The sequence below is a fragment of the Calliphora vicina genome, chromosome 2 (genome assembly GCF_958450345.1).
Source record: "Calliphora vicina chromosome 2, idCalVici1.1, whole genome shotgun sequence".
Taxonomy (NCBI): Eukaryota; Metazoa; Arthropoda; class Insecta; order Diptera; family Calliphoridae; genus Calliphora; species Calliphora vicina.
In genome coordinates this window covers 69,957,360-70,245,717 of record NC_088781.1, presented here as the reverse complement: position 1 = coordinate 70,245,717, position 288,358 = coordinate 69,957,360, and the positions used below count along the sequence as shown (strand labels likewise).

At 29.6% G+C, this 288,358-nt stretch overlaps 6 protein-coding genes across 6 annotated transcripts; 4 read left to right on the top strand and 2 right to left on the bottom strand.

Annotated features, from left to right (window-relative positions):
* Nucleotides 1-8,164: 8,164 nt before the first annotated feature.
* Nucleotides 8,165-50,998, top strand: Fign (Fidgetin). The gene is made up of 7 exons (XM_065499794.1): nucleotides 8,165-8,812; nucleotides 8,869-9,035; nucleotides 9,479-9,627; nucleotides 9,838-10,127; nucleotides 10,191-10,268; nucleotides 48,474-48,815; nucleotides 49,774-50,998. Exons 1-7 carry the CDS (start codon nucleotides 8,180-8,182, stop codon nucleotides 49,891-49,893), a joined length of 1,779 nt encoding a protein of 592 aa, XP_065355866.1. The 5' UTR covers nucleotides 8,165-8,179; the 3' UTR covers nucleotides 49,894-50,998.
* Nucleotides 50,999-73,618: 22,620 nt separating this feature from the next.
* LOC135952232 (receptor-type tyrosine-protein kinase FLT3) lies at nucleotides 73,619-170,296 on the bottom strand. The gene is made up of 17 exons (XM_065502081.1): nucleotides 169,926-170,296; nucleotides 111,662-111,791; nucleotides 103,988-104,012; nucleotides 103,783-103,863; nucleotides 103,484-103,566; nucleotides 97,804-97,948; nucleotides 97,506-97,665; nucleotides 96,986-97,218; nucleotides 96,837-96,913; nucleotides 89,664-89,806; nucleotides 76,834-76,870; nucleotides 76,607-76,763; nucleotides 76,386-76,540; nucleotides 76,107-76,311; nucleotides 74,578-74,719; nucleotides 74,217-74,322; nucleotides 73,619-74,121 (listed from the first exon to the last, which is right to left on the bottom strand). The coding sequence occupies exons 2-17, from the start codon at nucleotides 111,737-111,739 to the stop codon at nucleotides 73,765-73,767; spliced, it is 2,184 nt and encodes a 727-aa protein (XP_065358153.1). The 5' UTR covers nucleotides 111,740-111,791; nucleotides 169,926-170,296; the 3' UTR covers nucleotides 73,619-73,764.
* Nucleotides 120,731-126,173, bottom strand: LOC135950953 (facilitated trehalose transporter Tret1-like). The gene is made up of 6 exons (XM_065500489.1): nucleotides 125,868-126,173; nucleotides 125,555-125,787; nucleotides 124,379-124,509; nucleotides 123,950-124,293; nucleotides 123,430-123,851; nucleotides 120,731-120,995 (listed from the first exon to the last, which is right to left on the bottom strand). Exons 1-6 carry the CDS (start codon nucleotides 125,938-125,940, stop codon nucleotides 120,792-120,794), a joined length of 1,407 nt encoding a protein of 468 aa, XP_065356561.1. The 5' UTR covers nucleotides 125,941-126,173; the 3' UTR covers nucleotides 120,731-120,791.
* Nucleotides 170,297-185,939: 15,643 nt separating the features above from the next.
* On the top strand, nucleotides 185,940-187,966 carry nis (no individualized sperm). Its single transcript, XM_065501314.1, has 2 exons — nucleotides 185,940-186,190; nucleotides 186,258-187,966. Exons 1-2 carry the CDS (start codon nucleotides 186,001-186,003, stop codon nucleotides 187,907-187,909), a joined length of 1,842 nt encoding a protein of 613 aa, XP_065357386.1. The 5' UTR covers nucleotides 185,940-186,000; the 3' UTR covers nucleotides 187,910-187,966.
* Nucleotides 187,967-202,661: 14,695 nt separating this feature from the next.
* On the top strand, nucleotides 202,662-267,523 carry Myo31DF (Unconventional myosin ID). Its single transcript, XM_065499423.1, has 10 exons — nucleotides 202,662-202,679; nucleotides 203,774-204,191; nucleotides 243,082-243,384; nucleotides 249,465-249,684; nucleotides 261,467-261,692; nucleotides 261,770-262,153; nucleotides 262,220-262,299; nucleotides 262,399-263,793; nucleotides 264,656-264,813; nucleotides 264,904-267,523. The coding sequence occupies exons 2-10, from the start codon at nucleotides 204,100-204,102 to the stop codon at nucleotides 265,070-265,072; spliced, it is 3,027 nt and encodes a 1,008-aa protein (XP_065355495.1). The 5' UTR covers nucleotides 202,662-202,679; nucleotides 203,774-204,099; the 3' UTR covers nucleotides 265,073-267,523.
* A 16,707-nt stretch (nucleotides 267,524-284,230) lies between these two features.
* On the top strand, nucleotides 284,231-285,588 carry LOC135952204 (uncharacterized). The gene has a single exon (XM_065502046.1). It carries the CDS (start codon nucleotides 284,456-284,458, stop codon nucleotides 285,251-285,253), a length of 798 nt encoding a protein of 265 aa, XP_065358118.1. The 5' UTR covers nucleotides 284,231-284,455; the 3' UTR covers nucleotides 285,254-285,588.
* Nucleotides 285,589-288,358: the final 2,770 nt, after the last annotated feature.

Here is a 288,358-nt window from a genome sequence, read left to right as displayed (position 1 = left end):
CCTAAGCAACCAGTGAAATGCGCATAGGAACTAGCTTATCCACAACAATAAATGTCAGTGAATTTATCAATAATTGGGAAATTTAGCACAATTCGCGTATAACCCTTGAAAAATTTTTATGTTTTTTATTTTAAATTAAATATTAGTATTTATACAAAATAAATATAATCCAAATATAATTAAATAATTTATAAGCACTTATAAATATGAGAATATATAAATAAAAGTAAATACATAACTACATATTTAATTAATATTATTTATGTAAATAAATTGGAGTTTTTACATTTAAAAAAAATTGCAATAAATTTTAATTTAAATCATTTAAATTTAAAAACTCATTTTTAATAGTAAAATTTTTATAAATTTTTTACCAGTTTTTATTTCTTGTTGTCAACAATTTGTTTTCGAATGTATTTCAGCTTGATGTAAAATCCGTAGCTTCTATATATTTTAAATGGAAGTTGTCCAAATTCAATTTGGACACTTAATTAAAAATTTAAATTTTTTTTAAACAAGCAAATTGAAATATAACAAAACAAAAATTTAATATATTTATAATTATTATTGTACGTAGCAACCCTTATAAATTAGTTTTAAGTGGAATAGAATCTATTACAAAACACATTATATTTGGAAAATAAGTTGCTACTAATGAAAATAATAGCAAAATATCTTCGGTTTTAGCAAAAACCGAAGTTTCTTTAATTGAAATTGTACCTAAACTTTTACTTACCTTAGAACTATCATACCTTGAAGTACTCATTATACTTACCTAAATTGAATTTATACTCCTTATACTTACCTAAAGTGAAATTATATTCATTACATCTACTTACCTACATTGAATTTATAATAAAATTGGTTGAAAAGAAAATCATTATTTTATTCTTGGCGATTAAAACCAGAGGCCAGAATTCAAACTCTATCCCACTAAATATAAATAGAAGAAGAAATTAATCTCTTTTCTTTCTTTTATTTTCCCTATAATTGTAATTACTCAATTTATGAGTAATTATAATTGATATCTCCTTCATAGATTATCCCCGCATCCCTCTGCGCTATAAAATCTACGAGGAGCAAATTGTGGAAATACTAAAGCAGAAAATAGTAAAGCTTACCAGTTCTTCGGAATGAAAAATATAACATATTTCTTTTTCCATAATACTGTAAAATTGATCTTCCATTCTTAGTATTTTGGAGCATGATCAATACAGAACAAATTGCCTGTTTTGTCACAGGCATCTTTTCTCCAGCTTTCTAAGTTTGATTCAAATAGAGCTTGGTCTCCCACTGCAAGATCTTGAAAAAGTGTTCGTATATGGTCAGGTTTTAAAACTTTAGATGCTATTCGATGTTCTGGAAGATATACAAACATTATTTTGTGAAATTTAGTTGATAAAATGTAATTAAAAAAACTTACCAGTAAAATGATTATGAAGATGTTCCAAGTCCCATTCGATTAACAAGTCAAGTAGAGTGCTGTCAACAGCTGTTTTCATATTATCTTAGATGTGATATGTATTAGTACACACTTTTATGAAATGCATGCAATTTTACAAAAGTTTAGCACATAAAACCACTGATACTCACCATTTTTGGAAATCTAATATTACTATTACATGAAATTATATAGTTATATTACAATTTCGATGAATTTATATTTTAATATTAATCTTTTTTGCACACGCACAATATAAAACACTTTCACTCAAGAAGATCAATCATCAACTAATCATAAACTAAAATAAAAGAAACAAAACCTACATCGTTTTGTTTATTCATTAAAAAAAAATAGAAGCAAAACAAAAAATGTTAACCGTTATTATTCTTCTTTGATGAGAAAAAAACCCAGACGTTCATATTTCTATGTTTCTGTTGTTACCAACGTATATTTTCAAAATTCAAAAAATACGACAAATTACTTGATTTTAAAACATTGATTATTAAATAATATATGAGAAAATTCAATAATTTGTTTATCAACTGCTTTTTATTGTGTGATATTTTAAATTTTGCAGTACTGATAAAAGATTTATTAATTTAACGAGCTTTGTTATTGAATTTTATCGTTTATATTAACAACATGTGTTTATTGAAAAAAAAGTCTGTATTTTTTTCTCTGTGTAGTGATTTTAGCAAAATGTTCCTAAATAGTTTATATTAGAGTAACTTCGGGTAATGTGGACTACCGTTTTGTTTTTTCTAAATTTCGGTCACAATATATATGGATATTAAAAAAGTTGTGAAGCAATAAATTAGCTAATGTAATCTCTAATTGTTTTTGCTGTTGAAAATTTTTTCTTTCAAAGGATAAAAAATTTATGAGAAAATATTGTAAGGAACCCAAAAACCAGCATTAAAAAAAAATTGGAGGGTAGATTAAAAAATTTAATTTTAATATATTATTATTAATACAAACTAAAAAGTCGCGTTCTTGGCTTAGATAGATGACATACAAAGTACATAGTTATTGTCGGGTAATGTGGACCATTAGTATATATTCAAGTAATTTAAGTGGTCCACATTACACGAACTTGGGCTACAGTGGTAAACAATTATTTTTACCTAATAATCTAAGGGCCATTATTACAACTTGCCGTTATACTTAAAGGTAACTTTAAGCAATAGAAAAAGGTACCTTAAAGGTAACTTTAACTATAACGGCAAGTTGTAATAATGGCCCTAAATGTGCTTAAATTCTTACAAAATACATATATGCAAAACTACGTGTCCACTTCAACTATATAAAACAACCAAACATTAAATTTTACCAACTAACTGTAACAAATTCTGTTTCTTAAGCTAGGTACTCTGTTCAAAATTTCGTGCGAAATGCTGTCAAACTACATATAAAATATTTGGAATGAAATATATGCGAAATAATTTCACAAAAGCAGTACTCTCTTTTTATTGTGGAAAACATGTGAAATACATCTGGCAACCTTATTTTTCCACACGAAATAACATATGCAGCACTTCTTTCGCACGAAATTAAAACTAACAGCTAGCAATTATTTTCGCAATTATGAACAGAGTACTTGGGCCGAAAAAAATGTTGAGCACGAGCATTAATTTCAATACAAGAATAAAAAGCCAACATATCAATTACTCATGAAAGCACATGTGCAATTTTCGTTTAAAACAAATTGTAAAATGTACGACAAATCAGTGTTAACATACCTTCAATAGTTTTTGAAAAAAGACACTGGTCCACATTAGACGCATAGTAAACAATACCCGAAGTTACTCTACTATTTTTTCAATCCTTCGAAAAAAACAAAAAAGGTTTTGATTTTGCAAAAAAAAGTCAAATTTTTTTCCGAAAGATTGAAGAAATATCTATGTATGTATCTAAACTACTTAGGACATATTTTGGTAAGAACAATAGGTAATAAGTTGTATGAATGAGAAAATATGTTATTTTTGATTCGCTAAAATATTTGTTGTCTGCACAAAATGTATAAAATATATATACATAGGCCTCCATTTATGCGGTTTGTTGGGCCCAAAAAAATTGCGTGTAAATCAAATTCGCGTAAAACGAGGTTCTAATTTAGAACGAAATGCTTTTGTGGGACCAATAATTTTTAATTTCGCGTAAAAATGTAGTTACGTCCGTTTGCCTTTAAGGTGACGATATATACTTTTTAAGTAAACTTATTTTATTTTTGTACTTTTAAGAACTTAAAACAAAAGTAAAGTAAAAAAATTATTTCTAATCGAAAATTAAGGTTCAATTAGACGTACCATAGCCATAACCATATAAAACAGCTGTTCGAACCGATTATTTGATTATTGGTGACATGCCATAACACCATAGCCATAACCTTAGATATCAACTGAATTTTGGTTTTCTGCCATAACCATAAACAGCTGATTGATAAATTAACGTATTTTTTTCATTTGACTTTTATTTGTCATAGTTTCTGAATTGTTTGGTATAATTCAAAATAAACAAATGGAAACATCAAAAACAGCTGTTTATGGTTATGGCACGACTAATTGAACCTTAAACTGATTGTATTATATTGTTACGAAATTGTACTTGAATTCAAATATAACAATTTTAAGGGCTGATTTAAAAGTAGCATAATGCTTTCAAATAACAGTGCTGTAATAGCAAACTGTAACATATCTGTGGACATTATTAAATAAAAGCTTTCAGTTGATTTGATCGTAAGTTGGCAACGCTGTATTCGAATATTCAGTTAAAGAACATTGTAGAAAGTACACCACAGATGGCGTATGTATTAGTAAGATCTAGAATATTTGAATTTTGACATTTTTGATAACTATCTAGAGTGCAGATGGCAGTGTTATAAATAGTAGCAGAGGTTGCAGTCGTGAGTCAGTTTTATCAGAGACGCTATTCAAATAAACATAAACTGAGTGCCTTAAAGTGTGCTGTGTTTTTCAATTGAATTCGTGTACATTATAAAGTGTGTCTTTATTTCTGCGAATTTATAAACGTGTATAAAAAAAAACACTGAGTGACTATTTAATTCTGTTGTTTGTACATTTTAAATAAATAAATAAAGAGTTGTTACAAGTTTTAAACTACTAAACGGGTTTTATTTGCAATCAAAAGTATCCGGTTTATTTAAAGGAAATAAACCAGCGTTTTAAAAAGGTTAAAACGTAACAATATGAAAATTGTATGTGATTTATAACGGAAAAGTCAATAATTATGTTAAAAGTTATTTATGTTTAATAAAATAAAATGTATTTTAGGTTTTATGCTATTAGACATATTTTACTTTATTAATTTTCAATGGTGCATATTCAAAAATCATAACTAAAGTCGGAACTAGTAAAACAGAAACTAAAAAATAGTTCATAGATAGTTGTAGATCTTATTCATAATTCATAACTAGCTTAGTTACTGCTTTGAGATATAGAGAAAACAAAATATCGATAATATTTTGATCGATATATACTGTAATTAATTAAAAGGCTTATAAAGCTATTAAGAGACTATTTTTGTTCTCTAAAAGTACATAAAAAATTTATAATTATAGTTTGTATGTAAATCAATTAAAATAAGGGTATGTAGAATGAAACTTTTCAATAGAATGTTGTTGACAAAAAAAAACACATTATTATTTTTTTCTTTTGTATAGATGTATTAAAATGAAAACAATCAGCTGTTTTTTTGAATGTATTAGTTAGTTGGCATTTAGTTACAACTTAACCAAGGTATATTAATTATAAGGTAGTGTTATCAGACCAGCTGATCGATTTTTGCTACTATGTTAATTTTTCGCCGTAGTGCATTATAAATGCCAAACTTTGTTTACATTTTGTAAATGTCAAACTTTGTTTTGCTGTTAAATTCGTTTGTGTTTTAAAACCAATAATAATACTACACGAAATTAGATTTATTTTTAAAAACATCAAATTAAATTACTAACAGATTAAAATTTATAAACATTTTTTGTTTAAAAAAATTTCTCTTTGATTTATTTGTGAGCTGTTTTTGACATTTTTCCCTGCCAGCCAATTCGCCTTCAAATGCAGGCACAATTAAGTAAGTAATTAAATCATTTATTGAGTCTTTTCTTTTTCATTCTTACAGAGTGAGATACAAAATCGACATTTTAACAATATAAAATCTTAAAACTATATTTGTTTCGTTCTAATACACTTTAAAAGATAATGCAACTTGCTGAAGAATATATATGTTAATAACATTGAACTGTTAAATTGATTTGCAAACAATGCTTGCTCCCGGCATTTACAGTAACCAACAGAAAAGACTGTTAAACAAAATAAAAATTAAAACTAAATAACACTTAAAATTAAATAAAACAAAACTGTAAAGGCTCCATTAGTCTTTGCGTTCTGTAACGTTTCTGTTCTGTGCCGTTCTGAATGCTGTTTTATTGCAGTTAGTTTTTCCGTAAGATCGTATCAGCTGTTTTTAAAATAATAACCAAAAAACCATCTTGGTGATTTTGTTACTATTTTTAGTGTTTTTTTGTATTTAGACCTTCAACATATTATTGTGAACATTTTTATAAATACATACATATATTTTTTGTTAATTATTTAATTTAAACTAATTTTTTTACATAAATAGTACATACATTAAAAGAAATTTATATTTATGTTATTAAATTTCAATGTTTTTTTGAAAATATTATATTTTTTATTCTTTTGTTAATAATAAATATTTCCCTTTCAAAAATGTTGGTACCACTGGTTTCATATTGTTGGCATTTTTGTGTATATATGTATCAGCTGTTTTAGCTGTCACTTAACGTTGCGGACAAAATTCTGTTTTCAACAGATTCATCCGCAACAGAACGGCAACGTTACAGAAAAACTAACGACATACACAACTTTCCCTATACTAAAAACAAAACAGCTGATTCGGAACGGAACGGAACGTACAAACTAACTAGGCCTTAATGCAGGCACAATGTCAAACTACATATAAAAAAAATATAACCAATTCGCTCGGTATTCTGAATTCGCCGATGACACTACCTTATAATTAATATACCTTGAACCAAGGTGCATTTAATAAGGTGCCATCGGCAGCACAGCTGATTATAGAAATAGCACGCACAAATGTCAAACTACATATATAAAAAATATTCGCCCGTACGTCCGTATGTCAAAATCTATATATAAAAAATAAGTGAATTCGCCTGTATTTATTTCAATTCGCCACTGCTGTCACCTTGTTAAATACGCCTTGCCTTGAACTTAACCATGATTAAGTGCTAACCATGATTAAGTGCTGAAAGTAACCAATTGTGAATAACTTAAATAGGTACTTAACCCTTTCAGACATTTTGTCCAATATATTCGACATTTGGAATTTTCCTTTTAAAGTCATGTAGCGTTGACGCAATTGGATAGATTTTTACAGTTAATAGCGTTATCAAAAGAGTGGTTACTATATTGAATATATGTATATGTGATTTAAACATCTAATTTTTCATTGGTTTTTGTTAAATTAAGTTATTTTCATAAATACGTCAGCGTTCTATAAGAATGTGTTAGACATAGTAATATTCGGTGCTTTTTTAAAATGATAATTACATCATGTTAAGCTATAAAAAAAGCATGTAAGTATTAATTGAGTATTAGTTTAGATATTTGTGTATTAATTGCAATTAATTACATTAATTTTTTAAATTTTATTTATGAGATACATGTCATTTAAGAAAATTCGCCCAATATATTTGACTTCATCTGGCAGGCATGTGTGATGATTTACCTATAATTTGACTTCATATTCTTAATTAGCAGCCTCAAATTAGCTTACACTGAAATTTTCAGTTTTTTTATCACAACTAATTCTATATAATGTCTGAAAGGGTTAAAAAAGTCAACATTTGGTGATCGTTTATGAATATGCTCCAATATTTTTGCTATATTTTAGTTCACGATTTTGATTTTTTATTATTATTTTATATATAAATAGGCCACACGTTTTTTTGTGGTACACTTTTAAGTATGTTATTGTCCACCAATATTGATGAAACATATATGGTTTAAAAGGTTATTTTCTCTAGATTTGCAGAACATAATTTTTTTTTTTTAAATTCTTTCCATAAAAGTTGTAGAAGGCGTTTAAAAGTGGTCGAATTTCGGCCACCGGGCGATCCTAGTTAGCATTATTATTGCAATTTTTGACTGCACACCACATTTTAATTTTTAATTAATTTTTTTTATTTATTTTTCACTATTTGTTTTGAAATTTCATATAAAAAGTAAGTATTTTACATTCAAAACATAAGAAAAGGGTCACTGTTGACGTCACGAAAAAAAAGTAAAAGAGTACACTAAAATAACGAAATTGTCGATGGTGCAATCTTGTTTATTTCATTCATGGCCCATTATTATAGTCAGAAATAAAGTATATTTTAGGAGAAATAAAGTCGTCTTTACTTAAGAGTGGACTTTAGGACTACTCTTAAGGTCTACGACTCTTTAAAAATCGAAAAGAGTCAAAAAGTCGACTTTTTGTTTCTACTATAAAACCCTAAACCCTAGGTTAAAATGTCTGAGAAAATTAAAAGTTGGCAACACATATGTTACTATGTATATATTTTGTAAATATATCAGCTGATAATGTTTACGATACATTGTTTGAAAAAATGTATCTTTTTTAAATTTTGTTTAACATATCCCAAAAAAACTCGTAATACTGTACACGAAATAAATGGAAAAATCAAATGACGAAAACCACTCTGCTAGTACTCAAAATATTGAGTCAACTTTCGTCGAGCTCGAAGGAATTCTCAACTCCTCTAAAAATAGTGAAAAAGACAAATGTGCAGCTTGGCGCCAGCAATCCATTATAGTTAAGTCCCTTAATGGAACTTTCGCAAATGATTTTATGGGTCGCCATTGGGTACATCATAGTTCCCTTACTAATAACAGTGATGAATTTCATAAATATTTGCGTGATGCTTTATCTGATGATGAACGTTACAGGGATATTGTATTTCCAAATTTGGATGACATGAATTTTCCAAGCGAACCCGCTGCAGGCAATGAGATTTTTAATGAAATATTTATTGAAAACAATCAACCCTTTAATACTGACATTAACATGTCATTAGATGAGGAAATCAACAATCGAATTGAACAATCATCTTGTATTCCCACGACAGCCGGTTTTAAGCACCGGAATGACCCGAGTTCATTCGGCCAACGGCTGTCAACTCAGCAATCACTGCTGCTACAACAACAATCATCTTGCAAAAATGTTCTACAGGGCCAAACTACACCAAAAACGCAGCTTTCATCATTTTGTTCGGCGCGTCAGCTTTTGGCCGTACAAACATTAAAGGTAAAGCGTTTATCATTTGATCTGTTACTCTGTTAATATGGATCTTTGCGTTACAGAAACATGGACAAAATGATGGCACGATAAAACAGCAACGAAGCTTAAATAATCCGCATAAGCCAGATGTTGGTTTTAATTTTTCAGCCACTAAAAAATCTTTAGGTTCTCTTGGTCGTGTGATCAATTCTACACGTAAAAGTTTCGTTTCACCGATACGCAGTGAATCGTAAGTAAAGTTATTATTTTATTTCATGGCCAAAAACAATATTTGAATAATGTGTTTCTAAAGATCGTTTAACAATTTTTTTTTTTGCAATTAGAATTTGAAATTAAATAAATTTTTCTAAAAATTCTCCATGATTGCAAAACAATTATAGTGATTTAAAATTAAAATCATGCATAATATTCGGGGTTGTCATAGAATCCAATCATTGACGAAATCGGTTTTGAAAACGACAAAAAAGGGTATACCTATTTGACATATGAAATCCAATGTAATTTTTTGTTTAATCGATAAAGAATTTAATTCCAGATCGAATATAAAAACGATAACTTTTGATTTCACGAGACCAATGTACTTTTTCTCTCTTTTTCAAAATCGATTCCGACAATGATTGGCTTCTATGACAACCCCGTTTATGTCTTAATGTCTCGATTTTTTGTATGTAGCACAACAAAAACAGATGAAGTTTTAAAGAATGAAGAAAACATTGACACTGAGTTAGCGTTACTATTATCACATCCAGCACTAAAAAATGTGGATTTAAAAATGGTGGAACTAATAAATAATGAAATAATTCATAAATTTAAACCAGTAGGTTAGTAATTATAGATATATTATTAAAAGGTCTGTTCAGTAACATAAAACTATTACGGATTATTATAAATTGTTAAAGTTTTTTGGAATATGTCTTGAACGCCTAACAATTTTGTTCTAATAATTTCAAAGTAATTCGTTTTAGATGTTTGTTACACATACTTACTATACATACTTACTATACATACTTATATATTTAAGTTTATTTCAGATTGGAATGAGATAGCTGGATTAGAATATGCGAAATCGATAATAAAGGAAGCTGTTGTGTATCCTTTACTACGGCCAGACATATTTACCGGTTTACGTAGACCACCTAGAGGGATTTTGCTATTTGGACCACCAGGTACTGGCAAAACGTTAATTGGAAAATGTATAGCATCCCAATCTAGTTCTACTTTCTTCAGTATCAGTTCGGCATCACTGACTTCCAAATGGATGGGAGAAGGTGAAAAAATGGTTAGAGCTTTGTTTGCTGTAGCCGTAGCAAGACAGCCATCGGTATGTGGATTACAACTACATACAAATGTAAATGGTTATATTTATTTGTTAATCTATTCTTAGGTAATATTTATAGATGAAATTGATTCTTTACTTTCTCAAAGATCAGAAAATGAAAATGAAGGAACACGACGTCTAAAGGTAATACATTATTTTATTTAATATCAAAGAATAATAACAAGATTTGAAGTGAAGCGCTGTCAAAAAAAACCTAAGTCGGTTGTCAAAAAAAACCTAATTCTATGAATGTATTGGTAACATTTTCTTTATATGTATTGGTCACAAATTATACAGATATGAATCAGCTGGTTTCGATAGAAAAATAACAAAACAAAATGTCAAAATAGTTGTGTTTTGAAAAGAGTTACAAATTTATTTCACACTAGTTGCCTATTGAAAATTGTATTTTTTCTCTCGCTCTGCAAATCACAACCATTGAAAACTTTTTTGACAACTGTCATTTGTTTTATATCTGTAATCAAAGTATAACAAGTAGTCCGACTCTTTGACAACAGTACCTAATTCTATACATGTGTTAGTAAAAAAGTACCTAACTCTAAACATGTGTGAGTAACAAAATTACACATGTGTTGGTAACTTTTAAATTTTCTACAGGCAACAGAGTTTTATAAAAAATAGGTATGTTCATTTACTTTCCCAGTAAATACTTGCAACGAGAGAATAAAATCAAATTTACAAAATCACTCTCTTAAAATCTCAAAAATAGTAAAAAGCATAGTAGAAAAATAGAAGGTAGTTTCATTCTCTCTTTATTTTTTAAAATTCTACGTCTGGCATGCTTAAGGATTTTGACGTTTTCGTTAAAATAGTAATACCATATTAATTAAAAATTTTCCCATATATTCTTTGAAGTTTGTGAAAAAATTAATACATAATTTTCATTAATTTGAAAAATATTAAAAAAAATATAAAAAATATTTACTATCAAATTGGGATCAAAGGTAAGATTTTCATTTTCAAATATTTCAAAGCTAATTTGTGAACATTATTTTAAGATTTAACAAACATGAGTTGCATTTTCCCCAACTGCGAAAATACCAAATATTTTTGCAAAAATTCAAATGTAAATTTTTTTAAAGTCCATACATTACCTAACAAACGACAACAGTGGCTGGATGTATGTAAAACATGCGAAGAAGATTTGCCAAAAGAGCCAATGGTGTGCTCCGACCATTTCCTTAAAAGCAATATTTCAGTTAATACATTAACTTCCAACACAACATACTTAATACATTTTTATTTAAATACTAAATTATAAATTACACATTTTTTTGTAAAAAATTTCTCTAAAATAAAAATCATTTTTAGGAATGTGGCAACGCATTTTAAAATGCTCACAAAATAAGGAAACTTCAAAAAACCTTATTTGAAAAAAAAAATTTTGATTGAAACTACCTTTATATTTTTATCATGGTAAAAAGTAAATGAACGCTTTTCCAGTAACAATTGTTTTATACACACAATTTTCATATTTTATTCCTTTTAAAATGTATAAATACTCACATTTTCTTCAATTTTATTGAAAATTCTTTTTTCATATTTTTTCACCACAAAAATAAAATTGAAAATAAATAAACAATAACACCAAACATGAAATATAAGCTTCTAACTATTACGAGTTCAAAATAGAACTTGTAATAGTTTGCAACGAGAGAACACTCTCCAAAATTTATACGCTCTTGAATTTTTCTCTACTTGCAAGTTTTTTGAGTTAATGAACGCTTTTCCAGTAACAATTGGTACTAACTAGTAACAACTTTTAGTTATTGAACATAGCTACTGTTCTAAATTTGAGTTTGTATGAATTTTCAATACCACAAATTGTAACTCTGTCCTATAGTTTAAATTCTACAATAACAAAAAATTACATGTCAGAATTTCCAAAAATATTTTTTTTCTTGATTTGTGCAAAATAGATACTTTTTAACAATGAAAGTGTGCTAAAAGTGTTTAAAAAAAATATAAAATTATATGTGTTAAAGTAATAATTTGTAAAAAAGACGTTATTTTATCAAAAATTAAAAGTTAAAATTTCAAGACATTTTATTTGTTTACATTTCCCTGAGCCATGGTTTTTATACCGGGAATTCCCGGGAATTTTGCCAATTTTTCACTTCTCGATTCCCGGGATTACAAAGAAAACAAGTTAGAACTCCATTTTTTTTAAAGTGAAAAGTTTTGTTTACAGTTTTTATTTTATATCTCGGAAATAATAGGTCGCTTAATATTTTTATTTAGTTGGGGTTTAACGAATTGAGATTTAAAAAGACATATGGAAAACATTCCACAAAACTCTAGTAGAATAAAGGCCCCCACTTTTGATGGTGGCACACGCTTTGGTATTTCCAAGTATAAAATTGATTTTGGCTTTGAAAGGAAACACAGCAATAGTTCTTGGTAACAATGACAGCTTTATAATGAGTGTGTTTTCTGCAAAAAAAATCATTCTGTATTATAAAAATTCATTTTGTGACCTTTGAATCCAATAATTTGTGAATTTTCATCATTAAGCTTTCCGTCATTATATTTTTTAAAAATTATTTGTATAAACTTTTATATTTTGTAAATAACAAGGCATCAAATGAAGACTTTATGTATATTTAAATATAACATATAACAAAGGATCGAAATAATTAATTCTTAACTAGGATCGCCTGGTGGTCAAAATTCGACCACTAATAACGAAATTATACAGTTACTTTTTTCAATGTACGATACAATATTGTTCACGTTTGTGTACAAATACACGTGTATTTAGATGTGCATAAACATAGATGTGTTGTTGTTTTTCAAGCAAATTTATAACGCTTTTTAATAGTTTTATGAAAGAATTTTTAAAAAAAATTTATATTGTGCACATCTAGATAAAATAACTTTTTAAACCATATATGTTTCATCAATATTGGTGGACAATAACATACTTTTTTGAGTGTATGTGTACCACAAAAAAACGTGTGGCCTATTTATATATAAGATTCCATTTTCGTGATCAAAATAAATTTTATCTCTTAACGATTCAGTTAAATGTATTGAATTGATTCTTTTTTACTAAAATAAAATTTGTTTCAATTCATTTTGTAAATGATTAAAAGCTAAATAAAACTTAATGAGAAAACACATTTTAACTCAATTTGTAGTTGATTTGAATCAACAAAAATTTAATCATTCAAAGTTTGAATAAATTCTGTTACACACAAAAAATTCTATAGGTTATATTGCCTAAAAATATAGTATAAATTTAACTAAGAGCAAGGGTAGAATGGCATTTATAAAGTTATTTAGTAAATATGCCTAAAATTTTTGTTGATTTCCTTGTTCGAAAAATCAACAAAAGTTTTTGTTAAACTTTCTTATAAACTTTTCAGAATTACAAATGATAGCAAAGCTAATTTATACTTTTATTTTTGGTAAATTATCTATGTAATAAAATATCTGTTTAGTTAAATTAACTATTTTTTCTATGCTATTACTACTAATGACAATGAAATTGATTTTTTATTTAATTTATCTTTATTTATTGATAAAATGAAAACTTAATGGAGTTAAAACATTACAAATAAAATTGATTTTGGAAACAATTAATATCTAACCTTATGAATGTAAATGTTACTATGTGGAATGGCTGTCCATCTCTATCTTTTGATCTGTTCCAGTACTAGTCAGATTTAAAGGTTTTGTTTTATTAATAATAAACTAAAGAACCAATTGTTATAGTATCACTATTTTTGATTCAAACCTGCAATCTGAGATAGAGATGGACATTCCACATACTAACATTCAAATTATTATTATTCTCAGGTCTATTATTACAACTTGCCTTTATAGTTAAAGTTAACTTTAAGGGTACCTTTTTCTATTGCTTAAAGTTACCTTTAACTATAAAGGCAAGTTGTAATAATGGGCCTTAACAACACCAAATAATTAACTAAACACCATTAACAGAACAGTTAAATAAAATATTGAAACATTTCAATACAGGTACTTCTGGGAGATAATATGCCATGTAGGTAGATTTGTCGGGAGTTGAGCTTGTTGTGGGCTGCTTGATTTTTTGAGTTTTGAAAATAATCTATTTCATTGTCCGAAGACGATGTCTGTGGTGGTATTGTGGAATTTTGATTACTTTTGGGGACTTGTTTCACCAAAAGTTTCGTAGGATCTCGCGTTTGTAAATTTATTTGAGTTTTTGAACGCCTTTGCTGTAATTGTTGTTGGGCCACTGCTGAAGTTGAAGGTCTATCAACAACGTGTTATTCACGTTTTTTACTTCATTCTATACATGTCGCGTGTCTCCACGCGTTTGATTATATTGCTAAAAATATAATTTATTTAAATTTTCATATTTTTAAAGTTAATTTAATATATACAGTGCCGAACTTAAGTATTGGCACAGGATGCTCATTGTACTTTAAGGTCTATTTAGAGGCAGTATTGTAGAGATTTTTAATAAAAAAATATATTTACCAGATAGACTGTTGAATTTCCTATAAAATATTACCTACTTCATTTCAACAATTTAATACCACTATTTATTAATAACAAAACAACATAAAAAATACTTCATTTCAATGAACAAAATTATTGGCACACTTCATTAAAAGCTAAAAAAAACATTTGATTTAGGAAGCAACATTGCAAAATTTAGTATATAGTTGCAAGTGATTTTTGCTTTATAACTGCCTCGAGTAGCTTAGGCATGAATCCACCAACTTGTTTGTGATATCTGACCCAATACTTTGCCATTCTTCAACTAATTCCTTTTTCACTCGCTTATCTAGCTCTTCCCCCAGATGCTCTATTGGGTTGAGATCCGGAGATTGTGGAGGGTGTGGTAGGGCATGCGAAATATTGTATGAAAGCCACATACGTACAGTATAGGCCGAATTTTTGGGGTCATTGTCATTTTGAAAAGTGAAAGAAAATGGTAAAATTAACTTTTCTGCACTTTTTCTGAGGTGTATCCATATATTTCACTTTGTCCATTATTTCGTCAATGAACACCAGCTCTCCAACCCCTGCAGCGGACATACAACCCCACACAATTACCTCTCCAGCACCATGTTTTACTGTTGAAGCAATATTTTGTTTTTCCAGCTCTTTATTGGGTTTTCTCCATACCGTTTGACGGCCATCAGTGCGAAAATTATTAATTTTGCTTTCATCAGAGAGTAGCACTAGGTGCTAAAAATCATGTGGCTTACGTAAATTCCTAAACGGCATATTCTAAACGCTTCTTTTGGCTCACAGATGAAATAAATGGTTTACGTCTAGCAATACGACAACTATAGTTTGTCTTCTGGAGCATTCTTCTGGCTATTGCTGCGTGAACTTCTTTCCCAAACTCTTCTTTAATCTCTGCAGCAACCTCTGTTAAAGATATTTTTGGACATAACATGACCTTTTTGATTATATGGCTGCATTTACGCTCACTTTCAATTGTTGATGCTCCCTTAAAACGTTGCGCGATAATCCGAATTGTAAAACGGCTCCTTTCCATAATCTCTACAATCTCAGCATACGATTTTCCTTGATTGTGCAAGTGAAAAATGATTTTGCGCTCAGATTCTGTTGTTTCCATTTTTTTGTTAGCTATTTTCAGCAAAATTAATAATTATTGTGCAAATTTTTTACAAATTGACATTAACAGTTTTAGAAACGAAAACTGTTAAATAAAAGAAGATAAAATGGCATTTTCTATGAACAAAAAGTGGATAGATTGATAAAATTTGAAGAATCTGGTTAAGTGTGCCAATAGTTTTGTTCGACGGAATTGGGGAATTTTTCGTCTTTTTATTATTAGTAAATAATATTGCAAAATTGTTGAAATAATAGGAAATTCATCAATCTATCTGATAAATATATTTTTTTATTAAAAATGTCAACAATATGGCCTTTAAATCGATATTAAAGTACAATGAGCATCCTGTGCCAATACTTAAGTTTGGCACTGTACTTACCCTTTTGCACCAAAAATATTTTCAATTGACAAATAAACAAAAATAAATTCGAAGATGTTAGTCCCGGTCCACACTGTGAAACATTTGCTGCAAAACATTTGAGTTTGTGGATGAAAGGGGAAAGAGGAATGAAAAAGGGAACTTTGTTTCATGTACATGAAGTTTTTGTTGAGTATGTCATCCACATTTATTCGTTCGTATTCGTACTGTACAGAAATGTCAAAAACTGAAAAGCAAAAACTTCACTGTGTGGACACGAATGCAGTTTCAAAAGAGAATTTAAAAATGTTTTGCAGCAAATGTTTCACAGTGTGGACAGGGACTTACTAATTCCAATAGTTATATTAACATAGTTTTTAGGTAAAGTGTATTGTTTGAATTACCTATTAGCATAGATAATAAAACTTAGTTTTTCATTTTCATCTAAAAAGAAATTAACTATGCAAGCTTAGTTAATATAGCCTCGATTATTTTTTTGTGTATATTAATTAACTTCAAATTGAAGCTTTTAAAGGAAGCTAAAGAATTAGATATTCGGAATGGATTTATGAAATGAATTAAGTTCAAATTGAATTAATTAATACGAAGCTTTATATATAATGATTATAACACTAAGTTTTTATATGAAATTTTGCTATAATATTCATAATTCGCAGTATTATTATATATTTTGGGAATAGCCGGGTACCCGGGAATGTAGAGAAACAAATGAGAGAGTAATTTGAAAAAATTAAGAGTTGGACTACTTGTTATACTTTGTCTGTAATAATCTGTGGTATTGGTGTTCAAACCACTTTCACCACACTCCTCAAATGCACATAGTTGTAAAAAAGCGACTTAAAAATTATAACAAAATTTTATTACAATTAAATTTAAAAATTGAAACAACTCTCAAGTTATTTAATGAATATTTGACCTGGAAAGATTTTATAAATAGATTTTTCTGCTTTTTATTTCATAATTTCTGCAAAAAATTTAATTTATTCGAATTATTATTAATTTTCAATACCAAATTTGACAAAAGTTTTTTTTTTCAGTTTTAATTTCAACCTCCAAAAATTAAAAGTCAAAAAAATTAAAAAAAAAAATATTTTTCGTTTGTGCAAAATATACAGTGGTTCAAAGCCAAACTCATACACCTAACTTTTTATTTTTTAATATTAAAACGCAGCTTATTTAAAAATGGTACATGAAAACAATGTATGGAGGGTTTATTGGGTAAATTGTCCTCTTTCGGATGGGTATTTAAACAAAGGAATTATGTTAGAAGGTAAGAAATTATGGTCGGTTTAATAAAATATCTTATTAAAAAACATAAAAGTCAAACTCGTACAGCGAACCTTATTTAAAAAAATAATATCTTTAATTTGTGCCTTTGGATGTAAAGTAAGCCAAAATTAAAAACCATCAAATATTTTCATTATATTATAAAGTTTTATCCAAAAATATCCAAATGGAAGACATAACGGACAAACAACCGAAGAAACCCGAAAGCTTGCTGTAAAGCTTCCGGGGGATGGAAAATCTCTTCTTGAAATTCCCAAAATTCTGGGAAGGAGTGATTCTACTATCCAATACATTCTAAAACGATACAGGACTTCAAGACAAATAAAACCAAAAATGCACACAATAAAATATTCAGTGAAGCTGAAGAGCGAAATATTGTCAGAGCGTGTAAAAAGGATCTCTTTGCATGCTCTTCTAAACTTTCGTCCATTGCGGGAAAGAAAGCTTGCGTCCAAACCATCCGGAATATACTTTATAGAGCGAATTTGAATGGCAGAATGGCTAGAAAATGCTTTTGCTTAGCAAGAAAAATAAAAAGGACTGCTTAAACTTCAAAGGAGCTACCTCGATAATAAATTGAGACAACACCAAATTTCCTCTAAATAGGAGTTGAGAAGAGTTCTTACTGAGGAATGGGAAAATATTGATCCCACCGTTTGCAGCAAACTAGTGAAAAGTATGCCTAAGAGACCATAGATGCTTATTCAAGCAAAAGGATACCATACAAAGTAATGATTTTTATGGTATTGTTACCTTTTTAGCATACCATGTTAAATGTATGAGTTTGGCTTTTTGCGTATTTTTTTGTTAATTCTTATTTAGTGTTATTTAAATTGTTTTACTTTTATTTTACATATGAATTGAATAAAGAATTACATAAGCTACAACCCTCCCAAACACACTTTTTATTTAACTTTAAGAGGTAAACTGAAATTAAGAGATATATAACAAATTTCCTAGTGTAAGAGTTTGGCTTTGAGCCACTGTACATGTTTCGGTTTAAATTCGTTGAAAAAAATAAAAGAATATTTATTGTGTGTCTGTGAAAGAGTGTGTTAGAATTGCAATTTTCAAGAAAAAGTTTTGAAGTTAATTCACTCTCTCAAATGTGTTGAATTCACATCCCTAAAATAAATGACTGATGGAAACTAACACACTAGCAATTTATTTACCAACACATGCATAACACGGCACAAGTTGGAAAGAAAGGGAACTACTGATGTATAAACCCATCAGCACCAGGGTTGTCAGATTTTTTTTACCACCATCGCCAAAAGCTAAACGTAAAATCGCCAAAAGTCGCCAAAATAATTTTTTTGAAATTCTACATACATATTTTATGAATTATAAAGTCAATTTATTTCGGTTTAAATCTAGTGCATTAGTTATTTATATTAAATTGATATCAAAAGTTTTTTTTATCTGGAGGCTGAAATCAATTGCAACACAATTTATTAACATTCATACCTATAACTTATTATTCTTATCAATGAATCTAAAAGTTCTTATTGAATTTTATTACGTAAGCGTTGCTGGTTGGTAACAATTCCAGCTGCATCGCAATAATTGTAAACTTGTGGCCAAAAATCTAACAAATTTGTTGAAATTTCACCTTTAAAGATCTAAGTTTAATTGATATATGCTAATTTTGACCATTACAATTCATATTCCCCTGCAGATACTTTTGGATTTAAATAAAGTTAATGAATTTTGAACTACCGAAAATTTCCACATTTTAATATTGAAAATTCATTATATACTTTAAAAAGAGTTACATTTTTTGGTAACTGTTTAAGCATTTCTTTTAAAAGTTTTTTAAGTACAAAAAACAATTTTCTTTTAAAATTTCTACATCATATTCCTCCATTTTTATATTTTGTAATTCCGTTCCAAATTCTGTGCCAAAATCGATAGATTCCAATGGCAGAAAAGAACCCGGCGAACCAATAGCCAATTTTAATGAGCATATTAAGTTATCAATATTTCCATTATTATTTAAAAATGAAGGCTTAAATATTTTAGAAGAAAAAAATAATATTGTTCAAACTATTTGATCGTGTATGCTACCTGCATCCATATGATCAGATAATACGTGATTAATTTTAATTATTAATTATTGGGTTAATAAATATCAAAGAAATTATTTCAAGAAAAAAAAATAATTTGTTAAAAATCGCCAACTAGTCTGTAAATCGCCAAAAAAATCGCCATGTCGCCAATTGGAAATTTTGGTCGCCAAAGGCAATGAAAAATCGCCACGTTTGGCGAGAAATCTCCACATCTGACAGCCCTGATCAGCACTACCCATCAGATGATGCATCAAATGTCTGTCACTGTTCTTGTAGGGATACTACCTGTATGTGAGAGAAGTTGTTGTAGACAAATTGAGATGCTTCCCTTCTTGTTATTCTTTGTTGAATATGCTTAAATATGAAATATCAACAGATGTACAGTGGTCGACATAAGTCTACGTACGACCACAATTTTTGCCACTTTATTAGATAAAAAAATAATGCAGTTTTGTTTGAAATCTATTTTTATTGCTATGTACCAAAAAAATGTTGCAATGTAAACTTGCAAAATTATTCAAAGAACTCGCAACAAGATCAGAAGTTATTGTTCATCCACGAACAATTCAAAGTATCTTAAATAATAATGGTAATTAAAGCACTTCGTTTGGAATTCTGGAAGCAAGTTTTGTTCACTGATGAGTTGAAGGATAACATATTTAGAAGTGATGGGAGAGATAAAGTATGGCGCAAAAAAAATACAGCAATGGATCCGATAAACTTACTCGCTACAGTTAAGCATGGTGTTGACAGTGTGATGGTTTGGGGTACTGTCAGTGCTTCTGGAGTGGGAAAGTTGGTGTTTATTGAGGATAATATGGATCGTTATCAGTACAAATCCATTTTGGAACAAAATTTGAGAGCATCCATAGATATTTTAATTTTAACTCTTGGATAAAGTTGGATTTTTCAGCAAGATAACGATCCGAAACATTGGTCTCAAATTGTCAAAGATTGGCAACTCTACCATGCCCCATGACAATTGTACACACCACCTCAAAGCCCGGACTTAAATGTTATTGAGCACGTGTGGAAAATTCTACAACGGAAGATCCGAAAACATCTTATTACTTGTGCACCAATGTTAAAGGAGAACCTTCGAGAAGAATGTCAAAATATAACGTCCGCAGAACTGAAAAATTTAGTTGCTTCGATGCCCAGACGCTTGTAGATGCCCGTGGTGGCCCAACAAAATTTAGAAATTAATGAAAATTTGTATTCGCTGAAAAATGTTTATTTAGTGTACAGATCGTATGTAGACTTTTGTCAACATATTTTTTTAATTTTTTGTGAATAAAAGTTAAATTAAAAATGCATTTGAAATAAAACTGCATCATTCATTTTACTTATTATGGTTTAGAAGTCCGCGAGTTACGAAAATAATTGTCGGTCACTGTATGTATTATGGTTTAAATAATTAGAAATAATAATTTACAAAAGAAAATATAAGTTTTTTTAATTTATAAGTTAAAACAAGAATGAAAATATCATAGAATAATATATCCATAGAAGCGTTACTGAGAGGGAAAAAAACCGAAGTCTGTTGTCAAAAACCTAAGTCGTGAGCATGTATTAGTACATAGTTTTGAGGTTGCATTGGTGCCTTTTTAATTTTCACCAGACACACAGAGCTCTATAAAAATTTTTAAATTTTAATTTATTTCAATTTTGTTCTATTTTCAATGACAAAAATTTAAACTCTGTTCTATAAATTAAATTCTACCACAATAAAATTATGTGTCAAAAATTAATAAAAAATATTTTTTTTTTCATTTGAGCAAAATTAATGTGTTTTGGAAATTAAAGTGTCCTGCAAAGTATTCAAAAAAATTGCCAAATATTGTATAGAAGTGTAATAAAGTGGTTCGGTCTGTATTTAGTCGGAAAATCAAAGTTAAAATTTCAAGTATTTTGATGTGTTATTATTGTTACTCTCAGTTGCGCATCTAGTTGTACCCAAGGTCTATTAATAAGGTATGTGCAACTCTACAACAATTCAAAAACAAAAAGAAAAACAGGCATTTTGTTTGTGTAAAACCAAAGACTATAAATATATAAAGATGTTGCACTGCCATACATTGTACTGCCAGTGCCAAATTTGTCGATGGCAGTACGGCTACTGCCACTTATTGTACTCAGAGAACTTATTATACTCTGAGAACGTATTATTCTCATCTCTCAGCAATTCATTCTTATATGCGTGCATACGTGTGTGCATGTATGTAATTTTTAAGCATTATTTTAAAACAAATTTTGCTGCAAATTATATTTACATTTGGTTACTATGGTAAAAATATAGAAAAAATACATACAGATTTTGATTTACCGTTATTTTAACTCATCACTTTTTGTGTTTACATTTGAAACTGTTCAAAAAGTACTTTATTTCAGTATTCTAGTAAAAGTGAGTTACAAGTAGGTAGTGGTTGATATAAAATAAAAAAGTGAATTTAAAAATTGTAGTGCATCGCTCTAATAAAACGTTTAATAAATATAATAAATAATTAAAATCATAATGAACGAAGAAGGACAAAGAAATGTTGAATTTAATAGCGAAAACAAAAAAAAAAGATCGTCTTTATCAGGCACCAAGTGTTGTTTACCGCATTGTGGTAAATCCAAAAGAAGTGTTCCAAACTTAAAAATCTTTCGTTTCCCATATCTTGACGCGATATTGGTTAAAGCATGGTTAGAAAATTGCAATTTTGACGAATGTTTGCTAGACAGATCACGGACATTATACATATGTGAAAGACATTTTTCGCCAGACTGTATTGGAAAGAAATATTTGAAGCGAGGTGCCGTGCCAACCGTGAACTTAACCGACAAAAACGAGGAAACAAGTAAAGAAAAAGGAAACAGTTTCGAAAGTGAGGATGTTGACTTATATTTATATAAATCTTCGCCACGTAAACGTAAGAGATCAGAATCACCATCATTATGCAAAAATTGCCAAAAAAGTTGTAAAAATGAAGAATTTTATCGAAAAAAATATTTTAATATGTTTAAAAAACTTAAAGCTGTGACGCAAAAAAATAATAATTTAATGAAAAAAAACGAAAGTTTAAAAAGAAGTGTCAAAACATTAGAAAAATGAACACAAAATCTATTGAAGCCGAAGTTGACAAATTAAACATCAATTCAAACGAAAAAACTTTATGTAAAATGCTTATGAAACAAAATAGGGGAACAACTGCTCGTTGGGATGATCATGAGATAAGTTTTGCACAAAGTATTTATTATAGATCTACTTCCACTTACTTATTTTTACGAAATATATTAAAATTAAACTTTCCAAGCCCTTCGTCTCTAAGTAGATGGAGCCTTATAAAGAATTTGCAGCCAGGCAATAATTTATGCATATATAATGCACTCAAAGCGACAGTTCAAAAACTGCAGCCTTTTGAGAGAGAATGCATTTTAATTTTTGATGAAGTATCCATCAGAAGAAATTTGACATACAATAATTGTGCAGATGTTATAGATGGAGTTGTAGATCTTGGATATGAGCGAGTGAATGAAATGGATTCCCAAGTTTGCGTTTTTATGATAAGAGGACTTGTAAAAAATTGGAAGTTTGTTTTAAATTATGTTGTTACTGCTACTTCGATAAAAGCTGATATACTAAAAAAACTTGTGCTGTTAAATTTGGATATTTTAAAGGAAATGGGATTAAATGTGCGTGGATTAACGTGTGACCAAGGTCCTAACAACAGAAAATGTTACAAGATGTTGGGCGGATCTACTGATAAACCTTATTTTCTTTATAAAAATTATAAAATTTACTTGATGTACGATACTCCCCATATTTTTAAGTCCATCAGAAATGCTTTGATCAAGGGCGATTTTAAAACACCACATGGAGTAGCGCGGTTCGATGTTGTTAGAGAAATTTTCGAGCTAGAGCATGGAAAAGCAACAAAAATGACAAAATTAACCACAGTGCATATAAATCCAAATAGTTTTCAAAAGATGAGTGTTGGCATAGCTGTCCAAACTCTTAGCAATTCAGTTGCAGCTGCAATCCAATCTGTTAATGAAAATCGACAGTTTACACGAACTTCATCAGCAGTAGCCACTTCAACATGTGCATTTATAAAAAAGCTTGACAGTTACTTTGACTGTTTAAACAGCAGGCACTTCAACGACTCCAACCCCCTGAAACGCGGCTTAAAGTTCAATAGTACAACTTGAAGAAAATTCAAATTTAATCTGCATTTTAACGAGCCATTTTAACCAAGATCCTATAGAAAACTTGTTTTCATATATACGTGCCAAAGGTGGACACTGCAAAAATCCATCGGTTCATGAATTTAATATGGCAGTAGCTAAGTTATTATCTTTAAAAATGACTCAGTTTAGCACCTCATCAAATTGTGCAAACGACGATGCAATGTTTTTACCTATAGAGATTCAAACAATTTTAGAAGATACTGAAAGGACTGGAAGTATATCAGAAAGTATCCATAGCCCTGAAATAGATGTCGCAGATATATACGATGAAAATAAAGAATATTTTAATGAAGACGCCGATTGTTTTACCTCCAACAATGTGCCAATAGAACTAACATCAAGTCGATATTTTGTTGGTTACATAGCTCAACGAATATCTTGCGTTAAATGTCGTGTGGATATAATTAAACCAGCGCAAATTTTGTCATATCCGTCAGAAATGTTTGTTCATGCAAAAAATTATACAAAAGATTCCGACTTTGGAAGTTTGTGCGCTCCATCTGACTTATTTTTTGAAGTTTGTAAAATTCAAATAAAAGTCTTCGAAAAAATATTTTTAAAAAATAAAGCTATAAAAAACATAAAAACATTTGTTGTTGAGCAATGCGTAAGTTGCACCAAAAATACAATTTATTCCTTTTGGTTTGATGAGAATAACGAATGTTATAAACACAGAATGGAGATGCTTAATTTACTAGTTCTTATTTTACTTCGGAAGCATTCCACATGGGAAACATACAAATACAAATTATCCAGTATAGAAAAAGTTAAAATTTTGAAACATTAAACTGATAAATAAATTTAATAATTACTATACAAAAAAAATCATGTTATTACAACTTCATTCTATACAAAAATAGAGACATAAGTTCATAATTGAACTGTCTATAAAATTGCATATGGTAAGTACATATATACATAATTGAATAGTCTAAAACATAACATTATAATTCGGTGCGAATAGATAAAGTTTTATTTCTACAACAATAAAACACGTATTCTTACCCTACAATTACACAATCGGTAACATTTGCTTTTCCGCAGGTTATTTGCTCATAAATTGTATAGAAACAAAACTTCTTTTAGTTTTTGATATTTTTAACCTGAATGTGTTTTCACAAAATAAAAACAAAAACAATGTACACATATGCTTATAGGAATGTACCAAAGTATACCAAGTAGTCCAACTCTCTATTTTATAAATTTACTCTCTCACATATACGGGTACTGTGTAAATTCAACACCCTTGTGAGAGAATTATACACATCAAAAGTCTCGAAATTTTAACTATAAATTGTCCAATAAATATAGTTTGATACGCGTAAATTCACTAACACACATTATTTTATAATTTTTTTCAACACATTTAGTACTTTTTCTTTTCCGAAGCACGTCCATTTCGCACAAACTAAAAAATATTTTTTTATTAATTTTGACGTTTTATTTTGTTTGTGGTAGGTTTTAAAATATAGAACAGAGTTTCAATTTTTGGTATTGAAAATAGAACAAAATTTAAATAAATTAAAATTTAAACATTTTTTTAGAACTCTGTGTGTCTGGTGAAAATTCAAAAGGCACCAACACATATACATTTTTGTTACTAACACATATTTAGACTTAGGTACTTTTTCACTAACACATGTATAGAGTTAGGTACTGCTGTCAAAGAGTTGGACTACTTGTTATACTTTGGAATGTACCATGTACATTAGAGTGACAGCCGATTTTTTTTTTAGATTTCAAAGAGTGCCGGGTTGAATATTGTGACACTAGGCCTAAATGTTAAGTGCTGAAAATTTGAGCTAAATCGGGCAACGATTTCTGGACGCGCATCGAGGTCAAAGTTCAGATATATCCAAAATTATACTATTTATATGGAATAAATAGGTGAAACTCGTTAAATTTCTGCATTGTTTACTAGAAATGTATAGATAGATTTATTTATATTAATGAATATTACATTAAAAAAATTTGTTTGGAAGTTAACCCTGCATCTCCTTTGGGTCAAAATGACCCAAAAACTGTATTATCGCCAAAATTCGGGAAAAATGCAAATTTTTCAGATATTTTAAAATTTTTGCTACTAAATAAATACTTTTGCAATTGAATGCAAAAGAATCGAAATGTGTACGTAATTATCGTTGTAATGAGATATAAATGACAAAATTTGGTTAAAAAATGTTAAAGTTATTACAAATTCGCCAGACCATTAACGTGTTTCAGGCCACTTGAACAAAAATTTAGGAAAAAAAATTAACATATTTCGAGAAAAATTAAAATAAAAGCTAATTTTTATTTAAAATATATCCGTATTTACTTGTGTATGAGTTTTTGTCTTCGTAGGATACCGTTAACCTATTCGCAGGTATGGCCAAAAAAAATTATTTTTTTAACGGCTATTTCAAATCTCCATTTTCAAATTTTTAAAAATTTTGTTAAACAAATTTCAGAATTTTTTGATCATTACATTGGAATTTATTGAGATCAAAATAGGGAATAAAAATATGAAAAAATTATGTCAATACCTCTTACAGTTTTTCCGTACCTGCGATTTAAATTTTGCGATTTTCAAGAAAAACAAATTTTTTGTCCATATTTAGGCGAATGAGCCCAATTTCCTTAATGTTATAAATTTTAAGTAAAACCTATTTATAATATTATAGGTCTTGGAATTTAAAATATGGTCTGAAAGTTTTACTAAAATCGGAAAACGATAACCTTAAATCGTAAAGGTCAAAGGTCAAATTTTTCAATATTTGGAATTTCTAAAGAAAAGATAGCGAAATGTTATATATTTTTGGGCCGATTTTAATGAAACTTGAGGAAAGTATAACATAAAGTACAGAATTAAAAATAACAGGACAAAAATGCAAATTAACTCTTAGCAGCACTTGGGGTCCAAATTACCCTCAACTTTTAAAATCACGAAAAACACAGCCATTTTGACCCCAAGTGCTCTTAAAGGATTAAATCCATGTTTGCACTGTTGTTGTTAATGTTAGACCCCAGTGTATATTTTTCTCAAGTTTTATTAAAATCGGCCCAAAAATATATAACATTTCGCTATCTTTTCTTTAGAAATTCCAAATATTGAAAAATTTGACCTTTGACCTTCACGATTTAAGGTTATCGTTTTCCGATTTTAGTAAAACTTTCAGACCATATTTAAAATTACAAGGACTATAATATTATGAATAGGTTTTACTTAAAATTTATAACATTAAGGAAATTGGGCTCATTCGCCTAAATATGGACAAAAAATTTGTTTTTCTTGAAAATCGCAAAATTTAAATCGCAGGTACGGAAAAACTGTAAGAGGTATTGACATAATTTTTTCATATTTTTATTCCCTATTTTGATCTCAATAAATCCCAATGTAATGATCAAAAAATTCTGAAATTTGTTTAACAAAATTTTTAAAAATTTGAAAATGGAGATTTGAAATAGCCGTTAAAAAAATATTTTTTTTTGGCCATACCTGCGAATAGGTTAACGGTATCCTACGAAGACAAAAACTCATACACAAGTAAATACGGATATATTTTAAATAAAAATTAGCTTTTATTTTAATTTTTCTCGAAATATGTTAATTTTTTTTCCTAAATTTTTGTTCAAGTGGCCTGAAACACGTTAATGGTCTGGCGAATTTGTAATAACTTTAACATTTTTTAACCAAATTTTGTCATTTATATCTCATTACAACGATAATTACGTACACATTTCGATTCTTTTGCATTTAATTGCAAAAGTATTTATTTAGTAGCAAAATTTTTAAAATATCTGAAAAATTTGCCCAGTTTTTGGGTCATTTTGACCCAAAGGAGATGCAGGGTTAACTTCCAAAAAAAAATTTTTAATGTGATATTCATTAATATAAATAAATCTATACATTTCTAGAAAACAATGCAGAAATTTAACGAGTTTCACCTATTTATTCCATATAAATAGTAAAAATTTGCATAAATCTGAACTTTGACCTCGAAGCGCGTCCAGAAATCGTTGACCGATTTGGCTCAAATTTTCAGTACTTAACTTTTAGGCCTAGTGTCACAATATTCCACCGGCACTCTTCAAAATTTTAACAAAAAATTTTTTCCATACAACTGATTGTCACTCTAATGTACATGTGTATGTGCTTTTTGTTCTTTGTAATTCTCTCAGTAAACATGAGAGTGAGCACGATGATTTAGCTTCCCTGTTACCTAGCCCCCTCATCCTTAAGAAGCACAAAATTTTGTAAATTTTAAATACACTGTGTGCAACATCTTTATATATGGGGCATTTCACGTCAAGTGAACCAACTTTTGAAATCGATGTCTTCCGATCGCGATGAAATTTGCACCAATGTTAGTAATTCGGACACCATTTTTCAACAAGATCGGTCAAGAACTCTCTGAGTTATAGGAGGTCAAAATTTGACATTTTGGCCAAACAGGTGTTTTTTTTTATCCATATAACTTATTACCTATTGTTCTTAGCAAAATGTGTCCCAAATAGTTTAGATAGCTATTTATGCAATCTTTCGAAAAAAAAAATTAAAAAAATTTAATAAAATATTTTTGATTTTTTTTTTTTAAATCAAAAATATTTTTGACTTTTTTTTTCAAAATGGGCCCTTTTTATTTTTTTTTATTTTTTTTAAGAAAGCTTAGGTCTTTTCCTAAGCGACCTATATGGTCGCTTAGTGGGATGCGAGTGGGATATCTATCAAAAAAAATATTTTGTAACTCAAGATTTAAAATTTTTGAATTTTTTTGCAAAATCAAAAACTTTGTTGGCTTTTTTTAAAAAAATGGACCCATTTTTTATTTTTTTTGCTCAGAAGAAAGCTTATGTGTTTTCCTTTAACACCCTTTTTGTCGCTTAGTGGGATGCGAGTGGGATATCTATAAAAAAATGTTTTGTAACTCAAGACATACAATTTTTTACTTTTTTTTTGAAAAATCAAAAATCTTTTTGGCTTTTTTTTTCCAAAATGGTCTCTTTTTTTATTAATTTTTTTTCTCAAAAGAAAGCTTAGGTCTTTTCCTTTAAAACCTTTTTGGTCGATTAGTGGGATGCGAGTGGGATATCTATCAAAATAAATGTTTTGTAACTCAAGACAAATGTTTTTAAATTGATTTTTTTCATATTTGTGTTAAGTGTTTCTAAAACCTTAAAAATAAAAACCACAACAACTGACCGATAATAGCCACTGGAGGGGTGCAATATGAGGCCGACCGCTATTAATTTTCCACTCCCAAAATTTGTCTGAGTTTTGTATCTTGCGGCTTTTTTAGTCAATTATAGAGGTAGTTTTCAGCGCACGTGATTTTCATTGTTAAAATATCAGGTGCCCCAGAAACAAATTTTTGGAATCAAGTGGAAATATTTTATGGCCCTTCTCCGAAGTACCAGTTTATTTATTATTTTATGACATTTGACTTTAAGAAGTGGGTGGAGAGGTAGAAGTTGACAGGTAGGTTATTTATATGGTGGTTTATTTTTATTATTATTTGTAACATTTGGTTAAACTAGGTACTTTAGTATGTAAGCCCTTCTTGACCCTAATAAAAGATTTTAGACTCATTCATTAAAACGTACTACCTATATGATCTTAAAAAACTATTTATTGTCATTCTGAAGACATACGGAAATCAGTTTTTTAGAAACAGCGTTAAAGTTAAGACGTGTGTTATTTACATAAATACTTACAAAATTCAAAATGTCTACGACTTCTAAAAAGGCTAAGGTTGAAAATAAAATTTATTCGTCTTTTTGTTTTAATCCCTTTAACAAAATGAAGCACAGATCATCAGATATGTGAAATATTTCCGACGGCTTATTAAAAAAATTCCCTACGCTGTCAAAACGATTGAAAATTTGTGGATCATGCAGGAAAGAGCTCGGAAAGTGGAACGAATTACCGAATTTGAATAGTAATGAGCCTTGCGTTGAAGTTATTCCAGATGAAGACAAAAGTAATTCCGAGAATGAAGACAGAACTGTTGATGATGATGGTTATTCTAACTTTTCAAATTCAACGAATGAGTGTCGAAACCAATACCATAAGGATGCAGTAGAAGTTCTTGAACAAATAAAAGAGAAATACAAAACGTCACAGAGTGAAGCTGAAAGAATTCAACTTCTCACGCTTGCTCCAAGAACATGGAGTTCTGCAAAAACAATGACTGAGTTTGGAACGTCTCAACGAAAAGCAAGAATTGCTAAACAATTGGTTGCTGAGCATGGGATTCTCACACTCCCAAACAAAAAGAAGGGAAAAACTTTGGAGTGCGATACTAAATCTCTAATAACTCAGTTTTATCAGCGAGATGATATGAGTCGCCTGATGCCAGGTATGAAAGACTGGATGTCTGTACGAATCGATGGCAAGAAAGTTCAAATGCAGAAGAGAATGGTTCTCTGTAACCTGAATGAATTATTCGCAACATTTCAATCTGAATACGAGGATGTCAAAATTGGATTCACAAAATTTACACAACTGAGGCCAAAACAATGCGTTTTGGCAGGAAGCAGCGGAACTCACACAGTATGTGTTTGTATTTATCATGAAAAATTCGGGAAAAATGCAAATTTTTCAGATATTTTAAAATTTTTGCTACTAAATAAATACTTTTGCAATTGAATGCAAAAGAATCGAAATGTGTACGTAATTATCGTTGTAATGAGATATAAATGACAAAATTTGGTTAAAAAATGTTAAAGTTATTACAAATTCGCCAGACCATTAACGTGTTTCAGGCCACTTGAACAAAAATTTAGGAAAAAAAATTAACATATTTCGAGAAAAATTAAAATAAAAGCTAATTTTTATTTAAAATATATCCGTATTTACTTGTGTATGAGTTTTTGTCTTCGTAGGATACCGTTAACCTATTCGCAGGTATGGCCAAAAAAAATTATTTTTTTAACGGCTATTTCAAATCTCCATTTTCAAATTTTTAAAAATTTTGTTAAACAAATTTCAGAATTTTTTGATCATTACATTGGAATTTATTGAGATCAAAATAGGGAATAAAAATATGAAAAAATTATGTCAATACCTCTTACAGTTTTTCCGTACCTGCGATTTAAATTTTGCGATTTTCAAGAAAAACAAATTTTTTGTCCATATTTAGGCGAATGAGCCCAATTTCCTTAATGTTATAAATTTTAAGTAAAACCTATTTATAATATTATAGGTCTTGGAATTTAAAATATGGTCTGAAAGTTTTACTAAAATCGGAAAACGATAACCTTAAATCGTAAAGGTCAAAGGTCAAATTTTTCAATATTTGGAATTTCTAAAGAAAAGATAGCGAAATGTTATATATTTTTGGGCCGATTTTAATGAAACTTGAGGAAAGTATAACATAAAGTACAGAATTAAAAATAACAGGACAAAAATGCAAATTAACTCTTAGCAGCACTTGGGGTCCAAATTACCCTCAACTTTTAAAATCACGAAAAACACAGCCATTTTGACCCCAAGTGCTCTTAAAGGATTAAATCCATGTTTGCACTGTTGTTGTTAATGTTAGACCCCAGTGTATATTTTTCTCAAGTTTTATTAAAATCGGCCCAAAAATATATAACATTTCGCTATCTTTTCTTTAGAAATTCCAAATATTGAAAAATTTGACCTTTGACCTTCACGATTTAAGGTTATCGTTTTCCGATTTTAGTAAAACTTTCAGACCATATTTAAAATTACAAGGACTATAATATTATGAATAGGTTTTACTTAAAATTTATAACATTAAGGAAATTGGGCTCATTCGCCTAAATATGGACAAAAAATTTGTTTTTCTTGAAAATCGCAAAATTTAAATCGCAGGTACGGAAAAACTGTAAGAGGTATTGACATAATTTTTTCATATTTTTATTCCCTATTTTGATCTCAATAAATCCCAATGTAATGATCAAAAAATTCTGAAATTTGTTTAACAAAATTTTTAAAAATTTGAAAATGGAGATTTGAAATAGCCGTTAAAAAAATATTTTTTTTTGGCCATACCTGCGAATAGGTTAACGGTATCCTACGAAGACAAAAACTCATACACAAGTAAATACGGATATATTTTAAATAAAAATTAGCTTTTATTTTAATTTTTCTCGAAATATGTTAATTTTTTTTCCTAAATTTTTGTTCAAGTGGCCTGAAACACGTTAATGGTCTGGCGAATTTGTAATAACTTTAACATTTTTTAACCAAATTTTGTCATTTATATCTCATTACAACGATAATTACGTACACATTTCGATTCTTTTGCATTTAATTGCAAAAGTATTTATTTAGTAGCAAAATTTTTAAAATATCTGAAAAATTTGCCCAGTTTTTGGGTCATTTTGACCCAAAGGAGATGCAGGGTTAACTTCCAAAAAAAAATTTTTAATGTGATATTCATTAATATAAATAAATCTATACATTTCTAGAAAACAATGCAGAAATTTAACGAGTTTCACCTATTTATTCCATATAAATAGTAAAAATTTGCATAAATCTGAACTTTGACCTCGAAGCGCGTCCAGAAATCGTTGACCGATTTGGCTCAAATTTTCAGTACTTAACTTTTAGGCCTAGTGTCACAATATTCCACCGGCACTCTTCAAAATTTTAACAAAAAATTTTTTCCATACAACTGATTGTCACTCTAATGTACATGTGTATGTGCTTTTTGTTCTTTGTAATTCTCTCAGTAAACATGAGAGTGAGCACGATGATTTAGCTTCCCTGTTACCTAGCCCCCTCATCCTTAAGAAGCACAAAATTTTGTAAATTTTAAATACACTGTGTGCAACATCTTTATATATGGGGCATTTCACGTCAAGTGAACCAACTTTTGAAATCGATGTCTTCCGATCGCGATGAAATTTGCACCAATGTTAGTAATTCGGACACCATTTTTCAACAAGATCGGTCAAGAACTCTCTGAGTTATAGGAGGTCAAAATTTGACATTTTGGCCAAACAGGTGTTTTTTTTTATCCATATAACTTATTACCTATTGTTCTTAGCAAAATGTGTCCCAAATAGTTTAGATAGCTATTTATGCAATCTTTCGAAAAAAAAAATTAAAAAAATTTAATAAAATATTTTTGATTTTTTTTTTTTAAATCAAAAATATTTTTGACTTTTTTTTTCAAAATGGGCCCTTTTTATTTTTTTTTATTTTTTTTAAGAAAGCTTAGGTCTTTTCCTAAGCGACCTATATGGTCGCTTAGTGGGATGCGAGTGGGATATCTATCAAAAAAAATATTTTGTAACTCAAGATTTAAAATTTTTGAATTTTTTTGCAAAATCAAAAACTTTGTTGGCTTTTTTTAAAAAAATGGACCCATTTTTTATTTTTTTTGCTCAGAAGAAAGCTTATGTGTTTTCCTTTAACACCCTTTTTGTCGCTTAGTGGGATGCGAGTGGGATATCTATAAAAAAATGTTTTGTAACTCAAGACATACAATTTTTTACTTTTTTTTTGAAAAATCAAAAATCTTTTTGGCTTTTTTTTTCCAAAATGGTCTCTTTTTTTATTAATTTTTTTTCTCAAAAGAAAGCTTAGGTCTTTTCCTTTAAAACCTTTTTGGTCGATTAGTGGGATGCGAGTGGGATATCTATCAAAATAAATGTTTTGTAACTCAAGACAAATGTTTTTAAATTGATTTTTTTCATATTTGTGTTAAGTGTTTCTAAAACCTTAAAAATAAAAACCACAACAACTGACCGATAATAGCCACTGGAGGGGTGCAATATGAGGCCGACCGCTATTAATTTTCCACTCCCAAAATTTGTCTGAGTTTTGTATCTTGCGGCTTTTTTAGTCAATTATAGAGGTAGTTTTCAGCGCACGTGATTTTCATTGTTAAAATATCAGGTGCCCCAGAAACAAATTTTTGGAATCAAGTGGAAATATTTTATGGCCCTTCTCCGAAGTACCAGTTTATTTATTATTTTATGACATTTGACTTTAAGAAGTGGGTGGAGAGGTAGAAGTTGACAGGTAGGTTATTTATATGGTGGTTTATTTTTATTATTATTTGTAACATTTGGTTAAACTAGGTACTTTAGTATGTAAGCCCTTCTTGACCCTAATAAAAGATTTTAGACTCATTCATTAAAACGTACTACCTATATGATCTTAAAAAACTATTTATTGTCATTCTGAAGACATACGGAAATCAGTTTTTTAGAAACAGCGTTAAAGTTAAGACGTGTGTTATTTACATAAATACTTACAAAATTCAAAATGTCTACGACTTCTAAAAAGGCTAAGGTTGAAAATAAAATTTATTCGTCTTTTTGTTTTAATCCCTTTAACAAAATGAAGCACAGATCATCAGATATGTGAAATATTTCCGACGGCTTATTAAAAAAATTCCCTACGCTGTCAAAACGATTGAAAATTTGTGGATCATGCAGGAAAGAGCTCGGAAAGTGGAACGAATTACCGAATTTGAATAGTAATGAGCCTTGCGTTGAAGTTATTCCAGATGAAGACAAAAGTAATTCCGAGAATGAAGACAGAACTGTTGATGATGATGGTTATTCTAACTTTTCAAATTCAACGAATGAGTGTCGAAACCAATACCATAAGGATGCAGTAGAAGTTCTTGAACAAATAAAAGAGAAATACAAAACGTCACAGAGTGAAGCTGAAAGAATTCAACTTCTCACGCTTGCTCCAAGAACATGGAGTTCTGCAAAAACAATGACTGAGTTTGGAACGTCTCAACGAAAAGCAAGAATTGCTAAACAATTGGTTGCTGAGCATGGGATTCTCACACTCCCAAACAAAAAGAAGGGAAAAACTTTGGAGTGCGATACTAAATCTCTAATAACTCAGTTTTATCAGCGAGATGATATGAGTCGCCTGATGCCAGGTATGAAAGACTGGATGTCTGTACGAATCGATGGCAAGAAAGTTCAAATGCAGAAGAGAATGGTTCTCTGTAACCTGAATGAATTATTCGCAACATTTCAATCTGAATACGAGGATGTCAAAATTGGATTCACAAAATTTACACAACTGAGGCCAAAACAATGCGTTTTGGCAGGAAGCAGCGGAACTCACACAGTATGTGTTTGTATTTATCATGAAAGTGTTAAATTGATGTTGAAGGAAATCAACTTAAATTACTTAAAAGATGATTCATCTGAAGATTTACACCATTACCGCGATTGCCTTAAATTGACTATGTGCCCTAATGCTACAACTTCTTGCCACTTAGGTGAATGTGCGAATTGCCCGGAAACCACATCCATCAAAGAAAATTTAATCAACTCTTTTGATCGAGAATGTATTGAGGAGTTAAAATTTGAATCTTGGCTTCAGACTGAAAGATGCACACTGAAAACCATAATTTTAAATGTGGATGATTTTGTGGAAGAACTGTGTAGAGGATTGCTAAATTTGAGAACCCATGACTTTTTAGTCAAAGAGCAGTGGTCATTCTTCAAGGACTTGAAAACACATTTGAAGTCTGGTGAATTCATTATTTCATTTGATTTCGCAGAGAACTATAAATATGTTCTTCAGGATTCCATACAAGCATTCCACTTCAATAACGACCAAGCAACTATATTCACAGTAGTTATTTACTACATGAAAGAAGAAAACCTGGAACACAAAAGTATGGCAATCATATCCGACGATTTAAAACATGACACCGTTGCAGTTTATGAGTACCAGAAGATAATACTAAATTATCTAAAATCAAAATTTACAGTAGAGAAGGTATACTACGTTTCGGACGGAGCTCGTCAACATTTTAAAAACAAAAGTAGCTTCGCAAATCTTACAGCATCTACTCAATGCGATTTCTTTCCAAAGCCAAAAAAGAAGCCAGCAGCGAAATCAGTAGCTGAATCTAATAACGCCAAGAAAGGATTGACAAAAAAAAGCAGCTAATAAAGGTGACAAATAAGGAGGATAAAAGTATGGATATTTGAAAATTTAAAAACTTCATAAATTAAGTGTAAAAATAGTTATTATATAAATTGATCTATTGTGATTAAGATTAAATTTTACTAAATTATTCATCTTTTTATTATTATTATTATTATATATTAAATTAATTATTATTACAAATAAATAACAAAATTAAATTATTCAACATTTCCATAGAAAAAAAGTGATTTTTATTCCTGAGGTTAACATATTATGGGTATTACAGTATCGAGGCTATGAAATTTCAGTTGGGTATGTTACATACCATCGGAAAGGCTAATGTGTCTAGTTTCTCTGCGTAAGTTTAATTTTTAAGGTTTACACACAAATATGAAAAAAATTAAAATAGTGCAAATTTAAAAACCTTTGTCTTGAGTTACAAAACATTTATTTTGATAGATATCCCACTAAGCGACCAAAAAGGTTTTAAAGGAAAGGACCTAAGCATTCTTTTGAGAAAAAAAAAATTAATAAAAAAGAGTCCATTTTGGAAAAAAAAAGTCAAAAAGGTTTTTGATTTTTCAAAAAAAAGTAAAAAATTGTATGTCTTGAGTTACAAAACATTTTTTTTTATAGATATCCCACTCGCATCCCACTAAGCGACAAAAAGGGTGTTAAAGGAAAACACATAAGCTTTCTTCTGAGCAAAAAAAAATTAAAAAATGGGTCCATTTTTTTAAAAAAAAGTCAACAAAGTTTTTGATTTTGCAAAAAAATTCAAAAATTTTAAATCTTGAGTTACAAAATATTTTTTTGATAGATATCCCACTCGCATCCCACTAAGCGACCATATAGGTCGCTTAGGAAAAGACCTAAGCTTTCTTAAAAAAAATAAAAAAAAAAAATAAAAAGGGCCCATTTTGAAAAAAAAGTCAAAAATATTTTTGATTTAAAAAAAAATAATCAAAAATATTTTATTAAATTTTTTTAATTTTTTTTTCGAAAGATTGCATAAATAGCTATCTAAACTATTTGGGACACATTTTGCTAAGAACAATAGGTAATAAGTTATATGGATAAAAAAACACCTGTTTGGCCAAAATGTCAAATTTTGACCTCCTATAACTCAGAGAGTTCTTGACCGATCTTGTTGAAAATGGTGTCCGAATTACTATCCAATAGAACTAACATTGGTGCAAATTTCATCGCGATCGGAAGACATCGATTTCAAAAGTTGGTTCACTTGACGTGAAATGTCCCATATTTATAGTCTTTGGTAAAACTATACTGAACTTGTCAAAAACATTACCAAAACAAATATAATTTTATTTTCAACAACATACATTTAATTTTTTAGATATATGAAATTCAAGAACTATTGAAGAGCAGTAACGCATTTTTTTATTAATTTTTTTATGTTTTTAATTTATTTTTTCCGTTTTCAATTTGTTCACGACATTTTTTATTATTTTTTTATGTTTTTAATTTATTTTTTCAGTTTTCAATTTTGTCACGAAACGTTATAAAAGTAAACAAATTTGAAAAAAATACAATGGCGCTCTAAAAATGCAAACAAATTTTGACAAACACAGTATGTAAACACAAAGGGACAAAAAATTATCAGCTGTTTAGTTGCACAGTCCTTATTAATAGACCTTGGTTGTATCCTATGCTGTTAACCTATAAGTTTGTCATTCCATTTGTAATTTCTACAATATTAATTTGCTGCCCTAAGCCTACACAGAAAAAATTAAATAGTAAAAAACTGAACAAACGTTTAGTTTTTCTGAATATTTCTTAGGTTTTTTGTACCCATTATGGCTGTAGTAGAAAACCGAATAAAACGTTCAGCTTTACGTTGAACGTGCATTCAGCTTTTTACTGTACAGAGTTCAGCTTGTGCAAAAGTAAACGGGCGTTCAGTTTTTAACTATATTCGTTTAATTTTCGCAATACTGAACGAGAATTTAGTTTTATATCAGATGCGTCCAATTTCTTCATTACTGAACGTAAGCTTATTATTTTACCAGCTGCGTTCAGAGAATTAAATAAAAGATGTTTTTTAATATTAATAAAATTTATTCTATATATTTTACAAGCATTATTCATAAATATATGTTTACATAAACAACTATTTCTATAAACTCACCGAAACCTGCTCTTCTTGAGGAAATTCCTGCATATGTCATCGACCATTACCTTAAAATTAGATGGTGTTTGTAGAATGCGTTTTCCAGGATTATATTTGTACTAAATTCAAAAACATAAACTTAAAAATAAATAATGAACAAAATTAATTATCATAAACTCACCTTTTTCAAATACAGACTGTCTTGTTCCACTTCTTAAAAGGCTTCCCACAAAGATCCGCTCGGGGTCCAATTTGTTTAATAGATGTAGATGTCTATACTCGATTCCCGCTTCTATAATAAACAATAAATTAGTTATTAAAAGGTTATTCGGGAATACAAAATTAGTATTTTAGTAAAATTGTTTTTATGCTAAATTCCCAATTTTTAGTTTGATACATTCACTGAAAATTTATTGTTGGGGGATAAGCTAGTTCATATGCGCATTTCACTGGTTGCTTAGGCCAGATCATCAGGAAACCTTTTCCCAAAAGGCTTTAGAAAAACTAAAGATATTATAGAAATAAAACTATAGAGTGTTTGAGAATTACAAACACTCAAGCTTTATTTGTAAAAATATCAAAGCTTAAACAAAACACCAACAATAAACCGTGATTTATCTTTTCTTACATTTCCTTACTACAATTGGTAGGTTTCTTGCCGACACAAACTGTAGTGTGTAAGTGAGTAAAGAAAAAACAAAAAAATAAAAACAACTTGCTTTATTGTTTTCGCAAGAAAATCAAAATAAAGCGAGTTGCCAGTTTAGTCTTAATGCACAAGCAACTTGTAAATTTATCGTTAAAAGGTTATATAAGGTTAAATTCGTTAGTTAATATGTCCAATAATTATTAAAAATTCACATAAATACATAGGTATACATATGTACATTAGAGTGACAGCCGATTTTTTTTTTAGATTTCAAATATTGTGACACTAGGCCTAAAAGTTAAGTGCTGAAAATTTGGGCCAAATCGGACAACGATTTCTGGACGCGCATCGAGGTCAAAGTTCAGATATATGCTAAATTTTACTATTTATATGGAATAAATAGGTAAATCTCGTTAACTTTCTGCATTGTTTTCTAAAAATATGTAGATTTATTTATATTAATTAATATTACATTAAAATTTTTTTTTTGGAAATTGACGCTGTATCTCCTTTGGGTCAAAATGACCCAAAAACTGTATTATCGCCAAAATTCGGGAAAAATGCACATTTTTCAGTTTTTTTTTAAAAATTTTGCTACTAAAAAAATACTTTTGCAATTGAATGCAAAATAATCGAAATGTGTACGTAATTATCGTTGTAATGAGATATAAATGACAAAATTTGGTTAAAAATGGTAAAGTTATTACAAATTCGCCAGACCATTAACTGTCTCAAGTCACTTGAACAAGCAATTTAAAAAATTAAAATATTTCGAGAAAAATTAAAATAAAATCTAATTTTTATTTAAAATATATCCGTATTTACTTGTGTATGAGTTTTTGTCTTCGTAGGATACCATTAACCTATTTGCAGGTAAAACCAAAAAAAATATTTTTTTAACGGCTGTTTCGAATCTCCATTTTCAAATTTTTAAAAATTTCAGAATTTTTCGATCATCACATTGGGCCAAATCGGACAACGATTTCTGGACGCGCATCGAGGTCAAAGTTCAGATATATGCTAAATTTTACTATTTATATGGAATAAATAGGTAAATCTCGTTAACTTTCTGCATTGTTTTCTAAAAATATGTAGATTTATTTATATTAATTAATATTACATTAAAATTTTTTTTTTGGAAATTGACGCTGTATCTCCTTTGGGTCAAAATGACCCAAAAACTGTATTATCGCCAAAATTCGGGAAAAATGCACATTTTTCAGTTTTTTTTTAAAAATTTTGCTACTAAAAAAATACTTTTGCAATTGAATGCAAAATAATCGAAATGTGTACGTAATTATCGTTGTAATGAGATATAAATGACAAAATTTGGTTAAAAATGGTAAAGTTATTACAAATTCGCCAGACCATTAACTGTCTCAAGTCACTTGAACAAGCAATTTAAAAAATTAAAATATTTCGAGAAAAATTAAAATAAAATCTAATTTTTATTTAAAATATATCCGTATTTACTTGTGTATGAGTTTTTGTCTTCGTAGGATACCATTAACCTATTTGCAGGTAAAACCAAAAAAAATATTTTTTTAACGGCTGTTTCGAATCTCCATTTTCAAATTTTTAAAAATTTCAGAATTTTTCGATCATCACATTGGGATTTATTCAGATCATAATAGGGAATAAAAATATGAAAAAATTATGTCAATACCTGTTACAGTTTTTCTGTACCTGCGATTTAAATTTTGCGATTTTCAAGAAAAACTATTTTTTGTCCATATTTTGGCGAATGAGGCAAATTTTTTTACTGTTATACATTTTAAATAAAATCTATTCATAATATTATAGCCCTGGTAATTTAAAATTTTTTTTTTTAACTTTTTTTATTTATTTATTGAATCTGCCTATGTCATTAGGCCCAACAATAAGTGATTAAATCTTATAACTAAAATTAAAACTAATTGCTCTCTAAAGAGAGCATTGCTTGATGCATGGACCTCATCTTAGCGGGGTGGTAGATCTCCTCTACAAAGCCTTGATCTGGTTTGGCTCTGTGCGAGAAGCCGAGCAAGCGGATTTGGGTGGGATTGCAGTTTCAGTATATATTTATCGCGGACTTTCCTAAACTCATCCTTCACTAGTGGCACTTCCAAGTCCCTGTGGATGTTTTCATTTCATATGTACCATGGTGCACCCGTCATGGTCCTAAGAATTTTCGACTGGGCCCTTTGTATAAGCTCAATACTGGAATTACTGGCCGTTCCCCACAATTGGATTCCATATGTCCAAATTGGTTTTAAAATGATTTTATACAGGGTGACTTTATAGTCCAGGCTTAACTTTGATTGGTCACTTATTAACCAGTGAAGGCTAGATGCTTTTAACTTCATGTGAAGTCTCTTGGTTTCCATATGACGGCGCCAAGTAAGTCTTCTATCTAACTGAATACCAAGGTATGTAACATAATCGGACTGAGGTATATTAACATTGTTATGTATGACAGGAGGACAGCATCCCCTCCTCAGTGTGAACGTAACATGTTTGCTTTTTAACTCATTTACACGTATTCTCCATTTGTTTAACCATGTTTCCACACATCTTAAGTAGCCATCTAGTATACTAGATGCTCGTAGGCAAATCAGAGGTGTAAATCAAATAGAGGGTAGGTCCAAGAACACTTCCTTGTGGTACTCCTGCTTCAATCCTATATTCCCTTGTCACGTAATCATTGTACTTAACTGTAAATATACGGTCCGATAGATAAGATTCCAATAGTTTATGAGTAGATGGTGGCAGCAAACATTTTATTTTATATACCAGGCCTTTGTGCCATACTTTGTCGAAGGCTTGAGCGACATCCAAATAATGCTAGACCCCAATGTATAGTTTTCTCAAGTTTCATTAAAATCGGCCCAAAATATATAACATTTCGCTATCTTTTCATTAGAAATTCCAAATATTGAATAATTTGACCTTTGACCTTCACAATTTAAAGGTTAACGTTCTCCGATTTTAGTAAAACTTTCAGACCATATTTAAAATTACCAGGACTATAATATTATGAATAGGTTTTACTTAAAAATAATAACAGTAAGGAAATTGGGCTCATTCGCCAAAATATGGACAAAAAATTAGTTTTTCTTGAAAATCGCAAAATTTAAATCGCAGGTACGGAAAAACTGTAACACACCGTCTACAACAGGCATGAAATGCTAAACATTAACACTAACATGATGTTAGTGTTAGGTATAGAGACATCATGTTAGCGTTTTTCTCATGTTTTAACATGGTTGTTAAACCATATGTTTTAACAACTCTATTATAACATGAAATGACGTTTAAGCTTGACAGCAGCCATTTTGTTGCTTTTTTTTCATTTACAATTTTCATTCGACAAACAAACAAATAAATGCTGTAAAATAATGTGGAAAATTGTGTAAAAATTGATTGGCTTTGTAATTCTATAAAACAAAAAATAAATAAAAATGGATGCTAACGCTGAAGAAACTTTTAAAATCATTGGATTATACGAACAGTTCCCATGTTTTATAGAATTTGCTTCGCTGACAATAAAAAAATAATGAAATATCTTAATATTGACATGAGTACGATACTCCACCATTAACATATTAATAATTTAACATGAAGTCTTAACATCATGTTTTAACACCATTTCATGCCTGTTGTAGACGGGGTGTAAGAGGTATTGATATAAATTTTTCATCCTTTTGTTCCCTATTATGATCTCAATAAATCCCAATTGAAGATCGAAAAATTCTGAAATTTGTTTAACAAAATTTTTAAAAATTTAAAAATGGAGATTCGAAATAGCCGTTAAAAAAAATAATTTTTTTTTGGCCATACCTGCGAATAGGTTAACGGTATCCTACGAAGACAAAAACTCATACACAAGTAAATACGGATATATTTTAAATAAAAATTAGCTTTTATTTGAATTTTTCTCGAAATATGTTATTTTTTTTCCTAAATTTCTTGTTCAAGTGGCCTGAGACTAGAGTTGGGTTTATTAGCTCAGTGAAGTGACCGCTCTTTTCAGCTCAGCTCACTGAAATGAACTAGGTCGCTCTTTTAGCTCATTAGCTCAGAATGTTGTGTAATGACCATTTCATTTTGAGAATTGCTTGTAGTGAATTAAATCAATTATTTCTGTTGTTAGTTGTAAAAACACACAGTCTTTTGACAATTAGAGATTTATGCGTGAAATAATTGATTAAAATTTAAAAAATTCAAATTGTATTTTATTTAAACTAATATTTTTGCGGAAAAAAGAGTTAATTTTTTATTATTTCTAATTTCCAATGGTAAGCAAATGTTTAGACAATATTTGTTAAGCAGAACATTCACTAACTATAAGGTATTCTTTTACCACAAAATAATAAAATTAACAAAAAACTCAAGATATTAACTGGAATTTGAAAAAGGAAAAATATTTTGATGATCTGATAATTCGGATTCAAAATAAAAATGTGACAATAACTAAACCAAAATTAATATTATTGCCATTTTTTGGGGGTTTTCCCATTTACATAATGTTAGTTATCAATTGGCAAAATATATATTTTTTACCTGACTTTTACAACTTATATATATATGAGCAACAAAATGTCTACTAAAAATACGAAAGAAAAATAGTTTTGTGATACAATTTGTATATTTTCAACACTAACTTAATTATTTTATGATATAACAATATATAAATAGAATTTCTGAATTTAAGGAATAACATTTTATTGTTTTACGAAATAAAAAATAACGTAAAACTGTCATTCCAAAAAAACAGCGAAAAAGCCACCATACGTCGCTCATGGCAGCTGACAAATGTTCTGTTGATGTAGAAGTATAGTAAAAAAGTGCATAAGATACCTATATGTTTTCTAAAAAAAGTGATTGAAATAATATTGCTAATTTAATTAAGAATGTCAGTACTTTGTATTTTTTTAATTATGTGTTTTAGTAGATATAATCCCACTAATGTATTTTTGAAATAGTATTTTTTTTACTAACTACATACTTTCAATTACAATTATTATTTTAACAATTATGTATTTCCTTTTTTCATTATTATTTTATGAAATTTACTTAAAAACTGTAGCAATACTCTTTCTTTATTTCATTCTACATCACCATACCATAAATAAATTCACACTCATTCAATAGCACACATATAAAAATTCCTTCATGAAAACAAAAACAATTTGAATAACTCTAATAATTCTTGAAACAAAAATATATACGCGGCAGCATACGATCATATACATACATAACAAACCTACATTCGAATGATCGTTTTATTTTTGTAGGACACAATACTCACTCACGTTTCAATGTCAGTGAGCTAAAAAAGAATGTTACAGAATTGCCAAGTAAAGTGAAACATTGAAGATGACAAATGAATGTGCTTGTGCAGCTCAGTGATGTTAACTTTTTAATTTCGATTACCGTACAGCCCTAAAAAAATTTCCGTTTTTTAGGTAAAATTACCGTATCCAAAGTTTAGTACAAAAATAATAATATTTTCTTATTGAAACAGGTTTATTTTTATAATTCAATATATCGAGGGCCTATATTCAAAACTCTCTATCTTAAAAAACAACTTTTCAGGAAAGCCAAAAAACTGTTTTTTGTCGCGTATTACTTGAGTTATTAAAATTCGGTATGCTAGAGGGTTTTTCTTCTCAAAATATTCAATGTGTATATAAAAATGAAAAGATAGAGGATTTTGCATTTTAATAGAATTAAATTATTTTGATTTCATTTATGCCATGTCAGTTTTTAACGTGATTTATTTAAGAAAAACTTTAAAAGTAGACACTTTTTAAGCAAACTCCACTAAGCATTTATTTTTATGCCATGGAAATTATATTTTCTAAAAACAAAATGGCAAAATATTTTCATGGTAATTCATTTTTTTAAATGATTGAAAAATGTAAAATTCATGTTCAGCATTCAAAAATTAGTAGGAAAACATGAATTGCAAGAAGAAATTATTCCAAAAAAATATTTGAAAATTATTTGAAAAGATAGAGGCTTTTGCATTCGGAAAAAAATAATTGTATAACATAGAGAAATAACAAAAATGCAAATAAAAAAAAAGTAATTTTCGTGAATATCAAAGATAGTGGGTTTTGAATATAGGACCATGTTTGTAAAACAGCAGAATGCCATTTTTATCAACATCATGTATTTGCTTTATAATATAAATTCCGTATTTATTTATTTAAATTCATCCATTTCAACAGCTTCTGGGAAATGCAAAACTAAAGGAATTATAGAAATATTGGTATCGAACAATTGGGGATTTATTACGATCAGTTTTTAATACTAATTTGTATGTTGAAATATCCATACTTGAAAGACTTGCGATTACTTTACCGCATATACATATTTTGTCTAGTGGTAGTTGGTTATCATCATCCTCAAAGTTTTATGATTATTTTAATGAGAAATATGTACATTATATGTAGACACATTATGGAAATATAACGTTTAGGATATAATTTTTAAAAATTTAAACTTTTTAAAATTACCGTACAAATGTAGAAATTACCTGCCTACCGTACGGAGGTCTAAATTACCGTACAATACGGTAATTACCGTACGGTTAACATCACTGGTGCAGCTCTTTCATGAGTACTTAAAGAAACATGAGCATAAAACGAAACCGCTCAGTTGAAAACGCTCAGTGCTGAGCTGAAAACGCTCAGTATGATGAATGATTCACTTCGCTCAGTTGAGTGAATAGCTCAATTGAACTAGGTCATTCATGAGCTACACAACTCTACCTGAGACTCGTTAATGGTCTGGCGAATTTGTAATAACTTTACCATTTTTTAACCAAATTTTGTCATTTATATCTCATTACGTACACATTTCGATTCTTTTGCATTCAATTGCAAAAGTATTTGTTTAGTAGCAAAATTAGTAGGAGATACAGGGTCAATTTCCAAAAAAATTTTTTTAATGTAATATTCATTAATATAAATAAATGTATATATTTCTAGAAAACAATGCAGAAAGTTAACCAGATTTACCTATTTATTCCATATAAATAGAAAAATTTTGCATATATCTGAACTTTGACCTCGATGCGCGTCCAGAAATCGTTGTCCGATTTGGCCCAAATTTTCAGCACTTAACTTTTAGGCCTAGTGTCACAATATTCCACTCTTCAAAATTTTAACAAAAATTTTTTCCATACAACTGATTGTCACTCTAATGTACATATAATAAAAATTAAGTTGCTCTAACAAAGCTTAATATTAATGTATGCACCCAGCGAAAAAATGAACACATCCGTGTACGATAGTGTATCAACCCCGTATGTGTACAAATTGTACACACGGTGTCAATTTGTCAACGAAAAAATGACACCATTCCGTTGCTGAATTGACACCATCCGTTTTCGATTTGACACCGTTCGTGTACGATTTTATAACAGACCGTTGACAATTTTCACATTTCGTGTACGATTTGACACCGTTGTCAATTTGACACCATACGTTGTCGATTTGATACCGTTCGTGTACGATTTAGTAATTAAAATAAATAATAATTTTTTTATTTTTTACATTTATTTTTAAATACAATAGAATAAATACTTAAATATAAAATATTCCATGTTTAAATATGGCAAAACATTGGTGTCAATTGTCGGAGTGAAATTTCAAATAGCATCCGTAATGGTAGCACTGCTTCCCTTATGTCCTCTTTCTAAAAAATAAAATAAATACTTGTTATATTCTACATCGCTGTTAATTATATATGTACACCAACCGTTGTCGATTTTGCAACATCGATTTTCCCTCAGTGTGGATGTCAGTATATAAAATATGAACCACTCACTTCAAAAATCAACACACAAATGAGATTTGGTCAAAGTTAATATTTGTTGTTTTTCTATAAGAATCCCGTTATTTCTGTAGCCGTTTTAAAAAAAATTTGCCAAAAATATTTTCAATATTTCAAAATATTCAGATTTATTGAACGATGCGTTTAGTTTTACGGTTGCTATGAAGAACTTTACTGAATTTTGCATTCAGTTATGTTCAGCGATGAATTATTTAATTGATTTTAAAAATCTGAACAAAACGTTCAGGTCGCTAGTAGGAAAGTTTGGTTTTTAATATGCTGCGTTTAGAAAAACATTTGCTTGGTCTATTACGAGCTGAACGTCTCGTAGTAAACACCAAATAAGCGTTCAGATCTTGGATATTTGAATGCGACTTTAATGGGGAGTAGTAAATGCGCCTAGTAGCATTCAGTTTGACTATTTCTAAACGATGCGTTCAGATAATTTAGTTTTTTGTGTGTAAGACTGTTTTCTATTTTATTTATTTTTTCGCAAATACGGAATTTGGAGTTAATGTTCACCGCGGTGAATATTAATTGATTTTGGATATATATTTAGTAGAATTGATTCTGAGAGAATTGATTTCCATACAACTGATTGTCACTCTAATGTACATATAATAAAAATTAAGTTGCTCTAACAAAGCTTAATATTAATGTATGCACCCAGCGAAAAAATGAACACATCCGTGTACGATAGTGTATCAACCCCGTATGTGTACAAATTGTACACACGGTGTCAATTTGTCAACGAAAAAATGACACCATTCCGTTGCTGAATTGACACCATCCGTTTTCGATTTGACACCGTTCGTGTACGATTTTATAACAGACCGTTGACAATTTTCACATTTCGTGTACGATTTGACACCAGACCGTTGTCAATTTGACACCATACGTTGTCGATTTGATACCGTTCGTGTACGATTTAGTAATTAAAATAAATAATAATTTTTTTATTTTTTACATTTATTTTTAAATACAATAAGAATAAATACTTAAATATAAAATATTCCATGTTTAAATATGGCAAAACATTGGTGTCAATTGTCGGAGTGAAATTTCAAATAGCATCCGTAATGGTAGCACTGCTTCCCTTATGTCCTCTTTCTAAAAAATAAAATAAATACTTGTTATATTCTACATCGCTGTTAATTATATACACCAACCGTTGTCGATTTTGCAACGTCGATTTTCCCTCAGTGTGGATGTCAGTATATAAAATATGAACCACTCACTTCAAAAATCAACACACAAATGAGATTTGGTCAAAGTTAATATTTGTTGTTTTTCTATTAGAATCCCGTTATTTCTGTAGCCGTTTTAAAAAAAATTTGCCAAAAATATTTTCAATATTTCAAAATATTCAGATTTATTGAACGATGCGTTTAGTTTTACGGTTGCTATGAAGAACTTTACTGAATTTTGCATTCAGTTATGTTCAGCGATGAATTATTTAATTGATTTTAAAAATCTGAACAAAACGTTCAGGTCGCTAGTAGGAAAGTTTGGTTTTTAATATGCTGCGTTTAGAAAAACATTTGCTTGGTCTATTACGAGCTGAACGTCTCGTAGTAAACACCAAATAAGCGTTCAGATCTTGGATATTTGAATGCGACTTTAATGGGGAGTAGTAAATGCGCCTAGTAGCATTCAGTTTGACTATTTCTAAACGATGCGTTCAGATAATTTAGTTTTTTGTGGGTAAGACTGTTTTCTATTTTATTTATTTTTTCGCAAATAAGGAATTTGGAGTTAATGTTCACCGCGGTGAATATTAATTGATTTTGGATATATATTTAGTAGAATTGCTTCTGAGAGTATGGTTTATATTCATATTGAGATGTTGTTAGTAAACATTTTTGCTAAAAAAAATACAATTTTTATAAAACATCTCCAATAAAAAACTATTATATTTTATTTTAACAAACTAAGCAACTTATAGATATTTAAAAAGCTCACAGAAAACCTCTCACCACAACAATTTTCTGTTTAATAATCTAAAATTAAGATTATTAAATTGTATTTTTGAAATGTTTTGAATTAGACCGAATAATTAGTCTTATTGTTTAAGACGTTTAAGGCGCTTTACGCAATCGACTGCTTTCTACTAGATTAAAGATAAAATGCAACCTGTTTCATTAAAACGCCAACGCCTTATACAATAAGACTGAATGTTTTGGTCGGACTCATCCAATTTTATAAATTTACCTCAAATTTTTGAATATTTAACATTGTCAAGTTGTAATACTAAAGATTCACCATAAAGTAATGTCCATACTACAATAATGTTAAATTGTTCATTCTAGACAGAATTTCTTGTGCGTCTTGATGGTGCTGCTACTTCTGATGATGATCGTGTTTTAATTGTAGGCGCAACAAATAGACCTCAAGAATTAGATGAAGCTGTAAGACGACGCTTCGTTAAACGTCTTTATGTACCACTGCCAGAAATAGATGCTCGCGCAGAAATTCTTACAAATCTTTTAAAAACAGTTGAGAACAATTTAAGTTCAAATGATGTGAAAGAAATATCACAACTTGCTGAAGGCTATTCGGGTGCTGATATGGACAGTTTGTGTCGTGAAGCATCGATGGAACCACTACGGTCATTACCAGCTGAGACCATAATTACGTTCCGTAAAGAAAATGTAAGTCTTTCATATTCATCATATCCGTTATTTCATATAGATTTTTCGAATATACATACAGTGGTGGCCAGGAATTTAAGACAAAAATTGTTTGCTAAATTCCACGTGATTGTCAATTAATTCAAGTATTTGTCTTAAATTGGTGGCCACCACTGTATGTATGTATATCGAAAAACAAACGAAGTAACCTGGTCACAAACGAACTCTAATCTACATATCGCTCATTTGCTGCAACAACGTCATAATTAAAAAAAAGTCGATTCGAGAAAAACGAATTTGAATGTTTTATGACATTTTACTATTTCTTAAATACATTTTCAAGAAATCATGCGGTTTCTGAAATAAAATCTGATTTAAATAGTAAATACTAATGTCTTTCTAATCCGTATTTTACTTGTCAAATATACGAGAAAACATAAATTTTCATTTTGACGTTTACAACAAAAAACCACTCTCATACAAAAAATAATTTACTTTTAGCAAAACTGATAAAACTATGTGAAAGATTAAAGAACGGCGCATATTTTGTATTACTCAGTTCAAAACACCCGGATTTTGAGTTATGACGTTGTTGCAGCAAATGAGCGATATGTACATTAGAGTTCGTTTCTGAAGGTTGTTGCGTAAATAAAAATAATTGCGTCTTTTGTGGTGGTTCATCGCACTTTTTGGAACTATTTTTAAGGATTCAAAAAACATCAATTGTATTAATTTTTGATGCAGAATCGACTGGTGAAATCATATTGGCAATATATTCAACCGTTTTTGTTCTACAGAAAAAATTTTCACAAAATGGGCGTCTTTAGGTGCGTTGAACCACCTTAAAAAAATTAAAATTTTCCAAAAAAAAGGAAGCCATTATTTTTATTAACGCAAAAACCTTCAGAAAAATTATGATACCGACAAATAAAATTTTTGAAATTTACTCTAATGTACTGCATACATGTGTTTATTTTAGTTGCGCCCAGTAATCAAAGACGATTTTCACACTGCTCTCAAAAACATTCGGCCTAGTGTTTCTCAAAGTGATCTTAAACAGTATGTCGAATGGAATAAAACGTATGGTTCAAGTTGCTAACTAATAACACTAGTTTATAAGGTTTTTGCTCATGAATTGAAACATATCGGACTTCTAAAAGGTCTTCTAAAAAATATTAAAAAAATCCTGGACGTCAAACTTTTGAGATATGATAACTTTTGAACATATAAAAATGTACATTAAATTAGGACAAAAAAATTAAAAGTGAAGTGTTTTTTCATTTGTCTCCCTCACGACACTGCAAAAGTAGTCTCCTAGCATATTCATATCCCAAAAACCTTGATAATTCCTCTCGAAAAACTTCAAATCTTGATGGAAACGCTCTCCATTTTCGTCACTCATGTGTCCGAGGTTTTCCGTGAAAAAATCCACATGAAAATATAAAAAGTGAATTTTGAGGGATATATTTACACCCATCAGTTCAAAATTATGTAATAAATTCGCAACAATATCTATTTAATTTTGACTTTTCTTATTCCCCAAAAATTCTTGAATAACAAGTTTAAAAGAATTCCATGCTGCATTTTCAACATCGTTTAATAGACACTCAAATTTGGTATCAACCAAAATTTTTCTTATTAGAGGACCCACAAATATCCCTTCTTTTAGTTTAGCCTCAGATAGACTCGGGAACACGCTGAATAAATATTGAAATGCTGGTTTTGTCTTATCTAAAGCTTTTACGAAATTTTTTAATGTAAATAAGCATTTTGCAGTGTTTGTGTTATAGGAAAACCTCGATTTGACTGAATAACTTTTCCGCAAATAAAAAAATGGTCTGGGTTTATTTTACACTTTCTAGAAGACATTTTAAAATAGTTTTACTTTAGAGTTTTGTATTTAATAGCGATTTATTAACGTTTATCTACAGGAAAGATGTACTTTTAAACAGTATTTATTTTTTTCCCGTTAATTTTTTTTGGAATTTGTCAGAAGAATACAACTCTGAAAGTATCTAGTAGGTGAGAAACAAAAATGGGTCAATTAACTAGCGTCCCTGGCTTTTCTCAAAAATATAAGTTTAATTCCATGAGCAAACAAAAATGTTTGATTTGTAAACTAGTGTAATTATTTACTCATATCATGTATGTTTATAATATTGAATAAATGTATGAAAATTATAATTTATTTTTCATTCTCCAAATATCATTCTCCAAATCATTCTCCGCTATTGATTTCAAGAGAACGAGTGCGGGTTTTTTAATCTTAAAATGGCAAATACTCTGAATTTTTATGAGATAAAGCCGACAACAAATCGGTTGTCAATAAAATAAAAACCTCGATACAGTCATTTTGACTTACCTGCACAACCAACTTGTGTCCGATATTTTATATAGGTAAGTCAAGAAAACCAACTATGTACATATGTAGGTCTAAAAATAACGACAAATTTGCTATTTTATTTTCAAAATCATTTGAAATCATTTTTTATTCAAAATCGTATTTTTTCTTATTTTGTTTTAATTTAATTTTGTATTAGGCAGCTAACGTATGGTGAAAGAAATACGAACAAATATAAAATTAACGAAAACAGTTGAAAAAAAAATTTATTAAAATTCAAATTGTAATTAATATTTAAGCTTACATACTAAAGTATATTTACAAAAAAAAATTAGCTCCTTCGCGATTTGCTTTTCTTATTTTTTTGGGAAGATTACTCATTGAAGCCTGAATTCCTTCTGTATTTATACTTTTCAGCTCCTTTTTTATTTTCAGAATTAGGGAATCAACATTTTTGGCTCTGTATCCTCTTTCATAAACTTTTCGTTTCAAATTAGCCCAAAAAGTTTCAATAGGTAGCAATTGTGGAACATTTGGAGGGTTCATTTCCTTTGGGACAAATTCTATTTTTTTATTTTTCAAGTTTCCTATTGTGGATTTCGCATAGTGAGAGGACGCCAAATCTGGCCAAAAAATAATTTTTTGTTTTCGATGATATTTTTCGATACAATTTTTAAGTGCTGGCACACATTTTTCATTGTAAACTTGGGCATTCACAGCTAATCCACCTTTAAAAAAAAAACTGGTTCACTGATACCACTTTCACTTATGGCTAACCATAACAAAACTTTTCCTGGGAACTTTGTCTTACGAATAAATTTAACTTTTTCGGTGGCGGCGTGACTAGAAGATTCAAAATAATGTTTTGGTTGCCATTCATTTCCTTCAATGGTAAAATATGTCTCGTCGTCCATTACACATTTGTAATCTGATGAGCAAGAAAAGTAATTTCTGGAAAGCTCCCGTAGTCTATGTTTAATTACCTTTTGTTGAGCTTCGGTGGTAAATGGTGCTGTTCTTTTCTTCTTTTTCTGTACTTCCATGGATTCTAAATATTTCTTAATTGTGTTTTTGTCACAATTATATTTCCTACCCAATTGACGATATGATTTTGCACTGGCACCTAATACTTCATTTTTTAATTTAGAGCATAGTTTGGAGTCTTGTAAACTGCATTTTCGACCAGATCCACTTTTTCTTTCAATTGGCATATTGTTCTCATATAGGTTTACTGTCTTGTAGATAAAGGTTTTTTGGAATCCCATGTCCTTAAAGTGCCAAAAAATTTCATTTTTGGTTTTATTTGGGTTTTCTTCACAAAATTTAACAATTAATTTTCGACGGTTCAGTTCGTTTAGTGTCATTTTCGAAACAAATATTAAATTGATCCGAACAATTTTATGTTTGATAAATAAAAAGACAGTAATCTTGAATTTACCGTATGTAATTTTTTGTTAATGTCATGTGTCATTTTTAAATAGAGTGTTTTACTTGTTCGTATTTTATTCACCATACGTTAAATGAATTTTTTCAAGAAATCCAGTTATAGATTCCAAAAGTATTATGCACTTATCTTAAATGTGCCGTTATGAACAATGCACTTAAATTGGAAAATTCTCTTAAGTGAAAGGCAGGTAAGTCAAAACTAATGTACAACCACATTCGAAGAAGATACCTAATTCCTATAGTTATATTAATATGGATTTTAGGTAAAATATATTTTATTAGCTTGAACCGGTGAGCTTCGAGCTTTTATAAAAAATACGTGAATATAACTAATACCGGAATTTCTTGAGTAGTTAAAAGGAGGCAGTGTTGTTATCACTTCAAGTTTCTCCAAAAACGGAGAAGTGAAAAAGGGGCAATATAATTTAGTTCTTTGAGTTTTCCTAAAATTTTCTCATACTTAATACAATGAGAAGTGAAAAGGAGGTAGTGTTTTTAGTTCTTCAAGTTTCTCCAAAAAATGTCTCTTATTCAGAAATGTGAGAAGTGAAAAGGAGGCAATATATTAAAAACCTAAAATTTCCAAGTTTTACCAGGAATTTTAGATTTTTCTTTATAAATCATCTCCTGAAAATTTCGAATAGAATAAATAAAAATTAAGCCAGCGCTGGACGAAATGTTATTTATTCGTGGTTGCTTTGATTAAATTGGCATTCTTCCTTCTATTCTTTGGATTAGGTTTGCTGTGTCCCTCCTTCTTAATCGAGTGTGGCCACGGTGAATTTCAAGTTTTTTAAAATATTTTTCTACATTTATCGTGATCTCAGTTTTTACAAAGGGCACGTTTAGTTCTTTGTGTATATTCGCGTTTTTGATATACCAAGGGGCAATTGTGATCATTCTTAAAAACTTGTTTTGGCGTCTTTGGGTCCTTTCAACATTTGAGGCTGAGGCCGTGCCCCATAGCTGTATGCAATAACACCATATCGGGTTTATGATAATGTTATAAAGTAGAAGTTTACAATCTAAACTAAGCGTAGAGTTTCAGCCAATGAGCCAATTAATTTGAATTGATTTCAATTTCATTTGAGTCGATTTTTCATATAAGGCGACGATCGAGATGTATTCCGAGGTATTTTACTTTCGATTGTTGAATGTATTTAAGAAAATCTAAAAAATATAAAATATTTTATAGATTTAATTTTTAAAGGAATATATTGAAGTGAATGTAATGCCACAACCATTTGGCCTCATAGCCTATCCTTTCCAAATTACAACCTTACCCACTGTCAATCCTGGACTTGGTGTCCCCTGTTAACTCACTAAAAAGGCTCTGTCGACCTATCCAAGGCAATATAACCGTTTTTGTCGGCCTAGGGTCATGCTGGCAGCCACAGCACCAGAATCCGATGCATTAGCCCAATCAGCTGGCCATCTTAAAATTTATGAATACCGAAACCTCTACAAATAACGAAAACCAAGCGCATTTACCGATGACTACTTTTTGAATGAAAACAAGGACACGATTTGGAACGTCAGACCGCTACTGGAAGCGTCGAGATGGCCAAATCCCCAAAAAATTTATGATCCGAATGAGCTGAAATTTAAAATATAAATAGTCCTTGAGAAGATCTACAAAAAATACGCTTACATGTGTAGGTTATGTCCTTCAGTTGAAGAGATATTTAGGTTTATTTATTTTTTTTTTTTAATTTTGCTCGATTTTTTTTTTTGTTTTTTAGATATGGCGGCCCTACGGAGGGTCGAATTTTTTTTTCAAAATATCAGCTATATTGACAATTTTAAAAAAAATTTTTAGGTTTCAGTAAAAAATTCTAAAAAGGCAAAGCACCGATCCTCGAAAAAGTTCCGTATTTGTATAACCCTATATGTTGTTTAAATACTTAGAAAGTTGTTTTACTATCACACGGTAAATAGCGTCACAGTAGGCACTTTTCTAAAAAAAACTCAGTTTTTGGAACACATTTTCCCCGTTTTAGGAATTTCGGTATTTGAAAATAAAAAATGTCAAAAATTATAATTTCTGACATTCTGACATTTTTCTGAAACTCATTTGACGTCCAGAAGTTCCTTTCGAATAAATGGATATGTAATATATGACACCAAAGATCCCAGAGGTAGAGCATGCGGAGGCTCGGCAATTTTAATAAAAGCTCGAATAAAACACTACTTAATGTGTGATTTTTGCGAAGATTATCTTCAAGCTACTACAATCTGTCTTGAAGATTTTCATCGAAACTTAGTGATTTCATCGATATACTCACCCCCAAGATTCTCAATTACAGAAAGTCAATATAATAGATTTTTTAAATCACTAGGCCCCCGTTTCCTGGCTGCTGGCGATTATAATGCTAAGCACACATTCTGGGGTTCACGACTGATTACCCCTAAAGGTCGTGTTTTGTTCGACTCAATTTCTAAAATGGGTTTGCATGTGCTTTCGAGCGGCCAACCTACTTACTGGCCTACTGACCCACGAAAAATACCGGATGTTATTGATTTTAGCGTGATGAAAAATATCCCTAGAGAAATGATTCAAATTGAATCCTCGCTGGAACTATCTTCAGATCACTCACCCACTATTATTACTTTATTGAGCCCCCTAGAAATTGTATCCCCGACTGGTAATTTAGCGATGGCAGGCACAAGAATAAATTGGCTCAAATATAAAAAATACCTCAGTACACATTGCTCGGAAAACATACCGCTAAGAACACCAGAAAACATCGATCATTCTCTTATCAATTTCGATAAAAATCTCAGAATGGCTGCTCAACATGCTACCCAAACACCACGAAAATTCAGATATAATAGAATTAATTCTGCAGATGTCGAACGGCTCTTAAATGAAAAAAGAAGATTTCGAAGAGAGTGGCAATTGCACAGATCCCCCCAACTAAAATCGAAGCTTAAAGATTGTATAAAAATACTTAAAAAGCTCTTGGAATTTCGAAAAATGGAATCATTGAATAAATATTTAGAAAGCCTGGACGCAACCCCGCAATCGGATTACTCATTATGGCGAGCAACAAAAAATCTTAAAAGACCCGTTATATGTAAGTCCCCCTTGCGAAATTCAAGTGGTGGTTGGGCAAGAAATGATACTGAAAAAGGGAATCTGTTAATCATTTAAAAAAAGTATTTACACCGAACACATCAAACGAAGCAATTGAGTTGCCACCTGTTGCACCCTATTTTGGAGCAGCCGTACCCCTACGTTTTGAGATTCGAGAGATCGAAAATGCTATTGCTGATTTAAATCCCAAGAAAGCGCCTGGTATGGATAAGATCAGCAACAAGATGCTTATGGAGCTACCCCGGATAGCAATAAAAATAATTCTTTTTATTTTTAATGCTATATTACGACTTGAATATTATCCTCCAGAATGGAAGGTTTCACTGGTTACCATGATACCCAAGCCGGGAAAAGATCACACAAAAGTAGAATCATACAGACCCATCAGCCTATTGTCTAATATATCAAAGCTATTTGAGAAGATACTTATGAACAAGTTGTACCCGATGTTAACTGAAAACAATTGTATTCCGAATCATCAATTTGGATTTAGAAGAAAACACAGTACTATCGAACAAACCCATAGACTTGTAAATATGGTGAGAAAAGCGTTTGAAGAAAAGAAATACTGTTCTGCACTCTTCATCGACATCTCTCAAGCGTTTGATAAGGTATGGCATGCTGGATTAATATACAAATTGAGTCAAAATTTACCGGCAAACACACATAAGCTGTTGGAAAGCTATTTAACTGGTCGAACATTTAAGGTTAAAGAGGGAAACTTTTTAAGTACTGCTCAACCCATTGAAGCTGGAGTCCCCCAAGGCAGTATCCTGGACCTTTTTTATATTTGATGTATTCGTCTGATATGCCAACTAACAATCGCACTCATACATCAACATTTGCTGATGATACTGCTATTCTAAGCATTCATGAAAACCCTCAAGAAGCGTCTCGTTACTTACAAAACCACATATTTGAATTAGAAAAATGGTTAAAACAATGGAAAATTAAAGTCAACGAGCAAAAATGTACACACATTACATTTACATTGCGTAGAGAATCATGCCCCCCTATTCATATCAATAACCAAACAATAATTCAACAATCGGAAGTGAAATACCTCGGAATACATCTCGATCGTCGCCTTACATGGAAAAGTCATATAGATGCAAAGTTGACTCAAATGAAATTGAAATCAATTCAAATTAATTGGCTTATTGGCAGAAACTCCACGCTTAGTTTAGATTGTAAACTTCTACTTTACAACATGATCATAAAACCGATATGGTGTTATGGCATACAGTTATGGGGCACGGCCTCAGCGTCAAATGTAGAAAAGATCCAAAGACGCCAAAACAAGTTTCTAAGAATGATCACAGTTGCCCCCTGGTATATCAAAAACGCGAATATACACAAAGATCTAAACGTGCCCATTGTAAAAACTGAAATCTCGAAAAACGTACAAAAATATTTAAAAAAACTTGAAGTTCACCCAAACCCGCTGGCCCGCAACATATTAGATAACCGTGGCCACACTCGATTAAGAAGGAGGGACACAGCAGACCTAATCTAGAAGGAAGAATGCCAATTTAACCAAAACAACCATGAACACAAAATTTTTTCGTCCGGCACTGGCTGGACTAATTAAATAATAATATTAGATATAAGATTTGAACCACTTATTGTTAGTTCATTAAATAATGAAGATACAATAAATAAATGATGAAAAAAAAAAAAAAAAAAAAAATTATAATGACATTAAAATATGAATCTACAAGTCCTGAGGTTTTTACCAATTTCAAATACTTATATAAAAAGCATATATCTACTACTCAGAAGCTCCACAAACCTTGCCGCCTTTGAAAAATTTTAAAGTTTTTTCATATATTGCATGCAAAATGTGTATACTTACATATTAAATGTAACTAATGAATTCAAACGTATACTGACCTTAAAGAAAAGTTGGTATAATGCATTTTTCGCAGTAAAAACAAATAATATTTATTTTCGTGTAGGTTAATCTTCATTTAGATTTATATTATTTGAACATTTTTATCCTTATACTAGCTGACCCGGTGCGCTTCGCCACCCCAATTAGAAGAAAGAAATAGTAAATAGTCAAGTCTCACTTTGTGAATCTAATTGAAAATGTCTAATTTCATATTTCTGGGTCCATTATTATAGAAAATGCAAAATGTGTTCCTAATTTTAAATTTTTAGGTTTATTATTATAAAATATTCAAAAAGTACCATTGCAATAAGGAAATAGTACCATTGATTATCACTTTTAAATTCGCATTCACTAAACCATAACCCGTCAAGTTTGTATTTTAGATTTGTATATCATATCCTATATTATCAACTAATTTTGTTTCTATAATACTTAAGATTTAATAAATTATCACAAAACCGAAACCGATCGGTTTTTAATTTTTTAAAACCGAAACCGCGGTTTTGAAATTCTTCGATTTTTTAGAAACTCTAGGTCCATTATTATAGGAAATTCAAAAAAGTACCATTAGAATATATAAAAAGTACCAAAAATCCCCCACTTGTGGTTTCCCACTCACTCGGGTTCATATAAGCTTAATTTCATGGCTTTAGGTTCATTGGTGAAGAAATTACAAAAAGTACCATTCCAATAAAGAAATAGTACCAAAATGTCTATCTCTAGAATTCTAACTGACTTAGGACCGAGTATGCTTAATTTCCTGTTTTTAAGTCCATTGCTATAGAAAATTAAAAAAAAGTACCATTAGAATAAACAAAAGGTACCATGAGGTATCCGCTTGAATTTTCAATCACTTGGAACCATATACGCTTAATTTCATATTTCTAGGTCCATTATATTATAGAAAATTCAAAAAGTACCATTAGAACATAGAAAAAGTACCAAAAAGCACCCACTTGTAGTTGCCCACCCACTCGGGTCCGTATAACCGTTATTTAGGCCCTAATTTTGTAAATCACGTCACCAAAGTGATGTTTATGTGCAAAGCAAAAACAACATTTCACACATTTTAAAAATTTGTTTTTGTTTTGTGTACACAATTTTCAAATTATGAAAGGCAAATCAACGCTTGAATTTTCGTGCGTTTGTTTGGTTCACAATTTGTACATAAAACAAAAACAAATTTTTGAAATGTGTGCTTTGCACATAAATATCACTTTGGTGACGTGATTTACAAAATTAGGGCCTTAATGTTTCTAGGTTCATTGGTGAAGAAATTACAAAAAGTACCATTTGAATAAAGAATAAGTACCAAAAAGCCTCCCCCTAGACTTCTCACTCACTTAGGACCATATATGTTTAATTTCGTGTTTCTAAGTCCATTGTTATAGAAAATTCAAAAAAGTACCATTATAATATAGAAAAAGTACTAAAAAGTATACACTTGTGGTTTTCCAGTCACTCGGGTTCATATAAGCTTTATTTCATGATTCTAGGTTCATTGGTGAAGAAATTACAAAAAGTACCATTCGAATAAAGAAAAAGTACCAAAAAGTCGCCCCCTAGAATTCTAACTCACTTAGGACCATGTATGCTCAATTTCATGTTTTAAAGTCCATTGCTATAGAAAATTAAAAAAAGTATCATTAGAATAAACAAAAAGTACCATGAAGTATCCGCTTGAATTTTCAATCACTTATGACCATATACGCTTAATTTCATATTTCTAGGTCCATTATATTATAGAAAATTCAAAAAGTACTATTAGAATAAACAAAAAGTACCAAAAAGTTTCCCCCTAGAATTATCACTCACTTAGGACCATATATGCTTAATTTCATGTCTCTAAGTCCATTGTTAAAGAAAATTCAAAAAAGTACCAAGAATATAGAAAAAGTACCAAAAAGCCCACACTTGTGGTTTCCCACTCACTCGGTTCCATATAAGCTTTATTTCATGTTTCTAGGTTCATTGGTGAAGAAATTACAAAAAGTACCAATCGAATAAAGAAAAAGTACCAAAAAGTCTCCCCCTAGAATTATCACTTACTTAGGACCATATATGCTTAATTTCATGTTTCTAAGTCCATAGTTATAGAAAATTCAAAAAGTACCATTAGAATAAAGAAAAAGTACCAAAAAGTCTCCCCCTAGAATTCTCACTCACTTATGACCATATATGCTTAATTTCACGTTCCTAAGTCCATAGTTATAGAAAATTCAAAAAAGTACCATTAGAATATAGAAAAAGTACCAAAAAACCCACACTAGTGGTTTCCCACTCACTCGGTTTATATATAAGCTTTATTTCATGTTTCTAGGTTCATTGGTGAAGAAATTACAAAAAGTACCATTCCAATAAAGAAAAAGTACCAAAAAGTCTCCCCCTAGAATTCTCACTCACTTAGGACCATATATGTTTAATTTTATGTTTCTAAGTCCATTATTATAGAAATTTCAAAAAAGTACCATTAGAAGAACAAAAAAGTACCTATAGTACAGTTCACACATTTTGGTACCTAAATATTATCCCCTATTCCTAACACTAACTTCACTCAAATACATATCAGCTAACTTTAATGTCGATAACTGAAATAATTTAAAATGTTAAAAAGTACCATTAGGAGAAAAGTACCAATTTCCCTTTTCTTACTTGAACACCCCTCAAGTTTGAAATTTAAAAATATCCATTTTGCCAAAATTGTTTATGCTACAGGCATGTATCAAAATATTAAAATCTGTGTTAATGTGCCCAAGAATAAATATGTTTTAAAAAAAGTACCAAACTGTTTACCCGGATTTGGCCCAATATACACCTTGGCACTCGAGTTCCAAATAACACCCTGTTAGTTAATTTTTGTATGAATCCAGGAACCAACGTTAAAAAAATTATCAAAATTGGCTTAATAATTTCAAATATAATGTATTTTCCCGATTTTATCCCCTTTTTGGTACCTTTTTTATCCCCATTGAGGTAATACAATTTCATTCAAATAAATTTCTGTAACGTGGTGGGAGCTCATAATAAAATATTCGTATGTCTATTTATAGAAAAACATATCAAATTATAGAAAAACATATTTTATGAAAAAGTACCAAAAATAAACACAATTTTTATCCCTTAAAGGTTCGAATTTCCAAAAAGTACCAAACTTATATTTTTTATTTTTTGTTAATTAAAGAATACGATTTAAAATTTGTTTCTATGTTTATTAGTTTAAAAGATACATAGGGTGCAAAAAAAGTACCAAAATACAGTTTTTACCCGTTTTCTCCCCTAAAAGTTTCGAATTTCGAAAAAGTACGAAACACCTGTCAGCTTATTTTTTAAATGGAGTAACATGCTATTTTAAGTTTTTTTGTATCTTTATTAGTTTTGAAGATATAAGGTTACCGAATTTACCCGTTTTTACCCTTTTTTACCCCCTAAACGTTCGAATTTCCAAAAATCCCTTCTTATCGGATCGTTTTGGGGAGGGAGGAACCCACAGTTAAAATTTCGTGATTCTAGCTTCAGCCGTTTGGGCTGTGCGATGATGAATCAGTCAGTCAGTCAGTCAGTAACGTTACTCTTTTATATATATAGATTGTAGGCCATAATATGGGTCCTATCATAAATTAGCAGTAATTGGGCCGGTTTGAATTCTATGTAATGGTTTGTATACGATATTAACTAGAGACACAATTTTTTTATTTTTAAATATGTTTTTTTTATTTTATTTCAACAATATATTCATTTACATCGAATAGATCTAGTACTTCTTTGAGCTCTTCGTTTTCATATGATAAATTTCTGCCCCTGCTTCATTTCTTTCTAATTGAAGATAGTACAGGATCAGAAGACAACATAAGATAATTTATGAGATCTTCGTTTTGCGACTGCCTGGAACACTTTCTTGTATTAAAAAGCAGTATGTGTTTAAAATCGGAATTACTCGCTTCCTGTGCCTCTTCAGTTAGTTCACCTAGTGGGAGAATATTCGATTCTATAATCTCACGACCATGTCGAAGAACTTTGTGCACAGTAGGAGTAAGTTCTCTCCATTCATACAAGGAACGTAAAAGGTTAAAGGTTTCTTTGGCATAGGATTCAAATTTATCACCATTTATATTATTTTTACTGTTTATTGCCGACAGTATAACATGACATCTTCGAAGAAGTTCCTCATTAATTCCAGTTATTGTCGATGTTATTTCGTAATTTTGGAAAAACCTTCTTGCCGTATTCCCATCATTTGTACTGCCGTATCCAATAAGTGGTTTGTCTATATTTAAGCCAGTTATCTCTTTAAACTCTTCTTGAATTCTCCATGTTTCGTTTGCTCTCATTTCCATGAGTTCTTTGTTATTTCTAACCATCTTCGTTTGGTTTCCAGGTATGCTTCTGTATTTTAGATCATATGCAATGTGAAGCATGTGTTCTAAAAAGCGTATCCGTGCATGTAGGGGAGATATTCCGAATTGAAGTACATCTTTGTTAATTGATGTCGTACTTGGGGTATCGTCAGAAATTTTAGAAAATTCAGATTTTTTCATTCCGCATAAAAAGCATTTCCACGCGGAATCTGATTCCGTTATTGCATTACATACTTTTCCATCAATCATCGTTTGTTGAAGCTCGATCTGTATGTTAATATAGTAACCATGGATTTCAATACATAGGGGATGCAAATTTTCTATTGAGCGATTAATGCTATCAACCCAGTCTATTGTAACTGACTTATTTTCTTTGAGATATTGAAATCTGATTGGTCTACAGAAAGCTTTAGATCCAGGGGTTTTGTTTCTGCATACATAGTTGATACTATTGGCTGATGTCGAGGCAACAATTGAATCATTCCTTAGGCGCAGTGGAACCAGTGATGCCATAAAGACACTTTTGCAGCCAGAAGTAGTATGTGTTCCAGATACTTGTTTGTATTCCGGCAATGTTGATAAGCCATCACATCCCCATTTGCATATTAGTGTTAAATTGGATTTATTAAGTTCCTTCGCTTGGTTTCTCGAAAATGTTGCAAGAAGTCTTATAGCTGGATTGCAGGCAATTCAACTATTGCTCCATCATTAGTTACTTCAATTGGCGATGGTATAATAGTCTTCTTCGTATCCCATAATGCATTATATCCTGGTAGAATCGAACATCCCTTATCAGATAATGCCTTCCTTAGTTTAATGTATTTATTTTTACTGAGTCCTAGTTCCAGCATAAGGGCAATAGCTTCATCTTCAGAAAATTCTGACTCTGGAGAAGGTGTTGGAATACTTTTAACTATTCGCTTTAGACGTTTCGGTGATGCATCAGGAAGAATGTCTGCTATTTGTGTTGCTTCTGCAGGTTGTTTATTTCTTTTCAGCACTTCTTTAAAAGAATCCTTGACTTCAGCATCCGAATGGGTAGATAATATATCTGATAGCCTCATTTTTTTAGATTTGTCTCCCAGGTCTTCGTATGATTTACAGGGGGCTCCTGCATTAGTTGTTTTTATTTCAATAAAACATTCTAACCAAGTAGCAAATTTGGATTGAAATCTTCGTATATTGTAGTTAACAGACTTCATCTTCAACTCAAATAGCTTGATGAAATTATTTACTTTATCTACTTCGGTATTAATAATTTTCGATTGGTTTTCAATTTCAACATATTGAATTATCGTTTGTATTTTTTCGGAGTCTCCCACAAAACGCAGCAAAGTACTTTATGTTGCAATGTTAAGCCATGACGGTTAAAAAATAATGATGAATATTTTAAAAAATATTAATTTATATATTAAAAAATATTCACATAGGTAGAATAAATAATAATATTTTCTTCTATATTTATAATTCATTCATATGTTAAATCTACAGGTAAAACAGAAAATCCATTTAACTAAATAGGGAATTGTAGGGGCATAATGTGTAGCCTATCTAAGACCTAAAAGTGCCCACTGTGACACCTCACACCTGTAGTTTATGTAATAAATGCAACCTTTATTCTACCTAATAAACTAATTTATTAGGTAAAAATAGGTTCCATTACTACTCACTGTAAATTTTAGAAATTATGATAGGTACATTTAAAAAAAAATAAAAATCGTGTTCAATAAATTTTATAACTCTGAAAAACAATTTACATAGAATACACACTGGCCCAAATAATATATTATGGTCTACAATATAAGGATAAACATTTTCAAATAATATATATCTAAATGAAGATTAACCTACACGAAAATAAATATTATTTGTTTTTACTGCGTTTGAATTCATTAGTTACATTTAATATGTAAGTATACACATTTTGCATGCAATATATGAAAAAACGTTAAAATTTTTCAAAGGCGGCAAGGTTTGTGGAGCTTCTGAGTAGTAGATATATGCTTTTTATATAAGTATTTGAAATTGGTAAAAACCTCAGGACTTGTAGATTCATATTTTAATAAAATTAAAGAATTTAATTAATTTTTTGAACGTCATTTACCTTAAAAACTAAAAAAAACTGAGTTTTTTTAGGAAAGTGCCTACTGTGACGCTATTTAACGTGTGATAGTAAAACAACTTTCTAAGTATTTAAACAATATATAGGGTTATACAAATACGGAACTTTTTCGAGGATCGGTGCTTTGCCTTTTTAGAATTTTTTACTGAAACCTAAATATTTTTTTTAAAATTGTCCAAGTTTGGATAGGTCTGGGGGATACTGTGTCCGCTTAAGTGAGCCCAATTTTACTTTACATGCTTTTGCATTAGGTTTTCTTTCTGGAACATATAAAAATTGTATATAGTCCCAAAGAAAATTTGTTTCTACAAACGAAAAAATATAGGGACTTTTTTAGGAAAAATCGTAAAAAATTAGGCCCATTTTACATGTTCCAACTTTGGATGCGTGTAACTTTTTACACGGACGAGAATTTTATTGCCAATATAGCTGATATTTTGAAAAAAAAATTCGACCCTCCGTAGGGCCGCCATATCTAAAAAACAAAATAAAATCGAGCAAAATTAAAAAAAAGAAAATAAATAAACCTAAATATCTCTTCAACTGAAGGAGATAACCTACACATGTAAGCGTATTTTTTGTAGATCTTCTCAAGGACTATTTATATTTTAAATTTCAGCTCATTCGGATCATAAATGAATTTTTGGGGATTTTTTTAAAAATTTTGAGACCCGAGGTGACCAACTTTGAGGGGGCACAAACTGGCCCGTATTACCCCTAGGAAGCTGAACAAATGTAATTCAACTCAAAAACACCTCAGCTCTTCCAAAAAAAAAGTTTCTAAACCACTGTGCTATGTTAGACAAAGATGTTCAACGATGTTCAAAATCATGTATAAGACGAACTCCATGCTTTTCTTGCAACAAAACATTAGTTTGCAATATTTTTATCATTCGATTTATTAAATATTTTGCAACACTTACGTGCGTTGCAAATATATATACATACATATATTTTAACATCATGACCTTCATCTATTTCAATGTAATAATTATAAATGTCATCCTCAATATCACTTTCGACGACCGTTTCAAAATCACATTCAACTCCACTTTAATTTAAGTTAATATTTTGATTATTAATTGCGATTCTTCTAATATTTCGCCAGCTAAATAACAAATATTTTATTCCGTACCCTTTATTTTCATTGGTTCAAGTCCTAAGTTAAAAATTTTGAAAGATTTGTTTTTAGAATTATAACTTCTTGCAGTAATATGTATATATGTATTTATAGAAGGAGCTATCGGAACACTCATCTACAGTGATCAAAAGTCCCTTTGTCTTTAGTTATTTGTCGAATATCAGAAACAATACAATTTTTGTGAGTCATTATTACTTATTTAAATTTGAAATTATGAACAATTTTAACCAATTTAATAAATTTAAATATATATGAACATTTATTCGTTTTATTCGATTATTCGAATTATTTGTTATTCGAAAATGGCCATTTTTAAATTGTTCGAATAATTATTCGTAAGAAATAATTCGATTAATCGAACGATCATTAGTCGAATGAATACCCTAGTAGATACCTATATAAATTAAACATTAATGACGGATAAAGTCCAAATACGGGAAGACATTTGTATGGGGCCTAATAATGGACCGACAATTTAAATAGGCTTCGTCCTATGGCTGAAAAAATTATATGTACCATATTAAGGTGGGTCTTAGACTAATATTCTTGGACATTACAAACATCTGCACAAACGCTTCTCGACTTCATCTGAAAATATGTTAAATTCAATTTTGTCAACTACATGTTTGAAAATGACATCAAATTTTTCTTTTTTTGAATTTTCGTTAAGCCAAATTTCAAACAATAACCTAAAAAATATAGTATTATTCGAAAACGGCTAAAAATGGCTATTGAATGTAAATGAAAATTGGTTTATAACATTTCAATATATTCATTTCTGGTTGCATTTAATCTGCCGAACTTTGCCGAAATTTTAAAAGCTTCCACGAAGTTACATTTTGAAAACAATAGCAGCACTTTTAAGGTTATGTTAAAACAGTGGCTTTATTTCAAACAAGTTAAACAATTTTATCACATTTTTAACAAAATTGTTTTCACATACCGTTTTTCATCTGTTAGTGATCGGATGTGTAGATCGTACTCATTTTGGATTGCAAAAACCATCGGATAATGAACATATGTTCTTTAATAGAAAAGGATACCATAGCCTCAACTCAATGATAGTAAGTAGAGTTTATAAATGTAATTATTTAAGAATGTTTAATATAGTTTATACATTAAGGTGGGTCAATTCTAAGAAATTTACCAAAAGAAAGTATGGGTCTAAAATTAAAACCTAGCTACCGCCGAGAGACATAAAGATTTAAGATTTGGTTTTAAAAATTTCTTTACTGTATATTTTGAAGACTCTCAGCGGGAGCTAGGTTTTGATTTTAGACCCATAGTTTCTTGGGGAAATTTTCTTAGTATTTTTTTGTAAATTACGTTTTTGCTATACCCTATTATACATATTTTAATTTTTCAGATACTTATGTGATCACGAGTATATAATTTTATCAATTAATTCTAAATATGGAGGGCATCACACGACTCCTTTGTTTGGAAGCAGTCCGATGATCACATTTTAATGATATACATTCCTTAAAGCTAGATGGAAAATCCTAAGCAATGACAAAAGAAGTCGTTATACCCCGCAAAAGATAGCTAAATTTGGAAATGTTTGTGCTGCATTGCACAACTTATGCATTCATTTTAAAGTCCCATCATATACACAAAATATTTCTCACTCTTACATCTCAACTATAAACCCTATCATGGGAAGTGAGACGCAACTTACACGAATAGGACAAAAAATAAGAGACGAAATAAAATTATCACTGAGAAGATCAAATTTTAAAGAAATAAATTTTAAAATGTTCAGTAATTTTTATTACATTAAAAAAATTATAAATTAAATAAATTTATTTAAATAAATTGACTATTTATTGAAAATAATCAATAACTAAAAATAACATTTCAATTAATTTGTGTGTAATAAAATAATTGAATTATTTACATATAAAATAAAAAATCACATTTTAATTCATTTGTACTTTTGTGGTAATATAGATTATCATTAAAATTTTGTAGGAAAAGATAGATTATGGTCTTTTGTTTAAGCATCTCTAGTTCGAGTGTTTTTATTTTAAGATCTACTTGCTTAATTGCCATATTGGTTCTGAGCTCTTCCTCTTTAATATTTAGAGATCTTTCTTTAATTATGAGCAAACGATCTAATTTTAGATTTTCTTCGTGTTTATATTCCTCCATCTTTTTAGTGTGTGAGGTTAGAAGTGTTAATACACGATCAGTCTTGGAGAGTAGCTCACGTTGGTAGTCTTCCGTATTTTTCCACATGTGACGACACAATAGATAGTTTTGCGCCTTTTTCTTTTTTTTTTTTGATATGACCTTGGCTTTTCCTTCTCCACATATTCATTTATAACATCATCGTCATCTTCATCCTCTAAAATTGAATGAATACTTTGGTTGCCTTTGATGAACCATAAGAATTTATAGTTGAAAATCCTTCTACATCAAATTCTACACCAGTGGCTTGGATAATTTGTTCTTCCGCAGAACTCAAAGTCATCTCTTGGTAAGGCCCACCTCTAGTTTTTTGTCTGGATGTCTTATTAAAGGAAATTGTTTTTTTGGCAGGGTGGTTTTAAAAAATCGATGTCGGATTTTTTTTGGTGGCACACCCCTAAAATGTTTAATTTTTTTAGATTTGAGCACGATTGAAAGATGTTAACACGTGCCACTGGGGCCTCAAAGTTTTGAAAATCTCGATTTTTTTGTCAGTTTGGCGACTTTTATAATATTTTATATGCAATAAAAAAATACGTAAGTAGTACTGAATTCGAGATAATGAAGCCAATGTCCTAGGTACCCCTTAGAGCGAAGATGGAACCTATTGTGGAAAAACCCATTTTCCTTTCTATATTATACATTTTTGGAATGAAAACAATTATGTATTTTAAAAATCAAGTATAATAGATGTCTTTTTCATTTTATTCTTATTTAAATTTATTCAAGGTACTGACATAATGTGGTTTTGGAGCTATCTGGATACAGCTGACGGCATTTGTCAGTAATTGGTTGTAATCTGTGATCAGCTTGACTCCTGTCGTTCACAACTTTCAAGTTGTTTACCATCCTTTGCCCCTCCTGGAAGTTGATGTTCTGCGGCCAAGTTGCCGGATCTTTTTCCAGAAATTCGGTGTTAATGTTTAATCTCTTGAACAACAGATGAGTCTCACTTGTAATTAGGGCTGGGAGACCTTTTTCTAAGAATTTCGGCAGTTGTATTTTTTAGTTTGGGTCGCATATTTCTGGAGCACTTCTCATTTTCTTCTGCTTGATTTGTTAAGATTTTTGTCGCCATTTGGCTCTTTACGGTGTTTTTCACTGTCGGGTCAAACAATGCCAGGGCAACAAGTTCAGGACTAAGATACCACAGGTGATTTATCATTTTGTTAATTCCTTTTTCTGATATTTTTTTGTCAATGCTTTCGTATTTCAATAGATTTTCAATGAGGTCTAGGTCTTGTTTTGGTGCTAAACACCAAAATGAAAACACAAAGTGCTTCTAGGGCCTCTTGTTCTTGGGAAGTCAGCTTAAACTGGTCACGGAAGAGTTGTATTTTCAGACAGTAAATAGCTTTTGCCATCCACCGGGCATGGTGTACTGGACCTGGAGACCTGAAGCGCTCATCTTTTCCGTCAAGATGGCCAAGATATATCATTGTCAACTGTAACAGCTCTTTGTAGTCATCTCTTGGCTGGCATTCCATTAGTATTCTTTGCAGTTCTTCTTTGATATTCTCTACTTCTTCTTTGGGCAGTAGTTTCAAAACATTCTCGCCTACATCAAACTTGGATTTATCAATCGCCGACCATTCTTTTTGAAACCTCTTGAATATGTCTGGTTGAGGCCCTGATGTGCTTCCAAACTTGCAGTCAAAAACCCCTCTCAACAAGACTTCTAAAACGTGGTGTCGGCACGCTAGGTACAGGAGCTCTCGACCTAACATCTGCTCTAGGATATTGCACGCTCCATTGAGTCTCCCAGTATTTGATGCTGTTGTATCGAAGCACATAGCCACGACCGAGCTGGCGAGCCCATTCCTCTAGACATTCGTACACTGCTAGGGCTTGTTCCTCCCCTGAGCTACTGTCAGTTTCAGGAACGCCCAGAAGTTGTTCTTTAGTCCCATGTGATACCAGAACAGCAACCCGTTCTTTCTGCTCTGTTTTGAGGATACCTGGTAGTAGTTTTCCATCCCAGTGCACGCAAACAGCCTCGTTTTGGGGTATCTTAAGTCTGCCTTGAATTTGTTCCGTGTATTTTTCACGGTTTATTCTCCGCTGTTCACGGATAACGCTTCTGGAGATCTTATATTCTTTGGGATCGTCTACGAGAGCTTCTACTGTAGCCAAAATGATACGAGTAACGTTCCTATCGGACACCTTACAGCGGTCCAGCAACAATGACAATTTCATGGTTAGGACCTCTTTGAAGCCACGCAAGATTCTCTTGTGTACAGATGGTCCTACAGATTCGACGTTCATCTCGAGCTCTTCATAAACTAGTTTGGTTTTACCTGCTTGGTGTCGCCAGTGATACAGTATGAGGAAAAAATAGATACACGTTTTTAGGGATATTGGCTCTATTTTTTCGGTTTCAGTACTAGTTGCGTATTTAATGTACAAAATATAAAATATTATAAACAGTATGGCCTTTAATTTGATGTATGACACGGGCAAATAGTTTTAGCCGTTCCAGAGATATGGATCGCCGAAGTCGCCAAACTGCCAAAAAATCGAGATTTTCAAAACTTTGAGGCCCCAGTGGCACGGGTTAACATCTTCCAATTGTGCTCAAACTTTGGCAATCCTAAAATAAGACAGAAAGAAACATTTTAGGGGGGTGCCCCCAAAAAAATTCTGACTTTTTTTCTACCATATGAGATAAAACCACCCTAATGTACATACTAATCTTTCAATTTATTTTACCTTTCTCCACGATTTTGCATCCTTTATTGGTGGTCCATTGGAATTTAGCTTAAGAGAAAATTCCTCCCATAATCTTTTGGTTGTGGCTTTTCCTTGGCTGCAATTTGGCAATCTATTTTTGGCCAAATTGGAATGCTCAATCATGTACTGGGCCATAATATCTTTTTGCTTTCCATTTATTTTATTAATATTGGTCCTACAAAACGATTTTAGTTTTATTTTATTGTTTTAAACTTTAAATATATATAAAAACTTAAATTTTTGCCGCTTTTTTTGCACATATAATTAAAAAATATTGTTTTCGATTGTTGCAGAGCTAACGAGTCAAATGTCATTAGCAGCTACTCGATTACACACTCGCTATCGTATGCTATAATCTCAAATTTCGATTGCACTTGTTCGATAACGAATGCAGTAATCTCAAAAACAAAATTTACGAACAATTTTACTTGATCACGTATGCTATAATTCGGCCCCTGGACGATGTTGAGTCCTTCAGTAACTTGGGTAGCTTAATATGAAAGACTGGTGGCTCTAAGGAGGACATTGAAAACCGCGTCACCAAAGCCAGACAATCCTTTGGTATGCTGAAATCCTTCTGGAATGTCAGTTTGTGGACCCAAACTAATAAACTGCCACATTCTACGTAGACCAGCAACATCACCAGAAACGCCATCGACTGGAATCCTCAGAGTAACCCTAGAATTGGAAGACCAGCACACACATGGGGGCGACAAATTGACATCGAAACTGCTGTAATGAACAAAGGGGAGAAATAAAACTACTTGCCCAATATAAATCACGTTGGTACGTGTCTGTTGAGGCCCTATGCTCCTTATAGGAACGATGGGAACGTATATATACATACATATATTATAAATATTCTGATAAATAAATAAAAAATTTAAGACAACATTCAACCAGTTTCTTTAATCTAGTACGAAACCATCGATGCTGTAAAACGCCAACGCCTTACACAATAAGGCTGACTATTTTTATGGACCGACTGATGTTTTAGCGTTCTCAGAATATCAAAATTGTTAATAACTTCAAAATTATAGGGGGTAAGGTTTTATGGTAAGTCCATGTTTACATTTTACAGTAAACGAATTTTATCGTAATCGACACACAGTAGGAAATAAATCTGTAACTTCTAAATGGTTAAATTGGTTTGAATGAAATTTCACATGCGCAAAGAAGAAGTGTGGTCGAGTTTATGTTTTGAACGTGGACCGCAGTTTTTTGATAGCAGCGTATCCAAATATTTCTCGATTTTTCCTTTGTTGGACTAACAACGCACGTATGTGTCAAATAGAAAAATAATTTTAAAATGGATATTTTTCTCCAATTTGTTGGCAAAAAAAAATTTCTAAGAGGATGTATAAGGAATTTATACTTTCTGAAAGCTAAGATTTGATAAAATATTTTAAATGACCCTTATCCCTATCGTGGTTGGCGTATGTGTTTTACGACTACGACAGTTTCGTACTAGATTAAAGATAAAATGTAACCTGCTTCTTTAATCTAGTACGAAGCTGTCGTAGGCGTAAAACACATACGCCAACCACGATAAGGGTGAATGACAAATAATCACAGTTAAGAAGAAGTGCGTTTACATCGTATATGAGGAGCCGCAGAACAAATGGTACTTTTTCGCATTTTTCCAAAAATTGGTTTTTTGGTATTTTTATAATATTTGGATTGAAATCTTCTAGAAATAAAATTTTTTACTAAGTAAATGGGTTCTAAAAAAATTTGTGCTTAACAAAACGTACAACACTAGTATAAAACAAAAAAAATAATTATTTAATTGCAATGTGTAATTTGTTTATACATATATTAGGTCAGGATTAAAAACATTCATTTAAAATATTAGCGTTTAAAAAAAACGCATAGAAAACATACTTTTTAATTTTGTTTTTAACGAAACGTAATTTTTTTTCTTTATTTTTTAACAAAAGGTTCTATTTACGATATTAAAATGGTTTTATAAAAAATTACTTTTTGTCCGCATTTTCTAACTTTAGAGCCTATTCGTTTGAATATAGCATATGTATTATGTATAGTTCGTAGTTGGTACAATATTTTATTTATTATTTTTATTCAATACAAATACTTTAACTTAGATATTTAGCAAAAATGCGATATGAGTAATAGTAATAATTATAAATAAAATACTATAAATTTTGTAATACGCACTTAGGAATTGATTTATCTTAATTATTCAGATTTGCGTTTACCACTCAAACATACAGGTATTAATTTTCATATTACCTACATATGTATTTACCAGAGCTGTAAATGAATCACTCATTTTTGAATTAATTCACGAATCATTCACACAAAAAAATGAATTGAATGAAATTTGAGTTAATTCAAATGAATTTGGTAAAAATGAATTGCAATTCGTTTCTAATTCAAATGAATTGAATTGATTTTGAATTAATTCAAATGAATTTGGTAAAAATGAATTGCAATTCGTTTCCAATTCAAATGAATTGAATTGATGTTGAATTAATTCAATTCATTTACAATTCATTTGAATTGAATTGATTTTGAATTAATTCAAATGAACTAGAAAAAAAATTAGCAATTCATTTCCAACTCCGACGCGAAATTCGCAGCATATTTAGCAGGTTGTTCAAAGTCATCAAGTATGCAGTATAATTAATCGACGGTTAAAAAATCTTTCTTTAAATATAATGCGCCGTTACCATCGTCAGCTGGCGTTGAAAGATTATTTTCGTACGCCTCTATTCTAAACATCCCTAAACGTGGATCTCTTTCAGATGATAATTTTGAAAAGCTATTATTGTTTAAGGTGAATGATGCATTCTAATTAAATATAATTAGCCTTATTTATGAAACTCAATTGTGTTAGTTCAAAACATTGTTCATACATTGTTATTTTTCCTGATTTTTGATTATTTTTGGAAGATAGTTTTGTTTTTTTGAAATAAATATAATATAAATATTAGCAAAAAGTTTGTCGTTGGGTGGTCGTGGGTCACAAAATTTGAAAAATTATTAATTGCTTCTTGAATATTAAATATCTTTTGTCGTTCAGCGTATTTAAAAATAAAAATCAGTTCTTCTTGAAGAAATAAACCACAAACACCATGTTTTCATTGTTCATGCGCGTATACAGGACAAGGCTTTTAATTTTTTGTACTGGATATTTTCATTTTGGTAGGAGAAATCTTTCATTCCCCCTAGAGATCTGCTCTCGAATCTTATTGACTGCAACTCATTTTTGAGTCATTCATTTGAATTGCTAATTCTTTTTTCTAATTCATTTGAATTAATTCAAAATCAATTCAATTCAAATGAATTGTAAATGAATTGCAACTCATTTTTACAAATTCATTTGAATTAGAAATGAATTGAAATTCATTTCTGCCTAATTCGTTTGAATTGATTCAAATTTCATTCAATTCATTTTTTCAATTCAATGAATTAATTCAAAATTTAGCTAATTCATAATGAATTAAAATCAAAAAAGAATGATTCATTTACAGCTCTGGTATTTACATTCATTCATTATTATATTTATACATACATATGTATGTATGTACGTAAAAATAAGTAACACTTTATAAAAGTGAAATGTTTGTACGATCAGTTTTTATGATTTCAATTATTCTAACTAAGTAACTAAAAAACTAAGACAATCAACTAGTCATTGTCTCTAATGGGTGGAAATACGTAGTCGTCACTTAAGGTGCTAATATCAATGTAAACACTGCTTGCACTCAGCATTTTGTAAATCTCTTCAAACGATGGCCTTTCGTCACATAATTCATTCCAACATTTCAACATCAGTACGTAGATTTGTTCAGTGCAAATATCGGGCTTTTCCAAACGTCCTCCCATTTTCAGAAACTTTACCAGCTCATGGTTACTTAATGTAGGATATGGAGACGCTCCTAATGTGCCGATTTCCCACAAAACCACACCATAGGCCCATACATCACTTTTATTCGTATAAATATTGTCAAGTATTGCTTCGATCGAAAGCCATCTCAGCGGCAGCTTCAAATTAATAAATAAATAAATAAATAAAAGAACATATGTATGTTAGTAAAAAGTAAAATAGGCTACATGTATTCAGACATCTGCCTGCCTACCTTTCTTGGTTTGGTATTAACGTATACGTCATGACGGGATAACCCAAAATCTGAAATTTTCAATGTCTTTCTATCATCGATCAGTACATTCCGAGCAGCCAAATCGCTAAAATGGGAAATTAAAGAAATTATACGAAATCGGACATTTGAATTTCTTTCATATAGTTCTTTCATTCTTTTAAGTTAAAAAATAAAAATAAATAAAAAAAAAGATCAAAAATACAGCTTCGACTAAAATTACATTCATTGTATTTCTATTATTCTTTAAATATCGCTAATTTAACATCTAAAAGATTTTATTGTGACGGTCTTGTCATTTGGGTGTACATATTTAGTTAATTAATTATTTTAAATATCATACCGATGAGTAATTTTTTGTTCCTCCAAAAATTGCATGCCATTTGCTATTTGTAGAGCGAAATCGTAAAGTTCTTTATTGTCCAGCCGATATTCGAAAAGCATCGCATCTAGATCGTTCTCGTCGTTGATTACAGTATATGTGGCTGAAATATATGTATGTATAAGTACATTCAGAATATACAATATGTTAAAATTACATGAAATTTTAATGATTCTTCTGTACTTAGTTTAGGGAAAACATAAAGACAAGTCCTTAACAAATTCAATGCATGTTGCTTTTATACCCTTCAACATGAGTGGTAAGGGTATATGTATGTATATAATTTTGTCGTTCTGTTTATAATTTCTAAAATATGTATTAATTTGTAATCCTTTAAAGTGTAGTTGAGATGCAACATGAACTTTGATAAAAAAAAATAATAATTAATTAAAAAACGTTCTTGAATCTGTATCTCTCCACGATGAATCAATAAACCTGAACCATTTCTGCCGTTTTTGATTTTTCATGAGTTTTTAAAACAAAAAAAAATTTGCTATTTTCACGTAAAAAATATATTTTTTGCTTCAATTTGTTATTATAACTCCGAAAATACTGAGCCGATTAAAACACAATATATAAACTTTTTCAAGTTTATTTCAGTAATATCGGACTAACCATTTTTGAGTTATCATAAATTATGTGGAGAAACATCTACAAAAATTCTCCACAGAATTTAACATTTGGACCATATTTGTACTACTGGAACCACAATACATCAAAATTGTGTAGTGGTTTAAAAAACCTCAAAAATTTTTTCGATTTTGTTGCCCTGTGTTATTACTCCACGTGTATAGATGTTGAGTTTTGTATGGTCACCACAAGTGTTATTATACATTAAAAGACATGCGGTTTGTGCAAACGACGCACAGTGGTATGAGAATAAAAAAAGAGGGAAATAAATCTGTAACTTCTAAACCCTTCAGCCGATTTGAATGAAATTTGACATGCGGAAGTGCAGTCGAGTTTAAGCTTTGAATTTGGACCTCATGACCCCACCAGGAGCGGGACCAGGGGTTCCCAAAGTAGGACACCTCGGATATGTTCAATTTTTAAAATGATCCCGAGGTGTCCTACTTTGGGAACCCCTGGTCCCGCTCCTGGTGGTGTCATGATGTCCAAATTCAAAGCTTAAACTCGACTACACTTCCTTTTTATTCTCATACAACTGTGCGACGTAGAACAGGAACCGTTATACGAAGCCTTACATCACACACATGCCAGAGTGAGACGCAAAATTGCCGAAGGCAAAAAAAAACTGATTGCATTTACAAAAATAATTACAATGACGCGCGAGATATAATCAACCCAGACCAACTTTGCGACAGAAACTGTGAATGAATTGCGGAGTCAACTCCCATTGGAGAAATGTAAAAAAACAAAATGCGAAAAAACCTTTGCAATTTTCTCTCTGCGAACTTAAAACGCAGATATCTCTACAGTAAAATAGTGTCCTGAAATGTGATCTTCTAAATGGAATTTTTTTAACATACTTTCAGCAAATGATGGTATAGGAGCACGTGTCGTAGACTCATTATCACTATCGATAGATTGTGTAGATGACATTTTCAGTTCCAAATATTTCAACTTCATTTCATTTTGTCCAGTCGGCTTCTCAGAAGATCGACAATTCTTATAATTGGCATTTTTGTGTAAAAATTTTGTACTTTCTTCACGTACTTTGCGTAGGTATGACAACTGTGTGAATGAATAAAAATAATATATGAAGCGAATAGTGGTCATAGTTCTAGCAAATCCATTAATGTCCTTACCAAATCTCCACGACCTACATATTCCATTACCACAAAATATGGCCTAGTCATTGTACAACATCCTAAGAACCGAACTATATTGCTGTGAGTACCCACATTTTGTAGCATTTCTATTTCTTTCAAAAACTCGTCTTCCTCTTCCCGAGTTGACATATCTGAAAAGTTCAATCATAATTGAAATGAAGGTATTATGTGACAAATAAATTTAAATATTTTTATACTTTTAAGTTGTTTAACAGCGACCAACTCGGATCTCCGCACATGCTTCAAATTTATCGCTGTAGCTCTATAAACACGACCAAATGCACCTTCGCCTATTTCGGCTTCAATGTGTATATCGTCGGCAGATATTTCAAAATTCCTTTGTACATCCTGAAACTATTATAGTACACATTAAGATAATGATTTCCTCATTAACAATTTAAATATAAAAAGCATCTGAATTTACCTCAATATATGGGACGTAGTTAACGTTGCTTTCCATTCTAAAATAAAATAGAAAGAAATATTTATGTATAAAGATTAATAACTAGCAGTAGTATTGAAAATCTATTGTACTTATTTGCCCAATGCACAATTGATGTCGTAGTGTTGTTGAGTTGTATGTCATAGTTTTCAAACAATTTTTTCGAAACAAAACATTAATAATAAAAACTACGACATACAACGATACAACGATACAACGCTACGACACCAATTGAGAATTGGGCAATTATATTTTCGGAATAAAAAATGTATTTGTTATGTCAGGCGCGTCAATCCAGATCAACCATTTGGCTCCTCCCCAAATGGTTGACGCTTGTTTAAATAAATAAAAATTACTTTAACTTTTTTCCTTTTTTATACTAAAACTGTTATGAATTAAAATCAAATCGGCAAAACACTAGTCAAACCGATTACTTACGGATGAATGGGAAAATATTTACCCACCTTGTGTCATAAACTGATGGAACCTTAAATCTTTTGTATTCGATTATACATACAGAACAAGCAAGTGATCACAATGATCGCTAATCTCTAGTCACCACCGCACAGTGGTTTAGAAACGTTTTTTTTTTTTTGAAAATAATTTGGTATCTTGGGAACTGTTGGAGATATTGTTACAAAATTTCACATGGCTGGAGCGATTTGATTTACATTTGTTAAGCTATCTAGCGCAAATGGGGGTGCGTGGCCGCTCAAAATTGGTCACCACTAGGGTTTTTAATTTCCCGACCTTTTTTGATTCCCGGGAATCGGTAAAATTTTTCTCTACATTCCCGGGTACCCGGCTATTCCCGAAATATATAATAATACTGTAAACTATGGATATTATAGCAAAATTTCATATACAAACTTAGTGTTTAATCATTATTTATAGAACTTCGTAGTAATTAATTCAATTTGAGCTTAATTCACTAAAATCTTAATCCGTAATTAAAAAATGTCAGCCTTTCATTTCATAAATCCATTCCCAATATCTAATTCTTTAGCTTCCTTCAAAGGCTTTATTTAAATTGAATTAATTAAGTTAATTAATAACAGAATTTATTCAAACTTTGAATGATTAAATTTTTGTTGATTAAAATCTACTACAAATTGAGTTAAAATGTTTTTTCTTCATTCAGTTTTATTTAACTTTTAATCATTTTCAAAATGAATTAAAAAAATTTCATAATCCTTTTAGTAAAAGGAATGAATTCAATACATTTAACTGAATAGTTAAGAGATAAAATTTATGTTGATATCGAAAATTTCCAATTTATTGGATTCAAAGGTGAATTCTTATAATACAACATCTTCAAAACACACTCATTATAAAGCTGACATTGTTACCAAGGACTATTGCTGTGTTTCCTTTCAAGGCCAAAATCAATTCTATACTTCAAATTACCAAATGGTGTGCCGCCATCAAAAGTAGGGGACTTTGTTCTACTAGAGGTTTGTGGTATAATTCACACTGGTCCATCTTGACATTGAAGATTATTCACCTTTATTTCTAGATCGTGCAGCTTTCCATATGCTTTTTTAAATGTTCATTCGAAAAACCCCAAATAAATAATAATAATAATAAGTGGTCTATTGTTGCCGAGATATAAACGAAAAATTGTAAAAAATAAACTTTTTTTTTTTAAAAAAAATAGAGTTCTAACATGTTTTCTTTGTAGTTTCGTCATTTTTTAATACCCGGGAATCCCGACTAAAAATCCCGGGAATCGGGTAGTGAAAAATTGGCAAAATTCCCGGGAAATTTGTCCCGGGAATTCCCGGGATAAAAACCCTAGTCACCACGGATCTCAAATTGTTTAAAAAATCCCTTCGCCATGAGTGGCAAGGGTATGTATATATAAGTTTATCATTCCGTTTGTAATTTCTACATTTTTCATTTGCGACCCCACAAAGTACATATATATATTCTGGATCGGTATAGATAGCGAAGTCGATATATCCATCTGTATGTTGGAATCAACTTTCCGAAGCCCCCAACTAACTTACATACATGATTCATTCATCAATATATCGGAAATTCTTCTGGCTCGGTTGCTAAAAATCGACAAAATCGGCCCATAAATGGCTGAGATATTAGGAAAAAACCGGGAAAACCTCGATTTTTGGCCAATTGTTTATCTATATCTGGATAACTAAGTCATTAATATAGACAATATGGATATCTAATCATAGATATTTCAAAGTTCATTGCAACGATGTATATAAGGCTATAGTAAGTTGGACCTACAATGGGTCAAAATCGGGAAAAAATATTTTTTAACCCGAATTTTTTTTTCACCAAAAACATTTTTTTTGTCATAAATTCTTTTTTGAAAATTTTGTTTTTAAAAATTAAAAAACAATTTGGAAAAAAAAATTATTAAAAAAAATTAACTTTGTTTAAATAAAAATATTTATAAACAAATATTTTTAAGTATAATTTGGTGAAGGGTATATAAGATTCAACACAGCCGAATATAGCTCTCTTACTTGTTATACCCTTCACCTTCGTAAGAAGGGTATATAGGTTTGTTATTCCGTCTGTAATTTCCACAATATTATTTATAAAGTATATATATTCAGGATCCTTATATATAGCGGAGTCGATTAAGCCATGCATGTCGGTTGCTATTTAAAATCGAGAAAATCGGTCTACAAATGGCAACCTATACCTACAACCTATTTTTGACCAATATCTGGATTACTAATTCATTAATATGTATAGACAATATGGATCTAATGATAGATATTTCAAAGACCTTTGCAACGACGTATATAAGACCATACTAAGATGGACCTACAATGCACAGTGGGGGATCTGAAAAAAAAAGTGGAAATAAATCTGTAACTTCTAAACGAATAGCCCGATTTTAATAAAATTTCCTATGGCTATAGAGGAGGTGTCGTTAAGTTTAAGTTTTGAATTTGGGCTTAAACAACCAAGGGGGGGCCGAGCCACAATGGGGCACCTCGGGTATATCAAAAATTAAAAATGATGCCAAATTTTTGTTTGCGATCCGATTTGAAAGATTTTTATATATATGGAATGTACTAGACGAGATCTTTGCTTTATCCATATATTATCTCTTATAGTTTACGAGTTATTCGCATTTGAAAAGTAAAATTTTATTTTTTTTGCCTACCTTGGTCTGCCATTTTGCTAATAACGGATCCAATTCTTTCCCGATTTTCTTGAAGTATCTTTTTTTTGAATTAACAACAATTTAATAATCTTTAATTAATAATCTTAAGAAAGAATTGTTAAAAAATATCTACTGAGTCAAAAGTTATGTGCATTCAAACTTAAAAAAAATAAAAAAGTCGTTTTTTCGCCATTTTTTTTTCGAAAAAAGTACCTACATTAATTTTAAATTATACAGAAAATGAGAAAAAAATAAATAATGTGTTTATATTTTTCTGAAATTTGACTAGCGGAAAAGAAAAGATATACATATTATATATCAGCGTGTAGGAAATTATGTCCTCTTTTCAAAAATGTACAAAATTTTTAAGAATTAAAAAAATTATTGAAGACTTTTTTCAAAAATGTTGTTAATTCAAAAAAAGATACTTCAAGATAATCGGGAAAGAATTGGATCCGTTATTAGCAAAATGGCAGACCAAGGTAGGCAAAAAAAAAATAAAATTTTACTTTTCAAATGCGAATAACTCGTAAACTATAAGAGATAATATATGGCTAAAGCAATGTTTTTTGTAGATCTCGTCTAGTACATTCCATATATATATAAAAATCTTTCAAATCGGAACGCAAACAAAAATTTGGCATCATTTTTAATTTTTGATATACACGAGGTGCCCCACTTTGGGGTATTGTGGCTCGGCCACCCTTGGTTGTTTAAGCCCAAATTCAAAACTTAAACTTATCGACACCTCCTCTATAGCCATGGGAAATTTTATTAAAATCGGGCTATTCGTTTAGAAGTTACAGATTTATTTCCACTTTTTTTTCAGATCCCCCACTGTGCAATGTACGGTGTTAAATTCCGGCCAAAAATGTTTTTTTTGTTTTTTTTAATTTTTATAAAATTTTGATGGTAAATTTTTCTTCAGAATATACAGTATCATAATTATTTTGGCTATAACTATATGGTTATTTATAGAGCTGTAAAGTCAAAGGTTTTTTCTTGTCATTTTAATATTAGAAAAATGTGATTTTTTTACTTTTGAATTGAAGTAGCCTGTGAATTTTTCATTAAAGTTTTTTTTGCAAATTAGCACACAGAAAGAATTAAATTTCTGATTCAATCAAGAAATTTGCTCAATCAGACAAAAATTTTTGCAAAAATTTAATTGAAAAAAAAAATCAATATTTTTTCAATTAATAAAGTATCATATTTAATAAAAAAGTTGTTTGAATTTACAACCAGCGTTGCCGTTTTGGGTTTTTCCTACCAAATTTGGTAGGATTTTTTTCGTTTGGTAGGAAGGTAGTTTAAATTGATTTTTGGTAGGTTGGATCAAAAAGTACACAGAGAAAACAGATTCGTGATAGCAACCGAATTTGTTTCCAATCGAATGATTCGGTTGCACACATAGCATTTTTCAGCTCTAACAACAAAAAGTCAGTTGATAAAGAAGAATTTCAGTTGAGGCAACCATACTTTAGTTACCCCTTCCAAAATATGGTAGCCACAACGGTAAAATTCGGTCACTAAGATAGTATCATTCGATTGGCAACAAATCTGTTTTCTCTGTGTATTTATTTACAAGATAGATTTATCGCATTATTAGAGATCACTAAGGCAGATGCAGTTTCAATTTTCCAACTTATAACAGATTTCTTTTCGGCACATAACTTGGGTTTTTAATTTCCCTATCTTTTTTGATTCCCGGGAATCGGGAAATTTTTTTCTACATTCCCGGGTACCCGAAATATATAATGATACTGTAAATTAGGAATATTATAGCCAAATTTCATATAAAAACTTAGCGTTATAATTATTAAATTGAAAAATGTCAGCCTTTTATTCCATAAATCCATTCCTAATATTTAATTTTTTAGATTCATTCCAAAGCCTTTGTTTAAACTGAATTAAATTTAAAGTTAATTAATAACAGAATTTATTCAAACTTTGATTGATTAAATTTTTGTTAAATCAAATCATTTACAATATTAATTGAAAAAAATTTTCTTAAGCCTTTTTGTACTAGATTTGAATTGAAGAAAAATTTAATGAATTAATAAATTTGAGAAGCTATTTTGTTATGGATTTGAAGAAGAAATTTAAAGAAATTAGAATGATTCAATAAGAAATAAATTCTATAAATAATGAATTCACTTTTTAAATTTTAATAGTAAGCGATCTATTATTGCCGAGATATAAGCAAAAAACTGTAAAAAAAACTTTTCACTGTTTGTTGGCGAAAAAATGGAGTTCTTAGTTGTTTTCAATGTATTTTCGTCAGTTTTTAATTCCCGGGATTCCCGACTAAAAATCCCGGTAGTGAAAAAATCACATACACATAACGTTCCTTTAAAAAACTTGATCGGATTGGTAACAGACGGTGCTAACGTTATGACTGGTGACGTTACTTACTAATGAAACTGACTTGTTTTACATTAAGTGCACATGTCACTCACTCCAACTCTGCTCCAGTTATGCATATATTGAGCCAAATATTGAGCTTCTTTGTGGTAATATATATACTTTTTTCTCTCATAGTCCCAAAAGAATTAACGATCTTAAAGAATTTCAGGAATACTGTTCTGTAAAATCTCATAAAATATTAGGTGTTTGCCAAACAAGATGGTTATAGAACAATGGGATAGTTTAAAATTGTATTTTATATCACGTTTTTATGACGTAAATGGTATAAGAGCAGCAGAACTGGCAGAAAGTATGTCTAATAAAATCAAAACTCATTTTTTATTCTTGACATATGTATATGATTTTAAAAAAATGGTAGGTTTAAAACGATTTTGGTAGTTTTTTGACAAAAATTTGGTAGGAATAAGATTTGTTCAGTGGCAACGCTGTTTACAACACAATTTCAAACAAAAATTTGTTTAAAACAGTAAAATTTTTGTCTGGTCCAAAAAATAATTTTTAAGCTAAATTGGTATAGAACCAATAAAATTTTTTTTAAAAAATAATATCAGAAAAAAAGAAAATAAAAATAGGAATATAGAGAAAAAAAAATAAAAATAAGAAAATTAAGAAAGAAAAAGCTAAGCATAGAATACAATAATAAATAAACATCTAAAACAGTATTTAATGTTTTTAGATGTTTATCATACATCATACAATTTTTGTAAAGTCTTTGACAAAAACAAAATTACTTATTTAAAAAATATTTTTAACCAAGTGAGAATTATATCAACTCATGTTAAAAACACACATGCAAACGAAATTACCAAATGTGAGTAAGATGCACATGATAACAACAAACACACCTATTTACTTGCTTGTGTTGTTGTCTTATCCCAAGTGTTGTATTAAAATAAAAATCAAACAAAAACATTAATAGAATCTATAAAAATATTTATAGAAAATAAAATTAGTTTCAGACAGGCGATTGTTAGAAAATATTTTAGCAATATTTCTTTCTGTGCACATGCTTTTATAAAACAGTTAGCAGTTAACCATTCTACGTAGTTATTAAGGAGTTTTTGCGTGTTCTTTTTATATAAAAGTGAAGTGATTAGGAACTAGTTTTAAATCTATAGAAACTAAATTTAAAAAAAAGTTTGAAAGGCCAGAACAAATTAAAGAGGTTAAGTGTAAATTACATCTAATACTGTAAAGTATCAAGAGTAAGTACTATGAATTCCAGCTGCAATTATCTGCCATTCTAATAACCAGAACGTTTTCAGTGCCTACACACTTTTTTGTATTTTTTTGGTCAATTTCAAAAATGATGTAAGTTTGAGAGTTATTTATGTCTATGCTGATTTGGCCAAACCATGTATTTGTTGTCAAATTTTTTCAATGGATCATTTATGTTATTTTTAATTATAAACCTAATTGAAGCCATTTACAAAAATGACATACTTTTTTTGATACTTTTATAACGTCAATGTTTATTTGGCCAGCTCCTATATGCAATTTATAATATTTTTTGCGATGGATCAAGTGTGATTTTCCAAATTTAAAATTTTACATGAATAACCTAACTTTTTCGATAATTTCAAAACGTCCATGTTTGTTTGGCCAAACCCTGTATATGTATTCCGAAATTTGTACTACCATTGTTTTCAATCACTTATGCTATTCTTCACTTTTGGACTAAATTTCATGCATTTACATGAATAACCAAATTTTTTCGATGCTTTTAAAACGTCCATGATTGTTTGGACAAACCCTGTATATGTAATCCGAAATTTGAATGACGGATTTTTTTTCGATCACATATTTTATTCTTTATTTTTGGAATAAATTTCAGCCGCTTACATGAAATTTTTTGATACTTTTAGAACGTCCATGCTTTTTTGACCAAACCCTGTACTTGAACATCGAAATATTTATCGATCGGTTGGTTATGTTATTCTTAATACAAATTTCAAACATTTTTATGAAGAAATAAAGAAGTTATGGATTTTTGGCCGGAATTGACCACAGTGCAAGGCTCCAAATCGGGAAAAATATTTTTTAACCCGAATTTATTTTTTCAACAAAAGTTTTTTTTTCGTTAAATATTAAAAAAAATTAAAAAACAAAAAAAAAAATTAAAAAAAACAATTCAAACTATTTTTTTTCAAAAAAATTAAAAAATACAACTTTGGAAAAATTAATAAATTTTGTTTACCTAAAAATATTTAAAATTTTTATTTTGAAGTATAATTTGGTGAAGGGTATACAAGATTCGGCACAGGTAGAGATGCTAATCGGGGCTGATTTTTAAAAATCCCGGGGTTCGGGATTTGGTAAAGAATCCCGAAATCCCGACCCGGGATTTCCCGAAAATCCCGAAAATTATAAGAAAGAAACGTACATAATTATGTCTTTACAATTGAAAGTAAATTTTTTATTTAGCATTTAATTTTTATTAGATACTAAGAAGCATATAATAATTGCATGGGTACATTATATAAGAATAAATAACAATAAAGTATGTACATTAGGCCGGGTCGATTTGTATGGACGATCAAAACGTAAAAAATCGCATAGCAGAAAAGCAATCTACGCAAAATTCTAAGAAATTATCCCCAAGAAACCATAGGTCTAAAATCAAATCCTATCTTGCGCATTTCGTCTTTTATCCAATAAAAAAAACTATTTAATAAAAAAATATATACTGAAATATCATTGGATAAAAGACGAAATGCGCAAGATAGGATTTGATTTTAGACCTATGGTTTCTTCTTAGAATTTTACGTATAATGCGTTTCTGTTATACGATTTTTCGTGAAAAAAATCGACATACTGGTGAAAAACCGTACTTTAGTATAAAAAAGTGTTTATTTTAAATAGCTTCTTAAGAATACTATTGCATCTATGGTTTCATCTGCCATTCTGGAACGAATTTTGTTTTCGACATATGCTGTTGCCGAAAAACATCTTTCACATTGGCAAACCCGTTTGCAAATACTTATAACAAATCTGCAAGTATTTTCCTCTTGTTCCTTCAGAAATAAAATGATCTATTTCTTTTGCAAGTTGAATATCAACATTATAATTTGGTTTCGTTATTGTTATTTGGGTTTTTTACATTTATTAATAATATCTTTTAGTCTTTTAGCAATCGAAATATTTTCAGTTTGTTCGAGATCCTCATCTGCGATAAAATCAATTTCATTTGAAGAGGATTTAAATTGAGTTTTGTTAGATAACTTACAAAAAAAGTTGAATAATGGATTTTCTAAAGCCCCACTCAAGGAAAACCAAAAATACCGTTTTCCTTTATTACTTAACTATGTATATTGTAGCAGGATATTCGAGGCATGTTTGCGATATTCGGGCATGTAGAATGTCAAAATGAATGAAAAAGTCACACAAAAATTACAATTAACCTATTTATTTATGAAAAACGGGATTTGGAAAATCCCGTAAACCCCGGGACGTAAAATTAAAAAATCCCGGGATTCCCCGGGGTTTTCGGGAATTTGTGGAGATACATGTATAAATTAAACATTTATGACCGATAAAGTCCAATTTCGAGAGAACATTTGTATGGGGGCTAGGTGAAATAATGGACCGATTTCAGCCAGTTTCAATAGGCTTGGCCGAAAAAATAATATGTACCAAATTTCATCGAAATATCTTCAAAATTTCGACCTGTACTCTGCGCACAAGGTTTACATAGACAGCCAGCCAGCCGACAGAAAGTGATTCTAAGTCGATCGGTATACTTTAAGGTGGGTGTTAGACTAATATTTTTGGGCGTTACAAACATCTGCACAAACGCATTATACCCTCCCCACTATGGTGGTGTAGGGTATAAAAACACTTTTCTAAACTACTGTGCACCGCTTATAGTCAGTCACATTAGCGATATATTATTCGGTATTCACTGTTAAGTGCGAATGGTCTAGCATCATTGCAAATGCAAATCCAATAACAAAATACACACAAAAGCATTTACAATTTTGCATTTGCAATGATGCAATACCATTCGCACTTAATACTGAACTCCGCTAGTATATTTTAGGAGCATTAAATGCACCTTTGAATCAATAAATTTCATATAAAAATTTTACTTTATAAGCCATTTTTGATATAAGCACATTTCGTATACAATTATGCCATTTTGTCGCGGTTATTAAACATAAATTTTATGTTTAATATGCAAAAAATTCAAGAAAATTTAGTTATCGATATTTAACTTAATTTTATTAAAAATTCCGTGAAATCTATGTCAAACTATTTAAAAATCAAATTGTTGTTTTGTAGTAGTGTACCGGTAGAAAATCTGCAAATTATCTTTATGCCATGTTTCCACGGCAGTCTGAATTACTTAATTCGCGTTTTGAATTACGATTGCGAATCAACCTGTTTACACGACAACATTCGTAATTCAGTTTGACATTTATTTATTTATTTCTTCTTCTTGTTTTTTTCTTCTGTTTACATGTTTTGTTTTTTTGTTTATTTTGTTTGTTTGGTGCGAATTTTAAATTTGTAATTTGGCAATGGATAAAAAAGGTAAGTAAAAACATAAAATTGTAGCATTATTAATTAAACAAATATAATTTAATTATTATTTTCATTATTAGAAAAAAGAAAAAGTGCAAGCAAGTGGGACCAGGGCAGCGAGCGGGCTTTATTAGAGGTGTGGGCTGAAAGAATGTCAGAGCTGCTACTTCTACAAATGAATTTAACTTTAATCAGACTTTTTATTTCTTTTTATTTATTTATTTATTTAATACAAAAATCTTTTTCTTTATTTTGTTTTGTTTTGACATTTTTGTTTGGACAGCTGATTTTGATACATAAATAATCAATAAAAATTAGAGATGACAGTCATTCGTTCGTATTTCATAAGGTAATTCAAACTGAATTACGTACGAACAATCATGTAATGGCGAATCATGTAATTCAGTTCGTAATTGGGGGTTGAATGACGAATGAGAGCGTGAATGACGAATAATGCCGTCGTGTGAACATGGTATTAGTGAATATGAGAGAGTACACTATATGAGCTTTTAACAAATAATAAAAATATTTTGTGTTTTTTGCAAACAAAATACAAGGAAATTAGTAAAAGGCTAAATTTTTTAGTAAAACAACAAAAAAAAAAAATTTGTTAAATGATTTTAAAGATAATTTATTTAAACCAAAACAATTAAGTATTAAATACATACAATATAGATGTGTCGAGATGTAGAATTTTGAACCAGATTCTAATTATTTCGCATATGGACAAATCCTGCGTGACGAACGTTTCATTCGTACACGTTTTCATATTTGAATATGAAAATTTTTTGTTTTTTCAAATAAGATACTTCCAACGTATACTATACGCTATAGTGAGATTTAAGTGCAATTCCAAATGGCATAAGACATTTCCTTCTAATTGCCATTTCTTGCGAAATAATTGATCGCAAAATTTTGTGAAAGAGAATTTGCCGTTTTCATAAAAAGCCGAGAACATTTTGTGACGCACGTTACGTGACGCTTGTTACAAATTATCCAGATGCTAGAAAATTATCTCGTTTTCCGTGAGAAGTTGCGAAAAATTCCATTAAAAGTTAAATTACTCAAAATTAATTTGTATTTAAATTGAATGGTCAAAAATATAGTAGTCAATCGAACCATCTTGTTAACATTTAAGTAATGATAAAAACACATTAAAAAATTTAAATTTTTTTGTGTAATATTAAGATATCTGAGCTAGTGTTGGATTTGGTAATCATTTTTGTACTCGTATGAATGACCATCGAAATACATTTTGTATATACATATGTATGTATATAAAATATAATATACATATCTAGTCTAATATTACAATTAAGAATTCCAAGTTTGATTCATTTAAAATTTTTTTTGTTGGTAGACTGTTTCTGGGACTTGTCCATATATGAAAGTGTTGCTTATAGTCACATTAGGTACATAGTCCACAATTTGTGTGCAACTATGAGCGAAATATACTGTACATATCGCACTCTTTCAACAATACTGTATTAACTCAAAATTTTTAAAAATTCACTTTTTGCAAGAAATCAACTAACAACATCAATATCTATCTACTGTAAAAATTTCAACGTATTCCGATTACTCTTTTATCTCGAAAACCACATTTGAGACCATTTTCGTGATAATTAGTTGCTACCTTGTATCAACAAAAAGGTATTATTTTGAGTTAATACAAAAATTTAATTAGAAATACATCGTATATTTTCATAAAAAAATGTATTATTTTGAATTGAATGTATTATTTTGAATTGTGCCTTTATTCAAGTTAAAAATAATAAAATTGTTTTATTTAAATTTGGTTGTATTTTGAGTTGATACTGTTTTGTTGATAAAATAATTCAGAAAAATGGTATTAACTCAAAAAATAGATTTATTTCGCAATAATTGCAAAAATTTTAAAGAAAAACTATGTAAATATATTTTCAAATGGAATTTGCTTAATATGATGTATTCGGATTTTCAAATTCTCTTAAAATGTAATCACAAACAGTTTTTGGCCTCTACTGAACATTTTAAAATTTTGAGTTAAAACAGTATTGTTGAACGAGTGCGATATATATAATATATCATTTCTATTTAATTGTTTTGTTGATTTTTTTTTTATATATTTTCAACATAAATGCAGTTTTTATTTAAATTTATGAATTATTTTATGTTACTCGTATAAATGTAGTATGTTCAAAATCAATCATTCTTAAATAAATTGAAGTAAAGTATTAGATTTAGAAAATCTAACAATTTGCGGAATGTAATGAAAATAAAGAAAAAGTAATTTAAATTTGAAAGTTTGTTTGTTTTTGGTTTCCTGAAAACTTTTATTTTACACAATAAAGGAATGCTCAAGGCGTATTAACAAGGTGAGTGCGTCCCGGCAACAAATACAACAATGCAAAAACAACAGGCAATTTGTTTTTGTTAAAATGTACGGTAAATGTCAAAATCAGGGCGAATTAAAATATTACTATGTTATTTACAATAACAAATGTAAACATAAACAAAGTTTGACATATAGTGTACATAAAACCACAGCGAATTAAGAAACAGCTGATTTTATGCACTCACCTTGTTAATACGCCTTGGGAATGCTTAAGAAAAAAAAAACACTGGTAGTAAATTACGGAATTCGATAACGATCGTAATGTCTATTTAAATTATATTGGAATTTCAAATCATATCGAATCTCGTAATTTGTCCCCCGATTTATGTATGTACTTACGGAATTGCAGTTGTTAATAATTCAGAATTACTTTGTAGACCAATGGCATGCTTTGACTTTTTGCATTTTGTCCAAAAATAATAGCTAAGAACCGATATTATGGCTGTCAAAAAGGACGCAGATACAACAATTAACGCTAACCTCTAGATGAAACCAAATAAAGTGCAAATATAAATAAATAAAATATAGAATTAAAAAGATTTTAAATGTTTGGGTTTAATTTTCGAAGTCGAAACCATAAATGAAGGCATAGAGTCGAAACATTGCTTCTGTTGTTAAAAAAAGGTTAGAAGTTACATGTTTATTGCAATCGTACCGCTGTGCACTGGCGTAGTGTCATTCTTCTTTGTGAGTTTCTTCTCCATGTCTTCTTCTATAGCTCGTATTAGAAATTTATTTTAAAAAGACTATCCGTATATGCACAGTATTGTTCAAAACCTAAGCAACTTTTGTTACCCCCTCATATTAAACTTTGATTTGTTTTAGAATGTCTCCCAAAATAATTTGAGTTTAGTGATAACATTTCGTGAGCATTTTTTTAGTTTTTTGAAAATATTTGTATTTTCTCCCAAAGCAACACATATCGCTCATTTGCTGCAACAACGTCATTATTCAAAAAAAGTCGTTTCAAGAAAAACGACTTTGAATGTTTTATGACATTTTACTATTTCTTAAATAAATTTTCAACAAATCATGCGATTTCTGAAATAAAACCCAAATTTTCACTTGTCAAATATACGAGAAAACATGAATTTTCATTTTGATGTTTACAACAAAAAAACACTCTCATACAAAAAATAATCGACTTTTTTTGAAACTGATAAAACTATATGAAAGACTAAAGTACGGCGCATATTTTGTATTACTCAGTTCAAAACACACGGATTTTGTGATATGACGTTGTTGCAGCAAATGAGCGATATATATTAGAGTTCATATATATGTACATTAGAGTGACAGCCGATTTTTTTTTTAGATTTCAAAGAGTGCCGGGTGGAATATTGTGACACTAGGCCTAAATGTTAAGTGCTGAAAATTTGAGCCAAATCGGGCAACGATTTCTGGACGCGCATCGAGGTCAAAGTTCAGATATATGCAAAATTTTACTGTTAATATGGAATAAATAGGTGAAACTCGTTAGCTTTCTGCATTGTTTTCTAGAAATATGTAGATTTATTTATATTGATGAATATTACATTAAAAAAAAATTTGGAAATTAACCCTGTATCTCCTTTGGTTCAAAATGACCCAAAAACTGTATTATAGCCAAAATTAGAGAAAAATGCAAATTTTTCAGTTTTTGAAAAAATTTTGCTACTAAATAAATACTTTTGCTACTAAATAAATACTTTTGCAATTGAATGCAAAAGAATCGAAATATGTACGTAATTATCGTTGTAATGAGATATAAATGACAAAATTTGATTAAAAAATTTTAAAGTTATTACAAATTCGCCAGACCATTAACGTGTTTCAGGGCACTTGAACAAAAAATTTAGGAAAAATAATTAACATATTTCGAGAAAAATTAAAAAAAAAGCTAATTATTATTTAAAATATATCCGTATTTACTTGTGTATCAGTTTTTGTCTTCGTAGGATACCGTTAACCTATTCGCATGTATGGCCAAAAAAAAAATTTTTTTTAACGGCTGTTTCAAAACTCCATTTTCAAATTTATAAAAATTTTGTTAAACAAATTTCAGATTTTTTCGATCATTACATTGGGGTTTATTGAGATCAAAATAGGGAATTAAAATATGAAAAAATTATGTCAATACCTCTTACAGTTTTTCCGTACCTGCGATTTAAATTTTGCGTTTTTTCAAGAAAAAATAATTTTTTGTCCATAATTAGGGGAATGAGCCCAAGTTCCTTACTGTTATAAATTTTAAGTAAAACTTATTCATAGTATTATAATCCTGGTAATTTTAAATATGGTCTGAAAGTTTTACTAAAATCGGAAAACGTTAACCTTTAAATCGTGAAGGTCAAAGGTCAAATTTTTCAATATTTGGAATTTCTAATGAAAAGATAGCGAAATGTTATATATTTTTGGGCCGATTTTAATGCAACTTAAGGAAAATATAACATAAAGTCCAGAATTTAAAATAACAGCACAAAAATGGAAATTAACCCTTAGCAGCACTTGGGGTCCAAATTATCCTCAACTTTTAAAATCACGAAAAACACAACTATTTTGACCCCAAGTCCTCTTAAAGGTTAAAATTAATTTTTGCACTGTGGTTGTAAATGCTAGACCCCAATATATATTTTCCTCAAGCTTCATGAAAATCGGCCCAAAAAAATATAACATTTCGCTATCTTTTCATTAGAAATTCCAAATATTGAAAAATTTGACCTTTGACCTTCACGATTCAAAGGTTATCGTTTTCCGATTTTAGTAAAACTTTCAGCACATATTTAAAATAACAAGGACTATAATATTATGAATAGGTTTTACTTAAAATTTATAACAGTAAGGAAATTGGGCTCATTCCCCTAATTATGGACAAAAAATTAGTTTTTCTTGAAAAACGCAAAATTTAAATCGCAGGTACGGAAAAACTGTAAGAGGTATTGACATAATTTTTTCATATTTTTATTCCCTATTTTGATCTCAATAAACCCCAATGTAATGATCGAAAAAATCTGAAATTTGTTTAACAAAATTTTTATAAATTTGAAAATGGAGTTTTGAAACAGCCGTTAAAAAAAATTATTTTTTTTGGCCATACGGTATCCTAGGTTAACGAATAGGTTAACGGTATCCTACGAAGACAAAAACTCATATACAAGTAAATATGGACATATTTTAAGTAAAATATCAAAATTTGTTTTCTAAATTTTTTGTTCAAGTGGCCTGAAACACGTTAATGGTCTGGCGAATTTGTAATAACTTTAAAATTTTTTAATCAAATTTTGTCATTTATATCTCATTACAACGATAATTACGTACATATTTCGATTCTTTTGCATTCAATTGCAAAAGTATTTATTTAGTAGCAAAATTTTTTCAAAAACTGAAAAATTTGCATTTTTCTCTATTTTTGGCTATAATACAGTTTTTGGGTCATTTTGAACCAAAGGAGATACAGGGTTAATTTCCAAAATTTTTTTTTAATGTAAATTTCATTAATATAAATAAATCTACATATTTCTAGAAAACAATGCAGAAAGCTAACGAGTTTCACCTATTTATTCCATATTAACAGTAAAATTTTGCATATATCTGAACTTTGACCTCGATGCGCGTCCAGAAATCGTTGCCCGATTTGGCTCAAATTTTCAGCACTTAACATTTAGGCCTAGTGTCACAATATTCCACCCGGCACTCTTCAAAATTTTAACAAACATTTTTTTCCATACAACTGATTGTCACTCTAATGTACATATATATTAAAGATCGTTTGTGACCAGGTCACTTCATTTGATTTGCGGGTATCATAATTTTTCTGAATGTTTTGGCGTGAATAAAAATAATGGCGTCCTTTTTTTTTGGAAAATTTTCACTAATTGCGTTGAACCACCACGCACCTAAAGACGCGGATTTTGAGCACATTTTTCTGTAGAGCAAAAACGGTTGAATATATTACAACTCTGATTTCACCAGTCGATTCTGCATCAAAAATTAATACAATTGATGTTTTTTGAATCCTTAAAAAACTTTTACCAAACCCGCAACAGGGGGCGCAAATCTCATAACCACCACAAGGAGTGAAAATTTTTTAAAAAAAGGACGTCATTTTGAAATCAATGTCATCCGATTGGGATGAGTCCTATTGGATAGTAATTTAGACACAATTTTTCTACAAGATCGGTCAAGAACTCTGTGAGTTAGAGGGGGTCAAAATTTTACATTTTGGCCAAGCAGGGGATTTTTCTCATCCATGTAACTTATTACTTATGGTTCTCAGCAAAATGTGTCCCAAATAGTTTAGATAGCTATTTTTTCAATCTTTCGAGTTTTTTTTTCAAAATAGTCCCTTTTTGATCAAAAGAAAGCTTAGATATTTTCCTTGAATACCTATTTGGTCACTTAGATGCAAGATTGGATATCTATCAAAATAAATGTTATGTAACTCAAAACATACAATTTTTTAAATTTTTAGCAATCAAAAACTTTGATTTTTTTTTTTAAATGGACCCTTTTTTTATTTTTTAACTCAAGACATAAAATTTTTGACTTATTTTTAGTAAAATCTAACTTTTTCCCAAAATGGACCCTTTTATTAAATTTCTTTTTTTCTCAAAAGAAAGCTTAGTTGTTTTCGTTGAAGACGTTTTTGGTGGGAAAGTTAGATTTTGCAAAAAAAAACAAGTAAGAAAGTATGGTCGGTTAAGGCCGATCTTATAATACCCTACACTAAGTAAATGAGCAAAAATATTTTTTCTTTTAAAATATTAACCTTTATGTCAACAGCAGAATTGCTTTACGCACGTCAACAGCAACATACCTGGGTATGTTCATACGTTTTGTATGGTGAATGGCATGCCGTTAGCATAAAAATACTCGTTTGTTGGAATATCTGTAATATTTTTTTTCTTAGAAATAGACAAAAGGTTCAAAAATTTTATTATAACCAGTTTTACCCTTACATTTAGTTATTGTTTTTGAAAAAAGTGGTTGTGTAGGTATGTCAAAAAATGCTTTTTATTGAGTTTTTGCAAAGATACAAGTTTTTTAAATTAAAATTAATTTTTTATTTATTAATAGTTTTAAATGAAATTTTACAGTAAATAAGAAAATAAAAACAAATTTTGAAATTTATAATCAGGAATCCCGTAATTCCCAAAAAAGTTTTGAAAAATCCCAAAAAAGGGATTTTTAGATTTTATGCTATAATATCCAGACCAGGAGCGGGGTTATCGGAACCCTTTACAAAATAACTAAGAACATATTTGGCCATCTAAAATAGGTTACTTTATTTTGATATCGACTACGAAATTTGAGAATTTTCGCCCTAAAGTTGAATTTTACATGAAAAATAAGCGTTATTTGAATGGACTTGATCCCCTCCCTATCAACAATTTTTAAATTTATTTTCATTTAAAATATTTACTGTAAAGTTAGCTTTTCAAAAAGTATAAATTCCTAATATATATTCTTTGAAATTTTTTAGATAACTTAAAAACAAAAGGGTACTTTTTTCCCAAAAACTAGCGAAAAATCGCGTTTTTAAATTTTTTTTAAATTTAAAAACATATAACTTTGGAGGCAGTCACGAGTTTTTAATAACTCTTTTTTTGTTTGATATATACATTTGTTTTTAGTCCAATAAAAGAAAAATGGAGAAAATCGGGATATATTTGGTCCCGCTGTTATCAAAAATGTGGAGTAGGGTGGGTAAAAGCGTTGAAAAAATACTATACTTTTCAATTTTATCATTATACAGGTAAGCCTCCATTTACGCGGTACTTTATTTACGCGAATTCGATATAACGCTAACTGAAATTAGCAACCATTTTTTCAAATGCGCGACTTTTTTACAATATTTTCATATAACGCGGCAACAAACAAAAAGAAACGAAAAAACACAAGCGAATAACATATATCTTTTTTGAAAACTTCGTAATTTTTATGAATTTTTTGTTATGTTTTGATCTCTTTTATGTATTAGATAAGAAATAATTTTTTTAGTTGAGTTTTTTTACGCTATTTTTAGGTCCCAATTTCTTTTTTGTTATGTGACTGACGTATTGTTTTACGCGAAATAAAAAATTATTGGCCCCACAAAAGCATTTCGTTCTAAATTAGAACCTTGTTTTACGCGAATTTGATTTACACGCTATTTTTTGGTCCCAACAAAAATGGAGGCCTACCTGTATGTATTTGCATGCGTTTTACTATGGATACCCAGGTATGTATGCTGTTGACGTAAGGCTGCAACTTTGTAAATGGGCCTTATCTTCCTAACGGGCGATCCTATCCTAACCAAACTTGGAACAATTGTGGAAAACAGTTTTGGCTAGGATATAAAGAAATTTCAAGATCGGAATATCAAATTCAGAGATACAGCATTTTGAAAATACATACCCAGGTATATTGCCGTTGACATAAATGTTAATAATTTATATTCGTGATTTTTGAAGTGGGTCTTATATGGGAGCTATGACCAATTATGGACCGATCACCATGAAATTAGGTCGTGTGATTTATGTCTATATGAAAGTTATTTATGTTGAATTTTGTGTGTGTACCAAAATTTTTAAGAGATTTATGCACATTAAAGTGATTTTCGGAAGTGGGCCTATATGGGAGCTATGAGTAATTATGGACCGATCGTAACAAAATTTGATGACATGAATTTCGTATATATAAAACATATTTGGAGCGAAATCTGTGTAGATACATATACATATAAATTAAACATTTATGACCGATAAAGTCCAATTTCGGGAGGACATTTGTATGGGGGCTAGGTGAAATAATGGACTGATTTCAGCCAGTTTTAATAGGATTTGTTCTTCGTCCGAAAAAATTATATGTACCAAATTTGATAGAAATATCTTTAAAATTGCGACCTGACTTTGCGCACAAGGTTTACATGGACAGCCAGCCAACTAGCCAGCCAGACGGACATCGTTCTAAGTCGATCGGTATACTTTAAGGTGGGTGCTGACTAATATTTTTGGGCGTTACAAACATCTGCACAAACGCAGATGGTGGTGGTGTAGGGTATAAAAAGTAAAAAATGTTATGTCTTGAGTTACAAAATATTTACTCATATAGATATCCCACTCGCATCCCACTAAGCGATCAAAAACATCTTCAAGGAAACCCCTAAGCTTTCTTTTGATAAAAAAAGTGACCATTTTGAAAAAAAAAAATCAAAAAAGTTTTAAATTTTGTTTGTTTTTCGAAAGTTTGAAGAAATAGCTATCTAAACTATTTGGGACACATTTTGCTAAGAACAATAGGTAATACGTTACACGAAGGAAAAAAAAACACCTGTTTGGGCAAAATGTGAAATTTTGTCCCACTCTAACTCAGAGAGTTCTTGACCGAGTTCTTACTATCCAATAGGTCTAACCTTGGTGCAACTTTCAAAGACATCGATTTTAAAAGTTGGTTCACTTGAGATGAAATCCCCATATGTGTAAAACTTTGATTATTATTCCCGGAAAAGTTGCTTAGGTTCCGAGCAATACTGTACGTATACGTTTTACTTACCACATTGTTATCAACGAGATTTTTATTATCTACATCCGTATCATCGTCTGCCAGTGAAATTGATTCCTTTGAAGGCACTTTAATCGGAAAATATTAAAAACAAATAAAAATATAAATGCATGGCGTGGGTAGAGAGAAGATTATTTTACCTTTCAATTTTATAACATTAGACGGCCCCAGACACTGCAACTCATCGATAACATTCGAATGTATATTTAAAACAGTTTCAGGTGTTAAATCTCGGCTAATTTCAATTTTAAATATACCCTGTTGTATTCGATTGGGCGATGATGTAGACGAATTTAATAATGGATAAATTTTCTCCAAAATTGGTAGATTTTTACCACCCCATGATAATGATGGATTAGTTTGTTCATTAACGCTTTAAGTACAGACATGAAATCAAAGATATAATTCATAATCGAAAAATGACACCATGCAAATATGTACTGTACAAATATTACTGAGCTTTTATACAAATAGATTTTGAAACATTGCTAAATTTGAAATAAAATTATTACAACTATGTATTTGTTTTTCAACGATTTTCAAGGGATATTTCTAGTTGATAAATAAATTCACATTTAGTTTAAAACATTTACATTTTTGCTTGCTGATTAGTAGAATAAATATGTATGTATTTATGTATGTAAAGGTTTATGTACTTACATGATTGATAGCTTTTTGAGTTGAATATTTTTAAATATTTCATAGTCGCTTTTGATGGACCATTTTAAATGGATGGTGTGATTGTTGAATATTGATCCCACCATCTCTACTTTTGGCAGTGTACTTTGGTGTTGGCACGAGCACACATCTGACACACAATCTAATTTTTTTAAGAGAAACAAAATAAATGTATCAATTTAGAACTCGTACATTGTACCTGCTGTCAATTGTAATTATATCTTAAAATAATGAAAAATGCAAATACATTTGCAAATTTCTTTATTATTTGTACACATACATGGAATTGTTATTAGTTTTCGTTTAGATACAGCTGCGTTAGAGTTTTCCACCACCAATGTATAATTGCATCCAAACATGTATCTACACTCCACGATATCCAAATAACTAATTGGATTGTCTGGTATTAAAACGAAACCGTTAGGCTAGAAAACAAGAGCATGTTTACAAATTTCATTGAATTTATCAATAATTAAATTAGGAATAATTTAGAACATTAAAACTAAATCTTATTAAAAAATTAATTTTGATGATAAATTTGCATCAAAACTAAACAGGCTACTTGCTGGCTGCTTTTATGAAATAAAAGTTTTTTATTTTTGTGTTTTTCTTTACCCACTTACAAAACCAATTGCAGTCGGGAGTTGAAATCAATTTTCTGAAAACCCCAGATATCTTCGGGATCCAAATATTCAATTATTCTGTCAAAACCAATTGTAAAAATGAAAAAACCACTGGAAAAAAAATAAATTTTGTTTACCTAAAAATATTTAAAATTTGTATTTTGAAGTAAAATTTGGTGAAGGGTATATATGATTCGGCACAGCCAAATATAACGATGTGTGCTTATATTTTAACTTACTGTTATACTGTGTGTTAAAATAATTTGTCTATTAAAACTGTAAGGTTAAAACATAACTATACATGGTTATAATGGGGGTAAGTATATATAAAAGGACCTAAAAATTAATAAAATATGCATTTATATTTTTGTGTATATACATAAAATATTTAACTGAGGATCGCTTAATGCCCAAAAATTCCACAACACAGATCCCAGCAATTAGTCAGATTTCGCAGATTTGACTCTTTAAATTATACTATCTTTAACTGTTTAAGTTAACATTTAAAATTATAATTGTTCTTTTAAAAAAATGGATGTATTGAACCTAATATCTTAGGATTAAAACAGGTCTAACGTCATTGTCTTTAGAGCCTCCTTCAACCAATCATGATTTTCATCTCGTAATAAATGTCTGTGAAGAGTGGGTAATAAACTCTCCTATAGAATTTTTGATACTTATTTAAAAACTCTAAATTTTTTTTTAAACAAAATGAGTTTCTCAATGTTGATACCATTTAGTCATCAATATTTGTATGATTATTAACTAATACGCAGTTTTTATGCTGTTTCTGTAACAAATTCGCAAGAAAATTTTTTATTGGCGTCTAAATTTATTATTTTTATTAAAAATTGGCATAATATACATATAAATAATCATTTTGAAGTAAAATATAACAAAATATGCATTATCAATAAAATATGCAAAAATATGACCTAACAAATCGATGCCATTTTACAGCAAAATGTGTGATTCGGATAGATAATTTTAGTCTACATTGTATTTGGACGTTCGAGAATAAACATGCATTTGAGTACTTAATACAGTACTACAACAGATCACCAAAAAGCTTTTCCTTCCTCGGAACACTCGAATATACATCATGATTATCATTATATATATAATTCTTCTGTACGTGTGTTAGTAACTGAACTCCTCCTTAACGGCTGGACTGATTTCGATGAAATTTTGAGTGTGTATTTGAGTGGGTCCCTGGATGGTTTAGGTTCACAATTGTAATGGGCGTGGTACCTACCATACAAAGTAAACATTTATTAATTGCTACCGAGCGAAGCCGGGACGACCAGCTAGTTTTATTCTATATTTGTATAATTATATATAGTATTGTTATGTATTTGCAATAGCGATTTGAATTTAACGGTCTGTAACGACTGCCTGCAACAATCATCAAGTTTATTTATAAAAAATTGTAAAATGACGATTTTTCGCTAGTTTTTGGGGAAGAAGTACTTTTATTTATACTTTTTGAAAAGATAACTTTACATTAAATAGTTTAAATGAAAACAAATTTGAAAATTGTTGATAACGACTTTAGGGCAAAAATTCTCAAATCGCATATTCAAATATTGTAACCCATTTTTTTGGTTTCCCAACATTCATTCTTAATTTTTTTGGTTTCCCAACACTTTTTGGGAATTGCGGTATTTCTGATTACAAATTTCAAAATTTGCTTGGAATTTTTCAATACTTTTTTGAGAATTGCGGGATTCCTGATAACAAATTTCAAAATTTGGTTTTATTTTTTAATAGAAAAATCTATCCTATAACTGTAAAATTTCATAAAAAAATAATCATAAATTAAAATTTAATTTGAAATTGAAAAATTATTATCTTTGCATTTAATACAAATACAAATTCTATACCACTGTGCGATGTTTCTTTAAGCGATGTTTGTGTCTTGCTTCATCCATAATAGTTCAAACTTTAAAACTATCATCGAAATCGTAGATGTTAAATTCTACTTCCGCACTGTGGTTCCAAATCAAAATCTAGGTAGACAAAATTATTTGGCGCTCTTTTTATATAGAATTGGTGTCTCCGATTCCAAAAAAAATGTTTAAAAGATCAATATAAACTATTTTTCAAGTTACAGTAGGGTCTAGATTTATAAGAATCATTAATAAAAAAATTAAAAAAATACGTTTTCATGTGTTTCTGAAACTAAATTTTTAAAAAGATCTGTATTTACTATATTTCAAGTTACAGTATGGTATAGATATATAAAAATCAATAATAAAAAAAATTACGTATTTATGTGGATTTTGTGTTTCTGAATCAAACCCAAAAAAAATAAAAATATCTGTATTAATTATTTTTCAATTTACTCTAGATATATGTATATAAATTTATACAATATTTCACTTTTTCTGGAATAACCTATTTCACTTCTCTAAACACTGAAAAGGTCAATACGCTTTAAACAGTTTTCCATTTTACACTTCACTTTCAAAAGTTTTTTTCTGACCACTATTTTAAGAAAGAATTCTGACCACTATATACAAATTTTTCATGATACTAATATGTACATTAGGGTGGCCCTTAATAAACGAAAGTTGGATGTTGGCCATTCTCAACCCTCAGTTTGGTGAACATTAGTAAAAAAATCATTCTGAAAAAATTTTAGGTAAATCGGTTGGGGTTAAGACGTGCCGCAAGCCCTCTTAAGTTTTGAGATGCATCTACAAGGGGAAAAAATGCATTTTTTCAGTTTTTGTGACAATTTTGCCATTAAAAAATTACTTTTGCAATTTAATTTAAAAGAATAGAAATGTGTACGCAATTGTCGTTCTAATGAGACATAAAAAACCGAAATTGGTCAAAAAATTTTAAAGTTATTAAAAATTCGCCAGGCCATTAAGGTGTCTCAGGCAACTAGAACCAGAAATGTAGGAACAAAATTAACATATTTTGATAAATATTAAAATAAAAGCTCATTTTTACTTAAAATATGTCCATATTTACTTGTATATGAGTTTTTGTCTTCGTAGGATACCGTTAACATATTCGCAAATATGACCAAAAAAATAAAAAATTTTTAACGGCAGTTTCAAAACTCCATTTTAAAATTTTTAAAAATTTTGTTAAACAAATTTCAGTATTTTTTGATCATCTTATTGGGATTTATTGAGAATATAATAGGGAATAAAAATGTGAAAAAATTATGAAATCATCTCTTATAGTTTTTCCGTACCTGCGATTTAAATTTTGAAATTTTCGAGAAAAACCAATTATATGGCCATTTTTTGGCGAATGTGCTCTATTTCCTTACTGTTATGAATTTTAAGTAAAACCTATTCAGAATATTATAGCCCAAATAATTCTAAATAGACTCTGAAAGTTTTATTAAAATTGGAAAACGTTAAACTTTAAATCGTGAAGGTCAAAGGTCAAATCTTTCAATATTTGGAATTTCTAATTTAAAGATAGTGGAATGTTATTTATTTTTGGGCCGATTTTGATGAAACTTAAGAGAATTATAACATGAAGTCTAGTATTTGCAATAACAGAACAAAAATGGAAATTATCCCATAATGGCACTTGTGGTTAAAATAACCTCACTATTGTAATTGACAAGGTTTTTTATGATTTTAAAAGTTTGGGGTCATTTTAACCCCAAGTGCAATTTAAGGGTTAATTTCCATTTTTGTTCTATTATTATAAATACTAGACTTCATGTTATACTTTTCTTATGTTTCATCAAAATCGGCCAAAAAATATACCATATTTCGCTATCTTTCCATTAGAAATTCCAGATATTGAAAAATTTTACCTTTGACCTTCACGATTTAAGGTTTAACGTTTTCCGATTTTAGGAAAACTTTCAGATTATGTTTAAAATTATCTGAACAGATTTTACTTAAAATTAATAACAGTAAGGAAATTGGGTTCATTCGCCAAAATATGGCCAACAAATTAGTTTTTCTCGAAAATCGCAAAATTTATATCGCAGGTACGGAAAAACTATAGAAGGTATTGACATACTTTTTACACACTTTTATTCCCTATTATATTCTCAATAAATCCCAATGAGATGATCAAAAATACTGAAATTTGTTTAACAAAATTTTTAAAAATTTGAAAATGGAAAAAATGAAACTGCCGTTAAAAATTTTTTATTTTTTTGGTCATATTTGCGAATAGGTTCACGGTATCCTACGAAGACAAAAACTCATATACAAGTAAATATGGACATATTTTAAGTAAAAATGAGCTTTTATTTTAATATTTATCAAAATATGTTAATTTTGTTCCTACATTTCTGGTTCTAGTTGCCTGAGACACCTTAATGGCCTGGCGAATTTTTAATAACTTTAAAATTTTTTGACCAATTTCGGCTTTTTATGTCTCATTAGAACGACAATTACGTACACATTTCTATTCTTTTAAATTAAATGGCAAAATTGTTACAAAAACTGAAAAAAATTAATTTTTTCCCTTGTAGACGCATCTCAAAACTTCAGAGGGCTTGCGTCTTAACCCCAACCGATTGACCTAAAATTTTTTCAGGGTGATTTTTTTAATAATGTTCACCAAACTGTTGGGTGAGAATGGCCAAAATCCAACTTTCGTTTATTAAGGGCCACCCTAATGTACATATGTGAATTTTGACACATATAAACTCATGGATATCATGATTTAAAAAAGTATACAACTGTTAAGTGTTTTTACATCTTGAAAAAATTAATTGTTGTTAATTGTTGACTAGTGTAGTTGATAATAATAGTATACAGCATATATTAGGTTGAGTTTATTATACTTAAATATTTCATGAAATTAAAACTCAAACCTGCCTTTAGACATAAAACACAAAAGAAATATTTCTAAAAATTCCAGTATATTTGAGACCCAAGTTTAAAGGACTATAACAGGAAAATGGAGAGGCCCATAAATATAAGATATACAATTAATTAAAGCCTATATCAAAGTTTATCTATGTTTTGAAGTATGAATTTCTATTAGTAAAATAATTAAGATATACTATATATAATTTAGTAAAGCAGTAAAATATTAAAACAAAATTTACGAAAATATGATTCAACATTTTTTGAACTTCTGGCGCTTCTGTCGAGAAAACCAAATGTCCAATTGAAAAACCCATTTGTATTGGAGGAGAGCAGATTATCATCTTCCGAAAAAAACTTCGCTTTTCCAAATTCTGAAGATACCGATTTTTATAATTTTTCCACCTAGATTTTGATTTGGAACCACAGTGTTCCGTCCGCATGCATTACTATCATCCATAGGTTTAGTTTTATCGTAAAACTTTTCCATAATAAATAATTTGAAACTTTTTATATTCATTACAAGATGTTATACCTTTTGAATTCCATAGAGACTACATGGCATTTCGTAACATTCTGTACTATTCACTGCTGTGACCATTACATTGTAGGAAGTTTCTGTAAATTGAAATAGAAAACAAATTATTAAATATGTATAAAATAAAACAAATCTTAAAAACTAAGGACACCCCTGCAATTATAAATGTAATAATTGTCAACATTGTAATAGTTCTATCACTACTCATGACCGAAACTCATTATAATATGAGACACTTTTATTCCAATCAGTTTTGTTACAATTATTGGTGAATGATATTAAAGGTGGGCACTTACCTTTAGGCAAATTATCCTTCCAACTTAGTTTGAGTTGAAGTTCATCTTTGTCTTCATTCAATCCAATATATGTTTCAATATCTTATATAAAATGTATGCCATTAGAAAATTTCATTAAAAATATTTGGTTTTCACAAAAAAAAACTCATTTACAAGATAAGATTCCTTACATCCGTATATAGTACTTGAACATGTTTTCATTTACCTGTAATTTCACCATGAAGTAAATTCTGAAAAAGTCAAATTAAAATAATTTTGTATATCTATGTACGTATGTATGTATCTTTAATATTTCAATTATTTAAGATTAAGGCCGTTTTTATAATAAACATCACTTTGTAAAATTAAGGCCCTAATTTTGTAAGTCACGTTACCAAAGTGATATTTATGCGCAAAGCAAAAACAACAATTCACACATTTCAAAAATTTGTTTTTGTTTTATGTACAAATTGTGAACCAAACAAACGCACAAAAATTCAAGCGTTGATTTGCCTTTCATAATTTGAAAATTGTGTACACAAAACAAAAACAAATTTTTAAAATGTGTGAAATGTTGTTTTTGCTTTGCACATAAACATCACTTTGGTGACGTGATTTACAAAATTAGGGCCTAAATGTTTTGATACGTTAACAATTTTTTTGTAAGAAAAAATTGAAGTTTAGAAGTTTTATATTTATTAACATTTAAATGCATATTAATTAACGCTGGACAGTTATTAATAAAGGCAAGGTTAGCCGACCGTTGATGGAATGTAACCGTAATGTTGACTTAACGTAAGACTTTTGTAAGATTATAGAACATTAAAAATGTTTATCATGAATTTGATACATCATGAATTCTATGTCACGCACTGTTAAAATAATTGCAACTGATTTTGTTAAGAAAATTATTTTTTTAAAGCTGATTTTTTCGTTTTAATTATGCAATTTTATACTATTTACAAAATGTGTAAAGGATTTATTAATCGGTTTTCTAGTTTCGTTGGTATAAAACAAAATGTATCGTACGCACGCGCTACAAAATTTACATCTTTAAAATTTAATGTCAGTTTCAATCAAAAATTTCTTTGAAATTACTTCAGATAGAATTTTCATATTTTTTTACAGCTATAAGAAGCTATCCTAGATTATATATGTAAATACTTGGTTGTTTCGAACATGCTAAAAAATAAAATGCAATACAAAACAAGTAAGAAAGTATGTCAAGCCCGACATTAAGTAAATGAGCAAAAGAGGACCTTATATGGGAGCTATGACCAATTATGGACCGATCACCATGAAATTAGGTCGTGTGATTTATGTCTATATGAAAGTTATTCCTGTTGAATTTTATGTGTATTCCAACATTTTTAAGAGATTTATGCTCGTTGAAGTGATATTCGAAAGCGGGCCTTATATGGTAGCTATGACTAATTATGGACCGATCATCATAAAAGTGACATGATTTTTGTATATATAAAACTTATTTGGAGCGAAATTTGTGTAGATACCTATATGAATTAAACATTTATGACCGATAAAGTCCAATTACGAGAGGACATTTGTATGGGGGCTAGGTGAAATAATAGACCGATTTCAGCCAGTTTCAATAGACTTCGTCCTTAGGCCGACCAAATTGTATATACCAAATAACATGTACGAAACGCGTGAATTTACCGATTTCCGATTTAAAACAAATCCGATCAGATTAAAAACAAAATGTTTTTAATCGGATTTACCATCTCAAAACCCACACATAATACCATTTTCCGGGAAAGAAATTCTAATATCAGAGACTGCATTGAAACATAAGCGATTAGTCCAATATCACAATTTATCACAAGAAAAAGCTCTAAGTCCCTATAAAAAGTACAGTTTAACCATTTCTGTCAAATTGTTCAATGACATGTATTAAAACAAGTAAGAAAAAATGGTCGGTCATGCTCAACCATTTTTTTCTTTTAAAATTTAAAAAAGTAATTTTCGGAAGAGGGTCTTATTTGGGAGCTATGACTAATTATAGACCGATCGGCATGAAATTAGGTGACATGATTTCCATAGTATAAAGTATTTCGGGAGGGCATTTGTATGGGAGCTACGGGAAATAATGGACCGATTTCAGCTAGTTTCAATAGGCTTCGTACTTGGGCCTAAAAAAAGTGTATATACCACATTTTATCGAAATGTCTTCAAAATTTATCGACTCATAAAGTGATTCTGAGTCTATCGGTATAATTTAAGGTGGGTGTCAGACTAATATTTTTGGGCGTTACAAACATCTATACAAACGTATTATAGCTATGTATATTCGGCTGTGCCGAATCTTATATATCCTTCACCAAATTATACTTTAAAATACAAATTTTAAATATTTTAAAGTATACAAAATTTAAAAAAAAATATTCAAAATTGTGTTCTAAAATTTTTCAAAAAAAAATTACCAAAACTACAAAAACTATTAAATATTCCATTCCGTTAACCCTTATATACGGTAGAAATTTTTGCATATTCTAAAAGATGAGGAAAAAATATTATGTTCTGCATAATAAGAAATCCGGAAATCGTCCTTTTATCCTAGGACATTTAATCCCAATAAGCATTTTTCGTGGGACATATAATCCCAATCCGTGTTTTGATGGGATATTCGAAATTAAATATCAGAATATAGAATAAAACATCAGAATATTATTAAATTTAAATGAAAGTAGACATTTATTTGCTTATTTATAGCATTTTATAAATGTAATTAAGGATTTAATTTGTGGAATGATCCAAAACACTTGTAACACAAAGCGTTGTTGCAGCCTGAGCATATCATCTTTGTACACTTTTCGATACCAAGTGAACACCAGTATGCTCTACTGGTATCTAATAAAATAAAAATGGAGACATTCGGAAAATATTTGGACCCTCTGATATAAAAAACTGGAGCAATGGGTAAAAATTTTTAAAATTTAATGTTCAAATATCTCCTAAGCTATAAGAGATAATTGATAGATACGATAGGGGTTTTTATAGTGCTTGACGAGGACATTCTTTATTTTGTAATTATTTTGAAATCGGAATCCAAACGAGCGGATCCCAAAGTGACCAAGAAGACTTCCTCTTTAAAATTTCATAGAAATTGGACTAAGCGTTTAGAAATTAGATATTTATTTCCCTCTATATTTTGTCTATACTACTGTGTGGCCAACTTCAAACTGCTCAAATTTCAACAAATGTGAAATTCATTTTCAAGCTGCATGAATACGCTGACATGTACCGTTATGTTTTTATTCAAATATTATATTGAACTCTTAAACATGCTTTAGGTGTTATTTAGATAAGAAATTGCATTTGAAAATTGCTGGGACCTATTATCCCAGTAGTCTCGAAAGGGTTAAGGATAGATTACATTACGGTCGGCTAACAGATTTCTTCTTGTGTTGGATAACTTCATAGCATTAATACCATATTAATATTTTGAATACATTAGGTCATTGGTGGAGCCTTGAATATAAACTGATATAAATTTCAAGCCTCTATCACTTATGGTTTTACCGTTATGAGATGTTGCTTCAGCGTTGCCGATTTGGTCCAATTGGACCAAAATTGGTAGTTTTAAGTTAACAAATTTTTGGTAGTTTGGTTGGTTTGTTCCGATTTTTGTCTCATTTTGGTAGATTTTTTGAATATGTATTTTTAAGAACAAATTAACAAAAAACTTAACAAAAAAACTATGTTAATCCAAAATAATAAAATTATTTATAAAATATGAAGACAGAATTATCTTTAATTTTTAGTTTATTCAAATAAATGTGTTCGTATTTAGTAGTGTTGAGTTCAAAAAATGCCAAAGGCCTTCCAATACTAAAACTGTTAACGTATTATACATTTAATTTACGCATTTTAAATATTTCAAAATTATAACACATTAAGGGTACTCATTTAAACGCTTAAGTTTCCCATTTGTGCAAATGGGCAAATTTGCGCGACATGTTTCATGAACCCACCTTTTCAATTTTGTGCAAGTTTATACAGAAAATTTATATTTGTCAATTAAAAATACATAAATTCAACAAAAGCTTTAATATTTTTTTTTCAAATTGTATAAATTTTAATTTTAAAATGTTGAATGAAAGTTAAATCTTTGGAACAAACGGTGGTATACATAGTTTGGAGGACTTTGTTTATGTTCTAGCTGTTGGTTAATGTTTTCATACACAATGTCATTTAATACAATCATTCTGTTTCAAAGTTACACAATTTTCACATGCACAAAATTTTTATATTTTATTTGATTTTTATTTCTTATAAATAAAAGTAAACAAAAGCAGCTGATTCATCAAATGCACAATAAATTCAAGTTTGCGAGTCTAAATTGTCGCGCAAACTTATCGGAGTTGTGCAAACGAATTTCCATACATTTTTTGACATTTCATTTGCGAGAGTGTAAAAATGCACAGATTGCACAGTTTGCGAGGCTTTTAAGCGTTTACATGAGGACCCTTATTATAAAAGAAGTAATAAGTAGTGAGCAAAAACATTTTTCTTTTAAAATTTCAATAATTTATTTTCGTGAGTGATTTTCAGAAGTTGGCAGCTATTACCAATTATGTACCGATCGCCATTAAACTTATTTGTGTTGAATTTTGTCGGCATACCAACACTTTTAGGAGTTTTATGCTCCTTAAAATAAGTTTTAGAAATGGGCCTTATATGGGGCTTATGGTCAATTATAAAACGATTCACACACAATGTTTAGATGTGACATAATTTTTGTAGTGTAATTAAATTATATTCATCCTCAGGGTAATGCTATAGCAGCAATAATATAATTTTAATTTAACTATTAATTTTGAAAGGACTCCAAATAGCATTTCACAAATATTTAAAATTTGGTAGGTTTTGGTATGTTTTGGTAGTTTTTAATCTGAAATTTGGTAGGAAAAATATTTTATGAGTGGCAACGCTGTGTTGCTTATAAGTAACTTTGCGCCATTGTGGTACATTTTAAAACACAAACAAATATTGATATTTCATATTATTTTTATTAATTTTTAATACATTTCAAGTGTGATATGAAACAAAACTTTTTTTTGTGGCTTGAAACATACATACATAAGTGTACCTTACATTTTGAACAATTTGGTTTTGGAATACCGGTGTGGGATAATCTACACCAGTGATGTTCATCCCATACAACAATTGTTTAAAAAATTTAAACACATTTGTTACGCTCTTTTAAAGAGCGTAATAAATGTCTCATTTTTTCAGAAATTCAATAAGCATTGTTGTTGGTTGGTTTTTGGATGAAGCATAGCAAACACACGCGTTTCAATTACAATTGAACACAAAAAAACAAAGTTAAAAATAAATAAAAAATTTGAGAGTATTTCGGCCGTATAATGTATATTCTTTCATTTCCTTAAAATTTAAATTATATTCATTTAATAAATTGGTTTTATTTGACAAAAATTATAAATTTAAACTTTCTTCATTTTGTTATTATTTTAAGTGTTTGACATTGTGTTTGCTGGGTAGCTCTCTCACCAAATATCTTCATTTTTATTTTTGAACATCACTGATCTACACCAGTAATGCGCAGCCCATAGCACAATTGTGCAGAATAAAATCACACGTATTCTTATGCTCTTACATTTTAGTAGTCGTTGTCCACTCAACGAGACAACTAGGAATACGCATGAGCACTGGTGTATGACTTTTTCTTTATTTTTTCAGTTTTTGTATTTGTGTGTTTGTAGGTGCACTGAATAAAATAAAGAATTGAATGTGTTGGTGAGAGTAAGTGTATTGGTGAGAGGATTTATTTTTGCGAACCTCTGATCTACACCTTCCTTTTGCTCGCCATTCAACCCAATGAGGTGGATTTTGGAGGTTCTGATACGCATGATCATTTTTTTGACGACAATGAACTTTGTGATGAAACGTTTGAAATGTTAAATGGTGCTGGAGACGATGCTGATTGTGAATTTGATTGCATGCTTGAAAGGATTGCCGATGGACGACATCTTTTACGTTGGTTTATTGGCTATCATCAATTGAAAATTCAACAATGACATACATATGTTTCGTTTCTCTGTCTTGATCGAGGTATGTATATTCATATACTTCTTTTGTTTACGACATCATCGTTTGCATTCTGAAACTAGATTTTCAGTTACCTGATCAATTGTTGATTTAATTACTCTCTCCTAATTATATCTTTTCTTCTTCTTCACCATCTGCATCATCAGAATTTTCCAATCGAAATCGATTATCTGTTTTAATTCTGATTCTGTGAGACCTTACTATTACGGACAAATGTTGCTTATAAAGGTATTTATTAGGATATTCAATCGATTAACGGTTAATCGGTTAACCGATTAATTTTGGTCGGTTGACTGTTCGAATAATTTAAAATTGACGATTTTCAAATAACAAATAAACCGATTAATTTGTGTCGATTAATCGATTAACCGAAATTTCTTTTTTTTGTACTTTATATAGAAATATAGTTTAAAACACACAAATTTTATTTCTTAACTCGTGAACATTTCCTTCTAGCAATAGTTTTTAGAAGTATTGTACGAAAACTGAAACTAAGGAATTTGGAAATTACCTTTTTCTAGAATCCAAAAAATCCAAAAAGAACTCCAATGGTATGATGGAGGATTTTATATGCTTAGAGAAAACTAAAAACATAACTGAGAAATTGGATATACTTTATCATGCCTTACTTTCGCTTTCAACAATCAGTGAGAAAGTTTTGTCAAGTCAAGTTTTATTTAAAAGTAAAACAAAAATCGTTTAAAAGGAAAGCATTTAAATTATATTATTTTTTTAAAAGATTATTTCGGAAGATTCGCTATTTACTGTTTTATTGAATTGTTGTTTTGTTTGGTTTTTATGTTTTTGTTTTTTTATTAACAAAATGCTTATAAAAGTGCACAAAATTTGTGTTTTTCCTTTCAATATAAAATTAAAATACAAATTATTCGTTTAATCGAAAATTAACCGATTATTAACCGATTAAATCTAAACCCCGATTAATTATTTGCTCGATTAACCGATTAAACCAGGAACCCGAATAATTGAATACCCTAGTATTTATAGACGGCAATATTGAGTATTAATATTTGTCAAAAATTCAAGTATCATAATACAATTTCATCGTCTAAACAAAATTTGTATTAGATTTTCAAAAAAATACAAATGATTTTTTTGATTTACGGTCGGTATTCAAAATTTGTTTAAAACAATTCAAAAACTTTTTATTTTCATAAATATCGGGTATGTATTTTTAAATACAAATAAATAAGGCAAACAAAAATGTCAAGAAAATATAAAATAAAAATAAAGTTTTCAGAAAAATATCAATCAACAAAGAAATAAAATATTTGTAATACTATCGAGTAAACAATAAATGTTTTTCGAAACGATTTTTTGAAATACCGAATGATTTGAATAATATTTTAAATTTGAAAAGTGTCATATATAAATACCTTAAGCAACATTGTGTTCATGAAATTCCTGATATAAAATAATTAATTTTTTTTCAAGTTTTGCCAACTTTATTTCATTTTCTTATCTGTTATTTATAGTAAAATTCACTTTTTATAGAAAAAGTTCATGCGTGATTAGTTTTTATTTGAATTTTTGTAGAACAACTTATTCCACTTTCTTTTGCACGCGCCTGAACACCCCTTGAACTAGCTCGCAAATGAACACTAGTAAAGCTTTTAAAAATGTAACTTCATAAACGAATGCTCACACATATGTATTAATTTCAGGTGGAAAAAAACCGTCAGCAAAATAACAGAAACTATAGGAACTATGACCGAAAATATACAGTGTTGCCTATAAGCAACATTTAACAAGAAAGGGTTAAGTATTTTATTTGACACTTGTATGTACTTACATTTGAGATGGCCATAACATTTAAAGTATGGAGCAATAAATTGCTGAGTATTATGTAGACGGAACCCTTTACTGGCATGTCTTTCTTCTCTGCTCCATAGGATTTGTCATTTGTTCAGTGGTATGAAAATCTAAAAAAAAAATATAAAAAATAAATATTTTAAGTAGTAAGTATTTATTTTGAAAATTTTAACACAATTCATTATAATATGTCTCGCGCCATGTGTGTATTAAAGTTGGCAATATTAAAGAAATTTATAATACATTTTACTTAAAAACCATGATACAACAACATAAGGTACACCCAGTAGAAAATAAATTCTCAATTATACAATTCTTGTAACGTCAAACAAAAGAAAATATAAAAAAATATGAAAAAAAAAATCAAAGTTTGACGTTATAGGGCCAAATATTGAAAACTCTCCCTAGTGATTCTACCTTCTACAATTATTGTATCATGCTTAAAAACATTATTAATTACACTGTTCAACGACATTTTTGGAACCTTAATAATTTTTGTAGAATAAACTCATAGTCCAGCTGATCTGAGTTTTAATTTTTTGGTCGAAGCGAGCATATACTAACTGAAAAATTTGTAAATTAATGTGTGAGATCATTTATATTGCCAGAGTTATATTGTGGAATTTCATGGGGATAATTTATAAATAATAAACTTTTAAATACCCTTCCCACTATTTACAAGCTATCTAACTGGTTACTTTATAAGCTACATAACTAGTTATTTTAACATGAACTGGTGCAATATATATCTCATTAACGGTCCAATAACCAATTGCTTGTAAACTAACTTTCTTCCGACAACTCTCCAATAGATTACATCTGGTGGCTAAAATAAATATGCTTTAAAGTGCAGTACAAAATAAACTTTTAAAGTGACAACACTATAGGTTACTAAAGGACACTAAAAATTATATGGGATGTCAGTTTACTTAAGCCAAAAGAAAATAAACAGTATTTAAAGGGACTACAAAGGGACTACACTATGGATTACTTAGAGACACTTAAGTGACAATTGACTAGATTACCTGGGGTGTATGAAGTAACCAACTGCACTACAAGGAGCACAAAGTTGTCAAATGACCTAAAATATATTAATTGGACTTAGCCAAGTCAATTAGCGACAATTACTGTTTATAAGGGATACGTTGACTTCTTGCTTACCTTCATTGTACTGTGTGAAGTGAAATGATAACAGCTGTTTTTTTGCTTTGTTTACATACAACTGCAAGCAAGGCGAATTTATACAAGGTGGAGTCAGTCAAACAGCTGATTGACTTTTTTTCTCGCTTTTTGATTCTAACAATTGTCAAAGCTTGTTTTTATATTAAAATATCTACAATATATTCTAAGCTTATTAACAAAATATTTATTTTTTACATAAATAAGTAAAGCCCTCACTATTCAATTATCTACACTATATTAAGTTTTAATACTTATTTGTTTAATTTTTTTTTTTTGGAAAATTTCAATAAATGAAGAGAGCCATACGATTGTCAATTTCAACCCTATGTTTTGATTTAGTTTCAAATAACATTTAGACGATTCCATTCGTGATCTTCTACACTAAAATTTGACAGATCATATTACTTGTGGGACAATGTAAACGGGGCTTATAAATATAGTATTAATCCTCCGTTAGTCGTAATCATTTTCAATCGAGACTAGTGGCAATGTATCAAATTGATATCAATAAAAGAAAGGCGCGTTTGAAAATAATCTCTTCACTTTTTATTTCGAAAACATAAAAACAATATTAAATTCAAAGTATTTAAAAGAATAATACAAATAAAATTTTTAGTATAAATATATTTTTATCAAAAATTAGCTTAAAACAATTTACAATAAACAAAATTTTGCCTGTATCAACTAGATCAGTTGCGAGTAACGGTGGGTAAAGAACCCATAAATACAATACTTTCACAAACCTATTTATACCCTACAACACCATAGTGGGGAGGGTATATTAGGTTAGTGCTGATGTTTGTAACGTGCAAAAATATTGTCCCAACCGATCTTATACCGATCTGATCCCAATTCCAATCTAATGAATGAGATAAATTTATTTATTTATTTATTTATTTATTTTTCTATCATCAGTACACTTAAAAATATTGTTACAATTTTTATATTTACAAAGCTTGAGGTTTAACTTAAAATAAGTATTGCAGCAAATACAGGCCTGTTTATAATTAGATACTTGCAAATTTAAATAAATTGATACAGCTTAGGGGAAAAAAAGATAGAGGAAAAAACCCTGTAATGAATGAGATAAATATCTTATGAATATGAGTATCAAATATTTTGTTTAGATATTTTGGAAAATAACTGTTAGAAATTAAAATGAATATTCCACATAAATGCTACGTTCAGACTTAAAGTAGCGGTATTCACTGTTAAGTGCGAATGGTCTTCAATCATTGCAAATTTTTACCGTAATCCAATAACAAAATACACACAAAAACATTTACAATTTTGCATTTGCAATGATGCAATACCATTCGCACTTAATACTGAACTCCGCTAGTGTTTTTTTTAAACACAATGGCCCATAATCATAGTCAAACACTAAAGTCGGTTCTTTTTAAAAACAACTTTAAATTAAAAACGAGCTTTATATTATTTACCAACTATAGTCAAAATTAAAGTATGTTTTAAATTGAACCGACTTTAACTGGGTGCCACCTCAAATGTAGAAAATGTTTTCATACAATATACAACAAAATACAGTGGCACCGCTGAACAGCTGACATAGAAAATTAAAACAAAAACCAAAAAGGTAAACAATAAAAGTAACCGCGACAACTAAATAATATTTTGGTACTAATTTTATTGATAACTGTTCAATAATTGTAAAATCTCTGCCAAATTCTTGTAACTTAATTTTTTTAACTTTTTGCAGAACTTTTTTACATGGCGAAGAACAGCTGATGCTGTTGTTAAATGAGTTAATAACAGCTTCAGCTTGTTTTATATTTACAGTCGACTTTAACATCAAAAATATACTTTAACTTGTCTATGGTAGACCTAAAGTCCACTCTTAAGTAAAGACGACTTTATTTCTATTAAAATATACTTTATTTCTGACTATGATTATGGGCCAATGTTTTTTCTATATAGATTTTTTTGGTAATTATTCGAACTTTATATATATATAATTTGAAAGTAAATTTTTAATTAGGCTTAAGTTCTTTTTTTTATTATAATTTATTTGTAATAATTCAAAGAATATCACTGAATACTAAAATTTTAAACAATTGGCAAATTGGAATGCATTATCTACCCTGCCAACGGCGTCATCAACAATCTTCATTGTCAAGGTCTTATTGTAAATTTCATCTATTTAACTTACTATTATTAGGAATTAGAATATGGGAAGCCAAATTCATATTTATATTATTTGTAAATTAGGCGAAATTTCAAATATTTTTATTATATACATATGTGTATTCTTATTATTATTATTACAAATTTATTATTTATTAGTGTGTCTGTTTCCGTAGTCAACCTTTGTTTGACAATTCAGCTATGTATGTTTTTGTGTTTTTCCTTTTTACTCCTTGGTGTTGATTCGTTGAATCAAACTGTCAATTGTCTAAAATTTTAGTATTCAGTGATATTCTTTGAATTATTACAAATAAATTATAAAAAAATTAACAAATTATACAATGTTTTTTCTTTAAAACCTTTAATTATGTCTTGTTTTTTCATATATTTAAATAATAAAACACGTTAAAATATAATGTACGAACAGCAATATAGAAATGTTAATAAAAACGAATCAAATTTTGTTAATTATAATCAATTATGTCACACACATCAAATTCGTACAAAAGTAACGTTACGAATTGGAAAATGCGATCATTTCCACTTTCTTCTTTTGTTATTTTTCTATTGAGACCAGCTGATTCATATCTGTATAATTTGTTGTTGATACCTTCCATATATCCTGTAAACATGCTCTAGATCTTAAATTGTATCTTTGAATTTGTTGTCTATTATTTTATTATTTGGAAGAAGGACGCTTTCATGTTGTATTCATTACATGTTGTATTCTTGCCTGGGACGCACAGTGGCTCAGAATAGTTTTTCATTGGCCCAAACTGTGTAACTTTTGAACAGATTGAGATATTTTAGTACTTTTTTAACTTTTAATGAACAAAAAACTTCTTGAACTCCCATAGTTAAGTGGTCATGAAAACTATTCTATACTTATTAAAAAGGGCTAAAATTGGTCAAAATAGACTTAAATATTATAAATACCATAAAGCCTAATATAGGTAAAATAAAAACAACTAAAAAAATGTATATAAAAGTTTTAAATTTAAGTAATAATGACATCAAAAATTAGCGTTATTTAATAATATATAAAAATTGATATATGGGGGTTTGATCTTTAAAATTTACGTTCCTTAAATTCAAATTTGACGTAAATATAATAGTTTAACAAAAATGGTTTATAACACCTTAAATATAAACAATTTAGCAAACAAATTTCAGTTCATTATCGATAATAGTTTACAGGATGTGATGTAATGCCACGCCCACAATTTCCAATATTTTTACTAAATATGTTTACTAACTAATGGCACTAAAATGTTTAAAATCGATCACAACAAATTATGTGTTGGACAATGGAAATCAATTCTGAGCCACGTTTGTTATATCTTGGGTTGCCAGACGGCCTGGAATGGCCTGGATTGTCCAGTGTTTTGACTTCTCCAGTTTCCAGCTAAAACACAATTTGTCCAGTTAAAAAATAATTTCTTTCATTTTGCAAAAGTTGTTTGAGTTGAAAAGAAACCAACCAATTGTAGTAGGGAATGTAAGAAAAGATAAACTCACTGTTTATTGTTGGTGTTTTGTTTAAGCTTTGATATTTTTACAAATAAAGCTTGAGTGTCTGTAATTCTCATTCATTCTAGTGTTTTATTTGTATAATATCTTTAGTTTTTCTAAAGCCTTTTGGGAAAAGGTTTCCTGATGATCTGGCCTAAGCAACCAGTGAAATGCGCATAGGAACTAGCTTATCCCCCTAGACCTTTACTATTATAGAACTGTACAGTGAGTATCTTTTGAATTGCCTTAAAAATCGGTTAAAATATGGAAGCAAAGTTGTAACTATTTTAAAAAAGATTTCATCTCTCGAAACAAAACCTTTACAATTAAAAACAAATCAATTTTTAAGAAATTATATTGCGTACTTAGATCAATGATATGATTTCGGAGACGAATCACTTTACAACAAAATTTAATTTTTAAATTTAAAACAATCCCTTTTATCGTGGGATAACTTATAAATATAATTGACGCTTTTGCCGCAAGATATTCCATGTTTTTTTTTTGAATTTTTAACACTGCAATCTTTGATATTTTTTACATTAATCCGAAAATTGACCTTTAACCTTTTGGAAGTAAACAATTTTATTTACACAATTTCAAGGACAATATATTTTCATTTAAAATGGAATCAAAAATTATCTTGGACTTTGAGTAGTTTCAGTAGGGCAATTATGTGTATAAAATTTTAGACAATTTTAACATATTTTTAAATTTTCAAATCGCATTATTTTTGAAGTGGAAAGGGTTTCCGATGCTTGATTTGAGGAACCCTTTGGAACCGTAATATGTGTGGTAATTTTGATTAAAATCGAAGATGTCAAATCCAAAAATAGCTGTTTTCTGTCCATTTTGATATGGATTCTCCCACTTGTGATATTGAATCAAAATTTTAAAATTTGGATTACAACAAAACTAGAAATATATTCTATAAAAAATTACACTTTTCTTTTATGATATGCGTCTTACGTTATTTTGAATTAACGTTTTCTAAAACCAAAATAACGTATCATCAATATACCCAGCGGGAACAAATTATAGGACTTCAGTTTGTAGGCCTTCTAAAAGGCATACTTACACATTCTAAAAGATCCGATACTAATTCCACACTGCCTGCTCTTAGAAGGTGTTCAAGAAGGCCTATTAATCCCCTTCTAATAACAAGTGGTTAAATAAAAATAGTCTACATCAAAAAATAAAATACTCTGCATCTCTTTGATTAACTCTCTTTACAAAATTTACAACAATAAATTGCTTGATGATTATTTTTGTTGCTTTTTAAGTATGTAATCAGAAATTATCATGTTTCAAAAAATTAAACAAACAACTTCATTTTAATTCTTATTCTTATTTTAGATCTTCTAATAAGACTTTAAGTAGGTCTTCCATGGTAGACGTTCTATAAAACTTTAAAATGCACGACTTTTCATAGGCCGTCCTTTGATGCCTAATTTCTAATGCTTTTTTTCTCTTTTAGGCACTTTATTATGCCTTCTCATGTAGCTCTTCCATAAGACTTTGCAGTATTCCTACCTTTCTAGGCATTCCATATGTCATTCCTCTACAGGCCTTTCATTAGATCAGTAATAACAGGTTTTTGTACAGGCATAAGACCATATAGCAGCCCTACAAATAGCCCTTCCAAAGTAGACCTTCTAATAGCCCTTCCAAAGTAGACCTTCTAATAGCTCTTCCCAATTAGGCCTTCTAGAAGCCCTTGCAAAGTAGGCCTTCTAGTAGCCCTTCCTAAGTAGGCCTTCTCTCAGCCCTCTAACAGCAGCGAGTGTGCAAGGCCTTGGCTCGCAATGACACGCCGTGTAAAATTTAAATGATTTTGCAATGCGGCTAGAAGTCCTTGTGTCTGCAAAAGAAGGCCTTTAGGAAGGCCTCTTTACTGCATCTTTTTCCCGCTGGGTATATTTGTATGAAAAAATAAAATCTTAAATAAAAAAGGAGTTTTTAAAGATACTTATTTAAATTAAAAAAAATGTACTTATTAAATTTTCATAAAGATTGCATAAAAAAATTCTATTGCAACAAATTTATTATGTAATATGATGTAGTAAATCGTAATCAATAATAAAATCAACTTCGAATTTTTTGATGATACGTTGTTTTGCATTTTAGGTGACGATATGTATGTAGGACTGAATTTAACGTTTCTTTATTTTTTATTTATTTTTGTATAAAAAAAACATAACTTAAATTTAACTTTTTTGAACTATAATAGTGCATTTACACCTACGCCATAAACATGTTATAAGTTGTTTATGGTGATAAACTAGTTTGAGAAACTTGTTTATCCATACAAAACAAAAACAGGTTTGTAACTTGCTTTTGAGATAAACTAGTTACAAACAACGAGTTTTTGCTAATGCAACTCTGTTTTTCAACATTTTTCTGGCAACGCTGGTAACATTTGACATTTGCTCAAAAATAAAAAAAAACAGTTTTCTTTTAAAAAACGGCAAACTGTAAGAAAAAGTTTAAAAAAATTAATAAAAAGTGTTTTTTATATAATTTGGAAACGAAAATAAAAGGTATGTTTATATGTACATAAATATGTACGTGCAGCAACGTTTTTTCGTAACATTAATTTTTATTTATATTGAAGTCAGCTGTTTTATGACTTGTCAAAAATAAACCACTTAACTGTGTAAAATGCTGATGTAAACGGTATAGTTTATGAAAGTAGCTTATGATCATAAACTAGTTTACAAATTACAAGTGTAAATGCACTATAAAATGCATTTTATAAATGCATTTTTAAATTGTCCAGTTATTTTTAAAAATCCAGGTGAATTTTTCTTATGGTCCAGTTATATCCCTGCAGTTTTGGTTGTTCATTCATGTTTTTGTGTTTTTTAATTAAACAATTTTAGCCATTTAGCATAGATGACAACTGATAGGTAACTGAGAGCCAAAAACGTAATACCATGTTCTGACGAGCGGTTGAATTACTTAATTCACGATCTGAATTACTATTGCGAATCAACCCGTTCTCACGACAGATTCGTAATTCAATTTGACATTTATTTCTTCTTCGTGTTTCCTTTTGATTTTTCTGATTTTATCTTCGGGACATTACAATTTTTTTTATAATTTTCTTTTTTTCTCCATTATGTCCCTTTTTATAAATACTTTTACAAGTGAATTAATTTTAATTAGATTTGTAATTATTATACCCTTCACCATGAGTGGCAAGGGTATATATAAGTTTGTCATTCCGTTTGTAATTTCCACATTTTTCATTTGCGACCGCATAAAGTATATATATTCTGGATCGTTATAGATAGCGGAATCGATATAGCCATGTCCGTCTGTGTGTTGAAATCAACTTTCCATACACGATTCATACATCAATATCTCCGAAATTCTTCCGGCTCGGTCGCTATTTAAAATCGAGAAAATCGGTCCACAAATGGCTGAGATATAAGGAAAAAACTAGGACAACCTCAATTTTTTTACCTATTTTTGACCTATATCTGGATTACTAAGTCATTAATATAAACAATATGGATATCTAATGATAGATATTTCAAAGACTTTTGCAACGACGTATATAAGACCATATTTGGACATACAATGGGTCAAAATCGGAAAAAAGTATTTTTTAACCCGAATTTTTTTTTTGTCATAAATTCTTTTTCCAAAAAAATTAATTAAAGAAATTTAAAAAAAAAATTTTAAAAAAACTTTTTTTAAAAAAAATTTGGAAAAAAAAATTTTAAAAAACATTAAAACATTAAAAAAATTTTGGTTTTGTTTAAATAAGATTCGGCACAGCCGAATATAGCTCCCTTACTTGTTTTTAAATAATTTATTTAATACAAATATGTTTATATGAAATTATTTTTTTTCATCGTTTTGTTTTGGTACTTTTGTTTTGACAGCTGACATTGAAAAAACACTCGATAAAAATTAGAGATGAGACTGATTTGTTAGTAATTCGTAAGGTAATTCAAACTGCATTACGTACGAACAAGGTAATTAGCACTTGAAATTTTTTATGGCGAATCATGTAATTCAGTTCGTAATTGGGGATTGAATGACGAATGAGAGCGTGAATGGCGAATAATGCCGTCGTGAGAACGGGGTATATACATATACATATATTGTCAAAAACCCAATTCATGAGAATGTATTTAATGTATTTTGTTAAAGAGAGTAATTTTTTCCATTGATATTTCTCTCTCCTTCCGTTCTATGTGTTTATTCTATTGTATTTAGCATTTTTGTTTGTTTATTAAATAAATATTTATATATAATTAAAGTTATTTTTGACTGTTCATTGATTTTCCTTTTGTTTCTTCTAAAAACACCGATATATAAAATAATCCAAAGGCACATATTGTTGCACAAAACCACATTGCAGCCGATAGTCCAAAGGAATGCATTGCCACTGGGAAAAATCGAAGAAGAGCTAGTGCGAATAAACTGAGTAAAGCCAAGCAGAAGGAGGATCCAATGGAACGTATCTGAAATACCAAACAAACAATAGTTAAGTGTAAAGTGATCTTAATGTATATATATTATTCATTCCACCGTACATCAACCAAAAATTTATGTATTCAGATTTTGTTAATTTTTACCCTATGGAGTCATTTAGGCATTTCTATTTATAAATTTTGAATTTTCGAAAATGTAGCGATTTTATTCGCCAATTTCAAAAAAAATTATTTTTGAAAAGTTACAAAATTCGACAAATTGTGTAAATTTATAAATTGTTTGCCTTATATCATTCAGTATACATTAGAGGTGTCCTTAAAAAAAATACATTTGCTTTGGATGGCTCTTATTTTGTTCATTAGCAGCTAAAACTAACTACTGCAAAATTTAAGTGCAATCGGATAACTAGAAGACGTGCCGGAAATCGATTGATAGTTGTAAAATTGGGTAAATAATGGGACTTTTTTCGATAACTTAAAAAAATTCATTATTTAAATACAGTTTTTTAACATTTTCAATAAACCTAAGCTTCTAGAGAAAATTATCTTTTTAACAAGTAAGAGTGCTATATTCGGCTGTGCCGAATCTTATATACCCTTCACCAAATTATACTTCAAAATTTTAAATATTTTTAGGTAAACAAAATTTAATTTTTTTTTAGTTGTTTTTTTCATTTTTTGGAAAAAAATTTTTCGATTGTTATTTTAAATTTTTTTTTTTTAAATTTAATTTTTTTTTTTTTGGTTTTTTAATTTTTTTTTTTTGAAAAAAAAAATTCGGATTAAAATTTTTTTTCCCGATTTTGACCCATTGTAGGTCCAACTTACTAACTCTTATATACGTCGTTGCAAATGTCTTTGAAATATCTATCATTAGATATCCATATTGTCTATATTAATGTCTTAGTAATCCAGATATAGGTCAAAAATAGGTCAAAAATCGAGGTTGTCTTGGTTTTTTCCTCATATCTCAGCCATTTGTGGACCGATTTTGCTGATTTTAAATAGCAAAATTCTCGAAAGCATGTCTGACAGAATTATTGAAGATTTGGATCCCGAAGATATCTGGGGTCTTCAGAAAACTGATTTCAACAGACAGACAGACAGACGGACAGACAGACAGACAGACAGACAGACAGACAGACAGACAGACAGACAGACAGACAGACAGACAGACAGACAGACAGACAGACAGACAGACAGACAGACAGACAGACAGACAGACAGACAGACAGACAGACAGACAGACAGACAGACAGACAGACAGACAGACAGACAGACAGACAGACAGACAGACAGACAGACAGACAGACAGACAGACAGACAGACAGACAGACAGACAGACAGACGGACATGGCTTAATCGACTCCGCTATCTATAAGGATCCAGAATATATATACTTTATAGGGTCGGAAATGAAAAATGTAGAAATTACAAACGGAATGACAAACTTATATATACCCTTCTCACGAAAGTGAAGGGTATAACAAGGTATAAAACATAGAATAAACACATAGAACGGAAGGAGAGAGTAATATATATTGAAAAATTACTCTCTTTTCACACATACGGGTGATACAATAACAAAATACATGCAATACATACTCATAAATTAGGTTTTTGACAACAGACTTAGGTTTTTGGCTCTCAGTTACCTATCTAGTTTTTGTCTATGGTATAAAACATGAACATCGAGTTAAAGATAACCAAGTTATTAGCATTTCCCTACGTCATATTTTCATGGAAAACGAAATTTTTGTATTATTTACTCACTGTTTTGCAAGCAAAAGTGATGTAAACAACTATGTCAACAATAGAAATGCGAGTAAAATATGAGTAAACTGGCACTTTTTGCTCAATATTTGGTCAGATAAAACTCGTATAACTTTGTTATTTTTCATTCGAAATTATTGTTTTATACCTTGTTAGAAAGATAATTTTCTCTAGAAGCTAAGGTTTATTACAAATGTTTAAAAAACAGTATTTAAATAGGATTTTTTTTAAGATATCGAAAAAAGTACCATTATTTACCCAATTTTACAATTTTCAATCGATTTCCGATTGCAGTTAAATTTTGCATTAGTTAGTTTTAGCTGCTAATGAACAAAATAAGACCCATCCAAAGCAAATCTATTTTTTTTAAGGGCATGTCTAATGTATACATATTATACAAAATTCTACAAAAAAAAAAATGTGATTTTATGTATTCATATCTTGTAAATCTGCGTAATGATTTTGTTGATTCAGGAACTATATGAATGGTTCTCCATAAATTATAACTACAGTGGAATACTTTAATTAAAAGTGCATTCATAATGCAAATGCAATTATCTGCTGCATTTTTCACCTATTTTTGAAAAATGGTAAAAATCAACACGGTAGACATTTCACAAAAGTGCATCAGAAAATTGCATTTGTATTATGAATGCACTTTTATATTTTGGTCGCAGTTTGTCATATTTACCTTGGGCGGCAAGATTTCCACTAGCACAACAAATGTCACTGAAATGATACCAACATTTGCCAAAAATATTATCAACGCCATCAACAGAAGCGGCAGCCAGCTGCTGTAAGGTGTCAGATCAACATCAGTCTCTTCGGCAAAAAATGCATACATTCCAAATGCCGCCATACCCATGCCCATGCCAGATGTTGACACAATCATAAGAATCTTACGGCCGAATCGGTCAACCAATATTGTGGCCGTGTATGTGCCAAATACTTGCACAAAACCAATTATTATAGTGTTGATGTCGGGATGCAGCTCGGTTTTCGTGGCCGTAAAAATGCTCGACATGTAATTGATCAATGCAAACGATCCGCAAAATATATTGAGAATCATGAGCACAATACCGGTACAGATGATCTTCAATGCTTTTCGATTGACTACAAATGTTCAAGTTTGAAATATGTATGTAAGTGTTTCAACTTTAGCTAGACCTTTTATCGAATTAAAATTTGAAACATTTATTACGCGAACTTACAGAAATCATTTAATGTAACTTTTTCACTCTTGCTCTCTTGATGCGTTATCGCTATTTTTAGCTCTTCAAATTGATTATGTGCGGTAATTTTTTCCGCAGCACTCCTCTGGTCGATATCGTTTTTGTAAAACAAAAATGATTTTCGAGCTTCGTCCTCCCTTCCTGTACGCAATAGATATTGAGGGGTTTCGGGAAAGTATGTCGCAATTATTAGATAAATTACAGGAAATGGCAAAACAATCCATGGTATGATGTGATAAGGAACATATGATGATAAAATGTAACCAATCAATACACCCAAATTGAGTGTCAATGCGAACAGCGATGTTAGACGACCTCGTATTCTGTAGAAATATTTTAAAACAAATGATCATTCTTACACAACTTCTTGATTCTAATTTATATATACTTATTTGGGGAAATACTAACGAGGGATCGGATATTTCACTTATGAAAATCGGTATCACTATATAAATACCACCGCCAGTTAGACCTCCAAATACACGGGCAGCATATATTAACTCAATTGAATGGGCAAAATAAAGAAACAACCAAAGGCACTACCGTCCAAATGCAGTTGAGAAAGAGAGTTATACATAAAATATATAGGAAATACATATAAGGAAAAGAACATTGAACTGGTGGATTTCATGTCAAGTGAAATCGATGTCTTGATTAAATTTGCACCAAGATTAGTCCTATTGGATAGTAATTCAGAAACAATTTTTTAACAAGATCGGTCTGAGTTAGAGGGGGTAAAAATTTTACATTTTAGCCAAACAGGTGTTTTTTCTCATCCATGTAACTTATTACCTATTGTTCTTAGCAAAATATGTCCCAAATAGTTTAGATAGCTATTTCTTAATCTTTCAAAACAAAAAATAAAAAAATGTTTAACATTTTTTTTCCAAAAAAATTGCATGTCTTGAGTTACAAAACATTTATTTTTTTTCGAAAGATTGAAGAAATATCTACCTAAACTAAGTATTTGGGCACATTTTGCTAATTAAAATGAAAGTCGACCCGTTATTTCCGGTATCTGCTATAGGGACATTAGATAAAGGTTTTTAATTGTAAATATATTTAGTTGAAATTTCCTAACAGTTATAGTATTGACTACACCTTCCGGCTAAAACTGGGGTTTCCTCCGTTTTTTACCTTTTGAGAAATATCAACAGTACCACAGAATTCAACAGATTTTCAAAAGTAGTAAAAAACCAAAATATATTTACATATTATTTCCAACTGTTGGTAAATTAAAATGGGGACTAAGCTGACGACAAGACACCTTGACAAATGGTGTCAGTAGAAAAAATCTTCACATATATGCTGAAACACTCTAGAATTGTTAATCTTATTGTAAACAGTACGTTCTACAAAAAATGTATATATATTTTTTCGTATTATCATTCTGAATTTCCACGAAAATTACTGAAAAAATCATTAATCCTCTAAAGAATTTAATTGTTGTCCATCCATGTTCATGGTAACATGTTTATGTCTTAATAAACCACTTATAATTGTTTAAGATAAACAGAAAGTTTATGTCATTCTGATCGATGTTCTTTTTGTTAACTCTCATATGGAGATTTGCACTTCACTTACCATATGCGGAAATGCTAAACCATAAATGGCAATCTTTCGACCAAAACGGTCTAATATCGAAAGAAAAAGGAGATTTCCTAATACACCACCTATACAAATGGCGGCGCCAATCCATGACGACTCATTAATATCGACAACAAAGTCGAATGGCGTATCATCGGGAGATTGCATTTTTGGCAACATGGGCGAAAGCCATCCCAAACCAATGCCATGCAACAGTGACATAATCGTTGCTGTGAAGTACATTTTATAAAATAAAGAAAACTGTCAGAATAAGAACTTTCCACAAATGTTCATATATGTAACTACAAACCACTCATTGAAGCAAATAACTGTCGGCGATAGTCAACGTTAAAAACGCCATTCTTAAAAAAATTTAAAAACATTTTAAATATGTTTATGTCTTTTATTAATTTTTTTATTATTATTTAAATTATCTTTTTAAAATCACTCTTGTGTTGTTGTTTTATTTTGTACTTTTTTTCTAATTAAATAACTAGTTGCATTGTTTCGTATCCTTAAGATGTAAATATTGTTATCAGTTGTTGTATCCTTTTCGGGATCATTTTAAGGCAATGCAAAGTTAAATATCTCTAGTTTTACTTCTAATTATGTTGGCACAAAGTGAAATACTAGAATATTAAAAAGTTTTGTGGGAATTCGCACGCAGATCGCAATCGTTATCGTTTATTTGATTTATCGTCATATTTTATTTTAATTGGAGGAGATATTATCTTTAAATCTTATTTAGAATACAAAGATTTTATAATTTCTACTATCATGTGTACTTAATTTCACAAGTACTCGCTTCAAGATACTAACTCTTAGTATTAGTGCCTACACATGTCCATTAAGAACTAGTACAAACCAGTGTGGCCAACGACAAGGCCTTCACTTTATGGGCCTTTGTTAAATACTCATTGTAGCCACCCTATACCAATAATCGGATGGGATTTAAGTCATTCGCATTCGACTGCAGTTCCTCTCCGATGGAGATATTTCACTAGATAGACGTTCAGGATCCGGAATATATAGATATATGGATATAGTCGCAAATGCATATTGTAGAAATTACAAACAGTATGAGAAACTTATAAATGTACATAAACTCATGGTGGAAGGTTAATATAGGTAAATAATTAAACAGATGAACAGATAAAATAAAAAAATATCTATCCACATACACTTCTACATATGTATGTAAGTAAGTAAGTAAGTATGTAAATAAATATCTAATGTGTGTATACGACGCGACTTTTAAATATATATGTACAATGTACATATCTACGAGTATCAACGTATGTAGAATTGTTAAGAGATTTACACATGAAGTGTTGTTTGTTCATTAGTTTGAAGCGTCATCATCTGGGCCATGAAAATGTCAACTAGACATTTAAATTCTCTAATCGTCAAGTACATACACTGTGGTGCAAAAATGTGGCAATGTTTTCAAGAATTTTTAAGAAATTTCAAAGTGTTTTTAATTTTGTACATCATTAACCCCCATTTTCTCAATCTCTGGTTATTTTTAATCGTGACGTTAAACTGACAGTTCTCATACAAAAAAATGTTAATTGGAGATTTATCGTTACGAAAGCCGATAACCAGATATTGAGAATATGGAGGTAAGTGTGTAACAAAGAACATGACTTCATTTTACTCTCCTTGTCATGCCAGAATACATGGATATTATAACATTAACATTTACACTTTTTCACCAATATTACGCAAAACCTTTATTTTGTGTTAATTTATTTAAAATTTTTGTTTTTTTTTAATTAATTCTGGATGTACTATGTTGGTATGATTATTTTTTATTTAGTTTTGAATTTATGAAAAAAACAAGGTACTTAGCAAGGTGTATTCAGTATTCAATAAGGTGAAGTTACGAGCACAGCTGATTTTTTTTTATTTATGTTGTTTTTAAAAGTGTCAAAAAGTTGTTTACTGTTTGTTGTTGACATTCGAAATACTTAAAATGAAAATATTTAAGACAGACAGACGGACATACATAAATGTATAGTTTGATAGTTCCGCTGGAATCATCTAGCTTTATATCGTCGCTCGCCCTTTTTAATATTAAATTTTCAAAAAATAGTGTTACAGCAAAATACCAATAATTGATTTTTTATTTGTTAATTTTTTATATTTTTCATATAAAAACTTATAATTTATTTATATTTTAATTGTTTGTTTTTTTATATTTTTTGACATTTTCAATCTCTTGACAAATAACAAATATTGTCTTTGTTGTATTTGTTGGCGAGACGCTCTCACCTGATTAATACGCCTTGGTACTTAGTTCCACTTCTCTCTGTAAAAAATGTTTTTGAAAACAATGAAAAATATCGTTGCCTCATACATACATATATGAAAAAAGGGAAACAACGTTCAAAAAATTGTATTAAAAATCGACCAAGTGACAAAGAAAATCGTACTCGTACCTCTAAAATGAATTCTGATGTTCCTTATCTTGACCCAAAGGTCAAATTTCTGAAAAATTCCACTTTTAAAGTGCCACAATCGAGCCTAAATGTATGACCAACCCTCACTAACTTTGGAGAGACGACCCACCAAATTTTAAAAAATCACCATTTTTGTGACTTTATATGATGTATGGTTGTGTATAAACTTTGTTTATGGAGCGTATGATAAATATAAATGTGATGTAGCTGAAAAATAATATTAATCATGCGTCTATGCGGTCTGCATCAAAAATTAACACAATTGATGTTTTTTGAATCCTTAAAAATAGTTCCAAAAACACACGAAATGGCAAATCTCATTAAAAAATAAAAAAGGAATTTTAGATTTTTTAAACATGCACGATGAAAAGACATTTTAAGCTTATCAACACGGTACCAATATTTCCTTTCTATCACAACCCGTTAAAAAGTTATGCCTTTTCATCGTGTATGTTTAAAAAATCTTAAATTATTTTTTTATTTTTTATGAGATTTGCCATTTCGTGTGTTTTTGGAACTATTTTTAAGGATTCAAAAACATCAATTGCATTAATTTTTGATGCAGAATCGACTGGTGAAATCAGAGTTGTAATATATTCAACAGTTTTTGCTCTAAAAATGTGCTCAAAATGGGCGTCTTTGGGTGCGTTGAACCACCACAAGGAGTGAAAATTTTCCAAAAAAAAGGACGCCATTATTTTTATTTACACAAAAACCTTTAGAAAAATTATGATACCCGCAAATCAAATTTTTGAAATTAACTCTAATATTTATATATACATACATACATATTAGACCGTCTCAGTTTTTACACTTTTTTCGAAATTCCTTCAGGCACATCGATTTTTTTGGTGTATAACACTTAAATATGGATGAACGGGAAGTGGTCTCTCAAATCGCTTTTTCGTTTTTTTAGGCAAAATGCATTTTTTCCAAAAAATTAAAAAATCTTTTTTTTAGTAATTTGCTTCTAACTCAAGCATTAGAAAGCTAATTAAATTTCCAAAATGTTTTTTTAATTTTTGCTTAACTTTTCTTATATAAAAATTTAAAAAATTTTTATATTCTGTAAATGCAGTATGGTAGACAATTTTAAAATGAAGATTTTGATGTAAATAACAGTAGCATTTTGTTAAGAAAAACTGCAGTTTTAGTTGAAATGATGAAATACTAAAGTTGTTTATTTGTAAATTTGCTTCGATTTCATAAATACATTAATATAAAGTAAGAAGAGACTGATGTTGGTTTTTTATTTTTTCCAATTTGATGAAATTGTTCTTTTGTTGCAGTTTGGAAATATGCTAAAAAGTCTTGAATCATATTTTGCTCACTGTTTTCCATCACTACACAGTCGGGCAGAATCAAAATTTTTTGAAAATAAATCTGGCATTTCTAAACGACTGGTCCGATCCGATCCGATAAAATTTGACATGATGGTAGCCAAGGAGTATTCGAGTTTAATGTTTTAAAATGCGCCCTATAAATGCTCCAGGGACGGCGCTATGGGGGCTCAAAGTAGGATACTATCGTACAATTTTTAAACACGTTCCATTTTTTGTTTCCCATTTGATTTTTGGAAAGCGCTTGGCTATGTCTTGAAAAACATACTTATGTGTGCTATTTATCTCTTATAATTTCCGAGTTATAGGCATTTCAGAATTTAAATTTTAAAATTCTACTATACCTTTGTCCGCTTTTTTAAAAATATAGGTCGTACTTTTAGACCGAATGGACCCGAAAAATAAACAATTTTAAATTTAAAAATAGATTGATTGCTGTTTTTTGATCGAAAGCTCTTTCTTTGTTAAAAAAAAAAACTTTCTTTAAAAAGATATAACAATTTTTTGTGTTTCTGGAAACTATGTAACAGAGAACATTTTGATATAAAAAACATGTCCTATTTTTCGACTATGCCGTACGCCCTTTGGAAGTTGACCTATATTTTTTTTATCAAAATTTCAAATTTGGCCCACATGTTCTATAATCCAAAAGCTGGGATCAGAAAACGGAAAGCAGCCTTGGAAACCTCGATGTGTTCCCTATTTAACCATAAAGTATTTTCCCAGCCGCGATGGAAATGTGGGCCCTATGGAAAATTGTAAAAACTATAATTTTTGGGATTTTCGCTCCAATTTTTAAGAATTGTGGGATTCTCTTTTTTAAAAATAAAAACCAACATCAATCTCTTCTTACTTTATATTATGCCTTAATGAAATTTAAGCAAATTTACAAATAAAACACTTTAGTCAATCTTCATTTTAAAATTTTCTACCATACTGCATTTACAGAATATAAAAATTTTGACTCGTTCAATTTTTATATAAGAAAAGGTAAGCATAAATTTAAAAAAATGATAAGTTTGTATTTGAAAATCTGAATTTGTAATGCTATGAATAAAAAACCATTGAACAAAATGCCAATGTTGCTTTAAGAAACATTTAGAAAATTTAATTAGCTTTCTTGAGTTAGAAGCAAATTACTAAAACAAGATTTTTTAATTTTTTGGAAAAAATGCATTTTGCCTAAAAAAATTCTTGGTAGATTCAGAAAATGTGCCTGAAGAATTTCGAAAAAAAATGAAAAGTGAGACGGTCTAATACATATATTTATTCTTTAAGCTCCAAGTAATAATATTATTGAAAATACACTTAAAACAAGTAAGAGTGTTATATTTAGCTGTATACCCACTAGGGTATTCGAATTATTCGATTTTTCTCTTGTTCGAATAAAACGAATAATTCGAATAAGAGATTTTAACTTGTTCGAATAATTCGATCACACGTTTAAAATTAATCGAATTATTCGAATAATTTAAATTTGTTTAAAAAAGTAAAGAATGAAGTTTTGATGTCTGTTTTTTAATATTTTATTGTTAAAGAAAAACAAAAAAAAAACGTTAAAGTTAACAATTCAAGTATTGATAATGTTAAAGAGCATTTGAAAACAAAGTCCATCATTAAATTTTCAACAGATATATTCTGATCAGATTAACTCCCGAACAATATACACAACAATTGACTAGCAAACCCTTTAGTTTCAGTTTTGGAGCTATGCTTTAAAAAATTTGAGCTAGTTGGACATGATCCTGAATTCAAATACAATATAAACGTTTTTATGTCGTTCATTAATTCGGGTTTTAAATTGAGTAACTAATTCTTTAGTAAATTAATGATTCACTATTTCTAAATTATTTATAACAAATTGTATACATTGTATACATCAAGCTCTATCAATGCCGAATCTTTGCTTAATAAAGTGGTCTTGGGGAATTACACAATAAAGGGAATCTGTCCAAAGTTTGATATCATGTTAGTGAACGTGGCTAATTTGAAGTCAGGCAGTTAATGATTGACGCCTTTACAAATACTCAAAAAGTTTATTACCATGTTAGACAAAGATGTTTGTTCAACGATGTTCAAAATCATGTATAAGACGAACTGCATGTTTTTCTTGCAACAAAACCTATAGTTTGCAATATTTGTGTTTATCATTCGATTTATTAAATATTTTGCAACACTTACGTACGCGTTTAATAACATCACTTATATACATATATTTTAAGATCACGGTCTTCATGTATTTCAATGTAATCATTATAAATGTCATCCTCAATATCACTTTCGACGACCGTTTCAAAATCACATTCTCCATCACATTCAACTCCACTTTAATCTAAGTTAATATTTTGATTATTAATTGCGATTCTTTTAAAATTTTGAAAGATTTGTTTTTAGAATTGTAACTTTTTGCAGTAATTTTTAAATATTTATAGAACGATCTATCGGAACACTCATCTACATTGATCGAAAGTCCCTTTGTCTTTAGTTATTTGTGGAATTTCAGAAACAATACAATCTTTGTGAGTCATTATTACTTATTTAAATTGAAATTATGAAAAATTTTAAGCAATTTAATAAATTTAAATATATATGACCATTTATTCGTTTTATTCGATTATTCTTCATAAAATTGTTCGAATTATTCGTTATTCGAAAATGGCCATTTTTAAATTGTTCGAATAATTATTCGTAAGAAATTATTCGATTAATCGAACGATCATTAGTCGAATGAATACCCTAATACCCACCATCAATATGTGACAATAAAATATTTTTCTGAAATAGGAATTATATAGTGGGTAGGGTCAAATTATGGACCGATCCGCACAAAAGTTGGTAGAAAGATTTAGTTTCATTATTGTATATACTTAATACTTATTTATGTCCAATTTCATCATGATATCAATTATTATAACCCCCATTGATCCGTGCTTGAGTTATACAAAAATAATATAATAATTTTATTGTATGGGAAGTCGGGAACAATTTTCAACACACAGACAGACAGACGGATCTTTGAATATTATGTGGACCCAGTTTTTTTTTGTACCCAGACGATTTTATTATAAAGCAGAAAATATGAAAAAATCATACTATTTAAGAAAGTCTTTTTAAATTGAAATCAATTCATACCATGACACAAATATACAATGTAGTCTGGAAAAATTATTCGAAAAAAAAGATTAGAATTTTTTTATTCGTTTACCTTAACAAACTATTTTTAAAGCCACATAACTTTCTAACGGGTTGTGATAGAAAGGAAATATTGGTACCGTATTGATAAGCTTAAAATGTCTTTTCATCATGCATATTTAAAAAATCTAAAATTCCTTTTTTTATTTTTTTATGGGATTTGCGCCCTCTGTCGTGTGTTATTGGAACTATTTCCAAAAAAAAGGACGCCATTATTATTATTTACGCAAAAACCTTCAGAAAATTTATGATACCCGAAAAGCAAATGAAGTGACCTGGTCACAAACGTATTCTAATAAATATATTGTTTTGGCGTAATAAAACAAATGTTAATTTTAAAAATTCCAAAAAGAATGTTTGGTGTACTCGATTGGGTACAATGTTTGGTGTACATACATACTGTTTTTATTCTGCTAATTAATATTTTTATAGAAATGTTAATTAGTTAAAATTAATAAAAAAAAAATACCCATATTGTCCCATTGTGCAGATTAAGCCTTTATAAAATGAGTTTAATGATAGGGATCTAATGGGTTAACTGAAATCGATCGGTTTACATTATAATGAATCTTTAAATACATAGATACATATGTATATTTGTATACTATGATATTTTTATTTTATTGCATAGCACAACATGTTTAGCTAGTATATTATTATAAAAATCATCAAATACTTTTTGTTTATGCAAAACAATTTACAATTTTTTACATTATTTCCAAGCTCAAAGGATTTTGGGAGTTATTTTTAAATTTCAAAAAGAGCTGATAAAGTTTTCAAATAAGCATGCATTCTACATTAATTCACTTCCCGATAATATACAATTTTTCTTTATTTTATAGTACAGTCTAATTTAAAGTTTTAATAAGTATGTGGTGAGTCAGCAAATATTTACATCTATAAATACCTTGTTTTTAAACATATTATCAGTTAGAAGTGTGGAGAATTTGTGTGGAATGTCTCATTATAAGTACCAAAGAAGATTATTTTAAAATAACTATGTATTATAAATCAAGTAGTAATTATTATGAGTACTTTGAATGATGAAACAACTATAAACAATAATACATAACATTTAGTGTATGAGAAATTTTATATAAATATCTGAGATAACAAATTTCTACCAAAATAAAGTAATATAACTAATATGTATCTGATTTGAATTTAAGGAGACGAAACGTTGATATTTTATAAATAACTGGGAAGACTTCAGCTAGTAGATAATGTATTCAACATACAAATAGTCCGATCATAATTGGAAAAGGTCTTGGGTGAGTGTGCGGTAACGCCAACAAGTTCCTTAATTTCATCATAGTAGTATCGTTAGAACAGTAAATATTGTGACTATGATCCAAGAGTAATTGATTAAGCTGAATACTATATTAGAGTTAAAACGTATGGCAAGTATTGGTACAAGTAGTGTTTAATCAAAAAATGTATGGCTTTAATGGCGTATGAATGAACATTAAAATCAGTAACCAGTAACAACGATTTTACTTCTATGACAACTATCGAGAATATTATTTATATATAGAGTGCCCTACAATTCACTTATGATTTGAATTTGCCACCAGTTGTTAGATTTAATAAAAATTAAGCATGAATACGAGAGAACAAATAATAATGAAACTTTGGAGGCTTTAAAGTTCCGAGCATAATCATCTTAAGTGATCTTTGCCTTTGTTAATCGTGAAAATTGCAACATTTTGGGCATCACAGAACCCACATGTGATTGTCTAAAAGTCTTTTTGGAGCTTATGTGCCAGCTAGGTATAGCAAATCGATATTAATCGTATTCGCAATTAATCGCACCATTTAATCGTAATCGCATATTAAATATTGCGATTATAAAACACATTTTATGAACTTAATTTTAATTATAAATTTAAGTTAATATATTGTTACGAAATTGTACTTGAATTCAAATATAACGATTTTAACGGCTGATTTAAAGTTGCATAGTGCTTTCAAATAGCGGTGCCCAAACTTTAACATATCTGTGGGCATTATTAACATTGAATAAAAGCTTTCAGTTGACCATTGATCGTAAGTTGGAAACGCTGTTTGCTGCGACCATATATTCGAATTCGAATATTCAGTTAAAGAACATTGTAGAAAGTACACCACAGATGGCGTATGTATTATCTAGATCTAGAATATTCGAGCTTTGACAGTTAAAGAGCAATCTAGAGTGCAGATGGCAGTGTTATAAATAGTGGCAGAGGTTGCAGTCGTTAGTGAGTTTATCAGAGACGCTTTTCGAATAAACATCAACTGAGTGCTGTGTTTTTCAAGTGAATTCGTGTACATTATAAAGTGTGTGTCCGAATTTCTGAGAATTTATAAACGTGTATAAAAAAACATTGAGTAACTATTTAATTCTGTTGTTGTACATTTTAAATAAATAAAGAGTTGTTACAATTTTCAAACTACTAAACGGCTTTTATTTGCAATCAAAAGAATCCGGTTTATTTAAAGGAAATAAGCAAACGTTTTGAAAAGGTTAAAACGTACACAGAAAAAACTATATTTCAATTCAAACATTTATCACCAATTTTATTCATAATTACATCAAGTATTCATGTGCTTTGTATAATATTGTATAATATTTTCTATTGAATTTTTAGTTTTGAATTTGATTATTTTGACAATTGAATATACAATTTTCGTTATTGGTTGAACTTTAAATACAAAAATTATTGAATAGATAATTTTCGTAATTGAAAAATCAAAAAATAACAAAAATGTGTTTTCAATTACGAAAGTTATCTATTCAATAATTTTTGTATTTAAAGTACAACCAATAACGAAAATTGTATATTCAAATATCAAAATTATCAAATTCAAAACTCAAAATTCAATAGAAAATATCAGAAAATTTTGTTTTTGAGCACATGAATACTTGATTCAATTATTAAATAATTGAAACCAGTTCAATATGTGATAAATGTTTGAATTGAAATATAGTTTTTTCTGTGTACATTTTAACCTTTTCAAAACGTTTGTTAGCTTAGAATATTGCTTAGAATATGTACGGAAAATAGTTATATTTTTTAAAAATATATTCCGTAATGAATAAAATTTTGAAGCTAAACAATTCGATTTACATAGATTTTTTATTGACAAAAAGTTTGTCATCCATAACAGAAAAAAAATCGTTCATTCGGATTAAATCATTCGATTAGCTAAAAATTCGGTTATCACAACATAAACTGTTTTCTCTGTATAAATATATATTTTTCAAGTAGGTCGGCATAACACAAATTTAAATTTTAAGTACTTAAAGGAATTATTAAGGTACTTAACATTATAACTTGTAACATTCGCTTTACCAATACCTATCCGGGTGACCATTACAGATTTAGTAGTTTAATAATTTTTTTCAATTTTGTTTCGATTTAAATGAAATTAAGACTCTCTAAACATGTTTTAGAGTTCTGTAGAATTTATTAAAACCATTTTAAACTATTTATGAGGTTTTTTTGATTTTTTTAAATATTTTTTCGTCACATATACCAGTGCAGTACCACCCGGGTGGGTATTGGCGAAGGTTATATTTGTTTATATACATTCTGATTTGAAAAAATTGTCTGTCGAAATGAATTACGCATTTTTCCAGATTTAACTTAATATTGCTAAAAAATTACATTATCAATTTGTATTTAACGGTCTGTAGCGGCTGTTTGCAACATTTATGTCAGTAAGTATGACAACATTAACTGTTAAAGCTGATAACATTAAGATTAAAGCTGCTAAAAGCTCTGAAAATAGAACATTCTGGTTTTGTCCGTTAAATAATTCATGAAACTACTAGATGACACTGTGTATATAAATGGTAACAGATCTGATAGTTTATCAGAGACGCTATTCGAATTAACATTAACTGTATTACCAGTGTATTGTTGGGCATTATAAAGTGTGTAAAAAATGTTGTTACAATTTTTAAACTACTGATCGCTTTTATTTGCAATTAAAATAATACGGATTATTAAAAGTAAATAAACCACAGTTTTTAAAAGGTAAAAACTTAACAATATATAAAAATGTCTGAGGGTTTGTGGCAATAAACAGAATTTGAAAGTTCTCTCATTTTCATTCACTTGGGAATGGCTAGGAATGATTATTTTGCTTAATTTTTAAAGCAACTCTCACCGCCAGCCTCAGACTAGGTATTCCCCGGCCAATGGTTTGTGATACCCTTCAGAACTAGCTAACGTGTGTAGTCTGATGGTCTAGATGACGTCTCAGGTAACTAGGAGATGATTCTGTCTCTGAAGCACAGTATAGCAGGTCTGATGTCTTATTTGGCAGTCCCATCATCAGAATAGGATATCTTGTGCCAATTCCTCATTATATCCGAAACCTCACAAACAATTCCCAGAAACTCAATAAGACTTTGAATAAAGGACTTTGATTCGCTACATGGAAGGTTAGAACACTCTATCAATTAGGCAATATTGAGCAAGTTAGTAGAATTTTAAACAAGAATAGTCTATGCTTCCTTGGTATGAGCTATGGTATTCAATTAATCGGGTTTCTGGGTTAATCGGTTAATCGAGCAAATAATTAATCGGGGTTTAGATTTAATCGGTTAATAATCGGTTAATTTTAAATTATTCGATTAACCGAATAAATTATATTTAAATGTTAAACTGAAACTAAATCACGAATTTTGTGTACTTATTGAAGTATTTTATTAATAAAAAGAACAAAAACATAAAGAATAAACATAACATAACAATTCAACCAAACAGTAAATAATTTTCTTTAGTTTTAATAAAACTCGACTTGGAAAAAACTCTCACGCTGATTGTAGATGTTGGAGAAATCGAAAGTAAGACAAGGTAAAGAATATCCAATTTGTCAGTTATTTTTTTAGTTTTTTCTAAGCATATAAAATCCTCCATTATACCATTGGAGTCCTTTTTGGACTATTTAGATTTTAAATACTTTTAATAATTTCGATAAGTTGTGAAAAAAAAACTTATTTCAGTAGTGTCTCCAGTTTCGTCTATTATTATGTTCTCATCCGACAATTACATGTAAATTAAGTTATTATAATACTCACCAAACATATTTCTTGAATGTTCGAAAAAATATGTAATTTTACTTTGACATTTGTATTTGAATTAAAATGGAAAATTAAAAACAAAAAAATTATGTTAAAGTGCAAAAAAAGAAATTTCGGTTAATCGGTTAACCGACACAAATTAATCGGTTTATTCGTTATTTGAAAATCGGCAATTTTGAATTATTCGAACAGTTAAGCGACCAAAATTAATCGGTTAACCGATTAACGGTTAACCGATTGAATACCCTAGTATGAGCGAAGTCTGTTGGAATCAAACTGGTACATATCCGTCTAAAATGTAAAGACACAAATATAAACGTGGAGCAGACATAGGATCTGATCACTACATGCTCTTCGGTAAATTACTCTTGAAACTACCAAGAAAATATAAAAAAATCACAGACATCATTACGTATGAAATATATCGTAGTCCGCCTGAAAATACCGCATTTCAAGAATCTGTTCTGTGACTCTTTAAAAGAAAGAGTAAACAATTAACTTCTGGCAATACAAGATACTTGCCTAAGCACACTTGGTATAGCCCAAAATCAAAACGATAAATAAAATAAATATGTCTCCGAAAAGAAATGGAATATGATTAATGAGCGTGGAAATTAAAAAAAAACAATGTAAACGCTGCAACAAATGCTATGAAAAGAAAGCGGCTCCAAGAGAATATAACTAGTTCGATAAAATTGTCAGACGTGCAATTAGAAATGATAAAAGAGGGTTCATTCAACGCCTAGCTATATCTGCTGATGAAGCATCAAAGTCACATGACATGGAAAAGCTTTTCGATATTACGAAAAAATTCAATGGTCGTTGCATCGAAAAATCAGTATCAGTTAGAAGCAAAAACGGAGAAATTATTACTAATACACAGAAAAAATTATATTTCAATTCAAACATTTATCCCATATTGAACTAGTTTCAATTATTTCATAATTAAATCAAGTATTCATTTGCTCAAAAACAAAATTTCTTGATATTAGCTATGTTCAATAACTAAAAGTAACAATTGTTACTGGAAAAGCGTTCATTAACTCAAAAACTTGCAAGTAGAGAAAAAATCAAGAGCGTATAAATTTTAGAGAGTGTTCTCTCATTGCAAACTATTACAAGCATAGCCGCCAGATTTGACGATTTATCGTCATTTTCACGATTTTTGGTTTCAAAAATAGCAATTTGACGATTTCTTTCTCGAAAATGACGATTTTCTGCATTATGAAAATATGGTACTATTTTATGAAATAGTTAAAGAATTTTCTCATTTTGTTGGTGAATATTTAGATTTTGAATTTTGTCAATTAAAATTTTTAGATTTTAAATCAATTTTTGTAAATAAATTACTGAAATAAAACGTAAAAATTCTAAAGCACCTTTTTCTATTTTGACAAAATTTATTCAGAATATAATAACATCAATTGAAGCCACCAAGCTTGAATTTATGCTTTAATCTCAGGCATTATTACCTTCCAAATGGACCAAATGCTATATTTTAATGAAATTATATTTAAAAAGTAATGTCAGATATTGTTCATTCGGGTCATAATAAAGATTATAGACATTAAATTCTATTTTGTGTTTTATTTAAAATTAAAAAAACTTCTGAATAAAACCTTATATTATAATTAAATTGAGCTTTACTTTTTTTATTTTAGTGATCCCTTATTTATAAACTTCAATTTTAAGAAATGTTTTTTGATAAATATGATGTTTTCGTTCACTTTTTAAATAGAAATTTAAAATTCCTGTTAGAATTCTTTACCTTTTTAATTTTCCGATTTTTTTGACGATTTTTAAAATTCGAAATGACGATTTTTGTCTTTTTTATCGGGATATTGACGATTTTTTCCCAAATTCATCTGGCATCCCTGATTACAAGTACTATTTTGAACTCGTAATAGTTAGCAGCTTATATTTTATATGTTTTGTGTTATTGTTTATTTATTTAAAATTTAATTTTTGTGATGAAAAAATGTCAAAACAAAAGAATTTTCAATAAAATTGAAGAAAATGTGAGTATTTATACATTTTAAAAGGAATAAAATAAGAAAATTGTGTGTATAAAACAATTTTTACTGGAAAAGCGTTCATTTACTTTTTACTATTTTTGAGAATTTAAGAGAGTAATTTTGTAAATTTTGATTTTATTCTCTCGTTGCAAGTATTTACTGGGAAAGTAAATGAACAGACCTATTTCCTATTGAATTTTTAGTTTTGAATTTGATTATTTTGACAATTGAATATACAATTTTCGTTATTGGTTGAATTTCAAATACAAAAATGATTGAATAGATAATTTTCGTAATTGAAACACAAAAAATAACAAAAATATGTTTTCAATTACGAAAATATTCTATTCAATAATTTTTGTATTTGAAACGGTTTAAGAAATAGTTTTTTCTGTGTACACGAGCCCAGCTCTACAGATGGAAAGAGCACTTTTTGGAAACGATAAATATACAACGTTCAGGAATTGCAGTAACACATGAAGAACACGTTGAACCACTTCTTTACGAACAAACCCCCCGCTACCCAATGTGTATTTTGAATGACATCAGAAAATACTCATGATAAGCGAATGATGACACATATTAATAACAAGTTAAGACCTGAGTTCTGTACGGACCAAATAAACACACTCCGAATAATTAGTGGCCGTGGCAACTCACTTTGTATGGGAGTAATTTGGTATATCTGAAGAACTATAATTGTGAAAGTCTTCAAACTTTACATGATTCCATTTCTTATCAGTGCACGAGGTTTAACCAAAAATGGGAAGGATCAGAACAGGGTGTGAGTGAGCATTGCGGAAGATATTACAAACGTTTTTGAAAAAAAGTAACAATGAATTTTAATAACAAAATTAATTTCATATGTATTTATTTCCAACAAAAAACTTAAAAAAAAAATAATTACTGAAATTGGATAAAAGACGAAATGCGCAAGATAGGATTTGATTTTAGACCTATGGTTTCTAGCGGAAAATTTCTTAGAATTTTCCGTAGAATGCGTTTCTGCTATACGATTTTTCGTGAAAAAATCGACCCACCCTAATGTATATCCATTTCTGGTTTTGTTCGGACGTGTTCATTTTTTTTATTTTTTTATTTTTATATTTTCATGGGTGCTCAAACATAATTTAAAAGCTTATAGGGTAAAGTAAAGCAAATTCAAAAATTATGGTCCCTAAATTATTAAGAATTAATTGGTCTTTCAAACTACATTGTTATTTTTTTTTTCATTTTCATAAAAGTTTTAAAAGTTATAAATCGTTATTTACAAAATTTATGGAAAAATTACGAAAAATTTTAATGTAGGGCACGTTATTGCAAAAACTATTAGTTTTTGCACACAAAAATAAAGCTTGGACATTCTTCTTTTAAAATGTTTCCGCAAAAGTAAAAAAAAATAGTGGGTTTTGACAAAGTTAAGAAGAAAACTCAAAAAAGGCAGACAAACCCGAATTTTGGCAAAAACTCGACTTGAGCGACCTGTAAGCCTCTTCCGTAAAATCTGAAAAAAATCCCAGAAATACTTTACCCTATAATCTTGAGCCCCAACAAAATTTTTTTTTGGGACACACTAGTGTTCATAAGCCTTCCTTTACATAAATTATAAATTATATATATATCTATATATATAAAATACAAAAAATCGATTAGCTCCAAACTGGTATCATTGGAAAGGAAATTTTCTGAATATGGGTTTGGACACCTAAAATACATTAGGTCCATTCGGTGATTTCGTAAAGAAGATTTTCGAATTTTCTCATACAAACATTTTTCATCTATATATATAAAAATGGATCCAATTTTTACATTATACCGCTAATGCCATATATTTCATAAAAATGGATGTGTGTATGTATGATCCGTATGGACTCAAAAATGGCTGGACCGATTTTGATAAAATTTTCACGGAATCTTCAGAAAAGCCTTTTGGGTAACAGTGTATAGTCAGATTTTTGATTTTCGGTCTGTGATAAACAATTTTGTTTACTCTTGCAAATTTCCATATGAAATCTACTTTTAATTAAAAAATTATGATGTTAACAAGCTCGATGACCAAATACAATTGAAAGTGTCTGGCGAAACAATAAAATACAAATCGATTGACACAGTAATGAACGAAGAACAAGTTGTCGATTGTCGTCAGCGTTGCCGCATTGGTCCAATTGGACCAAAATTGGTAGTTTAAAGTTAACAAATTGATTGATTGAATTGATATTCGTCGTATTTTGGTAGGCTACGATATTTCTGAATACAGAAGTATTTTTAAGAACAAAATAATTAAAATAATAACGAAAAAACTACTTATGTTAAGCCAAAATAATAAAACTACATATTTGCAAAATATGAAGATAGCATTTTATAAAATATTTAGTTTAGTCAGGTAAATGTGTATTTATTTAGTAGTGTTGAGATCAAAAAATGCCAAAGGGCTCTCAAAACTTTTATTTTCTAATAATATGTGTTAAACTCTGCTTCAATATCATTTTCCTCTGGATAATTTTATAGCAGCAATAATATAATTTTAAGTTAACTATTAATTTTGAAACGAATCCATATAGCATTTCTCAAATATTTTAAATTTGGTAGGTTTTGGTAGGCTTTGGTAGTTTTTAATTAGAAATTTGGTAGGAAAAATATTTTATGAGTGGCAACGCTGATTGTCGTACTTAATTTCTGAATTCATTGGAACCATCCGAAATGCTACCACATGTATTAACATTGAAGGTTGCATTACCGACTTTTTCCGACACTGTATATTAAAATCGATATGCAATATAAAACAGATGTTTTCTAAAGGCCAGCAACGCGGACAGGGTTCAGCTTGTTAATAATAAATACATACAACGAATCTATAAATTCGCCTTGCATACAAGTTGTAGCCAGATGTGGGGATTTGTCCCCGATTTGGGGATTTCAAGAGTTTTTTGGGGACAGAATTTCGTTTGGGGATTTTAACAAAATTTGGGGATTTACATCCATTTTTGGGGATTTTACATTTTTAGACATTCTGTATTTTAATTTTATAGAGCTTATTCTCATTATAAATAATCTTATTTTATTTCTTACCCTTTTGTATCTGTAATTAAAAATGTTAATTACATTTCTTCAGAATTTTATCAAAAACACAAAAATTTTAGATTTTTCGTTTCCTTCTTTGATAATAAAAAAAATTAAAAAAGGATTTCATCAAAAGTTCATAGATTGCTAAAAACAGAAAGCTGAATCATTCTCTAGGAGCCAATTTTTGACTTCGTATTTAAATATTAATTATGTACAGGGTGCGATAGTGAAAAAAATTGTCAAAAATTGATAAGAATATCTAAAAAAAAATAAAATTTATCAACTTTTTTGATTTTAGTAGCTTTTCATTACTTATTTTGATATGGAAGCTTGTAGCAATGCATTGATATACATTTTTATAAGCTATCATTGCAATGTATAAAGAAAATTTAGTTCTTAATATGTCTTCTGTATATATGAAAACTATTTGTGTTGAATTTTATTTGAATACCAACATTTTTAAAAAATCTATACTCATTAAAATGATTTTCGGAAGTTGGCATTATATGGGAGCTATAACTAATTATCAGTGTTGCCAATTCTTGTTGAACAAAAAGGGCTAAATACTTGGGAGAAAAAGGCTAAAAAAAGTCTAAAAAAGGGCTAACATTTTTAAATCAAAAAACACATACACATAGAACGGAAGGAGAGAGTAATATATATGGAAAAATTACTCTCTTTTCACACATACGGGTGATACAATAACAAAATACATGCAATACATTCTCATGAATTACGTTTTTGACAACAGACTTAGGTTTTTGGCTCTCAATTACCTATCTAGTTGTTGTCTATGCACATACATTTTACACAAAAAAACTTAGTATGTTACATTAGGCTATGCCGAATAGACAAACAAAAATTTATGAATATAACACACGTTCAATTGGAAGAAAATAAAAATATTTATTCCTGTATGTTGATCCTTAACTTTAAGAAAATATTTTATTATTTATATGTGGCCCCACGTGTATCATATGCCGATGTTTGTAAAACTAAGTATTTATCACATGGCCTGCAAAATGCTCCTAGGAAAATTTTTTATATGAAAGCCAAATTTTAAAGTAATCCTTTATGATAACTTCGAAATCGATGGAGAATATTTTGATAAGTGAATACATATGTATGTATATGGCTTATATACTTCTCAAGTAATGCAGAAAATAATTGATTTTCATTGACCAAAACATAAATTTTGCCATTAGTTAGTAAACATATCAAAACTAAAGCTACGTATACACGGTTGTCATATTCATACAACTGTATTCAAAGATTGTTTTTATTATTAACTCGCTTTCCAAATTTACTATTAAAAGTTTATTTCGTTCCTTCCTCCAAAAATTATACATTAAAACAGTGGTACGCAAAAAGAGGCATTTAATTTGTGTGCTCTTTTGGGTAAAAAATAAAATATCCACAACAACATCAAGAAACTGAATGAATTGTGTGTATTTTTACCAGTGTTGCCACCAAGACAATTATAAACTACACATGCCTCATGCCAAAATTACACATACGAGAAAAAATTACACATGTAAATAAATTTTCGTGATTTCAATAGGAGAAATTGTCTAAAATTGTCATGAATATAAAAGGTTTGTCACAGTGAACTCTGGGATGTTTGGACCAAATACGATCACTTTATTGTCAATGGACAATTTTCACTTGCGGTGATTTTAATTTATCCAGGAATTGGATTTTTTAGTGAACTTTTCTAATTTAATGAATTCTTGAGATCAGTCAAATATGTCAATCCCAAATACGCCTTTAACAATTATTAATCATGTGTTTGTATTTGTAAATGCGTCAATCATGAACATTTTTTAAAGCATAGCTCCAAAACGGAAACTAAAGTGTTTGCTAGTCAATTGTTTTGTAGATTGTTCGGGAGTTAATCTGATCAGAATATTTCTGTTGAAAATTTAATGATGGACTTTGTTTTCGAATGTTGTTTAACATTATCAATACTTGAATTGTTAACTTTAACGTTATTTTTTGTTTCTCTTCATTATAATTCGATTAATTTTAAACGTGTGATCGAATTATTCGAACAATTTAAAATCTCTTATTCGAATTATTCGTTTTATTCGAACAAGAGAAAAATCGAATAATTCGTATACCCTAGTCCCCATTCATACTGTGAAACATTGCTGCAAAACATTTGAGTTTGTTGATGAAAGGGGAAAGAGGAATGGAAAAGGGTACTCTGTTTCATGTACATGAAGTTTTTGTTGAATATGTCATTCACATTTATTCGTTCGTATTCGTTCTGTACAGAAATGTAAAAAACTGAAAAGAAAAAACTTCACTGTGTGGACACGAATGCAGTTTCAAAAGAGAATTTAAAAATGTTTTGCAGCTAATGATTCATAGTGTGGACCGGGACTTAGAATTTCAACATGAAGCAAATAATCCTGTTGCATCTAGTTCTGTCATTAACACTAACCCTGTTACAAATTTAAATTATGCCGAAATTGTAATGAATAATGGAAACAATATTATTTCTAAAAGAGAAATAATATGTGAAAAAAAAACAAATTTCACATCGTGCATTAAATTTAACACGTGTGCTGAAGATATTGATTTCTATATTAAATCACAGCTCAACCAAAATTCCGATATTATTGGTCATATTTTTGACTGTGTTGTTGACCCGTCATTCAGGCCAAATCATGTTGTAGTCCGAGAGTATGAATACAATATAAATCAACGTTTAAACAATATTATACATTTTCCACGTCGTCAATCATCAAGCCAAAAACAACTAATTAATACTAATGATAATCAACATAATAATATATATTAACATGTTCGAGGACTTAACAGTAAATTCTCTAAACTAAAATATCAAGATATTTTTAATTTGACTCATCATGTTATTTGCTTCACCGAGACCTGAATCAAAAATACTTTCTTAAATATGGAAATTGTTTGCAATAATTTTAAAGTCTTCCGACAAAATAGAATTGCAAATACGACTGGGGGTGGTGTATTAATAGCGATCTCTAATCAATTTTCAGCTGAGTAATTAACATACATGTATAAAATAAACATTTATGACCGATAAAGTCCAATTTCGAGAGGACATTTGTATGGGGGCTAGGTGAAATAATGGACCGATCTCAGCCAGTTTCAATAGGCTTCGTCCTTGGGCACAAAGTTTACATGGACAGCCAGCCAGCCAGACGGACGGACATCGTTTAATCGACTCAGAAAGTGATTCTAAGTCGATCGGTATACTTTAAGGTGGGCGTTAGACCAATATTTTTGGGCGTTACACACATCTGCACAAACGCATAATACCCTCCCCAATATGGTGGTGTAGGGTATAAATATCCAGTAACTTTGTTTTTGAGAGTAAAAATAAATTACTCACAATCTGAAAAACAACCAAAAAAAGTACGCGAACAACAATTTGTAAAAATAAGTTGTATTTTATTATAAATCAATTTAAAGCGTTTGTTTTGTGTTATTTTACTTATTTTCTTTGTAAATTGTATTAATTTTCAACTTTTTTGTTTTGTTTACATTTGCAACCATGTTTTAAACATATTTTTTACGCTGATATTTTTTAAAATAAATGTAAAACAGTAAAATATCATGTTCTCTATCTACGAACTGTCACTTTTAACATTCTCTTGCTCTCTCGTTACAAGTTTTTAAAAGTAAACTAACGGAATGCCGTAACTTCCAGTGATACTTTGTACAAATTATCAAGTACGCGAACTAGGGTATTCAATTAATCGTTATTTGAGATCCTTTTTGTATGCACTTTTGAGTTTTATTTTAGGATTTTAGTGAGATATTCTGAAATACTGTTTTAAAAGAAGATTATAATTTATTTTTTTTCATTTTAAAAGAGTTTTTTCTTTAGATTTAATAAAACTTGACCTGGAAAAAACTCTCTCGCTGATTGTAGATGTTGTTTTTTTTTAGTTTTTTCTAAGCATATCAAATCTTTCGTTATACAATTGGTGTCCTTTTTGGATTGTTTTAGATATTGAATACTTTTGATAGTTTTGTATAGTTTCGTTAAGTCCTGTACATGTTAATGCAAACATGTAAATTAAATATGTCAGTTGTTATTCTCACTAAACTTTTTTCTCGGATGTTCAAAAAATATATAAATATAAAAAAAGGGAAAATTACACTCTGATTTTTTTACACTTCTATACAACAAAAACATGTACTTGTATAAATATACTTTGAGTATAACTAATTTTTGGGTAAAATCAAAACCATTTTTAAGAGACATCAACATTCTAAAATTAGTCACATTGAAATATTGCCTTAGGTTTCGCTGAAATTGGCGTTTGAATTGTAGGCCGCGAAAATTACTTCAGTATTTTTCCCGTGCGAATGCTTCGTTTTTTTGCAATTATCTTGAAAATCTAAACTTGCCCAAAGTCAAACTTACCACCAATTATAGGGCTAATTAGCAGCTACAAATTAAGCCTTTTGTCAAAGTAAAAATCCGATTTATTTTATTTAAATGTGTACGACCGTCACGTTCGACATAATGGAATTACCCCTTTAATAAATATTTTACTACTTTTTCTAGCTCCATGCAAATGAGGCCACCCTAATACATACATATGTACATATATATGTATGTATTTGCAGTTAAATGATTGTGTGTTTATTTGAGATCAATATATTAATGGAAAATAAATACCTTTTATTAACAAACGTTCAGATATGTAGTTTCATTTGACATTTGTTTAAATAGAAATAAAATATTATTTAATTTAGTCGCCAGTCACCACAATATGTATGAACAAAAAATCTTTTAATTCTAAAACAAGCATACGATTTTGATAAAAAAAATTAAATGCTCAAAAAACTTCAATTCCAAAACCAATGTTTGTTTTTCACTTTCAATTTCTTTCTACACGTATTTTATCTGCTATGTCATTAACAAAAGCAGCAGCATGAAATAAGCGAATCTAGTGATACCCTACACCGTGATGCCAAACGGCATCACTGATATGGTCACACAAACAACAAACAGATCATGTCGCTTTATCTGCATTTATGAATGGTGTTAATATTATGGAATTAGAAGCTCTTGATTTTCTGATTTTTAAGTGTCATAAAAAGCATTCTAGTGATTCGGTTTATAGGAAATACTTTATCCATCTGATATTCTTACTATTAGCAACACCTATTTTGGACCTTCTCGACGGCGTACATGAGAGATCAAAATTGCTTATCGGTGACAGAAGGATACCGAACTTTCTGCAGAATACTCTCCTGTCACTTTCAATGTTGGAAAATAACCTACAGTGGTTCACAGCTTATTTCATGCATATGACTTTTTATAAAAGATTTCGTTATATCGCTCATTTGCTGCAACAACGTCATACCTCAAAACGACTTTGATTTTGAATTATGACGTTGTTGCAGCAAATGAGCAATATGTATTTTTATAATTATCTTACATATTAAAAAAAGAACACCGACAAATATTTGAAAATATGGTATTATTTATTGTATTTACAAAAAAACTTAGGGCCTCATTTTATAAAACGAAGCGTTCAGAAACATAAACATGTCGTCAACAGGGGTCAGGAATTTTGTATTTATCGATGACACTATGGACAAAAATGTATATTTTAAGTTATTTAAAAATAATTTATTGCAAAGTACTCAGAAATTGTGTATAAGCGACGGTTTTAGGTTTTACCAGGACACTGACCCAAAGCAAACGTCGCATCTTCTACAAACATGGCTTATTTGTAACTGTCCCCACATCGTTAAAACTCCAGCTTAACCACCAGGTATCAATGTTATTGAGAATTTGTGGAGTGTTCTGGAGAGAAATATTAGAAAACATCAGATAAATAATAATAAGGACTTAAAAAGTGCACTCCAACATGAATGGCGAGATAACGACGGAATATACACAAAAACTAATTAACTCTATGCAATCTAGACTTAAATCAGTTTTAAAACAAAAGGGATATCCACAAAATATTAGTTTTCTTTAAAATATGAATAAAAGTGTTTCAATTTATTGTTTGTAATTTAGTATGTATGTACACTAATTTAATTTAGTATGTAGGCATACTAAATAGGCACTAGGCATATAACTAATTTTGGCGAAATTTTTGGCATACCACCATAATGAAAATCATTTGTTTAGGTCATTTGGAATCAAAAACATCACGCACCAACACCAATTTCTAAAAGAAACTAAACTTTTTTTCCTCTGAAAAATTATATAAATAATTTCATAATTTTTTTTGCAAGTGTGAGGGATACTTCCCTTATTTAAAAATTATATTTTAAAGTATGACCGCAGTTACTATTAAAATAAAATATATTGTATTTCAAAATAATTGAAAATATTTCATGAAAAACTTTATTGCGTTTGGTGCGTGAACTTTTTTAACAACCGCGAAAAAATAATATCGTGGTTTTTTATATTTTTTAATACTCTATTCGACTATGCTATGCCAATTTGTATATTTGCAAAAATTGTCAATAGTATATCCCTAATGTACACGAAATAAGCTGTGAGGTTATTTTCCTTAAAATTTCGTTTTTATGTTAAATATTTTTAATAGATGAATTGTTTTTAAGTTTTTTTTTTGGAAATACAATAAATAATACCATATTTTCAAATGTTTGTCGGTGTTCTTTTTTTAACATTGTTACGAAATTGTACTTGAATTCAAATATAACGATTTTAAGGGCTGATTTAAAAGTAGCATAATGCGTTTAAATAACATTGCTGTAATTAGCAAACTGTAACATATCTGTGGGCATTATTAAATAAAAGCTTTCAGTTGACCATTGATCGTAAGTTGGCAACGCTGTTTGAATTCGAATATTCAGTTAAAGAACATTGTAGAAAGTACACCACAGATGTCGTATGATCTAGAATATTCGAACTTTGACAGTTAAAGAGCAATCTAGAGTGCAGATGGCAGCGTTATAAATAGTGGCAGAGATTGCAGTCGTGAGTGAGTTTATCAGAGACGCTTTTCGAATAAACATCAACTAGTGCCTTAAAGTGTGTTGTGTTTTTCAAGTAAATTCGTGTACATTATAAATTGTGTCTGTATTTCTGCGAATTTGCAAACGTGTATAAAAAACATTGAGTGACTATTTAATTCTGTTGTTGTTGTACATTTGAATAAATAAAGAGTTGTTACCATTTTCAAACTACTAAACGGCTTTTATTTGCAATCAAAAGTATCCGGTTTATTTAAAGGAAATAAACCAGCGTTTTGAAAAGGTTAAAACGTAACAATATGTAAGATAATTATAAAAATATTACGAAATCTATTATAAAAAGTCATATGCTCGAAATAAGCTGTAAGCCACTGTATTTTTCTAGTTCCAAAACGATGCATTCGATGAGTAGGGATCGATAATACAATGTTCTATAAATGGAGTAAAATCCAAAATAATAAATTTGGGAAATTAATGGACATTACATTACACTTTGTGGGTTCAGGGAATCGGAGAGCTAACAACTATTAAATAGACAAATAAATTAAAATTAAACAAAAATCATCTTTTATATAATATTTATTTATTTAGAGTTTTTAATTTTATAGCCCGAAAGTATAGTCTATGACATTTACTTTTTGAAGATAATTTCATTCAAATTATGGTCCTTTTCGATCACTCATTCCAACATTGCTACCGGTATATCGCGAATTACGATTTATATAACCTCAAACAAAAACATGCAGAGGTGTGAAATCGCACAGTAAAAGCTGGGTTTCCGCATACACCGTAATCGGCGCCGATAACGAAAACTGAAACTGAAAAACGTTGGTGTTCGTCACCGTCTCGTTTCTGAATTGTTTTCGTTTCAGTTGGTTGCGTTGCGGCATAAAACAGAAACGAATTATTTTTTTAATTTTGGATGTCGCACATTAAATAGAATTTTATTATTTTTGACAAAATCTATTATTTTGTTTTCGGTGCCGATTACGGTGTATGCGGAAACATAGCTTAACAGGTCCGGAACGCGAAATTTCTCACAGAAATACAGCTGAATAATTTTAAGATATTGTTGCGGTGAATTGCCAAACAATACAGACAGTTGATACCAATACAGACAGGTCTGTAAAATCAAGCGTGGTCTATGAAAATAAACAAATGAAAAATGTTTCTAGGATTTTTTTATTCGAAATTATTGTATACATCAAAAATATTCCAGTTATATCTGGTGTTCCTCAAGGTAGTCATTTGGGTCCAGTATTATTTCTAATATTCATTAATGATCTACCATCCTGTATTAAGAATTTCAAAATGTTAATGTATGCCGATGACGTTAAGCTCTTCCTTAGCTTAAATCAATCTAACCAATGTTCCTTACTTCAAGCTGATCTGGATAATTTTAACCAATGGTGTAATAAGAATTTAATGGATCTGAATTTGAAAAAATGTAAACAAATGACATTCTACAGACGAAGTCCAGTAATCTGTAGATACTCGATCAATGATCATCAACTTGATAAAGTTGAGATATTCCTTGATCTTGGCGTATTACTTGATAATAAATTATGTTTTAACTCTCACATTTCACAAACTATTAACAAAGCCAAAGGGGTATTAGGTTTCATCAAACGCTGGGGAAAAGAGTTTGATGATCCTTATGTCACAAAGCAATTGTTTACGTCACTTGTGAGACCAATTTTAGAATATGCTAGTGTTGTCTGGGATCCGCAGTGCGATACCTATATAAGGAAAATTGAATCCGTCCAAAAACAATTTCTTTTATTTTGCCTTCGCAAACTCCCATGGAATTCAAACATTAATTTACCATCATATGAAAGTCGATTAGCACTCATAAAACTCCCTACTCTAAAAAGTAGAAGAATATATATGAATATCTCATTCATGGTTAATTTACTGAATGGAACAACTAATTCGGAATTCCTACTTCGTAAAATCGAATTCATAGTTCCAAATCGACCAACAAGGAATTATATCCCACTTAAGATCCAATATTTCCGTTCAAATTATGCAAACTTTGATCCAATGCGTAGAGTTAGTGCTCAATTCAATAACTTCTATCATCTTATTGACTATTCGACTGATCCTAACGTCATCAAACGGAGTATTCATTTATTAAACTGATGACATTCAAACTTTGTATTTTTTAAATTATACTATAGTAAATACATTTTAATTAAGATTTAAGAATTATGCTAGCCTGTAAGAAATTGTAATTTCATTGGCGATTTAAATAAATAAAAATAAAAAAATAAAAAATCATGATATTTACAATATTTTATGGCCACATTTTACAAAAGGAATTTGTATGAAGAATACTGAGAAAATGGTTTTAAACTTTAATATTTACCATACAAATTTTGTTTAACTTAACGCCATTATAAATATTTCGAGGCCAAATAATCCTTTAGTTGTATGTATTATGTTAAGGGACAACTTAAAATAAACAAACAAATTTACTGAAATAAGTATAATTTTTTCTACTGTAAAAATATTGACGTGAATTCCCTTAATGGGAATTTGCTTTATTTTAAGTGAAATGAAAACATAACAATAGTATTTAAAAGAAATCTAACCAAGTTTATATGTACCTGTATGTATAGTATCTGTATAAAAAAAAAAATCTTATCAAAATTTTGACTATTTGATAGCGATAACAGTTACGACTGGCACCTGTTTAAAACAAATAAACGTAAAACCAAAGCAATTTCATAACAAAGGCTGTCAAATTTAACAGCACAATAATATTTGCTTGAATTAAAAATTTTAACTTGAAAACATTTAAGATAAATCCGAATTTTCGTAGCAAATTCGCATTTAAAACATTCGCATCAGTATGTCAGTACAAGTTCGGGAAAATTTATTAATTTACAATAACAAATATTGTTTGTATATAAATTATATACTTCATATTTTTACATTTCTTAAAAATATTAACGGCATTTACCGATTATACAAAATAAATAAAACGCTTAAATATAGATAGACAGACAGACAAATAGACTGTCATTTAACCAGCTAATTTTTTAAATAAAGCGCGATTTGTGTTTATTTTCAAGTAGTATGATTAAGAATTCCATAATAAAAATACCAAATAGTTTCCTATTATCGGTTCTCTGTTTATTAATTATTAAGTCCTCATTTTATTAAGCTAAATGTTTTGAAGCATAAGCTATTTGTATGAAGAATACTGCGAAATGTTTTCCACAGAATTTTAGAGGCTCATTTTATAAAACGCAACGACAAACTTTACGTTTCTGAACGCATCTGAAATCCAATTGGAAATTTCTGAAATACAATCATAAACTTCTGAAATACAATTGGAAATGATGTAAAGTAATCTTCAGAAAAAATATTCCTTATAATATAATTCATAATTCTTCAGAACATTATAATACTGAAAAAAAGCTTTTTCACATTTTCCAGATATATTTTACATTGAAAATTCGACATTTTTGCAGTTTGTTTTACACATTTTTCTCCTAGTCGAGAAATAGCTGTGAGAAAAATTGCATGTTATTTGGAAAGATCAAGTTTTATCCAAAGCTATACCAAACTTATGTGTTATTTATGTCCTCCATAATTCCCATACACATGATTTTAATCGGACCAGTACACAGAAAAAAGTTTCAACATAAGTATTATGATTTCATTGATTTCAAGTCATAACATTTATAAATTATTTCTTAAATAGTATGATTTATTTCATATTTTTTGTTTTAAAATAAAATCTAGAAGTTTTGAAAAATATAATTACAATTTCATTTACATATGTATGTATGTATATCTTTATGTTGTTCAAAAATGTTTGAAATTTTCCTTGGAAATTTTTTTATTTTTTTATAATTTTCAGCTACAAAATGAGATAATAGTCGCGAAAATTATCAAATTGTTTTAAGAGGATGGGATGCTTAAATGTTTATGGATGTTTTATTACGTCTAATTATATTTTTAAGTTTCAGATATTGTTTATTTACACACATACACACAGTTACTAAAGTATACGTACGATCGACTTTTTGGACCTTGTTTTAAAAATCTATATATTTTAAAATACAAGGGCTAACTCATGCATTCACTCACTCACTGATTCACTGACTCATCAGTCATGAGTGAGTGAGTGAATGAATATGTCAGGCCTTGTATTTTTATATATATAGATTTTTATAAAAAGGCCCAAAAAGTAAATCGTACGTATAATTTAGTAACTGTGTGTATCTTAAAATATTGGCCAATATATGGCTATTATGCAAACATTTTTCAACTAATTCATTATATAATACAATTATAATGCAATTTATTATTAAATATTATAAAATTTACGTAAAAAATTAAAAAATTACATTATTTTTATGAACATATTCTTATTCTGAATGAAAAAAGTTTGGGCAAAAAAGTCATGTTCGATTAATAATATTTATTACAAAATTCATTCCAATTATGAATTTCTATTTTCTGTGTAGTTTATAAGATATAAATTTATTATAATTTTGTATGATGTACTACGTTATGTAATACATATGGGCAATTCCATATCATCGTACTTGACATTTATACGCCTATAGAGTGGAATAGATTTTGCAAAAATAAGAGTATCTGAAAAATAATTTGGTCCTTATATTCCATTCCGAGGGTACTATATTTTAAAATAATAAAAAGTTCTTACGAAACATTGTTGTCCAAAATATCGAGCGAAATACGGGTATATCGTACGTGACATAAAACGGAAGTAATTTTGAGGTACATGTAGAAATATGCGAAAATTTGCGAATCGTGAGAGGCGCTATGTTTTCTTTAAATTTCCTTCACTAAACGAAATATGTTTCCTTTACAATCCGTCATATTTAAATAAAAACAATCTTTGGATGATTTTATAAGTATAAGTAAGTATAAGTAAGTAATTTAATATCGTACGTGACAGATTTTTCTCTTATAATAAAATAATATATATTCTGTAAATATATGTAAACAAAAACTAAAAAAAATAATAGAAAATATACATACATACATACATACATTCGGTTTCAATAAACAATTTTATAATAGCAAATAAACAATCAGAGTCAAATTCATTTCACACTATATGCTAATTGGGATCTGCAATTTTAGCCTAAAACAGACCAATTAAATTAAAAAATTAAATATAGTCAGTTTAAACTATTATTTATTTATAAAATGTTGTAATAAGCTCTAAATACTTACACATAATAATATTAAGGTGTTTTCTCTATAGATGGAAAATGGGTAAAAACCCAATTGGTAAATACCCGGTAAAATGGGTATTTACTAAAAATGTGGATAAAAACTATCTTGAAGATTATATGGAGCAGAAAAACATTGGATGGTTCAAGAAAATGATTTTTTTTATTTAATTTTATAAAGAAAATGAAAAAATTGTACATAGTAGTTGTAAAATAAAGACATGAAGACTTGTTATTCACTGTTGCTGAAACTTTCAATATTAGTTTCACTTGAGAAATAATCAAAAATAGCATGAGGTGTCGGTGAAGAATGGATTATTCCAGTAGAAGTGGATGGTATGTCATCAAATGATTCGGAAAAACTGATCAAATATTTATTCGAAATTACTTTCATACTCGGTAATTTGTATAAGGGTTGTAAGTCCTGGAAAAATTGTACCCAGAGTGGGTGATTCACAATAGAAACAATATTGGCCTTGGCTAGTTTCTCATTTAGGCTTTCAGTAATTTTTGGGCATGTGAGTGAGAGTGAATTTGGAGAATTTGAAGAACTTACACTATCACTGTATTCAAATGAATTCTCAGTTAAAACTTTTTCGGGTGTTATACCAATTGCCCTTTTGGCCATACTAGGACATTTTAGACAATTTATTAAATGTTTGGACATTTTATTTATATTTGGTCATTTATAAATTGTCTCACAAAATTTACAGTGTTTGAATCACTGGCACTTGTAGAAAAATGTTTCCATATTTTTTCATTACTTGGTCTTCCCATGTTAAAACCTAAAAACTATTTATGTAAATTTGTTGCATTTTACAACTACTAGCACAATAAACACATACCTTCTCGCTGAATTAAAAATTTAATTCGCCTTTTTGAATTTTTTTTAGTTTCTAATATGAATAAAAATATTTATAGGATTGACATTCAGTTTTAAAATATTTTGTTATTAAAATCATTTTATAAATACCCAAAAAAAGATTAAAAAATGAAATATACCTGGTATTTACCCATGCATCGGGTAAATACCGGGTAGAATCCCATCTATAGTTTTCTCCTATTCAAATCATCTTGAATAAAAGTTTCATTTGGATTTTTGGGGTTTCAGTCGTGGTAGTCATTCTCGTGGAATTACCCATATGTATGTAATTGTAAAAGGGGAATATTTTATGCAGTCTATGTATGAAAATTTAACTCTGTAACCAAGTATTCGTAAAAAAATAAACTTTGCAATTATCTATTTATTAATAAATATAAAATTTATGACATAAGGTTAAATAAAAAAGGAAAATAACCAAGAAAAACAAATAAAAAACAAACAAAAACCTCAAACAAAAAACATTCAAAGAAATAGTTCTTAGTAACTACCCTGCAGTAATTTTGACAAATTTCTGATCACTTTTCTGAATCTTTTTAGTGCAAAGGGAAGTTAATTTATACATCCTACGATCGTAAAGTAGTCGGAGGATATGCAAGTTACCTGAGAATAATTCAACTGCTAAGAACTGATTATTAGACTAGGGTCAATTAGCTTCCGCGTATGAATTACATGTTAAAATAATAAGTTATGAAGGTAGCCAAGTAAGCAGTTGGGTAGCTAGTAAGAAAACTCTCTCTATGTAACAGACATATGAACTAGCATACAGACTCTTGTTTTAAGGTCAATTGTTTTCCCGCCTAGGACATGTTAATATAACTAGTCACCTAACATTTAAATTATAGGTACAATCACTAGTTCGGGGAAGTCATCCAGAACTGCTGGGTACATGCATACATTCCAACACTCACAGATGTCTACTACATACAGACGTACTTAACAATGATTTGATAAGTCGATTTTATTCAGAGTCAATAATAAATTAAACACGAAATTAATTTTGTGGTGCGTATCGTACCTTCACAATTCTTTTTTTTTTACTTTTAGCTCATATAATAAATAAAACAGTGTAATAAATCTGTTGAGTCTTCTGGCAAAATTCAGTAGAAAATTTGTGTTTCAATTGAACCATGTAAATTCATGTCTCTTTAATCGGAAAATACATGATGAATATATGTATTTATTAACATTTAGTACATATGTACATATATATATCTGGGATTGATTTTCCAACACCAACGAACCCTTCACCATAAGTGGTAAGCGTTTATACATGCATATATTATATGTTTGACATTCCGTTTGTAATTTCTACAATATTTATTGTAGCTGAACTCGGCATTCATAGCCACCAGAGTCCGAATTCTATCGAGTATTCAGATCAGTGGTCGACATAAAGAGGACATACTTTGAATTATAATATCATGTTATGCACTTAATTTTTCTATTGGAATCTGACTAGTCATTGATTGAGATTTTTGGTCGTATAACGTATGAAATCTAAAAACACTCAAATCTGTCACAAATATGGAGATATCGTAGTTAAAAAAATTAGGTTTTCGGTCTAGTGAAATTGTTCATATCGCATTAGAAATCGTATCTTTAATAAAGTCTATAGTTAGAGCAAAAAAAAAAAAAATAATCGATTTCATTTGAAAAATGTGTGCCTATATATCAGATACTAAGTTCTGTACATAGACAATTTCACTTAATATGAAATCCCCCATCCCGATCGATGTCATCCGATCGGTATAAAATTTGCACCAAGGTTAGTCCCATTGGATAGTAATTCAGATACAATTTTTCAACAAGACCGTTTTTTTTTGGTGAGATATCAAAATAAATATTTTAACTCAAAAATTGGGTTACAAAATATTTATTTTGATAGATAACCCACTCGCATCCCACTAAGTGATCAAAAAGGTCTTCAAGGAAAAGACCTAAGATATATTTTCAGCAAAAATAAAAATTAAAAAAGAGTCAATTTTGAGAAAAAAGTCAACAAATAGGGTAATTTTTAGAAAAATACATACCTTTTAATACGACATTTTAAAGAATTTCGAAAAAATCTCGAAAAAAGCATTAGTAATTAATAAAATGCTAAATGAAAACATAAAACTTTAATTTAAAGTATAATACGACTCGGCAATTCCGGATATATTAGCCGATTTTAGCTTTTTTCTATTAAGGTGAAGGGTGTTTGGGGTTTGGGACAACCTAATATAGCACTTGTTTACTACTACAATCATTCACACTATTTGCCACATGCAATTCAACTGATAAAATAATTTACAAGACATTGATTTCACTTGTGGAATGCAAAACATAACATATCTTATGCACTGTTTTGGAGACGTATTTACATAGTATTTCTGACATTTGATACAGTAATTGAAAATGTTTAAAATAATGTTCCTGTTTCATAACTCAGGACCGATTTTTCCCAATTTGCTACAACAAAATTCTCTAGATCATAATATTTATTAGTTATTTGTGGGCTTCGGAAAGTTTATTTCGACTCTCCATCTATAAGAATATATTTATAAATATAAAAACTCAAGACATACAATTTTTGTGTTAAAACATTTATTTTGATAGATATCCCACTCGCATCCCACTAAGGGACTAAAAATATCTTAAAGGAATGGACCTAGGCTTTCTTTTGAGCAAAAAAAAAAATTAAAAAAGGGCCCATATTGGAAAAAAATTTTGATTTTGCAAAAAAAAATTAAAAAATTGTATGTCTTGCGTTACAAAATATTTATTTTGATAGATATCCCACTCGCATCCCACTAAGGGACTAAAAATATCTTAAAGGAATGGACCTAAGCTTTTGACTACAAAAAAAATTTTAAAAAAGGGCCCATTTGGAAAAAAAATCGTATTTGCAAAAAAAAAAGTCAAAAATTGTAAGTCTTGAGTTAAAAAATATTTATTTTGATAGATATCCCACTCGCATCCCACTAAGCGACCAAAAGGGTCTTCAAGGATAATATCTAAGCTTTTGTTTGACCTAAAAAAAAAGATTAAAAAAGGGTCCATTTTGAAAAAAAAAAGTCAACAAAGTTTTTGATTTTGCAAAAAAAGTCAAAAATTTTATGTTTTGAGTTACAAAATATTTATTTTGATAGATATCCCACTCGCATCCCACTAAGCGACCAAGTAGGTGTTCAAGGAAAATATCTAAACTTTATTTTAAGAAAAAAAAAAAAAAAAAAAAGGACGCATTTTAAAAAAAAGTCAAAAAAGTTTTTGATTTCGGAAAAAAAATATTAAAAATTTTTTATTTTTTTTTTTAAATATTTTTTTTCGAACGATCGAAGAAATAGCTATCTATACTATTTGGGACACATTTTGCTAAGAACAATAGGTAATAAGTTACATGGATAAGAAAAAACCCCTGTTTGACCAAATTGTCAAAATTTTACCCCCTATAACTCAGAGAGTTCTCGACCGATGTTGTTGAAAAATTGTGTCTGAGTTACTATCCAATAGAGCTAACCTTGGTGCAAATTTCATCCCGATCGGAAGACATCGATTTCAAAAGTTGGTTCACTTGACATGAAATGCCCCTTATATATTTGGGTATTCTACGAATTATTCTGAGCAACTTTGCCCTAGAAACAAACAATAGGTCTAAAAGGAGTTTGTTCTTGCAGAAATTGAAATCATACAAATAAAATTCAACAAATAAAAAATGTTTCTTCTGAAGTGTTGATAAAGATCATTTACTTTCCCAGTAAATACTTGCAACGAGAGAATAAAAATTTACAACATTACTCTCTTAAATTCTCAAAAATAGTAAAAAGTAAATGAACGCTTTTCCAGTAACAGTTATTTTATACACAGAATTTTCTTATTTTATTTCTTTTAAAATGTATAAATACTAGGGATGCCAAACGGGACTGGGTTTTACAAATCCCGGGATTCGGGATTTTAGAAATGTAAATCCCGGGATCCCGGGATTTTTCGGGACCCCGGGATTTTTCGGGATCCCGGGATTTTTCGGGATTTCGGGATTTTTCGGGACTTCGGGATTTTAGTTAAACGTCAAAAACATCAAATTCAACAATAAAAACTATTATATCATTAATATATTTAAGTAAAAACATAACAAATCAAAAACTAATGCGTTAAATTAAAATAAAATGGTCCATGATTTCCCCTAGCTCCATACAATTGTCCCCCGGAGTACTGTTTGAGCAGTCATAAATATCTTGATTATGCGGCAATCCTTATAAAATTTTGCACAAAATAAGTTGTAAATACTCTGAAATTATACTGTAAAGTACTGCGGAAATCAGGCTACATTTGCCCCTAGTCCCCTTTAGAAAATAACTTGAACATAAATTTCGTAAAAGTGTAAATTGTGTAAAAGCCTGTTAATGCAAGGGAGACGTGCTGCTCTCCGATTCAAATGAAAAAATCTGTCTGCGTTTGGATTTGAAGTGAGATTAGTATTATAAAAAATATGCTGAAATTTAGCTTTCTAAGTATTTTGGGTGCTTCAAAAATCTTCCTAAAATATCAAAAATCTCATAATATTTCGGGATTTGTTAATCCCGAAAAATCCCGGGATTCTTTTTCACAAATCCCGGGATTCGGGAAATACCGATCCCGAAAAATCCCGGGATTTTCGGGATCGGGATTTCGGGATTGGCATCCCTAATAAATACTCACATTTTCTTCAATTGTATTGAAAATTCTTTTTATACCCTTCACCTTCGTGAGAAGGGTATATATAAGTTTGTCATTCCGTTTGTAATTTCTACATTTTTCATTTCCGACCCTATAAAGTATATATATTCTGGATCCTTATAGATAGCGGAGTCGATTAAGCCATGTCCGTCTGTCTGTCTGTCTGTCTGTCTGTCTGTCTGTCTGTCTGTCTGTCTGTCTGTCTGTCTGTCTGTCTGTCCGTCTGTCTGTCTGTCTGTCTGTCTGTCTGTCTGTTGAAATCAGTTTTCTGAAGACCCCAGATATCTTCGGGATCCAAATCTTCAATAATTCTGTCAGACATGCTTTCGAGAATTTTGCTATTTAAAATCAGCAAAATCGGTCCACAAATGGCTGAGATATGAGGAAAAAACCAAGACAACCTCGATTTTTGACCTATTTTTTTTACCTATATCTGGATTACTAAGACATTAATATAGACAATATGGATATCTAATGATAGATATTTCAAAGACATTTGCAACGACGTATATAAGACCATAGTAAGTTGGACCTACAATGGGTCAAAATCGGGAAAAGAATTTTTTTTAAAAAAAAAAAAATTTAAAAAACAAAAAAAAAATTTTTTAAATTTAAAAAAAAAAATTTTAAAATTTAAAAAAAAAAAAATTTAAAATTTAAAAAAAAAAAATTTTTAAACTTTAAAAAAAAAAAAAATTTTAAATTTAAAAAAAAAAAATTAAAATTTAAAAAAAAATTTAAAATAACAATCGAAAAATTTTTTTTTCCAAAAAATTCAAAAAAAAACTGGAAAAAAAATTAAATTTTGTTTACCTAAAAATATTTAAAATTTTGAAGTATAATTTGGTGAAGGGTATATAAGATTCGGCACAGCCGAATATAGCACTCTTACTTGTTTTTTTGACATTTTTTCACCACAAAAATAAAATTGTGAATAAATAAACATTAAAACAAAACATATGAAATATAACGAGTTCAAAATAGAACTTGTAATAGTTTGCAACGAGAGAACACTCTCTAAAATGTATATGCTCTTGATTTTTTCTCTACTTGCAAGTTTTTTGAGTTAATGAACGCTTTTCCAGTAACAATTGTTACTAACTAGTAACAACTTTTAGTTATTGAACATAGCTAATATAAATTTGAAATCAAATTGATAAAAATGTTCAGAATTATCATTCTGGTTCCTTACATTTTAACGCAAATTTTACACAAACTTTGCAGTGAATCACAACGTATTTTGCACATTGAATTATAAAAAAAAGTTTTTGGGAAGATTAGGGTTGTTCGAAAAATAACACATAACGATAATTTTTTTCAAATGATATTGTCGTAGTCCACCCAATTATGAAAAGAAATTCCACGGGAGTTTTTTTCCCTTTTCTCATTTTTCCTATTCAAATTCTATGTTAAAAAACGAAAAGGGAAAAAAATTTATTTTTTTTAAAAAAATACAAATTTAATAATTGAGTTAGGCATTAATGTGTGGAAATCTACAAAATATAGAGCATTTAGAGAGTCCAAAAGACTAAAAAGTCAAAAGCTCATGGTAATTCTATAATCAATCATGTACTTCTATTATTGGAAAGAAAATTATTCGAATAAACTGGAAAGACATGCCTAGATCAAAATACTTGATCCATTTCTAATATTTTTTTCAAAAGTTTCGTAGTTTTATGTGATATTTTTTGATGAAAATAAATTTATTGTTGTTGGATCCAATGATTTTAATAACATATATTTGCTTTGGATGGATCTTAGCTAAAACTAACAACTGCAAAATTTAAGTGCAATCGGATAACTAGAACACGTACCGGAAATCGATTGAAAGTTGTAAAATTCCCCATTTAAATACTGTGTTTTAAACATTTGCAATAAACTTAAGCTTCTAGAGAAAATTATCTTTCTAACAAGGTATAAAACAATAATTTCGAACATAAGCGTAGCTAGACTATTATATTGGGGTGGGCAAGTGTCCTTCCCAAATAGTAAAAAAAATAAACAATTTTTTTATAAAAAAAAATAATTTTTTATTAAAACAAAACTAAAATCATAGAGAAACATAGAGCGGAAACTAGAAAAAAACTCAAACAAAAAAATTCCTCAAAATAATCACACATACGAGTGTTGTTTTTGTTTTCACATAGTTTTTTCTACTAATACATTCTCACCACTTAGGTTTCTGACAACTGAGTTAGGTCTTTGACAGGAGAGTTTTCGCTCTATATCTATTCTCTATGAATAAAATATCACAAAAATTCAGTTTGCTAACATAACTACTTCATTTTCAATATTTAAAACTGCTAATTTATTTTATAAAATATTTTTATAATTTTTTTTTTTTTATATTTAAATGCAGTTTTTTTTTTAATTTTCCTCTTGATCTAAACTGTTATTGTAAATGTTATATTGTATACATATATATACACGCTTTTGTACAAATATTATTATAAATAAAGAATTGAGTTGAAAAAAAACTGCTAAATTTGAAAATCGTTCCTGAAGCATTGCACTACGTAACCATTCTTTTATTCTAGGCATATCTGAGAAACTTCTTTCGCAATTATCAGAACTAATAGTAAGGCTTATTGCCACTTGTAAAAGTATGTAAATGCTTGGAGAGATATTCTTGTCAATTTTGGATTTTATTATATCAAAGTTTAATTGTTTTTCGCTGAATATGTGTTTAAACTAGTACTAGTGCTTCAGCTTTCATAGAATCAGAATCAATTTGCAAAACATGTTTAAAGACATTGTTAACAGCTTTAGGTAATGGAATGTTTTGGAATCGGTATTCGATATTAAAAATTATGCTATCTATTACTGGATTATATATATTTAACTTCCAATAATCAACTGAAGGAATAGAATCCGGCTTTTACCTAATGTGGATTCTATATAAAAATCTTCAAGATCACTTTTAATTACAGCGTAATTTTTAATTACTGAGTTACAATTTTCATATCTACAACTCCATCTAGTTGTGCAAAGGCTGTTTATTTTATACTGTTTAATTTGAGGAGCTTGGCTTAGGCTTTTTAAATCATTATTATTTTCTGGTTTCGAAAAGTGAATGCATAAAGCCTCTAAGAATGTTTGCGCTGATGATACATATGTGTGAACATGAATCCACAATGGCTTGCGGATTTGACTCCTTCATTTTAGCTTGTAAACCGTTTTTAAAACCAAACATTACATGTGCTCCGTTGTACATGTGTGGCATTGGAATATTTTTTAACTTTTTGAGTTCCAAAAACCAAATGATTAATGTTGAGTTCCAAAAAATTCTTTCTGCCACTTTTCAAATTTTTATCTGGGGTGGGCAAATGCGAGTCTGGGGTGGTTTTGCCCACCCAAGCCCCCACCTATATACGCCAATGATTTCGAATGAAAACTAACAAAGTTATGCTCGTTTTATTTGACCAAATATTGAGCAAAAAGTACTAGTTTACGCATATTTTACTCGCATTTCTATTGTTGACATAACTTTTGTATTCGTTTTTCTTGAATATATGACGTAGGTAAATGCTAATAACTTAGTTATTTTTAACTCGATGTTCATATATTATACCTTGTTAGAAAAATAATTTTCTCTAGAAGCTTAGGATTATTTCAAATGTTTAAAAAAAACAGTATTATAATAGGGAATTTTATTAAAATATCGAAAAAGTACCATTATTTATCCAATTTTACAACTATCAATTGATTGACGTGTTCTAGTTATCCGATTGCACTTAAATTTTGCAGTTGTTAGTTTTAGCTACAAATGAACACAATAAGACCCATCCAAAGCCAATCTATTTTTTTAATGGCACGTCTAATGTACATACATTAAATACAATTTAACATTTGGTAAAATCATCACTAAGTTTTTAATGAATCATTAGTAAGATTTAGCCTAAACTTCTAGAATTATGAGGAATTTACACAGTATCATCATATATTTTGGCTATAAAGTAACAGTGATTGCTGAGTTGACAGCCCTTGGACGAGTGAACTCGGGTCATTCCGGTGCGTAGAACCGGCTGTCATGGGAATGGTAACTATATGGTTATTTATAGTGCTGTAAAGTTAAAGGTTTTTTCTTGTCATTTTGATATTAGAAAAATATGATTTTTTTTTTACTTTTGAATGGAAGTGCTTTTTTCTTTAAAGTTTTTTTTTGCATAGCACATGTTTTTATAAAACAGTTAGCAGTTAACCATTCCACGTAGTTATTAAGGAGTTTTTGCGTGTTCTTTTTATATAAAAGTGAAGTGATTAGGAACTAGTTTTAAATCTATAGAAACTAAATTAAAAAAAAAGTTTGAAAGGCCAGAACAAATTAAAGAGGTTAAGTGTAAATTACAAATAATACTGTAAAGATCAAGAGTAAGTACTATAAATTTTAGCTGCAATTATCTGCCATTCCAATAACCTGAACGATATCAGGGCCTTCATATTTTACACATTTTTTTTTTGTATTTTGTTGGTCAATTTCAAAAATTATGTAAGTTTGAGAGTTATTTACGTCTATGCTGATTTGGCCAAACCATGTATTTGTTTGTCGAAATTTTTTCAATGGATCATTTATGTTATTTTTTATTATAAACCTAATTAAAGCCATTTACAAAAATTACATACTTTTGTCGATACTTTTATAACGTCAATGTTTATTTGGCCAACTCCTGTATGCAATTTATAATATTTTTTGCGATGGATCGAGTGTGTTTTTCTAAAATGTACACCAAATTTAAAATTTTACATGAATAAACTAACTTTTCCGATAATTTCAAAACGTCGATGATTATTTGGCCAAACCCTGTATACATATGTATCTCTAAATTTGTACGACCATTTTTTTCAATCACTTATGCTATTCTTCATTTTTGGACTAAATTTCATGCATTTACATGAATAAACTAATTTTTCGATAAACGTCCATTATTGTTTGGCCAAACCCTGTATATGTAATCTGAAATTTATTTTATTCTTTATTTTTGAATTTATATTATTCTTTTTTGGCCAAACCCTGTATTTGAATATTAAACATTTTTATTTTTATAATTTCAAATTATTTGTGGAATATCGGTAACGGTATTTTAGCGGAAACGGTAATTGCAGTTATTTCGTTAACGGTAGCTTAGCGTTAACGGTATTCAATCTTGCTTAGAAATCTTCATTTCTCCCTACGATTTTTTATTGCTTTTGTATCCCTACAAATCCAGCCACCCCAATACATACATACATACATCGGGGTTGTAAATGAAAATTGTACATATTAAAAATGGAATAACAAATAAATTTTCTGGTTTGTGAAAAAAATAATAATTGACCTTAAAAATGCATATATTTATGTATATTTCAGCAATTGCAAAACAATATGTTTTAAAAACCAGATTATGAACATCTATATACATATATGTATATGAATTTATGTTATCAAAAACATACTCTTTATCTACTTGTGGTATAGGTAAATTAATCATTTTAATCAAATTACAACATAAACCATTAATTAGTCCTTAAATTTGTGTTAGAAAACATGTACAATAAAATAATAAATGTTATGACGAAAAAAAAATAGAAACTCGTTTCTGTTATGATGAAGCCATAACAAATCATTTATTTTTGGGTTTCTCGAAAACGTTTAGAATACAGAAAATTATTTTAGGTAATGTACTCGTATACAAAGTGTAAATAATAAAATAGGGTCGTTTAATTGACATTAACAGCCAATTAGAGTGTATCTAGATAGTCTACACACCAAATTTTGTCATTTTCCATATTTGCGAAAGTTATATATGTATGTCTGTCTGCATACATATGTATGTATTAGGGTGACAGCCGATTTTTTGTTTAGATTTCAAAGAGTGCCGGGTGGAATATTGTGACACTAGGCCTAAAAGTTAAGTGCTGAAAATTTGAGCCAAATCGGATAACGATTTTGGGACGCGCATTGAGGTCAAAATTCAGATACATATATGCAAAATTTCAGTTTTTGTAAAAATTTTGTTATTAAATAAATACTTTTGCAATTGAATGCAAAAGAATCAAAATGTGTACGTAATTGTCGTTGTAATAAGATATAAAATTGGTTAAAAAATGTTAAAGTTATTACATATTCCCCAGACCATTAACGTGTCTCAGGCCACTTGAACAAGAAATTTAGGAAAAAAAAATTAACATATTTTGAGAAAAATTAAAATAAAAGCTTTTATTTAAAATATATCCGTATTTACATGTGTATGAGTTTTTGTCTTTATAGGATACCGTTAACCTTAGTTTTTTAACGGCTGCTTCGAATCTCCATTTTTAAATTTTTAAAAATTTTGCTAAACAAATTTCAAAATTTTTGATCATCACATTGGGATTTATTGAGATCATAATAGAGAATAAAAATATGAAAAAATTATGTCAATACCTCCTATAATTTTACGGAAACTACGATTTAAATTTTGCGATTTTGGGGAAAAACCAAACTGTTATGAATTTTAACTAAAAGCTATACATAAAATTATAGGCTAGATAATTCTAAATATACTCTGCAAGTTTTACTGTAACTTCTAACGATTAGTCCAGTTTGAATGAAACTTCACATGCGCAAAGAAGAAAATTGTCGAGTTTAAGGCCGTTATTTTGTAATTCACTTCACCAAAGTAATATTTATGTGCATAGAAAAAACAAAATTTCACACATTTCAAACATTTGTTTTACATACAAATTCTGAAATAAAACAAGCGCACCAAAATTTAAGCGTTGATTTGCAGTTCATAATTTGAAAGTTTCGTACATAAAACAAAAATAAATTTTTAAAATGTGTGAAATTTTGTTTTTGCCATGCACATAAATATCACTTTGGTGACGTGATTTACAAAATTAGGGCCTAAGTTTTGCATTTGTACCTCATGGGCTCACCAGGGGCGCGGCCAGGGATCCCCAAAGTAGGACACCTCGGGTATGTTAAATATTTAAAATGATCCTATTTCTTCGCTTGTGTTCCGATTTCAAAAATTTCATTTAAATACCACTGTATTTTTAATATCGGTTAACCGTTAATCGATTAACCGATTCATTTTGGTCGGTTAACTGTTCGAATAATTCAAAATTACCGATTTACGAATAACAAATAAACCGATAATTTTGTGTCGATTAACCGATTAACCAAATTTTCTTTTTTCGCACTTTAACTTTTTTTTTGTATTTATTTTTCGACTTTAATTCAAATACAGTAATTTTTAAATTACGTTAAATTGATTTTCGAATAACAAATAAACCGATTAATTTTTGTCGATTAACCGATTAACCGAAATTTCTTTTTTTCGCACCTTAACATATTTTTTTTGTATTTATTTTTCGACTTTAATTCAAATACAGTAATTTTGACTTACCTGCACAATCAACTTTGCACGATATTTTGTGCAGGTAAGTTAAAAATGCAGTTAACCTCAATGCACTTACCTGCTCATTGATGCTGGTAAGTGCATTTACAGTTTACTGCCCAAAAAAGCAGCTAACGACAAATAGTTTACACGAAGCTTTGTGATTTTTCCGTCTAAAAATAACGCAAATTGACATTTTAGCTACTTTTAAAATTATTAAGAAGTGTACAACATATTTTTTCATTCAAAATAGTATTTTTCTTATTTGTTTTGATTTAATTTTGTATTAGGCAGCTAAATTAAATTTTGTTCATGAAAACCAGTTATAGCTTCCAAAAGTATTATGTACTTATCTTAAATGTGCAGGTATGAACAATGCACTTAAATTAACGAATTTATATGGAGTTTGGTAAATAAATATACAAAACACAAGTTTTGTGCACTTATATGCAAAATGCTCTTAAGTGAAAGGCAGGTAAGTCAAAACTACTGTACAACATTACATATTTTTTCGAACATCCAAGAAACATGTTCAGTGAGTATAACAACTGACATATATAATTTACATCGATGGCTTAATATAGAAAGGTCGTATCTCAACTTTTAGTTACTTTACAGGAGAAGGAAAAAACTCAAACTAAATCTAAAAGTGAAGGCCAAAAACTAACAACTAAAACATTGTAATATATCAAAAAATACTTTTAGAAAAGTTGTTTTTTTTTTAATATAAACCAAAAAATATGCATTCAACATTAAATGAGTTAGGGGTTTTTCTTCCAAACAATTTTTGAAATGGACTGGTTTTTTTTAAAATTACTGTAAATCTGTTATTCTTCAACATAGAAAACTGAATTTTTTAAGGGAGGTATACTTGAGATTTGTCTAATGGAATATGTAAAAACCCCGATTTAGAAAAAAACGTTATACGACCTTTCTATATTAAGCCATCGACATGTATTTGTCGAATGTGAACATGATAATAAACGAAACTGGAACTGGAATCGAAATTATTAGAAGTATTTGGATATTCTTTATCATGCCTTACTTTCGATTTTTCCAACATCTACAATCAGCGAGTGAGTTTTTTCCAAGTCGGGTTTTATTAAAACTAAAGAAAATTATTTACTTTTTGGTTGAATTGTGTTTCGTTTATTTTTTATGTTTTTGTTCATTTTATTAATGAAATTCTTACATAAGTACAGAAAATTCGTGGTTTTATTTTCACTTTAAAATTTAAATAGAAATTATTCGGTTAATTTAAAATTAACCGATTAAATCTATATCCCGATTAATTATTTGCTCGATTAACCGATTAAACCAGAAACCCGATTAATTGAATACCCTAGTAGTTATACACAATTCCATTTGACAGGGAAAATACTATTATAATTTTTAAAAAAAAAAAGTTTTGTTTTCATCTTTATCAAGGCGTATAACAAGGTGAGTGCGTCTCGGCAACAAATACAACAATGCAAAAACAACAGGCAATTTGTTTTTGTTAAAATGTACGGTAAATGTCAAAATCAAGGCGAATTAAAATATTACTGTTATTTACAATAACAAATGTAAACATAAACAAAGTTTGACATATAGTGTACATAAAACCACAGCGAATTAAGAAACAGCTGATTTTATGCACTCACCTTGTTAATACGCCTTGATCTTTATTAAGGAATTTTATATTTTTCAAGCGAAATTCTTTGAACATATGTATGAAAAAAAAATATTGTGATTTATAAAAAAAAATAATTGTCACACATTCGTTTTTTGACGCATTGTTCACCACTTGTGGTGGTGGAGGGTGTATAACAAATTCCAAAATCAAATTGAAAACTTCTAACTAGATGGCTATTTTGGTGTTAAATGAGACTTCAAAAACTGCTGGCACTAAAAAGGCTAAACTGGCAACACTGTTTCCTGTATAAGTAAGTTACTATACAATGAAATATGAACTTTTCAAATGTTTGCTTTATAATGACATGGGGTCCCAATATCGTAAAGTACCATTAAATGTAACACTTACAATAAAAACATTATCTTAACTTTTGTGGCAATTTGTTCGTTTACCAACATATTGTTCACTTAGTTGGTTGCACTGTTTACTTACCATTTAAAAATGTTTAGTACTCATTTGTGTGGTTCTCCGAATATGTATCTATAGATGAATGTATTTACGTATAAATGTATGTATTTGTGTGTGGATACGATTGAGTACTTGTGTGGGTGTTTGTTGTTATTGTTGCTTTTTGCAGTATCTGTATAATGTTGTAGGTATCATTATTAATGGGAATTGTGAGAGAATTGTAGATTCTTTTAGAATTTAATTAATTATAAGCGATGCCACAGGATCAGGTAACTGAATGACGTCTCATATTCTTGTTGTATTTTTTAATGTTTATGTTTGTATTTTATATAATTTTTATCACACGATTTTATTCATTTCACTGTACGAGTATGTACTTATACATACGTACATACATATGTTCATATACATATGTATGTATATTAGTAAGTATGTATGTATGTTATTAGCAATAATAATAATAGGTATGATGTTTGCTATTACGAGTTTGCAATTAATTTTATTTTAAATTAGTATAATTAGCACACCTTCACATGTAAAACTGAAACAACAATATAATATTTTACGGGTTTATTTTCATAATTTGGCGGTTGTTTGTTTATTTATTTTCTGAATTTATTATTCAGAATTTTCAGAAACACAGTGTGGATTATATCTGTATAGTGTCATTATGAGCAGAACAGAGTGTTACAGATTGAGCAGAACATTTCTATTAAAAAATTCGGTTAAATTCAATAAATACAGATAACAATTGGAATTTCTTTTTTCAGATGAGCTGACCTAAACAACCAGCGAAATGCGCATCGAACTAGCTTGATTCCTGAACAGTACATTTCAATGAATTTATTTCAGATTCCAGCTCGTAACAATTATGTAAAACTTATCCAATAAACCTAAAACCATAGAGAATTATACATAGAATTATACATTTTGTTGTTGCAAGAGTTAGGTTTTTGACAATTCCGTCTCGTCTCTATGTTACCCTATGCCTAAAACTATCACAAGTTCTATATTAGCTTCTGTGAATGCCGGGAGTATGACTATTGTAAAAATATTGTCCAGAAATATGTAATTTCGTAACAGGTAAATAATGAAAATTCCATAAATCTTAGAAATGCAATTATTAAGTCTTTTGCAATACATACATATATGTAATTACTAAAGCGGGACGAAAAAATGTCTTTGCCCTCGTTAACTAATAACACACTACAAAAAAACACGGTCAGGACAGTATAGGTTCCAATCTACTACCAAAGGGTACTAAAACCCTATACTCAGTTAAGTGACCAATTTTTGTTGTCTAGGCACTCTAAATAGCTCACAAATATGATTTACCTTAAAAATGTTCGTCTTTTACTATTTTTTGACTCCAAAACAAAGATTTTTTGTTAAGAAGAATGATGAAGTTCACACTTCTCTATTGTGCTGCAATAGCGAAGCATGGGCAAATCATTATCAGTATGATCCGGGCCCATCACGTCACCAAATCTTGATCGTGATGATATTAAAAAAAAAAATGTCGAACCTACGTAGGCCCGTCATACTTAAACAACAAAAACGAAAGATCGAGCAAAAACTGGAAAATATAACCTACGCGTGTAAGCGTATTTTCATGGACTATCTATATTTTAAATTTCAGATCATTCGGATCATAACTCATAAGACTTTTAGGGAACACCCACTGATCTCCATTCCGCCTACGAAGCTGAACAACTGCAAATCAAATTGAAAACATATCAGCCGAGTAAATAATAAAGCACTACATAGAATTGTGAACTTGATCATACATATTATTTTAAAAAAGTCTTTGTAGTAAAAAGCGAACATTTTTAAGGTACAAAGTGATCTTTAAGAGCTATTTAGAGTGCCTAGACACGTTCAGATTGTATTGTTCAGCTTTACCTTCCTACATTTTTTTCAAAAAAAGACATGTAAAAGCTTTTTTTGTCAAAATTTGTTTGGTGGACTTTTAGCCATATTATTGCCATATATTTGTAGTTAAACGGTATCACCAAGTATGAATTAGCTTTTGGCCAAAAACTTATGACGCCTTTTTTCAAGGGCCCACTGATTTTCAGAATCTTTGGAGCCCTATACTGTTCAGTCCGTCTATTTTTCCAAAAGCCTACATTTGTTGCACAGTGTAATAAGGTAATACGAGATAATTTGGTAATTAATTTCGTAAATTCATAAACAACTTTCTTTGCCATTAACTTAAGACTTGACGAGTTTATTTTTGTTTTATTTTGTAGCGATTTTCGTAGAGATTTTCTCAGTTTCAAAATCTTTCAAATAGTAAAAGATATTTGTTGTTATAAATTTCAAACTGAAACTTATGATCAAATGAATTTGGAAAACATATAAATCTCGGTTAAATTTAGATTTTGGCACATTCAAAACCATTTTATTTGAAACTACATATCGCTCATTTGCTGCAACAACTTCATAATTCAAATTCCGGATGTTTTGAACTGATTAATACAAAATATGCACCGTTCTTTAGTCTATATATGAAAGTTTTATTAGTTTTAAAAAAGTCAATTATTTTTTGTATGAGAAAGTTTTTTCGTTGTAAATGTCAAAATTAAAATTCATGATTTCTCGTATATTTGACAAGTAAACATTTGGGTTAAATACAGATTAGAAAGATATTAATATCTACTATTTATATTTTATTTCTGAAATCGCATGATTTGTTGAAAATTTATTTAAAAAATAGTAAAATGTCATAAAACATTCAAAGCCGTTTTTCTCGAAACGACTTTTTTTGAATTATCTTTTCGAAATTGTTTTTTGAATTTTTTTTTTAAAAAAGTTTTTTCCAAATTTTAACAATTTTTTTTTTTGGAAAAATAGTTTATGACAAAAAAAAATTTGATGAAAAAAAATTCGTGTTAAAAAATATTTTTCCCGATTTTGACCCATTATAGGACCAACTTACTATACTTTTATACATCGTTGCAATGAACTTTAAAATATCTATCATTAGATATATTGTCTATATTAATGACTTAGTAATCCAGATATAGATCAAAAATAGGCCAAAAATCGAGGTTTTCCCAGTTTTTTCCTTATATCTCAGCCATTTGTGGGCCGATTTTGTCGAAGAATTCCGACATATTGATGTATGAATCATGTATGTAAGTTATTTAGGGGCTACGGAAAGTTGATTTCAACATACAGACGGACAGACGAACGCACATAGCTAGATCACCTTGGACCCATAATATATATACTTTTGTGGGTCTGCGATTAATATTTCGATATTTTTGGTTTTTGGGTATAAAAACACCCTAATATACTCGTACATATTGTATGGGTGAGTGAGTGTGTATTACCATTAATTGTTGTTTATTTTATGATCGCGTAACATGGGACGTATGATGATTATTGATCTATTCACAATTTGTTTATTTCACATGGTGCAGGCGGCCAGCATTCATTAGCTTATGTGTGGATTATTTGAATTCTGTTGTAAAAACTGATTTTTATTAACTTTTTATTTACCTTCATGTAGGAGAGAAACTTTTTTTTTATTTTTTAAGATAGCTGCTATATATAATAAGCATGTTTTTTTCCACAACTTTAATTATTTAAATATTAAAATAATATTTATTTCTTTGTTAGATTTTGCTTTTTAAATCACTTTTATTTACTTAGAAATTATTTATTTTTGTGAAGATTTTTTAAATATTTCATTAATTATTGTGCTCTGTTGAGTTTTTTTATATTTATTTTGATTGTATTATCATTACTACGATTATAAATTTGATTTAGTATTATTTTAGTTATTTGTTGTTATTATAATTTGTTATATTAGTTACTCTTTTTTAAAAAATAATTATTCTTTTCAATATTATGAAAACGTTCTTAGTGTGCGAGTGTGTTTTTTTCAGTTCAATAAGATTCGTATGTTTTTTGTTATCTGGCCTAATAAACAACAAAACCATAGAGTGTTTTTGATTTTATTGAGTCAGCATATTTATTTTGTTTTGTTTTTGTTTTTAAATTGTGTTTGCCCGTTTATGAAATAAATTGCTACATGTCTCCGTCGAATCTAAAATCGAACTGTCGTAAAAAATTAAAAATTACTTTGTTGAGTTGTATTTTTTATTATTTGGCTTTTAACAGCTTGTGTTCCGTTTACTTATTATTTTCACAAACACATGAAGGAACGCACTTACCCAGTAGGAAATTGCACAAAGCCTTCAATATTTTTCACATAATAACGGGTATTTTCTACAATGGATGGTATTTATGGCCATTTTGTTACTTTTTGTAGGATTAATACAAAATCAGTTTAATTTGGAAATTTTAATAAAAACGGCTCCAAAAACATGGTATCTTGAGACTATTGATGCCATTATGACACATTTCAGACAAAATAACAAGCAAATATTTAAACCTATACTTTAAAAAAAAAGTGAATATACAAGGTCTCACTACACCATTTCCAATTGTATTTCAGAAATTTCTAATTATTTATCAGAAAATTCCAATTATAATTCAGAATATTCCAATTGCCAACTAAAATACAAATAGAAAATTAAATTATATTTATATTAAATATAAAATTAAATATATATATATGTAAAATACAATCAGAAATGTCTGAAATATAATTATTTCAGACAATTCTAATTGTTTTTCAGAAATACAATTGGAAATGGTGTAGTGTCTGCAGAATAAGGCTTTCAGGAAGGTCCCATGTCTGCATCTATTTTTCTCACTGGGTGTTTTCTCTGGCATACAACACACAATGTGTTGCTTATATAGATAAATGACAACACATAGAGAATGAAAAGTTAATGTGAATGTTTGTATGAGGACAATCAGAAGAGTTATTTAAAAACATATTAATAGAGGGAACATTTTATTTGGATTGAGAAAACCAATTTAGTCTTAATTTATCTCGGTGTATTTTGAATGATCGTAAGGGAAAACCTTTTTCGACATTTAAATTTTCAAAAAAGTACCTTTTGTTCTGCGGCTCCACAATTATAGTTATGATACTGGAGAAATATTATCATATACGAAGTGTCTACATCATTGGTCTCACAGGTTTTAAGGCTGGAAAATCACCTGGTATAGATAAAATTACTACCACGATGTTCTTTTTACTATTTCGAAAGACTTTCCTTTAACTTGAAAATCTTTGAGACACTTTAATTATCAGCTGGGAAATTCAGATTTTTTACCGAAGATCAAACAAAGTAATATTTACAATCAGCCTCACGGATGGGTATGACCATGCAATTTTATATTTTTTTACCTGTTCCTGCAGAAAAAAAACCTTCCAAAATGTCAAATCGCGTATTGATAATGATTTTTTAATAAAAAAAAACATTTAACACTTTTATAGTATTTTCATTATTAATCACTCAGGTCTTACTAAAGTAGAAATATACTTGTCTGAGTTAAAACTGAAATATGTCGTATTTCGAATTCGACAGTTTAAATTGACCCGTTTTAATAAATTTGTTGTCCCTGTAGAAATAAACATATATCTTTATTAATTCTTTATTATACAAAAAATAAAAACATAAAAAATATTTTTATAAGAAAAATTACCAAAACATTCAAAATACTTATACGTTCAAATTTCAAAAAAAAAGTACCAAAATCAATTTGAATTTTTTTTAAAAGAACAACAATTCCATTTAAATTTAATTTCTGAGATACCAAAACTGGGGTTGCGCTTGTTTTGTCCCATAAAAGTACAACCATCAAAAAGCACCACACACATGTCCACTTACTTTTTGCATAAATTCAGATTAAGCTGGATTTTTGGTGCTGGCTTTATTATACCAATTTTACCAGTTTTTACCCATTTACACCCCCTCTTAAAATTAGAATTTCCAAAAATTTCTTCTTAGTGGATCTACACTTCGGGAGAGGTGCCTATAAATAAAATTTCAAGACATAAATTTTCATAAGTTCAAAATTGATAAAAAATATTTGCATGGGAAAATTCGAAAATAGTCTTCTTCATCAAATTTCCTTTCTAATGAAACTGGTTTGGAGCTCATCGGTTGGATGATTTCATAGTCTGTAGCAGACATACATAGGTATGTAGAACAATTTTTTGTTTTTAAGCCTGAATAATAGGGTAAGTTCAAAAAAATTGGGGAAAACTTGTCGATGATAATGTTCATAGTTTTCTTAGTATTTTTTTTTAAATGGCGGTTTGTTTGTGTTAAAATTGTTCTGATAACAATAACATAAAATCGACCAGAATTGTCCACATGAGACAAATTCATGTTCCGACAAGAAATTGTTCTCTGCGTGAACAAATTGATGTTTCGTCAAGACGAGGGGTAGAAATACATGACATTGTTAGGTAACTTTGCAGTAGACATTTTGGAACTCTTTCGTAATTATTTACATAAAAGCTTTACAAACAAGCTTGTAGAAATAATTCAAAATTTTAAAAATTACAAAAAAACATTGAGCTATCTATAGACATAAGGTAATTGTCGATAGCACGTCCATTACCTTATACTTTTGAAAAGACTTTTAACATTGACATCGTATTGTCATCTTATGTTGGCATTCTGCATGCGTACTATAGAACTCACTGTAATATAGAATGATGAAGTAACACCATTTACATTTTACGCGCCAATTTCTTTATTGTTATAAGTTCTTGACAAATACTTATATTAAAACAAGTAAGAAAGTATGGTCAGTCAAGCCCGACCATATAATACCCTACACTAAGTAAATGAGCAAAAACATGTTCCTTTTAAAAATATCAATAATTTATATTCGTGAGTGATTTTCGAAAGCGGGTCTATATGCGAGCTATGAGTAATTATGGACCGATCGTAACAAAATTTGGTGACATGAATTTTGTATATACTATATAATTTATTTGGAGCGAATTTTGTGTAGATACATGTATAAATTAAACATTTATGACCGATAAAGTCCAATTTCGGGAGTACATTTGTATGGGGGATAAATGAAATAATGGACCGATTTCAGCCAGTTTCAGTAGGCTCCATCCGAGAAAATGATATGTACCAAATTTTATCGAAATATCTTTAAAATTGCGAACTGTACTCTGCGCACAAGGTTTACATGGACAGACAACCAGCCAGACGGACGGACGGACATCGTTTAATCGACTCAGAAAGTGATTCTAAGCCGATCGGTATATGTTAAGGTGGGTGTTAGACTAATATTTTTGGGCGTTACAAACAACTGTACAAACGCATTATACCTTCCCCACTATGGTATTGTAGGGTATAATTATGGTGTTTTTTTCTTGTGTGATTTTCGGAGCATTTGGAGCGTTATGTGACACTTGATATAACAGTCCTTCGACAATTGTTTGTTCCAGGTCACATATTAAAGAAAAAAATCTTTTTGGAAATAATTTTATCAATATGGCAATATTTTAGACTGTTGCTGAGTTTTAATACAACAAATTTCGAATATTAATAATAAACCCTCAGGAAATAGATACTGAAGAGTTTACTTAAATCGAAAAACGTTACCTCTTGCATCACCAAGTTCAGGTCCTAATTATTGTATATTAGATATTTTTAATAAAGGGTTGGATGGTCGGCTTCCGATATATAATTCTGATATTAATAGTAGTTTTTATTGAAATCATCAGAATTTAAAATGTAATAAAATAAACCCTTTTTGTAAATTTTTGTTAGACAGTTATCGTTAAAATGCCATTAACGAAATAACAGCAACTACCTTTATTGTATTTTATCGAAATAATCCAAATTAACGGTACCGTTTTTTATTAACCGCACAGAAAAAAGTTTCAACATAAATATTATGATGTGATTTCATTGATTTCAATTCATAACATTTATAAATAATTTCTTAAATATTAAGATTTTTTCATATTTTATGTTTTCAAATTAAATCTAGAAGACTTGAAAAATATAATTTAATTTTCATTTATATTTTTTTGTTTTTGAAAAATGTTTGAAATTTTCCTTGGAAAATATTTTATTTATTTTTATGATTTTCAGCCACAAAATGAGCAAATATGCGCGAAATTGATTATGTTCAATGATATTTTTTAAGTTTCAGATATTGTTGATTCATCTTAAAATATTGGCCAATATATGGCTACTAAGCAAATATTTTTACATTAATTCATTAGATAATCCAATTATAATGCAATTTATTATAAAATATTATTAAATTTATGAAAAAAAGCAAAAATTTCCGTCATGAACAATTATAATATTTATGAACATGTTCTTAAACTGAATGAAAAAAGTTTGGGAAAAAAAAGTCAAGTTCGATTAATAATATTTATTACAAAATTCATTCCAATTATGAATTTCTTTTTTCTGTGCGTATCGAATCGGTAGCCAAACTTGTTAGATTGTATTTATTTGCAGGTTTTGGATGAAACTTCAAAGAAATATTTCATGAGATGTGTAAATAAAATTGTATTTCACAATAACCGCCAATTTGATTTACTTGGGGTCAAAATAACCCAAATAAATAAATAAAAACTTTTAAAAAGACTGTTAGGTTAAAATATTTGAAAGTTTGAACACTTTTTTGTGGATTTTCAAAAAGAAAATATTTTTTTCTTTTTCTTAAGGACCTTTTAAGGTTCATATTTGTTTAAAAATGACATTTCGAAAATAAATTTCAGAAAAATACCAAACCAACATTTGTTAAATGGAATAAATGAAATAATTACACAAAAAGTGTATATATTGACAAGCGCCTTTTAATGACAAACACTTTATAAAATGGCTATTGTTCCTTTCGAATATTATTGGAATGAAATCTTACAAACTTGGCCACCCTAATATGATACATAAACAGATACCCAGCAGTTCTATGGGACTGTCTCGAACTGGTGATTTCACCTATCTTTTAAGGTGACAACTAGCTACGTGAATAGATATTTTAACATGTACATGTCCTTAGTAGGATGTCAATTGACCCTTTTGTAATAAAATGAGACTATCTAATAGCTGGTCCAAAGTAGTCAACACTTTGGATTCACATACCGGTTACATAGAGTCAGTTACCTTACAGGCTACTTGATTAGCTACATAATTATTATTTTAACATTTGCGGTTGCTAATAGTCAGTTAAAAATACATCTCATAGACACTCCAATAAACAATTGCAGTACTTACTTATAGGGGGGTCAGACGGCATGTATTGCTTGTGTATTGGGACATGTATTCGATACATATGGAATTCCATGTGTATGTCAAAATTCACTTTATACATACGATTCATAATTTCCACGTTCAAACGTACATATGTAATTGCATGTGACATAACCTCTATTAGTTTATATGTTTATTGTTTTTAACAATATATTTATTTAAAACATTTTTAAATCACAATAAATATATTTAATGCAATGAAATTTATTTTGTTATGATTTTTCTTTACTCTTTTTTGTTTTGTTTTTTTTTATTTTGCACTCACACAGTGTTGTATTTCAAAATACAACTCTGTTATACACACGAAAATAGAACATGCTCTAATTGCCAAAAATGTCACGAGTAATACACATGTATTTTACATACACAAAGTTTCATATGGATCACACGGCATGTATATGTTTACATATGGAAAAATGTCCCAATACATGGCACAAAACACAAGCAATACATGCCGTCTGACCCCCCTTTTAGAGACTAAAAGCTATGTGACATGAGAAGTCAGTATACTTAAGCAATCAGAAAATAAACTGTATGAGAATTATATCAACACAATTTGTATAAAACCAGTTTGTACGATTTACTCACAAAACTTTTAAGTGCCTATACTCAAGATTACTTAGAGACACTTAAGTGACAATTGACTTCACGCTTGATTACCTGAGATATATAAAGTAACCAATTATCTTTTATCTGCACTACAAAGAGCATATACGTGCCAAATGACCTATTATACATTAGTGACAATTACTGTCTAAAAGGGATACATTGACTGCTTGCTTAACTGCTGGGCACAGTGAGAATGAGCTCAATTATTTGTTTGTTTGTATTGTTGTCGTTGTTGTTGCTATTGCTTTTGCTGATTGATTTATGTTTATCTTACTTGTGTTTTAAGTATAATTGTAGTTTTTGTTATTTGTCAGTTAAATAAACGCCAACTAATTTCGATAACGAATACCGTAATGACGTCATTAATCAGCTGCTGTTGTAGTCTCTGTTTAGCAACAGTTAATAAGAAGCTGTCAAAGGGCAGCACAGTGTTTTAATTTTTTTGTAGGTCATTGCATCATGGTGTTGTTTGTTCTCACATTCATACTAACAATGACTTTTACAAATTTCTACGAATTAACTACTCAATTACATTATACTAAATGATAAACAACATCCCTGCCAATATTAAAATGTATGTATCTACTTCGTGTCGAAAAGAAATGTATTCAGCATATCTGTGGTGGTTTGGAATAACTAGGTAACTCCACTTTTTGACAAAATTTAGATAACACGAAAAATCGAAATCACGTTTAATTTACTACTCTCTCTGTCAGATCGAAATTTTGATATAGTTTCTCTTTTAAAAGTTATTTTCATGTAAAAACTTGCTAACTCCATGCATTTTTTGAAAAAACAAGGTAACTCCATATTTTCTTAAAATACTGAAAAATTAGAAGTTTTAAACGACGTTGTAACGAAAACTAAGGGAGAAAGAGCTAATTCGGGTCTTTTGGTTCAAATTTTGAACCTAAAACAAGAAAAAAGGATTTTTTTTTAAAAGACTGGGTAACTCCAAAACCGATAAATTAATGTACTGAGTCAAATAGTCAACGTTTTACCACAAATGATTACTAAAGTTTCCTTAATTCCGTAAAATATAAAAATAAATTAAAAAAAATATTTTTTTTTTTGTAAAAACTAGGTAACTACATTTTTCGAAAAAACAAGGTAACTGACATTGATTTTCGGTTCTAAAGTCCAAAAATGAGTTCAATGGAACCAGAAATATTCAACATTATTTAAAATTATGTTTTGTTTAATGCGCATGCATTATAACATACATAAATTCATATTAAATAATTATAGGGGGGTCAGACGGCATGTATTGCTTGTGTATTGGGACATGTATTCGATACATATGGAATTCCATGTGTATGTCAAAATTCACGTTATACATAATTCATAATTTTCACGTTCAAACGTACATATGTAATTGCATGTGACATAACCTCTATTAGTTTATATGTTTGTTGTTTTTAACATATTTATTTAAAACATTTTTAAATCACAATAAATATATTTAATGCAATGAAATTTATTTTGTTATGATTTTTCTTTACTCTTTTTTGTATTGTATTTTTTTATTTTGCACTCACACAGTGTTGTATTTCAAAATACAACACTGTTATACACACGAAAATAGAACATGTTCTAATTTAAAAAATGTCACGAGTAATACACATGTATTTTACATACACAATGTTTCATATGGATCACACGGTATGTATATGTTTACATGTGGAAAAATGTCCCAATACATGGCACAAAACACAAGCAATACATGCCGTCTGACCCCCCTTTTAGTGAAATATGTTTAAAACTTTAAATGTGTTTTTCTCGTGTTTTCAAAAAATGGAGTTACCCAATTTTTCCAAACCACCACATTTATAAACAAAATTTTACAGAACAAATTACATTAGCATCGAATATTTAACACTAACATTTGTCTTTGTTCGAAAGTTTACATTTTAAAAGAATACTCTGTAACTTTATGAATTTTAAAATCATCGATTGTAATAGCGGTATTCACAATGTAGAGTACTTGGCCTGGTAATGTAGTAAAAGAGCACAATATCAAAAAAATAAAAACAAAATACATTAGAAATTGAAATGTTTGTCAATAAATAGCTTTTCTGCTTTTTTACTAGGGCAAGTACTCTACATTGTGAATACCGCTAATTTATAAAGTTTTATTAAATAAGTTTCATATATACGCAAATCATGTCACCAAATTGTGTGATGACCGATTCATAATTAGTCATAGCTCCCACATAAGGCCCACTTACGAAAATCATTTTAACGAGTACATATAGATTTCTTAAAATTTTTGATATCCGAATAAAATTCAACACAAATAAGTTTCATATATACAGAATAGTTGTGTAACAGTATTGAGTATTTGTCTATTTTTCCCGGTACTCAATACCAAAATATAAATACTCGATACTTTTAGAGTTGTATATGTATGAAGCCTATTGAAAATGGCTGAAATCGGTGCATTATTCACCATATAAATGTCTCATATATGTATATAGATGCCCACACAAGTTCCTCCACAAATTAGTTTTATATAAAAGGAAATCGCATTTAAAATAATTTTTGGATCAATCGATAACTGATCATAACTCCCATATAAATCCCTCTTCCGAAAATCACTTTAATGAGCTTCAATCTCTTAAAAATTTTGGTAGCTACACAAAATTCAACAGAAATATGTTTTATATGACATAAATCACTAGACTTAATTTTAGGATGATCGGAAATTCTAATAGAATAATGCCTTGCTTATATACTCAGTGTAGATTATTATACACACAAAAAAGAATCGAGGCTATATTAATAATAATTTAATAGTTAATTTATTTTTATATAAAAACAAAAACTAAGTTTTATTACCTTTAATCGGTGAATCGAGCAAATAATAAATCGGGGTTTAGATTTAATCGGTTGATTTTAAATTATTCGATTAACCGAATAATTTGTATTTTAATTTTATATTGAAAGGAAAAACACGAATTTTGTGTATTTTGCATTTTGTTAATAAAAAAACATAAAATCCAAACAAAACATAACAATTCGTATAATACTTCAAAAAACTATTGCTAGAAGGAAATGTTCACGAGTTAAGAAATAAAATTTGTGTATTTTAAACTATATTTTTATATAAAGTGCAAAAAAAAAGAAATTTCGGTTAATCGACACAAATTAATCGGTTTATTTGTTATTTGAAAATCGTAAATTTTAAATTATTCGAACAGTTAACCGACCAAAATTAATCGGTTAACCGATTAACGGTTAATCGATTGAATACCCTACTCATTACACAAAATACATACATACAGACATATGGGCAATTCCATATCATCGTACGTGACATTTGTACGCCTATAGAGTGGAATAGATTTTGCAAAAATAAGAGTATCTAAAAAATAATTTGGTCTTTATGTTCCATTTAGAGGGTACTATATTTTAAAATAATAAAAAGTTCTTTCGAAACATTGCTGTCCAAAATATAGAGCGAAATAAGCGTATATAGTACGTGACATAAAAGGAAAGTCATTTTGAGGTACATGTAGCAATATGCGAAAATTTTCGAATCGTGAGAGGCGTTATGTTTTCTTTTAATTTCTTATACTAAACGAAATATTTTTCCTTTACAATACATCATATTTAAATAAAAACAATCTTTGGATGATTTTATAATAAATACAATTTAATATCGTACGTTGTCTCTTATAATAAAACAATATACATATATTCTGTAAATATATGTATACCAAAACTAAAAAAATTAATAGAACATACATACATATACATTCGGTTTCAATAAACAATTTTATAATAGTAAATAAACAATGGAGTCAAATTCATTTCATACTACAAGCTAATTGGGAACCTAGTTTTTGCCGCAATTTTAGCCTAAAACATACCTAAAATATTAAAAAATTAAATATTATCAGTTTAAACTATTATTTTTGTCTTTAAAATTATCTAAATATTTTCACATAGTAACATTTTATTATTTTCTTCTATTCAAATCATCTTGAAAAAAAAGTTTCAATGGTTTTTGTTTTTTCAGTCGTGGTAGCGATTCTTGTGAAATTGCCCATATGTAAATAATCGCTGATATATTTCTTTATATATTTTTGTGAACTTGAATTGCAAACGTTTACTAAATCATATACATACAGTGATGGACTTAAGTATAGGCACAACATCCACTTTGCATTTAAAGATTGCATTAAAAGCAGAAATATATTTTTTTATAGAAACACTATTAATATATTAAAGGTTGCTGTATATGGCAGATAAAAAGTACAAAAAGTTCTAAAATACGATGGACAAAAGTATAGGCACACTTTTTTATGCATCATCAAGTTTTTTATTTATTTTAATAATCAAGCACCAATTTTACATTTGGCACATGCTCTTATAATCCTTTATTATTTTTTAGTCATTTACAAGTGTGAAGTTTCAATAAGATTGGAAAATACTTAATTTGTATGTTATCCTTTTAAAAACAATGTGAAACTACTGAATCTCAGCGCATAGTAATTTAACATTTGCATAACCTAGGCAAATTGTTTGCTGAGATCGGGGAATTAATGAATCGCAGTCGTTTTACCATACGGACTATTGTAAATAGGTTTAAAGGCAAAACAAACTTTGAAAATGTAGTCGTCATCGAAAATTTACTGATAAAGAAGGTGCTCAAATCGTACGAAAAGTAAGAGTTGATCCAAAAATAAAATCTTCTCAGGATGCCGCAGACATTAAACAAGATTTTGGCAAAGATGTTCACTCCAAAACTGTTCGGAGAACGTTGCATGAAGCTAGTTATAATTCATGTGTGGCTAGACGCAAATCCTTAGCATCTACTATTAATCAAAAACAGGGAGTAGACTATGCCAAATAGTTCGAAAATAAGCATTGCGATTTCTGGGATCAGGTACTGTTGACAGACGAAAGTAAATTTTATATTTCCCGAACTGATGGACACACTGGGGTCTGGTGAATGCGCAACACTGTGTATGAAGGCAAAAATATTTTACAAACAGTAAAGTATGGTGGAGGAATTGTTTTGGTATGGGGCTATTTGTCTTCTGCGGGTGTGGGAGAGATCGTATTTATTGATAATGGATAAGACACACGCAGAGAAAAAACATGGTTCGACATGGTTATGACAACTATGTTCTATGTTCGATGTAACAATATATTGTTGTGGTAAACATATAATTGTAGTTTTAATTTAATTTAAACAATATTTTAGTTACTGTAAACGTTTATATTTTCATCGCAATTATAAATATGAATATGGTCCAGTAAAATAATGAATTTTTTAATGTTATTTTTAAAAACTTTTTTTGCACACAGATTATTACAGATAAGAATCAGCTGTTTTTATGAATATGGCAACCAAAATACAACCTATAAATAAATGTCAAAATGGTGGTGATTTGAAAAGAGGGACAAATACATAATGTTTGTTTGTCCCTCTTTTCAAAATACGTAACTATTTATTTATGTTCAATATTTCAAATACTTTTAAAAAATTAAAAATTAAAATATTAATTTCTGAAAAACAAAATTTGTGTTAAAAGCTTAAAAGTTAAAATGCAAAATATTTTTGAAGAAACAGACAAAAATTCAATTAGCAATTTCCGCTGGGAAGAACTTTCTGCAGCATCAAGCCAATATAAGATAATATCATTAGGAAATAACTTCCGGCAATAGCAACTTCAGGGAAACTGTTTTCCTCTTCCGACAAATGTGTTAATTTGTGAATAAGTAAACTGTAAGCTTATTTAAATGACTTGCCACATTTATCACAACAAGGCTTCCGGGCAACTTCATTAGCCCGATGTTCTCGCATTACGTGCCACATTCAGCACATTTCAAGTGCTGATATTATTTTATTTACACAAATTTTGAAATTTGAATTTCAATGTTTATTTTTGTTTTTTTACAATCATATATGTATATATGTAGATGGTCTTTCACACTCATTACTTATAGAGAAAATGCTATTTTCTTTCTCGCTCTGTAAATCACGACTATAAGTAATATCAAACCATACGGTTTGATATTACTTATTTGACACCTATCATTAGTTGCATATCTGTATAATCTGTGGAGGTGTATTTAATTTTCATGCTTATTATTTTAATGTATAACCTCTACACCTATAATTTAATCATAAAATATAATTTTCGGGTTTTCTTATATAAATAAAACACCAATTTCTTTTAAAATGCCGCATGTGCCTATACTTAAGACCATCACTGTACATATGTATTTACTAATTGTACCATTTCGATTGAGTAGTTTTGGTGTGTAAAATTGTTTTATATTTTAGAAAGAAAATATTTTTAAGGAAAATGACTGCATTGAAATTTCGTCAACTTATTGACATGGCAATTGGTACTCCAGAACCTGGTCACGTTAATTTTTCTGCGCTTCATTGTTTGCTCACTTGTATTGCCGAAAAATTAGGAATTACAGATGAAATAGTCGACTATTCCAATAATGAAACTGAAACGGTTTGTTGTTGCAATAAAGGATCAAATTGTAAGTTTTGCATAAGATTATTATAAATAAATATTCCTAAAAAGAAAACATATTTTGAATATTCCAGTGGATTTACTTCGAAAATCACGACTCTTTGGTGGTACTAATCCAGATGAAGAAAAGTCTAAAATTGACCCTACAGAACCACCACTTGAACCAGAAGATTCTGCCAATGCCGATGTTACGCCAGTCCAAGATTTAGATGATTCGACATTAAATATGCCATCTGAATATACAAAATCCAACATAATGCAGAATGAAATAATAGATAATATTCCCGAACTAGAGCCTGTTGTTGACATTCTAAGTCCGACGACATCAAGAAGTTCTACTAAATCTCACACAAAATCTTTGTCATCCCAGTTGTCAGCGCACAAACAGCACGAACGCATTTCGAAAATTGAAGCGTCAGCACAACAAATTTCATTACCAAAGGAACTTTCATCAGGAATAGCAATAATGAAGGACCAACTTGAATTTGTAATGGAACAGTTGTTGCTTCTGACATTCCTTACTTTGAGCAAAAAACCTGATACTCAACAAATCCAAATACTCCATACAATGGCTCAGGCACTACGTGAAATTAAAAAAGATAACATCTATATACAAGGGTCTAATCGGCTACAGCTTCCCACAGTGCCATCTCTTAATTGGCGATCTTCTGGTTTACAACTGAACGAAGATTTGTCGGAAAATGATATTTTAGAAACTCAGAATTCTGGCTCTGCACATACACATACTATTGAAGCTCAATCGGCTTATCAAGATGAACTTGAGGGTCATCTGTGTTATTCTCCGGAAAAACTTCTCGACCAAATGATGCAACTAAAAAGTGAATTTTGCCTTTTAGCGAACAAAGTAAATGAGCTTTCCTCACATTTACTACAGCAGGAAAGCCATCGTACGCTTGGCCTTATTCACGAAATTCAAGAACAAATACGAGATATTAAACTGACAACTATTAACTTAAAAGAAACCCAAAGTCGTTTGGACGGACGTCTCAGCAGTAATCAGAGTAACATCGAGAACATGAAGATAAACATTGAAGAGCTAATTGCGGAGAAAGTGGATAAAACTCAGTTGGAAATTCAACTGGCCGATAAAGTGGACTACGTCCAACTGCAGCGAAAGGTATCACTAGATCAATTATTGGAATTGCAGTGCCGGATTGATAAGAAATTTTGCGAAATGTTGCGACAAATCAACGAAAACTACAAAAAGTTCTCACAGATCACTGATAATTTAAACGAAACTTTAGGATTTGCTGCCATCGATGGAATTTTGAAAGCCTTTAAAGAAAATATTACCAAGGATGTTCAAGCGCTACGCGAATTGCTCAAAAACTATATCGAGTCGACAAATGACGATTGCGCTGCTGCAGGCGCTCGCATTAAAGTGCTTCAAGATCTCGCATGTTTGTCTTGCGACACCAATTGCGTCATGCGTACAATGGAAAAGGCAAAAGTGGCTAAATTACCCAGTGCCCATGCTTCAAATATTTTAAGTCCACTTATAACATACGAATTGGGCTCCATACGAAAGTCCGGTATAATGGGTTACTATCGTAAAGATGAATTTCCCCATGCTACAGATGCTTGGCTGGCTCGTCAGTCTAATGGCTTGAATGATTTAAAGCAGTGCTTCCCACGACATGCAGGCGGACAGCATACCACAAATAATGCTAAAGAGCGCGTTGAAAAAATGTCAAATCGAAAATAACATGTCACACCCAACTTTCACGCATTTGTTTCATTAATTATTTGAATAGAAAGAAGTATTTTTTATATCAAATGTAAGCTTCGCATACATTAATTTTGTGAAGTTTTATTAAATCATCATCACTTAGATGAAAAAATTCTTTATTAGTTTCAAAAATATTAACACAGAAATTAACACGTTAATTTCATTATTTTTCATTACCGACTGCATATTTCTATTTTTATTATTAAACGTCTAAATTGCATTTCTTCACTTGCTCTAATTAATTTTTGATGCATTCTAATAGTGCAAAAAATTATTATTTTTCCTATAAAATCGCATTGCAAAGTCAGGAAGCAATTTTTAAAAAAAATTGCCAAAAATCAATTTATGATCCAAATGAACTGAAATTTAAAATATAAATAGTCCTTGAGAAGGTCTACAAATAGGTTATCTATTTTAGTTGAAGAGATATTTAGGTTTATTTTTTTTAATTTTGCTCGATCTTTTGTTTTTTTAGATATGATCGAAATTTTTTTAAAAATATCAGTTATCTCGTCCCTAGAAAAAGTTTCACGCATCCAAAATTGGAACATGTAAAAAGGGCCGTATTTTTTACGTTTTACCCAAAAAAATTCCCTATATATTTTCTTTTGTAGAAAAAATTTTTCTTGGGGACTATATACAATTTTTATATGATCTGAAAAAATAACTTAATACAAAAGCGTATAAAGTAAAACTGGCTCACTTAAGCGGACCTAGTCTCCCCCAGATCTATCCAAACTTGGGCAATTTAAAAAAAACAAGTAAGAGTACTATATTCGGCCGTGCCGAATCTTAAATACCCTCCACCTAAATATGATGGTATAAAAACTTAAATAATATAACAATTGTTATAAAGACTAGTTTACGCAGAAGATATTTTATTTCAAATGTACAAAAAATTGTATCTAATTCAGCAATTTGTAACTGAAATTCCTATTAGAACGTATGAAATTTAATAATTTATATACTTAATAATCAGTTAATACGTTTGGATCAACATTTTTCCCTTTTAACATCAAGTGAAGAAACAGAGTATAAAAAAGGGTATACAAATATATTTAGACAAATTTCAAAATATTTGGTTGTGGAACTTATATGGGAGCTATGACCTATTATGATTTGATTGTCATAAAATATTTTAACGTGATTTTTATGAACTTATATGGGTGCTGTGGCCAATTATGTACCGATATTCACAAAATTCAGTATTATGATTTTTGAATACAAATTACTGATCTGTGTACTATTTTGGTTCAATATATGAAGCTATGACCTATTATAGTCCTAAGTATTTGAGGGCTATTTTTGTAGAATTTCATATAAACAACGCTATTAACAAAAGTGGACCTTATATGGGAGCTATGCCGAATTATGGACCAATATTTAAAAAATCTTGTAGCTCGATTCTTGGATACAAATTACTGATCGGTGTAAAGTTTTGGTTCAGTACAGATTTGTTTGGATATTTGTGCAGGTTAATGTGTTTTCCTGAAGTAATTCTTATATGGAGGCTATGACCAATAATGGGCCATAAAATTTGGTACATCGATTTTTGTATATATTGAATAAATTTGTTGCGAATTTCAACCTGATAACTATATTTGTAACAAATTTATGAGGATTTTAGTGATTTTCGGGAGTGGACCTTATATGGGAGCTATGGCTAAATATGGACCGATATTCAAAAAATTCAGAAGTATGATTACTGGATACAAATTACTGACCTGTGCGTTATTTCATTTTGATATCGATATGTTTTAAATATTTTGTAAGGTTAATATCTTTTTCGGAAATGGGCCTTATAGGGGAGCTATGACCAATTATCGGCCAATCTGCATACAATTTAGTACAGTGATTTCTATGTATATGAGTATTATTTTTGTCGAATTTTAGCATGATAAAGATATTTATAAGAGATTTATGAGTACTTAACTGATTTTCGGAAGTGGACCTTATATGGGAGCTATGGTCAAATATGGACCGATATTCACAAAATCCTGTAGTATGATTTCTAAGTATAAATTATGGATCTATGTAAAATTTTGTTTTGATATTGATATTTTTTAGATATTTATGTAGATTATTGTGTTTTTCGGAAGTGGTCCTTATATGGGAGCTATAACCAATTATCGGCCGAACTTCATAGAATTAGGTAAAGCGATTTTGGTATATATGGGGACTATTTATGACGAATTTCAACTTAATAGCGATATCTATAAGACATTTATGCTTATTTAAGTGATTTTCGGAAATGAACTTTATATGGGGGCGACGGTCAAATATGGGCCGATCCACAAAAAATTTGGGGTTGTAATTTTTTTAAGCACGAAACTTATTTCTCTTGAATTTTGTGTGGATACTGCAATTTTGTAGGCATTTACAGACCTAATAACCATATTTCGGGAAGAAAATTGTATAATTTTCGCCAGAGTTAGTCCCTTTAACATAAAAATAACGTGTGTGCAATTTTATGGTATTATCTGCAATATATTTGCACAAATAAGGAAAACTATGTTAAAATTATCAAGTTTTTTTTTAGGTTGTCTCACATTTTGGTTCATAACTCTGGTTCCACTGAACCGATTTTGCTGATTTTCTATACCAAACTGCCTAAGAGAACAATAAATATTTTTTTTGCAAGTCTACCAATTTTGTTTGCCTATTTTGGACGTGAGCGTGTTTTACACAGACAGACAGACAGACAGACAGACAGACAGACAGACAGACATACATACAGACAGACAGACAGACAGACAGACAGACAGACAGACAGACAGACAGACATACAGACATACATACATACAGACAGACAGACAGACAGACAGACAGACAGACAGACAGACAGACAGACAGACAGACAGACAGACAGACAGACAGACAGACAGACAGACAGACAGACAGACAGACAGACAGACAGACAGACAGACAGACAGACAGACATACATACAGACAGACAGACAGACAGACAGACAGACAGACAGACAGACAGACAGACAGACAGACAGACAGACAGACAGACAGACAGACAGACAGACAGACAGACAGACAGACAGACAGACAGACAGACAGACAGACAGACAGACAGACAGACAGACAGACAGACAGACAGACAGACAGACAGACAGACAGACAGACAGACAGACAGACAGACAGACAGACAGACAGACAGACAGACAGACAGACAGACAGACAGACAGACAGACAGACAGACAGACAGACAGACAGACAGACAGACAGACAGACAGACAGACAGACAGACAGACAGACAGACAGACAGACAGACAGACAGACAGACAGACAGACAGACAGACAGACAGACAGACAGACAGACAGACAGACAGACAGACAGACAGACAGACAGACAGACAGACAGACAGACAGACAGACAGACAGACAGACAGACAGACAGACAGACAGACAGACAGACAGACAGACAGACAGACAGACAGACAGACAGACAGACAGACAGACAGACAGACAGACAGACAGACAGACAGACAGACAGACAGACAGACAGACAGACAGACAGACAGACAGACAGACAGACAGACAGACAGACAGACAGACAGACAGACAGACAGACAGACAGACAGACAGACAGACAGACAGACAGACAGACAGACAGACAGACAGACAGACAGACAGACAGACAGACAGACAGACAGACAGACAGACAGACAGACAGACAGACAGACAGACAGACAGACAGACAGACAGACAGACAGACAGACAGACAGACAGACAGACAGACAGACAGACAGACAGACAGACAGACAGACAGACAGACAGACAGACAGACAGACAGACAGACAGACAGACAGACAGACAGACAGACAGACAGACAGACAGACAGACAGACAGACAGACAGACAGACAGACAGACAGACAGACAGACAGACAGACAGACAGACAGACAGACAGACAGACAGACAGACAGACAGACAGACAGACAGACAGACAGACAGACAGACAGACAGACAGACAGACAGACAGACAGACAGACAGACAGACAGACAGACAGACAGACAGACAGACAGACAGACAGACAGACAGACAGACAGACAGACAGACAGACAGACAGACAGACAGACAGACAGACAGACAGACAGACAGACAGACAGACAGACAGACAGACAGACAGACAGACAGACAGACAGACAGACAGACAGACAGACAGACAGACAGACAGACAGACAGACAGACAGACAGACAGACAGACAGACAGACAGACAGACAGACAGACAGACAGACAGACAGACAGACAGACAGACAGACAGACAGACAGACAGACAGACAGACAGACAGACAGACAGACAGACAGACAGACAGACAGACAGACAGACAGACAGACAGACAGACAGACAGACAGACAGACAGACAGACAGACAGACAGACAGACAGACAGACAGACAGACAGACAGACAGACAGACAGACAGACAGACAGACAGACAGACAGACAGACAGACAGACAGACAGACAGACAGACAGACAGACAGACAGACAGACAGACAGACGGTCATGGCTCAATCGACTTAGAATTTCATAAGGATCAATAATATATATACTTTGTTGGGTCTCAGATGAATATTTCTCAATGTTACACACGGAATGACAAACTTATATATACCCTCATTCACCACTTATGGTGGTGGAGGGTATAAAAATTAATTTTGAGTTCTAAACACGCAAAGCACCGATCTTCGAAAGGGCTCCATATTTGTATAACCCTATATGTTATTTAAATGCGTACAAAATTTGTTTTTTTTTCACACGGTAAATAAAGTCACATTTCTAAAAAAAAACTAATTTTCCCCGTTTTTGGAATCTCGGTATTTGAAATTAATTTAAGAACATTTGGATCTGCAATAGTTCCAAATTTTGTTATACCGTTAAAATTTTATATTTTTCTTCATTGAAAATCACCATATTATAATTTTTTTAGTTGTTAAGGTAAATGACGTCCGAAAAATTTATAAAATTATTTACTCTTCAGAAGTTCCACAAACCTTCCCCCCTTTCAAAAATGTTAACGTATATTTCATGACTACCTTGAGATTTGTTAATTATCATTGCGAATGCAAGTCATGGGGATCCGTGGTATTAAAACACCTTCTCCTTTGTACTTTCCTATAAGTACTGTCATCAGGGTTTTTACCGCAAGTCGGGTGCCATTACAAAGACGTGCTTGGTTTATGTTTCGTAACATTATGATTGCCGATCCGACGATCAGTTGGAGTTTGTTAGGCTGTAATTCGGGTAATTTCAGCGAGTTTAATAACTCGGTTTGATAGTTGACGACATCATCAAAATTTAATGCATCCGGTCGAAGTGTCAACCGCTGCCATTGTCCAGCAATTGTTTTTTGTTATTTGCCACGTATGAAACATAAGGCAGACATGTTATATATCAATGGATAGTGGATTTTGTCTATTTTTTAAAAATATATTTTAATAAAGTACTTTTTTTCCCAAATGTTTAAATTCAAATGCATATAACTTTGGAGTCAATCACGATTTTTAAACAATTCTTTTTTTGTTTGACATATACATTTGTTGTTAGTCCAATAAATGGAGAAGGGTGTACTGGAGTAGGGTGTAAAAATGTTGAAAAATTAATTTTCAAATGCGAATATCTCCTAAATTATAAGAGATAATTGATAGCTAGTACTCGACAAGGAGATTCTATATATGTAATGGTTTTGAAATCGCAACACAGCCGAAGAAATAGGACCGTTTTAAAAATTGAACATACCCGAGGTGTCCTACTTTGGGGAACCCTGGCCGCACCTCTGGTGGGCCCATGCGGTCAAAATTCTAAACTTAAACTCGACAACACCTCTTCTTTTCGCATGTCAAATTTGATTCAAATCGGACTAAGGGTTTAGAAGTTACATATTTATTTCCCTCTTTTTTTTCTCTACCACTGTGGAACGTTGACAAATGGATGGACTGTGTAAATTCGACGTAATGGGTATGTTAAAAATAAATTGCGAAAACCTGGAACTGGATTTCCGATTGATTCCAAGTATAATATCTTGGCATTTCGGAGTATAGCAAAAAATCTGGTCAATGTTGTAGATGACGGTCGATCAACTCGTTGTAAGACATTCTCCTCAGTAAAGCACACTCTTTGACTATTTTCCAGATATACGGCTAAATGAACTGCTAACATAGCATCCAATTTGAAATAGATTGGCTTCATCGTTAGAATTATCCCCACTAACTCAGCCATGTGACTGCCTTTGGTTAGATATTTGTAGATATATTTGATCAATGGCGTGGACAATTTTTCTTTCTGTAAACACCTTTTGTGGACTATTGCGAACATTTCCAAAAAAAATTTTAGATATATCAATTTTTTTCAGTAAAAACTTAGATTGCAGCCGTTTTCCGATTTTAGTTAAATTAAAAAAAGTGGTCGTAAAAGTAGGCGTGGTCAAGTCGGACTATGACGAACATTTTAAAAAAAAATATCCAAATCGGTCCAGCCGTTCTTAACTAATGATATTACCAACGAACGACATTTGATTTTTATTTATATAAGAAGATAAACATTGCTAATTTTTCACAAACATTTCCGAGATATCCAAATTTAGAGAGCTGTAAAATATGTACCATATAAGATATGAGTCTGGTTTATACGGCATCAAATAAAAAAAAACAACCTATTCGAAAGCTCTAGACTTCGAATATACGAGCTTTGACAGTTAAAGAACAATTTAGAGTGCAGATGGGAGTGTAATAAATAATGGCAGAGGTTGTAGTCGTGAGTAAGTTTATCAGAGACGCTATTCGAATAAACATCAACTGAGTGCCTTAAAATGTGCTGTATTTTCAAGTGAATTCGTGTACATTATAAAGTGTGTCTCTATTTCTGCGAATTTATAAACGTGTATAAAAAACATTGAGTGAATATTTAATTCTGTTGTTGTACATTTTTAAATAAATAAAGAGTTGTTACAATTTTTAAACTAAGAAACTTTTATTTGCAATCAAAAGTATCCGGTTTATTTAAAGGAAATAAACCAACGTTTTGAAAAGGTTAAAACGTAGCAATTGGTGTCAGAAGTGGGATTGCAAATTAATAAGCATGAAGTTTGAAGAACTGAAAGTTGAACAACTCAAGAAAGAATTGAGTAAGTTGGAGCTACCAACAGCAGGTAATAAGGCAGAATTGCAGAAGAGGCTGATAGACGAATTCAAGCGGGGTGATATTGACATCGGTGCTTACGAATTCGAGTATAAGGTAGAAATGGAAGTTTCTACACGTTCAGCAACAAGCAGCATGGATTTAAGCACTATGTTTGCTGCTATGGTGGAAAAATTCAAAGAAACAAATGAGAAATTTGCTGAAGTTCAAGAAACTTCTAAAGTAAACAACGAGAACCTGGAAGCGAAATTAAACGAAAATTCTAGAACTATCTTAGAAACTACTCGAGTCAATGAGAAACTTCTTGCCGACAACGAGAAACTTCGTGCTGAGTTTAAAGCTGAAGTCAAAGAAACTATCAAACTAAACTATCAAGATGTGGTATGGGCCCGTGAGGAAGTGGAGGATTGTATAGACAATGGTTTGTTGGTGTTGAAACAAGCAGATGTGAAAAGTAGCCATGTAACAATGGAGGCCCTCGTTGAACAGTGCAACGACGGAATGGTTCCTGTTTGAGTGCTTGGTCTGTCCCGCAGAGAAAAGATGGATGAAGGTGCTTCAGCAGAAAAAGAAATGCATGAACTCATTCGGAGACGAATTAAAATGACAAAATGAAAACTAGATATAGCTCACAACGTAATAAGAGTTTGTCATCCAAATTAAGGAATCACTGCAAAGGACCACATATGGCAGTAAGAAATTGGACAACATGGTTTATAGAATACGGAAATGTGGAAGACCGATATCGGGAATTAAGGTTGAACATCTGAAACGACTAGCTGCCTATGGGAGAAGTGAATCTATGCCTATTTGGGACGAACAGGCTTAAGCGGGGGCAGGGTTACGAAATTGTACTTGAATTCAAATATAACGATTTTAACGGTTGATTTAAAGTTGCATAATGCTTTCAAATAGCAGTGCCCAAACTTTAACATACAGTTCCGGTCAAAATAAAGCACCACAGAACCTTAAAGCAATCAACATGGAAAATATAATTATTTTCATAGTAATTTTAATTAAATATAATATAAGATCTTTAATTAATCTCTATTTCTTCTATGAGTAAAGTTTTCTTTAATAAAAATTAACCTTTCAATCAATTATATTGTATTTTTGAAAAATACCCAGATTTTGTGCAGTCAAAATAATAGCACCATCGTAAGAAATTGTCGAAAAAATATAGAATATTTATGTTTTCGATTTAAAAAATCGCCATAATATTATAATTTGAATTAATTTATATCGAAGTGAATAAAATTAAAAACAAAAAAAATAATTTTATTTTTCTAATTTTTTAGTAAAAAAAGAAAATGGTGTATGTGAGCTCTAGTTTAAAAAATTATGATTTCTGAACATACAAATTAGCTTAATTCAGAATAAAACTATTTATAGATGTTTAGAAATGGTTTTAAAAAACATTGCGTTGAAATAAAAATATAAATTTTAGGTTTCGAAACCCCTTATCTCTTTTAATCATAACCAAGAGTCCCACCGTTTCGAAAATCAAGCATTTATGTTCTGCACGGTGGTCAAAAGTGACAACTAGTGTTGCAGTTATTCGCTGACCATTACAAGAACAAAATTTTAATTATTTAAATCCTAGAAAAGTTTCACCTATAACAATATTACATCCTCTATCAAATGTAAAATTTCCGAAGTCGCATTACCATTTTTCAACATTCAAGTACCAAAACACTTTTTGGTCAAATAATTAAACATACTATATTGTTTGATATCAGACTTCTATAGAGTGTCCTCCGAATCCAATTTCAACCAAAATTTAAGATAATATATTCATCTTATCTTACAAACACACAGATTTTAGACTTATAGTTTGATTGTGGTTTTTCTATTATAACATTCGAAGAATGTATTGAATGTGTGGAATAAATAATTCAATCTTAAATGCTTGATAAAATCATACTCGGATATAAATCAAATGATAAACTGATATAAATTTGGGTTTCAAGCTAAAAGGTCAATGTCGTGGCACAGAATGCGATATCCCCAAACACAATTTTTATAAAAATAGATGGCCAAAAGTCACAAAAAGGGTAAAAGGAAACCAAAAATATTTAAGAATTTATTTTGGGGAATGACAAAATATATTTGGCATACAAGTTCGATAAAAAATTTTGAAAATTTTAGAATCTTTATGGGTAGGAGGTGGTCGGTCTCTTTTTTGCCAAATAATACGAAAACAAGTAAGAGAGCTATATTCGGTTGTGCCGAATCTTATATACCATTCACCAAAATATACTTTAAAATAAAAATTTTAAATATTTTTAGGTAAACAAAATTAAATTTTTTTCCAGTTGTTTTTTCGAAATTGTTCTTTAAATTTTTTTTTAAAATTTAATTTTTTTTTTAATTTAAAAAATTTTTTTTTTTAGTTTTTAATTTTTTTTAATATTTAGTGAAAAAAAATGTTGGTGAAAAAAAAAATTCGAGTTAAAAAATATTTTTTTTATATTCCGATTTTGACCCATTGTAGGTCCAACTTACTATATATACGTCGTTGCACAGGTCTTTGAAATATCTATCATTAGATATCCATATTGTCTATATTAATGATTTAGTAATCCAGATATGGGTCAAAAATAGGTCAAAAATCGAGGTTGTCCTGGTTTTTTCCTTATATCTCAGCCATTTATGGACCGATTTTCTCAATTTTAAATATCAGCCGAGCCGGAATTTCGGAGATATTGATGTATCATTCGTGTATGTAAGTTATTTGGGGGCTTCAGAAAGTTGATTTCAACACACAGACGGACATGGCTATATCGACTCCGCTATCTATAACGATTCAGAATATATATACTTTGTGGGGTCGCAAATAAAAAATGTAGAAATTACAAACGGAATGACAAACTTATATATACCCTTGCCACTCATGGTGAAGGGTATAACAAAAGGCACAATATTTTAATTTTAATAATAACGTGTTAAGAACGCTACAAACCATAATAATTGTTACTAAATTAAATTTTGTCCTGGTTATTTTTTATTTATTTTAATCGATTTCTATCTTGGTGCTATTTTTTTGACTGATGAATTTCTTAGGTATTTATATATTATGTAGTTTTTCTTTAAAATTGGCATCTAAGTTTCAAAATTATTTTTAATGTTTGAAAGTTTATTGAATTAAGCATAAATTAATACAAAAACAACAAAAATTAATTTAACAGTTTTTACGTAATATTATTATATAACAATATGAATGTGGTGGTGCTATTATTTTGGCCGCAGCTGTATCTGTGGGCATTATTAACATTGAATAAAAGCTTTCAGTTGACCATTGATCGTAAGTTGGCAACGCTGTTTGCTGCGACAGTATATTCGAATTCGAATATACAGTTAAAGAACATTGTAGAAAGTACACCACAGATGGCGTATGTATTAGAAAGCTCTAGAAAGTTAAAGAGCAATCTAGAGTGCAGATGGCAGTGCGTTTATCAGATACGCTTTTCGAATAAACATCAACTGAGTGCTGTGTGCTGTGTTTTTCAAGTGAATTCGTGTACATTATAAAGTGTGTCTGTATTTCTGCGAATTTATAAACGTGTATAAAACAACATTGAGTGACTATTTAATTCTGTTGTTGTACATTTTTAAATAAATAAAGAGTTGTTACAATTTTTAAACAACTAAACGGCTTTTATTTGCAATCAAAAGTATCGGTTTATTTAAAGGAAATAAACCAACGTTTTGAAAAGATTAAAACGTAACAATCAGCGTTGCCGCTTTGGTCCAATTGGACCAAAATTGGTAGTTTGAAGTTAACAAATTGACTTTTGGTAGTTTGGTTGGTTTGTTCCGATATTTGTCGTATTTTGGTAGGCTACGATATTTCTGAATACAGAAGTATTTTTAAGAACAAAATAATTAAAATAATAACGAAAAAACTACTTATGTTAAGCCAAAATAATAAAACTACATATTTGCAAAATATGAAGATAGCATTTTCTAAAATATTTAGTTTAGTCAGGTAAATGTGTATTAATTTAGTAGTGTTGAGTTCAAAAAATGCCAAAGGGCTCTCAAAACTTTTATTTTCTTATAATATGTGTTAAACTCTGCTTCAATATCATTTTTCCTCTGGATAATTTTATAGCAGCAATAATATAATTTTAAGTTAACTATTAATTTTGAAACGAATTCATATAGCATTTCTCAAATATTTTAAATTTAGTAGGTTTTGGTAGACTTTGGTAGTTTTTAATTAGAAATTTGGTAGGAAAAATATTTTATGAGTGGCAACGCTGGTAACAATATATTTTCTAGATATTTATATTACATGCACACAAAATACTGTATAAATTTTAACAATGCCTAAAAGGAAAAAATCGAGCCTACACTAAATTAACAATAATGGTAATGCAGGCCGTGTTGGTAAACAATGCCTTAAAGAAAAGGTTTGTGTATACAATAAAATAAAATGGTAATGACGGGCATGTTGGTAAACGAATTTTAATCAACTCGATAATGCAGTCATATGTATGTAGTGGTATTTCTTTCATGATTATTCATTGTTGTAGTGGAGTTGGGTAGGGGTTCTTTAGTTGTTAAACGTACAATTTATTTGTATGTGGTGATGATTTGTCGTCGAACAAAGGTTTGAAAATTAATTAATTTCAATTCCTGAAGAAAAAATAACCTACACAACAACAGCCCACAAGTCAACAAAAAAACTTAATAATCATCACGCAAATCAAACAACACCACTAAAAACAACAACAACCAAAAAGAATTTCACAAACTTAAATTAAAAAAAGCTCAGCATACTTTAAGGATGATGACATTTTGATACAAAAATACAGACAGTATTTTTGCTGAATTTCTAAAAATTTTATATTTTAATTTTTTATATTCACCACAAATTGTTTATTTATTCACCACACAACAAGGAAAAAAATTATCCTGCCTGTGTTGGTGGGTGTGTGTTTTTTTTAGCTGGGGTGTGTTTTTTGTTTTTGTGTATTGTCCTTGTTTGGATTGTCTGTTTTTTTTTTGTTTTCTTCTTTCTTCCTTTGATGTTAATTGAGCGATTTTCTCCAGAAGAAAGAAGAAAAGAAGAAAGAATAAATAAAAAATATTTAAAATTTACTTGGTGTTTTATATTTATTAACTGGCTGTCTTCTGCGAAAGGCGAAATAAATGTGTTTATTTATTTATATTATTACTGTGTTAGGGCATTAAAAAATTATGTACATACGAGGAGCCGCAGAACAAAAGGGAAAAAACAATCTAAAACAATATCAACCATATAAGCATAATCTCACAATTGATTGTCATTTACACAATCATTTTTTAAATGCCGTTAACAATAACAACTCAAAAATGATTACTGTGTTTTGATTTGTATGCAAAGCATTCAAATGGTTCATAAAAGCTCTATGATAAGTTGAATGCATAAGACAAAATCAGGGCATTAATTTGTTTTAAATAAATTTTCGCGCGTGGTTCAAGAACTAATTTCGTCTTATTTTGATACAATGATCTGCGAAATAATAAAAAATATTGAAAAAATTTAAATATGCAAGAAAAATCCTTCTAAATACAGTCTTAAATTAATTCAAACGTACTCATATAAGATAGTGTATATTTAATCAAAAAGCTCTGCGTTATTCAAAACACTCATATTGATTCGCTGCTTTTGTGAATGGTAAGAGTTTACAGAATATGCAAGCAATTACATGCATTTTGTAACAAAACACTTGCTGTAGTGAATCATGCAATGACAGTATTCGTTTAATTTATGTATGTATAGTGATAACTCAATATTCACTTTTGCAAAATAATAAATATGTCATTTGAATGGTATTCATACACATCTCTGGTAAGTATACAATGCAATTATAAGGCAAATCAATACTTTGTGACATTCATAAACTCATAAATGTTTTGTAAAGAATCATAAATAAAAACAGTTCACAAATTTCCAACAAAATGTTCAAGTGCTAGAATTTTTGGGGTTGTGGGGGTTGTGGGGCTTATTGGGTAAAACATTTTTTAAACAAAAATTAAATCTTTTTTAAACAAAAAACATATGGCAATTGAATTTATGTTTCCTTTTTACTGGAGAATGCTAAAGTGTAAATAACTGTAATTCAATTGCTTGACTATAAATCAAGGCTTGAATTGCACTTGCTTTCAACTTGAAATCCAGTAAAAATGTAGTGTTTAAGTCATAAAAACCTTAAAGTACTGACTGAATAGAAATTGTAACCTCTCCTCCCTCAATCAACCCACTAACTAACTCTATTAATTATAGTTGGGAACATCGACACTTTATTTTTCCTCCATACAAAGGGCACTGATACACGTTCAATATATATTGTGATATTTGGATCGCGATCCATTGTAATGGATCACGCAAAATTAGGTTATTCCGCTATTTGCATCGCGATCCATCAATACTGCATTCTACACGTTCAATAAATATCACCATACTGGATCGCGGTCAATATACATATATTGAACGTGTAGCAGTGCTCTAATGATTTTTTTACGTGCATTTTATTTTGAGTGTACAAAAGTAAAAAGTACTGCACCCTATTACAACTCTGTAAGTTCTGCAAGAAGCAGCGTTGCCAACTTACAGGAAAAACAAAAGCATCTTTTAGGGGTTTAATAACAGCAACCACAATGTAGATTTTGGATCGAAATATGTAAAATCATTGATTAGGAATTAATTAATTTAATAAATATTTGTTTTATGATTACAAATTCTAAATAAATATATAGACTCTATATTAGAGAAACACATTTCTTTACATTTTGCTATGCTTGTGTTACACAATATTATTAGTTTAGCTCATGATACAATAATTGTTGTATCATTGTTAGTCTGTTTTTACTAGTTTTTTTCAAATTTCCGTTTTTGCTTTGATTTTTTATATTTTTAATATTTTTAATCTTTTTCTAATTTTACTAAAAATGTATACGAACGAAGCTATTAATAAATAACTTCTTTGTTTAACTTTCAATTTCTTTTTCTAATTTGTTACTTTTGACAAATTAATCTTGTATGATTATTTTTTTTTACATTTGATAACATTTTTTAAATGATATTGCATTTGTAGCGATTTTTATGATATAGTTTGGCGGGATGTTTTACAGTTATGTTGGCAATAGTGGATATATAATATCAGTGTTGCCGTATTATATTTTCTATACATATTTGACTGCTGTTAAGTTAGTGAATTATTTTTTAATATTCTTTAAGGTAATTCTTACAAGCAAACTTGCTTCTATATGTAGATTTATAAGCGATAAGTTTCTAAAAATGTAGGACAAAAATCAATTTATTTGTTAAAATTTGCATAATAACAATTAAAAAGTGTATTTGTTCGATAAAAATAAAAATGCATTTTTAATGATACTTTTCCTTTGGACTTTGATAAATTTTATTTCAAAAAATGTTAGGCCTTGGCAACCCTGGTCGTACTAAACAATTCGTCATTTGCTAAATATTTTCTTCAGTTGAATTTTGTTTTTTACGCTGAGTGGTTGTCTTGGGAACGCGCGCGTTTATTTTCCCCCTCTTACTTATTTCTATATATTTCTTATTTTGAAAATACACACTTTAAGAAGGTAGTGTTGAATTAAAAAAATAATCATAAAATATTATTTATTATTGTTCTTCTGTTGTATTCAATTGATGGATTTGTAGTGTATGTGTGAGTGTGGCTCTTCAATATTATTGCCAATAATTATTGTTTATTTTTAGTTTGTTTGTTTGTGCCAAACTAATTGATAAAAATGCAAATGTCATAATTAGTCACACAAGATACTACTTACCATAGTATGTAGAACGTACGTACGTATGTATAGTCTGCAAAGTATCTTAAAGATTTAGAAAAACAAACATTCCGATAGTGATGATCATCATAGCGTTGGAATTAAACGCATACATATGTATTTATGCATGCTTGTGTTTGTATGTATTCGTGTGTGTGTTAGCCACCATCATTATGGTATTTTTTTATAATATTTTTGGAGTGTTTTTGTTTCTTACATTGTTAGTAAATATTTTTAGCCAATTTAATGAATTGGGTGAAATTTATTTAGAGAAAAAAACCTAAAGCTAAACTGTCTCGAATACCTACTGACTTTAAACTTTTGACAATCGGTCTGTCTGTATGTTATTAGTGCTCCCGCCAACTACGAAAACTACCAAAACCGATCGAAAGACCGATCAACCTACAAACATAATAATTATCATAATTATTATTTATGCATAATTAAAAATTGTTTGCTGTGTGATGATTAAGTATTTTCATATTATTGTGTTGCATTTCATTATTAATTATCATTATATTTTAATTATCGTTAATATTTTAACCAAAAATAAATCATTTACGAAAAAGGAAAAACAACAGCTAAAAATGAGTGACAGTGAAATTTAATTTGCTATTAAATATTTTTTTTGTTTTAATTTTGATTTACTTGTTGTATTTCTTTCAACATCGTTTTCTCTCAAATTCAATTCTTCATTGTTTTTATTTTATTGTTATTTTTTTTTTTTTAATTTTAGTTAGTGTGTGTTTTTGTACTTAAATATTTCCACCAACTTGGCATTAAATTTATATTTTGACCAATTTTTTTTGTTGTTTTCTTTTTTTTTATTCTTTTACGTCTTCTTCCTCGTCATCATGTGTACGTACGTTTTCTTCGTGACAACAAAGTGTGTTTGTTTTATTTCAATTCTGTGATTTTACAATAAACAAAAATTTAACAACAAAAATATAAAAGAGATATAAAAATTAAAGAAAAAAATAATAACAATAACAAATTTTTATATGAGTGTAGTAACATTGTCAAAATAAAATACATAAACAAAAAATACCTACTATAAAGAGATCGAAAAAAAAAACAATTGCGGCATTTGTTACGTTTAAGTGATCGTCAGTCAAAAAGTTTGTTCTTGTAGACGTACAACAACAATAATAATAATAACAGCAACAACAACAACAACCACCACCACAAACAACTATTACAGCATTTAACCACCATGGCCATGTTACAACGAGAAGTTGGTGTGCCAGACTTTGTTCTGCTGGATCAAATAACACTGGAAAAATTCATGGATAACTTGAAGAAACGGTAAGTTAAAACTTAATCTACAAAAAAAATACCTACATTCTCAAAATAATTAGTGTCCGGCCGAATATTCGATTTCGAAATAGGCCATAAATCGCTTTGGCCGAATTCCGCAACTGAAACTTTTATCGATCATAAAACCAAATTGATGTTATGGTCAGGAATCTAAGCTGAAGGTAGAGTTTCTACCAATAAATCAATATATTTGAATTACTTTTAATTTCATTTGAGTTAATTTTGAATCTACCTACATATGTATATGGTTTTTCGATGTTAGACGACGATCGCGATATAGAACGAGATACGAATCTCTAATTTAATGTAAATGCTATCTATATTCGTTCATATTAATTAAGCTTTATTTTTCATTGTTTTAACTAGAGTTTCTAAAATCCGAACAAATTGAAAACCGCCTTTTCGGTTTTAAAAATCAGTTCTGGTTATTGTTAGGAGATATGAGAAGATTCCTTGCTTCTAGGGTTCCTACGCGGGAAAAATTTCCAGAAATATCTTTTTTTGTTAATTTTCGGGAAATGTTTGTCGGGAATTTCTTCATAAGTTTTCTTCTAAAAGTTACAATTTTCAGATTCGTTTCGATGGTCAAATTTGTTGCTAATTGAATCATTTTATTATATCCATAGAATTTTTCGGTTCTAGCAACAGATAGTCAGTTGGTAAAGAAGTATTACGGTTGAAATAACCGAATGTTTTTCCCACAACTCAAACCACAAGAAAAATTTGGTTATTAAGAATGAATCTAATTTTACAACTTTTTTCAATGAATATTATTCATATTTAGAGAAAATTATAAAAATAATAGTGGTTCAAATTTGTTTATCTACAATCAGATGTGAAAAATGTCTCTAACTATGCATGTTTTATAGATTTAACATAGTCGAAATTCTTAAGTTTTTTAATTAAACAAAGAATTTATTGATTTTATACTGATTAAAACTACCACTGTGACAATACCGATAAAATGCCACTATTAAATTAGAAACCCTTATAAAGGCTGCACCAACATTGTACAACCAAATATAGTTATTTTATACTTCTTTTAAAACCCTGATACAATTATAAGTCAATTTATTCGAAAATAAATTTCTGGTTTTTGGTTTAATTTAGTGTTAATAAATTCCCGGGAATTCCCGGGAATGAAACGATTTTTTAATTTCCTCCCGGGATAGAAAAAAGTCAGGGAAATTAGGACCCTACTTGCTTCACATACGAAAGGCTGTTACTTTAGAAGTTTACAGTAACACAAATATTATTACAAAGGAATTCATCGTATGTAATTTTTATATCAATTTGACTTTAGAGAAATTAAGCTCATTGAATTATGAATATGTTTTCTTGTACCCCTTTAATTCTCTGATCTGTATCTTAACTACTATTACTTGTTTCAAAACTTGACAATATATTAATCAAATACCAGAGTACAATTTGAAGACTTTGGTAGACGAATCATCAGGGTCTAAAATCTTTTTGGTTTCGGTGAAAACCGAACCATCTTTCCAACTGAAGTTAATATGTATATGACGCGTAAGAATGCTTGGATAGCCTTATTATGGTCAAATGTGTATGATTTTTTTGGCATAACATTTTATTATATCAGATGTCTGGGTGGGGGTAAGTTTTGTTTATAGTTTATACAAAACATACTTGTGCAAATTTGTTATTTATTTCACGATTTATACGAAAATTACAAGCATTTTAAAGGTCTGCGGGCTAGGATCAATTACAGATCAATTCATGTAGCATTTCAAAGAGTGAATTCTATTATAACACAGTAAAGCAGTTCATAGCCGCTTGTAGCAAATCATATCAGAGTCTTAAACGGGAATCGAAACCCGATATCATATTTGGAAATGAGTTCTAAAAATTTACAACATTTGCAAAAAATAATTTTTTCATAAATTTTTGTTGACAACAATATTTCTTTATTGATATTTTTTAAGAGCTTTACAAAAATGTTTAACTTTGAAAATTAAAAGAGATTTTTACACGCACATCACATGAATTATCTAAACTACTGATATGAACGGCCCTACAGATGCAATTACTTAAATATGTATGTAATTTTTTTTTGTTTTCGGTTTATACAAATCTTAAAATTTTTCATCTTAATCCTGCTACATGTAACCTTTTAAATAATTATAATTTGAAGCTACCTTTAATGTGTGAATGCTACTATGTGTGGTTGTGTTCTAAGTAAATTTGTCTAGTTCAAGGTCTTTCCAACAACGTAATAAATAACTGCATGAAAGGTGTAATGTACCCGGCTGATTACTTTAGTTTTAATATACAGTTGCTTAAATAAATATTACTCACTCCTCATGCACACGTTCTCGATCACTTACTCTCCGACACTTTTGTTTTTATGAAAAAATAAACAGGTTTTTATGTCTGACAAATTTGTAGTGATTTTAGGAATTCTCATAGTTAAACATACAGTGACGGACAATACAATAGAATCACTACATATGAATTCGATTAAAGCGGTAAAAACATAGAGCGGAAACTCGAAAAAAACTCAAATAAAAAAATTACTCAAAAAAGAGTGTTGTTTTTGTTTTCACATAGCTTTTTTTACTAATACATTCTCACCACTTAAGTTTTTGACAACTGAGTTAGGTCTTTGACAGGAGAGTTTCCTCTCTATGGGTAAAACTACAAAATTTGATTTCAAAATTTAAAATTTGTTCATTATATATTAATTCTCATAACGTAAACAATAAATAGAAAAAAATAAAAAAAATAACACATTCTTATGTTAAAAACGATGTCAAATCTAAAAGACTAAATTAAATATGCGACATTCAAATAGAATCAATCAGTCTTAAAATGATCAAAAATAAACAATCATCATAAGAATTCGTTGTTTTCTTAATATTTTGTTGCATATCAATTATTTCTAATAACAGCATCAAATCTTTTGTGGATTGAATTTAACAAACTTTCGCATGTAGATCGGGAAATTGCATACCATATTTCCTGAATTTTCTGCCAAAGTTCTTCCTTGTTTTTCAATTTTTCAAGTCCGAGTTTGTCTTTTACTATTTTCCATAGGATTTAAGTCTGGTTATTGAGACGGCCATTCCATAACATGAATTTTGTTATATAAAAACCTTTTTTTGGCTTTGGGTCATTATCTTGCTGGAAGAGCCATTTTAAGGGCATATTCCAATCTGCATGTGGCTTTATAACATTCTCCAAAATATTTACATACAAGTGCTTATCCATATTTTCTTTAATCCAATTAATTGGACCAACGCAATACCAAGAAAAGCTTCCCCATATAATAATATTTCCCCAACCATGTTTAAACGTTTTTGGTTTTTGCATTTTTTGGACGTCAAACCCATGTCTTATCATCACTACCAATTAAATTAATGGTCGTTTCGTCCGTCCGCAACACATTTTGCCACTTTTTTATATTTTCTGGCCCACACCAATCCTTATGATTGCTCCTGGTTTTAAATGAAATATTGGTAGTGATTCTATTGTAATGTCCGTCACTGTACATAAATAAATACGTACTGGGTTGTCATTCTAATAAATGTTACTCGAATAAATGAACGAATATAATTTTTTAATTGCGAATAAATATAATATTCGATTGCTAATTTACGAATACTCGAGTTCATATAGTACATATTATCAAGATCAAGATATCGCACTCGTTCAACAATACTGTATTAACTCAAAATTTTAAAATGTTCAGTAGAGGGCAAAAACTGTTTGTGATTACATTTTAAGAGAATTTGAAAATCCGAAAACATCATATTAATCAAATTCCATTTGAAAATATATTTACATTGTTTTTCTTTAAAATTTTTGCAATTAGTGCAAAATAAATCAATTTTTTCAGTTAATACCATTTTTCTGAAACTTCTCGATAATTTTTTGTATTGTTTTATCAAGAAAACAGTATTAACTCAAAATACAACCAAATTTAAATAAAACAAGTAAGAGTGCTATATTCGGCTGTGCCGAATCTTAAATACCCTTCACCAAATTATACCTCAAAAAATTTTAAATATTTTTAGGTAAACAAAATTAAATTTTTTAAAAAATTTTTTCAATTGTTATTTTAAATTTTAAAATTTTTTTTTTTTTAAATTTAAAAAAAAAAAATTTTTTTGTCTTTTAAATTTTTTTTTTTTGAAAAAAAAAAATTCGGGTTAAAATTTTTTTTCCGATTTTGACCCATTGTAGGTCCAACTTACTATGGTCTTATATACGTTGCAAATGTCTTTGAAATATCTATCATTAGATATGCATATTGTCTATATTAATGCCTTAGTAATCCAGATATAGGTCAAAAATAGGTCAAAAATCGAGGTTGTCTTGGTTTTTTCCTCATATCTCAGACATTTGTGAACCGATTTTGCTGATTTTAAATAGCAAAATTCTCGAAAGCATGTCTGACAGAATTATTGAAGATTTGAATCCCGAAGATATCTGGGGTCTTCAGAAAATTGATTTCAACAGACAGACAGACAGACGGTCAGACAGACAGACGGACATGGCTTAATCGACTCCGCTATCTATAAGGATCCAGAATATATATACTTTATAGGGTCGGAAATGAAAAATGTAGAAATTACAAACGGAATGACAAACTTATATATACCCTTCTCACGAAGGTGAAGGGTATAAAAATTTGATTATTTTTAACTTGAATAAAGGCTCAATTCAAAATAATAAATTTTTTTTATGAAAATATACGTTGTATATCTATTTAAATTTTTGTATTAATTCAAAATAATACCTTTTAGTTGATACAAGGTAGTCACTAATTATCACGAAAATGGTCTCATATGTGGTTTTCGAGATGAAAGAGTACTCGGAATAGGTTGAAATTTTTACAGTAGATAGATATTGATGCAAAAAGTGAATTTTTAAAAATTTTGAGTTAATACAGTATTGTTGAACGAGTGCGATATGTTTTTTAAATCTATATATTGTGTATATAGATACAAATATCATCAGGTAAATAATTCAGACTTTAAACACTAAGGGGAGGCAGAGCCTCAAGATCGGGTATATGAAAAATTAAAAATAATGCCAAATTATTGTTCTCGATTCGCTTTGATAGATTTTTATATATGTAGAATCTATAGAGCCACTCCTATCTCTTCGAAGGTATAGGCTATTCCCACTAATTTCCACGCCCTTCTTAAAATCCATAAATTATTTTAAATTGGGTATTAATCCATCAGTTTGGCATCAATCAAATGTTTTTATTTATTTATTAATTGACCCATATTCATTGAAAACAGCAATTAAACAAGAAAAAAACACCATGTACTGATATTGTATGAAATTACATAATTCTCTTCATTTTCTCTTTATTTTAAATGACGAATTTTAAGATACATACATATGTTCATCGTTGTACATAATGTTTTATACATTTAAACATTATTCATTTACAATTTGTATTACCAACAACTACCAGCAGATAGATGTACAACATATAAATCCAGTACAAGATGAAAATTTATTGTAATAATCAAATTAACTGCAAGTGTAATACGAGTATTTTGTTTGGCACGCAACGCCACTTGTAATAATGGAAAAAAGTGTAAAAAATTAAATCAAAACCAGGAAAAAAAACTTGATTTCAAATTGAATTTTTAGCCAAATTGTATGAGTCAATTTTGATGAGTCCATATAAGTAAAAACAAAACTATTCGTAGTTCGAACATTTATGAGGAAACTGCAATCGCAGTTTCGTTCGCATTGGAGGTCAAAATGCATAAAGTGGTGAGTGCTGCGCCACAGAGGAATACAAATCGATTTTTATATGACTGCATTGCATCTACAATTGCACATAGTTAGTTATACATAAATATGATGTACAAATGTACATATGTACATGCGAATATAGTATGTATTACATACAAGTGTTATTTATATACTGAGGCAAACTACAAATATTTACTTGAATTTTATTTTAAATTTTTAAAACTATGGTAGTAAAATTGCAATGTTCATTCAGTCTATGACATTGCGATAAATGTTTGGAGTTGACTCATTCATTTTTGCACTCACACCTGTGATTGCTTTGTCGGTTTGACAATACGTCTCTGCATATTGTATATTTTATTGCCCACGACATATTTATTAAATTGAATATATTTACAGGACCTTTAACGCAAACATGTGTGACGTATATATATTAATTATGCATTAAACACATTCAAGACAGCAGGCTACCAACTTCAATCTGTCAAAAATAAAATGCACACGTTTATATGGAGACGATTATTTTAACGACAGCACAGCTACACGGCCACACAACTACTCATGCCGATGTAGCCGAATTAGGCTAATTTCTATTTTTGTCAACTACAAAACAGAAATAGTGTTGCTAATATAATATAAAAATGTAAATCAAATTAATAAAACAATATATTTTTTTACTTAATTAAGAGAAGTTTCTGATAACCATATTGAAATAAATTAATAACAGGTACATAATTAATTATAACCATATGGGGCATTTCATGTCAAGTGAACCAACTTTTGAAATCGATGTCTTCCGATCGGGATGAAATTTGCACCAAGGTTAGCTCTATTGGATAGTAACTCAGACACAATTTTTCAACAACATCGGTCGAGAACTCTCTGAGTTATAGGGGGTAAAATTTTGACAATTTGGTCAAACAGGGGTTTTTTCTTATCCATGTAACTTATTACCTATTGTTCTTAGCAAAATGTGTCCCAAATAGTATAGATAGCTATTTTTTCGATCTTTCGAAAAAAAATATTTAAAAAAAAAATAAAACATTTTTAATATTTTTTTTCCGAAATCAAAAACTTTTTTGACTTTTTTTTAAAATGGGTCCTTTTTTTTTTTTTTTTTTTCTTAACATAAAGTTTAGATATTTTCCTTGAACACCTACTTGGTCGCTTAGTGGGATGCGAGTGGGATATCTATCAAAATAAATATTTTGTAACTCAAAACATAAAATTTTTGACTTTTTTTGCAAAATCAAAAACTTTGTTGACTTTTTTTTTCAAAATGGACCCTTTTTTAATCTTTTTTTTTAGGTCAAACAAAAGCTTAGATATTATCCTTGAAGACCCTTTTGGTCGCTTAGTGGGATGCGAGTGGGATATCTATCAAAATAAATATTTTTTAACTCAAGACTTACAATTTTTGACTTTTTTTTTTTGCAAATACAATTTTTTTTCCAAATGGGCCCTTTTTTTAAATTTTTTTTTGTAGTCAAAAGAAAGCTTAGGTCCATTCCTTTAAGATATTTTTAGTCCCTTAGTGGGAGGCGAGTGGGATATCTATCAAAATAAATATTTTGTAACGCAAGACATACAATTTTTTAATTTTTTTTTGCAAAATCAAAATTTTTTTCCAATATGGGCCCTTTTTTAATTTTTTTTTTGCTCAAAAGAAAGCCTAGGTCCATTCCTTTAAGATATTTTTAGTCCCTTAGTGGGATGCGAGTGGGATATCTATCAAAATAAATGTTTTAACACAAAAATTGTATGTCTTGAGTTACAAAACATTTATTTTGATATATATCCCACTCGCATCCCACTAAGCGATCAAAACCATCTTAAAGGAATAGGCCTAAGCTTTCTTTATAGCAAAAAAAAAAATTACAAAAAGGGCCCATTTTAAAAAAAAGTCAAAAAAGTTTTTGATTTTGCCAAAAAATCAAAAATTGTATATCTTGAGTTACAAAATATTTATTTTGATAGATATCCCACTCGTATCCCACTAAGGGACCTAAAATATCTTAAAGGAATGGACCTAAGCTTTCTTTTGACTAAAAAAAAATTTTTAAAAAAGGGCCCATTTTGAAAAAAAATTCGAATTTGCAAAAAAAAGTCAATAATTGAATGTCTTGAGTTACAACATTTTTATTTTAATAGATATCCTACTCACATCTTCCTAAGTGACAAAATAGGTCTTAAAGGAAAAGACCTAAGCTTTCTTTTGAGCAAAAAAAAATTTTTAAAAAAAAGTCCCATATTGGAAAAAAATTTCAATTTTGCAAAAAAAAATTAAAAAATTGTTACAAAATATTTATTTTGATAGATATCCCACTCGCATCCCACTAAGGGACTAAAAATATCTTAAAGGAATGGACCTAGGCTTTCTTTTGAGCAAAAAAAAAATTAAAAAAGGGCCCATAATGGAAAAAAATTTTGATTTTGCAAAAAAAAATTAAAAAATTGGAAGTCTTGAGTTAAAAAATATTTATTTTGATAGATATCCCACTCGCATCCCACTAAGCGACCAAAAGGGTCTTCAAGGATAATATCTAAGCTTTTGTTTGACCTAAAAAAAAAGATTAAAAAAGGGTCCATTTTGAAAAAAAAAAGTCAACAAAGTTTTTGATTTTGCAAAAAAAGTCAAAAATTTTATGTTTTGAGTTACAAAATATTTATTTTGATAGATATCCCACTCGCATCCCACTAAGCGACCAAGTAGGTGTTCAAGGAAAATATCTAAACTTTATTTTAAGAAAAAAAAAAAAAAAGGACCCATTTTAAAAAAAAGTCAAAAAAGTTTTTGATTTCGGAAAAAAAATATTAAAATTTTTTTATTTTTTTTTTTAAATATTTTTTTTCGAAAGATCGAAGAAATAGCTATCTATACTATTTGGGACACATTTTGCTAAGAACAATAGGTAATAAGTTACATGGATAAGAAAAAACCCCTGTTTGACCAAATTGTCAAAATTTTACCCCCTATAACTCAGAGAGTTCTCGACTGATGTTGTTGAAAAATTGTGTCTGAGTTACTATCCAATAGAGCTAACCTTGGTGCAAATTTCATCCCGATCGGAAGACATCGATTTCAAAAGTTGGTTCACTTGACATGAAATGCCCCATATATATATTTTTACTCAAAATAATTGTTTCAATCTTAATTACTTTGCAATTTTGTACGGTTATTTTTTATTAAAGTGGCACCACTGAATTATAAATCAGCTGTTTACTTTGTAGCTGTCGTCTTTAAAATAATTCAGTAGCTGCCACACGACTACAACTGTAACCAGCAGAATTTGTGTTCGTGTAGTCGTGTAGCCTGTTGTCTTGAATGTGTTTAATGCATTAGGTTGTTTTTTTACATTTGTTCGAATATCATGTAGTGCGGGTCGGATTTATACAACACAGAAATAAAATTCCAATGTTGAATATTTGTCTAATTAGGATAACGTTTTCCTATGCCAATCAACGGCCAATTCATCAGGCCTGTTACAGAATTCCATTCCGATCAAAAGTGGAATTAATTCCGTATTTTGCTTCTTCAGAAAAAGTAAAACGAAAATTTCTTTCGGAATGAAACCACTTTCAGTTTACAAAGTGGAATTGATATTTCTTTGTAATTATTTGTTTTTCTAAAAGTTTTAATCAATTTCTGTACCAAAAGCTTCCCATTTGTTTTTATATAAAAAACGCTTTCAAATTTAAATCAGAAATATAGAATTATTAAATATTTTTGGAATTAATAAATTACACGGAATCTCAAGAACCTAAAACGAAATCGATCGGAATAAAAACTACGGAATTGAAACCATTCCGAACAAAATGAGTGACAGGTCTGCATATTTTATATTCAATAAATTTTATTTATTTAGTTCGGCCAGTGGCGTTTTTGAATTCTGCCTACATTTCAAGCTGAGGCAGAAGTTTACAATAGGTGTGTTCGCGTGTACTTTCCAGTAACTTTATTTTAGAGAGTAAAAATAAATTACTCTCAATCTAAAAAATTGCAAACAAAAAAGTAAAAATAAGTTGTATTTATTATAAATCAATTCAAAACGTTTGTTTTGTGTTATTTTACAACTTTTCTTTGCAAACTTGTAAATTGTATTAATTTTCAAGTTTTTAGTTTTGATTATATTTGCAACCATATGTTTTAAACATATTTTTATGTTGATATTTTTTACTGGACATTTTTTGTCCAGTAAAAAATATCATGTTCTCTATCTACGAACTGTCACTTTTAACACTCTCTTGCTCTCTCGTTACAAGTTTTTAAAAGTAAACGAACGGAATCCCGTAACTTCATGTGATAATTAACTATTACTTTCCATTGTCTTAGCCATTTTTCTAATTCAAATATATATACTGTGTCATCGCACTGATGACATTCTTTATTAAACTTACTCCGATTAGTAATTTCTGTGATGACGATATGTCATCACATCGATGACATTTAAACCCTGATGACAATTTTGTCAATTGATGTAAAGGCTTGCATCACAATGATGAAAAGTGTCATGGGGTCAAAAACGAAGACACTTGACATAGAACTGATGTCAAAATACATCAGCGTTGCGACTGTTTTTCTATCAGTATATCTATATGATCTTGTAAATAGCGAGACGCTTCTTGAGGGTTTTTAAGAATACTTAGAATAGCAGTATCATCAGCAAATGTAGATGTATGATTGTTTATTGGTATATGAGTTGTATATATCAAGTATAGGATGGGTCTGAAGATAGGATGCTTTCGTAAATGCATTAAAATTGCATCACTGCAGCATAAGTAAAGTTTAGCGTTCGAAAAAGCATATTTGACATCATTGATGGCGCAAATTTATTCAATCACCGCAACATTACTGTTTGCAAGTAATTGCATCAGTAATGCACAAATTTACTGCATTTACGCATCCATACTAACTTGGGGGAATCCGGCATCAATAGGTTGCGGAAAAGTCTACTTCTTTGAGTTTAAATGTTATGCCAGTTAAATAAATTTCCAATAACTTATGTGTGTTTGCAGATAAATTTAATATCAATTTGAATGTTAAACCATTAACGGCCATTTTCACAATGTACGATTATTTCATTTTAACCGGAAAATTAACTAACTGTCGGTTTGTTTAACGGGGACCATTTAACCAACGGTTACCCATTTACGTTTCACCATCATTTGATTACTTAACCAAAGCATTCAGTAGAAAGTATGGCAATAATGCATACATTTGTTTACGAAAAATAGTGTAATGAAAGATTGAAATATAAAAAATTGTCTAAAAGACGGCATAAAAAATAATAATTTGTGTTTTCTTAGTGGTATAATAAAAAAACGTATAAAACTCAAAAATATTTAGGTACCTAACTGTAAAATTTACAGAACAAACTGAACAACAATTACTGAAAACCAACAAGGAAAAGTGCACATTTGTTGTTTGGTTTGTAAGTGCAATATCCGGATGGTATATGGATCACCCCGTGCAAAATTTACTTTTCTTCGCTTTACACATTTAAAAATTATAAATATTACAAAAATATAAATGTTTTTCCATGTTCTTTTATTATATTTCTTACAATTAAGATGCTAACCGGCGAAATTTATTCGGTTATATTTAACAGCAACTTTGTTGTTAAATAGTGTCAGTTAAGAATTAATCGTACATTGTGAAATTCATATTAGCCTAACTTGCGGTTAAAGTTCACGTTAACTTTTAATCGTACATTGTGAAAATGGCCGTAAATCACACGCTTGAGAAATGTAGATGAAGACAGTAGAGCAATATTTTTTCCTCAAACTCTACGAGTTGGTTCGATAGTACTGTGTTTTCATCTAAAACTAAATGTATGATTCGGAATACAGCTGTTTTTAATTCAAATCGGGTAAAACTGGTTCTTTAGTATCTTCTCAAATAGTTTTGATATATTAGACAATTGACTGATGGATCTATATGATTTTTCTTTTGTGTGATCTTTTAATGAAACCTTCCATTCTAGAGGATAATATCCAAGGCGGAATATCGCATTAAAAGCATGTTGTTACTGATTTTGTTGAAGTTTAAACCAGCAATTCAGCAACAGACTTTTCAATCTCTCGAAACTCTTGATATTTTAGGAACTAAAATGAGAAAATTTCGATTTGTTACTACAATAGTTACGTGAAGGCTAAGAAAAGAAAGCATGGTCAGCATGCAAGTTAAAGTGCGTGAAAACATCATTCTTAGATCTCATTGAATGTTTGTATAGAATATTTATTTATGCCATTTATTTCCTCCTTCTTACTTATTTATGATAATATTAGCTTTAGACAATTTCTTATTTGAACTGATCACAGCATTTTGTGTGACGCCTGTCACAAATGACAAAATTTCCAAGTGTCAACATTGACCAACAGTAAATATTTATTACATGACAGATTACACTGTCATTCAATTTGTTTTAGAATAAAGAAAACTAAAAATCAATGAAGTTATAAATAAATTGGGTCAACAAGCAATATACTACATGTAGACGCATGAGAAAATAGTAAAAAAAAAACAAGAAAAATCCAAAACGAAAAGATGCATACAAATTTTCGGCTGTGAAAAGAATGCTTTTTTGTTTTCATTCTCGTTTATTTGGGAAAGATTGCGTAACACTTTAGAAATGTTTGAGGTGTAAGAATTTGTAGGCAGTAAACAATTTTACCATTCAAAATTATTATTTATATATGTATGTTTAAAACATTATTGTTTTTAGTTCACATTTCAATATTGTTTAGTTAAATAATTTTTCACCTGTAAATTTTCATTTTTAGCTTATAAAGAAAACAATCAAATTGATGTGATTTTAATAGCACGTCTTTCATTAAAACCTACATAAATATGTACATATTTCTTTAGCTCGATCTAGAATTTCGACTAAATATTTAATAAAAGTTTTCGTTACATATAAATATGTATATCGTTGCGATTACAAAATATCTCATGTGGGAGAATCCATCTTATAGCAGACAACAGTTGGATTTGACAATACTGAAGAGTCTCCAGACAAATAGCTAATGATTTGATAAACACTTTGAAACATATAACCCCACATTCATAAAAAATTTAAATTTAAACAATGTTTTAAAGCAAGATGTCCATAAAAATTGGCCTATAATATTTATAGTGAATTTCATAGATCCCGGAAATGACAAATTCGAAAATTACATATCTCCCATTTTTTTTTTTTAAAAAATATTATAAGAACTGTAAAGTTTGGATGCTTAATTATCTTCATTTTGAAACATTTATTACAAATCAACTAGAAAATAACTGAGTTGGAAGTTCATTAGGACTTGAGCTGACCCGGAAACAGTTTTTATCACATTACTGAGTGTGTTTCTGCAAATGTTTTAGACTGATTTGCAGTGTATTCTTCTACTTACACTATGTTCTATAATCAACATTATACCCATTTTCATTTATATGTTCACTGTAACACAGTGTTCTTATTACTTGAAATGTTATTAGGCGTTTTTGTACATTTATATCATCATAAGATTTATAAACAAAACGGCGAGTATTAATTTGCAATGAACATCTACACAAAATTATGATTCATATTCGAAAAACAAAAATATATTTTGTGCTCAATATAGACAAATACATACTACATAGTATCTGTGTGTGTTTGCTTATTCTAAATATACAACATACATATTTAATATTCACTCACAATCGAATAAAAAAAATCTCATATACTATATTTGTTGCTTGAAATTCAAATTCACGAACCGGTTGATGGCGTCAGTGTGAAGTATTATGCGTGCAAGATGATGATCAGGCTACCATACTTTTAGAGGATCAAAATCCAATTTTATTGTGAGAACGATGATTGATAATTGGCAATTGATGTGGTATATTTTGATAATATTTATGGTGTAATGATTTAAGCTACAACAAGCTTTAGAATATTCCAATGATCGTTTAGAGGCTCCAGTGAATTAAGTTTAATAATAAATACAAAATGTTAGTTTATTTTTTTTTTAATTTATCATTAATATGAGTATCTCAATGTGGTAGATTGTTTGTTTAGTTTGGGCTCCACAAGAAAACTTCATGTGGCAGCACTAATGCTTTTGTATGAAAATAAAATAAAAATCTCTTGAAATAAAGAGAAATAAAGCATAAAAAAGTCCCCCCAAAAAATATATATGTATGTATATACTATTGTTTACATGTTTTTATGTACATATGTATATAATTGCAGTTACATATGTGTACCCCGTAGTTTTGTCGGCTTTGCTCTTGCTAGACTGTTAGAATGCAGATTTTGCGGAATGCAAGATGACAGCAAACACCAATAAAACACCATCAAATTATTTCTCAAATCATTTGAAAATAATTCCAGAAAATAGGGGAATAAACTCTATGCTCTATAAATTAATATAGTAAAGAGTGCCCCAAATTTTTGGCAAGATTTTAAATTTGCCATGATCATTTTGCACAAGTGTGGCTGAATTTCGCTGATGCAGCCTATGACTTTAAATAACCACATAAAAACATCCATTGGTGTCAAATCACACGATCTAGGTTGCCAATTCTGATCACATGATCGAGTGGCAAACTTTCATTATATTTGAAATAGTTTTTAACAATGAAAACTTAATTCTCTCTTTGGTTTCGCTTTAAATTATATTTCTAAAAATAAACAGAGTGTTAAATTACAGAATTGACACAAAATATGTAAAAGAAGAAATATATAGAAAAAGAGTTTTCCTTTTTCTGTTCATTCCACCAAGCGTCCCCTATTCATATTCAAGAATGTACTTAGGTTATTAGCAGTGATGGAAATTAAAATATTTGTTTTTCCTACGGTAAATACTTTAGCTTTTCTTGAAAATAAACATATTTCAGCTTCTTTGCAATGAAATATATGCCTTTGGCACAAAGTACAGAGGTAACAATTTTGACGTTTCCAAAAAACCAAAATCAGTTTCCTATGGCTGCTCTGATGGAAAGAGATAGGTACAATAACTTTGCTTATCTACTGTCTCGTTGGACCTCTGTAGACTTTGAGCTTATGACGAAATTAAAAGAAAACGAATAAAAACAAAATTAAAATGACATGAACGGACCTGCATACATATATCGAACAGCAAATAATTCCATGTCTACAGGAATGTGTATATTTATATTTTTACAAAAAATACTAAATACAATATATTTTGTATCATTTTATAACCCTGGTTGGTAGATTTATTAATATGAATCTAATTCCTCAAACTGCAAGATATGTACATATATACAGTGACGGTCCATTATTGCGAGATGTCCGCCTAAGGAAGGTCTAATAAAAAAACTTTTTATTTATTTTAATTTATTTAATAACAAAAAAACAAAAGAGATCATTCCAATTCCATGCATCTTCCACAAAAAAAAATATATTCAAGAATGTCGATTTTTTTGAACTATCTAAATTTGCTTCTAAATTTTACTGAATAGTTTTGACAACAAAACTGCGATAATGAAATTTAAAACTTTGAATAATAGCTTGATGTAAATGCTGGCAGATAGAAGTTGTATTTGGAGGCAACTAATAGGCACTTCCTTTAGTCCCGTCATGCTAACACAGAGTAACACTGATAACCCGTGCTTAGTCAGTTTACCTGATGTACATTTCATATTTTTAAAAGCTAGTGTTTTATTGGAAAGTGCTCTATAGAATAGATTGCTTTCATCAGCATTGTACACATTTTCTGCTTTAAACTCGCGAATGAATAATTGTATTGTCGAAATTGGTTAACATCATCTTCAGACACTTCTGCTGCCAGACCTTTGATGCAACAAATCTTGTCATTCCCAATTTTATGGTGATTTGTTTGGCAATTTCATGACGAAGAATGCCAGACATAGGAATGTTTTGCTTCAGACTTTCCAAATGAATAATATTTGAAATTAAACCAAGAATATATAAAAACGATGCCAGATTTGAGAAATGAAAAAAAAAACATTTCAAAAATTACACACCGTCACAAAAGTGGATTTTTTTTTAAACATCTATATATTTAAAATAAAAATACAAGGCCTGACTCTCTCATTCATTCACTCACTCACTTATTCACTGACTCATAAGTGAGTGGGTGAGTGAATAATTGAGTCAGGCCTTGTATTTTTATATAATAGATGTTTACAAAAAAGCCCAATAAGTCGATCGTATGTATACTTTTGTGACGGTGTGTATGTGTGATTTTATGAAGATGTCCACATAAGGGAGGATTTTCTATCAAAATATATACAAATTGTTTGTCCATGTCCATATAAGGGAGTGTTCACCTATGGAAGGTTCATCACATGAAAATTAATTTTTTTTTCATATGTCCATTAAAGGGATTTGTCCGCTATAGAGAGTGTCCACTATAAGGAGATTTCTCTGTATACATGTTTAAGTTTGTGCGTATGTATCTGTAATTTCCCAGCAGTCAGTTATAGACAGTAATTGTCACTAATGTCAGAAAACTTGGCTGTACACAATTTATATATTTTGGGTAATTTGATACGAACATGCACTACTGCTTGTAGTGCAGGGAGAAGTCAATTGGTTACTTTATGTAACCTAGAGTGAAGTCACTTTAAACGTTTTTTTTTGTACTGCACTTTAAAAAGTAGGTATTTGAGAGTTGTCGGAAGAAGGATTGTATACAAGCAATCGGTTATTGGACTGTCTATGAAATTTCTGTTTCACTGACTATTTGAAGTCAATTAGCATCTGTACATGTTGAAATAATTAGTTATGTAACTGATAATGTAACCATTTAGGTAGCTAGAAAGGTAACTGACTCTATGTTATCGGTATGTGAATCCAATGCGTTGACTACTTTGAACCAGCTGTCAGGCAGTCTCATTGTAATTTAAAAGCTTTAATTGACCACCTGCATAGGACATGCTAAAATAACTGTTAAAATAACTAGTTTTCACCCTAAATGAGAGGTAACATCACTAGTTCGGGACAATCTCCTAGAACTGCTGGGTTATTTTAGTCAATATGCATATGTATGCATGGATCTGTGTGTGTGTATGTATATAGAACAATCATTTAAACAGGTTTCTTCTGTTCTAAATCAAAAATTAAACACACAACAAACACAAATGAATGATACTGCTGATAATAATGATAGAAAGTGAAATTAAATGAAAACAAAACAAAACACAACAAAAACAAAACAATCATTCAAAACAACAAGAAACTGCATCATAGTTGCAACAACTACAACAATAATAACAATTACTGCATTCTTACAAACACAAAAACATATGAATGTTTGTATGTACATACTTATGATAACGATTGTCTACTGCGAAAGGTCACTGTTTACAAATGCACATTGATGAGAGAGATGGAGAAAGTGATGAGAACGATTGAAAAGAATTCATTCGTTTAACTACATTGCATTTTTGTTATTTTACAATAAAATAAAAAAAGCTGATAAATCGGAATATTTACCCCCATTAACACGAAGCCTGGTTATGTCCTAACTAGAGATGCTAATCGGGACTGATTTTTGAAAATCCCGGGGATCGGGATTTGGTAAAGAAATCGGGAAATCTAAAATCCCGAAAATTATAAGAAAGAAACGTACATAATTATGTCTTTACAATTGAAAGTAATTTTTTTATTTAGCAATTAATTTTTATTAGACGCTAAAAAGCATACTATTGCATCTATGGTTTCGCCATCGTCTGCCAAAAAACATCTTTCATATTGGCAAAACCTCCTCTTGTTCCTTCAGAAATAAAATGATATATTTCTATTTCAAGTTGCAAATCTACATTATAATTTGGTTCCCTTATTGTTATTTGGGGGCTTTTACATTTATTAATAATATCTTTTAGCCTTTGAGCAATCGAAATATTTTCATTTTGTTCGAGCTCCTCATCTGAGATAAAATCAATTTCGTTTGAAGAGGATTTAAATTGAGTTTTGTTAGATAACTTACAAAAAAATGTGAAGAATTGATTTTCCAGAGCCCCACTCTAGGAAAGCCAAAAATACCGCTTTCCTTTATTAACTATGTTGTAGCAGGAGTTGAGCTTAACAACTTTGCTGAACATCACTTTGCGATATTCGGGCATGTAGAATGTCAAAATGCATAAAAAAGGCACACAAAAATGACAATTTCCCCTATTTATTTATGAAAAACGGGATTTGGAAAATCCCCGGATTTAAATTTCAAAAATCCCAGGCTTCGGGGTTTAAGAAATCCCGAAAACCCCGGGATTTTCGGGAACGGGATTCCCCGTTTGGCATCTCTAGTCCTAACTAATAGTTATACTGTGGGTTAAAAATATTTTTGTATGAAAACTGTCAGTTTAACTATTAGTTAATACATAACCAGACTTCGTGTTACTGGGGTATTGCAAGTTCCGACAATCAATACGAATTTTTGTAGTTGATTGTAAGACTTGGGAATACCTTGTCGACAATGGCTTGAATATTCATTTGCATTCGGATCATCATTGGGAAGCGGGAACAATGATCCACTTATGTCGTACATTTGGCCTTTAAAAGTGGCCATGAAGCCGACGTTGTTTACGATATTTGTTGCCCCGAAATACGCCATTTGAAAGCATGAGTTGTACTTTCGGATATTTTGAAGGAAGTGCTTAGAAATCGGGGTAGTGCCGGAAATGTTATTAGAAGCGTCTCAGGCGGCTCAATAATTGATGGCGGAACAACTTTGATCGAGCCATTCGGGAACGATTGGCTTCTAGTCATTCGATATGCTTTTCGAGTGTCTCTGAAGCTCTCGATGAAGATGCACTGCGACGCATTTGCTGAGGCCATAATTCCCGTTTTCTTTCCGTATCTGCGGCTCTAGACGTAGATTGCCTTTCCCGATTTTCCTGAAGACATTTCAGCTACTCTCCTTTCTCTGATCTTCCGTAAATTGGGTGGGTTTATATCAATGCCTTGTTTTTTTTGTGTCATTTTTGTAAATTTTCACTTAAAATAATTAGCAAACCAATTTTATTCTTGCAAACAATTCCAAAACACTTGTTACTTACTAATTTGATTAAACTTATAGCTTTTTAACTGATCAACACAAAACTACAAAGCATATTAAATTCAGTCAGTGACTAAATGAAAACAAATTTTATTTGAATAAAAATATATATCGATCCAGTCGTTTTTGAGTTCATTTGGAACATACATTTTTTATATATAGAAAGTACTTTATACTACACGCCATGAGTTTGAGTTTCAATGTTCTTAATTAAACAATTCTATTCAGACATTTATACTGAATGAATATATCTATCGTATATTACCATGAATCGCTGGATGTTCGTTCATATGTACATATATATGTATTTACTCAACAGGTACGAGTATCACTGATTGATATGTGAATAAATTTTGTAAATGCACTTTGTTTGCATCATTCTCCAATTTTCCATTATAGTGTTAATTGAAGATTTACGAATTTGTTGATTATTGATTTGAGCATTTCAATGATTTAACGCTTCTTTTGTTCAAGCCCATTTGGCTTGTAGGAAATCATTTTCAAAATTCATTTTCGACACACTATTAGACAATAATTGCCATGAAAAAACTACCACCTGCAACTAATTCAAGTGGCAGCGTGCAGAGATGGCATGCTTGGTAGCCAAATAAAATCAGCAGGGACTCAAGTCTTGTAAAACGATATAATGACTGATGACCAGCGTTTAATTATTCTCTCCTAATTTTCACATACGAAACATTTATATGTAAAGTATCTTAAACTGAAATGCCGTTGTAAATATATATACATACATATGTAAGGGTATAATAAGAAATTAAAATTTGGCATTTAATGATTGTCATATTATCGGCTCTTTTTTTACCAATATATATTTAATAAGTAGGCTTGTTACTAAATGTATACTACATATACATGCATAATTAAATTCCAATAAATTTTCTAAGGTTTCAATTACAATTGACAAAATTAGAAAACAAACCCGGTATAGAGTACCATATCTATAGTATCTGAGTATGAATGAGAGAAGCAGTGTTGTCAATTCTTGGTGACAAAAATGGCTAACATTTTTTAATTCAAAAAACTTATCAATATTATTAAAAACAAGTAAGAGAGCTATATTCGGCTGTGCCAAATCTTAGATATCCATATTGTCTATATTAATGACTTAGTAATCCAAATATAGGTCAAAAGTCGAGGTTTTCCTGATTGACCGATTTTGCTGATTTTAAATAGGAAACTTCTCCAAAGCATGCCTGACAGAATTATTGAAGATTTGGATCCCGAAGATATCTGGGGTCTTCTGAAAATTGATTTCAACAAACAGACAGACAGGCGGACATGGCTTAATCGACTCCGCTATCTATAAGGATCCAGAATATATATACTTTATAGGGTCGGAAAATTATATTGTGGAAATTACAAACGGAATGACAAACTTATATATACCCTTCTCTCGAAGGTGAAGGGTATAAAAACTAGTTAGAATATTATATTTTGCCGAAAGACAAACAAAAAATTTATGGAAGGAAATAGATGAATATTCCTTTATGGTGATCCTTGACTTTAAAAGAACGTAATATAAAATCATATTTATCGCATTGCCGCCAATTAATTGTTTATATGAAAGCTATAAAAATGTTCACACAATTCTATGTGATAACTTCGGAATAAGAATTTGAATATGTCTAAATTCTAGAATTGAATATGGCTCTCAAATAGCTCAGTAAAAATGTTTCTAAAACTTACACGTGTCCTCGCATGCAAGAAGACAACACGAAATTTCAATGAGTCCTTCTTGCAAATAATAAAAATTCGAACACAAATTTAATGATATAATTTCAGAACTGGAAGAAAAGCGACGGATGTATGAAAATAGACTAAATTAATTTTTTACCGGCTAACAAAATTGAAAAAGGCTAAATATAGCCAGAAAATTACTAAACTGGCATCATTGTACTTAAAAAATCATTATCTTGGAAGTTCGTAAGCCATGAGCAAATACTTATAAAATGTTCATTCAATATTATGCAAAATTTAAGACTTATTTCGAACGCCTAAAAAAATTCAATCACAAAATTGTTGTATTGGTTTTTGTTATCAAAATTTTAATCAAACCCCGGCCCGCTTCTACTCATACATAAAAGCATATACATGCATGTATAAAATCAACACCACAATAATTTAATTGGTATGATCGATCTATAATAATTTCTAATATTGATCAATAGATTAAATGAAATGTAATACACAGGTTTAATATTAATTTTTAGTGTAGATCAATAGTTTAAGGATAATAACACTGTACAACACAAACAAAAATTACAAGGTCCGACCAATAAATTTTGATAGAGACAAAAAAAAATCTGCGTGATGGTGATTTCTGCTTTAAAAGAAGGACAAAAAAGACCCATGTCTTGGGAATTTAGAGGGTTAACATCTTCTACAAAAATGTTCTCCGTAACATTTTACATAAATTTGCTGAACACATTTTATACCTAAAATGTAAGGATCACATGGTTTCTTATGCCGATTAACAATAAGAATGTGCCAGAGTTGGGAAACTTTATCCCCCCTCAAATGAAATTCAGATGTAAACTTTCAAAACGCCGATACTTTTTTTTTATCTCCTCTATCAACATTTATTGGTCTTTTGTAATAGGAAAAAAATATGATGAGACATATCAACCGTTCAAATGCCGGCCTTTTCCGATCAATTTGGAAATGACAAAATGCTTCTATGGTGATCTTGCTATTTAGAATCTAGCTCAGTTTTGTCAGTTACTAAAACAACATATTTACTATGCAATGATGCTATTAACCGATTTTGCTGCGTTGTTGCAGCAAATGAACAACGATATCAACAATATTTTCAAATGTATTGACAATTATTTGTCTGTTTGTTATCCAGACCATATTGTGTTTATAACAAAGAATGTCTTGTTTAAAGATAAAGGTGCACAAATCTCTTCTGTGGTGTGCAACATTTGTTTGGGCATAAAAAGATCGAACGAAATTTAAACAATTCGATCTTATTATTTTTTTTTAAATTTGATAGTCTAGTTGTTGTTAGAGCAACAACTTTTAATTTGATTGAAGTTGTTTACATCGTTTATTTTCTTCCCACAAACTAAACAACAAAAGGAAAGGGAAATATACAATTTAATGCATTTCATTTCTGGCATATCGAGGAAGATGAAAATGCAGAAACAGTTCCAGAAGCAGATGCAGAATCGGTAATAAACAACAATTCAATTATTGCCAATAAAACTTTAAACAAAAGAGTAAAATAAAGATGCGATCCATGCAACTACAATAAAAATTAAGTAATCAAATGTTAAGATAACTTTAATTTTACACATAACAACAACAAAAACAGAAATACTCAATAAATTTTATTGAGTATTCTCTTGTTAATATTATTGTTTGTTTGTTTTTTTGTTGCTCCTGTGTTTATTTTCTTATTGTAATTGTTTTTCTTTTTCAAAGAGCATTTTAACATTCTGGCTTGGAAAAGCAATTGTTTTCTATGATGATGCCTCCACAATAGACACATCATTCCCCAACACTCAATCAGATCTGATGATATTGAGGTTAAATTGTTTAAAAAGAAATGTTTGAAATTATTTTTGGTCTTGTTGTTGTCTAATTTTATTAGTACGAGTATTTGCTATCGATTTGAATTGATTGGTTAATCTTTATGTGCTTAATATTAATATTTTCCTATTTTTTTTTCTTTTGTTTTTGTTTTTATTTTTAATTTTAAACTTTGTTACTAATTTATTATATAATGAGATAAGTTAATAAATATGTACATATGTATGTACATAAATACATACATAGATGACAGATTAAGTTTGAAGAGTCAATTCATTTATTAAAAATATTTAGATTGGATTGTCGACTTTAGCAATGATAATGTCCAAAATATAATTTAGAATTTTTGTGTATTGGCAGTTCGAATAACTTCCCTAGGTGAAGGATTGTGATGATCGTTAAATGAATGTAAAAAACACTTTGAATTGTGTACATTAACGTCCACCCAGAGAAACTTTACAATAAGTTTTGTTTACATTCAGAACTCTAAAATTTTGCAATTTAAAAATACATTTTTATTACCCAAAGGCAAAAGACAATTTTTATTAATTTAGTCAAACACGAAACAAACTCAGTTGAAAACTTCATGTTCCCCGCACTTTTTGAAAAATATCATTTTCCGTAGGCATCCTCCGCTTGCAAAATAACGAACTTGCGGAAGTTTGATTGGATGAACAAAAGAAAGAGGAGAAGAATGCTGCTGTTTACAATTTTGTTGTTGAATGCGGCAATATTTTGAATGAGGAATCGGCTTATGTGAAGGAAAAAAAATATTTTTGTTTTATGTTTTGGAAATAAAAATGGATCCGCCATTTTTAATTTGGAAAATTTTACCTCAGATTCGAAATCAGCAATCGTGAATACCCCTGTATACCGATTTTCATGTAAATCAGAAGACATTTTAGAATTTACGCCGCAATATTGGATTCGCCATTTTGAATTTGAAAAATTTTACCTCAGATTCGAAATTAGCAATCTTGAATACTCCTGTATACAAATTTTCAAGTAAATCAGAAGACATTTTAAAATTTACGCCGCCATATTGGATCCGCCATTTTTAATTTGAAAAATTTTACCTCAGATTCGAAATCAGAAACCTTGAAAACCCACGATTTTCATCTTGTTCAGTGTTTCCTTATAGTTTTGCCAACAAAAATGGTTAAAATTACCTATAGTTCAGTGTTAAGTAGGGTGCTTTTTTACTTTTTTCGAATTTGTTTTTACACTTAAAGTTTTACAGTATAATAGACAGTATCTAAAAACTTCAGATCCGATACGTTACGGGTTAACATAATACAATATTGCTGAAATGTTTAGAATTAAAATATTATTTCAAGTTTCAAAGCAATTCCCTCAATCTTAAGACATTAATAAAGCAAACCTATTAAATGCAAGCAAAACCCCTACTTTTCAAACCAATTATTTACATTTCAAAAAGGTTCGTTCAAATACATATATACATACATGACACAACTTTGATGACTTTTTCTAAGTGCAAATAAACTTATTTATCATTGAATTCTTATCAGAATTTGGTTCTTTTAAAACTTAATTTAAAATGTGAAAAAATTTAAAACAAACATACATATGGACGCAAAATACAAATACTTAATACACCAGTATTTGAATGATTTATAAATAAAATTGTTTTGCAATTGTTTCAAAGAAATTGGCATTTTAAAGGCGATAAAAAATCACGATAAGATTAGAAATTATTCATATTTTGTACAAATAAATACTCAACTACTTATACGAGTATATATGTATGTATATGTATTTATGGTCATAGTATATAAGGAAATTTTTATTTGCAATTAGATATGTGGTTTTTATTATTGAGTAATACCTACATACATTTTGGGTTATAAAAAAACAGTTGGAATAAGTATGTACGTATAAAGTATAATTAGTTACACTGTGCCCTCGTTTAAAGCATTCCAATCATGCATAACTACACCACCATATTGGGGAGGGTATTATGCGTTTGTGCAGATGTTTGTAACGCCTAAAAATATTAGTCTAACACCCACCTTAAAGTATATCGATCGACTTAGAATCACTTTCCGACTCGATTAAACGATGTCCGTCCGTCCGTCTGGCTAGCTGTTCATGTAAACCTTGTGCGCAAAGTACTGGTCGCAATTTTGAAGATATTTCAATAAAATTTGGTACATACAATTAAGGACGAAGCCTATTGAAAGTGGTTGAAATCGGTTCATTATTTCACCTAGCCCCCATACAAATGTCCTCCCGAAATTGGACTTTATTCGTGATAAATGTTTAATTCATATTGGTATCTACACAAATTTCGCTCCAAATAAGTTTTATATATACGGAAATCATGTCACCAAATTTTATGATGATCGGATGATTAGTCATAGCTCCCATATAAAGCCGGCTTCCAAAAATCACTTTAACGAGCCAAAATCTCTTAAAAATATTGGTATATACATACAATTCAACACGACTAACATTCATATAGACATAAATAACATAACCTAATTTCATGGCGATCGGTCCATAATTAGTCATAGCTCCCATATAATACACTCGTCTGAAAATCATTCATGAAAATAAATTATTGAAATTCTAAAAGAAAAATGATTTTGCTCATTTACTTAGTGTAGGCTATTATATGGTCGGGCTTGACCAACTATACTTGTTTACTTGTTTTTTTTTTTAATTTGTTTGAATTTTGAAGAGTGTTGGTCGGATTAGTGTGAATTTAGCGCTGAAAATTTTCCGCAGAGACTCTGAAGTTTGTAATTGTGGGAAATTGCTGAATTTATTTAAGTTATGGCAAAAATTTTGATAGTTATTAAGTAATAATTTTAGTATTTAGTTAATATCCTTTCTAAAATTGTAACGTAGGTTCATGTTTATCTTCCTATGATGTACAAATGTTTTGACTTGAATTTAGGGAAATGGATATCTTTATTTATGTTTATTTCTTGATAATTTATTATGTCTATGTTCTTAAAAGAAACAAGTATAAACAGGGGTTCCCAATGCGTATATTCCCATTTGTATTTCAGGAGGATATTTATGTCATCATTATATGCTCTAATGAATATTTATGAAGGAGATTAAGAGGCTTGTCATCATATGAAGTAAAGGTCTCGGTGCGCACAAGGCCACGCTGGTAATGAACGTGCTAATTATTTGGCCAATATGCGATTAAAGGCCCTGAATCGTTCATTTGTTCCACGTGGATGCAGAATTTTTCCCGATTTTGGCACAATTTTCTTTTGCAAAAGAAAAGAAAATTTATGTTGAAATATTATTGTATTAATTATAGATGTAAAAATCAAGATGGCCGTGTTAGTCTGACTATCTTACAATCTGGCTGTTAAGGCTGTCAATTATTCTAGTGTTATTCAGGTTATGTAGGTCAGATCATCATGATTCACTCTATAATGAAAATTACCGACACTCAAGCTTTATTTGTAAAAATATCAAAAGCTTAAACACTTTAATCGAATAAAACTTTATACGTTTTGTATTATTCGAGTGATTGATTATTTTTTGCAATTTCCTAGTTTATTTAAACGAAGTAAAAAATATTATTGGAATAATTTAATAAAGTATATTAAAGACCTGAAAAATAAAAAAAATTGTGTTTATCGAATATGGGCATTTCCCGGGGTCACGAACATACGTTTGTACGCTTTTAATGTCCAAAGAATATAGAAAACAAAACTTTTCCTAGCATTTTTTTGCGATTCGATAGCATTTTGGTAGCTCTATGTTTAGTGCAAAAGATGGATTTCATAACGAACGTACGCAAAATAGAAGTCAACTTTGGCTCACAGTAGTGAAATGTAATAATCTGCGAAATGGAACGGAATAATTAAAAGCGATTCATTTATTTTAAAAGTGTATTAATGTAGGTATCGATCCCATATTTACACAATAAAATATCTCTATTGGTTTTTGTTTAATTGGCTTAAGTACCGGTCGCGAACGTACGATTTTTCCATATGTTTTTTTTTTATTATTATCACCATGCATTTTCCCATAAATATCTTCAAATTTCCTTAACAAAGAATGGTCGGTAATACCCTACACTAAGTAAATGAGCAAAAACATGTTCCTTTTAAAAATTCAATAATTTATATTCGTGAGTGATTTTCGAAGTGGGCCTTATATGGGTCATAGTTTCGTCTTTATGAAAGTTATTTATGTTGAATGTTATGTGTTTAATGAACGTTAAAGATATTTACGGAAGCGGGTCTTATATGGGAGCTATGACTAATTATGGACCGATCATAACAAAATTTGCTGACATGAATTTCGTATATATAAAACATATTTGAAACAATATTTGTGTAGATACCTACATAAATTAAACATTTATGAACAATTATGATAAAGTCCAATTTCGGGAGGACATTTGTATGGGGGCTAGGTGAAATAATTTACCGATTTCAGCCAGTTTCAATAGGCTTCGTCCTTGGGCCGATAAAATTATATGTACCAAATTATATCGAAATATCTGCAATAAAACACGATGATTATCTACATTTTATTTTTCGATCCTGGTAGACTAATCGGAGGAAATGCCCATATGATAAAAATCAGAAGACCCAAGGTGAATTTGTTTCTGATGTACGTAACTAAATTAAATTATTTCAATTACCCATTTCAATTACATTTCAATTACCCATATACATATGTATAAAGTATCCTTAAATATTTTATGAAATAATTGCTTATTGAAAGACTATAGATTTCAGTAAAGTTTAAGGCGTTTGACTAAAATGGATTATAATTTACATCTATATTGTTTATTATACCCTACACCACCATAGTGGGGAAGGTAATATGCGTTTGTGCAGATGTTTGTAACGCCCAAAAATATTAGTCTAACACCCACCTTAAAGTATACCGATCGACTTAGAATCACTTTCTGAGTCGATTAAACGATGTCCGTCCGTCTGGTTGGCTGGCTGTCCATGTTAACCTTGTGCGCAGAGTACAGGTCGCAATTTAGATCGATATATCAAATTTGATCGATATATCGGCCATAAATGTTTAATTTATAAATGTATCTCCACAAATTTCGCTCCAAATAAGTTTTATATATACAAAATTCATGTCACCAAATTTTGTTACGATCGATCCATAATTAGTCATAGCTCCCATATAGACCCGCTTCCGAAAATCACTTTAACGTGCATAAATCGCTTAAAAATGTTGGTATACTCACAAAATTCAACAACTTCAACTTTCATAGAGACATAAATCACACGACCTAATTTCATGGTGATCGGTCCATAATTGGTCATAGCCCCCATATAAGGCCCACTTCCGAAAATCACTCAAAAATATAAATTATTGAAATTTTAAAAGAAAAATGTTTTTGCTCTTTTACTTAGTGTAGGGTATTATATGGTCGGGCTTGACCGACCATACATTCTTACTTGTTTTTAATTGGAAAATCATTTCAACTCTATGACAGACATTTTTAAATGACACTTTTAAGTTTCATAACGTTCTGATCTTGTTGTGTTCATCCAAAGTCGATTAGAAAATTAATGTAGAAAGTCGTTTCTAATAAAATTGCCGATGTAAGCAATTTGGAATAACATTATTTACTATTGGTCCTGTTACTTGTTACTATGTTTACTTGAAAATAAATTTATTTTTATTCTAAATCCAAAAAAATATATTTTCCTCCAGACTTGAAATATCCCTTCAAGTTCCAACGACAATACATTTTTTAATATATAAATGTGGCTGTGTTTTGTTGTAAAATTTTATAATTGCAAAAAAAAATAAAATGTTTGCAGCTGTGTAATTATTTAGTTTTCAAAACAGTTACAATTGGAAAATCTTGTCAATTGTTTTTGCAAACAAAACATCTGTCATATCAGTTATCAAGTGTCTTACAATATAAGTATTTTTTTTATGTTCTGATTAAATATATAATTAATTAATGCATACATGCATATCGTTATCTTAATACAGAAAGGCCCTAACTCGTGTTTTTTTGTATGCCCAGATTTTGGTTTATTTCAAGAAGTGTTCCGCTTATATGTATATCATATTTAGTCAAAAAATCTCGACTTAATAATACACGAGTTAGGGCCTTTCTATATTAAGGTAACGATATGTACATATATATTTTTATATACATTAAGGTTTATTAAAATATGTTATAGACTCATAAATAAATATTAGTATTACCATCTGATTCTATTCAATGCAAATTGAGCTGTTATTGTACGTGTAGTTAGTTGCATTTAAAATTATTCTGTTTGCTGTGTTATTTACAGTGAGTCATTGCAAAATAAAATAATAATTATTTTATTATATTTATTTATGCAAAACAAACACACAAAAAATGACTAAGAAAACAATTATCTATCGCTGGCTGCATCGTTTGAATTATAATTACATTTTAAAAAGCCTTGTGGACAGAGGAGTTTAAATTATTCGATTACAAGCGAATTATAATGTTGTCGTAATCATGGAATCCACAAGGCTGTCCCTATTACAATTGGTAAAATAAATAAATGTTTAAATAAATACAAAGTTCTGGCAAATCGATCGATATTTATACGATGACAATTTTTCGGGGTACCTACATGAGAAAGGTGATAAATATTTATTTTGTATACAGTTCTATCAGTTCTATTAACCACATGCATCTAGCATTGCAAAGTTGCTTAAAATACCGCTCACTATCAATGGCAAAATTAGTGCAATAAGAAACAGCAGCAAACTAAAACGCACCAAACACTACTGAATACCACTATTATGTTGTTTTGTGATTTGATAAAGATTTGTTAAATTCGCAATGGACATACACAGTTTCTTGTAAGATTTTTAACATACCGTGGCTTGAAATGGCATGATAATCGTTGAGGGATGTTAAATGTAACATTATTTTCAATAAATTCGGAGCAGACTTCACCATTAATTATATTGATAATGAATCTATCAATGTCTGATGGAAGGTTTATTTCAGGATTCCAAGGTAAACAACGTAAACAGAAGAGTTTGGATATTGTAATAAGGATCCCAGATAACATATATGTATGTCGTACTAACGCGTACTAATTCTCACCATTATTGAGATACATATGGGCATTTCCTACGATTAGTCAACCAGGATCGAAAAATAAAATGTTGATTATCATCGTGTTTTATTGAAGATATTTCGATATAATTTGTTACATATAATTTTTTCGGCCCAAGGACGAAGCCTATTGAAACTGGCTGAAATCGGTCCATTATTTCACCTAGCCCCCATACAAATGTCCTCCCGAAATTGGACTTTATCATAATTGTTCATAAATGTTTAATTTATGTAGGTATCTACACAAATATTGTTCCAAATAAATTTTATATATACCGAATTCATGTCACCAAATTTTATGATGATCGGTCCATAATTAGTCATTGCTCCCATATAAGACCCGCTTGCATAAATCACTTTAACGTTCATAAATCTCATAAAATGATAAATTTCGACATAAATAACTTTCAAAAATGCATCGTACGTTCGATACCGGTACTTAAGCCAATTAAACAAAAATCAATAGATATATTTTATTGTGTAAATACCGGATAGAGACCTATATTAATACACTTTTAAAATAAATTAATCGCTTTTAAATATTCCGTTCCAATTCGCAGATTTTTACATTTCACTACTGTCAGCTAAAGTTGACTTCTATTTTGCGTACGTTCGTTATCACATGTTTATAACTATCTTTATCAAAACTTGAAGTCGATGGAATCCATCTTTTGCAATAAACATGGAGCTACTAAAATGCTATCAAATCGCAAAAAAAAAGCTAGGAACACTTTTTTTTCTATATTCTTTGGACATCCAATGCGTAAGAACGTACATTCGTGACCCAAGGAAATGCCTTTATACAATAATTTTAAACGTGTAGAAATGAACAAATATGTATAATTTTATTGTTGAAACCAAAATTACTCTCTCACATATACGGGTACTGTGTAAATTCAACACCCTTGTGAGAGAATTATACACATCAAAAGTCTCGAAATTTTAACTATAAATTGTCGAATAAATATAGATTGATACACGTAAATTCAATAACACACATTATTTTATAATTTTTTTCAGCACCTTTTCTCTTCCGAAGCACGTCCATTTCGCACAAACTAAAAAATATTTTTTTTTATTAATTTTGACGTTTTATTTTGTTTGTGGTAGGTTTTAAAATATATATATAATTATATATAATTTAAATAAATTAAAATTAAAAATTTTTTTTAGAACTCTGTGTGTCTGGTGAAAATTCAAAAGGCACCAACACATATACATTTTTGTTACTAACACATATTTAGACTTAGGTACTTTTTCACTAATACATGTATAGAGTTAGGTACTGCTGTCAAAGAGTTGGACTACTTGTTATGCTGGATATACACGATACTATTTTTCGTACTAATCGTAGTATGAGTTGAAGTACGATTTTGTGATAGACGTTACTACAAATCGTACTATTTCCTTTGAAAAAAAAATGACAAGTAATAAAAATATTACAAAAATCAAAAATTTTTGATTTTCATACTTCGTTAGTACGACAACATGATACACGTTACTAATTTCATACTTATACGATTTATCGTACGACTTATCGTAACGTGTATACCTAGCATTATACTTTGGTTGAAATATAAAACTCGACTTTTTGAAGTTTGGCTATTTATGAAAAGTCGACTTTTTTGACTTTCCACTATTTCGATTTTTCATTCTATTTTAATGTTGCTAGATTTATTGTTGGGAAAAACAATGATACAACCATTAGAAGGTCACTAGGGAGAGAGTTTAAAATGCTATGCCTTGTTACGACAAATAATAGAAAAATAAAAAACAGAAATCCAAAAATACGAATAATAACAAATGAAAATTGAGAATTATTTTGTTTATATTTGAAATACAGTTCAATATAATCGGAGTCATTGAAATGATGCATGCAAATCCGTGAGTGTTTCTTCAGCTCAACACTCAGAACTTGGAAACAAAAAAATAGTGATATGTGTTTTCAAATAATAATATCTTGGGAAAGTTTAAGGCATTATCTGAATTGCTTCAGATTCTTAAAAACACCTGCACTTTGAATGCAAAAGAAAACTTTTCTGCATTTATCGTAAAAAAAATTTAATTCTTTCGAATTATTTTTAACCACCAATTGTTTATGTTACGAGTAATTTAAAAAAAAAACAAATATTTATAATATGTACAACAACAACAATATTCAAAAGTGCTGCACAAATATTTAAATTGCATTTCACACATTGATCTTAATAAAACCTAATGAAGCATTTAAAATAAAATAAACAGATTTAAAGTTTTCTTGGACCACCACTCACTGACTCACTTCACTCACTCATTCATTCTTTCTTTCCAGTGGCCAGGTATTTTCAATGAAATATTCATAAGTAGCCGCAGAATACATATAAACATGCATCTACTTATATATTTATGTGTGTTAAATATAACATGTAAAACGTGCAACAATCCAACGATCCCATGGACCATGCCTGGTGTACGGCCCATAAATGATTGGTTTACTTCTTTAACACTTGCCTTTTCTATGGACACTGATGTGTGAACGAGTATCTATGACTGTTGGGTGTGTTATGCGATGAGCTATAGACATTCGAAAGCCAGACTGAGCACGTAGTGAAGCATCTTGTTCTTAAAAGTACACGCAAATGGTTATATGTAGTAAGCAGTTGAGAAGTTGTTTGCGTTGGTCAGTTAACGCATTGTAAATTTTACAAGATCATCATGCGATCTGATTTGTTATGGTTGGTCATCATTTCACTTTTCATCATGCCATCACATAGTATTTTTTATTATTTCGTTCTTCCTTCCTTATATTATTTACATTGGGGTTTTTGTAAATATTGTATATGTGCCTCCTATTCGTGTTTGCTTTGCATTAGACCTGCACTTAAAAAATATGCTTTGGATGGGTCTTATAACTGATGCAAAATTTTAGTCTAATCGGATAACGAGAACCCTTTCCGAAAATCAATTGAAAGTTGTGAAATCATTGTAAATAAAACTTTTTTATTGTTTGAAATAAATCTTATCTTCTAGAGAAAATTATAATTTTTAACATGGTATAACACACGAATGTCGAATGAAAAATAACCAAGTTATATGCATTTTAATACACCATACCTAAGAAAATAAATGTTTACACAACTTTTTCCAGCTAAAAAGTGGGTAAACAATTCCAAAAATTTGGTTTTTTGGAATATATGGCGTGAAAAAATGTTAATAACTTTATTATTTGACTTAATGTTTTATAACTTGTTAGAAAAATAATTTTCTCTTGAAGATTAGATTTATTTCAAATGTTTAAAAAAATATTAAAATAGCAACATTTTTGAAAGATGCCAAAAAAGTTTATACTATTTACCAAATTCTACAACAACCGACTTCCGGCATGGGTTCTAGTTATTCGATAGGACAAAAATTTATGTTGTTGCTACTAAATGATGAAATAAGACCCATCCAAAGATAATACAGTTTTTAAGGGCATGTCTACTTTACATATTATTCTTATTGAAAACAAATAAGCAAGTGAGAGTGCTATATTCATCTGAACCGAATATAAAAAACCTGTTCTTATGTGACCCTAATTTTATTTGAAAGCAGATCAGTATGAATTTTTCATTTGATATATGGGCAAAAACCCTTTTCTTTTAAAACTTATGAAGCCTACTTTATATGTAGTTCATTATTACCAGTGTTGCCACCAAAAAAAAAATAAACTACACATGCCTCATAACTAAATTACACATATGGCCAAAAATTACACATGTAAATAAATTTTCGTGATCGCAAATAGGAGAAATTGACTAAAGGCCCTATTGCGAATACAAGATTTTTAAAACGTACATGAATATAAATGGTAAGTAATGAATTCTTGAGATCAGTAAAAAATATAACATGAAGTCTAGTATTTATAATACCAGCACAAAAATTAAAATTAACCCTTAATAGCAATTGGGGTTAAAAGTACCCTCAACTTTTAAAATCACGAAAAATACAGTCAATATGAATGGTGATAATTTTAATGTTTAATTTTAATTGACAATATTGTCTCCTTAATAAAACAGTAGTATATAATTTGTATGCCATTTCGAAATAATTGAGTTTAAAATTTTTGTGTTAGTAGACATCTAGAACAAAAGTAATATTTCAATTGATATTTTGATCCACTTTGTGGAAGTAGAATTTCACATTTATTATGCAATAAAAAAATAATAGTGTATATTAGGCCGGGTCGAATTGTATGAACGATAAAAAGTAAAAATTCTAAGAAAGGTTCCTCAAGAAATCATAGGTCTAAAATGAAATCCTATTTTGCGCATTTCGACTTTTATCCAATGATATATCAGTATATATATTTGTTTTAATAGTTTTTTTATTGGATAAAAGTCGAAATGCGCAAGATAGGATTTGATTTTAGACCTATGGTTTCTTGGGGAAAACTTCTTAGAATTTTCCGTAGAATGCGTTTCTACTATAAGATTTTTTATGAAAAAAATCGACCCAGCAAAAACTTCGCTTACAAAGCAACAAATAATGTATTTTTTAATAACTTACATTTTAAGTAGTAAAGTCTAAAAAAACAAAATAAACAAACAAAACAAATAATCAGTTACTTTTTTTCAATTTGCCAATTTTTGTTATTGCATGTTTATTTTTAGAAACACAGAAAATAATATTGTATTACTGTATGAACACCATTATTTGATGCACAATAAAATAACTAAGCAGTGGTGTAGTGACTACAACAGTAGACTAGCCAACGGATAGTTGCTGGTTCGACTGTTGGCTGCGACTTATTTTTAATTTTTTTATTTTTTGTTTGCAAATACAAAATTCTATAAATAACTCTACTAACAAAACAACTTATTTTCGGCCAAAAAATAAAGGATTACTTTTGGGACATCGGGAACAAAAATAATGACTTCTTTCAGTAGAAAAATAAGTAGTCGAATCGTCAAATTCCCCTTATTTTTCGGCTTATTTATAAGTAAAGTTTTTGCTGGGATGCTTATACACTATTGTTTTATTAAGGGGACAATACATTTTTTTTATATATGTAATTCGAATTTAAAATTACACATGAATTACACATGCATTCAATTACACATGGGCTACACATCCAAGTTAAAATTACACACAATATGTGTAATTACACATGAAGTGGCAACACTGATTATTACTTAAGTATTTATGAGTTTGACAAAATAGCAAATAATTGCCCAGCAGTTCTAGGAGATAGTACCGAACTCGTGATTTTACCCATCATTTAGGGTGGGAGCTACTTACTTCAATAGCCACGTGACTAGTAATTTTAACACGGGCATGTCCTAAGCAGGGGGTCAATTGTCTCTTTTTGATTACAATGGGACTGTCTAATAGCTGGTCCAAAGTAGGCAACGTATTGGCTTCACATACTGGTTACATAGCGTCAGTTACCTTACTAGCTTTGTAACTGGTTACTTGACTAGTTATTTTAATATGTGCATGTCACATCTTTTGATTACAATGTGACTATCTGATAGCTAGCTGATCGAAAGTAGTCAACGCTTCTGGTGGGTAAAATAAAGTGCAGTACAAAAAAAGTTTGAAGTGACTTCACCATAGGTTACTAAGAGACGCTAAAGTGACTATTGACTTCATGCTATGTTACAAAGGATATCAGTATACTTAAGAAAAAATAAAAATAAACTGTATGAGAATTATATCAACACAATTTGTATAAAGCCAGTTTGTTCGAATTACTCACAAAACGTTTAAAGTGACTACACTCCAGATTACTTAGAGACACTTAAGTGGCAGTTGTCTTCACGCTAGATTACTTGGGATGTATAAAGTGACCAGTTGTCTTCTTTCTGCACTACAATATGCACACACGTGTCAAATGACCAAAATATATAAATTGGAGTCAGCCAAGTTATAAGACATTTGTGACAATTACTGTCTTTAAGGGATACATTGACTACTTCCTTAACTTAAATATGATTGAAACGAACAAGAGTTTTGTTTCCTTTTTTTACAACAAATTTAATATTTTGGATTTAGAGTTGTATGAATGAATTGATCAAAGGAAATGTAGGATTCTGCGCATGTACGTCAGCCTAGTACTTGAAAAAAACAAAAGTAAAACATAAACAAACAGTGAAAATTTTATATAAATTAAAGGGAAATAAAGCATTTTGGATTTAGTAGTGAAGAATATTTAACAGATTATGTTTTTAAACCAATTTTACAAATAAGTTCTTCCTGTTCACCGCTTTCTCGATCTTCATGTGGTAGATCTATTTGGCTAAATATAATGTAAGGGACTTTTGTGTTCTTTCCAAATCCGGTGTGTCATAGACATTAACGTTTGCTACTCCATCGTTGCGACCAAGTATGTATGATCTTAAACGGAATCGGAACTCTTCTTGATCAGGGTGATCATGTAAACCTCCTTTGGATCGAATTATACCAGAAAAGTTTTCGAGTACGTCTTGATTAAGGCGATAAGTCAGATCGTATTCACAAATATACCGTGTGTTTTAATCCGAGTTCTACGTCCTAAAAAACTTAACAATTGCTTTTGAATGTTTAGGTCCGTTGGAAATAAAAAAAAATCATTTCGCACGCCATAGAGTTGTTGGTGCTATTGCAATTTTTTACAATGCATTCATGTTTGCAATATATACACTTTTTACATTTTTTACAAAATTTTTTCACGTTTTTATATATTTTTTAACAATTTTTATTTTCAAAATAATAAAATATTGAAAATTTTATTGCTGATGTGACATAGTACATTGAACATGTGATAGAGTTCAAAAATTATTTAAATACATTTTTGTATACGAAAAACGAGATACTTTTATCCCAACACATCCAAGATCATTCCTGAAAGTTTTCAGAACTTTACTCAATTCCAGGCTCTTGACAAAGTTTTTTCCAAAAATAGCGGGGGCCCTTCAAAAAATTCGAAATTTGCATATTTAAGGGACTAAAATAAATTTTGTAGTAGCATATACTTATTAAGCTAAACTCAAGAATGCATTTAACAAATTCGTGTAAATCGCAATTAATATTTTTAGAACGCATGAAATATTGAAGTTTAGATATTTTGCTATTAATTCTTAAAACTAATGTAAACAGGCTCTAAGTAAATCCACCTATTGTGGGATAATTGAGAGAATCCAGCGAATCTATGCACTAATGATTACAGGTGCGCAACGGAGCACTCCATCTTGTCATAAATTCGGCGGTGTTATTTAGGCCACAGGATCAGTGCAGTGTAATTCAAGCTGAAAATTCAGCGATTAAAAGGGCGGTACACTGGATGAAGTACTGTAGGTGATTTGATGTGAATATCCGAGTCTGTACTGACAGTAAGCTAGCTATCAAATCATTCACCCCTATCGCGAATCAATATTTCAAATGAAATATGTTCACTTTTCATTTTTTCGTTCATCAACTTTGTTCACGTGAAAAAATTCCCCATGTTGTGGGATTTTTAAATGGAATTTTGTAAACAATAAACAGCTGTTTCGAACAAAATCAACTATTGTGAATAAAAAGTTCATGGATAATTTCACGATAGCAATTTTCCCTTCGAGTGAAATGGATATTTCATGGGAACAAAATTTCACATGTTATTGCCGATAGGGGTAATTATCTGGTGTCTACACGACATCCAGATTGGTATATCTTAACGAGATGGCGAGACATTCTAACCTGGAGTTATTCTGGATGCCAGGTCACTCTGGTGTACTTGGTAATGCTATTGCGGAACCGGAACTGAACTGGCCAAAAGAGGCTCACGTATACAAGGTGATGATATCGATCTTCTGGTCGGTTTACCGCTATCCTAGTGCAAAACACACATACAGCGTAAATTATTTGAGTCTGCTCAGATCAGATAGTGTAATCTAACAAATTGCTCGATATAGAGGCCCACTTGGCCCATTCTTGACCATCATAGGTCAATGTACCTCACGGGGCTAGGCTGCGAGTTCTGATATCAATGCTTACTGGACACTGCTTGATTGGTGCGCATGCTAGGAGACTGAACACTCCATACAACGACTTTTTTAGAAGTTGCCATGATGAAGACGAGGAGAAAACGGTTGAACATCTCCCCTGTCTTTGCCCTGCTCTATCGGGGGTTCGGACTGCAACAATAGTTAGTCCTTTTTTACACGTCCTAACGAATCTATCTACTGTGGATGTCAGGAAGATAGATTCGTTCATTTGTGCGTCAGGTTGGTTCGGCACTGAACCCAATTCTGATCCTTAGGGTATCACAAAGGGACCAATTTATGGACTCAAGTCAGCTGGTTAATTATTACTTAAATTAGCTTAAACCACAAAATAAATAAAACCGTGATAACTTTAGGGCCTCTACATCAAATTAATTTACCCCAACGGATAAATTGATTTGATGTATTTGATTAGTAAAATGTGTTATAAAAAATATTTATAACACATTTTAATCAGCTTCAGATTTTCGATACGAAAATATTGTAAAAAATTATAAAAAGCTGACAAAACAAATACAAAAATTAAGAACAATTTGACAAAAAATAAAAAAGGCCTTATAAAATCTTAAAACGTTGATTTTAATAAGTTATGACATCTTTAAATTGAAAATAAACTGTTGTTGGGAGAAGGTAAATGACATTATTTTTTCTGCACTATTCGGCAATAAAAATTTGGAAAGCATTCATTTATACACATGTCTACATTTAACATTCGCATTCTATTCGAATCGTATGTACATATGTACTCATAATTGCTATTGTTTTTAGTTCATGCACATTTCAGATGTTTAATTATTGATTTTCAAAATTGAAAACAAACCCACAATTGCTGAAGGCGCCAAATGCCAATGTAAAGAACATTCATAGATTCATATAAATAAACTTTCATACATATGAGTACAAGTATTCCAAGACAATTGAGTCCATGTTCTCAAGCATTTTGTTGAACACCATACGATTTGTTTGTATGTACGATTCAATAAGTATTTTGTAAATACATATTGATAAGTGTTGGGTGTGTGCGCTTATTTGAATTTTGATAGTTGCAGTATCGATGGGTTCGTTCGATCTGTGGGTTGTCTATTATGAAAACAGGGAAAAATGTTGGAAGTCTTTTTCGAGTGTGAAGTAAGACCACCAAGCGTTACAATTAAGTGAAGCGTATTAGTCCTCAGCAGGTTGCGTGATTATGATTTCTGAAATTCATAACATTATAAACAATTAAATTGTTTTCAAATCAAACAATCAAACCCACTTACCTGCATATTTATAAATAGGAATTCACATTCAAATAAATACTACTCACAGCACTACAGTGACCCTAGATTTGTAAATATTATGTTTATAAATAAATAAATGAATAAATATACTTATAGTCTTCGGCTCTATATTTATTAATTCAATTCTCCATTTAACACACACATAAATCGATCTTGCAATTGTATTTCTATACAAATATTTCAAACATTTCAATTTCAATTAAATATTTTCGATTTTGTTACAGATTTCAAGCTGGTTCCATCTACACATACATTGGCGAAGTATGCGTTTCGATGAATCCCTACAGACAGTTGAACATTTATGGTCCAGAGACAATAAAAAACTACAAAGGACGAGAATTATTCGAGAATCAGCCGCACATATTCGCAATTGCTGATGCCGCCTACAGAATATTGAAGCAGCGTCATCAGGACACCTGTATATTGATATCGGGCGAATCTGGCGCTGGCAAAACAGAAGCATCCAAAATCATCATGAAGTATATTGCAGCTGTTACAAATATTCATGGACAGAATGAAATCGAAAGGTGAGCTACTTATGTACATAAATTTATTGACACTTGGAATATTACACTCTGCTACAAAATGACACTTTTTGTCAGAACTTGAAAAGCGACCTAATGGGGGTTGTAGGCCTAGGTGAGGACATACTAAAACCGTTTTCAAAGATTTTGAAACACCCTCAACAATTTTGAGATATTTTGAAAAAACTGTTTTAGGGTAGGTCGTAGTACTTTAGTACCTCTAACTCACACATTGCGTAAGTTTTTATAAAAAGTTTCGCATTATTTTTTATTTTTTTTTCGTAATTTTTCATATTCAACAATAGTTAATTTAATTTTTTTCTATGAAAATCTATTCTTTTTTGCAGTGTTTTAAAAAAATGAGATATTACTTGTTAAAATCGGTTTATATTTGCAAATGTTATTAAACTTTTTTGAAAAAAGTTCGAAAAAATTTAAAAAAAAAATTTTACAAATATTTTTTTTTCTACAGTTTTTTATTTATTTTTATTTATATGCGCTGGGGGAGAAAATACTAAAAATGGTGTTAATTAAAAGTTAAGAACTAAATTTTCTATATATGTGGGCATAAATTTTTATCTTTTTTAATAAAAAGAGTTAATTGACCTTTTCGCTCAAAAAACAGCAAAAATCTACTATTTTTTGAATTTTTATATTGTTACGTTTTAAACTTGGTTTATTTCCTTTAAATAAACCGGATACTTTTGATTGCAAAGTTTAAAAATTGTAACAACTCTTCATTTATTGAAATGTACAACAACAGTATTAAATAGTCGCTCAGTGTTTTATACACGTTTATAAATTCGCAGAAATACAGACACACTCTATAATGTACACGAATTCACTGGAAAATACAGCACACTTTAAGGCACTCAGTTGATGTTTATTCGAACAGCGTCTCTGGTAAACTGAACTCACGACTGCAACCATGGCCACTATTTATACTCACGCCATCTCTGGTGAACTTTCTACAATGTTATTTAACTGTCAAAATTCGTATATTCGAAGTCTAGAGCTTTCGTATTCGAATATACGAGTCGCAGCAAACATTCAGCGTCAACATACTTACGATCAATGATCAACTCATAGCTTTTATTCAATGTTAATAATACCCACAGCTATGTTACAGTTTGAGAGGCACTGCTGTTTGAAAGCATTATGCAACTTTAAATCAGCCGTTAAAATCGTTATATTTGAATTCAAGTACAATTTCGTAACAATATTGAAAGTCCTTTATTCTTGGATCCATAATTGATATTGCTCTGAAATATTTTGTAGTTCAAAAGTACAAAGTATAAATTTTTAAATTTCAATTTTGAAATGCCTATAACTCGGAAATTATAAGAGATAAATAGCTAGACCTAGCCGAGCGGTTTCCAAAAATATAAAAATCGGATGGGAAACAAAAAAAGTGCACGTGTTTAAAAATGGTACATATCGAAGGTACCCTATTTTTAGCCCCATAGCTCCGCCCCTGGAGCATTTATAGGGCAAATTTTAATAGCTTGAACTCCTTGGCTACGTCCACGTCAAATTTTATCCCGATCGGACCAACAGTTTAGAAATGCCAGATTTATTTTCAAAAAAAATTGATTCTGCCCCACTGTGCAATGTCACGCTTATCAAACCCAAAACTGTATAATCAAATGCCACATACAACTTACGTTAATGAATGGAACGGAAGGTACAAACTAATTAGTCCTTAAGCCTGTAAAGCTTAAAATTATCATTTTGAAGATTCTATGGAATTTTTTGGAAATTATGAATTTCTTTTTGTAGAAATGTTTAATTTTAGTAAATATTTATGATCTCGCCCGGTAGCATTTACTAATGTTAGTTCTTCAAGTTTCTCCAACCCACGCACACCAGCCTGTTCTTATTTATTTGCAAATAAAATATCTAAATTTGTACTGCATACTTTAGGGAGCTTTTTTATTACAGTTGACTGGACTCAAAAAAAAAAAGAATTTCCGAGTTTTACCCGGAATTTTTAAATTTTTTCTTCACAAACCATCTCCAGAAAATTTCGAATCGAATAAAAAAAAATTAGTCAAATCGCTCCAGCCGTTCTCACGTGATGGCATTACATACATGGACCATTTCATTTTTATATATATAGATATATAATAAAAAGGTTATGAAACAAAATTTCATTAAAAAATTTATTTGATAAAATAATAATAATAACATCATTATAAATAGCACAGGGATACAAAAGCGAATGAAAACAAGTAAGAAGCTATATTCGGCTGTGCCGAATCTTATATACCCTTCACCAAATTATACTTCAAAATACAAATTTTAAATATTTTTACGTAAACAAACTTTATTTCTTTTTTTTCAAAAGTTTTTTTCATTTTTTGTTAAAATTTTTTTTTTTTAAATTTAAAAAAAAATTTTGGGTTTTTTAATTTTTTTTTTTGAAAAAAAAATCGGGTTAAAAAATAATTTTTCCGATTTTGACCCATTGTAGGTCCAACTTACTATGGTATTATATACGTCGTTGCAAGGTCTTTGAAATATCTATCATTAGATATCCAAATTGTCTATATTAATTGTCTATTAGTTTAACTTACGTTTAACTTACGGAGACTTTTTTGTACATACGTATTTTTGCCGGAGTATATTAAGTATAGGTTGGCTTATTCCCTCTTGATGTCACAGACTATGTATGTATTAGAGGTCATAGCTGGTAATATAGCTAAATTGAATCGTATTGTTAATACGATTGTACGCTTTGTGTATGGGATGTTCTTTTCCAAATTTTATTAACCTTCGTTGTATAATTTTATTCTACAAATAAAAGGTCTTTTGTTTTTACTCGATCATCTAGAAATCCTCAGATTCGGATCCCAAGGATATCATGCTCAATATTTGAAAGATCGTTTTTGATAAAAATAGCTCGATATTGGAACTACTTACCAATTGAATTACGTATTTTCTCACATTCTAACAATGCTTTCAGATTGAAACTTATTGCTTACTTATTGAATTCATGAATACATGCAAGTATCTGAATGATTTATATGTGCATTGGTCAATTCTTTTATTGGTCAAAACTTTTATAAATATATGTATGTAAATGCATATCCTAATTTTGTTGTAATGTGTTATTATTAGGTATTAATTGTTTGTTTGAATTATCAATTTCAGTTACCACTTGTTGTTATTTTGGTTCTAGGTTTTTACTACATTTTGCAATGCAAATAATTTTGTACTTTTTTTGGGCATTACCCCCAGCCGTAATGCCCAAAAAAAGCCATACAAAAACAAAAATAAAAATAGTGAATTAAAATTGATTAGTTCTAAAGCATATTTTTATACCCTTCAGCTTCGTGAGAAGGGTATATATAAGTTTGTCATTCCGTTTGTAATTTCTACATTTTTCATTTCCGACCCTATAAAGTATATATATTCTGGATCCTTATAGATAGCGGAGTCGATTAAGCCATGTCCGTCTGTCTGTCTGTCTGTCTGTCTGTCTGTCTGTCTGTCTGTCTGTCTGTCTGTCTGTCTGTCTGTCTGTCTGTCCGTCTGTCTGTCTGTCTGTCTGTCTGTCTGTCTGTCTGTCTGTTGAAATCAATTTTCTGAAGGCCCCAGATATCTCCGGGATCCAAATCTTCAACAATTCTGTCAGACATACTTTCGAGAATTTTGCTATTTAAAATCAGCAAAATCCGTCCATAAATAACGGAGATATGAGCAAAAATCCGAGACAACCTCTGAAAATTTCATCAAAAAACACAATGTATTGCATGCTTTGACAAAAAAGCAACAAAACGTATGTTTTTGGATGCTTTGCGTATTTTGTTTTTTTTGTGTTTTGTTTCTTTTAGCGTTGTTGTTGTTTTTTATACAACTAAACGTTTGTTTGGTTGTGTGTTGGTTTTTTTGACAAAAAAGCAACAAAACGTATGTTTTTGGATGCTTTGCGTATTTTGTTTTTCTTTTGTGTTTTGTTTCTTTTGGCGTTGTTGTTTTTTATACAATTAAACGTATGTTTGGATGTGTGTTGGTTTCATTGGCTTGCGTATTTTGTTTTTTCTTTTGGTGTTTTGTTTCGTTTGGCGTTGTTGTTGTTTTTTGTGTTCTTGATAAATTTAGGATGCTGTACGCTGAAAGTGGGCAATGTACATACATATATACTAATTATAAAAAATAATAATGCATCCACAACAAAGGTGAAGGGTATATAAGATTCGGCATAGCCGAATATAGCACTCTTACTTGTTTTTATTTACCTTGTAATATTGTTATTTTGGCTTTATAGGCTTTATATTACATATATGGAATAATAAAAAAGTAAATTCGCAAGATAGGATTTGATTTTAGACCTATTTTTTACTTTTTTATCGTCCATACAATTTGACCCAGCCTAATATACATACTATTTTTGTAGTTATGAAAATGTCCCACACTAAGAAGTTCTTACATTTCTTTGCTAGTTTTCGAATTAGAATTTACACATTTTTGCAATTTCATTGATTAGGGCATAAATTGAATCAAAACTTACATATGTAATTACCTACATGTTTTTCACATTAATACAGCATTAACATTTCAAAGCGACCGCTCCCTGCTGATAATCTTTAAAAGCCTTTTTGATTTTTTTTCCATTTGCAACATTAAAACCCTGCAATGACAGTTTAATGCCACGCACATACCACTCTCAACGTCAGTATGTACTGACCAGTTGCTCACACCCTCGCTAGGCTACATTGGCGAAATAGTTCAAATGACACCATCCATAGTGACAATGGAAACTAAAAAATAACAAATTTCGATTTTATCTTCTTCCATCCAAATAAATGCATGTTGGTACTAACTATCGTATGTTGTACATTAAGGTAGAGCGATAATGTATGAAATTTTTTATTTTTTTTTTCAATGGAATAGCGATATAAAGTTGCCTTTTAATGAGTAAATTAAACGTACGAAAGATTACTTACCTATATTGATGTTTTGAGGTGCCCCAACACAATTGAAAATCAAAAATTGCCTATTTTTCATATGGTAATTTAACAACCTTATACTTTAAATTTTAAAGTTTAAAACTTTAGTTTATGTTGAATATAAATTTTTTTATGTATTGTTAGGTCAATATAATTATATCCAATAATTAAAAAAAACACAGTTTTACTTGAAAAACTAAATTCATATTTCATACGTTTTACAACCCACATATGCCGAAGTGGATATTTTTATACCCAATCCACAAAATTCTACTTGTAGCTTAGGAAAGAGGGCCTAATCACTTGTTTATTTTTTTTTCTACTGATAGAGGACATCCAAGGCTACTAGACATAAGGAGGGCATTGGGGACATCCACTTTCCCCGTTTTCTAGAGCCATTTATTTTTGTATTATTATAATGATGTGGGGGCACCTCTATATATACGAATCACCAAATGAAATTTTTTGTGTATATTTAGGAGTTAAAAAAGCAACTTTTAACAGGTATTCCAAAGCGATTACCAAAAAAGTAAAAATCGCTCCACCCTATTGTACATACAGTCAGTTATGTTTATCCTTCCATGACTTGGAAGCTCAAACATTCATACTTACATGAATATATATACTATAGTCATGTGTTGTTTTTTAGCGATTGTTGTTTAAGCGTTTTTTAATTAGCAAACAATAAATATAGGATTGTCTGTACGTATGTATGTCTTTTTGGATTTGTGCCGGTAATTGTTTATTTCCAAAGTCAAGGTGAGGTAATTTAATTACATATATTAATATATAAAAAGTATTATGCTGTTGTGTTTTAAAAACTACATGTAACTATAATACGTTAAAACTAATAAAAAATAATATAAAAAACTTATGTGCAAAACATGAAAAAAAGGATAATCATTTTTAATATTGGAAAAGGTTTATTAAACTGCCTGACCATAATAAACGTTTTTAGTGTTAATTACGTTTTTATGGCTGGGTAGTTAAAGGTCTTAAGTTTTATATCGTTAATATTTTATGGTCAAAGTTGAAAACTCTTTATTTAATGTCACATTTAACCATAATTTAATTGACTTTTATAATAATTTTAAATATAAAAATAAAAATTGTTCGTTTGTTTGTTTGCAGAGTGAAAAATGTTCTGATCCAAAGTAACGCCATCTTGGAAACATTTGGCAATGCAAAAACCAATCGTAATGACAACTCGAGTCGTTTCGGCAAATATATGGACATTGAATTTGATTATAAAGCTGATCCAGTTGGTGGCATTATCACAAATTATTTATTGGAAAAATCGCGTGTGGTGCAACAACAGGCAGGAGAACGCAATTTCCACAGTTTCTATCAGGCAAGTACACATTTTGAAAGCAAAATAAAATGCTATTTTGACAATTATCTCGTTCTTGATGAAAAAAACCTTCACTATAAAAATAACCTAAGCATACAATTAAAAAAAAAAATCAAAAAAATACAGCGATAAAGATTAATGTTTTTATTAACAACATGGATTTATTCACATTAATTTTTATTCCAGTTTTTAGTTTTTCAATGATTTTACAAAGCTATAGTAGATTCCTGCCGGTTATATCGCAATTTTGAAGATATTTCGACAAAATTTGGTACATACAGGCATTTCGTTCGGTCCAAGGAACTCTTACAATTGATTAACAACGCTCGATGGGTCCATAATTAGTCACAGCTTCAATATAAAGCCCTCTTCCGAAAACCACTTTAACGAGCATAAATGTTGGTAGCCAAATAAAATTCCACAGAAATAACTTCATATCGAGCCCTTAGCGCCAAATTATCGTAAACGACATTTTCTAAATTTTTTTTTTATTGCAAAAATTTAAATTTTATGGACCGACTGATGTTTTAGCGTTCTCAGAATATCAAAATTGTTAGTAACTTCAAAATTATAGGGGGTAAGATTTTATCGTAAGCGATTTTTCGCTGGAAAAAAATAACTTCTTTTTTTTAAGTTATCGCAAAAAAATTCTAAGAGGATGTATAAGGAATTTATACTTTCTGAAAGCTAAGATTTCATAAAATATTTGAAATGAAAAAAAATTTAAAAATTGTTGGGAACCAGGTCCATAACTCCGACCCTGGTATGGATATTATAGACAAAAAACTAAAAATTTCCATTTTTTGGGATTTTTCAACACCTTTTTGGGAATTGCGGGATTATTAATATAGAGATACAAATTGTTTGCGATAGGTCAATAATTTGCTCATATACTCGGTGTATGGTATTATATGGTAGGTCTTGACCGACTACACTTTCTTACTTGTTATCAGAACTTTAAAAAAGCAATAATTGTAATTTTTTGAATGTATCCATTTTGCCCAAATTATGAATGGAATTAAAATTTGAATGATTTCATCAATAATTAAAAATTCTTGAATGCATTCATTCATTTCACCAAAACAATGAATTGGATTAAAATATTAATGAATTGTGTTCCTATATTTTTAGTTTGTTAGTTTTTTAGAGTGCGAATTAGAGACCGAATAAAACTTAAAACTAATTTTTGAACATGTTCTATAAACTCTCATTAAAAAATGTTTCAATATCTCGTTTAGTTTCGATATTATTTGAGCTTAATTATTTTAAAAGGTGCTGTTTGAAATAAGCTGTGAGCCACTGGATATAAGGAAAATATATCGAAAACTGACCGTACGAACTTAAAATTTCGGCCATATTTGTCTGCCCCTTTTTGGTTGTTGAGTACTGTAAATAGTCAATCGATCTGAAAATAGGATTAACACAAATTTTAGTCTAAACACTTCAACACTCATAAAATCGAAATAATTTTATAAAACTTAAAAAGTTTTTTTAACGGCCACATGAAACACAACCTAAAAGTTATCTTTATGATGTTGCGGTGCCCCGGTACTGTAAATATCTCAAAGTAACTAATGCTTCAATATTTATTTACTTATTTATAAATTTATGGTTTGTTATTTAACAATATATTAGTGGAATAAACTAAGTATGTAAACAATTTGTAAAAACTGCTCGTGACATTGAAATTTAATGTTTGTTTAGGATTATTTTTCACACAAATATTAAAAATATTAAAACAAAAAAACACACTTTTGATAACAGTGTGCTTTTGATAATTGTTCTAAATTCTAAGTTACATTTAGCTGATATAATTTCCTTAGTTAATGGTACCCAACCCAAAATAAATAAAAAACGCTTGTCATCCGGATGACCAACTAAACCAACACGCCCCACAATTAATTTAAACTATAAACATTTTTAACAATTACGAAAATCTGCAATACACATAAAACTCAAACTTAAACCAGGCGAACAAAAAAAAGAAGAAAAAACTATAAAACATTAAAGAAACTACAATTGAGCATGTTCTAATAGTTATTACAATGTAACATTTGTGCAAATAAAATGTAATCTATGACCACTACATGTCTTACATTGAATTGATGAGGAAGTGCTTTTTATCCTTAATGAAAAACTTTAAATGAAATCATTCTCTTAATTATAACCTACACCACCATTGTGGGGAGGGTATATTGGGTTAGTGCTGATGTTTGCAACGTGAAAAAATATTGCCCTAACACCCATCTTAAAGTATACCAATCTGTTCAGGATCACTTTCTGAGTTGATTAAGTGGACGGGCAGTATGTTCGTCATGTAAACCTTGTAATCAAACTACAGGTCACAATTTTAAAGATAATTTGATGAAATTTGCTACAAGCTTTTCTATTCATCCATGGACAAAGTATATTGAATTTGGTTAGCAAATTAAGCACATATTAGTTTTATATACATCCAACTCGCAACACCAAATTTTGTGACGATCGGTTCATAATTAGTCATAGCTCCCATATAAGGCCTACTTCTAAAAATCATTTTAACCTATACTCGTTAAAATGATTTTTAGAAGTAGGCCTTATATGGGAGCTAAACCAGGCCTAAAATTTTGTTATTCAACACAAATAAGTTTCATATATACAGATGACATGCCACCTAATTTTATGGTTCATAATTAGTCATAGCTCCAATATAATCATCTTCTCGGTGTAGGGTATCATATGACCGGGCTTGACCGACTATACTTTCTTACTTGTTTTACATTAATTAAGTTAAGTAGTCTGTCTAATTAAAAACAATGTACAACACTGTTACATCCACTTAAGGACGTTTTACTTCGTTATTTATTTTCCCCCAAATTAAATATTCACACAAACTGTGTGCGGTTAATTAAAAGAAATTAGTCACTTTAGCTAAAAATGTTATTTTTATTATATTGTACAAAGTTTTGTTGTCATTTAATCATCATTTTGAGCAACTCAATTAAAACACAAAAATATTTTCGAATTAACACTTCCTAAATAATAGATGATAGTGTTTTTTTTTTTAAAACGTGTAGTTGTCGTCGTATTTGTTTGTTTTTTATTTATAATTATTGCTCTATTAAAACGTTGACTAAATATAAATTATACAGAACGATCTTGTAGTCATCATAATTTACATTATTTTAAATGTTTCAAAGTCAATTAGTCAACAATTATTTGTACAAGTAGATATAGTGTTGAAAATTTGTTCTAAAATAAGACTCACTTCACACACGTCTCATTCTAACCCAGTAGTCACAATCTCAAAATTTTTTTTCAATATTAAAACATGTTTTTTTCGAAGCACTTAAGAGCTTTTTTGTATGTACTACGACATTTTTGTAGCACCGTGTTATTATTTTCATTGTATAGCGGGCAGCATATTAACCTATATAAAGTTTACAGACTCGCACTATTACAGTTCTTCAGATACAGACTTTTTCTTTGCATTCCTGGGAAATAACAGGAAAATCTGTTAATTCTGGGAATTTTACAATATTATACTAAATTAAACCAAAAATCAATATGTGTAATTTTTCGAATAAGTAGTTTTCTTAGACTTTTGCCTGTGATTTAAATGGTCCAACGTATTTCATGGTTTTATAGCAATAATACTTAGTGTTGTTTGACCGGATTTGTCAAACTGGTAGTTTCAACCGATCAAAATTTAATATATAGTTGATTAAGAATTATGAGTTCGGCTCTGAAATCTCGAACCCGAACATCCTGGGATCTTTGTTATAATTTTGTCACTGTTATCAAGTTCAGAATACGGGAATTCTTATAAGAAATATTCATATTAAATATGAATTATCTTTTGTTTCCAATATATTTTAATTCAAATATATGTAAATGTAAACAAATTGAAAATGAGGAATCCAAATTAATATTCAGAAAATAAAAATTTATGATGTGAAAACCAATTTGTATTTTCAAACACGTGTACTAAACGTTACAATTCAATTAATTTTTCCTGGAATATAACAGGTATTCATTTCATAAACAGAAATAATAAAAAAAAAAATTCGAAGTAAATTAATTTGCCATATATCTAGAATAGAATCATGTTCTGTCAAAATATTAATGTAAAGGTGAATATATCATAGTTGAGCAATAAGAAAATTCGTGACATTGAATTTTAATGTTTGTTTAGGATTATTTTTCACACAAAAATTAAAAATATTAAAAACACTTTGATAACAGTGTGTGAGCGAATAAATTGAAAAATAAATTAACATAAAGTATTTAAGCTTAATTGTTATCCTAAGTTCTATGCGGATCACAATTTGGGAACCGCTGTTGTAGATGATATTGATATAAATTCCAACATATTATTGAAATTTAATAAAAATCATCTCTTCGGCTATTACACTATTACAAATATGGCAATTTAGATCCCTCATAAATTTATCTATTTCGAAGAAAATAAACACTTCGAATCACGTACTTATCGTAAGGATATTTAATGCTGTTCTCAATTACCCAATTTTCATTAATTTGTTTTTATGATTTGACTCTGACTTCTCCTATACAAGCCTGATTCGTGGCAATTATAATTGTTGCTGATTAAATATCATTTTTTTTTACATCAATGGATTTTATTTACATTTATGTGGGGATTTCGAAAAGTGGAAAAATGTTTCGATAATGTTTGTTGGGTTAACAACCAACACACAATGGTTTAGAAACTTTTTATTTTGGAAAAACTGGCGTACAAATGTTCCTCCGGAATACTGTTTAAGCAATCATAAATATGTAAATTATTCGGCAATCCTGATAAAATTTTGCACAAATTAGTTCGAAGTACTAAAAAAAACTAACAAGACAACGTTGTTTGTGTATTTCGTATGTCTAGTGCTGAGTGTTAAACACACAGCTTATAGCTAAGCACTTTTACAAAAACAAATGATCACTAAGCGCTTTCGGCTTGGGCACTCTTGCTGTGAAGTATGGCGAAATTCGGGCAGCATTTTTCACTAGTCCCCATACAAGGTCCTCCTAAGAAAATGACTGAAACATTCATAATTTTTTTTAAATTTTTTTTGTCTTATAAACATAAACAAGTTTTATATGAAACCAAATCTACCTACCAACTTTTTTGAGTATCGGTCCATAATTCCGAAAAATATTTTATTGTCACATATTGATGATGGTTATACAAGATTCGGCACAGTAGAATGGGTATAACACATATAATAGAATAAATAAGCCTACTTATAGTGGAAACTAAATATTTTGATACTCTCGAAATAATGTTTGCCTTAAATAATCTTACAAGTTTTAATCCAGATTTAATAATTATTATTTTATTATTAACATTGTTTTCTTTATACAACTATTTATAATTAAAAAAGAAACATTTCATACCCATTTGTGGAAAGTTGTACTTTATTATTCCATATTTTATTTTGCCATCGATTTTTGTCAAAGTTTCTTTTTTTTTGCATGTTGAAATTGTGTGTAAATTTATTCAAATAAGCTTCATTATTTAAGTGTCAATAAAAATAAAATAAATAAAATTTTTGGTAATGACAACAAATGTCTTGTAAATTCTATATTTGTCAAGTCTACATACCTACATTCAAATTCTAATTATTGTATGAAACGGAAATATTTGCCCATATTGGTTGGTTCAATTTGTATGGACATTTAAAAGAATTAATTCTATTGTACAAATTATTATTACACATTATACTGTGACTATAATATTGTTAAAAATCTTGTAACACTATTTAAATGGTTACAGTAACCATGCCCAATTATATTTTTTCTCTGCGTGTAGAGTACTTGGCCTGGTAATGTAGTAAAATAGCACAAAATCAAAAAACTAAAAACAAAATACATACATACATACATACATACATTAGATATTGAAATGTTTGTCAATAAATACTTTTTCTGCTTTTTTACTAGGGCAAGTACTCTACATTGTGAATACCGCTATTAATTATACTGTCCAACAAATTGAGTCTTTTTGATTGGAACAGAATAGCGACCCTATAATTCTGAAAGGGCATGTTGAGTATATCATTTTTGTAGAATAAACTTATAGTCGGAATTTTTTTTTACAGTGGGTCAAAGTTTTCATTTTTTGATCGAAGGGAGCAGTATACTAACTGAAAAAAAATGTTGTAAGTTAATGTCTAAGAGAATTCTTTTTCGAGAAAATGAAAAAAAGTCCTTTCAAAAAGGACATATAAGGATTAAAATATTCGACGAAAATTTTTGCCGGAAAATTTCAGTGGGTGTCACCAAAGATACCAAAGTTGTAAATAAAGCTTTTTACGCTTAATTCGCAAGATTGCACGCCACCTTGGCTCTCACATTTTTTAAAAAAAAATCACAAAAAACCTATTTAAGATCCGAATGAGCTGATATTTAAAATATAAATAGTCCTAGAGAAGATCTACAAAAAATATATACATATACATTAGAGTGACAATCAGTTGTATGGAAAAAATTTTTTGTTAAAATTTTGAAGAGTGCCGGGTGGAATATTGTGACACTACGCCTAAAAGTTAAGTGCTGAAAATTTGAGCCAAATCGGGCAACGATTTCTGGACGCGCATCGAGGTCAAAGTTCAGATATATGCAAAATTATGCTATTTATATGGAATAAATAGGTGAAACTCGTTAAATTTCTGCATTGTTTTCTAGAAATGTATAGATTTATTTATATTAATGAATATTACATTAAAAAATTTTTTTTGGAAGTTAACCATGCATCTCCTTTGGGTCAAAATGACCCAAAAACTGTATTATCGCCAAAATTGAGGAAAAATGCAAATTTTTCAGATATTTTAAAAATTTTGCTACTAAATAAATACTTTTGCAATTGAATGCAAAATAATCGAAATGTGTACGTAATTATCGTTGTAATGAGATATAAATGACAAAATTTGGTTAAAAAATGTTAAAGTTATTACAAATTCGCCAGACCATTAACGTGTTTCAGGCCACTTGAACAAAAAATTTAGGAAAAAAAATTAACATATTTCGAGACAAATTAAAATAAAAGCTAATTTTTATTTAAAATATGTCCGTATTTACTTCTGTATGAGTTTTTGTCTTCGTAGGATACCGTTAACCTATTCGCAGATATGGCCAAAAAAAATTATATTTTTTAACGGCTGTTTCAAATCTCCATTTTCAAATTTTTAAAAATTTTGTTAAACAAATTTCAGAATTTTTTGATCATCACATTGGGATTTATTGAGATCAAAATAGGGAATAAAAATATGAAAAAATTATGTCAATACCTCTTCCAGTTTTTCCGTACCTGCGATTTAAATTTTGCGATTTTCAAGAAAAACTATTTTTTTGTCCATATTTAGGCGAATGAGCCCAATTTCCTTAATGTTATAAATTTTAATTAAAACCTATTCATAATATTATAGTCCCTGTAATTTTAAATATGGTCTGAAAGTTTTACTAAAATCGGAAAACGATAACCTTAAATCGTGAAGGTCAAAGGTCAAATTTTTCAATATTTGGAATTTCTAAAGAAAAGATAGCGAAATGTTATATATTTTTGGGCCGATTTTAATGAGACTTGAGGAAAGTATAACTTAAAGTCCAGAATTTAAAATAACGGCACAAAAATGGAATTTAACTCTTAGCAGCACTTGGGGTCCAAATTACCCTCAACATTTAAAATCACGAAAAACACAGCCATTTTGACCCCAAGTGCTCTTAAAGGACTAAATCCATTTTTGCACTGTTGTTGTAAATGTTAGACCCCAATGTATATTTTGCTCAAGTTTCATTAAAATCGGCCCAAAAATATATAACATTTCGCTATCTTTTCTTTAGAAATTCCAAATATTGAAAAATTTGACCTTTGACCTTCACGATTTAAGGTTATCGTTTTCCGATTTTAGTAAAACTTTCAGACCGTATTTAAAATTACAAGGACTATAATATTATGAATAGGTTTTACTTAAAATTTATAACATTAAGGAAATTGGGCTCATTCGCCTAAATACGGACAAAAAATTTGTTTTTCTTGAAAATCGCAAAATTTAAATCGCAGGTACGGAAAAACTGTAAGAGGTATTGACATAATTTTTTCATGTTTTTATTCCCTATTTTGATCTCAATAAATCCCAATGTGATGATCAAAAAATTCTGAAATTTCTTTAACAAAATTTTTAAAAATTTGAAAATGGAGATTCGAAACGGCCGTTAAAAAAAAATATTTTTTTTTGGCCATACCTGCGAATAGGTTAACGATATCCTACGAAGACAAAAACTCGTACACAAATAAATACGGATATATTTTAAATAAAAATTAGCTTTTATTTTAAATTTTCTCGAAATATGTTAATTTTTTTTCTAAATTTTATGTTCAAGTGGCCTGAAACACGTTAATGGTCTGGCGAATTTGTAATAACTTTAACATTTTTTAACCAAATTTTGTCATTTATATCTCATTACAACGATAATTACGTACACATTTCGATTCTTTTGCATTCAATTGCAAAAGTATTTATTTAGTAGCAAAATTTTTAAAATATCTGAAAAATTTGCATTTTTCCCGAATTTTGGCGATAATACAGTTTTTGGGTCATTTTGACCCAAAGGAGATGCAGGGTTAACTTCCAAAAAAAAATTTTTAATGTAATATTCATTAATATAAATAAATCTATACATTTCTAGAAAACAATGCAGAAATTTAACGAGTTTCACCTATTTATTCCATATAAATAGTATAATTTTGCATATATCTGAACTTTGACCTCGATGCGCGTCCAGAAATCGTTGCCCGATTTGGCTAAAATTTTCAGCACTTAACATTTAGGCCTAGTGTCACAATATTCCACCCGGCACTCTTTGAAATCTAAGAAAAAAAAATCGGCTGTCACTCTAATATACATATTGTTACGTTTTAAACTTTTCAAAACGCTGGTTTATTTCCTTTAAATAAACCGGATACTTTTGATTGCAAATAAAAGCCGTTTAATAGTATGAAAATTGTATAGCTATTCGAATAGCGTCTCTGATAAACTGACTAACGACTGCAACCTCTGCCACTATTTATAACACTGCCATCTGCACTCTAGATTTCTCTTTAACTGTCTAGAGGTTTCTAATACATACGCCATCTGTGGTGTACTTTCTACAATGTTCTTTAACTGAATATTCGAATTCGAATATACGGTCGCAGCAAATAGCGTTGCCAACTTACGATCAATGGTCAACTGAAAGCTTTTATTCAATGTTAATAATGCCCACAGTTATGTTACAGTTTGCTATTACAGCACTGTTATTTGACAGTATTATGCTACTTTTAAATCAGCCGTTAAAATCGTTATATTTGAATTCAAGTACAATTTCGTAACAATATGTAAATTATCACTTTTAGGTCAAGAGTTATTTATGTTTATTTATTTTTTTTTTAAATTTGTTCCATCTTTTTTCGAAATTTTATCGCGAATATAGGTGATATTTTAAAAAAACAATTTCGAACCACCGTAGCACAGTGGGAGAAAATCCTAATTTAGTGGAACTAAAATCGTATCTTCTAAACGCTTGGCCAAATTAATTTCATTTATATGGAAATATTGCAGGCAAGGAGGTAATCTAATAAAGTAATGCAAAATGGGTACTGCTACTTCAGTAGAATGAGCGGAAGAAATTCCATACTATTTTCAATTGTAAGAAATTATTTTAATATATCTTTCAAAAAATTTAAATTATATAAGTAATTTTATTTATAGCAAGTAACTATTTAAATCTATAGATTTTGGACATTTGCCCTATTGCCGGCATAGATTGAAATATTCATATAAAATTAAACTTTTTTTAGTTTTATTAATAAGTTTATTTTTAAAAACGAATAACAATTATTAGTTATGAAATGATTTTATTTCATTATTATAAATAATTTAGTTATAATTAAACAATGAAATAAAGAGTAATTAAGCTAACTAATACTTGTTACAATTTTGTGAATTTTTATTATGAGATTTTTAAAATTTATTTAAATTAGTCGACTTCAGAGTCTGATGAATCACTAGGAAGTAATGGATCCAACAAAAGTTGCCTAACATCTTCGATAACGGTTCCACTTTTTTATAGCTTGCAGATGAAACTAGAGATGCTAATCGGGACTGGTTTTTGAAAATCCTGGGGTTCGGGATTTGGTAAATAATCCCGACCCGGGGTTTCGGGATTGTCGGGAAATCTAAAATCCCGAAAATTATAAGAAAGAAACGTACAATTTACAATTGAAAGAACATTTTTTATTTAGCAATTAATTTTTATTCGACACCAAAAAGCTTAAAATACTTGCATGAGTACATTATATAAGAACAAATAACAATAAAGTATGTACATTACGGGGGTCGAATTTTTTGACGAAAAAAAAACCAAGAAACGATAGGTCTAAAATCAAATCCTATTTGGTTTGATTCTCATTGTAATTCCTAAACATTTTTTATGATTTCCATATTCTGGACTATTTACCACAAATTATGCCAATTTTTTATACTGAGGTGTTGGTATTAGTGTTTATAAAAAATCGACTTTTCAAAAAACCGGTTTGACGCTTAACCGAAAATTGGCCTTTTTTAGAAAATCGGTTTTTCGGTTAACCGACTTCGAAAAAACCGGTTAAGGTATTTATAGACGGCAATACTGAGTATTAATATTTGTCAAAAACTCAAGTATCATAATACAATTTCATCGTCTAAACAACATTTGTATTAGATTTTCAAAAAATACAAATGATTTTTTTGATTTACGGTCGGTATTGAAAATTTGTTTAAAACAATTCAAAAACTTTTTTTTTTCATATGTATCGGGTATGTATTTATAAAAACAAATAAGGCAAACAAAAATGTAAAGAAAATATAAAATAAAAATAAAGTTAGTAGAAAAATATCAATCAACTAAGAAATAAACTATTTGTAATACTATCGTGTAAACAAGAAATTTCAATAATATTTTAAATTTGAAAAGTGTTAATACTCAGTATTGCCGTCTATAAATACCTTTAACGACATTGAAATAGTGCTAAGTCCATTTTATATTGTAAAAATGTCAAATGGAATAATACTAAATATATAATACTTGTTTTAATTATCGGTTTATTCATTAAACTTCAACCAAATAGTTTAAATCTTAAATTTTTTAATTAAATATTTGATAATTTTGAAATATATTATCACGTCGATGTGAAACAGAAAATGTTTCAAGTCTCAAAAAGGACATATAATTATTTGTCATTATAAATCATACTAAATAAGTAATAGAACTTCAAAAATATTTAAAATCAAGGATTTTAGAAATTTGTTCGTCTCTCCAGTAATATTTCTGAAAAGGAATTTAGCACTTTTGTACTCTAAGCTAACGAAATGAAATGAAATTGAAATGAAAAACGAAATAATTAAGTCAAATTTATTGAAATTTATTTTAATAGTTTCATTATGTGCAATTGATTCTGATAATGTTTTTAAGTAAACTATCGTCCTCTACTATTTACAATCATTGAAATTATTATATGTACAACTTTGGTTTCAAATCAGACCAAATGTTGGATATAATGTGTATACAATTACTATAAAAAATTCATCAAAACATGAGTTTTATTGATTTTAAATTGTCCCAAATTTTAAAAACCGGTTAACCGGAAATCAACATTTCAAATAAACCGGTTCGCAAAAAACCGAAATTTCGAAGAAAACCCGGTTTTTCGGTTAACCGGTTTATAAACACATTCAATTATTTAATAATTTCGTATTCTTTATCTTACATACAGCTTCTGCGTGGTGCCAACGACAATGAACTGCGTCAATTCAATCTCGCTAAAGATCCATCCAAATATCATTACATGAATCAGGGTAGCATGGACATTTTAACGGAAAAGTCTGATTATAAGGGCACAAATAACGCATTTAAAACACTCGGTTTTTCAACGGAGGAAATTTCAACTATATGGCGCATTGTGGCAGCCATTTTACACTTGGGAAACATTGAATTTCAAAGTGAGTACATACAACAAAGATAATCTAATGAGCATTGTTTAAATTTAAATATTTGTGTTTTTGTCTTATTATGGCAGTGATTGAGGATGATTTGGTAATCAGTAACAAGTCACATCTTCAGGCAGCAGCCCAATTACTACAAGTTACCGAGAATGAACTGTCAACATCTTTGACCACACGAGTAATTGCAGCTGGTGGTAATGTAATGCAAAAGGATCATAATGCTACTCAGGCTGAGTACGGTAAAGATGCCTTCGCCAAAGCTGTTTATGATCGGCTCTTCACTTGGATTATAACACGCATCAATCGTGCTATTTTGTTCCGTGGTTCCAAGACTCAAGCTCGCTTTAATTCAGTCATCGGTGTTCTTGACATTTACGGTTTTGAGATATTCGATTCTAATAGTTTTGAACAATTCTGTATTAACTATTGTAACGAGAAGCTGCAACAATTATTTATTGGTATGTTCAGCTATACTGCCATTTTTCAGAGGAACCACCAATTAATACTTAATTAATAAATTTCAGAATTGGTTCTTAAACAGGAACAAGAAGAGTACCAACGTGAAGGCATTGCTTGGCAAAATATTGAATATTTTAATAACAAGGTATGGCACTACACTATTTAAAATCTTCTTAAAAACAATTTGAATATGCGTAATTATTCAACTACTTATTTGTATTAATTTTTTTTAAATCGCTTTCAGATAATTTGTGATTTGGTAGAACAACCCCATAAAGGTATGATAGCTATTATGGATGAAGCTTGTCTCAGTGTGGGCAAAGTTACAGATGAAACTTTACTCGGAGCCATGGACAAAAGTCTTAGCAGTCATCCTCACTACAGTAGTCGTCAATTGAAGCCCATGGACAAAGAGCTCAAGCATCGCGAAGATTTCCGCATCACTCATTATGCCGGTGATGTTATTTACAATATTAATGGCTTTATTGAAAAGAACAAGGATACGTTGTACCAGGATTTCAAACGTCTGCTGCATCATTCTTCCAATGTGCACATAAGTGAAATGTGGCCCGAGGGCGCACAAGACATTAAAAAGACCACCAAACGGCCCTTAACAGCCGGCACACTCTTCCAAAGATCGATGATCGATTTAGTCAACACTTTGTTGAAGAAAGAGCCCTTCTATGTGCGCTGTATTAAGCCAAACGATATTAAGAGTTCCAGCGTTTTCGATGAGGAACGCGTTGAACATCAAGTTCGTTACTTAGGTTTGTTAGAAAATGTACGCGTAAGACGTGCTGGCTTCGTACATCGTCAGCGTTATGATAAGTTTTTGCTGCGTTACAAAATGATTTCCCAATACACATGGCCCAACTTCCGTGCCGGTAGTGATCGTGACGGCGTACGCGTATTGATCGAAGAAAAGGGTTTCGGTCAAGATGTTAAATATGGCCACACCAAGATCTTTATACGGTCACCACGAACATTGTTCTCTTTGGAAAAACAACGCAACGAAATGATACCGCACATAGTGATTTTGCTGCAGAAACAAGTACGTGGATGGATTGCACGTCAAAACTACAAGAAAATGAAGGCTGCAATGGTGATAATGCGAGCCTACAAGACATACAAATTACGTTCATATGTCCAAGATTTGGCCACTCGTTTCCGTCCCGCCAAGAACATGAAAGACTATGGTCGCAGCATCCAATGGCCTCATCCTCCATTGGCTGGCAGACGTGCCGAGCCTGGTCTTCATCGCATCTATGACAATTGGAGAGCTTATATGATTCTGCGCAAGTACCCCCGATCGGAGTGGCCACAGTTGCGTCTTCAGATCATTGCTGCGACAGCCATTAAAGGACGACGCCCCTACTGGGGACAACAGCGTAAGTGGGTGGGAGACTATTTGGCCAATTCGCAAGATAACTCCGCTTATTTGGCATACAGTACGAATGTAAAGAATTTGAAGAATCACGATGGCTTCAAATCAGTTCTTTTCTCATCGTTTGCAAAGAAATTCAACAAGCACAATAAACAAGCCGATCGTGCATTCGTCATTACCGATAGTGCAATTTACAAATTGGATGGAGCTAAACATAAGTTCAAGAATATGAATCGCTCCATATTTATACAGGATGTAAGTACATATATTAATAAATTTACAAAAAAATAATAATTTACGTTAACCCAGTATGAATTAATGTTATTGAAATTTATGTATGTCAAATATCAATGCCTCGAGCAAAATTAAGAGCTGCAGCAATACATTTCTTAACGCGCATTTAATAAAACAAATTTTTTTTAAGGTAAATTCGTTCCTAGTTACGAACAAGTAAATTTTATTTGTGTTCATTCGGTTTCGTTTGGTGCCATACGAAATTCGAAAGCACTTTTAATATTTGTTGGCTATTTGCAATGATGCTTATATGTATAACAAAGGTGAAGGGTATATAAGATTCGGCATAGCCGAATATAGCACTCTTACTTGTTTTTCTTTGTAATCAATGTATTTTTACTTATTGTACATTACTGCATTAAAATCTCAATTTCTAAAAAAGTGGACTTAGAGCCTTTGCATGTTAAGCCAGCGAAATAATTTAACTGAAAATGTTTTGCAATATTCCAACGAATATGACTTCAATATGTATGTGTGCAACGATATAATTGGTCAATTCACAAGGTCTCTTATCAATCATATTGTCAAAATGTCCTAATATATCACGACTCGGCTTAACCGACTCTTAGGCATTCGGGGCAGGTCTCTGCTGGTTGGTTACGATAACACAATAAACATAGCATACAGAGTAATATTATTTTAGGACATTTTTTGCTTGAAAGGCAATAAAAACCATTGTGAAATATTATGACATAAGAGACCTTGTGAATTGACCAATTGTATAAATATTTGTTTTGTCTCTATTTCATTTAAAGTAGGCAAAATATATATTCTTTTCTCAGCATTGTTACTTTAACTTATTGTCTGATTATTTTTCCCATAGTTGACTTCGATTAGCATCAGTACGGGCCGTGATCAGCTGATAGTTTTCCATTCACCCGCCAACAATGATTTAGTGTTTGCACTCCAGGGTGAACATGGACCCCTTAAGGAGGATCGTATTGGAGAAGCTATTGGTGTTATTTGTAAAAAATATTACGAGTAAGTTTGCTGCATCCACTTACACATGACTATTGTAACACATTGAAGAATATTATTTATTAATTGTGCTTTTGTGTTTGTCCTTATTAGTATTTGTGATCGAGAGCTTAGAGTCGATGTGTCTTCAAATATCGCCTGTCGCTTGGGTGGCAAATCGCGCACAATTATTATTGAGGCAGCGACCGGTGTGGAGAATCCTAACTTCAGACATGCAGCAGGAAACATTATATTTGAAGTACCAGCCCACTATTGTGTTTAAAACTCATGAAACTTACACGCCAATTTTCCAAAAAAAAGCAAAATCTAGTTAATAAGTTTTTCTTTTTATATAAAGCTGGGCTTTCTTTGTTACATTCTTGTATAATTTATTTTTCAAAAAAATCTTAATGTTTTTCCAATTATTTGTCTGTTAAACTACATGCCTTCTAATGTAATTTTGATCTATGCTGTTTTTCTTTGTATTTTTTTTTAAGAAAACTAATTTTAATGATTGTTAATTATTGTATGTTTAATTTAATATGATATATAGTTTAAGATGATCGTCTATCAATCAGTGGGTTCAATAATTATGTAAAGAAATTATGATAAAAAGTATTAAGTGCATTATTAAAACGTGCATTATTAATTATTATTTAAATATTTAACTATTTATATTAATACTTATATACAACAAACATTTAATATAATATAATACATGCATACATACATACATACTTAGATACTTAAGTACATAATATATAGTAAATAATACAGATATTTACATACACATACATATACATATATGTAAATCGATAACGAAATCACACAACAAAAACAATGATAAACAACGAAAATTAAAGCATTTTATTTATCACATTATTTAAATGATACATATTCATACAACAATACATGCACAAATTCACATGCGATTATATATATATTCTATATATGTACATACACACATATGTACATTCATTAATATGTATGTTGACTGTATGTACTATGTGCATTAGACATGCCCCAGTAAAAATTTTACTTTTTTGATTTCTTAAAAAATATTCCTATTGGGAAGATCCATGTCAAAGCGGACAGCAGTCGGATTTACCATCTCCGATTTTAATGAAATTTACCAATTCCAGGTTCATGCAGTTTTTTAAGGGTGCGAAATAGTAAATAAAACTCAATTTCCCAAAAATTTTAAATGAGTGAAAAAGTACCATTTGTTCTGCGTCTCCTCATTTGAACTATGTTTATTGTTTTGTCATAAAATAATACTTTTTTTGGATTAAAACACAACAACTACTATAATATATTAGGACAATATGACTAATAGCAGACCGTGTGAATACCCCAATTATGTTATAATAAATATAATTTAGGACATTTTTTAAGACATCCCAAACATTACAATAGTTTATTTTAATCTAATAATGAAAAAAAAATCCCATTCAAAGGAAATCTATTTTTTAAGGGCATGTCTAATGTGCATTAGAGTGTCCCTATGTTAGAATAACAAGATACTGAAAAAACAAACAAACTTTTTTATCAGGGGGGAGGTTACTCCCTAATTCGGTTCGAAAGGAAATCATTTCGAATTACAATGTATTTTGCACACAATTTCGAACATTTTCGTTTTCGGATTGAGTTACCCAGTAACCGCCCATATCTTTAGTTCTCTACTAATGACTGAAAATCATGACGTCTTAGTGCATTCTGATGGAAATAAACTGTTGGGAATGCCAAAATTACAGCATAACGAATTAAAGATTACGAAACATTAGAGGCCAACCAAAACTTGTTTCCCTGTGAAGCAATAAAGTCGTTTGAAACAATTTGTTTGAAGAAGTTTTAGTGAAGACTTGATAAAAATTTTAATTTTTCCTGTAATTTCATCAACATATATACAATGTACATCGCTTGAGTTGTATTCCTACAGCTGTCCATCGGGTCACTCTAATGTATAATGCATGTATTGAATGTTATTTTGTTTATTTGTAAAGCACACTATTTAATTAGGAGTACTTAAATTATAAATGTATGTAGTTTATTTACATACATAATAAATAAGAAGTACATACATATATATAGAAAAGTAAGAAACTATTAAAATAGACAATCATCCATGGGGACATTGACTAGTACATTTTGTGATTTCCATGCAAATATTGCGATTGTACGTCTCATTGGAAAATTGTATACAAAGAAATGGTGCCATCCACATACATACATACTCGTACTTATTTATATACTTACATACTATGTACATCCATACATTTGCATAATTATTTCTTCTAATAATGTATTGTTCAACCTTCAAAATGCTTCAATTAAAGAAACATAAATAATTTTTAAATTAAATTAAACCTAATACGGAGAGACCTTTAATGAAACGTGTGCCTTTTTTAATGGAGTGCTTTGATTATTTTTACACACATACGATATAGTACATACCACCTACCTACCTACCTAAACATACGTTGAAAATAAAGTTATTTGATTAAAATGCATTTTTTTCTTAAAATATCTACTACATAAGTATATGCATATGCGAAGATATACATACATACTTACATATGTATGTATGTACACTGTACATATGAACGCTAATTTATTTGTATTTTTTTTATTATTATATGTATTATTAATTTTTGTAATTGTACCAATCAAAATGAATGTAAAATTTTTACAATATATTTTAAATAAACAAATTAGATATATTTTTTAACAGTAATTTTATAACTTGCATTTAATATTCAACATTATAAGAAGGACATATACATCATGTAAAAACCAATTAAAGAAATATGTAGTTTTAGCTCGATCTTGCTTGAAATCTATGTATAGGGGATTTCATGTCAAGTGAACCAACTTTCGAAATCGTTGTCTTCCGATGGGGATGAAATTTGCACCAACAACTCAAGACTTAAAATTTTTTACTTTTTTTTTTTTGAAAGTCAAACTTTTTTTCCAAAATGGAACTCAGAGAGTTCTCGATCGAACTTGTTGAAAAATTGTTTCTGAATTACTATCCAATAGAACTAACCTTGGTGCAAATCCCGATCGGAAGACAATGTTTCTACCTATGTCCGTTATATACTCTGAAACCATCCAACCGATTAGCTCCAAACCGGTTTCATTGAAAATTAAATTTTCTGAAGATGGTTTTAGGAACAAAATACTACATTTGGTTTTTGAAACGATTTGCGAATTTTCCCACACAAACATTTTCCCCAATTTTAAACTTTTTGAAAATTTGTATGTCTTGGAATTTTTTATGTAGGTACCTCACACGATGTGTAGATCCACTAACCGGGTAAAATCAGCATCTCCGGAACTAAAGCTAGCAACAAAAATCCAAATTAATCTGAATTTATGCAAAAAGTAGTCGGTACTTTTTTGTATCCCATATCTCAGAAATTATATTTAAATGGAATTGTTGTCCTTTTAAAAAAAATTCAAATAGATTTTGAAATTTTTTGGAAATTTGAACGTACATACATATATGTAAGTACTTTGAACGTTTTGGTATTTTTTCTTACAAAAATATTTTTTATGTTTTTAATTTTTGTATAATAAAGAATAAATAAATATATATAATATATAAATATTTTTGATTTTGATTGTCGAATTCGAAATACGACATATTTAATTTTTAACTCAGACAAGTATATTTTTACTTTAATAAAAACTGAGTGATTAACAATGAAAATACGATAAAAGTGTTAAATTTAAATAAAAAAATCATTAACAATACGCGATTTGACATTTTGGAAGGTTTTTTCTCCAAACCCATCCGTGATTGCTGATTACGAATATGACTTTGTTCGACCTTCATTGTCACAAAAATTTTCAAGTTAAAGGAAAGTGATTTATTTGCATGGAAGGTAAAAAGAACAATTTTTTTTTTTCAACAAATAAACAAAATGCGTATTAGCGAACGCCGAGTATCCGCTAGATTTTAATATTTAACAAAAAATGTTTCTACCTATGCCCGTTATATACTCTGAAAACATCCAACCGGTTTCATTAGAAAAGTAATTTTGTGAAGATGGTTTTAGATACCTAAACACTGCATTAGGTATATTCTTCGAATTTTCCCACACAACATTTTTTTCCCAATTTTGAACTTCTGAAAATTTGTATGTTTGAAATTTTGTACGTAGGCACCTGTCTCGATGTATGAGTTTTGGTACTTTTTTGTATCCTATATTCCAGAAACACAGCTTTGTACCTTCCCGATATGAAGGAGAGCACTGACCGACCAATCGTCTTGTAGGAGCCCAACAAGGTAACTTTATACATTCCCCCTCCTAAGTTCAAAATTTTAAACTGCAGTAACTCAGTAATTTTTAAGCGATTTTTACGAATCTTCTTCTGTTTTAAACGCAAACCTCATATCTTTCAAACAAAAAAACCCGCTTATTCATAATCAATTTTTAAATTTATAAATGGTTTATAAAACAAAATTTCCATAAAAAATTTTATTTATAAATTTAAATTATAAAAATTTCTAATGAAATTTATGTAAATGGTAAACATAGTTTGGAAGATTCTGCTAATGCTCTAGCTGGATTCCATACACAATGCCATTCAATCCAATTGAATTGCCATTCTCATGCAAAGTCACACAATTTTCACACTTACAAAATATTTATATTTTATTTGATTTTTATCTTCTTATCTATCTTCTATATATGTACTATATAAAAATGAAATGGTCCATGTATGTAATGCCATCACGTGAGAACGGCTGGAGCGATTTGGCTAATTTTTTTTATTCGATTCGTAATTTTCAGGAGATGGTTTGTAATGAAAAAAAAATAAAAAATTACAGCTGAGTCCAGTCAACTGTAATAAAAAAAGCCCCTAAAGTATGCAGTACAAATTTAGATATTTTATTTGCAAATTAATAATAACAGGCAGGGTTGGAGAAACTTGACGAACTAACATTAGTAAATGCTACCGGGCGAAGCCGGTGCGGTCAACTAGTTTCTTATAAATAAAAGTGTAAATTGTAGCGCAAACTTATCGGAGTTGTGCAAATGAATTTCCATAAAATGTTTGACACTTCATTTACGAGAGCCATTTAAGCGTTTACCTGAGGACCCTTAATAATTTTTCCATTGAAATATACAATTTTCATAACTTGAATTCATTGTATGAATGAATATGAAGAAATGCAGTAACAAAATGAGTTCAAAAGGAAAATTTCTTTCGGAATGAAACCACTTTCAGTTCACAAAGTGGAATTGATATTTCTTTATAATTATTTGTTTTTCTAAAATTTTTAATCAATTTCTGTACCAAAAACTTCACTAATTAAATAAATATTTTTGGAAATAATAAATTACACTGAATCTGAAGAACCTAAAAACTACAGACACAATTTTTCAACAAGATCGATCAAGAACTCTCAGTTAGGGGGGGCCAAAATTTTACATTGCTAATTTTTCACCAAAATGTCGAATATGTCCAAGGACTGTAAAATAATATGAGCATTTAATAAATGATTGTACACCATTTGAATTTTAACAATATTAAATTAGCAAAAACATTTTGGAATAACCATATACATTTTGGTGGGCCGATTTGTATGGACAAAAATTTTTCGATATTGTGCCATCCGTTTTTCGATAGCTTTCAGCATGAGGAATAAAAATTATTTTCGAGGCGTCAAAAAATGTTCTTTTATTTTTAGGTTTTTTTAGTAGGTAATAAAAAAATCGTCTGATTTAATTTTTTTTAATATTTAAGGTAATAATTCATAAATTCCTGGTAAAACTGGGAAATTTTAATTTTTTAATGTATTACCTCCTTTTCACTTCTCATTTTTCTTAATAAGAAAATTTTTTTGGAGAAACTTGAAGAGCTAACAACATTGCCTCCTTTTCACTACTCAAGAATTTCCGGTATTAATTATATTAATTTATTTTTTTTATAAAATCCTTTCACATTTTTTTATTTTACTACGACAGGGGTAGCGAAGCGCACCGGGTTCGCATTTGAAAATTAAATTTTCAACATTTTTACCCACCCTACTCCAGTTTTTTTAAAACAGCTGGTCCAAATATTTCCTGATTTTCGCTATTTTTGTTTTATTGGACTAAAAACAAACGTATATGTCAAATAAAATAATTGTTTAAAAATCATTACTGACTACAAAGTTATTTGAATTTGAAAAATAAGGAAAAGGTAATTTTTCGCTAGTTTTTTGGAAAAAAAGTACTTTTTATCTTTTTAATTCATCTAAAAAATTTCTTAGAAGATGTATAAAAAATTTATACTTTTAGCTAACTTTACATCAAATATCCTAAATGAAAAAAAATTGAGAATTTTTGAAATTTTGAGAACATATTGGGCCATCTAAAATGGATTACTATATTTTAATACCTACTATGCGATTTGAGAATTTTTGCCATAAATTTGAATTTTATATAAAAAATTTTCTTATTTTGGATGGACCTGGTTCCCTTTTTATAGAATATTCTCAATTTTTGTTCATTTAAGATATTTGATGTAAAGTTAGCTTTTCAAAAAGTATAAATCTTTTATACATCTTCTAAGAATTTTTTTAGATAAATTAAAAAGATAAAAAGTACTTTTTTTTCCAAAAAACTAGCGAAAAATTAAATTTTTTTAATTTTTTAAATTCAAATGCATATAACTTTGTAGTCAGTAATTTGTTTTTAGTTCAATAAAAGAAAAATAGCGAAAATCGAGAAATATTTGGACCCGTTGTTATCAAAAAAATGGATTAGGGTAAACATTTTTAAAATTTAATTTTCAAATGCGCATATCTCCTAAGCTATAGTTAATTGATAGCTAAGACATAGTTTTCTATAGTGCTTGACGAGGAAATTCTATATATGTATTTATTTTTAAATCAGTGAGCAAAAGAAGAAATAGTATTGTATTAAATATTTAACATACCCGAGATGTCCTATTTTGGGAACCCGTGCCCGCGCCCTTGGTTGGCCCATGAGGTCCTAATTCAAAACTTTAACTCGAAAACACTTCCTCTTTTTGCATGTCAAATTTCATTAAAATCGGACCTACCGTTTAGAAGTTACAGATTTATTTCCCTCATTTTTTTCTACACCACTGTGCAGCGTGAGTTTTAGGTAAAAATAAATTTAAAAAATGGATTCCCCGACCCCAAAAATAGTAAGATACCACAACTTTCTGGGATAATAAAAATAAATATTCATTGTTTTATCAAATTTTTAATGATTTTTTCTTGTTAGTCAGCGTTCCAAAATCACTAACTTCAAATGCGTGTAAAAAAAATCTATCGCTGAACTGAAAAAAAGCCTTGAGGGTTTTGTTATGGAAAACGTAAGCTTTTATTTGCTTACGTATGTATGCAATGCAGTCATATCTTTATCAAGGCAAAGCCTGCAAACGCGTAGTTAAAATTAAAAAAAAAAACTTATACTGCCTGTTTTTACTTTTTCATACATTTTGCGATATGAAACATTACCAAAGTTTACACGGTTGCGTTAAGAATCGCTCGACTTTTTATGGTTGCATTGCATACATACATTTTGGAATTCACCCATATGTATATTAGAGAGACAATCAGTTGTATGGAAAAATGTTTGGTTCAAATTTTGAAGAGTGCCGGGTGGAATATTGTGAAACTAGGCCTTAAAGTTAAGTTTAATTTGAGCCAAATTGGACAACGATTTCTGGACTCGCATCGAGGTCAAAGTTCAGATATATACAAAATTTTACTATTTATATGGAATAAATAGGTGAAACTTGTTAACTTTCTGCATTGTTTTCTAGAAATATGTAGATTTATTTATATTAATGAATATTAAACTAAACATTTTTTTTTTTAATTAACCCTGTATCTCCTTTGGGTCCAAATAATCCAAAAACTGTATAATCGCCAAAATTCGGAAAAAAATTACAATTTTTCAGTTTTTGTAAAAATGTTGCTACTAAATAAATACTTTTGCAATTGAATGCAAAAGAATCGAAATGTGTACGTAATTATTGTTGTAATGAGATATAAATGACAACATTTGGTTAAAAAAATTTTATTACGAATTTGCCAGGCCATTATCGTGTCTAGTGTTTATAAAAAACCGGTTTGTCGGTTAACTGAAAATTGGCTTTTTTTAAAAAACCGGTTTTTCGGTTAACCGACATCGTAAAAACCGGTTAAACCGGTTAACCGTCATATATGTGTAAAAACATAAAATATCCTATAAAGTATACACAGCTTTAAAATTTGTAGTTTTTAGTTGTCAGGAATGGTTAATATAAATAACTATGAATATACAAAAGTGCTAAGTCCATTTTGTTTTGTAAAAATTTCAAAATTATTATCTCAGTCAAATGGAATTGAGTATAAATTTGTTACTAACTATATAATACTAATATAATTATTGATTTTTTTCATTAAATTTCAACCAAAAAATATAAATCAATTTTTTAATTAAATATTTGATAATTTTGAAATTTATTATCACCTCGACTTTCTGATATGAAACAGAAAATGTTACAAGTCCCAAAAAAGGACCTATAATATGCAAACGCACTTCTTCTTACTGTTTATTTGTCATTATAAATCATACCAAATATGTAAGTAATAAAACTCCATTATCAGATCTCATAAATATTTCAAATCATGGATTTTAGAACGTTTTTTGTCTCTCCTGTAATATTTCTGAAAAGGATTTTGTACACTAAGCTAACGAAGATTTAGATAACCTTCTAGAATTATGCGGAATTTAATTTTTAATAGTTTCATTATGTGCAATTTATTCTGAAAAAGTTTTTAAGTAAACCCATCGTCCTCTACTATTTAGAATCATTGAAATTCTTAAAAATATCAATCTAAGGGTCATTATTACAACTTGCCGTTATAGTTAAAGTGACCTTTAAGGGTACCTTTACTATTGCTTAGAGTTACCTTTAACTATAACGGCAAGTTGTAATAATGGCTCTAAATAGGTTTGTATTTTAAGTCATTAGTTTAGGTTTCAAATCAGACCAATAATGTGTGTACAATGAATATAAAAAATGCACAAAACCATGAGATTTCTTAAGTTTAGACATAAATTTTAAAAACCGGTTAACGGAGTGATAAAAACCGGATAAACCGGTTAACCGAAAATCAACATTTCAAATTAACCGGTTCGCAAAAAACCGAGATTTCGATGAAAAACCGGTTTTTCGGTTAACCGGTTTATAAACACTAATCGTGTCTACCGGCACTTGAACAAGAAATTTAGGAAAATGAGCCCCACTGTTACAAATTTTAAGTAAAACCTATTCATAATATTATAGTCCTGGTAATTTTAAATATGGTCCGAAAGTTTTACTAAAATCGGAAAACGTTAACCTTTAAATCGTGAAGGTAATATTTTTCAATATTTGGTATTTCTAATGAAAATATAGCGAAATGTTATATATTTTTGGGCCGATTTTAATGAAATATTGTGAATTCAATTGTATGTGAATTCATAATTAACCCTCTACCCGCAAAGAGTGCCTCAATGCACGCATTACAAAACATCAATTATCTCAAAAAGTAACTATGTATAATTTTTTTTAATTTAACTGTGACTTTAGTTAACATTTCCCGCGAAGGTCGAAATTAGGGTTTTTAATTTCCCGACCTTTTTTGATTCCCGGGATTTGGGAATTTTTTTTCTACATTCCCGTGTACCCGGCTATTCCCGAAATATATAATGATACTGTAAATTAGGAATATTATAGCCAAATTTCATATAAAAACTTAGTGTTGTAATTATTATATATCAAATCTTCGAATTAATTAATAAAATTTGAGCTTAATTCACTAAAATCTTAATCCGTAATTAAAAAATGTTAGCCTTTCATTCCATAAATCCCTTCCTAATATTTAATTTTTTAGATGCATTCCAAAGCCTTTGTTTAAACTGAATTAATTTTAAAGTAACAACATTAATTAATTTTAAAGTAAAGTAATAACAGAATTTATTAAAACTTTGAGTGATTAAATTTTTGTTAAATCAAATCATTTCCAAAATTAATTAACAAAAATTGTCTTAAACATTTTTAATAAATTTTTGAAGTTATTTTGTTATGGATTTGAAGAAGTAATTTAAAGAAATTAGAATGATTCAATAAGAAATAAATTCTATAAATAATGAAATCTCTTTTTAAATTTTCATACGAAAAACCCCAGATAAATAATAATAATAATAAGCGGTCTATTATTGCCAAGATATAAGCAAAAAACTTTTCAAAGTTTTTTGGTGAAATAAAATGATTTCTAATTTGCTTTCTGTGTATTTCTCGACTAAAAATCCCTGGAATCGGGTAGTGAAAAATTGCCAAAATTCCCGGGAAATTTGTACCGGGAATTCCCGGGATAAAAACCCTAGTCGAAATGCATTCTGACTTTTAGTTTTTGTTCTATCAGCTGTTTTGTGAGTAATTTTTGCACGTGAAAATTTGTGTGTCATGTTTTTTTTTAAATCAAAGTTTTACTAACTTTTAGTCGCCAGATCTTTTAAAAATTTTCGTTATTGGTTCTTTTTCATTAGTTTTTTAATAAAATCGTATCATAATTGTTTTTTAGACCTAAACCTCCAACAATGCCCTTAGGCACTCTTCACATTTTACACCTGGTGCCTAAACGTAATTTGCAAATTAGTTTCTGATGGCTATTCTGAGTTTATAAAAAATTATTCGACAACTTTTTTTTAGCTATTTAAAGTTTGCGGGTTAGAGTGTTAAATCGTATAGCCAATGACTTACTATAAATGTGATGCATGACATACATCCTTTATGTAAATCTCCAATTTTACATATGGGCATTTCCACGAGAATGACAACCACAACTGAAAAAACAAAAAGCCTTGAAATTATTTTTCAAGATGATTTGAATAGGAGAAATCACTAAAATGTTACTATGTGAAAGTATTTAGAGCTTATTACAACATTTTAAGGCCAACAATAATAGTTTAAACAGAATATATTTAATTTTCTAATTTAATTGGTATGTTTTGGGCTATGATTGCGGCGAAAACCTAATGCTCCTAATAAGCATGTAGTATGACTCTGATTGCTTTTGTTTGCTATTGTCAAATTGTTTATTAAAACCGAATATATGTATATTTTCTATTTAATTTTTTAGTTTTTGTATTCATATACTTAGAGAATATATATTCTTTTACTATAATAGAAAAATCTGCCACGTACGAAATTAAATTTTATTTATTATAAAATCATCTAGAGATTGTTTTTATTTAAATATGACGGCTTGTAAAGGAAAAATATTTGGTTTAGGGTCATTATTACAACTTGCCTTCATGTTTGAAATAGTAAATGTTAACTTTAAGCAATAGAAAAAGGTACCCTTAAAGTTAACTTTTACTATTTCTAACTTAAAGGCAAGTTGTAATAATGGTCCTTAGTCTAAGAAATTAAAAGAAAACATAACGACTCTCACGATTCGCAAATTTTCGAAAATACTTCCATCACGTACGATATATCCATATTTCGCTCGATATTTTGGACAACAACGTTTCGTAAGAACTTATTATTTTTTAAAAATAAAGTACCCTCTGAATGGAATATAAAGACCAAATTATTTTTTAGATACTTTTATTTTTGCAAAATATATTCCACTCTATAGGTGTGCAAATGTCACGTACGATGTCATGGAATTGTCCATATGTATTCCAAATTACCTATAAAAATTATTTTCATTACTTATACAACATTGGCCATTACGTGCTGGTATGCCAAAAATTTCGCCAAAATGAGCTATATCCCTAATGTACTTATCTATTAACATATCTACATATTTATTAACATTTTGAAAATTACTGCTAATTACAGTTTCTGAAGACATTATTATATAAATTTAATTTCTGAAAAGGTACTCACAACGTTGTTAAAGTAGTTTCTTTGGAGTTCTTTTTCGGAATATTTATTTTGTTAAAATTATATGTATATGTATATAAAAAAACTGTCATTGGTCATTCACTTACAATGAACAAAATAAATGAGCTTCCTATTTATAATATGTACATACATAGTATATTTAAAATAAAAAAAACTGTTGTTACCCTACACTACCATCTGTTGGTCTGTGTGTCAAAATATTTGTATGTCATTCTAGGAAATTAGCACAGAAGTCTCGATTATTTATTTTATTCTTTCAATATAAAGGACAAATAATAAAATAAATATCGATCAATTCAACAGTTTTTGCGCACTCCAGAAAAATTTTAAAATTACACTTCAGTTCTTTTGTCAAAAGTCCACAGATATTATCTATTGATATAACTGAACATCACTTAATAGTTTTAAAAGCATTTTAAAACAAATTCTTATGATTTTGACCAAATTCGATAAACACATAAAGTAAATTTTTTAATTGAATTTGAAAAAACATTTTTCGAATCTACTTCATAAAAAAACTTATCAAAAGGTAAAAGGCAATCACGCAAAATTATTATATGTTCTTAAAGAAAGTTTTTTTTAATAAAGAAAAGAGTTAAGTCACCTTTTCGCCCAAAAAACAGCAAAAATCTACTATTTTTTTAATAAATTGAAAATCGTTAATTTTTGGATCCATAATAGATATTGACCTCAAATCATTTGTATATTATTACTAATTTATTTGTCTAACTAACAAAAAAAATTCGAGTCCATTCGGCGAAAAATTACGCCCAATATTTTTAAAAGAGCGGGCCAAGGTATGACCAAATTTTTAAAATTTCAATTTTTAAATGCCTATAACTCGGAAATTATAAAAGATAAAAATCTTTGAAATCGGATAGGAAACAAAAGAATTGCATGTGTTTAAAAATTTTACTACTTAGAGCACATTGATCTCATTGTCTACATTTTGTTTATATGATTTTTTTTTTTCGATTAACTGAAAATCGATTTGAAAATGAATGTAGAAAGTCGTTCCTAATATAGATTTAATTTACAGATGTAATTTTTTCTCTGCTCCAACATGCTGCTTTTGCAGATCTATTTATTTAAAAATAGTATATAAATTACAATTTTTTGTATTACCGTGATTGGGATTTTTTATTCATGTATATAATAATAAAAACAAATTGTAAAATACTTACTGTCGCCAAACTAGACAATATCGTTCTCGAATGTTTTCCGCTCGATTAATGTTTGACTAATCTTCTGATATGTAATTAGATCGATTCCCTTTTCCAATATCATCTTACGATAATAATTTTATTTCTATTACTAAGATTCGTATCGCATATCTTAAAAAACATAATTTTGTATTTTCTGCAATTTTTCCTCAAATACAAAATTATGTTTCAGACCTCTATTAAGTATAAATCGTTTTAATATAAAAAGTTTAACAGTTTTTACAACAAAAAATTTAAAACAAACAATTAAAATTTCCCCTCCCAAAATCTTTAGCTGGATCCGCGCCTTCACTTAGTGTTTTTTAAATGTTTTTAACTGTTTAATATCCTTTTAATCGAATGGAACGTGATGATATCGATCTAGTCAAAACCCCTTGACAAATCTAAATACTTTTAAACTCATGAATTTTAATGAATCAGAAAATGATTTCTAAACAGAAATTAAGTACCTGCGGTATGTATAAATTAATTACACTTTGTACAGTAACTAAAACATTCGATTAAAAATAAAATTTAAGAATAAAAATAGTTTAAGATATTTTTATAATAGGATGGCCACAAAAGGTATGTAAGCATTCCCCACATTACTTTTATTGTATTGTACATTTGTAAATAATGTACTTTGTAAATCTGATCTCATGCTCAATAAATTAGTATAGAAATTAATAATAAAGGATCGAATAAATTAGGCTGAATATTTTTATTTTATACACAACTGCCTTTCATTGATTTCCATTCATAATAATTATAAAAAAAATACATTAATTTTACAAATTTCTTCATCATTTTTAAATTTAAAACAAATCTACATACACAGAAAAAAGTTTCAACATAAATATTATGATTCGAATTCATGATTTCAATTCATAACATTTATAAATAATTTCTTAAATAGTATGATTTTTTTTAATATTTTATGTTTTGAAATAAAATCTAGAAGGCTTGAAAAATATAATTTCAATTTCATTTTTATTTTTATGTTGTTCAAAAATGTTTGAAATTATTCATGGAAAATTTTTAGTTTTTTTATGATTTTCAGCTAAGAGGATGAAATGCTTTTATATTTATGAATGTTTTATTATGTTTAATGATAATTTTTAAGTTTCAGATATTCTCCTTTTTATCTTAAAATATTGGCCAATATATGGCTATTATGCAAATATTCTTGCACTAATTCATTATATAATACAATTACAATGCAATTTATTAAAAAAATTAAGTAAAAAAAGCAAAAATTTCCGTCATGTAAAATTTTATAATATTTATGAACATGTTCTTATTTTGAATGAAATATGTTTGGGAAAAAAAAGTCAAGTTCGATTAATAATATTTATTACAAAATTCATTCCAATTATGAATTTCTTTTTTCTGTGTAAACATAGTTCAAAAAGTATTATTATTTTATAACTTATTTGTTTGAAACCAAACAAAAATTTGTTTAAACTAGAAAAATAGTTTAGGACATTATGACAATACGACCTAATAGGAGACCGTTTGACTCCCCCAAATATGTATGAACAAATTCATACTCACAATTAAAAAGTTTTGGAAATAAATTTCAATGTTAAATTATATAGAAATTCATTCCAGATATGAAATTTTGTTTCTATGTATTTTTAATTTTTTGTATTAATATTAAAAAATAATTTAAGTTAATTTTTCGAAGAAAGAGGAAAAAAATTATTTTTATTAATTATTAATAGCGTACACATGTACTGGGTTGTCATTGAATAATCGAGGAATATTAATTGATAATAAACAAGTAAGAAACCTATATTCGGCTGTGCCGAACCTTATATACCCTGCACCAAATTATTTTTTAAAATAAAAATTTTAAATATTTTTAGGTAAATAATATTTAAAAATATTTAAAAAAAAAATGTTTTTGAACATTTAAAAAGAAAAATTTAGTTTTCCAATTTTTTTCGATTTTTTTTTCGATTTTTTTGTTAATTTTTTTTACTTTTTAAATTTTTTTTATTAGTGAAAAAAAATTTTTTGGTAAAAAAATTCGGCATAAAAAATATTTTTCCCGATTTTTTGATTTTCATTTTTAAATTTTTTTTTAATTAGTGAAAAAAAATGTATGAAAAAAAATTTTTTTGGTAAAAAAAAAAATTCGGCTTAAAAGATATTTTTCCCGATTTTGACCATTTATAGCAATGAACTTTAAAATATCTACCATTAGATATCCATATTGGTTATATTAATGACTTAATAATTAGTGTTTATAAACCGGATAACCGAAAAACCGGGTTTTCTTCAAAATCTCAGTTTTTTGCGAACCGGTTAATTTAAAATGTTGATTTTCGGTTAACCGGTTTTTAAAATTTGTGACTAAAATTAATAAATCTCATGTTTTGGTGCATTTTTTATATTCATTGTTTACACATTATATCAAACATTTGGTCTGATTTAAAACCTAAACTGCTGATTTACAATATAAACCTCTTTAGATAAAACTTTTTAAGAATTACAATGATTCTAAATAGTAGAGGATGATTAGTATACTTAAAAACTTTTTCATAATAAATTAAATTAAAATTAAATTCCGCAGAATTCTAGACGTTAAGCTAAATCTTACTAATGATTCATTATAAACTTAGGGATGATTTTACCAAATGTTAAATTGACAACCTTCTTTCAATAAACCTTCTTTCAATAAATTTTACTTCATTAGTGTGTTTTGTTCTTAAAATTTTAGTTTTATTAATCATTTCGTTCGTTAGCTTAGTGTAAAAAGTTCTTTTTTAGAAAAGAAATCCATGATTTTAAATATTTCCGAAATCTGATAAAGGAGTTTTATTACTGAGATAATAATTTTAAAATTTTTACAAAATAAAATGAACTTAGCACTTTTTATATAAAAATGAATCGTTTAATCGAATACTATAAATTTATTTTCAAGTTAAAGTTTAAAAATAAAATAGATTACATAAACAATAAATTAGAGAAAAGAATCTCAAAGAAACAAGACTAATAGTTAATAAAATGATTCAAAATTGGTTGCAATGGCAATTTTATTCTATACTCATTTTCCTTCCAATCGACTTTGGATTAACACACCAAGAGCAGAACGTTAAGAAACTTAACTTAAAAATAAAAACCTTGTAAATACGAAAGGTCTGGGTAAAATTATCTGCAATAGAGTTGGAATGATTTTCCAATTAAAAATAAACGACAAAGATTAATTTATATCCGTTATAATCCGTCAGTTAAAAAAATAGTACAATGTTAGAAATCGATTAAAATAAACAAGTACAAATTTGAATTTAGTTACAATTATTATGGTTTGTAACGTTCTGAACACATTATTATTAAAAGTAATATAATTTCTCTCTTTTGTTTTTGTATTTTTTTGCAAAAGATTTCAAAACTTTGCAATGTTTGTATCGAAATCGTATGTCAAATATATTTTTCTATTTTCCATAATACTTTCTTAAATGTTTTCAAAATTTTTTTTTACATTTGGCCATCTCTTTTTTATAAAATTCTATTTGGGGGTTGCGCATAATGTCCCACCACATTAACCTTTTAGCTTGAAAACTACATTTATATCAATTTATCACTCCAAGTTTTGCTACTTGTATATTGATGAAAGGTATGCAATTTGGAAATTTTACATTTCATAGAGGATTTATAGGTTCAGCGAATATATCGCACACCCAGTTCAAAAGTGACACAACTCAAAATTTTAAATTTTCAGAAATCGAAAATAAATATATACCAATTGAAACATAATGAAAGACATTAGTGTTTTTTGTAGCCACAGTTAACAACAACATAATACACTGATATCTTTTGTATAGATAAACAAGTGTATTGTGCATAGTTTAAGCGTAAAATTCATTGTTCGGGTTTATAAAACCCGACAAATTAATTTTGAGTTGTGTCAATTTTGAACTGGGTGTGCGATATGAAACATTAATCGTCACTTTTGAAAACAATTGTATTCCGAATCATCAATTTGGATTTAGATGAAAACACAGTATGTACTATCGAACAAACCCATAGACTTGTAAATATGGTGAGATAGCGTTTGAAGAAAATACTGTTCCGCACTCTTCATCGACATCTCTCAAGCGTTTGATAAGGTATGGCATGCTGGTTTAATATACAAATTGAGTCAAAAATATACAATTGAGTCAAACACACATAAGCTGTTGGAAAGCTATTTAACTGGTCGAACATTTAAGGTTTAAGTGGGAAACTTTTTAAGTACTGCACAACCCATTGAAGCTGGATTCCCCCAAGGCAGTATCCTGGGACCTTTTTTATATTTGATATATTCGTCTGATATGCCAACTAACATTCGCACTCATACATCAACATTTGCCGATGATACTGCTATTCTAAGCATTCATGAAAACCCTCAAGAAGCATCGTGTTACTTACAAAATCACATATTTGAAATAGAAAAATGGTTAAAACAATGGAAAATTAAAGTCAACGAGCAAAAATGTACTCACATAACATTTACATTGCGTAGAGAATCATGCCCCCCTTATTCATATCAATAACCAAACAATAATTCAACAATCGGAAGTGAAATACCTTGGAATACATCTCGATCGTCGCCTTACATGGAAAAGTCATATAGATGCAAAGTTGACTCAAATGAAATTGAAATCAATTCAAATTAATTGGCTTATTGGCAGAAACTCTACGCTTAGTTTAGATTGTAAACTTCTACTTTATAACATGATCATAAAACCGATATGGTGTTATGGCATACAGTTATGGGGCACGGCCTCAGCGTCAAATGTAGAAAAGATCCAAAGACGCCAAAACAAGTTTCTAAGAATGATCACAGTTGCCCCCTGGTATAAAAAAATGCGAATATACACAAAGATCTAAACGTGCCCCTTGTAAAAACTGAGATCACGAAGAATGCAGAAAAATATTTAAAAAAGCTTGAAATTCACCCAAGCCCATTGGCCCACAACATATTAGATAACCGTGGCCACACTCGATTGAGAAGAAGGGACACAGCAGACCTAATCTAGAAGGAAGAATGCCAATTTAACCAAAACAACCATGAATGCAAAATTTTTCGTCCGGCACTGGCTGGACTTATTAAATAATAATTATTAGATATAAGATTTGTACCACTTATTGTTAGTTCATTAAATAATGATGATACAATAAATAAATGAAAATTGAAAAAAAAAAATCTTTTGAGAACATAAAAGCCTTATTTTCAAAACGGTGGTCCAAGAGTTAAAAGCGATATAGGTAAAATTTATATTTTAATACCATTTTTAAATATCTACATATAAATATTTTTATTCTGAATTCAGTATATCTTTACATTCAAAATCTAATTTTTTACGCCACTCTTTTGTTACTAAGAAAATAGGAAACTATTTTTTAATTTTGCTCAATTCGATATAAATGGATTCAAATTATTATTTTATGGCAATTTTTAAAACGGAAACATAAATATTCTAAATTTTTTTCACAATTTCTTAACAATAAAATTACTCAAAAAAGTTACACATAAACTAACATATGAATTAACTCCTATGTTGTACAAATCAAGCCGATAGCCTATGCTGCTAGTGCTTTTTAACTTTAGATTTATTGTAATTTTAATTATAATAAATAAATAAATAATATTAGCCATAGATAACATAGAGCGGAAATTCGAAAAAAACTCAAACAATAAAATTACTCAAAAAAGTTACACATACGAGTGTTGTTTTTGTTTTCACATAGTTTTTTTTACTAATACATTCTCACCACTTAAGTTTTTGACAACTAAATTAGGTCTTTGACAGGAGAGTTTCCGCTCTATGTCTATTCTCTATGGTTGGTAGGCTTTTAAAGGTGAGCCTGAAGTTTGGCTTAAAGTCAATACTTCGATAATAAAAAGTGGAATGCCGAATGGCCTTTATTTAATTAAAATCTGGACGATTGCAATTAACATTAAAACAATAAACTAAAAGAACAAAAATAATTGTTTTCTGTTATTTTCGAGAGGTAGTGTGTACAAAATGTTAAGAGTGTCTTCACATAATAAGTGCATCATAAATGTTCGGCTATGATTGTATTTTACAACAAATTAAACTTTATTTATTGTTGGTAACATCAACAATTTGTTTGTATCCTTACAAACAGGGCAGTCCTAATGTGCTTACCATGTATTTATAGCACCAGTACCGAGACAATTTCGTACCAACTACGTATTGCAATAAATGCTTAGAATTGTATTAGCGCCAAAATAAATTCTCTGATCGACTGATAAAAATAAACAAATTAGAAAAACGAGAAAAACAAACAGGCAGTCAGTCGTGCACAAAAATCAATTGAAACGATCGAAATATTTTGATTTGTAATCATTCTAATCGTACATTTTCAAAATCAACATCCACGGCATCTACATCGACGATATCAACCTCAAGAGAATTGCATAAAAAAATACTAACGTTTATTTAAGAATTTCCTATTCTGGTGAATATTCGTACAGAAAATATTTGAGGTCGGTCATTTACTAGTTCCGAAAACAAGCAACTAAATACAAATTGAAGATGGCTTCAAAAATCGACTACAAGAAAAAACTAATGGAGTATAGAAAATCGATTGGAACCAGCACTACTAAAACGGTGGCATTTAGAGAGCAAAGTTCACAACCAGATGAAGATCACCAATTTCACTATACACATCAACTGTTGCTGCCAACGCAGCGACATCACCAACAACAGTTAGCATCTCCTGATATAGAGTCTGTTGATGAAATTAGAAGAAGTGCTCCAAGAGAATCAGCTAGTTTTAAAACGCCATCGCCACAGCCGCAGTCAGATATATTGCCAACACCTGGATATGTAAGAGAAAGCAGTTTTCTGTTTGATCCCATCGGCCGGTACACTAATTGGAATAGTCATCATGCCTTATTGGCCTCACAGCCCTGGTGTTGTATTGGAGATTTAATGGATTTTTGTGATAAATATGAATTCAAGGCCATCAGTGTGTCCGATGTACAATCACATGCCAATATCGTTAGAGAAGTTCGTGCTCTACTTAGTGGGAAGGCACCATTCGATATGCGTCGACGTTTTCCAGGCAACATTCGCAACGAAAAAAATCTATTGGTGTGTATCGGTCGTTGTCCCAGTGTCGAATATCACTTGGAGAGAATACTGACCGCATTTCGACGGCCATTGAATAAACTTTCTACGGAGAAACAAAATATTGCCAAACAAAATTTCCACTTAGCCATACGGGAGTTACACCTAGATATATTGGCGCGTATATCCGAAATTCGCCTGTACGATCGAATGGTATTTGAAAAGGAATTCCATTTAAAGTGGCAAGACACTTTGGAATAAATAATATAATTTTTTAACTCTGCCCAATAAGCATTTTTACTGGAATTCAAGTTGAAAGCAAGTGTAATTCAAGCCTTGAATTATAGTCAAGCAATTGAATTACAGTTGTATTACACTTTATTTCAATAGCATTCTCCAGTAAAAACGGAAACATAAAATCAAGCCACATGTTTTTTGTTTGAAAAATAAATAAATTTTCAAATATTTTTCATGTTTAAAGTATAATTACATTTGCATTCAAGTCGAATTCCAACAAAATGTTCAAGTGCTTGAATTTTTGGGGCTTTGGTGCTTACTGGGTGAAAACTAAATTTATTTACATACATACATATATTTCTACCAAACTCAGTACAATTTTGGTGTATTATTAAATTAAATAATAAATTAACAACAAAAAAGTACCCACAACATATTTTTTAATAATTTATTATTTTTAAAAATTAATCTAAATAAAAAATCTAAGTTACAAAATATTCTAAAAATATTCTAACATAACACTGTCCAAGAGCATTTTTGGAACAGAATAGCGACCCTATAATTCTGAGTAGATATTTTTTGTAGAACTAACTTATATTACTTAACTTAGTCTGACGTTTTTTTACAGTGGGTCAAATTTTAATTTTTTTGATCGAGGAGAGAATTATACTAACTGGAAAAAATGTTGTAAGTTAATGTCTGAGAGAATTCTTATGGTCAGAGTTATATTGTGGAATTTATGGGGATTACTTTTGTGGAAGATCTTAACCCTCTATCTCCGCTCTTTAGCTCTTTATACAAAAGAAACAATATAGGGACTTTTTTGTGAAAAAACGTAAAATGTTCGGCCATTTTTACTTGTTCCAACTTTGGATGCGTGTAACTATTTATAGGGACAAGAACTGTTAGCAAGTTGTTTTTATAGTATTTGAAATTTTATCGCAAATATAGATGATATTTAAAAAAAAAAGTTCGAACCTCCGTAGGCCCGACATATCTAAAACAAGTAAGAGAGCTATATTCGGCTGTGCCGAATCTTATATACCCTTCACCAAATTATACTTAAAAATATTTTTTTTTAAATATATTTATTTAAACAAAATCAAAAATTTTTTTTTTAATGTTTTAAAATTTTTTTAAAAAATTTTTTTTTTTCCAAATTGTTTTTTTAATTTTTTTTTAAAAAAGTTTTTTTAATTTTTTTTTAAAAAAGTTTTTTCAAAATTTTTTTTTTAAATTTAATTAATTTTTTTGGAAAAAGAATTTATGACAAAAAAATTCGGGTTAAAAAATATTTTTTCCCATTTTGACCCACTGTAGGTCCAACTTACTATGGTCTTATATACGTCGTTGCAAAGGTCTGTAAAATATCTATCATTAGATATCCATATTGTCTATATTAATGACTTATGGGGTCGCAAATGAAAAATGTGGAAATTACAAACGGAATGACAAACTTATATATACCCTTGCCACTCATGGTGAAGGGATTAAAAATAAAAAAATATCGAGCAAAATTAAAAAAAAAAATAAACCAAAATAACTCTTGACCTAAAATTGATAACCTTCATATTTATAAATGTTTTTTTTAGATCTTATCTAGAACTATTTATATGTTAAATATCAGATTCAGATCAGAAATAGATTTTTGGTGATTTTTTTTTAAATGTGAGACCCAAGGTCTCACATGTGAGACCCAATTAAGCGTAAAGAGCTATATTTACAACTTTGATATCTTTGGTGACCCCCACTGAAATTTTTCGCCAAAAATGTTCGTGGAATATTTTAATCCTTAAAAGTCCTCTTTGAAAGGACTTTTTTGGATTTTCTCGAAAAAAGGGTCAAATTGACCCCTAAAGAGCGGAGCTAGGGGGTTAATATGTTCCAGAAAAATTATCCCCATAATTCCATATATAAAACTGAATTCTATCAGACATTAACTTACAACATTTTATTCAGTTAGTATAATGCTCCCTTTGATAAAAAAATTAAAACTTTGACCCACGTAAAAAAAAATTCAGACCAGCTGGACTATAAGATAATTCTACTCAACATGCCTTTTCAAAATTATAGGGTTGCTATTCTGTTCCAAGCAAAAAGTCTCAATTTGTTGAACAGTGTAATGAAATAATCAAACAATTCATAATATTTGAATTTAAAATATTTAATGTTACATATCATAAATTATTTATAGATTTTTGGTAATTATTCGAACTTTTTATATATATAATTTGAAAGTAAATTTTTAATTAGGCTTAAGTTCATTTTTATTATAAGTTATTTGTAATAATTCAAAGAATATCACTGAATACTAAAATTTTAGACAACTGGCAAATTGGAATGCATTTTCTACCCTGCCAAGGGCGTCATCAACAATCTTCATTGTCAAGGTCTATTTGTAAATATCATCTATTTAACTTACTATTATTAGGAATTAGAATATGGGAAGCCTAATTCATATTTATATTATTTGTAAATTAGACGAAATTTCAAATATTTTTATTATACAATATGTGTATTCTTATTATTACAAAATTATCATTTTATTAGTGTTGCTGTAGTCAACCTTTGGTTAACAATTTAGCTATGAATGTTTTTTTGTGTTTTTCTTTCTTTCTCCTTGGTGTTGATTCATTGAATCAAACTGGAGATTGAAAATTGATTTTAGTCTTTTTATTGTGCCATGTGTATATTTTATTTATAGATTTTTGGTAATTATTCGAACTTTTTATATATGGGGCATTTCATGTCAAGTGAACCAACTTTTGAAATCGATGTCTTCCGATCGGGATGAAATTTGCACCAAGGTTAGCTCTATTGGATAGTAACTCAGACACAATTTTTCAACAACATCGGTCGAGAACTCTCTGAGTTATAGGGGGTAAAATTTTGATAGATATCCCACTCGCATCCCACTAAGGGACTAAAAATATCTTAAAGGAATGGACCTAGGCTTTCTTTTGAGCAAAAAAAAAAAATTAAAAAAGGGCCCATATTGGAAAAAAATTTTGATTTTGCAAAAAAAAATTAAAAAATTGTATGTCTTGCGTTACAAAATATTTATTTTGATAGATATCCCACTCGCATCCCACTAAGGGACTAAAAATATCTTAAAGGAATGGACCTAAG

Excerpts from the sequence above, each read along its gene's own strand:
- LOC135950953 (XM_065500489.1), bottom strand. The coding sequence starts at position 125,940 with ATGTTTTTAAATTTTTTTAAGAATGGCGTTTTTAACGTTGACTATCGC. Across the intron at positions 124,510-125,554 it reads GTTTAGCATTTCCGCATATG|TGCCTTTGGTTGTTTCTTTA; the intron begins GTAAGTGAAGTG and ends TTTGGACGGTAG. Across the intron at positions 120,996-123,429 it reads TGGAAATCTTGCCGCCCAAG|ATACGTTCCATTGGATCCTC; the intron begins GTAAATATGACA and ends TTGGTATTTCAG.
- Myo31DF (XM_065499423.1), top strand. The coding sequence starts at position 204,100 with ATGGCCATGTTACAACGAGAAGTTGGTGTGCCAGACTTTGTTCTGCTG. Across the intron at positions 204,192-243,081 it reads ATGGATAACTTGAAGAAACG|ATTTCAAGCTGGTTCCATCT; the intron begins GTAAGTTAAAAC and ends ATTTTGTTACAG. Across the intron at positions 262,300-262,398 it reads TTGAATATTTTAATAACAAG|ATAATTTGTGATTTGGTAGA; the intron begins GTATGGCACTAC and ends AATCGCTTTCAG.
- LOC135952232 (XM_065502081.1), bottom strand. The coding sequence starts at position 111,739 with ATGCCAGTAAAGGGTTCCGTCTACATAATACTCAGCAATTTATTGCTC. Across the intron at positions 103,864-103,987 it reads ACTTCATGGTGAAATTACAG|ATATTGAAACATATATTGGA; the intron begins GTAAATGAAAAC and ends ATTTTATATAAG. Across the intron at positions 76,871-89,663 it reads TTATTAACAACTGCAATTCC|AATGGAAAGCAACGTTAACT; the intron begins GTAAGTACATAC and ends ATTTTATTTTAG.
- LOC135952204 (XM_065502046.1), top strand. The coding sequence starts at position 284,456 with ATGGCTTCAAAAATCGACTACAAGAAAAAACTAATGGAGTATAGAAAA.
- nis (XM_065501314.1), top strand. The coding sequence starts at position 186,001 with ATGACTGCATTGAAATTTCGTCAACTTATTGACATGGCAATTGGTACT. Across the intron at positions 186,191-186,257 it reads TTGCAATAAAGGATCAAATT|TGGATTTACTTCGAAAATCA; the intron begins GTAAGTTTTGCA and ends TGAATATTCCAG.
- Fign (XM_065499794.1), top strand. The coding sequence starts at position 8,180 with ATGGAAAAATCAAATGACGAAAACCACTCTGCTAGTACTCAAAATATT. Across the intron at positions 8,813-8,868 it reads TGGCCGTACAAACATTAAAG|AAACATGGACAAAATGATGG; the intron begins GTAAAGCGTTTA and ends TTTGCGTTACAG. Across the intron at positions 10,269-48,473 it reads AAGGAACACGACGTCTAAAG|ACAGAATTTCTTGTGCGTCT; the intron begins GTAATACATTAT and ends TGTTCATTCTAG.